Source organism: Loxodonta africana, chromosome 5 (assembly GCF_030014295.1).
Source record: "Loxodonta africana isolate mLoxAfr1 chromosome 5, mLoxAfr1.hap2, whole genome shotgun sequence".
Classification (NCBI taxonomy): domain Eukaryota; kingdom Metazoa; phylum Chordata; class Mammalia; order Proboscidea; family Elephantidae; genus Loxodonta; species Loxodonta africana.
Genome location: NC_087346.1, coordinates 135,505,618 through 135,763,684, shown reverse-complemented (window position 1 = coordinate 135,763,684; position 258,067 = coordinate 135,505,618). Strand labels below are relative to the sequence as shown.

General features: G+C 43.4%; 2 protein-coding genes and 1 non-coding gene across 3 annotated transcripts; 1 reads left to right on the top strand and 2 right to left on the bottom strand.

Annotated features, from left to right (window-relative positions):
- Nucleotides 1-32,556: 32,556 nt before the first annotated feature.
- SOD3 (superoxide dismutase 3) lies at nt 32,557-41,129 on the top strand. The gene is made up of 2 exons (XM_003411292.4): nt 32,557-32,957; nt 39,704-41,129. Exons 1-2 carry the CDS (start codon nt 32,886-32,888, stop codon nt 40,445-40,447), a joined length of 816 nt encoding a protein of 271 aa, XP_003411340.3. The 5' UTR covers nt 32,557-32,885; the 3' UTR covers nt 40,448-41,129.
- Nucleotides 41,130-47,260: 6,131 nt separating this feature from the next.
- Nucleotides 47,261-174,678, bottom strand: CCDC149 (coiled-coil domain containing 149). The gene is made up of 12 exons (XM_010591398.3): nt 174,587-174,678; nt 129,309-129,470; nt 128,678-128,716; nt 109,651-109,758; nt 88,031-88,147; nt 86,849-87,021; nt 85,619-85,691; nt 84,085-84,169; nt 80,039-80,183; nt 72,016-72,092; nt 63,573-63,689; nt 47,261-50,855 (listed from the first exon to the last, which is right to left on the bottom strand). The coding sequence occupies exons 1-12, from the start codon at nt 174,632-174,634 to the stop codon at nt 50,416-50,418; spliced, it is 1,584 nt and encodes a 527-aa protein (XP_010589700.2). The 5' UTR covers nt 174,635-174,678; the 3' UTR covers nt 47,261-50,415.
- TRNAG-UCC (transfer RNA glycine (anticodon UCC)) lies at nt 102,541-102,611 on the bottom strand. Its single transcript has one exon. It is a non-coding gene; the product is annotated as a tRNA-Gly (tRNA).
- Nucleotides 174,679-258,067: the final 83,389 nt, after the last annotated feature.

Genomic DNA, 258,067 nt, shown 5'->3' with positions numbered 1-258,067 from the left:
TTTTTGAGAAATTTGTAAACAATGTGTTGCTGTTAGGAGGAATTGAGTTGACTTTTAACTTATAGCGACTCCATGTGACAGAGTAGAACTGACCCATAGAGTTACCTAGGCTATAATCTTTACGGAAGTAGATCATCAGGTCTTTCTTCCTCGGAGCTGCTCAATCAGTTTGAATTGCTGACTTTTTCGTCAGCTGTCATGGATTGAATTATGTCCGCCAAAATATCTGTCAGCTTGGCTAGGTCATGATTCCTTTGTATGATTGTGTGATTGTCTACCATTCCGTCTTTTGATGTGATTTCTCTGTGTTGTAAATCCTATCACTATGATGTAACAAAATGGATTAATGGCAGTTATATCGATGAAGTCTACGGGATTAGATAGTGTTAAGCCAATCTCTTTTGAGATATAAAAGAGAGAAGCGAGGAGAGACATGGGAACCTCATACCACCAAGAATGCAATGCCAGGAGCAGAGCATGTCCTTTGGACCTGAGGTTCCTGCGCTGACATACTCCCAGACCAAGAGAAGACTGATGAATCACAAGGACCTTCCTCCAGAGTAAAACAAAGACAGAAAGCCTTCCCCTGGAGCTGACACCCTAAATTTGGACTTCTTACCTACCAGACAATGAGAGAATAAACTTCTCTTTGTTAAAGCCATCCACTTGTGGTATTTCTGTTATAACAGCACTAGATGACCAAGACAGCAGCCAAGCACTTAGCCATTGCACCACCCAGGGCTTTTTGTAAGCAATGTAGAGGGTAGGTAAAGCCCAGGCTACTGACATTCTCCTTGGCCAACTTTCCGGAAGAAGGCTGGGAATAGAATACATGAATGTTGTTGGAAAAAAAAAAGAAAATCACTAACTAGATAATAAAGGGCTTGAATTAGACTGAGCAGGCACTTGAGCAGGCTCTTTGGTTACAGCTAGTATGGGTTCTCTTCAAGGATTAGCATAATGAAAGTTTACAGTAGATACACAGGGTAGCTTTCAAATATGTGATACCTTAAATATATTTTAAAATTATAATACTTAAAGCAATGAAGTTGCAATAAAACTGCTATATCTGTAAGTTGCTGATGGCAGTGCAAATTGGTACTATCTTTTAGGAAAGTAACTTGGAAGTATGAAAAAGAAGTTATAAAAACATTCATACTCTTTCACCTGATAATCCTTCTTTTAGAAATTTATTTTAAGAAAATAATTTTTTTAAAAAGTAAAATGAGGAAGGTGGTTGTTTTTATTACCTATATTTGTAAAAACATATATGTATAAGAAGCTTTTATAATAATTTAAAAGATAATTAATGAAGACTACAACATGTTCTATTGGTGCATAACAAAATTACTCTAAAACACAGCAGCTTAAGCCAATCATTTTATTCTGAGCACCATTTTTTAAAAAATCATTTTATTTATTTTGTTTTTGTTGAGAATACACACAGCAAAACATACACCAATTCAACAGTTTCTACATGTACCATTTCGTGACATTGATTACATTCTTCAAGTTATGCAACCATTCTCATCTTCCATTTCTGAGTTGCTCCTCCACCATTAACATAAATTCACTGCCTCCTAAGGTTCCTATTGAATCTTTCTAGTTGCTGTTGTCAATGTGATCTTAAAAGAGCATAATGCTCAAGGCAAATGTTCTTTACTAGTTAAACTAAAATACTGTTCAATTTTAAGAAGACTTCAGGGGATACTTCTGGTTTTTTGGCATAAATGGTTTACAAGCTATGTTTTGTGCCTCTGAACTTCAATGGCAAGGTGTCATTCCAGTTCTTATCCATTTAGTGTCAAGGTGGGTCCCTTTTGAAATGCGCGAAGCTAGGGACCAGAGTTGGAGTCCCATAGTTGTGTAGGCTGAGCAATCTATTAGGTGATGCTTCCTGGATGTGTTAGCTTCGTAAACTTTTGCCTTTTTTTTCCGTGTATTTCTGTGATATAAGTCTTGCAAACATAATTATGGCTTTCCTGTGTGATAGTTAGGGAGTCTTGATGGGTTTGTTTTGGAAAGGCGCCCAAAATAAATTATACCGCTAGTCCCCACTGGCATCCTGTCATGCCACAGATTGGTGGTGCCACAGCGCCGCTAGTCTCATTGGTAGATTGTATTGCCAAATCATATTTCTCAAAATCCATACTACCAACCAAAAACGTAAACACATGTGGAGTTTGTAAGCATGTGTTCTAATACTGAAAACATGTCATTAAAAAAAATTTTTTTTTTAAATAAAAATTTGGTAATGAAAGGGTTAAAGATTATTTCAGGGCAATAGTTTCAGGGGCTTGTCCAGCCCCCATGGTTCCAGAAATCTGCAGTCCATGAGAAATTTGGAAATTCTGTTCTGCATTTTCATACTTCTTATCGGTATTCTTCTATGGAATCTTTGATCAAAATTTTCAATAATGGTAGCAGACACCATCCAGTTCTTCTGGTCTCATGGCAAAGCAGACAGTTGTTCATGGAGGCAATTAGCCACACATTCTATATCCTCCTTCTATTCCTGACTCTCCTTCTACCTCTGTAAAAAAAAAAAAAAAAGTAGTTCCAGGCAAATAGAGACAAATTTTTGTACCTTGGATGGTGACCGCCATTTTATGGATCAGAAGCTCAAGAAGGGCAGAAAGTTTTTGCTTGGAGTTGCTCATGGATTGCTTTCAGGTTTCAGCTGGGACCGCAGCCATCTGATTGCTTGACTGGGCTGGACATCCAAGATGAATCAGTCACATGGTGGGCAGTTGGTGCTGTCAGATGGGAGCTTAGCTGGGATGTCGACAACAGCACCTACACATAGCCACTCCAGCATGGCTCATCAGACTTCTTACATGGCTCTCGTTTCTCCCAAAGCAAACATCCTAAGGGCACCAGGTAGAAGTTGCCTGGCCTTTTTTGATCTACCCTGGAAAGCTATGCAGTGTCACGCCTGTTGCATTCTTTTGTGCTCCAGGTGAATCACTAAGGTTAGGGGACACAGACCCCATCTATATCAATGGAAAAATGCCAAAGAAATTGCAGATTTTTTTAACTGCCACAGTGTGCCCCTGGCCACAAATTATTTACATTTCTCCCATATGTAAAATACACTCACCCCTTTCAAAGCCTTCCAAAAGACTGATCAACTACAGCATCAGGCTCAGTCTTGAGGTTCAGAATCTCATCTAAACCAGCTCAGATGTGAATAAGACTTCTCAAGAATCTGAAGATCTGTGAACTGAAGAGATCAAGGGATAAAGTAATCACAATAGACATTCCTACTCAAAAAGGGAGGGTGTGGGAGACACATAGCAGTCATTAGTCCATAGCAATTTGAAATCCAGCCAGGCATATGTCACCAGCTCCTTAATTAGGGACCAGTATTATTCCTTGGAACCATCCTTCACAGCTCTCAGCTACCTAATCTGGGCTCTTGGTGCTTCCCTCTGAATCATCCTTTCTTTTCCATAATAAAAGGCCTGTGTCTGCATCTGAGTAGCATTCTCATTCTCTTTCCATAACATAAATCATTGGGAATCCAAGTTCTCTTTTCATTTTGTACTGCTTCTTTCTCTTATAGTCCAATAAGGCATTGCTTCTGCCAACATAATTCTCTTGAAAATTTGTGGGTTTTCTATGAATCTTATCAGGATTCCCTCCGTTAGACAAAAACCGCAATCAGAAATGTCTTTGAGACAGGCTTTTCTCTATCTTAGACACTGTAAGGCTGCTACAGAAAACACCCTTAAGAATCTAACAGTTCTATTATTTAAGAAGGATATTCTACAAAGCATGAACTTAAGCTCCTTAGAAGATTTTATCTAGCTGACAGTGCCTATGAGATGGTTTACATCTTTCTAAAGTCTAAAAAATGGGTATTAGAGTCACCCTTTTGGCTTCATCTTTACATTGTGATTGTATCTTCCTGAAAAAGTAGTGGATTTGATATTTTCTCTGAGACCGTTTCTTATTTTAAGAACCCTTTGCTGGTTGAAAATATTCTCTTAGGCCCTTTATATTTCCTCCAGATTCTACCTGAAAACTGAATAGCTGATTTTCTAGTTTATCTGTTTATGAGTTATTCCTCTCATTTTGTTATAGGCAGCTGGTGATTGACTGCTAACCTAAGGGTTGGCAGTTTGAACCTACACAGTGACTGCATAGAAGAAAAGGCCTGGCAATCTGCTTCCATAAAGATTGCAGCCAAGAAAGCCCTATGAAGCAGTTCTGCTCTGTAACACATGGGGGTGTCTAACAAAAATAATAACAGAAAAAGTCAGGTAGCACCTTAAACACTCTGCCTGGAAATTTCCTTAGCTAGATCATCAAGTTCATTGGTACATTTTCTATTTCCAACATTTTCATTGGTACATTTTCTATTTTCCACGTTACTGCAGTTGATAGTTTTGCTAAACTTTCCACCACTACATAACAATGGTCTCCTTTCCTTTAACTTCATAGAACATTTTCCTGACTTTCCCTTAAGACTTTCCTGACATACTCATCAAGAACCACTAGGCTTCAGCTAAGAGTTTTAAGACCCTTCCAGCCCTCACCTTCTGCTCAGTACCTCAAAACTTAATGGCTTAAAGCAACCATTTTATTTTGTTTGCAATTTTGTGCATCAGAAATTTGAAAAGGGTTCAGCTGAGCAGCTCTCACTTGAGTTTTCTCATGCAGTTGTAGTAAGATGTCAGCTGGGTTGGCAATCATTTCATCACCTGACTGTGCTGGATGTCCAAAATGGCTCACTTACATACTTAGAAGTTGACACTGGCTGTCAGCTGGGAGCTCAGCTGGGCTGTCAATCAGAGTGTCTACATGTGGGCTGTCCAGCATAGCGGTCTCAGGATACTTGACCTCCTTATATGGTACGAGTTTTCCCTAGAGCTAATACTCCCAAAGAACCAGGCAGAAGCTGTGTGGCCTTTTCTGATTCAGTTTTGAAAGTACTACAGCATCCCTCTGCTGTATTCCATTGGTTACAAGGAAGTCACTAAAGTCTTCCCAGATTCAAGGGGAGGGGACATAGACACCACCTCTCTGTAAGAGGAGTGGAAAAAAATGTGCAGAGATGTTTAAAAGTGCCATGCAACATATTAAATTCTCTAAAGTTCAGTGCCAAAAGCAGAATATAGAATTGCATGTATACTATTATTGAAGCTATACACTGAGTGTGGGCATATGGAAAACACTGGGATGAAATGCAAAGGTTGTTTTATTTATTTGTCATTATGGATGAATTTTCCTCATTTAATTTTTATTAAAAAGGAGGGAAGGAAGGAAGGAATGAGGAGGCAGGGAGGGAGGGAGGCAGGGAGGGAGGCAGGGAGGCAGGGAGGCAGGGAGGCAGGGAGGCAGGCAGGGAGGCAGGGAGGCAAGCAGGGAGGCAGGGAGGGAGGGAGGCAGGCAGGGAGGGAGGGAGGCAGGCAGGGAGGGAGGGAGGCAGGCAGGCAGGCAGATAATAAAACATATTTCCAAGTAGTTCTTGGTTTTTGCTCCCTAAACTCTGCTCCATTTTTCTGTTTACACTCAGGGAAGCCGTGAAAATCACATTAAGCTGGGTTTGGAGGTCAGATGGGGAATTTAGAAGATGACTTGACTGGTTGGTTAGACATTGAGGCAGCCCTGGCTATGGTGAAATCAGCCTGAACTGTGCTATACAGGCTTTTAGATGACACTACTAGGATTATCTAATTTAGGCCCAGGCCAGGAAGACACCAAAAGATGTTATCTTCTTAGTTGCAGGATCCCTGAGAACTAGGTTTACATATTCCTTTGCAATCCATTTCAATTTGCCCCATGAAATAATAAATAAGAGAAATGGGTCAAATCGTAAAACTGGAAAATGACACAAATTTGTCCAATCAGACTTTGCTCATATTCAGTCTCCCAAGCAATGCTGAGTCAAAAGCCACCTATATGTTTGTAGTTATATACCCCACATCACACCCATCTAGCCCCCCATACTCTGATGTCCAGAGAACTTTCTCAGTCTGCCTTTGCTCACACAGCTGGACTCAGATCGCAATACGGGTATTCTGGAGTTCATTCAGCCCAGTGCATATAAAAAAAAATGAAATTACTTTCCGTGAGTACCAAGAAAAAAAATTTGAAAACACACATTTGTAATTTTGCCCAAGACAGAGAACTGCTAAAAGACAACTTCATTGACATTTAAGAAAAGGATGAGCTATTTCAAGGATGAGAATGGTTTACTTCTCGCCATCTTTGCTGAGCAGAGATAAATGGAAATTAAAAAGTTTCCTTGGGATGGACTTGAAGGGGGTGGGTAAGGAGAAATGAAGGGCTCAGACCACTGGAATGGGCCAGGTAAAGCTGAAAACTATACTTGGAAGGAAGCAATAGAATATATGAGCCAATTTCCAACAATTCCCCTGAGTCTACAGTAAGGCACACTGCTAGGAGTTGAGGGGAGGACAAAGGTACTGAAGACATGAGCCCTGCCCTCAAGGAACTTACAGTCTAGGGATAGATCCTTGTGTGCTTAGGGAACAAAGAGATTACCTTGACTATGTAAGAACATTTATGGAAAGTAAATCAGTGGTTCCAGACTGTTACCATGGGAACGGAACCTGGACATGATCTATTCCAAACACATCATTTTATACGTTTACTAAATTTGCCTGAACACTTGCCATGTATCAGGTACTACATTATACACTTTGCAGGATACAAAGAGGAATCAGATAAAAATCCAAATCTCAAAATACTTCATGTATTCCTTTTTTCCCTTCCATTTCTCCTTCCTGGTGCAGAGGATTAAGTACAATGGTTGAAGACATGGGCAAATGAGGGAAATGGAAGCAGAGGTGGAGGGTACAGAGTGGCAGCAGCCAGCTGTCTCAACAGCTAAGGATGCAGAAGTGGGGATGGGCAGTGCAGATGTGGTAGGCGAAGGAGATAGTTAGGGGATTGATCATACTGAGCAACTAAGTAAATACCAAATAAATTTATTGAGGATAGTGGGACTTTCCCTAACAAAAAAGGTATTTATAAACCTGGAAAGGAAGAAGATTGGAAAGGGTTCAGAGTGTTGGAATGGAATTGGAGATATTGGCATAAATTCATGGTTTTATAAGATACATATATATATGGCTACATATGGAAATAGTTAAAGATGTGTGTGTGTGTGTGCGTGTATACATGTATAACTTTCCTACCTTTGTCCTTTGAGAGGAGTCAGAAGCAAAGATAACCCCGTAACAATGAGAGAACCAAGCACCCAGATTTTGTTTCAAAATTTCATCCTCCACTAAAAGGACCCGGGGCTGTGTTGAGAAATGTCTAATTCCATGGCTGGGGCAGGGAAAATATTAGATGAGCCTAGAACATCTTATAGTGCCAGAAAGTAAAGAAATGCTCAGTAAGCGATGGAGATAAGTCAAAAGGACACCAGAAACCCGTTTTAAGAGTAGCCAAATCTGGGACAATTTGAACATCAAATTAAATGATAGTAACAGATTACAATGGATTGAACAAAATAGGAAATTTTAATAAGAAGAAAGAGCTTTTTCTCTTTTAAAATTTTACTTAATTTAGGTGTGGATTTATCCTCATATATCCACAATCCTTATGTGGATTTGTCCATACTGTTGTGTATGTTCCCATGATGTCTCTTCATTCTCTTCGATTGCTGAGTACTATTCCATTCCGTGGACGTATCACAGTACATTTATCTATTCACCTGTTGATGAGTATTTGCATTCTTTCCAATTTGGGGGTGATTACGAAAAAAGATGCTATTATAAACATTTGCGTACAGGCTTTAGTGTGGACATATATTTTTATATGGGTAAATGGAAAGCTCTTTCTTATAGATGAATGTTACTAATAAATGTAGAACAAACGAAGGAAATAGAGTATCACCACTTGGCAATCATTATAGAAGTGATCGATTAGATCATGAGGAAACATCAGATGGACCAGGTTGAGGGCCATCCTTCAGAGTTTAAGGCCTGCACTCTTGAAAGCTGAAAAGAAAATTAAAGGGAAGGACTGAAAAACCATTCCAGGTTAAAGAAACATGATAACTAAATGTAATGCCTGTACCTGGTTGAGATCCTGGACCAGAAAAGTAAAAGAAGCATTATTGGGACCAAAGAACCAATGAATCAACCAAATGAACCCATTGCCTTTGAGAAAATTCTGATTCATAGTGACCTTACAGGACAGAGTAGAACTACCCCAGAGGGTTTCCAAGACTGCAATCTTTATAGAAGCATATTGCCATACCTTCCTCCCTTGATTCTGCTGAGAAGTTAAAACCGCCAGCCTTTCAGTTAGCAGCTGGTCCCTTAACCACTGTGCCACCAGGGCTCCTTATTTTGGGGATAGTTGGCAAAATTTAAATGGAATCCATATAACTGATCCCAAAGAACTGTTCACAAAATTAGAACTCAAAGGGAAAAGACCTTTCGGAAAAGTTTTTAAAGGAAATGGTAATCACACCCAACCACTAGTTTATTAAAATCATAGACCCGGAGGAAGCCAAAGAGGTAATTAAAGAAATTCAGGGAGAAATAACTTTTTTGAGTCAAGTGACAGCTTTTATGTAACAAAATACCATGAATTTTGATGGCCTATTTTTTTTTTTTATTTGATGAGTTCCAAATCCTGCCATGCTAATGGAAATTTTGAAAGCTCTGGATTATCTATATCCAGAAAAGAATTATCTTGTTTTTAAGACCTAACGCTCCCAACACCTAGTCAGAACAAGCTGTTAACCTGAAAAGAATTATCTTGTTTTCAGGACCTAAACGCTCCCAGCACCTAGTCAGAACAAGCTGTTAACCTTGTTGACTAGCCTGTGGATATATAAATTAAAAGAAATACCTCTGTAGGAACATGATTTTGGATGGTTCCTCAATGTACTTGTGGTCAGGGATGGATTACCCAATAAGCAAGGAACACAAAGGCTTACTTGTGCTTACTAATCTGTAGTGCACAATTTCACCCGGTTTTCACTGCATCAAAGATGTGGTGAAACCTGTGTGAAACTGTGCACTACAGATTAGAAAGTAAACACAAACCCATGAGTACCTTGCTTACTGTAAGTGCACGCGTACCTTGTTTACTGGCTAATCTGCCCCTGCTTCTTGTTGTTATTAGATGCCACCGAGTCAGTTCTGAATCATATCGACCCTATGAATCGCTGCCTGGTCTGGTACCATCTTCACAATCATTGCTGTGTTTGAGCCCATTGTTGCAGCCACTGTGTCAGTTCATCTCATTGAGGGTCTTCTGCTTTTTTGCTGACCCTCTGCTTTACCAAGAATGATGTCCTTCTCCAGGGATTGTCCCTCCTGATAACATGTCCAAAGTAGGCGAGATGAAGTCTTGCCATCCTCACTTCTAAGGAGCATTTGGCTGTACTTCTTCCAAGACAGATTTGTTCATTCTTCTGTCAGTCCGTGATACATTCAATATTCTTTACCGACACCACAATTCAAATGTGTCACGTCTTCTCCAGTTTTAGTGATCAGCTTATGACTCAAAAGCTAACGTTTGCTCCTCAGGAATTGCTGCCTGGTAACCTAACATGGACAGCCACCTAATTCTTGTAGAAAATCAATGAGGGTTCTGCTTCTTATTCCGAAAATAACCCCTCCAGTCTTGCTAGAAATGTTACTAAACCTTTAAGAGGTTTAACGATGCATGCCAGAACAAACAGTCATCATTTTTCCTACATCTGAAAGACAAATTCATTGCAAAAAACTCCAGGAAGAATTTAACTGACCCAACTTCTGCTAGAAGGCAGAAGATTCTAGTGACAATGGATCTGATTCCAAAAGACCAGCAGGGAGACATCATATGCATCCCAAACAGGCCTTTATCACGGCTGAAAGAAGCCTGAGCCAAAATAAACAACAGGTTGTCACAGATTGAGGTTTTGTGAAGACACCAAGCTGTTTGTGATAATCACAACTGGGTTGGCTGATCTTAAGCAACTGTACGGGAATAATGTTAGCAGGAACATGGGAACTGGAGAGCTCGAGAACACTATTGCTGTGGCTGAAGTTGCCTGGCCTGACCTCACAGATAAGATATTGAAGGATTTATCACCGTGTTCTATTGATGTGTCCTCTTCTCGCCCCTCATTGTTGGCTTGTTTCATATGAAACCCACCAAAGCTCTTAAGTACAACCTCAGCTTAACTCATGAGCAACATGGTGATAACTGAAGATTTTTAAGAACTCCCCAATCTCCATCAAAAATGTGCTTTGAGTAGTGGTTATAAGCCCAGGTTTTGGAGTGATTGTCTATACACGCCTTACAGGTTGTATGAGCTTAGTTGAGTTGTTAAACCTTTCTGAACCTCAGTTTCTCTTCTATAAAATGGGAATAATAATAGTAACACCCTCATGGAGGATTAAAGATTTCAGGCCAGACTCCTTCGATGGATGTTTAAACCCTTGAAGAGAGACTGATGGAATTTGGTGCTGCTTCATCTTAACCAAGGATAAGCATGAGCCCGTCGAGCTACAAGTTTTCATCTGTATTTTACCTCCTTGACATGGGAGCATTGGTGGTTCAGTGGTAGAATTCTCACCTTTCACCCAGGAGACCCAGGTTCAGTTCCTGGCAAGTATACCTCATGTGCACTTATCTATCAGTGGGCGCTTGCGTGTTGCTATGATGCCGACCTGGTTTCACTGGAGCTTCCAGAACTAAGACAGAGTAGAAAGAAAGGCCTGGTGATCGACTTCTGAAATCAGCCAACTATAAATCACAATGGTTCAATCCGCACCCAATCATAGGAATAGGGCGGGACTGGGCAGCATTTTCTTCCATTGTGTATAGGGTCACCATGAGTCAGGGGGTGACTTGACAGCAGCTAACAACACCATACCAATGACAACCTCTATGACGTTATTCCCGAACCTATGTTAAGTCTCGCCAGAAGTTACACCCTGGCCTCTGATCTACTCTGGGGAGCCAAGCAGAAGGTCCTGGCTCATGTTTGGGATGAAGTGGACAGGAGGAGGGCAGTGCTCCCTTCCTCAGGTCACAGTGGTGGTAGCAATGAGGTCACTGGCAGAGGGCAGTTGTGTCCAGTTGAGCATGAGTCTCATGAGAGTCATTGGTGGCAGAGGTGCCTGCATGATGAAGAGATCTGAGTGGCAGAATCCAAGGGCTTATGCCTGAGCATGTGAGCAAAGGCAGCCAGAGGACAGCACTAGCTAGAAAATGCTGTGATGTGGTGGAGGGTGGAGGGTATTTTCTCCTAACTAAGTGGAGAAAGACCAATTGATAGAAAAGGACATTGTATTTCGTAGAGGGCAGAGGAAAACGAAGGAAACCCTCCATGAGATGGATTGACTTAATAGCCACAACAATGGACTCTAGCATACCAACAATCATGAACATGGTCGAGGACTGGGCAATATTTCATTCTGTTATACACTATGTTGACATACGTTGGAGGTGATTTGACAGCAGCTAAGAACAAGAAGTAGGTGGGCTGTAGTCACAGTCACTTGGGTTACTTGCCCAACTTCTTCATTTGGTGAAACACATGTCTATCCACAAGGGCGGTGGTCACCATGTTTAACCACTGTATAGGCAAAGGTCAATCCAAAAGGATGTAGCTGGCCCTGGCGTTGAAGCTTCCAGTCATTTATGGAAGACAGTAAATCCTATTTCTGGTGACACAGAAAATCTCCAAAGTCCTTTCCAAAAGGAGAGAAGAGGTAATCAGGTTGTTCCTGGTTTTTCCTGTGGAGTCCTTCCTATTTAGACCAATAGAACTCTTGTTACTACTCTTTTTGAATTTTGGATGTTGATATTAGGATTCTTTGAAGAGAAGAGAGGGAATCAGACTTTGTGGTGCCCCACTTAACCATTTAGTTGCTGGGTGGTGGAGAAGTCCCATGAGGTCCCAGAAAAGAGGCTTGGTAACTGCCTCACTAAGTACAGGAAACAGAAGACTTAAGCCAATGTCTATTTACCAACTTACCAATTGCCATTGAGTCGACCCTGACTTATGGTGACCTCATACGTGCTGGAGCAGAACTGTGCTCTATAGGATTTTCAGTAGCTACTTTTTCAGAAGTAAATCGCCAGACTCTTTTTCTGAGGCATCTCTGGGTGGACTAGAACCTCCAAACTTAGAGTTAGCAGCCGAGTACATTAACCGTTTGTACCACCCAGAGACTCCATTTACCAACTAGTATGGAAATGTTCCAATGTTTTAACAGCAGGAGAAACTGGGTACTGGTCACCCCAGCCCTGATCACACACAGCATACCTACATATAGCAGTACTGCCCTCACCTGGATGCCATTTCCTGACAGATTTTAGATGGAAAATTGTGGGCCTGAGCCCCCCGAACTTTATCTAGGAATAGGCCAGAAGGGGTAACCCTGCTTCCATTCAGGCTACCTTTCACACTCAGCTCTTTCCACACACCCTCTTACAAGGGCTGAGAAGCCCCATGGGAGGAGCCATGCATTAGTGCCCCTTCCCCTTGAGTGTCCAAATCAAGGTAGGTCCATGTGTCCCAATTCCTGGGCTCTGCCTTGCCTAAAAGTAAAAAAAAAAAAGTAAAAGTTAGGCTTATTCTTAACTTTAGCTCTTCTGTTTCTGGGCCTGTATGAATGGTAGCTGATTCGTAGCTGGCAAAATGAAACCATATTTCCACGACCACAAACACCCTTTCAGGGTCTCCGCAAACTCAACCCACACCCTCCTCCTCCAAACCAATGAGGCTGACTTAGTTTCCTGCTGATTCACAGCAGTCCCAGCTTTATCAGTCAGCTGGGCCCACAGGTTTGAAGTGGCTCTGGGCGGAACTGAAGATCCCTGGGAACCAGAGAGTCACATATGGCCACCGTGAGGAGCTCAGAGTGAGTCCTCTGATCCCCTGCGTGATCCTCTGGGTCTGGGTCTTCTCACTGCACTGAATATTTCCAGCTTTCCCTCTAACAGGGGAGCTTGAAGGAGATCCAGAAGTATAAGGCCAGCTGGAAGTGCAGAGCTGTGATTGCCAGTCCCTGGCGGTGACCAGCTGCTCAGCCCAAGGCCTTCGAGCCCTCATCTGTTACCTGAGCTCAAACACCTCCGGAAATTTAAGCAGCCTGATGGTCAGCTGCTTAGAAAACCTGATTCTAAAAGAAACTTCCAATTATTTGTGGAAGGAAGTAAACCCTATTGCTGATAACATGGAAACTCTCCCAATAGGAAGCACTCAACGGGAAGGGGACAGGGCCACAGGGTTCCGCCTTCTCTGTAGACTCTAACTAGTTGCCGTTGAGCTGATTCTGACATTGAGCTGATTCTGACTCAGGGTGATTCTGTGTGCATCAGAGTAGAACTGCATTCCAAAGGGTTTTTAATGGCTTACTTTTCTGAAATAGATTGTCAGCACTTTGTTCTGAGGTGCCTCTGTGTTGACCTGAACCACCAACCTCTCGTTTAGCAGCTGAGTGTGTTAGCAATTTGTACCACCCGTCGACTCCCTGTGGACTCTTCCTGGGGACTTACCATGAAGATGTTTTGTTCATCTAGTCCCCTTGCTGGCATGACCGTTTCCTGTGTTTTGTGAACCCTCCATTTCTTTCGTTTTTATAAACGAAGACTATATCATTGAAGCAGAGATCGAATAAAAAGGTAAAAGAATTAGACTCATAAGGGTAAACAGAGCTGTGATCCACTGGGCCCTTACCTTGGGCCTCTTATTTTAAATGCATTATTTTTAACTCTTAACAACAGAGCTAGGCACAGTGTATTTCATTCCTCATTTTATGGGGACACAGAGAATCTAAGTAACCTGCTCAAAGCCACAGAGTGCTAGCAAGTGTCCAAGTAGGGATTTGAACACTGGGTGCCTGACTTTCCACTCTGTCATGGTGTATCACAGAACCTTTTAATTTGCAAATTGCTGAAGACTAGATTGCTGGTCCGTGTGTGTATATGACTTTCATAGAATCCTGGATGAAAGTTGGAAGAGACCCAAAAAATCAGTCTAAACCCCCACCTGACAAAGAACCTACGCTCCAACAGCCCTGATTCTTTAACGGGGAGCTCGCCACCTCACGTGATCAGCCATTCCATTTTTAGATAACTCTAATCACGAGGAAGACTCATAATGTGCTATTTGCCAGTCAGATTCACCTGCTATTTTCATTATAACTTCATACAGCCTGATGAGGCCATCATTAAGACACCCTCGACTGAAATCCTGAACTCCATTAGCTCCTGGACTTGCAATAAAGCTCTAACACCACCGCCAAAAAAAGTTTCTCCAGGATATCAGCAATGCAGACAAAGTCATGAAAGGGAGGTTGATTGCGGCTTCAAATGAGTCTGGGATAGGTGATTATCTCTTCCTGAGTGAAGGTTATTCTGGATGCGATGTATTGTTGCCCGGGACAGAGGTATGACATATACTGCAGAAATTTAAAATAATCAAGAGTCATGTGCATGCTACACAATTCCTTGGTTAATTAAAATGCTTGCAAAACGCAATGAAAGCTGATTTTTGTTCTCCCCGCTTCTTCCTGGTTTTCAGCTTCTCTGGCAGTTTTGTGAAGGACAGCCAGTCCTAACCCCTTGCCGTGGAGTCGATTCTGACTCATAGCGACCCTATAGGACAGAGTAGCACTGTCCCGTAGGGTTTCCAAGGAGCGGCTGGATTTGAACTGCTGGCCTTTTAGCTAACAGCCTCTTAACCACTGCACCAGCAGAGCTTCCAGCCACTCCTGAGTGATCAAAACTGAGCTAGTGTTGATAGCATGCACCATGAACTTACTGTAAGATCCAGTCACTAACAAAAGAGATAAAAAATGGATAAGAATTGCAAAGGGGGTATTTGAGGTCTCCTGAGCATGTGAGCAGTGCTCATCTGATTCTCCACGGGGGAAGCAAAATATGTTTACATAATTGTGCGAACGGTGGGAAACTAAAAGATGCCAGGGTCGGAAGAGCAACGTGGCTCTGCTGGGATTTCAGGTGGCAAATAGGATTGAGAATCTTAACTTAAATGAACACAACAAAAATCACATAATTAACGCACACTGTTAACACCTCATTAGTCTCCTGGGGCTTAAGTAATGCTAAAAATAATCAACACATTTTGTTTAAATAAGGCCCAGTTACAGGTGGCTATGATTTCTTCGGCCATAGCAGAATGAGGCCATTTCTTTCCATTTTTTTCTTTAAAGTAGGCCTTGTCTTCATTCCGAGGAAATGATTATTAAGAACATATGTGGAAATACGAATCGGACACGAGTACAATTATCGAGAGTCTCTCTTGCCTCCAAACCTGACTCCAAAATCTTACATGTCCCTATTTTACAACCTAGGTCCCCTGAGTTAGGAAGGTGTTGGAGCTAATGCTGCTGTCGGGGCATCGGTGTTGGTCACAAGACAAGCTGTAAAATATGCAAGTTTTGCTCATTACCTTCTCTTCTCCCCCTTGTGACATTCTAAGCACTGAAACTCCTCTGATACGTTTATATATCCCATTTCACCCCGGGGTTTTTGATGTACTATTCCTTACCTAACTTCCCGTGGTAGCTGAACGCCCAAATCCAACCAAACTAAATCCCTTGCTGTTGAGTTGATTCTGACTCATGGCAGCCCCATGCTACAGAGTAGAACTGTGCTCCATAGGGCTTTCTTGTCTGTAACCTTTATGAAAGTAGGTCGCCAGGCCTTTCTTCCACAGTGCCCTTGGGTAGGTTTGAACCTCCAGGGACCTTTTGAATGCCGAGGATGGCCCCACATGATTCTGCTCACCCCCATGCGTGCATGGTGTTCTTCCCATCAAGGGCTGGGGCTTATGTTTCCCCTCCCACGCCTATCTCCGATCCAGGCTTGACCTGTGACTACTTCAACCAAGAGTATTTGGGGGAAGTGAGATTTTGGAATTTCTGGGCCCAGGCATTAAGAAGGTCTGGAACCTTCTGCCATGCCGTAGCCACCATGTAAGAAGTCCAAGCTTTCACTGTAGAATGAGGTGACATGCAGAGGCCCTGGAGAATGAGTTAGCACATGGACAGAGGTCACATGAGGGGGCACCTGAGGCCCAGACACTGAGCAGAGCAGCAGCCCCAGCCACAAGCTGACTGCAACTGCAAGAAAGAACTCAAGTGAGATGAGTAGAGGGACACTCAGCCAATACCCAGCCAATCCATGGAATCGTGAGATGTGATAAAATGGATATTGTTTTCACGCTAAGTTTGGGGTCCACGGCTCACCTGCAATTTGTCATAATGTAGTGGCTTGCATATTGCTATGATGCTGGAAGCTATGCCACCGGTATTTCAAATACCAGCAGGGTCACCATGGTGGATAGGTTTCAGCAGAGCTTTCAGACTAAGACAGACTAGGAAGAAAGCCTTGGTGATTTACTTCTGAAAATTAGAGAATGAAAACCTTATGGATAACAACAGAATATGATCCACTACTGTGCTGGAGGATGAGCCTCCTAGGTTGGAAGGCACTCCGAATACACAGTGGCTACGACAATGGACTTGAGCATACTAAGTAGCATGGAGACAGCTCAGGACAGGTCAACATTCTGTTCCGTTCTACATGGGGTTGCTAAGAGTCAGAGCCCACCAGATGGCAACTAACAACAACAAGTTTGGGGTGCATGTGGCACAGTTATAACTTACCAAAACACCTCCTCTCTGCCCTGCCCTTGTTACGACGCCTCTGTTCACCCACTCTTAACCACCTCTGTGCGCGTTTCCACCTGCTCCCATGGGGTTAAAGAGCAAAACTTTGCTTAGAGGCTGGGGGAGGGGGGTGATGAGAGTTATTGCTTAATTATGCTGCAGTGAATAGCTTCCTAAGTTTCAGAGGATCAGTGATAGCTTTATGTGGGTAAGTCTTTTTCCAACAATAAACCAGTTGCCATCAAGTCGATTCCAATTCATGGTAACCCCATGGGCGTCAGAATAGAACTGTGCTGCGTAGGGTTTTCAGTGGCTAAGTTTTTGGAAGTAGGTCACCAGGTCTTTCTGACACCCTCTGGTTGGGCTTGAACCTCCAGCCTTTTGATTAGCAGTTGAGTGTGTTAACCCTTTAATGGTCTGCACCACCCAGGGACTTCTTTTCAAACAATACTCAATCTGAAAGTTTTGCAGACAAGAAAATTCTCCCGCTCCTGCAGAGAAGATCAGAGCTTGCTCAGAACAGAGAGAGGCAGAGAGCAGCCATGCAGCCTCCATGGGGAGAAAGCAAAACAGGCATTTTGAGAGCACATGGAAGGAACACTGACACAAACCTGTGCAGTAGCATTAGGACTAGCAAAGCTAGTTTTAGAAGGGTTGTTGAACAAGACTCTGTACTTTGAAGGAATTTAGAAAACGTTGACTGAATGAATAATTGGATGGATGGAAGGAAAGATGGATGGATGGAAGGATGGATGGACGGACGGACAGATGGATGGGTGGATGGATGGATGGATGGATGACTATTATGGGCAGACAGAGTACAATTTGTCTGCCAGCTCTGCCAGAGAAATATGCCAGGAATAAAGAAGACCCAGGCAGAAGCATTTCCCCCAGCTGCCCTTGTCTGAGGGTTATAGCACTCCCCCCAGATAAGAAATATACAAGACATCATTGTTGCTGTTATGGTTGTAGTTTGTAGTTTGTGAACTCTTTATTCACACTTAACTGTAAGCAGTTAATCCCACGGAACAAGCTTGGCCCTTCTCAGTGAATTTTTTTTGCTATCTTTATAAAACCCCAGATTAAAGAACTTTGTTAGTTCCATGAAGAACTAAAAATAAACATCCGAACCAGTGTGGCAGACATTGCTGCCTGCCTACCTCATAAACATTACCCCTTCCTTCTTACTAGGAAATATGCAACTTTGTTGGGTAGCAGTAAGTTCAACTAAGAACACTTGTCTGGCTGGATTCTTGTGCATTTAGGGATGACTCCATGACACATTTCTGGCTGTGAGACATAGATTGAAGCTGTCTGGGAAACAGAATGCTGCTGCTTCTCCCTTTCCTCTTCTTACAAAACCAGGATACCATACCTAGAGGTCAAGAAGCCAACTTGCAACCATGAGGCAACAAGCATGAGGACGGAACCTACTGGCTAAGGATGATGGGAAATCCCTGGGCCCGACAGCGTGACAGAACCACCCTAACAGTCCAGACTTTTTGTCCCGTGTGACAAATGCCTAAGTGTTGAAGCAATATTTTGTTAGTTTTTCTGTTATTTGCATCTGAAAGCATTCCTGGCAGAAACTCCTTGGTTGATCCAATTGAAAATAAAAGCCTAGATTCCAATGCCCAAAATAGGTAAAGGAGAAAGTATTTTTATTGAAGATTGGCAGAACAAAGGTCAATTCCTGATAGGATATAACACATTTTATTAATTCAGGATGTAGGTAAGAAAAAACCCCAGCTTCCACTAACTTATGCAATCAAACCACAGAGCTGGAAGTCCAGAGGTAAGACAGACTCAGGCCAGAACCATCAGCGTCTCAAGGATCCAGATTATTCCATCTCTTTGCTTGACTGTCCTCGGAAAACGCTGTGTGCTGATTGCCTTCAATTAACCGGGCACTGGCCTTGCTGACCCCCTGAATTCCGTGGGATAGAGATGGAAACCTGAATTAAACGGGTGCCTGTCAGAAAGGCAAATCAGGGATGGATCCTCACAGGAAACGAACAGTGTCCACTAGGCACGGATTATATAAGCACTTTGCAAAATGTGGAAAGCCCCAAAGTACGAAAGGGTGACGATTATTACACCAGTAGTGCCAATGTTGGTTTGAACACTTCCTGTCTGTCACTGGAAAAAGGATGGCTTGGTTTCTTGTCCATTTGGTTAGTATTTATGCTTTCAAACTGAGTGCTTTAATTTATTCAACCTATTTGACCGGTTTCATAACAAGAAACAAAGTGGCCAAATAGCCTGCTTGTAAAATGGAATATTGGGAAATAACAAACCACCCCCCCTTCTCTCCCTTCCAGCTAAGTACTCTGAGTGTACAAAGGAGTGGCGCTGAAGTAACCCGAGATCTGTTTAAATGGAAGGGAGGAGATCCCAAAATTGGCTTAATAACAAAACAAAGTCATAGGCTCTTATTAGAAACGGACTTTTTTCAGTGTGGAGCTAAAGTTCTTAGGAATTTTAAGGTTCGGGGCCTCACTGGGAATAGATGTGAACACTGAGTGACAGGATCATGCGATGCGTAGGCAACTTCACAGGAGTAAATTTCTCCCCAACACACTAATCTGCTTGTGCGTAATCCACCGTGGTTCTCAGTGCTGCATACGCCGGGGAGAACGATTTGTAGCATCAGAAACCACCTGACAGGTGCCCAGAACCTGGAGAAAGCAGTGCAGAGATCCGCTACAGTTTGTCCCCAGCAAGAACACCGTATTTTTCCTTTAAGGAACTCTGTCTTTCCCTCTCTTCCCATGTGGCATTGACCCCACTCCTGGCTAAATGAGTGGGCCTATGACAAAGTACTGGATTCCATCCTCACTGACACAGTTGGTTCAGATATGGGTACATAGCTCAAGTAGGTCCCATGAGAATCTGGGACTTTCAGTGGCATCGTGGAAGAAAGGCCTGGTGATCTGCTTCTGTAAAGATTACAGCCAAGAAAACCTTATGGGGCAGTTCTACTTTGTAACACATGGAGTCGCCATGAGTTAAAATCGACTCAATGGCAATGGGTTTATTAAGGGTTGTACAGCTGTTAGATTATAAGCCTGGGACTGTTGGGAGATGCCATGTGGACAAGGTCTGACTAAGAATGAGGACCAACCTGAGAAAAGCAAATTGAAAAATAAGAGGATAAGAAGGAAAAAGAGGAAGAAACAGAAGAAAAACAACAAGGAGAAGAGAAAGAGAGAGAGAGGCTGGTGACACCGTCTGAGGGAATCCAGTTATGCCTGAAACTAACTGTTGAATTTGTCTGTTACATGAGCCAATGAAATCCTCTTTTTGCTGAAGTTGGCATGAGCTGAATTTCTGTCACTTGCAACTTAAGGAGATCTAATTAACTAATAGAGAAACAAAAGGTACCAGTGTCTTGAGCTCTAAAGAAAAGAAACAGTCACAAGTGACAATAAAGATGTCACTGCTTTTCACCTTGATTGAAGTTTAATTTACATGCAATAAAAGTGAATGATCTTTGGCAAATGTAAACACCAATGTAAACACCCCCCACTGAAGATATTAAACACGTCCATCACCCCAGAAAGATTTCTCACGCTCTTTTGCAGTTGATTCCAACACCTCCCTACCACCACCCCTCTGTTGCCACCCCAGACGATTTTTTTTTTAATTTCTACCACAATAGACAAGTTTACCTATTCTAGAACATCACATGAATGGAATTATACAGTACACACTATTTTGAGTCTAGCTTCTTTCACTCAGGATAATATTTCTGAGATTCTTCCATGTAGAAGAATCCCTTCCATTCACCAGTAGTTTATTTTCTTATTTCTGAGTAGTGTTCCACTGTGGGAGTATAACACAATTTATTTAGCTACTCATTGCTGATGGATATTTGTGATGTTTCCAGTGAGGCTATTATGAATAAAGCTGTTATGCATATCTATGCATAAGTCTTTTTGTGGACATAGGTTTTCAATAAATACATGAGAGTAAAATTATTGCATGAGATAATAAGTGTATACTTAACCCTATAAGAAGCTTCCAGTTTTCCAAAGTGATCATACCATTTTACACTCCCACCAGTAACATATGAGAGTTTCAGTTGTTCCACACCCTCCTACACTTTCCTCTGGAAGTTTTATGGTTTCACTTGTACTATTAGATCTACGGTCTATTTTGAAAAAAGTTTTGTGTGGGATGAGGTGTGCATAGGGGTTGAGGCTCATTTTACTTACATTTGATTATTCAATTGTTCCAGAACTATTTGTTGAAAAGATTGCCCTTCTTTGACACTTTTATTGAAAAGCAACTGATCATATGTGTGTGGGTTTATATTTCCGAACTCCCTATTCTTTTCCACTGATCTATATGCTTATCTTTGTGCTAATACCACACTAATTTGATTATTATGATTTCATAAGTCTTGAAATCAGATAATGTAAGTCTGAAAATTGTGGGGAGTTTTTTCCCCTCAAAATTGTTTTAACAATTCTCAGTCCTTCACTTTTTCATGTATATTTTAGGAACAGCTTTTCAATTTCTGCCGAAAAGTCTGCTAGGATTATGATTGGAATTGCATTGGATCTATAGATAAAGTTTGACGGAACTGAAATCATAACAGTATTGAATCTTCAGTTCATGAACATAGCATATCTCTTTATTTATTTATTTGTTGTTGTTGTCGTTAGGTGCCGTCGAGTTGGTTCCAACTCATAGCCACCCTATGCACAACAGAACGAAACACTGCCCGCTCCTGCGCCATCCTCACAATCATTGTTATGCTTGAGCCCATCGTTGCAGCCACTGTGTCAATCCACCTCATTGAGGGTCTTCCTCTTTTCTGCTGACCCTGTACTCTGCCAAGCATGATGTCCTTCTCCAGGGACTCATCCCTCCTGACAACATGTCCAAAGTATGTAAGACGCAGTCTTGCCATCCTTGCTTCTAAGGAGCATTCTGGTTGTACTTCTTCTAAGACAGATTTGTTCGTTCTTTTGGCAGTCCATGGTATATTCAGTATCCTTCGCCAACACCACAATTCAAAGGCGTCAACTCTTCTTCGGTCTTCTTTATTCATTATCCAGCTTTCACATGCATATGACGCAATTGAAAATACCATGGCTTGGGTCAGGCGCACCTTAGTCTTCAGGGTGACATCTTTGCTCTTCAACACTTTGAAGAGGTCCTTTGCAGCAGATTTGCCCAATGCAATGCGTCTTTTGATTTCTTGACTGCTGCTTCCATGGCTGTTGATTGTGGATCCAAGTAAAATGAAATCCTTGACAACTTCAATCTTTTCTCCGTTTATCATGATGTTGCTTCTTGGTCCAGTCGTGAGGATTTTTGTTTTCTTTATGTTGAGGTGTAATCCATACTGAAGGCTGTGATCTTTGATCTTCATTAGTAATTGCTTCAAGTCCTCTTCACTTTCAGCAAGCAAGGTTGTGTCATCTGCATAACGCAGGTTGTTAATGAATCTTCCTCCAATCCTGATGCCCCGTTCTTCTTCATATAGTCTAGCTTCTTGTTTTATTTGCTCAGCATACAGATTGAATAGGTATGGTGAAAGAATACAACCCTGACGCACACCTTTCCTGGCTTTAAACCACTCAGTATCCCCTTGTTCTGTCCGAACAACTGCCTCTTGATCTATGTAAAGGTTTCTCATGAGCACATTTAAGTGTTCTAGAATTCCCATTCTTCCCAGTGTTATCCATAGTTTGTTATAATCTACACAGTCAAATGCCTTTGCATAATCAATAAAACACAGGTAAGCATCCTTCTGGTATTCTCTGCTTTCAGCCAGGATCCATCTGACATCAGTGATGATATCCCTGGTTCCACGTGCTCTTCTGAAACCAGCCTGAATTTCTGGCAGTTCCCTGTTGCAGCCGTTTTTGAATGATCTTCAGCAGAATTTTGCTTGCGTGTAATATTAATGATATCGTTCTATAATTTCCACATTCGGTTGGACCACCTTTCTTGGGAATAGGCATAAATATGGATCTCTTCCAATCAGTTGGCCAGGAAGCTGTCTTCCATATTTCTTGGCATAGATGAGTGAACACCTCCAGAGCTGCATCTGTTTGTTGAGACATCTCAATTGATATTCCATCAATTCCTGGAGCCTTGTTTTTCCCAATGCCTTCAGAGCAGCTTAGACTTCTTCTTTCAGTACCATCGGTCCCTGATTATATGCCACCTCTTGATATGGTTGAATATCTACTAATTCTTTTTGGTATAATGACTCTGTGTATTCCTTCCACCTTCTTTTGATGTTTCCTGCATCATTTAATATTTTCCCCATGGGATCCTTCACTATGGCAACTCGAGGCTTAAATTTTTTCTTCCGTTCTTTCAGCTTGAAAAACGCCGAGCGTGTTCTTCTCTTTTGGTTTTCCAGCTCCAGCTCTTTGCACACGTCATTATGATACTTTATTTTGTCTTCTCGAGAGGCCCTTTGAAATCTTCTGTTCAGTTCTTTTACTTCGTGAATTCTTCCTTTTGCTTTAGCTGCTCGACGCTCGAGAGCAAGTTTCAGAATCTCCTCTGACATCCACCTTGGTCTTTTCTTTCTTTCCTGTCTTTTCAGTGACCTCTTGCTTTCTTCATGGATGATGTCCTTGATGTCATTCCACAACTTGTCTGGTCTTCGGTCACTAGTGTTCAATGCGTCAAATCTATTCTTGAGATGGTCTCTAAATTCAGGTGGGATATATTCAAGGTCATATTTTGGCTCTCGTGGACTTGCTCTGATTTTCTTCAGTTTCAGCTTGAACTTGCATATGAGCAATTGATGGTCTGTTCCACAGTCGGCCCCCTGGCCTTGTTCTGACTGATGATATTGAGCTTTTCCATCATCTCTTTCCACAGATGTAGTCAATTTGATTCCTGTGCATTCCATCTGGCGAGGTCCATGTGTATAGTCACCGTTTATGTTGGTGAAAGAAGGTATTTGCAATGAAGAAGTCGTTGGTCTTGTAAAATTCTATCATTTCATCTTCGGCATTGTTTCTATCACCAAGGTCATATTTTCCAACTACTGATCCTTCTTCTTTGTTTCCAACTTTCACATTCCAATTGCCAGTAATTATCAATGCATCTTGATTGCATGTTCGATCAATTTCAGACTGCAGCAGCTGATAAAAATCTTCTATTTCTTCATCTTTGGCCCTGGTGGTTGGTGTGTAAATTTGAATAATAGTCTTATTAACTGGTCTTCCTTGTAGGCATATGGATATTATCCTATCACTGACAGCGTTGTACTTCAGGATAGATCTTGAAACGTTCCCTTTGACGATGAATACAACACCATTCCTCTTTGAGTTGTCATTCCCAGCATAGTAGACTATATGATTGTCCTATTCAAAATGGCCAATACCAGTCCATTTCAGCTTGCTAATGCCTAGGATATCGATGTTTATGTGTTCCATTTCATTTTTGATGATTTCCAATTTTTCTAGATTCATACTTCTTACATTCCAGGTTCCGATTATTCATGGATGTTTTCAGCTGTTTCTTCTCCTTTTGAGTCATGCCACATCAGCAAATGAAGGTCCTGAAAGCTTTACTGCATCCAAGTCATTAAGGTCGACTCTACTTTGAGGAGGCAGCTCTTCCCCAGTCATCTTTTGAGTGCCTTCTAACCTGGGGGGCTCATCTTCCAGCACTGTATCAGACAATGTTCCGCTGCTATTCATAAGGTTTTCACTGGCTAATGGTTTTCAGAAGTAGACTGCCGGGTCCTTCTTCCTAGTCTGTCTTAGTCTGGAAACTCACCTGAAACCTGTCTTCCATGGGTGACCCTGCTGGTATCTGAATACCGGTGGCATAGCCTTCAGCATCACAGCAACACACAAGCCCCCACAGTATGACAAACTGACAGACACATGGGGATCTGTCTTTAATATCTCCCAGCAACATCTTGTATTTTTCAATGTAGCTGTTGTCATTAGGTGCCGTTGAGTCAGTTCCAACTCATGGCAACCCTATGTAGAGGTCTTAAAAATCTTTTGTTAAATTTGTTACTAATATTTTATTCTTTTTCTTGCTATTATAAATGGTATTTGTTTCTTCCATTATTTGTTTCTAGCATACGTAATAAAATTGATTTTTATTTACTGATTTAGTATCCCTTGACTTGCTTAAATTCATTTATTATTCCTAGTAGTTTTTTTTTTTTTGTAGATCCCTGAAACTTTTCTATGTAGACAGTTGTGATATTTGCAAATAGATCCATTTTACTTATTTTTTGCAATAATAATAATTTTTCTTGTCTTATGGCACCGGCTAGGACTTCCAGGATAATATCGAATAGACATGGGGAGAGCAGATAGTCTTGCTTTGTTCCCAGTCTTAGGTAGAAAGTTTTCAATATTTCTCCACTAAGTGTGTCATCACCTGTACATTTTTAATAACTATCTTTTATTAAATTGAGGATGTTCCTTTCTATATCTAGTTTGCTAAGAATTTTTATCATAAATGACGTTTGAATTTTGTCAAATACTTTTTGTTTATTGAGATAATTGTATGATTTTTCCCCTTTATTCTGTTAATGTGGTGAATTGCATAGTCTGGTTTTCAAATGTCAAACCAATCTCGCATTCCTGAGATTAAACCTTGCTTGATCAGGATTATTATATTATACATATTATATTATATATTATTATATATTTGCTGGATTTGTTTTGCTAATATTTTGTTGAGGACAATAAAGGATATTGGTCTGTAATTTTCTTCTAATATCTCTGTCTAGCTTATGATTTCTGGGTATTGCTATACTCACAATATGAATTGGAAAGAATTCCCTCCTCTATTTTCTAAAAGAGGTTGTATAAAGTTGACATTATTTCTTCCTTAAATATTTAATATATGCATGATAGAATATACCAGTGAACCCATCTGGACTTGTCTTTGTAGGAAAGGTTTTTGCTTTTAATTACAAAATTGATTTTTAAAATAGATTGTGTGTCTTTCAAATTTACTTGTGTTAATATTGGTAGGTTATGTTTTTTCAAGAATTTGTCCATTTGATCAAAGTTATCAAATTAATCAGCATAATTTTTCCACAATATTTACTTTACCTTTTGTTATTCTATAAAATCTGAAGTGATATATTGTCTTCCATTTCTTATATTGATAATTTGGATTTAGCTCTTTTTCTTGGTTAGTCTTACTAGAGCTTTATCAATTTTATCAATCCCTTCAAAGAATTGACTTTTGGCTTTTAACATTTTCTCTATTGTTAATCTTTTTCCTATTTCACTGATTTATGCTTTTATTATTTCTTCTTATTATCAGTTTAACTTACTCTTATTTTTCTAGCTTCCTAAAATTTAAACCTTTCTACTTTCCTAATATAGGTATTTAAAGTTATGCATTTTCCTTTAGGGAGCCCTGGTAGCTTAGTGGTTAAGTCCTCGGCTGCTAATGAAAAGGCCGGTGGTAGGAACCCATCAGTCACACCATGGGAGAATGATGTGACAGTCTGCTTCAGTAAAGGCTACAGCCTTGTAAACCCTATGGGGCAGTTCTACTCCATTCTATAGGGCCACTATGAGTTGGATTCTATGAGTTGGAATCGACTCGATGGTAATGGGTATTTTCCTTTAAGAACTGCTTCGGTTGCACCAAACAAATTTTGGTATGCTTGAGTCAGGTCACTATCTCTACTAAAAGGAGGAAGACAAAATGTAGATAAGAAGGCTGTGTCTTTAAAGATAAATAAGAAAGGGCATATACCTGCTCATTTCATTCATTATGTGACTTGTCTGGCCTCCATAAGCATTTGAATTTTCAATTCCTGTTGTAGTAAGTAAATTTTTTTTGAGATTATCAAACTTTGAGGGTTAGAATTAAAAAAGGAGAGGATGGTTTCAGCCTCTACTCTTTTATAAATAGCTGTTCTCTCTTTGTAAATACATTTTTTTTTTTTTTTTAGGGAGTACAAGTTTATCCTAGTGTTTATATAGTGAATATATGCTCACAAATTAAAAAGATAATTTTGTTTTGGTCAATAATACACGACCAGAGATAAAGTACTTGAGCCAGTAGTTAAATCCTACCTCTTCTGCCTTGATTTTTGAAGGAACTAGGTCAACAAAAGATAAATTGCTGGTTCCTGATCTCTGAGGAGAAAGATCAGTGTGAAAAGCTTCTTCTGCTTAAGATGGATAGAAGGTGGGAGAGATATTCTAAATATTCTGTGCCTTGGTCCCAGGCTGGGGCTGCCAGAAGCTCACATTACATACTCATTATGAGGATGATGTCTTGAGATCCAGCCCTATTCCTTCTGTTCTCTCTAGGAAGAGCAAGATGGAGTCTCGTGCAGCTGAACCATAGCCTAGCAACACTATGAGGAAGTTGGTTGCTTAATAAGATCATTCCAAAATTCCGTGAAATGAAATTCAAAATATACTACTAGGGCCATAACAGAGACTCTTCAGTGTTCCAAATGCTGCCACCCCTGGTGGCTTCATCCCTCTGGGTGGCCTTGGTGGGCGATGATGGTTTGGAGGGTTAGGATGGGAGCTGTGACATAGTTCATGTGAGACCATGACAGTGGCCAGAACCATGCTGGACTCATTTTCAGAGTAAGACACATGGCTGCTTCTCTATTTCTTCTTTGAGCCTTGTTTGTGTATTTTGAACAAGCTCCCTGAGAGTTTCCTGGCCATCCTTTCTGTTAGTGTGGCCTTTGTGGTGGTGTGGAGGAAAGGGACTGGACCAACCTGGCTTTCTGACTGGGGAGAGTACTAATTTCTCATGGTAAGATTGCAGGACTTGTGTGTGTGTGAGAGAGAGAGAGAGAGAGAGAGGCTCAGCAGGGAACATACGAGGAGATGGTTGATGGAGCCTCAGAACTGGTGAGGTAGAAGATCACCAGCCTGAGGCTCAGAGTTCAAGTACTGCATCTGTACATTACAGATGCAAAATTGGACAAGTCAATCAACCACTCTGGGTCTTGGTTTCCTTACCTGTAAAATACGAAAGTGAAAAGGGGGGAAATTCTATGAATCCCTCAGACATAGGATCTGTCCTTAAATAGACTATGAGCCTCTTGAAGTAAAGCTATGATTTCTACATTTTCATAGTCATAGTAGAGGATATCTCGGTGGTGGTTCAGTGGTAGAACTCTCACCTTCCTTGTGGGAGACCCCAGTTCAGTTCCTGGCTATGCACTTCAAGCACAGCCACCACTCATTGGTCAGTGGAGGAAAGCATGTAGCTATGATGCTGAATAGATTTCAGAGGAGATTCCAGATTAAGACAGACAAGATATAAAAGGCCTGGTGATCTACTTCTGAAAAATGCCCAATGAAAACCCTAAGACCCTACGGATCACAATGATCTGTTCCTGTTGTACATGGGGTCACCATCAGTTGGGCACCAACTTGATGGCAACTAACAGCAACAACAGTCATAGTGCAGAGTCTGACACATAGTAATTGTATCGGTTAGTCATGAATTTGGCTGCAAGTAACAGATACCCAACTAACAGTGGAATGCATCAAGTTTTATTTTCTCCTGTTATAAGAAGACCAGAGATGTTCTAGTATTGGTTAAGGTGCTCAACCAGATCTTTGAGGACCCAGATTCTTCTCATCTTTCCCCTATAGTATCCTGTGTTGTTAGCTTTTTGTTCTTATTCTTGTCAACTCATGGTCCCAATAGCTGTCACACCCATGTTCAAGGCAAGAGGAAAGGGAAAGATGTGGCACCAGCCATTTCTGTACATTCTGTAAAGAAAGTGAAAGCTTTTCCCAAAGTCACATCAGATTAGGTCTCATTGGCTATAAATGGGTCACATGATCACCACCAGCTGAAAGGGAGGCTGGGAAAGCAAGCGTCTGGCTTTCTAGCTTCTGTAGTGGCAGGCAGCAAGGAAGAAGGGAGGTAGATATGGCTATTGGGCTCGATGAATGTTTGCTAAACAAATATGATCATAAAATAAGCTGAAAATGCCTCTCTTTTCCCAAGTGGAGTTAACCGTGCAATTATTTTGAGGAAATACAAAAGCACTAAATTGGATATCTTTGAAATTATTAATACCCCAACTTCTTTTTATTTGGCAAAGCAGGAATTACCTGAGTTTTCTCTCGCAGGGTTAGGGCAGGAAGTAGAACTGGAGGGAGGGTCAGAGCCCAGAAAGAGCTTAGTTGGAGCTATTTCACTTCAGTGTTTTCCTGAAGGACTATTTTACACACATTCACCTCTCAGTTGCCCACCTTCAGATCACAAAAGGCATTTCTTTCTGTCCTGCTGCCCATTGGTTATTCTCCTCACATGGCTAGTCACGTGTAACTAGCTGGAAAGTTCCTAGTTCTGACTGGTTCTCACTACTGTCTTAGTCATCTAGTGCTGCCATAACAGAAATAACAGAAGTAGATGGCTTTAACAAAAAGAAATTTAATTCCTTAAGGTAAAGTAGGCTAAAAGTCCAAATTCAAGGTGTCAGCTCCAAAAGAAGGCTTTGTCTCTCTCTCTGCTCTGGAAAAATGTCCTTGTCCTCAATCTTCCCATCGTCAAGGAGCTTGTCAGGTGCAGGGACCCTGGGTCCGAAGGACACGCTCTGCTCCTGGTGCTGCATTCTTGGTGGTATGAGGTACCCATCTCTCTGCTTGCTTCCCTTTCGTTTTATGTCTTGAGAGATAAAAGGTGGTGCAGGCCGCATCCCACGGAAACTCCTTTTACCTTGGATCAGCGAGATGACCTGAGTGAGAGTGGTGTTACAATCCCACCCTAATCCTTTTAACAAAAAATTACAATCACAGAATGGAGGACAACCACTCAATAATGGGGTGCATGGCCTAACCAAATTGATACACACATTTTGGGGGGACATAATTCAATCCATGACAACTACCTTCTTATTTGCATGTTTTATCTCCACGTTTGAAGGGAAGGGTAACGTGTTCACAGTGGGGTTAAAATTGCCAAGATATGGCAAGGTAGGAGAACACAATCTCCGCTGAGGAGCAGCACTAATAATTTTCATGTAATAGTTAACAATTAATTAATTAGCACTATTAATTTGCTGGGCACAGTGCCTAGCACACAAGACAAACCAGTTGCCATGAAGTCAATTCTAATTTGTGGTGACCCTGTGTGTGTCAGAGTAGAACTGTGCTCCACAGAGGCTCCAATGGTTTTGTACCCAACCCCTGAGTAGACACGAACCTCCAACATTTCAGGTAGCAGCTCAGGTTAGCAGCCGAGCACACTGACTGCACCACCCAAGGACTCCCTGATGCACAGAAGACACTTATTAAATGTGAGTTGTTATTATTTTGTTACTTAGAATGCTGCTTCTTTTCTTCCTGCTTACCTTGCCAATGTAAATCTACTTTTTCTCTATATTACCCAGAGGTGTTTGAACTAAACTATAGAATCCAAGCCTGAACTATGCAGTTCCTTCCACTCTACTAGGGATTGCTGGGAAAACCCTGGGCAGGTAAGACATATTGGAACTTTTCTCTGGTGTGCTTGAAGGTACTCCGGTAGGGATAAACTGTCATCTCACAGAACCTGGCCTTTTAGAGAGAGAAACTGAACCTTAATTGTTGCTTTCAAAAATTTTCTTCTCATTGTAACCGCTCTATTTTCCAGGTGAAATTTAATTCTATGGGCATCCAAACACAAAGAAAGGGAAGCTATTTACAACTTGTATTCCTGCATAAAAGAGGCACGAAGTTCTCTAGTAGCGATCTCTTCTATGTAGATAAGAAGACTACATTCGAACGTAACTCCTAACGCTGCTGCTTTACGACACTGCGTGATTTTCTGTTGTATTATACATTAACAGGTCTGTGAAAAATCGAGAACACTTGGTTTAGTAGCTTGGCTTGCAAGGCAGTCACCGATGTTTACAGAGATAGCCAGAGGTGCGGGCTCACCTGTTACTTCTTTCTGACTTTCCTCCCCCCATCAGGCTGGGTAATGATTAAGAGGCCAGGTTTAGGAGCCCCCCTCTTCTCTGCCCCTGGGCAAAGACTTTAACCCATTACTGTCAATGCGATTCCAACTCAAGACAACACCATGTGTGTCAGGGTAGCAATGCGCTCCGTAGGATTTTTCACTGGCTGATTTTTTGGAAGTGGATCACCAGGCTTTTATTCCAAAGCACCTCTGGGTGGTCTCGAACATCCAACTTTTTGGTTAGTAGCCTAGCACATTAACCCTTTGCAACACCTAGGGGCTCCAAAGATCTTTAGTTTGAGTTATTTCTGCTGAGCAGTGGTCCCCAAACCCGGTTGCCCACCAGAATCACCAGCTTTTAAAAAAAGATGGATCCTAGGAAGCTTCTAGGAGCCCTGGTGGCACAATGGTTCAGTGCTTGGCTGCTATGCTAAACAATAAGGTTGGTGGTTCAAATCCAACCAACAGCTCTGAGGGAGAAAGACCTGACATTCTATTTCCTTAAAGATTACAGTTTAGAAAACCTATGGGGCAGTTCTACTCTGTCACCATGGGGTTCCTATGAGTCGAAATTGACTGACAGTCACCTAACAACAATAGGAAGCTCCTGCTGGCAATGGATTCTTTTGGCCTAGGGTGGAGCCCAGAAGTCTAGATTGTAACAAGATTTCCCACAGCCAGGACTAGTGTTTGGGATCCTGTGGGGCTCCGTTCAACCCTCCATTTCTGTACATCTCTCTCTGCACTGGAGGTATCTGTTGACCCTACTGTCTCCCTACCCAGAGTATGAACCCCCAAAGGGCAAGGACTCATCCAGTTTTGGGTAAGGACCCAGCACAGTACCTGGCACGGAGTGAGCACCACCATGAGCAGAAGAAAGGCAGAATGGAAAGCAGGCAAACTGTCTTTTCCATGAGGGCTTTCTGAGAAAGAAAAGCTTCTATTTCTGGAGAGAGCTGCTGTGACTGAGAAAAGATCATGGCAGCCAAGGAAGAAAGGGCTTTGGGGAGGAACTCGGGGTTCCTGCAGACCACACAGGCTTTTAAGAGACTCCTCCATAACTTTGACAGTAGCAGGTAACAACACAATTATTATTTATTTATTAGTGTGACTGTGTGCCGGGCACTGGGTTAGCACACATATAAGTTTATCTTATTTGGTCTTCACAGCGATCTTGTGAGGTGGACAGCATTGTGTCCACATTGCACAGATGCGGACAGGGAGGTGGAGCAGATGGCCCAGGAACACAGTTAGGAAGTGACAAAGCTGGGACTCAGCAGGCTGAATGTGTAACCGCTACACCCCACCACCCCTCACATCTCCAAGACGTTGTTGTTGTTAGTTGCTGTCGAGTCAATTTCAACTCATGTTGACCCTGTGTGTGTAGAGTAGAACTTGCTCCATGGGGTTTTCAAGGCTGTGATCTGCCAGAAACAGATTGCCAAGTCTGTCTTCTGAGGCACCTCAGGGTGGGCTCAAACCACCAGACTTTGGGCTAATAGTGCTTAATCATTTGTGCCACGCAGGGAGTCCTCTCCAAGGTGTAGCAGCACAACTCCGGAGAAAACATCACACACATGTGTGAGGTGCCCGTTTCCATCTTAAGTTGTTGTTGCTGTCGTTAGGTGCCATCGAGTAGGTTCTGACTCATAGCGACCTTGTATACAACAGAACGAAACACTGCCAGGTCCTGCGCCATTCTTACAATTGCCGCCATGCTTGAGCCCACTGCTGTAGCCACTGTGTCTATTCATCTCGTTGAGGGTCTTCCCCTTTTTCACTGACCCTCTACTCTACCAAGCATGATGTCCTTCTCTGGGGACTTGTCCCTTCTGATATGTTCAAAGCATGTGAGATGAAGTCTTGCCACCCTTGCTTCTAATGAGCATTCTGGATGTACTTCTTTTGAGACAGATTTGTTGGTTCTTTTGGGCACAATTCTGGAAAAAAATCACGCATATGTGCGAGGTGCCCATCTCCATCTTAAATAGTTGCATCCAACAAAAATAAGTCAACGGCTGAGGAAATCGGGGGAAAAGCAAAAGGCCTTTCAATAAAAAGGCCATTGTACGCCTCTCCAAACAGGCTATTTTCTCTCTGATTTTTATTCCCCTGCTGCGTGCTGAAGGTCACTGGCTACGTCTGCACAAGCTGGTAAAGTCACGAAAAGAAATTCTTGGCAAGGGAACCCTGGGACAGAGGAAGAGGAGATGAGGCACTTTAACTGCAAGAAAGTCTGGCTTGCTTTTCCCTCCCTGAACCAGCCCATTGACCTCGTTCCCTCAGGCAGCTGACCACTCCCCTGGGCTGGATTTCCTGTACTCCCACAAACAGTCTGGCTTCTGGAGTCAGCCTATGTTCCTGCCGCTGTCTGGGTGCTGCTCCTCACTTTCCAGGAGGGCAAGTTATTTTGGAAGAGCTGGAAAGGTGGGTGCCATGTGGCAGTTCCTTTCATTCTTCTCAGAGTATGCTTACTAAGAGTTTGAAGCCAGGATGGGGAAATGGGCCCCTTCTTTGAAAAGTATTTGATTATCTTCTTCAGGGAGAAATGCAGAATGACAGTGCTGGGCTGCACTGATGGGGGTCAGTGGGGAGGTGGGTGGGGGGGCTCAGGAGGGCGATGGGGGCCAAAGAAATGGTTCTTCCTTTGGACCTGCCAAGGCCAGTCTAAGGGAACTTTATTTTTAGGGGGAAAAAAAAAAGGAAAAAAACTCAAGTGATGAACCCTGCCTTTCTAGATGTTGTGTGGCTTGGATGTCAGGGACTGCCAAGGAGGAGCAAAAACCAACTGCCATCGACCGCATGTGTTTCACAGTAGAACTGCGTTCCATAGGGTTTTCGATGCCTGATTTTTTGCAAATAGATTTCCAGGCCTGTCTTCTGAGGTGTCTCTGGGTGGACTTGAACCTCCAGTCTTTCGGTTAGCAGTGAGAGTGTTAACCGTTGGTGTCACCCAGGGACTCCCTAAGGAAAAGAAGGTGCTCTGCAAAGCCACCCATTTAGGGAAAGCACAAAGGGGAGGGCCTAGCCAGCTGCTCAGTGTTACCACACTGGCTCCTTCTGGGAGTGTGCCGACAGATTAAAAAAAAAAATTCCGAAGGCTGTAGGAGGATCACATTTTTCACATATACCGACCCAGAAAGGAGGCAAAGCTCCCTACCTTCCCTTGGTTTAGGACAAGGGCCCCATCCCCCTTCTCTGATAACCTTGTTTTCCCCCTCCTGACCCACCTCAGGCTCTCAGTAAACCCTTGGTCACCCAAGCTCAAATTCAGTGGAAGACTATGCAGGGTAGCCTCGAAGGACAGAGGAGTTACAGGCTTAAGAAACAAGGAGTTGGAGCTTACCGGGGTTTGAGAAAGAATCGTCTTCATGCTTTAAAGGAAATGCATCTCCTTAGAATGTTAACTGTAGACGTTCATCAAAGAGAAGCTTCATTGACACACCCCAAACAATCTGTTTCTGCTCTGTGCTATTCAGGGAAAGGGGGCAGTGGTGGTTCAGTGGCACAATTCTCACCCTCCATGCAGGAGAACCAGGTTCAAATTCTGGCCAATGCACCTCATGCGTAGCCACCACCCACCTTTCTGTCAGTAGAGGCTTCCGTGTTGCTATGACGCTGAACAGCTTCCAGACTGAGATGGACCAGAAAGAAAGGCCTGGCAATGTACTTTGAAAATCAGCCAATGAAAACCCTAGGGATCACAGTGGGCAGAATTTTCTTCAGTTGTGCATGGGGTCACTATGAGTCCAGCTGACTCAACGGCAGCTAACAGCATTCAGGAAGAATTTTCCAATCAGCAGAGCCCCTCTGCGTGGCCGAGCTGCCTTAGGAGGTGAGGGGGCTGCTGAGGATGGAAGGCATATCCCCCCATGCCCTCCCCCGCTACCTTCCAGTAGCAACACTGCACCAGGGCCACTTCAGAGGTGTTTCTTTGATGTCATTTTCTCTGAGTCTCCTCCCATCTCTCTAGCTGCTCCTTCCTGGAGTTTTTCCCTGGCCCCTGCTCCTCCAGAGACTTCACTGCTATCTCTCTGTTAATGGCCCAGCAATCCATCTCTAGCTGCAGTTTCTGTCCGATAACTAAGAGCTGCCATTTACTGAGAACCTTCTATGTGTGTGCCAGGCTCTGTGCTATGTGCCTTAGGAAAGAGAGCTGTGCACTGTGGTGCTGAAAGCATGGGCTGTGACAGAGGCGTCACTAATGCTTGGCAGGTAGGGGGCATGCCCTGGGCACCTCTTGAGGAGGGGCGCTAATGAGCAGGTTCTATTGGCCGTCACTATTACCATCGCCAGCTGTACAAGATCATTCAGCAATTCAAAACTAATTGCCATAGGCGCTATTTTCCACAGATAGGGCCCTGTCTCTGGAGCAGACTGCACACCTTCTCCTCTTGTCCCAGCTACTTACCGTATGTGTGACTTTGGGCAAGTCACTTCACTTCTCTGCACCTCGGTTTTCTTCACTTTAGAATGGAGATAACGATAGCACTGACCGCATAGGGTTCTTGTGAGGCTTAAATGAATTAACACACGTAAAGTGCTTAACGGTGCTGGCACGCGTGTTTAACAACAACAACAACAAAATTGCCTTCGAGTCAATTCCGACTCATAACAACCCTATAGGACAGAGTAGAGCTGCCCCCATAGGATTTCCAGACAGCGGCTGTAGGATTCCAACTGCTGACCTTTTGGTTAGCAGTCGAGCTCTTAACCACTGAGCCACCAGGGGTACACGTGTTTAATAGACGTTAGCAATTATACTTGTCTCCTTTCAGCCTTATAGCCAGCCACTAAGGTATTACAATCCCTGTTCGCAGATGAGAAAACTAAGGCTCAGAGAGGAAATGAAGCTGATCTGGAGGCTACAGTCCAGCATTTCCTTTGCTACTTTGCAATAAAAATAACAGAAATAGCTAACCCTTAGAAAGTAGCCTGGTGGTGCAAACAGTTTGCGCTCAACTACTAACCTAAGGATTGGCGGTTCTATCTGCTTCCATAAAGATTACAGTCAAGAAAACCCTAGGGAGCAGTTCTACTGTCTCTGTAACACATGGGGCTGCTGGGATGAGTTGACATCGACTCAAAGCAATGGGTTTGGTTTTTTTTTTAGAGAGTAAGTGGCACAGGCAGCCTTCAGATGCAGGCAATGAGTTCCAGAACCCATTCTTGTAATCACCAAACTAAATTGCCTTTCTGTAGTGGTTAGATTATAGAAAGCAGAGGGTCAGCTAAAAAGAGGAAGACCCTCTACAAGATGGATTAACACAGTGGCTGCCACAATGGACTCAAGCATAGAAACAATTGTGAGGATGGGGCAGAACCAGATAGTGTTTCATTCTATTGTGCACAGGGTCACTATGAGTTGGAACCGACTCAATGGCACCTAACAGCAATCGCTATGTAAAGAATAAATACTCAATCCTGGAGTTTATTTTTAAAATGGTACCAGCTTTGGGGGTGGAAGAAGCCCTTGGAAGTGAAATTGACACTCAAACCAGTTCTTTGGAGGCAGCATTGATCCCTGTGGACAGACTTTAAAATGTGAGAAGAGCCTGGCATGCAATATCTCATTTAATCCCCACCGTGATCCTCAGTGGTATTAACCAACCTTATTCTACAGGTCAGAAACTTGAAGCAAAGAGAGAGTCAGTCACTTCGCCATGGTCTCACAGTTAGTATATGTTGCAATTGGGCTTTGAATCTGGGGCCTGTAAGAATGGAGAGGCGGGGATGTCTGGCTTCTTCATCTAACTTCACAAGGGGGAAGGAGAATCAAGATCAACAGCCCAAGGCTGAGTCCTGTGAGGCGGAGGTCAGACATGCCTCCTCCCTCCAACCTTTTAACCAATTCTTATACTAGCCGTTTCTTCCACAGCACTCTCTACTTTTCTGCTGAGCTTGATAATTCGTTGCAATGGCCACGCAGAACTCACAGACAATAGTCACGGTTAAGGGGTTTATTGGGGAAGTTACAGGTTAAAATTCAGGTTCAGGAATGCTCAAGCTACAGTTCTCCGATCAGGACAGCCTCTTCTCAGCCATCCGTGCAGGTAGGTCTCTCTCCACCCCTGGGCCCCTCGGCCTGGCCTCCACCCTACTCTGGCAAGCCTTAAAAAGCTCTTTTAGCTCTGCTGAGAAGTGCCCAGAGGCACCCCATTCCACCAGTTAGCCTTGGCCTCAAGGCATTCAGCTCCAGCTCCAAGGATTAGCAAATCTAGCTCCACCAAGTGCCCAGAGGCACCCTACTCTGCCAGCAAGCCTCTCACCCCAAGGTCCTCAGCTTTCTTGCTCTGTGGGCTGCGAAGCTTGCCGCGCCATCTCCTGATCGTCTCCTGCCTCTGCTACTGCTGCCATTTCTCTGCTGCCACTTCTTGCCATCTTTGGTATTACAGCTCTCTCTCGGTCTCCTGGTTCTAGTTGCTTTCTCAGAACAGGGATCTTGGATTCAGAGGACATGCTCCGCTCCTGGATCTTCTTTCTCAGTGGCAGTTAGATCTTTCCTTCTTTTCTCTGGATGGCTCACTTTAAGCCTAGCACGATGGCAAAACCGACCAATCCCTTCGTTAGGGTACCCCATACACTCTATTTGCATGGTCCCACACCCACAAGGGTATCATGCACCTTATTTACATTATTAACAAGCTAGCCAATCCCCTTGGTGGGCTACCAGCACCTCACCTACACAGTCATTTCGTGGGAGTCACAAAGACTATGACTAGAAGGACCACATGAAGTAGTTCACTGCACCACAGGGTCTGACTTCAAAACCCCTGGCTGCACCCCAGAATCTTCAATGGAGCTTGAAAAAAAAAAGCCAAGCCCACTGACTCAGAATCTCTTGGAGGTGGGGTCTGGGTATATGATTTTAAAGGCCAGAATCTGATGTGTGGCCAACACTGAGAACCCCTGCCAGTTACACTGCCTCTTCCAGGTGCCAGACCCATGTTTCCACCTGTTTGCCAAACATCTCCACCTGGGCACCCACCAGCATCTCATCCTCTGCAGGCCCAAGTAGAACTCAACTTTTTCCTCCATTTCTTGGATTCTGGTACCACCACAGATTCCCTGGGTGGTGCAAATGATGAAGCACTAGACTACTAACTGAAAGATCGACAGTTCGAAACCCACCAGACGTGCTTCAGAAGAAAGCCCTGGTGTTCTGCTTCCGAAAGGTCACAGCCATTGAAACCCATGGAGCAGTTCTACTCTGCAACACTTGGGGTCGCCATTAGCCTAGTGTCCCCTGCCAGGAGTCTGAGTCCTCTTCAACTCCTCTATCTCCTTCCTTCCCGCCACTGCTGCCCAAGATGTCTCCCAAACCCACGCCCTCCTCTATCTTTGCGGCCTCTATCGCAGACAAGCCCTTACCATTCTGGCTTGGTGTGCCTGCTGACTGTTCCTGCTTCTCTGTGTCGCCATCTCTCCCTGGGCCACCTCCCATGCCCCCTCCTCTGTATTCCCCAGTCCACATCCTTTCTCCTGCCACACTGAATGAACTAAAAACTACCTCATCAGCCACTTCTCTGCTTAAAAACTCCCACCAGCACCCTCCGACTGGTTAATATCCACTCCTTAGCATTGCAAACCCAGACTTTCAGCCCTTGGCTCATATTCCTCTTGAGGCGAGCCTCAACACCTGCCTCATATTGCAGGTCATATATCTGCCACACTAAACTTCCCACCATCCCCAAAACAAACTGTGCCTGTTCACAGCTTGTGAACATAGTCATGTTGTGGCTCCTGCCTGAAATGGCCTTGCTACCCGACTCAGCTGAAAAACTCCTACTCAGCTTGTGGGGCCCACCTCAACTCTCGCCTCCTCTGAGAAGACTTCCGGGAGTCCCCCAGAGAGATGGGCACCACCTCCTCTGTCCTTACCCAGAACAAGGCTCTATCTTCATGAGAGCATCATAGGATTGTGTTGGGATTTGATGGCATGTCTGTCCCTACCCCTCAGATTTTTTAGCTCTTCATTCAACAATCACATATTAAAAGTCTCCTATTGCCATGGGAGCCCTGGTGGTGCAATACTTAACAGCTCAGCTGCTAACCAAAAGGTCAGCAGTTCAAATCCTCCAGCCACTCCTTGGAAAACCTATCAGGCAATTCTACTCTATCCTATAGGGTAACTATCAGTCAGAATTGACTCGACGATGGCAACAGGTTTGGTTTTTTGGTTTGGTATTGCCACATGTAGGGTTGGTGGTGGTTCAGTGGTAGATTCTCATCTTCCATGTGGGAGACCCAGGTTCAATTCCCAGTCCATGCACCTCACGTGCAGCCACCACACTTCTTGCGTGTTTTTCGTTGCTGAACAGCTTTAAGCAGAGCTTCCAGACTAAGAAACCCTAGGGAAAAAGGTCTGGCGATCTGCTTCCGAAAATCAGCCAGTGAAAACCCTATGTATCACAATGATCTGATTCACAACCAGTCATGAAGGTGTGTAGGACTGGGTAGTGTTTTGTCCCACTGTGCACGGGGTCACCATGAGTCAGGGGTTGCCATGAGTTGGAATGACTTGGTGGTAGCTAACAACAACAATATTGCCAGGTGTGGGCCTAGGTGCTGGGGATATGGATGAACAAAACTGAATTTCTGTCTTAAAAAAGCTCCAAGTTTACCGAGTATGGCAGAGAAGAGGGGAAACGGTGTTTGAGAGAGAGGGCGGTGTGCAAAGACCAAGAAGGGCGGACGGCGAGTCTTGTGCGTGGTTATAAGGTAGAATGTAGAATGAGAGAGGCAAGAGATGAGGCTGGGGAGAGGAGGGCAGGAGTAGGCCTTGAAGAGCCATGAGAACCTCCGCCCCATGCCTCCTGAGACCCTGCCAGACCGTGGAGATTGGACTGGATCCTGAAGGTAAAGGCAGTCGCTGAAGGGTTTTAATCACGGAGGGCCATGATCACATTTGTGGTTCAGAAGGATCCCTGTGAGTTTCTTGACAGCTAGGATCTTGTTTCATCCATCTTTGCGACAACAGCATCTAACACAGTGCCTGGCACACAGTAGGCCCTGAAGAAATGTGTGCCGAACTAATGAAGGCACGCAGGACCAGAACGGCCTTGGGGGGCGGGCGGGGGGGCGGGAGGACCGGGAGGATTGGGTCCGATGTTAATGGAGTCCCTGAGATTCCATGTTTAGAGTGACAAAGCCTCGTTCCGCCCTTGCCGCAGGTGTCCTCCACCATGCTGGCGCTGCTGTGTTCCTTCCTGCTCCTGGCGGCCCGCGCCTCTACCGATATGGATACCGACACGGCGGAGCCCGGTTCCAACACGGCAGAGCAAATCCGCGACATGCACGTCAAGGTGACGGAGATCTGGCAGGCGCTCACGCACCGGGGGGCGAGGGACGGCGGGCCGGGCGCCGACCTCTACGCCGCCTGCAGCGTGCAGCCATCCGCCTCGCTAGGCGCTGCGCAGCCGCGGGTCACTGGCCTCGTCCTCTTCCGGCAGCTGGCGCCCGGCGCCAAGCTCGAGGCCTTCCTGGACCTGGAAGGCTTCACCGCAGAGCACAACGGCTCCGCCCGCGCCATCCACGTGCACCAGTTCGGGGACGTGAGCCAGGGCTGCGAGGCCACTGGGCCCCACTACAACCCGCTGGGCGTGCCGCACCCGCAGCACCCGGGCGACTTCGGCAACTTCTGGGTCCGCGACGGTAGCCTCTGGAAGTACCGCACGGGCCTCAACGCCTCGCTCGTCGGCCCCCATTCGATCGTGGGCCGCGCAGTCGTGGTGCACGCGGGCCAGGATGACCTGGGCCGCGGCGGCGACCAGGCCAGCGTGGAGAACGGCAACGCGGGCCCCCGGCTGGCCTGCTGCGTGGTGGGCGTGTGCGGGCCTGAGCCGTGGGCGCGCCAGGCTCAGAAACATGCTGAGCGCAAGAAGCGGTGGCGCGAGAACGAGTGCAAGGCTGCCTGAGCGTTCTGGGCCCTGCAGGAGCCGGGAGATCATACCTTCCGTGCGCCCCGAGACCCTCTCCGCGCCTTGAGACTCGTTCTGTGCACTGCGACCTCTCACTGTCTTGAGTTCTTCCCCACTGCACCCTGATACCCCCGCTCTGTGCACCGAGACCTGACTAGGCCGAGTTCCCTCCATGCGCCCTGAGACCCCTCTCCACCCTGAAGTCTCCTCTCCACTGTGGCCGAGGTCTCCCCTTGAGCCCCGAAACTCCCTCCACCCTGAGGTATCCCCAAGTATGCTGCGACACCCCCCTCCATCCTGAACCACCACCTCCCACACCAGGTGCCCTGAGGGTCCCAGACTAGTGAAGTACCCCATCCTCCCTAAGGGCCTCCCAGGCCCCCGGTGTTCCCTTTCCATCCTGACCCCCATGAGTCCTGAGACCTCACTCTGCCCTGAGGACCCCCTTCCCCCACCATTTGCCTTTAGGTTCCTCCTAGGTGCTGTGAGACTCCTAAGGTGCCCTAAAGGGTCCCCCTCTCCCCGTCACCACTGCTGTTGGGCGGCTGGCCCATTCCTATAGCCGGAGGTTAGGCTCCCTGCCCCGCAACCTCAGCTGTTTTCTGCCACCAGCGGAGAGCTGCTCCTTTGGGGTTGCAGTCTTGGTGTTGCGTATTAAAAACTCAGCAGTTCAGTCCTGCGCCAGGCCCTGGGTTACTTGTTTTGTTTGTTTGAAACTTCTCTCTGGGGCTGAGCTATTTTTTGGAGATGCCAAAGATATTTCCCAAATTCCAGCAGAACCGGAGTTTGCTTACACCCCAGTCCTACTCATTTACTGGCAACAGTATTCAGCCTCTGTGTGACTCCCAAGATGAGGAGGACCAGAATCATTAAGGGAAATTAAAAAAAAAAAAGGAAGCAGCTTCCCAGGGTCCATCCAAGAGCCATAGAGTTCGAAGGGAGAAGAGGCAATCTATCTGCAATAAAATTCCTGGTGATTGTGATGCTGGCACCATTGGCTTGGGAGGGAATGAAGTGCACCAAAGCATCTTGGCCTGTGGCTTCTCACCTTTGCCTGCAAGTGCAGCCTAGGTCCACATCCCAGATGGTGGGGACAGGGTCATGAAGAGGAGACTGGTGAAGTACCAGGGAGATTGGCGTTGGTATCTGGAGTTGTCTGCATTCTCCACAATTACGACAACGCTCTTCGTGACGAAAAGGCAGGTCAAAGTAGTGGGGACCAAAGGTGGTTAATTTTGATTAAGATTTGTTTGAGTTCAGCCTCCTTTTTTAAAAATTCTAACCTATACACGGACTAGTCTTGAATATACCTCTTCATTTTACTGAATAACTGGATTTGTAGTAACTTTGTAACTCCCTGGATGGCACAATCAGTTGTGAGCACTCGACTACTAACCAAAAGCTTAGCAGTTAGAACCTACCCAGAGACACCTTTAAAGAAAGGCCTGGCAACCTGCTTCTCAAAGGTCACAGTGTTGAGAACTGTTGGAGTGCAGTTCTACTCTGCACACATGGGTCACCGTGAGTCAGAATCTACTGGTTGGCAACTGGTCTGGGTTTTTGTTTTTTTGGTGGGGTAGACTCACTTGCGAGGTGTGGTCTTTCCACCCTGGTTTGTCTGAGGTGGAGTCCCTGGGTGATACAAATGGTTAACACGCTTTGCTGCTAACCAAAAGGTTGGATGTTGAGTCTACCCAGAAGCACCTCTGAAAAGAGGCCTCATGATCTACTTTCAAAAAAATGAGCCAGTGAGAACCCTATGGAGCACAATTCTGCTCATACGCATGGGGTCACCATGAGTTGGAATTGACTCAAGGGCAACTGGTTGTTTGTTTTTTTCTTCTTTCTTGGAGGCAGTTTCTATTTCTCCTAGACTCATGAGGCAGTGACTCAAACTGAACCCCAGCCAGAAACCTGTCCTCAGTGTTATTTTTACCCCTAACTAGGACTTAACTTGTTATTTTAAAATCTTTCCTTGAACCCAAGCGACAACTGGAGAGAAAGGCTATTGCCTGGTGACTTTGCTCCACCAACTGTTTCTCAACATACTGGTTTGGAATATTAACTTGAACTATACAGGTCAGCACTGAAAGGGCGTTAACAAGCCAAGTTGTTAAATATTCTGATCTCAAATAAACGTGTTTGCTCATCCCCACAATTAAAAGTGGTGGCAGTGAAGCTGCAATTACATAGGGACACACGGGGGAGAGGAAGAAAATGCCAACCCCCCATCCCCCCGTCTTCTACTCTGCTGCCCAGATTATAAATTATTTCGGGACAATCAGGGAGGGTTCGGACTTACTTTGCAGAAGGAAGTTGGTGCTTCTTATTGCTTTTCTTTAGTTCTTGATTTCTCTCTTCACTGCTCTTGTCCCCCTTAGACAGAGCTGAAGAGATACCCCTGTAGTCCCCCATCAGCTCCCTTATGCCCTGAATCTCACCCCCCATTTCTGCTCTGTCAGTTAATAGGAATGGGATTGATAAACTGTTTTATGGAGCTCCAGAGAGCCAAAAAGAAGAAAGGAAACAATAGGATGGCAAATGATAGTTCACTGGTAGTGCAGTGGTTAAAACGCTTGACTGCTAACCAAAAGGTTAGTGGTTCAAACCCACCAGCCACTCCATGGGAGAAAGATGTAGCAGTCTGATTCAGTAAAGATTTCAACCCAGGAAACCCTATGGGGCACTTCTACCCTGTCCCACAGGGTTGCTATGAGTGAGAATTAACTCAATGGCAGTGGGTTAAGGGTAAGGTAAAAGGAGTCCCTATGTGGTGCCAATGGTAAAGCACTTAACTACTAGCCGAAGGTTGGTGATCAGCTCGCCCAGAGGCAGCACGGAAGAAAAACCTGGTGATCTGCTTCCAAAAAGTCGCAGGCATGAAAACCCTATGGAGTGTGGCGCTACTGTGACACAGGTTGGGTTGCCATAAGTTGGAATCAACTTGATGACAACTGGTACTGGTAAGGGTAAAGGAATGCATGAAACACGGTGGTCAAGAGCTCAAGCTCATATAGAAAGGCTGGTTTGAATCCCAGCTCTGCCACTTAGGAGCTCTATGACCTGGGCAAGCCACTTAACCTCTCTGAGCTTAAGTTTCACCTTCTGTAAAATAAAGCCATTTCATTGGATTGTTCTGAGGATTAAATCAAGTGTATTCATAGATTAATTCAAGTGCATTCATGAAAAGTGTGTAGCATAGCATGTGCCTCTAATAAGATTTAGATGTTAGCTCTAATTAATTACAATGGCTAAAATCAGAAAAATCACTGTCTACTAACGGATTGGGCTATCTTGTAAGGTAGAAGGTAGTGGGAGCCCTTGAGTGGTGCAAACGGTTAGTGTGCTTGGCTGTTAACCGTAAGGCTGGAAGTTTGAGTCCACTCAGGGGTGCCTTGGAAGAAAGACCTGGCAGTCTACTTCTATGGAGCACAGTTCTGCTCTGGCACACAGGGGGTTGCCATGAGTTGGAATTGACTTGATGGCAACTGGTAACTGGTAGGCTAGTGAGTGTCATGCACTAGAAGGAATAAAGTAAATGTTTTAGATTCGTGGGAGTGGTTTCTGCATCCACCGAGCAGCTGGATGACATGAACTCTGTAATCTCAGCTCTGAGATTGATTACTTGCAGGGAGGGACCTAAGGGGAAGGGAAGATTGTGGGCCGTAGGGGGCAGGCGTCTGGATCTTGGCAGAGGACCTTCTGAGTGCCACCAAGCCCGCCCATTGGACCCCACTTGGCCCTAGGGACTATTTTTACTTCTTTCCTCTTACACATCTATTTTCTTAATCTCCTTGTATTTGCTATTTTGACTTCCCAGCCAGCTTGCTAATCAGTTTGCCTATTTGACTCACAGGGTTTGCATTTGTCACTGGGACTTAAAACACACACTTGTTTTGATTTCTTTTTGTAAAATTAGAAGCGTTTGATGTAATGACTCTACCTAGACACAGCTGGTAAAGTGAGAAGAATGCTCGAGTTTGCACGGTTTAAACACAATGTAGACAATAATTAGAAATGCTATCTTTAGATGTTTAGGATAAGCTTTTTCTCAGAATTGCAGTGCATTTTTTTTTCCGAGTGGGGCTTTTCAGTGCGTAGATACAGAAATACTAAAAACATTAAGAAAATAGAACAAATCAGCCTGTGCTTTGGTCAACTTGAAAGACTGCAGGAAATAAACCAACTGATTTTGGATTCAGTGCTTTTGACTGAACGCATAAAATCTTTACATTCTCCATATTTTTCATGACTACCATATGGTCAGAGGCTTTTAGGTGACAGATTGCAACTGATAAGTCGCTATAATATGTTTGAAGCAATGCCTGGCCTATGCTCGACGAAGCAATGCCTGGCCTATGCTCGACCGGCAGGGAGGGTGAATAGCAGAGAAAGACGCAAATGATAAAGACAATTAATCATCTACATTAGAAAAATCACCTGATTTTTATTGCAGGTAACAAAAAAAGATAGAATTATGATACATGGTAGTCATAGAATCCAAATAAATAGAAGTTTGTTCTTTCTTTAAATAAAACTACAACATATAGGCTGGTTTAAAAAAATAAAAAAGCCAATTGTTTTAAATAGGCTATCGCTGGTCCAGGCTAAGATCCCAAAATATATTCCTAAACTCACATAGACTCCAGCAAGTTAAACTTTTCAGTATTGTGCAAATTTTCCCTCTCTGCACTAAAAAAAAAAAAAAAAAACCTCATTTAGTAAAGAAGTGATATGGTTGTAAGGCAGCACATTTATACCTATCATTTTAAATTGCCTTCATGCTCTCAACTTGTTTTGTTTTCGTGAGCAATCATAATATTGAGAGACGGGCCTTTCTTATTTTTTTCTGCTTCTCGTTTCTAATCAGATTCACCACTGAACTCCCAATTGCACTTCTCTGATCATTAAAATTTCCTCTGTGCAGAAAGACATCTGGGAAAAAAAAAAGAAGGAATATTTTAAAGTAGTGAGTTGAGGGGAATCCTTTGGCTTTCTGACATCCTAACTGGAGCCATCTAAAGGTATTCTCAAAATTATTAGAGAGGAGGAGTGTTCCGTATGGAAGCTTCCAGAACAAAAGCTGAGGGAGAAGGGGCTCAAATAGAGACCTTCTGCAAAGAGAGGCATAGTAGCAAGCCATCCACAGGGCTGCAGGAAAATGACGAAGCCAGGAGAAAAAACCAAAAACCAAATCCGTTGCCATTGAGTCAATTCAGACTCATGGCGACCCCAATGTGCTAGAGCAGAACTGCTCTATAGGGGTTTTTTGGCTGTAATCTTTATAGAAGCAGATTGCCAGGCCTTTCCTCTGCAGAGCTGCTAGGTGGGTTTGAACCACCGACCTTCAGGTTAGTAGGCGATCTCAAACCCTTTGTGCCACCTTGGGACCTGGAAGCCAGAACAGAGCCCTTTTTCTTGAAGCAGCAGCAAACCAAGAGGTGCAAACTCATGCTGTGATTTTAAAGAGACGGGGAAGACGACCTCAGTTACCAAGTCAGTTGGTCTTTGAAATTCCTGAAAGCAGAGCTCAAACATTTTAAGCCACATGGCAAGTTGGAGTACAAATACTTAAGTAGGGATGACATACTGAGCAATTCACCCGGACATGTAAATGCCTGATATCAGAGCTTTTTCTTTTTTAGCACTTCGGATCCGTGATGGTGGTGTGTGTTTGGCAGTAAGAGCTCAGAGATGGGGCTGATAGGAAACTAATTTAGCTTGCGTGAGATTGCCAACCTGGAAGAGGTTTCAGTGGGGACTGAGCTAAATGCCATCAGGAGCTTCCTAGAGAGGCCGCGGGGGATAGAAGTTCAAGGTGTAGAAGAGAGGCAGAAGAGGGGAGAGGAAGGTTGACAGAGAAGGTCTGGAAAAAGGAGTCAGGGATGAGAAATGCCTGGCTTACAAAAACCAGTCCATTTCCATGGGTGTTAATTAAAAGAACAACAAACAACTCATATGTAAAAATCCACACCTAAAGGCTCTCAGATACAGAGCGATCCAGAGAAATGCAGAGTTTGCAAAGAAGCTTTCATTAAGAGACCTGTCAGCTCTGTTTCATTTATCCAGACTGCTTTGCGTTCTGCTGGCAACCCAGCTGGAAAAATAATGGAAGGACTGACACACCTGAATAGGTAAGTAAATGTAGGAACATTCCCGCTACAAAATAGGACAGATCATAAAGGAGCCATGGAGGAGAAGAGATGGCATGTTTCTTAACAAACAGCCATTACCCCTGCCCCCAACTCTAAACTCATCAGTAACATAGTATTCTGACTATTTAAGGGAAAAAAAAAAAAGAAAAAATACATGCCGGTATCAGAACAACTCAGTTATTGGCATAGTTAGGACTCAAATCTATTCCTGACTCTTGAAAACTTCCCAAGCCCAGATTTTGTGTTGGCATTCATCTTTTAGAGGCTACATGTCCCCAATCCAGAGGGTGAAACTTGATGAACCTAAAGCTGTCACAGTAATTCCATCCTCCTTGCCAGGGATTTGTTTAGGCATAGGCATGTGACAACCATGACCACTGAAATGTGATAGGAACTGGGTTTTTTTGCTCTTAAAACACACACATGTAGAGCGAAACTTCCTTAGCCTTTGGACACAGCTATGAAAACAGGCAATGCCTGGAGCTGTTGAAGCCATCTTGGTATCATGAGGGCGTAGCTGACACCAAGGCAGGCAGAACAGAAAGATGGAAACCCAGAACCTTGATGACTTTCTTTAATGAACCAGCTCTGGAACTGTCCTACCGCTGAAGTTCTTGTTATGTAATATAATTCACTTCCCTATTGTTTAATTTTGTTAAAATTGTTTAATTTTGTTAAAATTGTTTAATTTTGTTAAGTGTGACTCCCAGCTGACAGTATCCTGACTAATGCAGGGTTTAGTGGAGTAGGGAAAGAATACTGCAGGCTTTCAGAATGACTCTAAAAACGACCAATGACAACTACAGGTAATTGCTGGAACTCTCTTTAATGTCTTTGGAACAGAAGAGTCATGTTGGGTTGGGATCCAGAGGTGGGACAGGGTCACATGTATACACAGGGTATTGTCATGGCTACACATGTGCCAGGATCAACTCGTTGGCCCCAATTCCATCTGATAACACAGGCGTTTATGTTATCGCCCCACTTCCCCCCACCCAAACTCTCCGGAACTCACTGCTGTTTTCCTGACTGTGATGGAATTTACTGGAGTTTTTTTTTTTTTTTTTTATAAGCTCTGTTTTCCAGAAGGCGATGAATGGGCCCTAAAGACATGCACCTGGCAGACTGTGTGTCAAAACCAGAGCCTTTGCTGGGGGAGATTTTCCTTTTTATTATTATTGTATTAAATTTGGCTGTGTTTTCTTGTGGTGGTTCTGGCATCCTGTGCAGCAGTTTTGGACATTTGCAGACAGTTAAGGCCTAGTCCAGCAGGAATATAATTTCTGTGGCTGCTGGCTGGAGTAAGCACTGCAGCTACAGAAGGGACCTCCCTAAAAGAGAAGTTGTGGGGGTAGGGCTGAGTGGGAGGCTGGAGCACAGAGGGGTGAATGGAGTGGTGTGAGTGACAGTGGGGGGGGGGGGTGATGGCATGTCCACCTCACCAGGAGCACCAGTGAACTGACTCTGACATGTACCCCCTTTTGCTAGATGGGGTGACCTCTGGTGAGTGGGAAGAAAGTAGCTGGACGTCCCCCCACCCCGCCCCCGTGTGTATCTGACAAAGGACTGGGACTTCTTGTCTGCAGGTTGCCCCATTCAGAGTGAGACCACATAAAATCTGATGGGGCTCCTACCTTCACTGCGAGTAGAGTGACACCAAGAAACAAAATTGGACAGGGGAGTGTCAGGGAAGCCTGGCCACCCATGTGTAGGTTTCACACCTAGGATCGCAAGCCTGGTATAAACGTCCTATTTTTAGTTGCTGTCCGGTCGGTTCCTACTCATGACGACCCCATCTGTGCAGAGTAGAACTGCTCCATAGTTTTTTCCAAAGCATGACCTTTTGGAATCAGATTGCCGGACCTTTCTTCCAAGGCACCTCTTGGTGGGTTTGAACTGTCAACCTTTCAGCTCTTAGTCGAATGCTTAACCGTCTGCACTACCCAGGGACTAAATATCCTGTTTTTAGGATGAATTCTCAACCCCGACCACCTTGGGAGTCCCTCTTTTTCCTGCCAGAGGGTCTCTTAAAGGAGTGATTCTGTTCTCAGGGATGGTTGGAGCTTTAGGATCTCGCATCAGGCCTTCCTGGAGAGACGGCCTGAGTCCAGGTCAAAGACAGGGCTATCGTTTGATGATCCTTCAATTTTCTGCGGTGCCAGATGCTGCCTAGAAAAGCTAATTTTTATTCCAAAGGAAAGAACCAAGTGGGAGTGGCCACTCCCTCCTTTCTCATCCCCGGACCTTGTACTCGGCTCCACTGTCCTTAAAAGCAGTTGCCGTTGAATCGAGTTTGACTTGTGGGGCCTCCATGTGTGTCAGAGTAGAGCTGTGCTCCACAGGGTTTTCAATGGCTGGTATTTTGGAAGTAGATCACCAGGCCTTTCTTCTGAGGCATCTCTGGGTAGACCCAAACCATCAGCCTTTCAGTTAGCAGCTGAGCATGTTAACCATTTGCACCACCCAGGGACTCCACTGGTCTCTTTAACTGTGCTATAATGAAATTATTTTGTTTTTCCATCTCTCTGCCCTCTAGGGCCATAAGCTTTGTGTCTTATCTTTAAAATCCCAGCACCTGGCACAGGAGAGGCAGCCATAAGATTGTATGGAATGTGTGAAGGTTCAAGGTTTCAGGTGGTTTGGGAAAACTGGACTGGCCCTAAGCAGCTAAATCCTTCCAAACCACAAAACCCACTGCTGTTGCACCAATTCTGACTCACAGCGACTCTACAGGAGAGAATGTAACTGCCCCATAGGGTTTCCAAGGAGAGACTGGTGGATTCGAACTGCCGACCTTTTGGTTAGCAGCTGAGCGCTTACCCACTGCGCCACCAGGGCTCTCCAAACCCCAAATGGCCAGAAAATCCTATATGCATCACAGGTTGAAAGGTGAGAACCAGCATTTCCAGATTCTCCCTCTCATCTTCAGCCAATGAATACCCTACAGATCACAACGGTCCAATCTGCAACCAATCAGGGGCATGGCACAGGACCAGGCAGTGTTCCACTCTGTTGTGTGTGGAGTCGCCATGAGTCAGGGTCAGGCTCCACAGCAGGGCAGCTAACAACAGCTGCCTCTCCTCTCATCTTGGAAATAACAACTCAAAACACCACTAGGAGTTCCCTTCTCCCCACCCCAATCACTCTAGATCAATTAATCTCTGGAATTTTAGGCTGGAAAACCAGCTCTTGCAGTCAGCAGGCAGGCCTCAACAGGGGCTGCGGATTTCACGCCAGAAGCCCAGCCTCCAAAGCCTGCGTGACAGACAGCGCTGTAGGCAGGCTGCCAAACACCCAGGCCGGGAGGTCCTTGGGGGCCCTGACATGATGAAGTGTAACAGGGCCCTGTGGACCCATTGTGCTCAATTACACCTTTCTCTCCAGACGCCGCACAGTTACAAAGACGGGACCTGATTAAAAACCCCATCGTTTCAAGCTCTTCCCATAATTTTGATCGACAACATTAAGCGCTAATAGAAAAACATCTTATCGCTAATAAAACAAATGCTGACAAGAAAAGACGAATGTGGAGAACCAGCCATATGACGAGCACGATTCCTGGGCCTCGCCATGTTCACAGCAGTGTATCTTCAGCAGAAAGAGATGACACGGAGAAGCTTGAGGACCCGCATTTAATAAATCAGACTGTACTGGCATCAGAATATTCACAGTTTGCAACAGGACCGGGGTGTTTTCTCACTGGCAGACTCGGAGGTGTGTTAGGAGGAAGAGACTTCGGCGGGTTCTGATGCTTTATTCTCTTCTGTTCCCAGTGCCTTCAATATGTCATCATATTCAGTCTGTTTCCCTTCATGTTTTCACGGTGCTCCTCGGCCCTCCACCCTCTGAGGTCCCACTGCCATCTTCAGGTGTGGGATTTCTGGGCGCTGGCTGGCTGGCCTCAGAGGAGTCCGGGCAAGATTTGGAGAGCTCTCCCTGGGAGGCCAGGCCCAGCAGGGATGGCCCCACCTCGTTCCTCTGGCCCTCCACGGGACTCTCAGGGCTCTCCCTCCTGTCCCCTTCTGGCTCTGCAGCTGCCTGTTCCTTTGTCAGTTTAATTATTTCCCTTCCAAGCCTGTTTATTTCTTCCTCAGAAGGTAACTGGGGTAATGAAGGATGAAAGTGCTTGCGCTGGTTCCCGGGGTTCTGATTTGCTGGGGAGTTGACAGTGAGCCTCCCAGCATCCTCTGGTGCTGTCAACACCTCGGCTGCGGCACACCTTTCATCTTGCTCTTGCTTTTGAACCTCCCCTGAAAACAGAACAAGGACAGCATCAACCTCTGGCAGGAAGTCAGCCTGCAATTCCCCTCTCCTCCCAGCTTTCCTCCAACCCACTGTCATAGGGCCTCAGAGGAAGGAAAACATGTCGCCCTCCCACACCGTCTCCCCCAGGTGCGGGGCCCAGGACCCCAGTTAAAGAAGAAGCCCAGCACACCGGTGATTATTGCATTATTAGTGGAGGAAAAGGAACTATTTGGGCAGGTTCATCGTTTGTCCTTTTCAGGCGCCTGGTTATCTCTGCTCCACTCCCCAAGGTAGGAAAGACATGGGACTCCTTAGTAATGCAAAGAGGTTCTGGCCGCCTCCAGGGTGAGAGGCAGGGGGCGCAGTTTGGGAGAGGTTTGGGGCCCTTCCCCGAGACTCTCCATCAGCACCTATCTGTTGATGCAGATGCTTGATGTTTCCTCAATTTCAAGTAAAATGACATATTGCTACCCCTAAACCCCCTCGGAGCCCTGGTGGTACAGTGGTTAAGCAGTCAGCTGCAAACCCAAAAGCAGACACTTCGAACCCACCAGCAGCTCCTTGGAAACCCTATGGGGCAGTTCTACTCTGTCCTATAGTGTCGTTTTGAGTCAGAATCGGAATCGACTCCACAGAAACGGATTTGGCTTTTTTTTTTTTTAACCCCTTCACCACCACCACCTGCATGTCAGTTTGTCCTACTGTGGTGGCTTGCGTGTTGCTATGACGCTGGAAGCTATGCCACTAGTATTTCAAATACCAGCAGGGTCATCCATGGTGGATGGGTTTCAGCAGAGCGTGCAGACTAAGATAGACTAGGAAGAAAGGCCTGGCAACCTACTTCCAAAAATCAGCCAAGGAAAACCTTATGGATCACAACAGAATATTGTCTGATGTGGTGCCAGAAGATGAGCCTCCTAAGTTGGAAGGCACTCAAAACACAGTGGCCACGGCAGCGAACTCCCGCATACAATCAAGAAGATGGTGCAGGGTGGGGGAAATTTTTGTTCTGTTGTACATAGGGTTGCCGTGAGTTGGAGCCAACTCAATGGCAACTAACAACAACCAGCCATTCTATGCTATCATTAGGTTCTTACATGCACTGTTCAGTTTCTCCCCTTTGTAAACATAATCGTAATAGCTAACACTTGCTGAATGCTTCTCTGTGCTAGGCACTGCACTACGCCATTTTACAGGTTTTATTCTAGAATGTAAGTTCATGAGAGCAGGGGCTTTAATTGACTTGTTCACAGTGTTTAATTTAGTGTCTGGCACATTCAAGAATATTTTTTAAAAGTTCATTTCTTTTTTTTCTTATGAAAGTATAATCTGTTTCCATAAAGATTATAGCCTAGGAAACCCTATGGGGGAGTTCTACTGTCACGGGGGTTGCTATGAGTTGCAGTCAACTCAACGGCACCTACCATCAGCAACAGGATAACATATATACAAAGAAGTTCACAAATTATATGGCTCTGTGAATCTTCACAAAGTGATGGTGCCCACGTATCTAGCAACCAGGACACGAAATAATAAAGCATTCCCAGCTCTCCACAAACAAACCTTCTCCCCTTGCAAGTCACTTCTCCTCTGCCACAGCCAAGCACTGCCCTGACTTTGAACACTGAAGAAGATCTGTGCGTGGTCTTGAACTCGATGTAGACAGAATCATACTGCACGTATTCTTCCGTGTCTGGCAGCTTTGGCTCAGCATTATGTTTGTGAGATTTAGCCACGTTATTGGGTGTAGAATTTATTTGTTCATTTGAATGCTCCAAGATTTTCAACAGATATTTTTTAAGTGTTGAATGAAAACAGACAATTCAAAGGAAAAGAAATACACGTGGACAGCAAACATACCAAAAGAGTCATAATATCACTCATAATTAAAGAAATCTAAATCACAAGATGCGGGTCTTCATCTCCTAGATTGGCAGAAATTAAAGCGTTTGATAAAACTCGGTGTTGGTGAGGATGCGGGGAAACTGGCATGGCATACATTCATAAAGAGAACAAAAACCAGAAAAGCCCTTTTATGGAGCATTTGGGCAACATCTATTGCAACTGTAAATGCATTTACCCTTGACCCAGTAATTCCATTATTAGTAATCTATCTATGAATATGAATATTAGCCCAAACAAATTAAGACATATATACCTAGATGCTCACCACAACATTATTTTTAATAGCAAAAACCTGATAAGAATCTGAGTACCCATCACTAGGGGATTGTGTATATAGATACCCTCACCTAGTTGTAAAATTTTTTCTGGTGATATTAACTAAAAATTGTATGTTGCGCCTGGGGAGTAGATCTAGGGTCAGTGGCGGAAGGGTGGAAGAAGGCTTAACTTTATACCTTTCTGTGCAGTGTGAACTTTTAAATATATGCTTGTATGACTGACTGGTTAAAAAAATCAGATATACAACTTTATATGGAAAGGAAAGAGGCCCTGGATAACCAAAGCATTATTGAAGAAAAAGAACAAATAGGAAGCCTCACACTACCTGATCTCAAAACCTACTATACAGTCACGGGAGTCAAGATAGCCTGGTACTGGTATAAGGACAGACACGTAGACCAATGGAACAGAATTGAAACCCAAATGGAAATCCATCCACCTGTGGTCCGCTGATCTTTGATAAAGGACCAAAGTCCATTAAATAGGGAAAAAACAGTCTTTTAACAAATGGTGCTGGCAAAATTGGATGTTCATCTGTAAAAAAAATGAAACAGGACCTATACCTCATACCATATACAAAAGCTAACTCAAAATGGATCAAAGACCTAAATATAAAACCTAAAATGATAAAGATCATGGAAGAAAAAGAAAAAAAAGACAATACTAGGAGCCCTAATACATGGCATAAAGAATAACTAACAATGCACAAACACCAGAAGACAAACTAAATAACTGGGAGCTCCTAAAAACTGAACACTTATGATCATCAAAAGATTTCACCAGAAAAAGCAAAAGAGACCTACAGACTGGGAAAAAAATTTTGGCTACAGCATATCCTACAAGGGTCTAATCTCTAAAATCTGTAGAATACTTCGACACCTCAATAACAAAAAGACAAATAGTCCAACTAAAAAATGGGCAAAGGAGATGAACAGACACTTCACCAAAGAAGACATTCAGGCAGCTAACAGACACATTAGGAAATGCTCGCGATCATCAGCCATTAAACCAAAAACCAATTCCACTGCCATCGAGTTGATTCCGACTCATAGCGACCCTACAGGACAGAGTAGAACTGCCCCATAGAGTTTCCAAGGAGCACCTGGCGGATTCAAACTGCCAACCTCTTGGTTAGCAGCTGTAGCACCTAACTACTATGCCACCAGGGTTTCCATTAGAGAAATGCAAATCAAAACCACAATGAGATACCATCTCACCCTAAAATTACTGGCAGAAAAAATGGAAAGTAACAAATTTTGGAGAGGCTGCGGGGAGGTTGGATCTCTTATGCACTGTTGGTGGGAATGTAAAATGGTACAACCACTACAGAAAACGATATGGAGCCTTCTTAAAAAGCTAGAAATAGAAATACCATACCATCCAGCAACTCCACTCCTAGGAATATATCCTAAAGAAATAAGAGCTGTCACACAAACAGACATATGCACACCCATGTTCATTGCAGCATTAGTCAAAATATCAAAAAGATGGAAACAACCTAAGTGTCCATCAACAAATGAATGGTTAAACAAATTATGGTATATACACACAATGAAATACTATGCAACGATAAAAGAACAATGACGAATCTTTGGTGCATCTCACAATATGGATGAATCTGGAGGGCGTTATGCTGAGTGAAATAAGTCAATCACAAAAAGACAAATATTGTATGAGACCGCTATTACAAAAACCCAAGAAAAGGGTAACACACAGAAAAAAATAATCTTTGATGGTTACGAGGGAGGGGAGGGCAGGGAAGAGGAAATCATCAACTAGATAGCAGACAAGTGTTTTGGTGAAGAGAAAGACAACACACAATATAGGGGAAGTCAGCACAACTTGATCAAGACAAAGTCATAGAAGCTTCCTAGACACATCAAACACCTTGAGGAACCGAGTTACTGGGGCTGAGGGCTGGGGATCATGATTTCAGTGGACTTCTAGATCAATTGGTGTAACTAATTCATAAAGAAAATATTCTACAACCCACTTTGGTGAGTAGCATCTGGGGTCCTAAAATCATGCGAGCTGCCATCTAAGATACATCTATTGGTCCCAGCATGTTTGGAGCAAAGGGGAATGAAGAAAACCAAAGGTGCGAGAATATTAGTCCAAAAAACTAATGGACCACATGAACTACAGCCTCCACCAGCCTGAGCCCAGAAGAACTAGATGGTGCCCAGCTACCACCACTGACCGTTCTGACAAGGATCACAGTAGAGGGTCCCAGACAGAGTGGGAGAAAAATATACAACAAAATTCAAATTCACAAAAAAAGACCAGACTTACTGGTCTGACAGAGACTGGAGGAACCCCCAAGACTATGGTCCAGGGATACCCTGCTAACTCAGAACTGAAGCCACTCCTGAAGTATACCTTTCAGCCAAAGACTAGATAGGTCTATGAAACAAACAATAACGCACGAGGGCAATGTTCTTCTTAGTTCTATCAAGTATACAAGACCAAATGGGCAACACCTGCCCAAAAGCAAAGACAAGAAGGCAAGAAGGGACAAAAAAACTGGACGAATGGACGTGGAGAACCCAGTGTGGAAAGGGAAAGGGGGACACTGCTCACACAATGTGGGGAAGGCAACTAATGTCACAAAACAATTTGTGTATAAATTTTTGAATGAAAAACTAATTTGCACTGTAAACCTTCACCTAAAACAATAAAATTTAAAAAGAAAAAAGATATGCAACCTTGAAGACATTAGCACTCCATATCAGCTTGTCTGTCCTTTCCTTCACTAACTTGTGGACCTAGGAGCCTACATCCACTGCCTCCATTTCCTGACCTTGACTCACACCTTTGTTTGTTATTGTTAACTGCCATCTAGTTGGCCCCCAACACCATGCACAAAGGAACAAAATACTGCCTGGTTCTGTTCCATCCCCATGATCAGTTGCTAACTGGACTGTTGTGATCCACTGGGCATTCACTGGCTGATTTTCAGAAGTAGATAGCCAGGCCTTTCTTCCTAGTCTGTCTTAGTCTAGAAGCTCTACTGACACCTCTTCAGTATCATAGCAACAGGAAAGCCACCACTGACAGATGGGTGGCCGCTGGCTGGAACCACACCCAGTTCTCCTGAATGAAAGGTGAGAATTCTACCACTGAACCACCAAAGCCTTATGCCATTCAGTGACCTCTGGGTCACTAGAAGAACTGTTCCCTTTTCAATTCCCCTCCTCTGTCCCCTCTGCAGCATGCGGCTCTATTGGTCACAGCCCTCTCTCAAGCTGTCTTTCCCTCTGGCTGCTGGATCAACACTGCTTTTCTTTCTCCTCCATTCTAGATCTGTGAGCACACTGTACTAGTTCCTATGGCTGCTGTAACAAATTACCACAAGTTTAGTGGTTTAAAACAACCCCCATTTATTCCTTTGTATTCCTGAAGGTCAGAAGTCCAAGGTGGGTTTCACTGGGCTGATATCAAGGTATTGTCACGTTCACATTCCTTTGGAGCTTCTGGATAGAATCCTTCCAGCCTTTGGTGGCTCCTGGAATCCCTTAGCTAGTGGCAGCATCATTGCAATCTCTGCCTCTGTAGAGTCATATTGCCTTCTCTTCTCCTTTTTGTGGCAAGTTTCCCTCTGTCTTCCTCTTTAAAGGATATACACGATTTGCATTTAAATTCCACTTGGATAATCCAGGATAATCTCCCCCATCTCAAGATCCACAACTTAATCACACCTGCAAAATCCTTTTGCCATATAAGGTAACATTTACAGATTCCGGGGAATAGGGCCTGATATTTTGGGGGCTGTTATTCAGTTTGGAAACCCTGGTGGTGCAGTGGTTTTAATTACTACGGCTGCTAACCAAAAGGTCAGCAGTTTGAATCTACCAGGCGCTCCTTAGAAACGTTATGGGGCAGTTCTACTCTGTCCTATAGGGTAGCTATGAGTCAGAATCAACTTGCTGGCAGTGGGTTTGGTTTTTATTATTATTATTCAGCTTACTACTCACACCTTCCTAATTTCCTTTGCTGACCTTGGAGCTAGCTGTATTTGTATAGTTCCTTTTCCTACCCACCAATTGCCAAACACTGCCTATGTCACTCAGAAATATTTCTTTTTTCTAATTTCTTTTTTGTTGTTGTTGTTAAGAATATACACAGTAGAACATACACCAGTTCAAAAATTTCTGCATGTATAATTCAGTGACACTGATTTACATTCTTCAAGCTGTGCAGCAATTCTCACCCTCCTTTTCCAAGTTGTTCCTTCCCCATTAACATAAACTCACTGCCCCCTAAGCTTCCTATGTTTCTCGTTATGGTTATCAGTTTGATCCCATACAGATAGTTCTTAAAAGAGCACAATGCTCAAGGCAGACATTCTTTACGAGTTAAGCTAAACTATGGTTTGGTTTAAAGAAGACCTCAGGGGATATTTTTGTTTAGGTTTAAAGATTATCTCAGGGCAGTAGTTTCAGGGGTTCATCCAGCCTCCATGGCTCCATAAAGTCTGGATTCCATGAGAATTTGAAATTCCGTCCTCAGAAATGTTTCTTGCCTCTGCTCGGTCTTCTGCTTTCCCAATACAGACGTATCAGTCATGGCTTGGATTGCTATGGGCTCTAGGTAAATTGCTCAGGCCTATTTGCCCCAAGGTTCAGCTGGATGTGACTTTCACAGCATCGTCTCATCCGAAGAACAGGGAAGTGTCCAGAAAGCAAGTGAAAACCACTCCTTAAATGTCATAAACCCAGACTGTGACAAGTGACAGGTATGTGGTGACTGTTTATAAGAATTATTTGAATTTCTGAGGATTTATTGATGCAATCAAAATGATTATACACTGAAAAGCACATAAATCTAGGGAGATTTAAATTCATTGAAAAAGTACGAATTGCAAAAAACGCAGCTTAGGATTTCTGCAACATGTAACAATGGTATATGTGTTACTCATTTTAATTATTTTAAATGCTATTCATTTTATTTTTTTTACCCCTAAATTGGTGTGTGTGCACATATAGCTTATAAGGAGCCCTGGTAGCACAATAGTTAAGCACTTGGCTGCTAACCAAAGGTCAGCAGTTTGAACCCATCAGCTGCTCTAAATTGATCTGCTTCCATAAAGACTATAGCCTGGGAAACATTATGGGGCAGTTCTACTCTGTCATATACAGTTGCTTTGCATCGGAATCGACTCCGAAGCACACAGCGGAATCATACAGTTTATAACTACCTTAAACATAAAATCTTGCTGATTAATTTTTAACCTTGCTAATGTTCTATAGTGAGTTTCAACAGACCATTTATTAAATATTTATTAAATATATGAATATACAAACAAATAAAAATACACAGATAAATTAATATATTAATGCATATATTTGAATACCATGCTTTAATATATGAAAGAAATCCTTGAACTTATGGTGTTCATTTCAAGTTGCTACCTAAAAGTTCTTAAAATGGCCCAACCAGAAAAAACAAAAAAGATTTCTAACCGGCACAAACACTTAGCTACATCTAAGGTTACTGAGGGAAGCTATCGTGTAATTTTCATATTAGCAAATGAACATTTTTACAGTGGTTTTACATGGGGGTCCAATGAGCAAGTTTCCAGCATAATGTAGGAAATTTTATTCAAAAGGAGTAAATTATGGTACCTTCTACAGCTACATTTTTCACCAATGTGAGATGAATAAATTCCTTCTTGAAATTACTCTTACGAAATTACTACTTCCAAGACACTTCATAGTATATTCTGGTGCCCTGAAAAAATTAATTAACCTTACGTGTAACAGCCTGACCCCTAAACATCGGCGGTGTGTTTTAACCATGGGTCAGATTCACCTTCTGTGCCTTAATTTACATCTAAGTATGAGTGGCCTAAATTACACAGGGCCTACTGCCTTGTGCCATTTCTTTAGATGACATTCCACTCAAGTCCAAATGTATGAATCTCCTTTTTCAAAATGGCAAACTTCTGATATTACCAAGGAGAACTTTATTTATTTATTTATTTTTGGTTTTAGACATTACTGTTGTCACCATTACAGGTCCAAGCAGCCACGATACGGGGATGGACATAGACTGTGATGCTACTGTGTACCCCTTTATGGAAAATCACTTTTCCATATGGAAAATCATTTCTGAACTAGCCAAATAGTAAGAAAATATTACTATGAATAATAGTAATTATTCTGTATTTGAGCAAACTGAATTATTATCATTAATAATCATTATTGTAATAATATACATATTAACATCAAGGATTTAACTTTTTCTAAGAAAGGCTATGCAGTGCAATCGGTTTCTCTTTATATATGGCCTTTCTGGCCCTGGATTTTCAGTTCTGCTAAGATGATTTGCTAGGCCATAATCTTGCAAAGGGATTGGATAGTTTACTATGCAAATAAGATATGTAAAACACTTGCAGGGATTGGACAGTTTTTAATGCAAAAAAGGTACCTGTGGCCTACTGATGGGATTGGCTCGTTTGTGGTCTTGGTGGGAGGAGTATGCTTAAAAAAGGGCTAATCCCACAGAGGTTGAGAAGGTCCTCATTACCACCAAGAAAAGCCTGGAGTGGAGTTCATCCCTGTGCTGAGAACTTCCTAGACACAGGAGATAGAGCTGTAACACTGCAGATGACATGAGATGGTGCAAGGTGTCACCAGAGGTGAGAACCAAGAGATTGGGGTGAGACGGCTGTGGTGGGCTTCCCAGCCCATACAGCCAGGCAACTGCAGCAGGCTTGCCAACCAACAGAGCAAGAGAACTCAGCGCCTTTGGGCAGGAGGCTATCTGGCAGGATGGGATGCCTCCAAGCACTTAACAGGGGAGCCAACAGAGCTGTAGCACTTGCCCCAAGTGGGGGCCGGTGATAGAGGCCAGGCCTGAGCAGGGGCTGGGGGCAGAGGCCAGGCCAAGCGGGGCTCAGTAGTAAAGGCTGGAGCTTAGCCTGCCAGCTGGCATGGCCAAGAAGGAGCTTGGAACTGTCCTGCTTGGAAGCTGTCCTGATTGACGAACTGTATCCTGATCTCTCTCCTGTTACTTCCAAGTTGGTCCTGATCCTGAGTTATAGTCTGTTACTTTCCTAATAAACCACATAAGTGTGAGTATGGTCTACGAGTTCCTTGCGGCCATTGCAATGAATTATTCAACCCAGCAACAAAGTCGAGAGTGCTGTGGGGGGATGGTGGTGGCTGGTATTAAAATTGGTAAAAAAGTCGGAGAGTGGAGGTATGTCTGACCTCCACCTCATAGGAATCAGCTTTGGGGTGATGGTGATTCTCATTCCCCCTCCTAAAGCTAGAGGACCTCTGATGCTTCTAGCTTACAGGCTAGATTTTCAAAGCCTCAGGGCCATAAAGATAGGGGAGTCAGGTTATGGGATCAGATTATAAGTGAACAGCTAGACTTACCAGCCCACTCCTCCCTTTTGTTTATCCAAGATATATGCAAAAAGTATACTGAAGTTATTAACAAAAGCCAAAGAAAAGTTGCTGGAAATGCCACAATTGCTGAGCAATCGCTAAGACCTCTGGTTACTTGCTGTGGGAACAAAATTTTCCTTTAACCCTGTGATTCTAGAACGTTGGGTAAACTTTTAAGCTGTAGGAGTTTTATTTTTCCTTTGAGAACAGACATATGTGATTGTCATTTCCATAAAGCTTTCTGAGCTAGCCAATAGTAGGAAAATATTATTATGAAAAACAGTAATTATTCTGTGTTGTTTGGGCAAACAGGATTATTATCATTAATACTTATTATTATAATAATATACATACTAATATCAATAATGGTGAGGCAATTGATTGATACAAATGCATTATGACACAAATAGTGTGCAAGGAAAAAAAATATTTTCCCTAAAAGATGAAGAAACAATAGCTCTTTGTGGAAAAGATTACTAGCTCCCTAAAAATGTGTCTCCTCCCTCCCCACCCCATTGGCCCAAAGACTTTCGTCTTCCTTTGTTAACCGGTCTCTGATGGGCTTTGTCCTACAGAGTGTGAGCTGCTTTCAGTTGGAATTAATCAGAAATGCAATGGTGATGAGGCCATCCCAGATGCTGACAGCCACTACATAAATGCTTCCTTGTTACCACCCAGCGCTAGCAAAGAGCAGGGTTGGAACAATGAGAGCTAATGATGGAACTCTGGAAGCTATCATTTTGAATCAGGCCATTACTTATGCCACCCTTGTGTAAATCAAGCCAGGATCATGCTCCATTTCAGTTTAGCAGGACCAGGCTTGACCCTAGGCTCAGTGAAAATTGGTAGGCAGAGACTTCAGATGTCCATATGGACTCTGGATGTTGGCATGGGATGACCACCAGTCAAGACACGTTCCAAATTGCACAGTGGACCATGGTGTGTTACAGGCCAGCCTTGCAAACAGTCAGATGCTTGCTGGCTGGCAAGACCCAACCTTGCTTTCTGGTCAGTGTAGATCCACCAGAGTCAGGGGATCTGTCCAGAAATTCCTTCGACATGTGCTTGGGGATCTTTTTGTTATAATCCCAGATATATCATAGCTTCTATTCTTATCACTCCATGTACTATAATAAGTAACTCGAACAGGCTTTAAGACGTAGTTCTTTGCAAAGATGCCCAAGAGTCGGGCTATATTTGTCTGCTTCCAAAGGACTGATCCTTTTAGTCTACCTGGGAGAAATCCACCTTCATATGGCAATAGGCTTATTGCAGTGGAGATCTTGGGCTCTGCTGCCCAATGACCCAGCTTTGACTCTGGGTCTATCACTTTCTAGCTGTACAGATGCATCAGTAAGCCTTGTTGAGGCCAGCTCAGATTAGCAGAACCACCCATCTGACCAAAGATTTGTAATAAATAACATAGGTGTTGTTTTAAGTTACCAGTTTTGGGGTGGTTTGTTAAGGAAAATAGCTAACTGATCCAGCTGGTTAGTCCAGTTTGATAAAAGCAAATAATCATAAGGCTAGCCCAACCTGCAGAGCTGCGACTTTGAGTGGAAGACAGTTGGAAGCCACTGGGGGTTTGTGAGCAGGACAGAAACACAATTTTGAGCAGGATAGAAAACAATGCTCTAGAAGCTTCATCCTACAGTATGAAGATAAAGATGGAATGAAGTAAGGAGAGCCTGGGAAGCAGGAAAACCAGAGGGGAGCCCTGCCAACAAGGTAAAGAGGGCTTGAGACAAGCCAGTGGTGGTGGTAACAGAGGTGAGAGAAAGCTCTGAAGAAAGAGCTTAGCTACAGACCAGATGTGGAAGGGGAAGGAAAATTTAGAGAGGTCGAGGACAGCAAGGTTTCAAGCCTGGGTACCTGAAAGGGTGACAAAAAAGGAGAAAGCAGGAAGGGCTAGTGATGTGATAACTGAGATGTCCACAGAATATTCACATCCAGTAGGCTTCAGGAACCTGGTGGGAAAAACGATTTTGAGAGTATTTGGATAGAGATGGTTGAAGGCATGACGCTGAGCAAAAGAAAATGGAGAAGAAATGTGCACGTTCAAGGAAGCAAATTTGACACTCAGACACCCAGTGTATTACTTATGTATTGCTGCATAACAAATGACCTCAAAACTTAGCAACTGACTCAGTAATCTACAAGTCGTTTAGTAGGGTGGTCTCTTATGAGGTGGCCATCAAAATGTCAACCAGGCCTGTAGTCATCTGAAGGCTTCAGTGAGGCTGGAGAATATGTTTCCAAGGTAATACACTTACATGGCTGATGGCGGGAGGCCTCAGGTCCACACCACATAAACAGCACGTAGGGGTGCTTGAGTATCCTCATGATATGGCAGCTGACTTCCTCCAGAGCGAACAGTCCAAGGAAGAGAAAGAGCAAGGTCTTTTATGATCTAGCCTTGAAAGGCACATACTATCATTTATGTTATATTTATTAGTCACACAGACTAACCCTGATACAACATGGAAAAGGACTACACACAGACACAATTACCAAGAAATGAGGATCTCTGGGGGCCATCTTGGAAGTTGGCTACCACACTGAGGGTGGAGGAAGAAGAGAAGCAAAGCTTAGAAAGATGGGAAGAGTGGTTTTGTTAGGGACACAAGACTGCCACATGAGAAGGAATCTGGCTGCCACGCCTGTTGGCTCATCTGGCACCTTAAATGGTTTTTGATCCCCTTCAAAACATCCTGTCTCCAGAAGCTGTGTGCCTGGTAGTGAAGAAGCTCTGAGCCACAGAACACTTACCATGTGCCTGACAATGTGCCAAACTTTCACTGAAATTGGCACCCTCATTTCACATTTTACAGGTGAGGACACTGAGGCTTCAGCCCAAATTTTCACAGTCAATAAGACATGGGACTGGAATCTGAACCCAAGTTGTTCTATTCATGAGCCTTCACTATTAGCCTCTCTGCCCCATGCCAAGAATACAAGGAACTGCATTCTTTTGCTGGAACCTCAGAACAAGCCACAGCCATGTAAGCAAGAAGAGGAAATGTGAGGTGACCCAAAAACGCCACAGAAACTGCAGGGAGGGAAAGGGTCTGGTGCCCACCAAGCCCCTCCTATGTGCCAAGCACATGTTAAACAAAGAAGGAGAAATGGAGGCGTGCTTACCACTCTTGGAATTCGCTGTGCTCTCGGTGGGCTGCTCAGTGAATTTCAGCAGTGGGGATCTCGACCTCTGGGTGGTGGGAAGAGTGGGGTCACTGAACAGTATGGTGTCCTTGCCTCCTGTCATGGAAAAGGGGGAAAATGGACATAACATGTCATCCTTGGAGCTGTGGCTACATTTACTCTTACACAATGAACTCTGGCTGTTTGGATCAACAATGTGCTTCTTCATTTGTAAGTCAAGCTGTGGAAGGGAACTGGCCAGCAGACCCGCTGTGTAGCGTGAGAACAGAGCAATGAGAGTCCAAGGCTGGCTGTCTATGACTAAAGACCTTGACCCATTTCTGAGAGTCTGGTTGGGACATGGCTGCCCACAAATGCCACCATTAAAGGGGAGCCTGTTGTGTTGGCAGAAACAGAGTGACTTGTATCTGGGTGAGCCAATAACAATAATAACAACAGCAGGCTGTTTAGGGATGTGGACTTTGGAACTACATTATGGTGTTTGTGTTCTAGACTCTACCACTTGCTAGCTGAGTGACCTTGGGCAAGTCACTTAACCTCTCTGAGACTCAGGTTCCTTCCTCTGTAAAACAAGGAAGAATAACAACACCCATCTTAAGAGGTGGTTATAAGGACGAAATGGATCAACTCATGTGAGGCGCTTAGACATTCAGTTGGCGCTTGATAAACGTCACCAGTTAAAACCATTACTTTATAGTATAAATAGCACCACCATAGACACTACCGAATTCAATTCCATCATTTAGACTGGATACCAACTCTGTCATAAGGCAGGCAGTATCAGGTGTCCCAAACTACCACGGCGAAACTTTCACTGAGAACATAGTCCCATACTGTTAGTACAAACTCCCTATGTGGACAACAGAAAGCTTGGGAGACAAATAGGAGAAGGAAAGGAAAACCACTGACACTCTGTTTTAGAGGCCATGCCAAGTTATGGAGGTGAGGAGGAAGGAAGTGTGGCTTTGAAGCATGCATATAATAAGCACAGACACACAGACACAAAACATGTGGACATAAAGTTAAGCTGCCTCAATTAGTCAAAAGAGCCCAAGAGGCAAGATTTGATCCCAAACTTTGGTCCCCAGGCTTCAAGGGATTGTCTTGATGGGAACCACCATGTCAACAATGAAAACCTCAGGGACCATAGACCCAGCTATGCCCCAGTTTTACTATCTGACTTCGAGCAAGACCCTCTGTAAAGCTGCATGAAGCCAAATTACTAAATGTCTCTGGGGCCCTGATTATTGTTGTTGTTAGCTACCATCGAGTCGGCCCTGGCTCATGGTGACCCCATCCATGTACAGAGGACAAAACGCTGACCAGGCCTGCACCATCCTCATGATTGGTTGTAAACTGGACTGTTGTGATCCACAGAGTTTTCACGGGCTGATTTTTGGATGTAAATCACCAGGCCTTTCTTCCTAGTCTGTCCTAGTCTCGAAGTTCCACTGAAACTTGTTCAGCACCATAGCAACCCACAAACCTCCACTAGTAGATGGGCAGTGGCTGTGCATGAGGTGCAATGGCTAGGAATCTAACCTGGGTCTCCCGCATGTTGTTGTTGTTACATGCCATTGAGTCAGTTCTGACTCATAGCGACCCTGTAGGACAGAGTACGACTGTCCCATAGGGTTTCCAAGGAGCTGCTGGTGGATTTGAACTGCCAACCTTTTGGTTAGTAGTAGAACTCTTAACCACTATGCCACTAAGGCTCCAGGGTCTCCTGCATAAAAGGCAGAAATTCTACCACTGAACCAACGCTGCCCTCTGGGGCTCTGATTAAAAAAAAGATTAGAGGCTCTAAAATTCTATGTTTCAGGTTTGGCAGAGTACTGGATATTTTTGGAGAGATAGTTACTCCTTCCTTGAAGAACCAGGTGAACTATAGACATCGCTCAATTGCTCTACCTATGAGTTCCTTCTATTTGTTTCTAATACTGTCTTCCCATTAGGCCATGTCTTATTAACTTTGATTTCCAAGACTGTCTTAGAGAGCTTGGCACGTGGTAGATGCTCAATAAATATCTGATGGATGCCTTAATAAATGGTTTATGCATCCTCGGAAATTTGACATCTTGGTGGGCCAGAGTGCTTGCTGCTGACTCAGGCTGATGGAAGTGTGTTACTAACAGGCATTGTTGTTGTTATAGGTATTTTCAACTCAGAGTGACTGCCCCATTGGGTTTTCTAGGCTGTAATCTTTCAAAAACAGATCACCAGGTCTTTCTCCCATGGAGCCGCTGGGTGGGTTCAAACCACCAACCTTTAAGCTGAGTGCTTAATCACTGCACCACCAGGGCTCCTTATTAACAGACATCATAGCATCCTGATTTCTCTGCTTTCTGAGGGTCATCCCAGAAGAATGGAAACCTGATAGAGAGCTGACCCTGAAGTTCAACACAACTATTGCTATGACTTATGTTGAAAATGCCAGAGATCTTCAAGGTCATAGTCTGGGAAGGTTTCCCAAAGGGAATTGTGGGCCTACAGCTTCAGCTGTTGTTCAGAGGCTTTGAGAATGAAGTCGATACATTCATGTCTCCCTTTGTGCTACAAAGGCACAATCCAGAAACACCTTGATGAGTTCATAGTAATCTAGGCTTTGGTTACCACAATTTGATGGCAGATGCCTCTCCAACATGGCAACAGTTTCTGTCCTCAATACAGGGACAGAACTGCATTTCTTGGCCCCTCTTCCTCTAGCAGGTGTACGGGCAGCTCTCTAGCCTTGAGGGAACTCAGTAAGAGACACGCTCTGTCCCTCTACATTCCAACCAGTCTTCCGAATCCCCTTTGTCTTGGTGGCCAAAGAATCAGAATTAGGGCCAGAGTTGAGAGCTGGCTTCAGTCAAGTGACACGAGGCAGCTTGAGGAAGATCCTCAGCCTTTCAGCCCTTCCTGTCATGAGGAAGTCTTTAAGGCAGGAAGTTTCTTTGGCCTTATCCAGCCACTCGGCCATCAATCGTTCCACAATGGCTCCTCAAAAACATTGGTACCAGCAACTTTAAAATTATCCAGAAAATCTGAGTAACAAGCATGTAGAGGGAAATAGAAACCATCACTCTCCCCATCTCCATATAAGATGGAGAAAAGAAAAATACTTCCTTAAACTCCCACTTTAAGAGATTATTTCCTGATCTTAAGGTAAAATGCCATCCTTGCAAAATGTTTGAAGGATTCAAAGACTTTCCTTAAAAGAGTCTTGGTTCTGTTTATCATATTGAAGTCCATATTCTATCTATCTATGCTGACTAAACCAACCTCTAATCTGATGATCTGCTGTCTCATGGTTCCATCTTGGTTCTTGGGTGGACTGGAGGATCGGGAGCAGGGATAAGAGTGACCCATAAACTAGAGTTGAACTACAACAAATGGAGAAGGCCAAACAAAGCCCTTATATTCAACCAGCATTCGCATTTCTGGACGCTCTCCTGATTCCTTACTGCACAAAGCCCCTCCCCCTTCTCTAAAACGTACCAAGTACTTTGTTGTTGTTAGGTGCCGTCGAGTTGATTCCGACTCACAGTGACCTTATGTACAACCTTATGTACAACCCTGTCCTGTGCCATCCTCAAAATCATTGTTATGCTTGAGCCCTTTGTTGCAGCCACTGTGTCAGTCCATCTCAATGAGAGTCTTCCTCTTTTTTGCTGACTCTCTACTTTACCAAGCATGTCCTTCTCCAAGGACTGGTCCCTCCTGATAACAAGTCCAAAGTATGTGAAACCAATTCTCACCATCTTTGCTTCTAAGCAGTATTCCGGCTGTACTTCTTCCAAGACATATTTGTTTGTTCTTCCAGCAGTCCATGGTATAGTCAATATTCTTTGCCAACACCATAATTCAAAAGCTTCAATTCTTCTTGATCTTCCTTATTCATTGCCCAGCTTTCACATGCATATGAGGTGATTGAAAATATCACGGCACACTTTAGTCTTCAAGGTGACATCTTTGCTTTTTAACACTTTAAAGAGGTCTTTTACAGCAGATATGTCCAGTGCAATGTGTTGTTTGATTTCTTGACTGCTGCTTCCATGAGTGTTGATTGTGAATACAAATACTTTAAAGTACCAAATACTTTAAAAACACATTTTTCTCCTCAGTCTGATGTCTGGGTGTGGAAACAAAAGAAATAAAATGAAAAGATTAAAGAACCAGGCTCTGCTCTTGCCAGATTATTTGCAGCCTTTGGTGATTCTTTTTAGAGCTTGAACACATCTAGGAAACCTCCCCTCAGAGCCACCCAATGCCGTTCTCCCTACATAGGCCAACAAAGGGCTGAGGAGTGTAGGCTGACAGGCAGGGGACTGGGAGGGTGGGAGACCGTTCTTTCTTGAGGGGCTGGTTTCTTGTCTATAGCCCCATACCTGTTCTGCCTGTTATGTTTCGCCATCTAGATGATTTCTGCATGCAGGCTGTGCCATTTGTTAAACTTGTTTAACTTCTGTCTATCTCCCAGCAAGATGGCATATGTGATGGTTAAGGTTGTGTTGGCTGGGCCATGATTCTCAGTGGTTTGGCAGTTATGTAATGACGTATTCATCCCCACGATGTGCTCTTATGTGATGAGTCAATCAGTTGTAAGGTGAGTTTCCTCAGGGGTGTGGTCTACATCCTATATATATATATATATATGTATATATATATATACACATATACATATATATGGACGTTCTGGGAATGCTTGCTCGCTTGCTCTGGATCCTGCAACTGGCTCATCATCATCTGACCTCTGGTTCTTGAGATTTGAGCCAGTGGCCTGCCATATTGCCTGCCAATCTTGGGATTCATTGGACTCTGCAGCCTGTGAGCCAGCAGTCTGCCATCTACCTGCCAATCTTGGATTCATCAGTGTCCATAGCCTGTGATCCAGTGGCCTGCCGTCTGACCTGCCAACCTTGGGTTTGTCAGCCCCTGCAGCTATGTGAGTCAGGAGACTCCTCCAGCCTGATGCTGGACCCATGGATTTGGGACTTGCCCGCCTCTGCAACCACATGAGCCATTTCATTGAGATAAATCTCTCTCACGCGCTCTCTTTATATATATATATGCTTCACGGGTTTTACTTCTCTTGAAAACCCAGCCTAAGAGAGCATATTTGCCCCAACTCTAGAAAACAACATCAAGACCCATATACTGTTGACTGAGAGAGTGAGGCGAGTAGAAAGGCAGAGTCAAAGAAAAATCATAGCATGTTCAGAATTCAACAGTCATTCTGTTTTATAGTAAAGATGTAAGCCCTTCACCATTGTCATTTAGAATTTCAGAAGAGATTGTTCTGGATTCTGAATTGTCCTTTTCCAATCCCACTGGCTCCTTGAACTAGTCCCAGCTGCACTAACCCTTCCCAGTCCTCTCTTCTCTGAATTGCACTTACCCAGTACAGGTGGAAAACACTGAAATGAAAATCTGAAGGCCTGAGTTCTAATATCAGCCTCTGTGGCCTTAGATATCATCTAACTTTTTGGACCTCTGTTTCCTTACCTAAAATAAGGGGATTAGACCAATCAAGAAAGGAGGAAACTGCTTCCTCTCACATGTCAAATCCGACCAGGAGATGGCTTCCTAGGAAACCAATGTGGAGGACTGCTCTGAAGCCATATCTGACATCAGCAAGGACGAACATTGTGGTTGACTAGCAATGTCTGCCGCTGGCGTGGGCATGGGTGTTATCAAACATACACCAAGTATTTATCATCTCTGAGTGTCTTGCTCTCAACTGTCCTTCCAGGTCTAGCATTTGGTGACTCCTTACCTCATTTTCTCACATGCTAAGGTCTTTGTCACTCATTTATTACTCGATTACATGTCATTTTACATTTTCCTCCCACTGCATCATGCGTACTCATCTTGCTTCCCTAACTGGACCATAGATTCTTGGAGGGGGTGAGGGGCATGTCTGGAATGGCACTTTCACAAAGTCATTGTTCACAAAGTTACCAACACATGAGTTTATCAGGAGGCACTGTGATGGTTAATCTTGTGTCAACCTGGCTAGGCTATGGTGTTTAGCTGTTGGGTCACATACTAGTCTAGATGTTGCTATGAAAGTATCTATACGTGATTAGCATTTAACTTAGTGGACTTAATTAAGCTAAGCAGATAAAAATCTTCCATAAATTGCGTGGACCTCAACTCATCAGACACACACACATACATATACATATACATATGGGTTGTCATGAGTCAGAATCAACTCGATGGCAACAGGTTTGTGTTTTTTTGATATATACCAAAAACAAAACCAGTTGCTCTTGAGTCGATTCTGACTCATGGTGAACCAGTGTGTTACACAGTAGAACTGTGCTCCACAGGGTTTACAATGACTGTAATCTTCACAGGAGCAGGTCACCAGGCCTTTCTTCTGCAGCACTGCTGGGTAGGTTCGCTCTGCCAACCTTTAGATTAGTAAATGAATGCAAACCATTTGAGCCACTCAGGGACCTGATTTGACTCCTACATGGGGGGACAGGGCGGGGGCTGGGGGGAGAGGAGGAGAAAAAGAAAAAACAGAAGAAGAGGAGGAAGAAAAGACCATCTTGCTTCTTGGTCCCCTGTTCAGTAGGTTAAATGGAGACAAGTGAAACAACGAGCAGACAGAAGGGACTAATGTGATTTATACCAGAAGAGGCCCTATCCTCCCTTGCTTTCATCTTGGTTTGAAAATGATCATACGACATGTTGCTTCATCCTAACATCCTTCCTCATTGCACGAGGCGATGCTATTGCCGTTATATAAACTGGGTGAGATCCGGGAATTACCACTCTTTGGCCTGTCCTCCCACGTTGTATCTTTGCGGAGGCCAGAAATCAGAACAAATGTGGCTGCAGCATAAAGCTCATTCAACTGCTTCCCTCAAAGCTGATTTTACCATTTAATATTTGCGTTGTACTAACTGAATTCTCTATTTCACTCGACTATTCTCATCAGAAACGTTCAAGGATACAGAGATAATGCGCTTCTATTTATTTACATGCAGGAATAATGTCAGTGCACTGCTGAAATTAGTCACAAAAACAGAGATTTCAAATAGAACGTACTCCCAAATCCCACGGACACATTGTAGCTCAGGCCTTCATGCAGCAAAAAGAAGGAAAGAGACAATTGTTATTACATAATAGCCATTTGCCAGCTCACCTAGACCCAACAACAGCAGAGTCAGAAAATGCTCAGCATTCATACATTTATTCAACGTCTATGTTTTTATATAGGTTGTAGAAATAAAGCATTGAGAAATTTCACTAAGTCATTCTGACGGGGGTGGGGGGGAACTCCAGTAAAAAACACAGAAATGGCAATCTGACTGCACCAAGGAACGAGAAGTTGGCCTACGTTGAAACTCAGTGCGATAAAAGAAAATCCTTCAAGTGAAGATAAGGTTCTAAATGCATGACAAGGTTCTTGTGTAAAATGGGTCATTCAAATCCCCAGGATGGCACTCGCCACTAATTAGTTCTGTTGGGTCTTTTGACACCAGGTTCAAGGAATCTCTGCTAAAAATTCCAATCTGTGAAACATACTTCAGGCAGCCTAAGGTGGCTATTTAGATTTACATGAAGAAAGCTTGTTGTGGTTGTCCACCTCCCTCTGGCAATTTCCATGTATCATACATTACAGGGAAGCAACCACTCTGATTCAAGGGTAGAGGAGACTGGTTTGTGCAGAAAGGTTAAGTAACTAAAAATACATGTACCACGTTGCTTCCAGGGAAAGAGGAGGTGGTAGAAAATGATAAATATAAGTTTCTGAAAAGTGTATAGACAAAGGGGAAGAGCTGACAGTGGCCTCATGAAAGGGGTATTTTACAAAGACAAACGGGATAAATATAGCTAATTAAAGCGAAACATCAGACTTTTCCCGCACCGTGTCCAACTGAATATCTCCACAGGAAATTCCGATTTTTGAAAATGGGATGGGGGCAGGAAGGAGAAGCCAGTTAGCAGACTTTGTAAGGTACACTGGGGGGTAGGGAGTTGAGTTTGAAAAATTGTTGGTTCTCACATTCATTTTTAGTACCGATGGTTAAAATGAACAAATCTTTTAAGTTTTCATATTCATTTTTAGAACTGATGATTAAATTGAGCAAATCTATAGTATAGAATGGGAAGGAAAAAAAGAAACAATTCACTCTGCTCACAAAAGTTAAGAAAAAAAAGAAGATAAGGACACATACAATGGAAATTTCGGAATTTAGGTTAACAGAACCTCAGAGCTCCACAGACAAAAACTTGAATATTGATTATATTTTCCGATTTTCCCTCCCGAATGATGGTTTCTAAGTAGGAAGCACTTGTAGATTTCTCAGCAACGATTATCTTCAAATAAAAGGACATTGAAAAGGAGGAGTTTTCTGTTGAAATTATGTGAGAGCTGCCTTTATTTAGAAGAGGAAAACAATTTTTATGAAGTTTTGCTTACCCGGAAGACTCCACAAACCAGAAACTTCCAGAGTTCTTAATTTTTTCTCTAGTTCAGCCACTCGATTCCCTAGGATTCTGGGGAGGAGGAGAAAACAATAAGACAGAGGCTGATGAGTGTCCTGTCAGCTCTCAGGGCTGTGAGAAGTCTCCCCGGGAAACTTACTAGTCCCCTCTTGTTGTTGGGTACTGTTGAATTGATTCTGACTCAGCGACCCCATGGGACACAGTAGAAGTGCCCCATAAGGGTTTTTTGGCTGAGATCTTTATGAAAGGAGCCCTGGTGGCAAAATGGTTAAGTGCTCAGCTGCTAACCTTAAGGCTGGTGGTTCGAACCCACCAGCCACTCCACAGGGTAAAAGACCTAGCAAACTGCTTTCGTAAAGATTTCGGCCTAGGACGTCCTACGGGGCAGTTCTATTCTGTCCTATGGGGTCATTATGAGTCCGAATTGACTCAACAGCATACAACAACAATCTCTACCTAAGCAGACTGCTATGTCTTTCACCCACAGAGTCCCTGAGTGGGCTCGAACCACCAACTGTTAGGTTAACAGCTGAGCACTGTTGTGCCACCAGGACTCCTTCATTAGTACCCTAACAGAGAGAAAATGTTTTGAGATTTAAGATACATGCTAAAAAATGGAGCATTTGTATATGTGTGTGCAAATGACACATATACGCTACGGAAAGTACATATAAAAATACAAAGAGAATGATTAAAAAGTATTAAAATGTTGTCATTCAAGTTAGCTCCCCACCCCCCAATAAGTAGTTCCCCTGGGAAGCTAAACAATTATTCCATACCCAAAACGTCTTATGGAAATTCTATTTGGGAATCGCTCACTCTTTTAGATGGCAGTTAATTATGAATACCCTTAGTAGTATCACACCTCTATTCTTGGAGGGTGGGTCTGATTTTTGGAAACAACATCAGGTTGGAACAAAGTAAAGTGGGTGAACAAGCTTGGTAATGTTGCTGTCAGTCAATAAAATACTAAGATCTGGCTTTTTAGACCCAACCTACGTCTTACTACTGTCCGTATCCTTGATATCTAGCACAATGCCTGGTACCTCGTAGATGTTTAATAAACATCTGTGGTTAAATAAATGCTTCTTTTTTGTGTGAACTATAATTATCTATGGAGAGAATTTAAACAGAAAAAAGAGTTTTCAGTAATTGCAGAATCATTAGAATAATTATATTGCTTTGCAAAGTGACCAGTTTGAAAGGTAATACCTACTGTGATATATAAGTTCTGGAATGTGTATTTGAAGAGATGGTACTGTTTACTTGGAAGCCAAGCTTCAGTGTATGTGCATAAACAGACATCAGTGTAGACACACACTGCCCTTTCTTCACTCTACACAAAATTAAATATAGTTGGGAAATGATTTGATATTCATCTAAAACTTCCATCGCTTTCCATTGGCCTGGAAATTGAAAAACCAATCTTTATTTTATTTTGGGAATTTTCTTGGCTGCTGTGCTAAAATGATGCGGAAATAACCTTAATAGCAAAGTTTCAATTCCTTTCTGCGGGAGGAATCAGAACACCAGAATTGTTCTCCTACCTCTCTTTATGTTCCAGAGATAGCTGGGGACATGAATATGTATAAATCTGCACATACACATGGCTTTGGATTCATCCTTATTTTACCTGAATTGACTTGCAGCATCTTAATTGATATTCCCTTTGGGTTCACAGAAAACTCTCTGACGTTACTCTGTGGTTTTCTTCATCAAGATACTTAGAGCTTTTCTTATTGCCTTTTCCTTAAGTCTTAAATTCTGCATAGTCTTGATCAATTCCTTTCAATTTTCACTCCATTTGTTGGGTCTATTCTGCTTTCATGTCCCTGACCCTTCAATAAACATCATTCTTCGTAATCTCACTTTCAGTGTTTTGCTCAGACCTTCTGATCTAAGCTCCCTTTTCCCTTTTCAGCAGTTGATAGATTTTTGATGCAATCACAACAGTGTTCAAGTTGATGCCTGTTTCTTAATGAGATCAGATCATCTGTATGTGGCTAGCCCTGAGAAACAAAGGTAAGGCTTAACCCTTTTGGGTACACTGAGCGATATTGCCAGGGCAACACTGGAAGGCATGGTGAAGAGACATGTGGCTGTATTTTTCTTGATGTTCCTGGATGCCACACTCTTTTCTCCCAGAAATAGACTGAGGTGAATTGGCTGGTCTCCCCAACACATCCGCCATTTTCATCTTTGGCCTGGCTCTTCCAGGCATCTGATGCAGACCTCTAGATGTCCCAGCCTGTCCCGGGTTCCCAGGTGGACTTCTCTTGAATTTCTGCTCTGATACATCACACCTTTTTGCTGTTACCCATGATCTTGAACTTCTAATCTCAATTCACCCTTGGCCAGGGAAGGCAAAAAGCATGGGATAGTTTGGGGCATAGCAGGAGGGGTGACAACAGGCTACCGTGTCGTCGTACGTTAGCTGCCTCCTTCCCAGACCTGGACCAGCAAGGTTATGGGCTTGTTGGGAAGAACTGGCCTCTCTTATTAATGCTTCCTACTAGTTACTTTCACTAGAGTAGAAGACAAACAAACCTCATCTCTTTTTTAGCCATAGCCAGGCCACTGTAACTCTTTGGCAAGAAGTACCTCAAGCAAAATATGAACTAAGATGCCCTCAAAATGTAAAGTCCTTCAAGATGGCTCCTACTGGACCTTCGGGGGAGGGAGACAGCAGAAAACCAGCAGGGGGCACACATGCTTACAGAAAAGTATACCTTTATTCCTAAGTATATAAGGCTCTAACCCCCAAAAAGCTATATTACTATTCCAATTACAAAAGGCTAAAGCATGGTGAATAACAGCAAGCAGATTGAATTACATCCTACTCTTATTCATCACTTCCATTTGTTGTATAATTAGTTATTTTGCATGGCCCCAAATTAAAAAAAAAAAAAAAAAAAACTTGTAGAAAGTATGAGCTTAAGACCTTCTGTGTACTAAAAAGAGCACATTAGGTATTTATGTGCTGACACAAAACAATCACCCAGGTCTATTGTTATGGGGGGAGGCAGAAACTAAGTACAGAACAGTGGGGGGGGCACTTTTTTTTTGGTAAACATTACCATTTGTAAACAAAAGGGGGCGAAGAGATAGACTCTATAAATATATATTAGTATCTATGTATGTATTTCTTTTATGTATGTATAGATAAATGTACTATACATTTGCTTATATACACATCCTTTGGAAGGATACATAAGAAATAAAGAATGGCAGTTTCTTTGGTTTGAATCCACCCAGAGGCATCTTGAAAGAAAGGCCTGGTGATCTACTTCTGAAAGATCATTAAAAAAAAAAGCCATTGAAAACCCTGTGGATGTCAGTTCTCCTCTGAAATACACGGGGTTGCCATGATTCAGGATGGACTCAGCAGCAACTGGTAGTTTTGTCTGGAAGGGGACTGGGTAGCTGAGATATTAGGCTGGCTTAGAGATTTTTTCGCTATTTAACCTCTTAAATTTGAACCATAAGATGGTTCAAAATTATTAAATCATAATTAAAAAGGAAAAGGTCCCATTAAAACAAATAAAACTGGCCAAATGAAAATGTCCGTCTTTCTCAAAAGCGGGAGCAAGCACTTTGACCTCGGGGGTTGGCGTGGTTGCAGTGGGGTATGGTTAGATGCACCTTAGGAAGCCAACCCACCAGAAGAGGCTGGACTGCTCTAGAGGCAGGGTTTCAGGCTGGCAGCCTGTGGGCACTAGCTATGGCAGGCTTCAGGGACTCCCAGCACCTTTCCAGTGGAGGCAGGGGACAAGATCTGAATTGTAATCAAAGAAAATGGATCTGGCAGGTGGGTGTGAGAGCACCCTGGGACTTGGTGGGGAGGTGGGGCTGGGGTCTGAGACGGAAGGCTGGTGGGTGGCCCTTCACGAGGAAGAGGCAATGACCTGGTGAGAAGAAAGCAGATGGGGCAGGTAGGAAAGGCACATTGAAGGGCCAGCACTCAGGAAACAGATGTTGAACTAAGAAACAAATGCATGAAAACCACGGAACTTTACAACCATTTGGATGTGTTAAGGGAATGGGAACAAAATGTTAGAAGATGACTGTGGGCCCAGCGCTCTCCTAAGCACCGGGAGAGAACCGTGACCAAAGGGGACAAACATTTTTGCCGGGACCAGGATAAGCATGTGTGATATGAAGGTTTGCTGACTCTGGGTGATAGGATGACTGACAGAGCCCATTAAACATTCTTCAAAATCATGCTTTTAATGGTTGCATGATATCGCATCCTACAGATTTACTATAATTCCAAGAATTCTTCAATTAATAGACATTTGGGTTATTTCCATTTTTTTCACTTTTATAAATGGATCCACAGTGAACAACCTTCTATATAATCTCATACGTAAGTCATTCTATTTTTCTTTAGGGCAAGTTCCTAGAAGCAGATCATCTGGGTCAAAGGGAACAAATATCTTAAAGTGTCTGAAATGTATTAAGGAACTGATGGTTCAGGCTCTGGACTCTGGTTGAATTTGAGATACTGAAAGGCTATCAGAGGAAACTGCCAACCTAAAGGTGGGGAATGTGTGTCTTCCTCTTGAAGGGGTGCAAGGAAGAGGTCTGAGAAGAGTCTGCAGAGAATGAAAGGCAAGAACAGGGAATAAGGTTCCCAAGGTGAGAAGACAGCTGAGGAGGAAGCTGGGGGTGGCAGGCTGAGGAAAGCAAAGGAAAAAGAGGATGAGATAGTGGAGAAATTGGAGGAATCCAAAAAAGATGAGTTTTAAGATGGAAATGTAGCCAAACAGAGTCAAATACTGTTGAGAGAAGAAAGCAACTTGGAAAAGCAGGGTTTGGGTGTCACTAGCGACCTTCAAGGAGGCCTGCTGGTGCAGTGGTTAAGAGCTAGGCTGCTAACCAAAACGTCAGCAGTTGGAATCCACCAATCGCTCCTTGGAAACCCTATAGGGCTGTTCTACTCTGTTCTGTAGGGTCACTTAGGAGTTGGAATCGACTCAATGACAACAGGTTTGTTTTTTTTTAGTGACCTTCAAAGGAAGATGGAAGTGGAAAACACAAGAACAGGTCTTGGCAAATGTTAAGGCCAAGATTATCATCCCTTCCTGAGCGTGAATCCCCCTGGGTTTGTTAAAATGCAGAATCCTGACCTTCCTTTGTGCAAATCCCCTCAAAATGGCGTTCCTAAACAAGCACCCCCTAGTAATTCAGATACACGTGGCTCCTGGAACACCCTTTGAGGGGGCGGCTGAGGAAGAAGTCGAGGCAGACTCCTTGTTCACAAAGAGTCTAGGTGAATGGGATTCATGGGAAAGAAGCACGGTAGAGGAAAGGCTTTTAAAAGAGGTTCCGAGAGATCTAAGGGGTTTGTGGATGAAGAGGCAGAGCCAGAGAAGAGGCAGTGATGGAAGCAGTGAGTGAAAGAGGAGGTACCAGAGGAGGAAAGACAATGTGGACGGAGAGATCAGTGGCCAGCGTGTTTCCGGAAGACAGGAGGGAACCAGAGGGTGGTCCAGACACTGGTTTCAGAAGAGCAGTGAGTCGAGGGGCTCAGGATGAGTAACCTGTTTTCTCTGTAAAGGCGGAGCTAAGGTCACCTACTGGGAATGGCTTAGGGCTTGAGAAGACCTGAGAAGGTTTGAAACAGCCCCGATGAGGGCTCTGGAGGGCATCAGTGAGGGGAAAGAAGGCTCACAGAGAACACTGAGAGCTGCTGGGGATTCGGCGTGACTAAAACAACCAAGTCCCAGAGTGGTGCAAACAGTTAAGTGCTTGGCTACTAGCCAAAAGCTTGGCGGTTTGAACCCACCCAGGGGTGCCTCAGAAGACAGCCCTTGGTGATCTGCTTCTGAAAGCTCACAGCCTTGAAAACCCTATGGAGCAGTTCTACTCTGCACACAAAGGGTGGCCATGAGTCAGAATCGACTTGACAACAACAGCAACAACAACAAAATCACCCAAGGCAGCGTCTCCACAGTGCATGCCTGTTCTGAGGAGGCTCCAATGTCTTTTTCTTCCCCTGAGAAATAGCTGTGTTTCAGCATCTAGTTGTTTCATTCCTTGGTTAAGATTTCATTTTTGAAGAACTTTTAAAATTTCCTCTGTCAATAAATTACCCTTGTCATCCCTTTGAGATTGCCCGGTCTTCCTTCACCGCTCTCCGCTTTCTTTTATATATATCTTAATTTCTTGTGCGATCTTCCCTTCACTCCTGACTTCTCTTTTTTTCTATTTTGTTTTTATGATACTTTCCATCATTTTCCAGTTGTCTCTCTCTCCATACCTCTGCCTTCTCCAGGCCCCTGGTTCCCTGGTCCCTCCCCTCCTCACTTTAAGCCTAGCTTTTCAGCCCCTGCCCAGCCCATCCACACTTTTATTTTAGTTCAAGGTGTATATATTATAAGCAGGACTGGCTACTTAATTTGCAGGCCCCACTGAAAAATGAAAATGTGGGGCTCCTTGATTAAAAATTATTAAGAATTTCAAGATGATAATAACAGTGCATTATACCACGCGTGGGCCTGTGGGGTAAAGGATCTAGTTTTGCCCTAAGTAAGATGGTATTTGTCCTTGGGTCCGGGATATAACCTTCAGAGTAATCAAGGTGCCTTGGTTTGGAACTTAGAGGCCACACCTGAGAAGTTATGCCGTTGAGTTGGGGCCGGCCAGACCAGAAAAGACTCAACTGGGAGACAGAGGTCAACTAGCCTCAGGAGGCATGATTTAGCCTCTCATGAAGGACTGGCCAATAAAAGGGACCCAAAGAGACAATAGGAGCTAGCAAGTCAGAAGAGCGAGGGTGCTGTGTGGACTCCTGAGCTTGTGACTGGCATCCTGAAGGGATGGGAAACCAGCACTGAATTTGTGACCAGCAGGTCAGTAGGTTGGGGTGTTGTGTGGACTCCCCAAACTTGTGACTGGCATCTACCTATTTGGCTGTCTAAAAGATGGTGTCCTTTCAACTCATGAGCTCTGGCCTAGCTCCAGGTGGCTAGGGTCAGAGAGTGAGTGCCACAGGGTGCCTGGTAACGTGGACAGAGAAAGAGGAATGGGATTAATCTTCACATTTTGGGGGATTGGATTCACTTTGATCCTTACCATGCAGGCCTTTCAGAGCTCGGGCCCCTGTGTGACTGCACAGGTCACACACTCATTAAGCTGGATCTGTTGGGAAGGTGCGTTGCCTTGGGTTATTGTTTACTCATTGTTCTCTGAACACTTCCAGCATTCCTCCTGTCATCTCTAACTGCTGCTTTAACTTGCTTGATTCTACACAACACAGTCAACATGCTGATAAAAAACCCAGTGAGATCTTTGGTTTCAATGATTGTTCATTTTCACCACCTTTTTGGTGATCAGGAAGAGTTCATGAGACTTCCTTTACAGGCCCAGCTGCCTGGAGAAGTTTGTGCTTGGGTGTTTCCTGCAATTCAGAGTCTCTCAAAGTCATGCCGTGAGGTTAAAATGGCACTGAGGAAGCTCCTGCCCTCAGGGGATGTGGAGGAGAAGTGGATTAGGTCACCCAGGCAGTCATACCATCAAAATCTTCCACGGAACACGCATTACTCAGTGCATGGTCAGAGTAAACATTTAATAAATGATAACCAGTATTATTTCTGTGCCTGGCTCCAGCTGATGCCCAAGATGCTGCCATAATGCAGAGACACAGCTCTAATTTAATAATTTCCTTCCAGATTCGAGGGGTCTCAACTCCTTCCTGGACTCTCTGAGTAGTGCAAATGGTTAACGCACTCAGCTACTAACAGGGAGGATGGAAGTTCGAGTCTACCCAGCAGTGCCTTGGAAGAAAGGCCTGGTGATCTACTTCCAAAAAAATCAGCCATTGAAAATCCTACGTAGCACAGTTCTGCTCTGACACACACAGGGTCTCCATGAGTCAGAGTTGACTCGATGGCAACTGGTTTTATAACCCCTTCCCTTAACGTCTGTATTTCCACCTGGTTGTGATTCATTTCTGGTATCCTCGTCACCCCCCAACCCAAGGGTCCACCACCTACTTGTTGGTTTGCCTCTGGTGCTGGATGACCATGTTTTTCTCGTGGATTGTCTCCAGCAGGGCTGTAGCCAGAGATTTCAGGTCAGAAATGGACTGCGGAGTAGCTGGGAGACTGCACCCGTGGTCCTCAGATAACAAATCCTGAACTGGGTAGGACATACAATTTACAGCTCAGTCTTAAATTCTTCTGGAGTGCAAACCAATGCCAATTCCTCCTGAATAATGATAGGTTCCCAGTTTCTCAACGCTACTATATCGTATCCACAATCAACTTCAAGCATCAAAATTAGAATAAAATTAAATTCAGTGTGCGGCTTAAACAAAAAGGAATACGTTTTCATGGGTTTGTATCAACACTGTTTTTAAAGGATAACAGTCTTTTCCATGTGTGATGTATTTTACACTTTCAAACTAACTCATTTGAGATTAAAAAAAAAAAAAACCTGGGAAGTATTATTTATTCCTATTTCATGTACAGGAAACTGAAGCACAGATGGGTTAAAAACATCCCCTGAAGGTCACCCAAACCCAGTGCCATCGAGTCAATTCTTACTCATAGCGACCCTATAGGACAGAGTAGAACTGCCCCATAGAATTTCCAAGGAGTGCCTGGCGGATTCGAACTGCCGACCCTTTGGTTAGCAGCCGTAGCACTTAACCACTGTGCCACCAGGGTTTCCACTGAAGGTCACACAACCATGCAAATGACAATGACTCTGATGTGAGCTCTTTGCTTTATATCAGAATTTCCCATGGCGTGGTACCCCTGGTGACTAAAGGAGATTATACAAAACACAAACTGTGTTTTATATTTTAATAGATAGCTTATTTATTGAAAGTATTTTAGAAACAATTTTAAAAGCCACAGCACACCAGTGATTTCACAGATAATACTGTTTAGGATGAAGCCAAGTAGCATGTATCACTTTAAAATCAATTTTAAGAAAAATATTAAGTAAATAATATTATAAGTGGTACAAGGATATGGCAAAACATTATGTCGTAGACTGCAAATGTCTAAATATTGGGAAATGGTATTTTACACAAAGATTAGCTGTTCCTGGATGCTTGTGATTCCACAAACTGCCAAATCACATCCACGGCCAAGTTCAAAACTGAAGCCAAGCAACATACACAGCTCAGTGTAATGGAAGGATTCAGGCCCCTGCAAAGGGGCCCGTTACCTCTGCCCTGGACGAGGCTGTTTACAAATCTCCTAGTCATCTATGGATGGCTCTGATAGACAGAAAATTCTTTTATCTTTTTTCCAGTTTTGAAAGTGTTTACTTAAAAAAAAAAACTTCTGATTGGTCTCCATCCCACTTATATACATTTGAAGGAACAGTCCGTTAAATAAGGAATTCCCATTTTTGAAGAAAAAATGTTTTATCATGTATCTAAAATCAAAAACCAAACCCATTGCTATCAAGTCGATACCAACTCATGGCAACACCACGTGTTACAGAGTAGACCTGCTCCATAGACTTTTCTGGGCTGTAATCTTTACAGAAGCAGACCATCAGCTTCTTCTTCCATGAAGCCACTGGGTGGGTTCGAACCTCCAACCTTTAGGTCAGCAGATGATCACAAACCACTGGTGCCAGCCAGGGGTCTTATTTGTATATCTACTTATACACATATAGGAAATAATGTTCGAAGTTATATACTGAGAGGTTTACATTGTTGGTCTACCTGGTAGGAGTACAAGTGATAATCACATTTGATATTATGTCTTAGTTTGTTGTTGTTAGGTTCTGTTGAGTCAATTTTGACTCACCGTGACCCCATGCAACAGAGTAGAACCGCCCCACAGAATTTCCTCAGTTGTTATCCTTACAGGAACAGATCACCAAATCTTTCTCCCGTGGACCCACTGGGTGGGTTCAAACCACCAACCTTTCAGTTTGCAGCTGAGTGCTTAACCATGGTGCCACCAGGGCTCCTTATCTCTTAGTTTATCTATCATTTATTCCTTTCCGTCAGTCAGGTGTGGTATGATGAGCTTAGAATACAGCAGGATTATCACCTCCTTCATCCAGATATCCTACTTCTATTCATGTAATGTAAAATTTTATTCAATTCTTTGGCAACAAAACATGACTCTACAATTTTTTCATATGTGATGCTGCTAAAACCCTGCTGCCCCATTTATGTCTTGCTGGCTTCAAAACTCCTTCAGTTGCCCTCAGAAGCCACCAGCCCCTTCCACAGCATGCGCCCAGTCTGTGTGTGGGTCACGCAGACACTCCTACATGTGCTTCCTTTCTGATTCTGAATATCTGTTCTTCAACTCTGGTTTGAGCTTTTTATTTTTTTATGTATTCTCTACCCTACTCCCATTACAAAAGTAAAGCATATATTTAGAAAGAGTAAATAAAATAAGAGATAATATAAAAAGATAAAAATCACTGGTACTCCTACCAGACAGGCAAAAAGAAACAGCGTAAACCCCTCTCATCTTTAAGGATTCCCTGGGTGGTGCACACAGTTAAGCACTTGCCTACTAGCCAAAAGGTTGGCGGTTCAAACCCACTTAGAGGCAGCTCAGGAGACAGGCCTGGCAATCTGCTCCCAAAAGGACACAGCCTTGAAAACCCTATGGAGCAGTTCTACTCTGCAATACATGGGGTTGCCATGAGTCAGAGTCAACCCAAAGGTCTGGCTTCTTTTTTTTAAATATATATCTTTGAATATTACTCCTTATATGTAGACATACAAATACAGTATTTTTTCTTCAAAAAAAAAATGGGAAAAAGCCCTGCTTTTTTCTCTTACCAATATTCATCACCAAATATCCCCTAAAATATAAAATTTAATGGCTGCTTTCACAGTTCACGTGTATTTATGCATAATCTAATTACCATAGGACATTTATGTTGTTCCCAACTATTTCTGTTAGAACTAAAACATAAAGAACTTTCTTACAGTAAAATGTTTGCATATGTTTGAATTATATCTTGGTGGTTCAAAAGGGATCCACTTAAAGCTTTTCATGAAATGTTGCCAATTATTTACTGAAGGGTTGGGTCAGATTTACAGTTCTTCCACCAGCTGGCATTCCCCATGTGAACAACGATAACACTGGATATCAACACTCAAAAATGGTTTGTTAAGTTTGTACCCGGAACTGAACTTAAATGGGCTGCTTCACATTTTTTTTTTTTATAGAGTACTGTAGTTTTCTTTTAGAAAACAATTCTAGGGTGTTCTTTTCTAGTTGAATAGAAAAAAGAAGGTGTTTGGAAAAGTGCCTTGGTTGCTAGGTAGGCTGGAGACTCAGTGCTCTTTTTTCAGCCACTCTAGCTCTGATTAAGACTGGCACATGACGGTCGCTGGTCCGCACTGCCAACAACCAAAAAGTGGGCCAGGTGAGCATGTTCAACTTGAGGGTTATGTTTAGAACTGAACTCCAAACACTAAGTGTCAAAACCAAGCTTTCTCTTGTTTATTCCCCTGGACTCCTCCTGGAAGATCATTACTTCTCATTGGAATCGGCAAGAAGGAGGAACACAATTGCAATCAATAAAAGCTTCTTTGAGAAAAGGCACATGTTCCGTGACAAAATGATTTCAGCAGCTCTGGGATTTTTCTATTCTGATCTCAGAGGCCAGCAGAAGGACAAAGTCAATGAGGTGAAACCCGTCCTTGGAGATGCTAAACTGGTGATTAGAGAAGGGAAGCCATTCTTGAAAGGACAGCACAGTGTAGGGACAAAATATCCAAATGGTGTCCAGTCATTAAAAGCTCTCTAATGGAGCAGTTCTCAAAGTGGGGTCCTAGAACCAGCATCACCTGGGAATGTTTTTTTTAGAAATACATGTTCCCAGGTCCCACCTCAGGCCTACTGAGTCAGAAAATCTGGGGTGGGGCCCAGTCATCTGTGTTTTAACAAGCCTTTCAGGCAATTCTGATGCGGGCTGGAGTTTGGGAACCATTGCTCTCAGAACCACTTTGATTCCCAATCGCAAAACAAGATGGCGTCCGTGGGGATGCACAGCTCTAGCATTCTCTGCCCTAAGCAGTCCCTCCCGAAGAAAAAAATCCTACCTTGCTTTGCAGACAAGACGCCAGTCAGTGCACTGCTGTTGGATTTACCCTGGCCCTTTGAGTTTTTCCGTCTCTCGAGAGCATTCTGGGAGAAAATAAAACCTTTGTCAGGATATCCAATAATGGAAAAATATCTAGTTACAATAGGTGCATCTTCCCGCCTACCACACAAAAACCCCTTGCAAACTCCAAATGCTGGCCCCAAAATTTAGAATTCTGAATCCCTAAGTTATGATTATACCAATGATCATGAAGATAGCACAGGACTGGGCAACGTTTGTACATAAGGTCACCATGAGTTAGAGCTGACTCAATGGCAACTAACAATAACAAGTTATCATTGACTTTATGGTCCCAGTAAAGAGTTAAAAAAAAAAAAAAGTTGGTGGTCAGCAGAATGACAGCAATCCCAGCCTGTATACAAAAGGCACTCAATGAATATTTGTATGAAACCACTAATTATGGAAACCTCTTCCATATAGACCTGAGACGGAAAAAAGGTTTACTCTCATGTGCCAGTGCCAACTGATGGCTAGTGGTATTTGGAAAGGTTCTGTGGCTGGATAGCAAAGACAGCCATGATTGATTAGTGATGTCTGCCTGGGACACAAGATTAAGAAAGTGCATATGAGCCACCTACTTGTCAACCCTAGACCAGACTCTTACGTTAAACTGATAGGTAGTAAATGGCCACATAATAAAACTGAATAAATGTTAAATGAATGTATACACACATCTTTAAAAATTATGTATTAATTATACAACTTTAAAAGCTGTAACCTTCTTTGGCTACATGAGCGTGTAAAGGATTGGTAAAAACAAAAATGTGGCCCCCCCCACAAAACAGAAAGGAAGAATAGCATGGAGACTTCTGAGAAAAAAAAAGCTACGGAAATGAGAATACTCTTCCAAGCATCTAGACTGCTGCAAAACTTCACCCTCAAGAAGAGAAATCAATCTATTTTCAAAGCAGAGAAACCCAGGAGATTTTTCTAATTATAACACTTATAACCAACATCTGCAGAAATAGATATTATCAAACTAATGGTGCTGGAATTAGACTAAATAACAGTGTGGAGAATTTAAACATTCTGTCCTTTCAGTGTGACGTGAACATTATCATTTAGATTGTGATTTCCCAATCTCTATCTTCATCTCTCTGAAACCGTTTCCTTATGGATGGTCATGGGAAAAATAGCATCTGATGGCTGGCCGTTTTATAGAAAAAGTAGGTAAGAAACCAAATTTCATATGAACCGAAGCTGTGAAGTGGACAAGCACAAATTCTGGTGCCCTCGGTGGGTGTTATTTGGATCACAGCCACAGAAGGAGCGCTTGGAAAAGGCCGTTTGGGTTTTATGAGTTGTTTCGAGTTTAATTTTCACTGGTTACGGCAGTTATGGCTCTTATTGGGCTCTACCTGGGAGGACAAGCAAGCTGGGAAATATCTTTGGCACATAAAGGAGAATGAAGATAGAATGACATTTAGATGCACGACAGTGACTCATCATCATTGTCCTCAGGATTTTGCTACCTTGTATTTGGCAATGTTAGATTTCAGGAGGTTGACCTCTTCGTGCAGCTGCTTTAATCTCTCTTGAAGGTACCTAGAAAAGAATATAGACAACCAGGAAGTGTTTGAAGGAGCCCTAGTGGAGCAACAGTTAAGCATTCGACTGCTAATCCAAAGGTTGGCAGTTTGAACCCACTCAGAGGCTCCACGGGAAAAAGGTCTGGCGATCTGCTTTCGTAAAGATTACAGTCTAGAAAACCCTACAGGGCAGTTCTATGCTGTCACGTGGGGTTGCTGTGAGTTGAAATCCACTCAATGGCAGTCAACAACGATAGGAAGTATTTGAAGGCAAAATAAAACCATGCACTCAAATATAAAAGGGAGGAAAAGAAAACCACATGCCAGAAGCGCCATCTTTTAGATATAATGCTTCGTCTCTCACTACTGAAATGACGAAGGGAAAAAAATGCATCTTTGTGACCTCTGCTCACATGGATGTGATCAAGGTCAAACATGCCCAAATCACAGAAACTCCACTTTAAAACCACCCTCTGCAGAGATCCCCGAAGGGACGGCAGCACAGTTTTCACATAATTCTCATTAAGATGATTCCACTGGGAAGTAAAGCAGCAAGAGGCGACACCAGTCACAACATTAAGTCAGACGCACACACACACTAAAATTTGCCTTGGGGAAATGAAATAGCTAAGGGAATTTCTCAATTTCTTTTCTTATTCCTTTCCCTTTCCTTGACAGCAATACAAGCAGCTTCCACAGGTTCCTTACCCTTGTCACCCCATCAGGGAGGGCAGGGGGGAGCGGGATGGGGTATGTGTGTGTAGGCAGGTAGATGCATGAGGCTTCTTCACAACTAATAACCAGTTACCAGCTGCCATCGAGTCGACTCTAACTTATGGCAACCCCACGTGTGTCCCAGTAGAACTGTGCTCCATAGGGTTCTCAATGCCTGATGCTTTCAGAAGTAGATCACTAGGCCTTGCTTCTGAGATACCTCTGGGTGGACTTGAACCTCCAACCTTTTAGTTAGCAGCTGAGCACTTAACCATTTGTACCACTCAGGTACTCACAACTAGTATGTGACGTTAGTATCATCGTTTGGGAGGTTGGCACTTTCCTTTCACTCTAAGGCAATTTTCTCAAATGTAAATAGGGTTGCAAAGAACTCCCAGCCCTCAGGCCTGTGGAGTGCCGGCAGCTCATCCAAGCGCAGGCCTGGAACTGGCCACTTGCCTGTTCTCCATGCACAGGGCATCCACGTCAATGATGCGGTTCTCATGCCCACCCAGGATATGGTTTAGCTCCTGGTTTAGCCTCTCCACTTTGTCCTGGTAGGAAGCCCGTTCTTCTTTAACATCCTGAAGCTCATCCACACAGGCCTGCAGGTCGTGCTCCAAAGACTCGATCTGAAACCCAAGGAGGTACCCTCACTCAAGAGTCTTCAGACACCAGCTTCACGGCCAGAGATGGAGCCTTCCGCTTGGCTGACCGACGTTGAGAGAGCTTATTAATATCACCTGCGTGCTATAAAACCATAAATGCCACACCGGAATGAGATAAAAAGCTAAAACCAAGGGGACAACTGCCTGCCAGACACTTACGATATCAAAGATACCTTGGAGATGTGTGAAAAGATGTGTAGCAGCGTAGAAATCAAAACTGAACCCTTACTACCAGTTAAACCAGTTGCTATCGAGTTTATTCCCATTCATGGCAACCCCATGTGTGTCAGAGTAGAACTGTGCTCCTCCACAGGGTTACCAGTGGCTGATTTTTTTCAGGTAGGCCACCAGGTCTTTCTTTCAAGGTGCCTTTGAGTCGACTCAAGTCTCCAACCTCCTGGTTAGCACCAAGCGTGTTAACCACTTCCATCACCCAGAGGCTCCTTACAGCTTGCCCTAAAGCCAAAGACAGGCAGAGGGCAATTCCAGACACTGGGGATGGCGGCTTACAAATACATATTTCCAGCAAATCTACTCTAGACCCGGGAATCTTGTTCTGCTCTTCAAAACCAATTAGTAAGAAGAGAAAATGAAGTCTAGGCTCTCCTAGCCATTCCCTAACTAGGGCTTGGTAACCGCTGAGATTTTGCTTAAGAAGCATCGCTCAGCATTTTAGTGGAAACTTGCAAATTAAGGCCCGTTTGTTACCTTTTGTTCCTTCCCTTTCTACCCTGATATGGGGGGCAATTTCTAGTTGTGTTCGGAAGAGTGGCACCCTAAGTCTAAGGGAGAAGACCTGCTGGATGCATGAAATACTCTGCTTGGGAACCTAGCAGAGTGCCAAAGAAGTAGAAGCATTCAGTCTATATCCTTTTTCCTCCTCTGACCAAACATGAGGCACCTAATGCTTCCCAAGATACAAGGGGCCGGCTGTGCAAATGCTCTCCCGCTTTTAATAGCTGTGAGTGGTGACCTGCTCCTTAGCTCTTTCCAGCTGCTGAACCAGGTCTTCGCGCTCGTGGGCTGCAAAGTGGCGCACGCCGATTTCTTCATCTCCTAACCTCTGTTTGGCAATGGTCATCCTCAAGAGCTGCAGTTGCCATTAGCAGAAAAAGAATAAAATAAAAAAGAGAGGGAGAAAGTTAAATGAAAGACTCAAATAAAACCCCCAAGGACTCTAGATACCTTTAGGAAGACTCTCTCAAGAAATACTGGGAAAGACACAAAGCAAATATCATGGATTTCAAAATACATATATTTTGAAATATAGTGTATTTTATACACACACGCACATACACACATACATACCAGGTGTAAGGCTAACAGGAATACAGGCCTAGGAATTGGAAGGTGAATGTTCTGTGCAGGTAGCAACGCCATTGTGAGGGACAGAAACAAACTCTGGGTCTTGTTTAAACTTAGCCAAGATTAAAAAATGATACTGAGAAGGATCTGTTGAGATGGGCACTCTTCCACAACTTGGCTGGGGTGGAAAGAAGCATATCCCCCTTAACAATTAAGCTATGTTACCCAGAAGAAAGGCCTGGCAATCTACTTCTGAAAAATGAGCCACAAAAACCTATGGAGCACACTTCTGCTCTGACGCACATAGTGTCACCATGAATGGGAGTCGACTTGATGGCAACTGGCGTGGTTATCAAGAGCCTTAAAAATGTCCTTACCCAATGAGCCAGTAACTCTACGTCTGACAATCTGGACTAAGAACAATCTTAAACATGGACTAGCTTTAGGAGGAAAAAAATTAGACTGCACCATTATTGATAGTAAGAGTAAAAAAAAACTGGAGACAATGTCCAACAATAGTGGAATGGTTAGCAAACTATAGTGCAGTCAGTTGATGGGCTAGTTCGCAGACATTTGAAATGAAGGTTGTGAGAACTACGTAACACAATGGAATGTGGGAAGTGTTAAAAAAAAATACTAGTTTTTATATTGGGTTGTGATTAAAACTATACCTAATAACATGCATAGAAGAAAAAAATTACCAAATACACCAAAAATGTTAAAAGGTATATGTTTAGGTGGTGGTGAGATGATGTACGCTATTTGTTCTTTTCTTTGTTTTTAACTTTTAAAATTGGTGGGCATGACTTTTATAATACATTTTTTTGCTTATGTTTTAAGATCCCTAGAAATAAAATTGCAGTCTTCAAAAATGTAATTTTCCAAAGGATCCTTGCAGAACCCATACCAAAAAAAAAAAAAGAACCAGTTGCCACCAAGTTGATTCTGAGTCAAGGGAGCCCAGTGTGTACAGAGTAGAGCTGCTCCATAGGGTTTTCAATGGCTGGATCTTTTGGATCCACAATCAACAGCCATGGAAGCAGCAGTCAAGAAATCAAAACACACATTGCATTGGGCAAATCTGCTGCAAAGGACCTCTTCAAAGTGTTGAAGAACAAAGATGTTACCTTGAAGACTAAGGTGCGCCTGACCCAAGCTATGGTATTTTCAATCACATCATATGCATGTGAAAACTGGACAATGAATGAGGAAGACAGAAGAAGAGCTGACGCCTTCGAATTGTGGTGTTGGCAAAGAATATTGAATATACCATGGACTGCCAAAAGAATGAACAAATCTGTCTTAGAAGATGTACAACCAGAATGCTCCTTAGAGGCAACGATGGCGAGCCTGCGTCTTACACACTTTGGACATGTTGTCAGGAGGGATCAGTCCCTGCAGAAGGACATCATGCTTGGCAGAGTACAGGGTCAGTGGAAAAGAGGAAGACCCTCAACGAGGTGGATTGACACAGTGGCTGCAATGATGAGCTCAAGCATAACAACAATTGTAAGGATGGTGCAGGACCAGGCAGTGTTTCATTCTGTTGTGCATGGGGTCGCTATGAGTCGGAACCGACTCGATGGCACCTAACAACAACATGATCTTTTGGAAGTAGATTGCTAGCTCTTTCTTCTGAAGTATCTCTGGGTGGATTCAAACTGCCAACTTTTTGGTTAATAGACAAGCACTTAACTATATGGGCTCCACAGGGACTCCTTGCAGAACCCACAGCTTCCCCAAACTCCTGGGCTAAGCCCCAATGGGGGCCCCAAGCCTTTTAGGCAGGGCTGGGGTGGGAAGTGAGAGGCCCCAGGAAGATCCAATGGCCCCAGAGCATTTCTCCTACCTGTCTAACATAGTTCCAAGTAGCTCACCACTGAAGACTGACTTTCTAAAGTTCCCAGAGAAGAAAGGCCTGGCAATCTGCTTCTGTAGAGATTATAGCCAAGAAAACCCTATGGAGCAGTTCTACTCTGTAACACATGGGGTCGCCATTAGTTAGAATTAACTCTACAGCAATGAGCTTTTTGGGGGGGGAGGTGTTTGGTTTTAAGGTTACACAGCTGCTTCCTGATGTTCTTCTCAGGGGTGTTAAGTCTAATTTCCACACACCCCTGCAGGATGTGTATGGATGGCCTTCCTATGTGGAGGAGGTCCTGGAGACGGTTCTCCACTGACACACTGACACAGATCCCACCCTGCCAGGATTGCCTACCTGGGGGATATTCTTCCTTGTTCCTGCATAAGTCTTAAGGGATTAGCTGCCAGTAGGGAAAGTGGATTTATTTTAAAAGACTCTGAAGGACGTAGGGACAAGTGAGAGAAAGTTAACTGAAGCCAAGGGGGCAGTTGTGGTTCAGCGGTAGAATTCTCGCCTTCCGCGTGGGAGACCTGGGTTAGATTCCCAACCAGTGTGCCTCATGCGCTGCCACCACCCGTCTGTCAGCGGAGGCTTGCATGTTGCTATGATGCTGTGCAGGTTTCAGCAGAGCTTCCAGGCTAAGACGGACTAGGAAGAAAAGCCTGGTGAACTACCTGGTGACACCCTATGGATCACAACGGTCCAATGCGCAACTGATCCTGGGAATGACGCAGAACTGGGAAGCATTTTATTCGTTGTGCATGGGTTGCCATGAGTCAGGGGGCCAACTCAAGGGCAGTTAACAGCAACACAATATTAACTAAATTGAAATAAAACCCGTTGTGATCGAGTCGATTCAGACTCATAAAAACCCTATAGGACAGAGTAGAACTGCCCCACAGAGTTTCCAAAGAGCAGCTGATGTGTTCGAACTGCCAACCTTTTAGTTAGCAGCCGCTGCACTTAACCACTGTGCTACCAGGCTCCAAAATAGTAAACAATTACAATACACATTGAAAGAAAAGATGACTGAAGGAAAGTAAAGAGCATTTCAAATGACATTTCTTTTGAGTCCTCATCTGAAAAATACACAATGGAATTCAACAAATATTTACTATATATCTACTATGGAACTAGGAGTCCCTGGGCAGCACAAATAGCTAAGCTTCAACTACAAACCGAAAGGTTAGCTGTTTGAACCCATCCAGGGGCACCTTGGAAGAAAGGCCTGGTGATCTCCTTTTGTAAGGTCACAGCCATGAAAACCCCATGGAGCATAGTTCTATTCGGCACACACAGGGTTGCCATGAGTCAAAACTGACTCGATGGCAACTGAGTTGGGTATTTTTTTTAAGGCCTGGCCTTTCTTTTTCTTTATGGGACGAGGTAGAGAGTGTTCCAGGCAGGCAGCACGGCTTGTACAATGGCTTGACACCCACCCAACGGCGACAAGTTGATTCTGAGTCACAGTGACACTATAGAACTGCCGCATAGGGTTTCCAAGGCTGTAATCTTTACGGAAGTTGACTGCCAGGTATTTCCTCTGTGGTGCGGCTGGTGGGTTCGATCCGCCAACCTTTTGGTTAGCAGCCAAGTGCTTAACCACCACACCTCTGGGGCTCCTTAAAGGTCTGGCAGAGAAGGGGTGACACTTGGGTGTACAGATGGCTGCGTTTAATGAATCTGATCATTTGGGGGAAATTGGGCTTGTGGCAGAACTGGTTAATTCAATTGAAAGCTGAAGTGTGAATAAAACCTTCCAGTCACACAATTCCTTGTTCAGAGCTTCAGACCGCCAAACAGATATACAGAAAGACAAACAGCAAGCCCAATAAGAAATGTAGCTCAGGGTCTAGGAACAAGACGGCTTGAGGTTTCGTGGCATGAGGGTTGCAGGAGCCTGGGACCTGTCTTTGAAACAGAGACTTGACATGTGAAAAGTCAGACTGACAAGCCTGAACTTTAAGTAATAAAATACCACTGCTGTTTTCTGTTTGCAGTATGCTCCACTGAACACTTAATTTAGAATCACACAATTATATTTGCTTAATACGAATTAATTATTAGACATGTTTATTGAGGTCTGACAGCCATATAAGAGAGTCATCTTTTATACACTGGATGCCTGTTAAGCTTCAAGAAATACGTTAACAATCATTTGGTGTTTAATGTGCATACAATATCAACTATAAAATCTCAGGGCTGAACTAAATGAAACATTTATTTTTAAAAGTGAGGCCCAAGTTGGTAATAGCCGGATCATTAGTTGGGTTTCAACCTCAAGCACCATCAGCTGAAGGGGCCCAAGAAGGTCATCACAGCAAGCAGGCATCACCCCAGGGAGAGTTTGTCTGCCTTCCCAGCTGGTAGCTCACGGGCCCTGGAGTCACCTGTCCAGAGGTTTACATCCTAGCTCCATAGCTGTGTGACCTCAGGCATGTGCCTGAATGTCTCTAAGTCTCAGTACCAGCTCTGTAACAATAAGACAGTGATAGCATAGCTTCCTCAGGCGGCTACTGTAAGTGTGCGTCTTAGTCATCTAGTGCTGCTATAACAGAAATACCATAAGTGGATGGCTTTAACAAAGAGAAGTTTATTCTCTCACAGTCCAGTAGGCTAGAAGTCAGAATTCAGGGCCCCAGCTCCAGGGGAAAGCTTTCTTTGTCTCTTGGCTCTGAGGGAAGGTCCCCATCATCAGTCTTCCCTTGGTCTAGGAGCATCTCAGCACAGGAACCTCAGGTCCACAGGACCTGCTCTGCTCCGGGTTCTACTTTCTCGGTGTTGTGAAGAGCCCCCTCTCTGCTAGCTTCCCTTTTCTTTTGTCTCTTGAGAGATAAAAGGTGGTGCAGACCACACCCCAGAGAAACTCCCTTTACATTAGATCAGGGATGTGACCTGGTAAGGGTGTTACAATCCCACCCTAATCCTCTTTAACATAAAATTACAATCACAAAATGGAGGACAACCACAGGATACTGGGAATCATGGCCTAACTAAGTTAAGACATACATTGTTGGGGGGACAATTCAATCCATGACAGTGTGATATCAGAGAGTGGAGCTGTATTAATTGAGCATTTGTTGTTGTTCATTGCCGTTGAGTCAGCTCTGATTCAGGGTGACCCCACATGTTGCCCTGTCAGGCGCCATCTTCTCAGTCACTGGTATGGTTAAGTCCGTTGCTGTTGTGGCTATTGTGGCAATCCATCTCACTGAGGGTTTCCCTCGTTTTTTGTTTACCTCCACTTTACCAAAAATGCTGTCCTTCTCCAGAGATTGGTCCTTCCTGATGATACATTCAGAGTACGTGAAGTCTCAGACAGTATTCTCTGACCAACAGGACTTTCAGTGGCTAATTTTCAGAAGTATATCCATAGGCCTTTCTTCCTAGTCTTAGTCTGGCAGCTCCACTGAAACTTGCCCACCGTAAGTGACCCTACTGGTATTTGAAATATTGATGCCATAGCTTCTAGCATCATGGCAACATGCAAGCCACCACTGTATGACAAACTGATAGACATGTGGTAGAAATAAACATTTGACCTATTGCTGTTGTTAGGTGCCATCAAACTGATTCCGACTCATAGCAACCCCATGTGACAGAGTAGAACTATGCCCTAGGGTTTTCTAGGCTGTAATCTTTATGGAGCGAGATCACCAGGTCTCTCTCCCACAGAGCTCCTGGGTGGGTTCAAACTGCCATTTTTTTTTAAATTTTTATTGTGCTTTAAGTTAAAGTTACAAATCAAGTCAGTCTCTCATACAAAAACTTAGATACACCTTGCTATATACTCCTAGTTGCTCTCCCTCTTATGAGACAGCATACTCCTTCCCTGTACTCTCTATTTTCGTGTCCATTTGGCCAGCTTCTGACCCCCCCTGCCCTCTCATCTCCTCTCTAGACAGGAGCTGCCTACATACTCTCATGTCTCTACTTGAGCCAAGTACCTCACTCTTTACCAGTATCACTTTCTATCCCACAGTCTAGTCCAATCCCTGTCTGAAGAGCTGGCTTTGGGAATGGTTCCTGTCTTGGGCTAACATAAGGTCTGAGGCCCATGACCTCTGGGGCCTTTCTAGTCTCAGTCAGACCATTAAGTCTGGTCTTCTTCCGAGAATTGAGGTCTGCATCCCACTGCTCTCCTGCTCTCTCAGGGGTTCTCTGTTGTTTTCCCTGTCAGGGCAGCTATCGGTTGTAGCCAGGTACCATCTAGTTCTTCTGGTCTCAGGCTGTTGTAGTCTCCGGTTTATGTGGCCCTTTCTGCCTCTTGGGCTTGTAATTACCTTGTGTCTTTGATGTTCCCCATTCTGCTTTGCTCCAGGTGGGTTGAGACCAATTGATGCATCTTAGATGACTGCTTGCTAGCGTTTAAGACCCCAGATGCCACTCTCTGAAGTGGGGTGCAGAATGTTTTCTTAATAGATTTTTACTATGCCAGTTGACTTAGATAGCCTCTGAAACCATGGTCCCCAAACCCCTGGCCCTGCTACGCTAGCCTTTGAAGCATTCAGTTTATTCAGGAAACTTCTTTGCTTTTGATTTAGTGCAGTTGTGCTGACCTCTCCTGTATTGTGTGTTGTCTTTCCCTTCACTTAAAATAGTTCTTGTCTACTAATTAGTGAAAACCCCTCTCTCTCCCTCCCTCCCCACTCTCGTAACCATCAAAGAATGTTTTCTTCCATATTTAAACCTTTTATTGAGTTCTTATTCTAGTGGCTTCATACAATATTTGTCCCTTTGCAACTGACTAATTTCCCTCAGCATAATGCCTTCCAGATTCCTCCATGTTATGAAATGTTTCATGGATTCATCATTGTTCTTTATTGATGTATAGTATTTCATTGTGTGAATATGCCATAATTTATTTATCCATTCATTGCTTCCACTTTTTTGCTATTGTGAACAATGCTGCAATGAACATGGGTGTGCATATATCTGTTCTTGTAAAGGCTCTAATTTCTCTAGGATATATTCCAAGGAGTGGGATTACTGGATCGTATGGTAGTTCTATTTCTAGCTTTTAAAGGAAGCACCAAATCGATTTCCAAAGTGGTCAAACCACCAATCTTTTGGTTAGCAGCTGAGTGCTTCACTGTTGTGCTACCAGGGCTCCTGCATTTAACTTTAACCAAAACCAAACCCATTGCCAGCGAGTCAATTGTGACTCACAGCAACTCTATGGAACAGGGTAGAACTGCCCCATAGAGTTTCCAAGGAGCAGATGGTGGATTCAAACTACTGACCTTTTCCTCAGCAGCTGAGCTCTTAAACACTGTGCCACCAGGGCTCTGCATTTAACTTAGAATTCAAATGTACGAATATGTGTTTGGCAAAAAGATGAGAGAGAGAAAAAAAGAGGAGTAAGGAAAACAGAAGATGAGAGACAGATAATTTTAAAAATTTGGGTGATTCTACCCATCCCTGCATTCAATGTCCCAGATTGAGGGTGAGGTGGGAGACTGGCTGCTGATACATTTATGCAAAATTATACTGTCCATTTTTATACAGAATAATACTGTCCTGGAGTATGCATAGAACATCACTCCATCAAGGGGAATTTGGGTCGCATATAAGTACATGCTAACCCCAGAAGCAAATCCCACCTAAGAGAAGACGGGACAGCTCTGCAATACTTAGCACAGCACCTGGAACATAACAAGTGCTTGACAAATGTTAGCTGCTATTAGGGGCTGAATTGTGTCCCCCAAATAATGTGCCAAAATCCTAACCCCTATACCTGTGATTGGAAACTCTGGCGATATAGTAGCTGAGAGCTATGGCTGCTATCCAAAAGGCTGGCGGTTCAAATCCACCAGGAGTACCTTGGAAATCCCATGGGGCAGTTCTACTCTGTCCTATAGGGTCGCTATGAGTTAGAATTGACTCAATGGCAATGGGTTTTTTGGGGGGCAGGGGTGTTTTATACCTACGGTATAGGGTCACTATGAGTTGGAATCAACTCAATGGCAGTGGGGTTGGTTTGGTTTTGGTTTTATACCTGTGGATGTAATTCCGTTTGGGAATAGAGTTTTCTTTGTTACTTTCATGAACCATATCAGTGTAAAGTGTGTCTTAAATTTAGACACTTCTGAGTTATAAAAAAAGATCAGATTAGACGCAGAAGTAAGCACAAATGTCCGAAAGACAGATGCCACCTGGAGATCACCAAGCAACTGAGGAACTCTGGGGTCACAGAAGCTGAAAGAGACAAGGATCTTCTCCAGAGCCAATAGAGAGAGAGAGAGCCTCCCCCTAGAGCAAGTGCCCTGAATTCAAACTTCTAGCCTCCTAAACTGTGAGAAGATTAATTTCTGTTCTTTAAAGCCACCTACTTGTGGTATTTCTGTTACAGCAGTACCACGAGGAAACCCTTGGAACACGTAGTGGTTAAGTGTTTGGCTGCTAACCGAAAGGTTGGCAGTTCTACCCCGTCCTATACGGTCACTATGAATCGGAATTGACTTGGCAGGTTTGGGTTTGGTTTTTTCTGGTTACTTTTTTTTTTGTGGTATTTCTGTTACAGCAGCACTAAGAAACCAAGACAGCTGCTATTTTGATTATTGTTGTTATTATTATTATCATTACCATCCTCTGTGTAAGTCTCCCTACACACAGGCTCACTAGGGAAGTCTGACCTTTTTTCTAAACTGGAGGGAGCAGCACTTCCAAGCCAACGTTATCTGTACACTGCAGGCGAAGGATGTTGATTTTCCATCTTGGAAAACGCCTATGAAGGCACTGCTTGGGGCACATAATTCCCTCAAACAGGGCCGTCAAAACTCCTTGGCCACCTCTCTGTGCCAGCCTCAAAGTGGACCAGTGCGTGGCCAGCGCCTGCACGGCTGCCATCAGTAGATGCGCTCGTTTGGGGATTTAGATAGAAATCAACGTTTATGAATGAATTATGGTATGAGTTGGCAGCTTGGGTATGAGGCACAGCTGAGGCTGGGACGTGGGGAAAAAGGACAGGGCTGCGAAACGATGCAGAAAAATGGATTTGGGTGTCCTCCCATCTCTGCTGGCTACGCCCAGCTCCTCTGCAGAGGCCCTGCTCAGACTCCTGCCCAGGCCTCCCCCGTGGAAGGGCTCACTCCTTCCTGCTCTCTTCTCAGGCTTTATCTCTCACAGCCCTCGACGTTCCCTACCTCGTCTTGTTTTCCTTTCCCCAATAGACAATGAGAGGCAGCCAGGTGCATGAGCTTCAGTTATGCTTCGGGCATTATCTGTGTTCAAATCCTGTTGCTGCTAATCCTACCTATGTGCCCTCGACAAGCCATCTAACCTCTTTGGGCTGCACGCAACTTAATGGTGTTTTTTTTTTTTTTTTTTTAATGGGCATTAAAGCTATCTTGTGAGGAGCCCTGATGGTGCAATGGTTAAGCTCAGCTGCTAACTGAAAGACTGGCAGTTTGAACGCACCAGTTAGTTGCTCTGCAGGAGAATAGACCCGATTATCTGCCCCCATAAAGATTATAGCCTATAGTTCACTTCTGTCATGTAGGGTCACTAGGTGTTGGAATCAACTTGACAGCACACAACAACAGCAACATCAAAGCGATCTTGTAGACAGAACAGCCACGTATGGCTGCCCAGGCTGCGCACTGCATAACTCCAGGAGCCTCTATCCTCACAATGCTAAGGAAACTGCTCAGCCTTGTACAAGGAGGTGAAGCTGACTGCCAGCTGTTGTAAAGATACAATGTAATGATCACTGTTCCCTTAACTCTCCGTAGAGCCTTAAAAGTGTAAGCTCCAGTTACAGCTGGTATGGTTACAATCCTTATACCAAAAACTGAAAAACCCATTGATGTTAGGCAATTCTGATTCATAGCTACCCCATGTGTTATGGAGTAGAGCTGCTCCATAGAGTTTTCTTGGCTATAATATTTATAGAAGCAAATCCCCAGATCTTTCTTCTGTGGTGTTGGTAGGTGGGTTCCAACTGTCAACATTTTGGTTAGTAGTTGAGCGCAAACTGTTTGTGCCACCCAGGGACCTAATTCATACACCCCAAACCAAACCAAACCTGTTGCTGTGGAGTTGATTCTGACTCATAGTGACCCTATTGGACAAAGTAGAACTGCCTCATAGAGTTTCGAACTGCCGAACTTTTTTGGTTAGCAGCCGTAGCACTTAACCTCTATGCCACCAGGGTTTCCAATTCATACACAGTGGCTGTCCATTTGCCAGGGTTGTTGGGAGGATCAGATGAGAGAATGGTTGATAGGAAGCAAATGCTCGCCCCTCCTTGCCCCTGGTCCTTGTGTACGGCTGCAAACAGCATGTGTGCTGAGGGGCCCGCAGCACAGGGCACGTATTAAACACGCATCTGCTATGGAGCTGTGCTGGGCAACTTCATAAACAAGGCTCCCACACTGCCCTGCCTCCTCACTGTCTTCATAGTGCTTACCGGAAACTATCTCCTCCATCTGCTCATCCCTCTTCCGCTGGAAGCTCCACCAAAGCAGGAACCTTGCTTGTCATATGCAACTGCAATACTTTGGCATTCACAGCAGTGTCTGGCTAACAGTAAGTGATCCTCAAATGTTTCTTAAATATAGGAAGCCTCTCAGAAATAACAGCCATCACATGAATAGACATGTGCACACTCATGTTCACTGCAGTATTATTCACAATAGCAAAAAGATGGAAACAACCTAAGTGCCCATCAACAGAGGAATGGATAAACAAACTGTGGTATATACATACAACGGAATGCTACGCAATGATAAAGAACAATAATCGATCTTCAAAATGTCTGACAACATGGATGAATCTGGAGGGCATTCTGCTGAGTGAAATAAGTCAATCACAAAAGGGCAAATATTGTATGAGACCACTATTATAAAAACTCAGGAAAAGGCTGACACACAAAAAGAAACAACCTTTGGTCATTACGAGGGAGAGGAGGGAAAAGCACTAAACAGACAATAGATAAGTGGTAACTTTGGTGAAGGGTAAGACAGTACACAGTACTGGGGACGCCAGCACAACTTGATGAAGACAAGGTCATGGAAGCTCTATAGACACATCCAAACTCCCTGAGGGACCAAATTACTGGGCTGAGGGCTGGGGACCATGGTCTCGGAGGACATTTAGCTCAGTCGGTATAACACAGTTATAAAGAAAATGTTCTACATCTACTTTGGTAAGTAGCGTCTGGGGTCTTTAAAGCTTGTGAGCAGCCATCTAAGGTACTTCACTGGTGCCACCCTGTCTAGAGCAAGGAAGAATGAAGAAAACCAAAGACATGAGGAAAAGATTAGTCCAAAGCCTAATGGACCACAACTACCACAGCCTCCACCAGACTGAGTCCAGCACAACTAGATGGAACCCAGCTACCACCACCAACTGCTCTGATAGGGCCACAGTAGAGGGTCCTGGACGGAGCTGGAGATAAATGTAGAGCAAAATTCTAACTCACAAAAAAAGGCCAGACTTTCTGGCCTGACAAGAGACTGGAGAAACCCCAAGAGTACAGCTCCTGGACACCCTTTTAACTCAGTACTGAAGTCACTCCTGAGGTTCACCCTTCAGCCAAAGATTAGACAGGCCCATAAAACTAAATAAGACTAAATGGGCACACCAGCCCAGGGGCAAGGACAAGAAGATAGGAAGGGAACCCAAGTTTGAGAAGGGGAGAGTGTTGACGTGCCATGGGGTTGGCAAGCAGTATCACAAAACAATATTTGTATTAATTGTTTAATGAAAAACAATTTTGTTTTGTAAACCTTCATCTAAAACACAATAAAGAAAAAATACAGGAAACCTCTCATATGGTTAAGCAGTCAACTACTAGCCTGAAGGTTGGTGGTTCCAATCCAACCAGAGGCACCTTGGAAAACAAGCTGATGATCTACCTTTGAAAGACCACAGCCTTAAAAACCCTAAGGAGAAGTTCTAGTCTGCACACATGTGGTTGCCATGAGTCAGAATTGAACCGACTGGGTGGCAGCTAGCAACAATTCATTCGATGCTTCCCAAAACTCCAGGAGGCAGACATTGCCACCTCCTCTTTACAGGTGAGAACTCCCAGAGAGGTTGACACAGGGCTATGAAGCCAGTTCACTAGGCTACCCTGCCCCCTGCACCCAACGACACAGTCACTTAACACTTAGAGCAAACACTTGTGTTTAAAAAGCTTTTTCTGCTTTCTACATGCCAACCACTGACCTAGGTGCTTATACACATTAACCTATTTAAGTCCGACATGTACCATATGAAGTTCTATTATTACGCCCATTTTCAGATGAGAAAACTGAGACACAGAGAGACAAAACAGCCTGTCCAAGTCTCAGGCTTTTTAATGGCAGAGCCAGGATTTGAACCCTGGCAGTCTAGGGCTCTGGGGTCTACGCTATGCTATCTTTCTCCACAGTAACTATTACGGCTTTGTTGCCTTTTATAGAGTGTGTTCTATGTTAAAACCAGTTGCCATCCGGTTGACTCCAACTCGTGGTGGCCCTGTGAGTGTCAGCATAGAACTGCACTCCAGACAATTTTCAATTGGTCACTTTTCAGAATAGATCACCAAGCCTTTCTTCTGAGGTACCTCTGGGTGAACCCAAACTGCCAACCTTTAGGTTAGTAGTTGAGTGCTTAACCAATAGCATCACCTGGGGACTCAATGTTCTGTGTTAAACAATTTATATAACTTTGCATACTTAATCCTCACAAAGCCATGCCTGTCCTCCCCAGCCATGCCTCTAACACCCCAAGCTGACTCTTGCCCTCAGGGTCTTTGCACTTCATCCCCCAGATACCTAAACACCTCCCTCTAACAGTTTCTGCAGTTCTCTGTACACAGGGCACAAGAGCAGCAAGGCTTCCCTCACCACCTAACACAGTGCCCCCTCCCTACCCTGGCTGCCCTCTCTAGCCCCTTTGTTGTTGTTGTTGTTAGCTGCCGTCAAGTGGGCCCTCGGCTTATGGCAACCCCACGTGACAGGACAGAACTGCTCCATAGGGTTTTCTTAGCTGTGATCTTTATGGAAGCAGATCGCCAGACCTTTTCTTCTGCAGAGGCACTGGGTGGGTTTGAACTGCCAACCTTTCAGTTAGCAGCTGATCACAAACTACTTGCACCACCCAGACTTCTGGTTCTCTACTAAAAAGTGTAATTACAATGTATGGTGTATGGGATGAGTGTCCAAAACCACACTGTTCGGCGCACATGGCCCATACGGGCTACAAACTATGAGCCAGGACAGGCTCAAATATGATCTCTCAAAACCTAATGTGTCTAATTCATTTGACAGTAAAACATTAGGGAATGGGGACTAGCCAGCTGCTTGCTGAACTGGCTGAGTGTGGCCTATAGCTCACAATCAAGATCCCAGTTACACCAAGCTGTGATGGGGCTGGGGTGGGTGAAGGGCCCCTTATCGCTCATTTTAATTCTTTGTAATTAATTTCTATGGTGCCCAAGGTGAGAGCTTTTCATTAGCATGCCCTCTTCATTTGAGTTTCCTACAGGCTAGGACGCTTCTTGGCTCCCTTTGAAGCATAAAGTCAAACAGTTTACAAAGAGCTCTCGGATCCCTCATCCTGGACCATGACAAATATCCACAGGCGAACACTTATTTTTTATCAAAGTATACTTTAATTAGTCACCTGCCTGCTCATTGGCCTGTCTTTATTGGCTTGTGGCTTTTACTTAATTGATTTTCTCGCCAAGGCCATCCAGAAAGTCCCACGTCAGTAGAGGTATGTTCGCAGAAGGACTTTAACGTTTTATGGTGCCAACCCCAGATAAAACAGAGGTACTTAAAGACTGTCAGCTGGTGTAACATAAAGCCCATTACAAAGGGCAAAACCCTGTGTTTATGCAACATCATGACAGCTAAATTTATATTCGTCAACAGGGGCCCAGGAAATGCGGATGCCTGACATTGGTAAGAGCTTTTGGATACATCATATTGCATTATTGGTCTACAGCAGTAAAGGGCCATAATCTTTAAAATAAAGAAAAAAAAAAAAGCAAAGGACAAGAAAGCCAACTGTTGTCTGTCTCAATGGGAACCTGAGTTGCTGCTCCTGCTGGGTCCTGTTGTTACCTGTTATCAGTCATCCCCCGACTCATGGCGACCTCGCGCCCAACGGAACAAAACGCTGCCCGGTGCAACGCCATCCCCACGATCGGTTGTGGATCAGACCATTGCAATCCACAGGGTTTTCACTGGCTGATTTTTGGAAGTAGATCCCCAGGTCTTTCTTCCCAGTCCACCTTAAACTGGAAGCTCCACTGAAACCTGTTCGGCATCACAGCAACGTGCAGGCCTCCTTTGACCAGTAAGTGGTAATTGCACATGAGATGCATTGGCCGGGAATCGAACCCAGGGCCCCTGCATGGAAGGCAAGAATTCTACCACTGAACCACCACTGCCACTCTTGGTGTATCCTAGTAGGTGCTTATTCCACAAGGGGCACACAAAATGCAGGGAAACTTCCAGGAGCTTCGCACCAAAGCAATACTGCTTGGTGCTGGCAGAGTCTGCTGCGGTGATAAGAAGGGCAGAGTTCTTGGGATCTATCTGCCAGGGGCCAGGCTTTCATTCCAATCTTCATGTATCTATTTAGGGGCACATACCTGGTTATTGGGAAGAGACAATCAACAGGAAGGAAGACTTTGAAATTCCTGTGGAATTCTTGTCAAGTGGATTCTAAGGCAATATGGGCCCACGTTGTGTGGAAGACACGAGCAATACTTACTCTTCACTGAGTGCTTCCTGGGCATCATGCACTCCGCTCTGCCCTTCACAAACATCTAATACTACACACAGGAGTCCCTGGATGGTGCAAATGGTTAAACATGCTTGGCTGCTAACAGAAAAGTTGGAGGTTCGAGTCCACCCAGAGGCACCTTGGAAGAAAGGCCTGGCAATCTACTTCAGAAAAGTCAGCCAGTGAAACCCCTATGGAGCACAGTTGTACTCTGACACACAGAGTAGAGTCAACTCAACAGTACCTGTTGTAATATTGCACACAGACGCCCCAATCATAAAATCTCATTGCCCTGTTTTATTTTCTTCCCAGCACCACTGCCTGGTGATCTTATGTATTTTATTTTCTTATTATCTTCCCAACTAGAATATAAGATCTGTTAGAGCAAGCACCTCATCTTTCTAATTCCTGATGTATCCTCAGCTCTGAGAACATTAATCAGCACATAGAAAGTCTCCAATCATCTGTTGACAAATAAAGGATGAGACCTGGCAATAATTCTATGAGACGTACTGTTGTTGATTCTGACTCATAGCGACCCTATGTACAAAAAGACAACATTGCCCGGCCCTGCGCCATCCTTACAATCCTTACTATACTCGAGCCCATTGTTGCAGCCACTGTGTCAATCCTTCTCATTGAGGGTCTTCCTCTTCACTGACCCTCTAGCAAGCATGATGTCCTTCTCCAGGGACTGATCTCTCCTGATAACATGTCCAAAATATGTGAGACAAAGTCTCACCATCCTCACTTCTAATTATTACTAACATTTTGCAGATGAGAAAACTAAGGTATAAGAAGAAAATTGGCTTGCCCAAGGTCACACCAATAATAACTGGCAGAGCTGGAATTTAAACCTAGCTCTAACAATGTCCAAAGGTTGACAATTTGGACTGTATCACTCTATACCACTTTGCAATGGTGGGGTGGAGTTGGCTTTTACTGGCTTGCACATCTCTTCCCAACTCCATGTTCATTGACTTCATTTTCATAGCCTGAAATCTGTGACAGCAGCAGCATTTACACCACAGAAATTGGCAAAATGTTAAAGCCAGGCTTCCTCTTTTGGAAAGCTGGCTCAGCAGCTCACTAGGTCACCACTGGATCTTCCTGATCAAATGCCCTTTGTAGTTTTGGTGATTGATTCTTATTATTGTTGTTCGTTGCCATGGAGGTGGTGCCAACTCTGGGGACCCCATGTATAACAGAAGGAAATGTTGCCCGGTTCTGCGTCATCTACACAATAGTTGGTTACGCTCGAGTCCATTGTTATGGCCACTGTGTATTTTGAGTGCCTTCCAACCTGGGAGGCTCATCTTCCGGCACTGTTGTGATCCATAGGGTTTTCATTGGCTAATATTCAGACAGGAGCCCTGGTGGAGAAGTGGTTAAGCACTCGGCTGCTAACTGAAAAGTCAGCAGTTTGAACCCACCAGCTGCTCTGCAGGACAAAGATGTGGCAGTCTGCTTCTGTAAAGATCACAGCCTTGGAAACCCTGTGGGGCAGTGCTCTGTCCTATAGGGTAGCTATGAGTCAGAATCGACTTGACAGTGATTGATTTTAATTTTCAAGAGATCACCAGGCCTTTCTTCCAAGTCTGTCTTAGTCTGGAAACTCCACTGAAACCTGTCCACCATAGATGACCCTGCTGGTATGTGAAATACTGTTGGCATAGCAAGCCACCACAGGACCACAAACTGACAGACAAATGCGGTGGCCAGATCGATTCTTACTAATCTTTAAATTCTCAGCAACCCTTTTTTTTCTGCTCCCCTTTGCCTGAATCTGTTATTATCAGCTTGTTAGGTGCTATCAAGTCAGTTCCAACTCATAGCAACCCTGTGTGCAACAGAACAAAATGCTGTGCATGGTCCTGTGCCATCCTCACAATCATTGTTATGCTTGAGCCCATCGTTACCTGAATCTGCCTGTTTCTACATGCCGTAGAAGAGTTGGCAGGCCCACTTCTGGGCAGGTAGGGGAGCTGTAAATCTCTTTGTGGGTTCCTTTTCAGATCAGAGGCCCAGCGTTATCTGGGTCTTTCCACATAATTGGTCCTTATTCCTCACAGACTGACACACTGATGGCCCTGGGCAATCTGTGAAGTTTTTCCCCAAGTAATTTGTGGAGGTGTGAGTGCTCCCTTCTGTAGGGACCTCTTGCTTCCTCATTAGCCTTTAGGACCTATCATTTCCAAGGAAGGGAAGGAGTCCAGGAGGTTTCCTATTTCATACTTCTCGTCTGGTTTGGACTGGGGGGGTTGTGTCACTTCTAGGAGCCCTGAGGAATTCTTGGGCACTGTACAGAGAAGATGGCAAGTGCTGACTGATCACAGTAGGCTCTCAGTCACTGGACCCCACCCTGTCAAAGGACCCCCCTACCCCCACTCCACATAAGTACTAAGCTGCTTGAAAGCCACAGTGCCAATAAATCTTTCAAGAGGCTGTTTGGACATGCTTTATGACATGTAGGGTTACAAGGCTCTAGCCGAACAAATGGAAAAATTAGTCTACCCTAAAATACCCATGGCAAGTCATTTCCTATCACCTTATTTCTTAAATGTACTTAATGTCTAGAATTTAGGCTTTCCAAAATACGGACAAGGGTCATCAGTTAAAATGGCAACTCGATGATAAAAATCTTTCCCTTTAACAATCGCTCGTAAAATGATGCCACCAGCCCTTCTGCTTGGAATAGGAGTCAGGAGTCCATCCAACAACAATTTTTAAGTATCCTTGAATTTAACAGGCTTGAACCAGCCAATGAGCAGGACATTCATTCTCTGTCCACCCAGGCTCAGTTTTGGACCCTCTGCTCTCTTCACAGGGGCTTCCCAAGGTCCTTAAATTCTCAGCGACCCTTTGGTTTTTTTTTGGGGGGGGGAGTTGCTTTTTTTTTTTGTCTGATGGAACAGTCTGCTTTTCTGTCTTCTTTCTCCAATGTCCTAAACTCCTTCTCTCCCCATGAGAAGGATAACCGATGACAAAGGATGGCAGGCAGTCTGCTCGTTTTCTTGTATTGTTTCACTTTTTTTTCTCCCTTGCTCTTTCCCGAACACTTTTGCTCTTCTTTTCATTCCCTTCATTCATTCATTCACTCATTCATTGATTCCACCCTATCCCTTCCATAAAAATCTGTTAAATAATGCCTATGTGTCAGGATCTAAGAATGCTGATTCCTACGGATGGAGTAGTACACAAGACAGGAAGGAATTCTGCGGGCGCTGCGTATACACCGAGGGGGAGGTGCCACATGAATGCTAGCAGAAGGCAGAGAGCCCGGCACTGCGGCTGCGCACAGGACTGGCACCTTTCTCTAGGAACTGGAGAAGGCTTTCTGGATAAAGTAACTGTTATGTTCACTGGTGTTGGAATACATGTGTTGGAATCCTCACCCTTAGACCTGTGGATGGAATCCCATTTGGAAACAGGATTTTCTTTGTTATGTTAATGAGTCCATATCAGTAGAGGGTGTGTCTTAAACCTAACCACTTCTGAGTTATTAAAAAAAAAAAGCCAATGAGACAAGAGGTGGGCACATCCTGGGGAAGACAGGTGTCATATGAGAATCATCGAGAACCTAGGAAGACCCAGGGCTATTGACAAGGACGGAAGCCACATGACCGAGGCCCTGATTTAGACTTTTAGCTTCCAGAACTGTGAGAAAATAATTTCTGTTCTTTAAAGCCACCCACTCGTGGTGTTTCTGTTACAGCAGCACTAGGTCACTAAGACGGTAACAACTGACCCATGACCTGAAAGATGAGCAGCAGTTGGCAGGTAAGATAAAGAGAAGGTTCCAGACAGAGGAGACAGCGTGTGCAAAGGGCTGAGACACAGGTGGTACAGGACAACAAAGGGGCAGAAATGAGTGCTGTAGGGATGGTGTATGAGGTGACTTGTGGCTGGAGAAATTAAGAGCCCAGCACATCATGGTAAGGAGGCAGAGCTGGATTCAGACGGTGATGAAGGGTCTCGGCAGTGACATGATGAATCAAAGAAGTAAAGGGTTAATCCATTTCCCACTGCACAAAGAGGTCTCTCCGTTTCTAAAAACATCTGGTGTCATTACCAAATGAGTGATCTGGCCTTAATGTTGAGGGCTGAGGGTGCGGAGGATGACCATGACTCACAGTGGGCTGAAAATAAACCAGCCCTATACCTTTAGATGCAAATTAGAATAAATGGAATCTCTGATTTGAGGGGAAGAGCCTGGATCCTGAACTACCGGGTCTGGTGAGCATCATCGCACCCACCCCGCACCTTTTGGCAGGCAGACGGCTCCACAGGCCACCAATGAGTCACTAAAATCTAAACTGTGGGTGAGAAGACAAAGTTTGATAAATGTGTCCAGCTATTGGAATAAAGACCCAGAACACAAGCAAATCAGGAAATTTGGCTACAACAACACAAAAGGAGCCCCAACCTGTGCTTAATGTTTTACACACACACACACACACACACACATTCATACACGTGCACACGTGCCTGCCCTTTCTTTCACTGAAATATCAGCTGCAATGTCTATTCCTAAAATACCCATGACTATTTCAGATTGAAGGAGCCCTGGTGGTGCAGTGGTTAAGTGCAGGGCTGCTAACTGAAAGGTCAGCAGTTTGAACCCACCAGCCATTCCACAGGAGAACGATGTGGCAGCCTGCTTCCATAAAGATTACAGCCTTGGAAACCCTATGGGTTGATTCTACTGCATCTTGTAGGGTCACTGGGAGTTGGAATTGACTGGAATTGACCTGATGGCACACGACAACATTCTGGATTGACACAATAACTGCAAGAAGAGGCTCAAATATAACAAAAATCATGGAATTGGCGCAGGACCAGGCAGGACCTGTTATACACAGGTCTCCATGAGCCAATGTGACAGCAACCAACAACAACGACAAATTCCACAGCAACCAAAAAGGTAAAAAAATTAAAAGTGGTCAAGAGGTGAGGCACAAGTGTACTTAGGAAAGTTGATGGGGAAGGAGAGGAATGTAACTCGGGAAAAAGAGGAAATAAAGTGGAAGAAAAAAAAATCAGTCAGTCAAGAAGGATCATAGAACCATGACTCCAAAGATCACACCTTCAAAATATCTTCAGTATGAGTTGGAATCAACTTGACAGCAATGGGTTTTATGTCTCCAAAATTCCTCCACTACTTTATGGGTTTAAAGACAACTTCCGCACACATTTCATTTTATTCTCTAGAAAACCCTGCTGTTATCACTCGAGGAAGTGACTAAGAAGGTCTGGCCTTTAATTATTGACCAAACACCTAGGTTGCCCGAACTTAAATCCTCTTAATGACACATGAAGCTACACTAGGGGCCTGATTAGCTTGTCCAGTGTTAATTGGACCCTTTTCTGGGCATTTTCTCCCATCCTCTGTTTCATGATAGAGAAGAGTGGAGCTTAGTTTTTCAAATTTATGTTGAACCCAAGAGGTTTAAAAAAATGAAAAAGGGCAGAGAAAGAAAAGAGAAGAGCCTTCTTAAGGAAGTCTTTCTAGTTAAGTATATGCCTTCAGGAGCCTCTGGGTGATGCAATCAGTTAAGCACCTGGCTGCTAACAGAAAGGTGGGAGGTTCGAGGCCACCCAGAAGTGCCTCAAAATCAGCCATTGAAAACCCTGTGGAGCACAGTTCTACTCTGACACACATGGAGTCACCATGAGTTGGGGTTGACTTGATGACAAGCGGTGTATGCCCTCAGATCTGGCCTGCCAAGTCAGTACCATGCAGAGCGTCCCTCTCTGCTCCTTTGTTATCTACGTGTTCTCTGGAAAACCCAGGCACTAGTGTGCATTTTTTTTTTTTTTTTTTTTTGGAGTGAGCATCTGTCAAAATGGTGCCTTCCAATACCCAACAACCTCCCAGCAACACTGAATTTCACCATCATTTGTCAAGGAATTTGGTAACATCTAAAAGACACTTCCCCAGAAACTCCCCCTTCCGCTCCCCACTGTCTTCTTGAGTCAAACTCCAACACCGTCTTCTCTTGAAGAATCCGCCTCTGGCAAGGAGTTGAAAATGAATCTATCTTGGCCAAGTAGGAAATTATTTTGGGGGGACAGAATTAAACTTCAGGAGTTTTTCTTCCCTTTCTCAATTGTACTTTTGTTCACAGCTTCAGCTGGAGTGAGAGTGCAATCATTTAGTTGGGAGTTTATGAGTTCATATTTTATAATTAACGTTGCCAACAGGGGAGTTTGATTAATACCAAGCAGTGGATTTTGAGCAGTGTTCCATACAAATTGCCAAATTTAGCAATAAAATAAATTGGTTATGTGAACATAATTAGTATGATGACTACTTAAAATTCAAAACCGAATGTGAATAATTCCAAATGATCTGAGCCAAAAATCCATTATTTGTATAGAAGGGGAAAAGTATCCCATTTGGGTTTTATTTCACCCTCAACCACAATGTTATTCACCACCAACCTGAACATAATAAAACTTCCACAATGGGCTGTGACAATATTTTAGAGCAACCCAGAAACACACACACACGGGCACACACACAAAGGGAGTGTAATAAAGATAAGAAATGCTAAACTGTGAATTTTCATTGCAAATGTAAAAATCTATAACAAAATTTTCGACAAACGCTGCAGTACATTTTTTTCTGATGTGCTAAACATAAACCTCTGGCGCACAATTACACAGCGAGCGTTTCTTTCTTTAAATATTCACGGTACCTTATTGTCACCCTGGACTTCTCCAAGCCTTTGCTGAAGTTCTTTAATTTCTTCTCCCAGATGTTTGTTTCGGTCCTGAGAATCTCTCAATAGTTGTGCAAGATTAGCCTGGAAATATCAACACATTTTGAAATACAATCAGAAACACAGGGGGCCATAAATGTGGGGCTTTATTGGGTTTATTGAGGCTGGAGGCCAAGCCCAGCTGAGCCACACAAAAACCATTAGAGTAAATATGCATATAAGAATCGTCACTGCAGCGAGTGTGCAAGCAATGCCGCCACAGTTGCATGGAGGAAAATGAAGTTGGCCGTGAACTTCCATTTAAGGATGCTCTTTGTTCCCGAGATGATTCATAGAGGGCACTTGGACAAGCAATGGGGGAGTCCATTGTATTTGGCTTTCTTTTTTTTTTTAAGAGCTCATCACTAAAAAATCTTGAAAGTTCACAGAGTTCAATTCTAAAATTTGAGCCAACAATACAAAGAAAACATCATCTTCTTGTTTTAGTTTCCCTTCTCCCAAATGCACCTTGTTTTATGAGCTTTTCTTTGCTACCACAGTGCCCCAAATTTTGATCACAATTCTAGAAGGCAGCCAAAGAGGAGATCAATGGTGTGCACCAACTTCAGAAATCAGGCTCCAGAGGTAACTCCACAATCTCCTGGATTGGCTTTCTCATCTCTTTATTTCCTCACATGTAGCCCAGGTTTGACTCCCTGGCCAAGGAACCTCAAGTGCAGCTACCACCCCAGTCTGTCAGTGGAGGGCTGCACATTGCTAGGATGTCGAACTGTTTCAGCAGAACTTCCAGACTAAGACAGACTAGGAAGAAAGACCTGGTGATCTAGTTCTGAAAATCAGCCAGTAAAAACCCTATCGATTACAATGGTTCCTGTGCCTCGGATGGCACAGGACCAGACAGTGTTTCAGTCCATTGTGCGTGGGGTTGCCAAGAGTGGGGGGCTGACGGGACAACAGCTGATGACAACAACCATATGGCCGGCTCTGGAGGTACAGCAGTGAACAATACAGACAAGACCTCTTGTCTGGTAAAGCTTACATTACAGTGGGGGGTGGGAACAGTCAATAAAATAAATAATAACTGAGTATGCTAGATGATAAGCGCTATGCAAAAAATTAAAGCAGGCACAGGGGATAGAACACGCTCAGGCAAAGGGTCAGAGAAAGTCCCACTGAGAAGGTCACATTTGAAAAAGTCAAGAGAGTGAATATAAGTCTTGTGGATATCCAGTGGAAAAATATTCCAGGCTAGGAAAATATCCAGTGGAAAAACATTCCCAGCTGGGAAAAAGACAACCCCTTCCCTCTCTCCCCTCTCCCCCATGGCATCTCAAAACTTCCACAGGAGTCTGCAAGGCCCAAGGGCAGTCTGAATCGAGGGCCACAGTGAAGACGGGAGATGATTCAGTTCTTGATTCTCTTTTTCCTGGTTCCTCGCCTCCACCCCACAGCTCTCCTTCCTTAGCACAAGGTTGATGGCCTCTGCGCCTTTCCTTCACGGAACTCTAGAACATTTCCCAGACATTAGCTCACTGATCCTCTCCCTCGGCAGCAAGCGTAATCCCTCCCTAACAGACGGAGGGACAGGCCACCAGGCAGGAACGACGAGCCCAGAGGAGGGATGGCAGGGAGGCCAGCACCGAAGCCACCTGTACATGTTCAGGTGAATCTCAGCGTCCTCATCTGGAGGAGACACAGCAAAATTCACCTTTGCGGGAGCCTTCTCCTCAACGTCGGAACAGATGTTCACAAAAACATTTTTGTAAGAGCAATTACAGTGAAAACTTAACAAAGGCAAAATCAAATCAAATCCCTCACCTCTCTAACCTTCTCCTTTTGAACCAATAATGGCTTGAGCTCCTCAGGTCAATGGGAACACCTTCACATTTGCTGACCAGTGTAACTGCAGTGGCTAAGCCAGTACAACTCAAACGAAACCAAAAAACAATCTACTTCCCATTGAATAGAGTCCCACTAATGGCCACCCCATGTGCGCAGAGTAGAACTGCACTCCATGCACAGCAGCAGGTCATGAGGCCTTTCTTCAAAGACACCTCTGTATGTCGTTTGAACTGCTAACCTTTCAGTTACTAGCCAAGCGCTTAACCTTTTGGGCCACCAAAGCACTCCTACAACTCAATCTACCAGTGGTGAAAGACCAGTTCTCTTCCTCCAATCCATCAAAGATGGAGACTTTTGTAAAATACAATAAAAATGACATTTACAAAAAAAAAAAAAACCTACAAGTATTTATTATTAGATGCAAGAGATATAAAATTGTGCCGTCAAATTGCTAGAAAAGCTTCCAAACACTTAATCTGGATTTCTGTACCTATCTCGTTGCAGACTGGAAACAAGCAGCCCCGACCCTGGCCTTGGTCCTTGGGCCGCACTCTGAATAGCACTGAGCTCAAAGTCACTGGCAGGTGTTTGGACACAGGCCCAGAGAAGGCACTTAGTATACACATCAGTCAATGAATCAGGGCTGGTTTATGAAACAACAATTTAGAGACCAGCAATCTGATTATCAAACATTATTTACCCTGCAGCCTGGACGAAAAGAAATCTAGCGAAAATAAAACCTACCAAATTACACTCCCGCAAAAACAATGGTCAATTAAAATCACATTGCCTCCAAGACAGCTCATGGTAAATCTACCCCGGCTTTAAAACTGACCCCAGGAGGTAGCGTGGGGTGGGGTGGGGTAGGGTGGGGTGGGGAGGTGCCCCCACATCGAAGCAGGTGACGGCAATTTTCTTTTACATTGAACAGGCTGGGTTAGGTGTCAACACACAATTCTTTTCTATTCAGTCCTTCCACCTCCTCAACTCCAAAACAATAACTTTGAAAACTAGAAAATGACTATTCTGATGGGGTGCCTAATTCCTTGACATACACCTTCAAGGAGAGGGAAAAAAGTAGCACATTTCAAAGCCCTCAAAATAGAGGAGAAAAGTTCACATAATTCTTTTGACCAAAAATAACACCCATGACTCACACACATTCACCATTACAATCCATCAAGCGACCATGCGGCGCCTGCTTGTAATTTATCAGCGATGCAGAGCGCTTTGTCTCGGTGTTCTTGAGAAGGACTCCGTGGCCATCAGTTTAGAACAGTAACAGCGCTATGCAAAGGAAATGTCAGGGAAAAAGTGGCAGAGCAGCAAACGCCAAGAAAGAAGACAAAACCGAGAGATTATTTCTTCTAAACCTCTGGGGCAGGGGGTAGCCTAAATAGCAAAATATAAAAAGGTTTCAAAAGAAGCCTCTTTTAAATATTCAGATCTAGCCAGGGCAGACATTAAAGGTTGACATTTTAGCTCTAATAATAGCAGAATGCTGAATATAGCAGAATGTATTGTAGAATACATATATTTAAGTCGCTCTTTCCAGCTAGGGGTTTATCTATTAAAGTTGTGATGGGGAAAGAAGGGAAGAGAAAGTTGATGAAAATAGAGCCGGGAGACTCAGGCCGAAAGACTATTACTGCTCTCCGTTCTGAAATGCCTTTCTTTGTCACGGAACAACTGGACCCCCAATTACAACTGATGTCTGCAGAAGCGCTTCACCCAGGCCAGCTCCTGGTGTGGGAACTGGGATGCTCCCAGCAATTCTCTATGCAGGGATGCTGACTGCAAACCCTGACCGGTATTGTGAAGGCAGGCACCAGGGGGCTGAGACAGCAGTGTGGATCTCACTCCAACCTCTTCTCCACCTTTTTGTGGAAATTCCTGTCAAGGAGGGTAATGCATATGGGTGAGAGAAGCTGTCCTTCCACTTTTGACTCAGAGTTTTTCAAGTCCTGAGCTATGTGTGTCAGAGTAGAGCTGTGCCCCATAGGGCATCAATGGCTGATTTTCAGAAGCAGATCACCAGGCCTTTCTTCTGAGGTGCCTCGAGGTGGACTCGAACATCCAACCTTTTGGTTAGCAGTCGAGTCTGTTAACTATTTACACTACCTAGAGATTTCCAATCCCCACTACTTCTTAAACTCTAGCTCTTTGCCTCTACCGATTTATAATTCCACTATAAATGCCAGACAATGTCAAAACAATTTGCACTATAAAAACAAATAAACAAAAAACAAACCCATTGCCGTGGAGTTGATTCCAACTCATAGCGGCCCTATAGGACAGAGTAGAACTGCCCCACAGGGTTTCTAAGGACTGACTGGTGGATTCGAACTGCCAACCTTTTGGTTAGCAGCCCAGCTCTTAACCACTGTGCCACCAGGGCTTTTTATAATCTAGCCATGAAAAAGTTATTTTACATCATAATATAAAAATGATGTATACTGAAGTCCTGTAATACACCTCTCAATCTACAGACATAAAAATCATAATCTGACTAAACCAGAGCCAGTATGGAGTCACATGAGCAGGGCCTCAAGTCAGCAAACTGAAACCTCAACTTCTATTTCATGTAATTACCGAACTTTCCCAGAAGCCAAAACCCAAGTCGACCTATTGACTTTTCGGCAACAGAAATCTAAGCTACCCAATCAGGACTCAATTGATCAGTTTAACTTGGCTCAAAGTTTCCCTTGATCCCAGACAAGGAGAGAAAACACCCGCCAGCCAGTCTGAAAATTGCTGAATACATTTTCCTTGTTTCCTGTCTGTCCGCCATTACAACAGCCTGTCCACCTGTACCACGCTTCGCAACTCTCATCCGACCTTCAGACCAGACACTCCAGTTCATGAACTGAAAAATAAAGCCAATGAGTTCATACACAAATTTAATATGGCAAACATTTTGTTTTTCACAATTATGACAGGAATGGAAAAGTGAGAGAGAGAGTGAAACCCTTGGCTAGGCACTTCCCCAAGAAGAAGAAAAAGACAGTGTGGGAGACAGAGACCAGAGTTAGAAAAGGCTGCTCAACTACATGTTATTAACCAAAAAAATCCAAACCAAACCCGTTGCTGTGGAGTCAATTCTGACTCACAGCGACCCTATAGGGCAGAGTAGAACCGCCCCAGGGTTTCCAAGGAGTGGCTGGTGGATTTGAACTGCCAACCTTTTGGTTAGCTGCCCAGCTCTCAACCACTGTACCAACAGGGCTCCACATGGTATTAAGAAGTTGAAATACTTTGGGCCCTTTAAATCCATACCTTCAATAAGAAAAAGTACTAGATTAAGCAAAAATATGTTAAAAGAAAAAAAAGCTTGATGAAACATCAAGTGTAGTTGAGAGGTGTGATTGATAGCAAATTTAATTGCAATTTCTACTCCGCTGCTTTGGTCTGATGGGGACTCCTGTGTTAATACCAATCAACAGAAACTTGCTTTGCTTAGCAAGGGCCCTCTATTCACAGCAGCTGCCAAAGTGATGACCTCGGCTACAGCGACAGCTTTCTTATTTACAAAAAACAACCACCCCAGAGCTTTCTACATATATTTGGCTGTTCCAGGAGTCATCAGCAGCCTACCCCCAATTCTTAATCTCAAAACACACACTTGCGAATGAATGCCTTGCCAGGCCTCACGGGCAAACGCTTTTGAATAGGTTTGGGAGGTTTCTATTTAAATAAATGTTTGCTTAATCTTAGCCGTTATGATTCTGCATCTGCCACTTAGTGGCTCTGTTAATAGCTCCCAAGTTCTTTAGCCTCACTGAACCTAAATTTCCTCACCTATGAATTGGGAGAGGTTCATGCCTTCCTCCCAAAATTGCAAAGATTCAGAGGGCTTAGCAAGGGGCCTGAGCGCTCAGAATGAAGTTGCTGCTATCATTTGTGAGGGTGCCAATGGGCTGGACCCTGGATTTCTTCCCAGTTTCCCTGGTGTAACAGTAAAGTAATACCATTCAAAGGGTTATGAAAAGAAACATCTCAAAGCCTTCGAGATCTTTGAAGGAAGTTTGAGGTTCTGAGCATCAAACCAGGATGCATATGCAAAGTTGCTCTGATTTGCTGTCACAGAGGGTTAAATAAAATGGACCAGGAGACATTTCTACCGCAGTAAAGGCTCCCCCCACCACCCTACAAAGCTCTGATTTCTCTAGGGTTGTCATCGCAGCGCATGTCACCCTCTAAAGGGGTCATCACTTTTTAGAGACAAGAAAGCAAAAGGTCCCTCCTGGACCAGGAGGAATATACCTCCTGTGGCGTGTCTGTTTTAAATCAAAACAGGAAAAGAAAAAGATAAAGATGTGTTTGGTTTTTTATTCAAGGAGAAGTCTGCATGGAGAAAATGTGCTGCCATGACCCCAAAGAATCCCATCTCATAAGAAGATTAACCCAAGATAATTTCAATTCCCCTTTGTCTCCTTTGCAGGAACTGCTGGTTTAGCAAAAGAAAAAGTATTTAAAGGGTCGTCTGAAATCTCTTCGTCATCTCGCGCTGCCATGCAGCGGGACGCTCTGTGTACAGTTCTGCCTGGAGGATCAAGAAGAAATTTTCATTTCAATATCCCACGAGAATCTATTAGCGCAATCACTGTTGTCACGATTTCTTCACAGCTTCTTTAACGGATGATTTGCCATTGAAAATTGAGTTGTTTTAAAAGGATTCTAACTTCCAAAAGAAAGCCTGGACAGCTATATTTCCAGAACTACATACCACATAGAAGTTGCAGTCTGTCCTTGGAGGAGGGAAAGACTGCACGGCAACATTATGACCGAGCATTGGTGGTGACAGGAAACAACTCTGGGTTGTCCATTGCCATTGAGTCAATTTTGACTCATAGTGACCCTATAGGACAGAGAAGAACTGCTCCATAGGGTTTCCAAGGCTGTGTCTTTAGGGAAGCAGACTGCCACATCATTCTCCCATGGAGTTCAAACCACCAACCTTTTGGTTAGCAGCTCAGCACTTAACCTCTGAGCCACCAGGGCTCCTTAACACTGGGTTGTTGTTGTTAGGAGCCGTTGAGTCGGTTCCAACTCATACCTACCCTATGCACAGCAGAACAAAACACTGCCCGGTGCTGCACCATCCTCACAATTGTTGCTATGCTGTGTTTGACCCCACTGTTGTAGCCACTGTGTCAATCCATCTCACTGAGGGTCTTCCTCTTTTTTACTGACCTTCTACTTTACCAAGTATTATGTCCTTCTCCAGGGACTGATCCCTCCTGATAATATGTCCAAAGTATGTGAGACAAAGTCTCACCATTCTTGCTTCCAACGAGCATTCTGGCTGTACTTCTTCCAAGACAGACTTGTTCGTTCTCCTGGCAGTCCATGGTATATATTCTTCACCAACACCATAACTGAAAGGCATCAAGTCTTCTTCAGTCTTTTTACTCATTGTCTAGCTTTCACATGCATATGAGACAATTGAAAACACCACGGCTTGGGTCAGGTGCATCTTAGTCCTCAAAGTGATATCTTTGCTTTTAAACGCTATTTAAAGAAGTCTTTTGCAGCAGATTTGCCCAATGCGATGCGTCTTTTGATTTCTTGACTGCTGCTTCTGTGGGCGTTGACTGTGGATCCAAGTAAAATGAAATCCTTGACAATTTCAATCTTTTCTCCATTTATCACAATGTTGCTTATTGGTCCAGTTGTGAGGATTTTTGTTTTCTTTAGGTTGAGATATAATCCATTCTGAAGGTTATGGTCTATGACCTTCATCAGTAAGTGCTTCAAGTCCTCTTCACTTTCAGCAAGGAAGGTTGTGTCATCTGCATAATGCAGGCTGTTAATGAGTCTTTCTCCAGTCCTGATGCCCTATTCTTCTTCATATAGTCCAGCTTCTTGGATTATTTGCTCAGCAAACATTGAATAAATTTGCATAGGGAAAACATGAAACAATGAGTTAGCAGGTAGATATTCCAAGCTCACTTTTACTCCTTCCTCACCACTCCCAGAGGGCTTCAAACCAGTCAGTAACCTTTGGGCTTCTAGAAAGGGCTGGACTGAATGTTGGCTATGGGGTTCCTTTCCACTCAGTCTAAGAATCAAATTAAAAAAAAAAGAACTATAACACTGACCTACAAGTTAGTAGAATTGGAGTCTAGTCCTACCAACACTCACTGCACACTCACTAGGTACCAGACAACAAGCATTATAAGCACTTTCATATCAGTTCCTCATAAGAACTTTATGAATATTATATCCATTTTGAAGATGAAGAAATTGACTCTCAAGAAGATGACAGAGTTTGCCCAAGATCGCCCAGCCAGCACATAGAAAGGTTAAGATTTGAATTTGTGCAATTGGATACCAGAGCCCAGGCTCTTACGTTCTACTCTTCCATGGCACTGCCTTGCAACTTGAAAAATCTGCCAGTGTGACCTCAGAAGATAGTAGGGAGATACATACATACACATATATAAACCAAACCAAACCTGTTGCCATCAAGCTGAGTTTGGCTCACAGCAGCCCTACAGGACAAAGTAGAACTGCCCCGCAGGGTTTTCAAGAAGGACCCAGTAGATTTGAAGTGCTCCCAACCTTTTGTTTAGCAGCCGTAGCTCTTAACCACTGTGACACCAGGGTTTCCTACATACATATGGGGTCCCTGAAAAGCACAGGTACTACAAAGACTAAGGATGTGGCATTGTTTTCTATCTATATTTGAGAAGAACCTTTAATACATTTTGAGCAGTAGCTCTTAAATGCAGTTGGTGGAACTTCAAGGATTCATGATGGCCTGCAGGGGGTCTGTGAATCCATGCAATTCTGTGTACTTTGGACATGTTATCAGGAGAGACCAGTATCTAGAGAAGGATATTGCGCTTGGTAAAGTAGAGGGTCAGCTTTAGAGAGGAAGACCCTCAACCAGATGGACTAACACAGTGGCTGCAACAATAGTCTCAAGCATAGCAACAATCGTGAGGACAGCGCAGGACCAGAGTGTTTCAGCACCTACCACCACCAACACATGTGCCTTTCCTGTGGCAAAGGCCATGGTTTTTGTCAGATTCTCAAAGGTGTCTGTGATTCACAAGATTGATGGCTAATGCGCTCAGCTGCTAACTTAAAGACTGGAGGTTCGAGTCTACCCAGAGGTACCTCAGGGGAGAGGCTGTGTCTGACAAACCAGCCATTGAAAATCCTACGGAACACTGTCCTACTCTGACACACGGAGGGTTGGCACGAGTTGGAACGAATGGCAACTGGTTTTTAGGAACCCAGAAAACTGAACTGAATCACAGGGAAGTCCAACAAAGGCTGATAATAGAAATCTTTCCCTCTGAGTCAAGAGATGAACAGGGGAAAAGACCAGAAGAGAGCTCATAGGAATTCTGCTCTCTAAGGGAAGAAGTGGAAGCCACAGCTTCAAAGCCAACGGGCAAGAAGACGCTCAATGCAACATCTTTTTTTCCAACACGCTTATCTTGCGATCTTCACGTCTTGTCTGTTAGCTCGGCAGGTGATTCTTGTTTCAGTGTCTTCTACTTATGAGATGTGTATTTGCTTTGCAGCTGGAGGGGTAAATACTTCACTGCTATTTTGCCTTCGGGATAAACATATAAATAATACAGGAGACACTGGGTCGGGGTGCATGCTTCTACCCTCTTCCTGCTGACGGAGAAGTTTAGAAAATAATTGTGCCTCTTCCTCCCCGTATTCGCACACGTATGCCAAAGCTGTCTCCTTCCGGTGAAATGCAAAGTTTCACTGTAACCACTGCCTAAAAATTTAATGCTGCGTTTTCTTCCCCACACATTGAGCTAATGAAGATGACATCCTGATACTCCCTGCCCAAAAATCAATCACATGCTTAAAACCATAAATAAATAAATAAGCTAAAGTGAAAATTATTTTAAAAGGGTAAGATTCTTCTTTTCTCCAATTACTGGAGCTATTTTTCCCTACTACTTAATCAAGGCAAGTGGCTTCCATTATGAAAACAGAATTCCCTTCTTCACTTGGTGCTACAGATTAGGAAAAAAGGCCTGGTGATCTACTTCCAAAAATTAGCCAATGAAAACCTTATGGATCTCAACAGAACATTGTCTGACTCACTTGCTTTGGATATTATCTTAGTCATCTAGTGCTGCTACAACAGAAATACCACAAGTGGATGGCTTTAGCAAACAGAAATTTATTCTCTCACAGTCAGGAGGGTAGAAGTCCGAATTCAGGGTACCAGCTCCTGGGCAATGTTTTCTCTCTCTGTCAGTACTAGAGGAAGGTCCTTGTCATGAATCTTCCCCCGGTCTAGGAGCTTCTCAGCAAAAGGACCCTCGGTCCAAAGGATGTGCTCCTCTCCTGGCCCTTCTTTGTTGGTGGCATGAAGCCTCTCTCCTCTCTGCTGGAATCTCTTTTTTATATCTCAAAGGCTGACTCAAGATACAACCTAATCCTGTAGATTGACTCCTGCCTCATTAACGTAACTACCTCTAATATCCCTCATTAACATCATAGGGGTTAGGATTTACAACACATAGGATAATCACATCAGATCATAAAATGGTGGACAGCCACACAATATTGGGAATCATGCTGTAGCCAAGTTGACACATTTCTGGAGGATACAATTCAATCCAGGCACTGGGCCGAGCACTGTGCCTGAATTAGTTCATTTGTTCCTCGTAGACAGTGAGGTAGATACCGTATTTATCCTGTTTTACAGATGAGAAAACTGAGACTCAGGCACCCAAAGGAACCCCTCAAAGCCACACAAATAGTTTGATAGATGTTATTGTTGACTCCCCAACAGGACTTCCATACCCAGGTGATTCAGCCAATTAGTGTGTGGCACTTCCCTGGTGGAAGTCGTTAGAGTAGGCATGGAGACATGTCCTACACTGACCCAATCAGACTAGAAGGAAGGGTGTCTGCTCCATGGCTGGATTTTCAGCCTCTCCTGCTAGACATGAACAAAGCAGCATATAGCTTTGATTGCCCTGGAAGCCATCCTGCGTACATAAGGGAACCAGCCTTAGAAGGAAACAAAGGCTAAAATCAAGAAGAAGCTGATGTTAAGTTGGGATAATGGTAGGGTTGCCAGATAAAATAGAGAATGCCCCATTAAATGCAAATTTCAGATAAGCAACAAATAACTTTTAGTATAAGTATGTCCCAAATATTTCATGGGGTATACTTATATTAAAAAAGTATTCACTGCTTATCTGAAATTCAAATTTACTTGGGTATAAAGGTCCCTGAGTGGCACAATAGGTGGTCCCTGGTGATCCGCTTTCATAAAAATTACAGCCAAGAAAACCCTATGGAGAAGTTCTAGTCTGTAACACGCGGGGTCGCCATGAGTCGGAATCAACTTGATGGCAACAGGTTTGGTTTGGTTTTACATCGGGCAACCCTACACAGGGAAGAGAACAAGTACATGACAACTTCATGAAGCCGCTGATTGTACTAAGGCCCACACTACCTCTGAATTTCTGGTTATATAAGATCATCAATTACTTTATTGTTTAAACCATTCAGAATTTGTTACTTGCACCCCAATGTATCCTAACTCACGCAGTAAATCTGTGGATCCAACCCAGGGAGGAAGACTACAGAACCCAAGCTTATACCCACCATACTAAATCCTAAAAGGACAAAAGCTAAATGCCATATTAAAAGCCATAAAGCCAATGCTTCGGACATTGAACTTGTATTTTTCAAGCTATAAGAATGCATCCAGAATGACTTACTAGAATTCATCAGATTCTCCTCAGTCAGTGTAAATTTTTTATTATAAAGTCATGGAACGTGAATTCACTTAAAACCGTAAAACTCTCTCACAAATACTAACAAACTCTAAAATCGCAGCAAAGATGACTGCCTACAGCCACCAAAGACACAAAAACACCTAGCAACTCAAGATTAACTTTTAAATTTGTGAACATTCATGTAATTTTGTTTTAAAAAAAAAACAAAACAAAACACCAATGAACTCCATGGAAAAAATAAACTTGAGATCAAACCAGGAGTGATATGTAATAATCAAAGTAGTAGGGAGTATGAAGATGGCAGCACTGGATGGGTGGCCATAGGACTGAGTTGCTATTTAAGGGTGAAGAGTGCTTTTTTTCTTTGTCTTCTTTTTAGGATGTCTTGGGTACACTATTCACTTAGCACCAGAATCTCTAAGACAGTGAACCCAAGGAGTTTATATGTGGTGCCAGGTATACCATCAATGAACAGAAGCAGGATGCTGCTTGAGCCATTGAAGCTGTAGAGTCCAGGCAATTCCTGGTCCTCATCTGCATCCACCAGCCTGAAGCCTTACTTAGTGTAGAGGTTTTCCCATCATACAGCACACACAGCATCAATGTCACCATTGCTCCAGCTCCCCAAAAGGCCACGTTGGGTGCTGTTGAATCGATTCCAAATTTTAGCGACGTGAAGTGTAGAACTGTGAAGTGTAGAACTGCCGCACAGGGTATCCCAGGCTATAATCTCTATAGAAGCAGATTACCAGGCCTTTTCTCCCTTGGAGCTGCGGGGTGGGTTCAAACTGCCAACCTAATGGTTAACAGCCAAGCATTTAACCGTTGCAGCACCAGGGCTCCTTTTTCAAGCCCAAAACTTTATAATTCAGGGGCATGTCAGGATAGAACATTGGGAAGTTAAGGAAAGTTCTAACGAAGATGTTACTGGAAAAAGCTATATATGTGTGTGTGTGTATATATATGTATATGTGTGTCTGTGTGTATATATATGTATTTTCAACTAGATTAAAAGAAATTTAACTTAGAATATTCCTGAATATAATGTTATTAAATGTTAACTGTCCCCGAATTAATCTAAAAATTTAACAAAACCCCAATCAAAATACCCATAGGGTGTGAGAGAGAGAGAGAGAAAGAGATTGGGGGAAATAACATGTTTCTAAGTTTTAGCTGGAAAAATGAACACATAAGAAAAACAAACAAACAAACAAAAATCTGAAAAAGAAGGGTAAAGGGAAGAAGACTAGCCCAATCAGTATTAAAAGAACTCCAAAGCAAAATTGATTAGAATAATGTGATACCACTATAGGACTACACAGGAAGTTCAATGCTACAGAAGAGAAACACCAGAATCAGATCCACAGCCTTATAAGAATTTGTGGGCATCCGAAATCAGCGGGGGAAAAATGGATTATTAATAGATGCTGTTGGTTACCATATAGGAGAAAAACAATGAAGTCAAAGGATAACTTCTGATTGTTTTTTGTTGTTGTCGTTTTGGTTTCTTTTTTGCTTGTTTTTGATGAAGATATACATTAATTCGGAAGAGGATGTAGAGTGAGCGATATCATTGCTTATGTCAGAAGGATTTGGCTGAAAGCAGAGAATACCAGAGAGATGTTTACCTATGTTTTACTGACTATGCAAAAGTCTTCAACTGTGTGGATCATAACAAATTATGGATAATATTGCAGAGAATGGGAATTCTAGAACACTTAATTGTGCTCATGAAGAACCTGTACATAGGCCAAGAGGCAGTTGTTCTAAGAGAACAAGGGGATGTTTTTGTTGCTAGGCGCTGTTGAGTCAGTTCCGACTCATAGAGACCCTAAACACAACAGAATGAAACACTGCCCGGTTCTGGGCCATCTTCACAATTGTTGCTATGCTTGAGCCCGTTGTTGGAGCCACTGTATCAATCCATCTGGTTGAGGGTCTTCCTCTTTTTCACTGAGCCTCTACTTTACCAAGCATGATGTTCTTCTCCAGCGACTGATCCGTCTTGATAACATGTTCAAAGTATGTGAGACATAGTCCCACTGTCCTTGCTTCTGAGGAGCATTCTGGTTGAACATCTTCAAAGACATTTAAACAAGGGGATGGTTTAAAGTCAGGAAAGGTGTGCATCAGGGTTGTATCCTTTCACTATACTTATTTAATCTGTATACTGAGCAAATAATCTGAGAAGCTGGACTATATGAAGAAGAATGGGGCATCAGGATTGGAGGAAGACTCATAAACAACCTGCCATATGCAGATGACACAACCTTGCTTGATGAAAGCTAGGAAGACTTGAAGCACTTACTGATGAAGATCAAAGACCACAGCCTTCAGTAGGAATTATACCTAAACCTAAAGAAAACAAAAATTCTCACAACGGGACCAACAAGCAACATCATGATGAATGGGGAAAAGTTTAAAGTTGTCAGGGATTTCATTTTACTTGCATTCACAATCAACGCCCTTGAAAGCAGCAGTCAAGAAATCAAAAGACACATTGCGTTGGGCAAATCTGTTGTAAAAGACCTCTTTAAAGTGTTAAAAACCAAAGATGTTACTTGAAGACTAAGGTACACCTGGTACAAGATATGGTAGTTTCGATTGTCTCATACGCATGTAAAAGCTGGACAATGAATAAGGAAGACCAAAGAAAAATAAAAGCCTTTGAGTTATGGTGTTGGTGCAGAATATTGAATACATCATGGACTGCCAGAAGAATGAACAAATCTGTCTTGGAAGAAGTACAGCCAGATTGCTTGTTGGAAGGAAGGATGGTGAAACTTTGTCTCATGTACTTTGGACATGTTATCAGGAGGGACCAGTCCCTGGAGAAGGACATCATGCTTGGTGAAGTAGAGGGTCAGCGAAAAAGAGGAAGACTCTCAATGAGATAGACTGACACAGTGGCTGCAACAATGGGCTCAAACATAGCAATGATTGTGAGGATGGTGCAAGACCAGGCAGCTCTGTTGTACGTAGGGTTGCTATGAGTCAGAACCGACTCAACAGCACCTAACAACAACAACGCACAGCAAACATATATCAACTCAGCAATTTCTACACGAACAATTCATTGACATTGGTTGTTGTTATTAGGTGCCGTTTAGTCGGTTCCGACTCTTAGCGACTCTATGCACAACAGAACGAAACTCTGCCCGGTCCTGCGCCATCCTCACAATCATTGTTATGCTTGAGCCCATCGTTGCAGCCACTGTGTCAATCCACCTCATTCAGGGTCTTCCTCTTTTCCACTGACCCTGTACTTTGCCAAGCATGATATCCTTCTCCAGAGACTGATCCCTCCTGATAACACGTCCAAAGTATGTAAGACACAGTCTCGTCACCCTTGCTTCTAAGGAGCATTCTGGTTGTACTTCTTCTAAGACAGATTTATTCGTTTTTCTGGCAGTCCATGGTATATTCAATATTCTTCGCCAACACCACAATTCGAAGGCATCAATTCTTCTTCGGTCTTCCTTATTCATTGTCCAGCTTTCACATGCATATGATGCGATTGAACATACCATGGCTTGGGTCAGGCACACCTTAGTCTTCAAGGTGACAACTTTGTTCTTCAACACTTTAAAGAGGTCCTTTGTGGCAGATTTACCCAATGCAATGCATCATTTGATTTCTTGACTGCTGCTTCCATGGCTGTTGACTGTGGATCCAAGTAAAACGAAATCCTTGACAACTTCAATCTGTTTTCCTTTTATCATGATGTTGCTCATTGGTCCATTTGTGAGGATTTTTGTTTTCTTTATGTTGAGGTGCAATCCATACTGAAGGCTGTGGTCTTTGATCTTCATTAGTAAGTGCTTCAAGTCCTGTTCACTTTCAGCAAGCAACGCAGGTTGTTAATGAATCTTCCTCTAATCCTGACGCCCTGTTCTTCTTCATGTAGTCCAGCTTCTCGGATTATTTGCTCAGAATTCAGATTAAATAGGTATGGTGAAAGAATACAACCCTGGCGCACAGCCGTTCTGACTTTAAACCAATCAGTATCCCCTTGTCCTGTCCGAACAACTGCCTCTTGATCTATGCAAAGGTTCCTCATGAGCACAATTAAGTGTTCTGGAATTCCCATTCTTTGTAACATTATCCATAATTTGTTATGATCCACATAGTTGAATGCCTTTGCATGGTCAATAAAACACAGGTAAACATCCTTCTGGTATTCTCTGCTTTCACCCAGGATCCATCTGACATCAGCAATGATATCCCTAGTTCCACGTCCTCTTCTGAAACTGGCCTGAATTTCTGGCAGTTCCCTGTCGATATACTGCTGAAGCCGTTTTTGAATGGTCTTCAGAAAGTTTTGTTTGTGTGTGATATTAATGATATTGTTCTTTAATCTCCACATTCAGTTGGATCACCTTTCTTGGGAATAGGCATAAATATGGATCTCTTCCAGCCAGCTGGCCAGAAAGCTGTCTTCCATATTTCTTGGCAGAAACAAGTGAGCACCTCCAGTGCTGCAACTGTTTATTGAAACATCTCAATTGATATTCCATCAATTCCTGAAGGCTTGTTTTTTGCCAATGCCTTCAGAGCAGCTTGGACTTCTTCCTTTAGTACTATTGGTTCCTGATCATATGCTACCTCTTGAAATGGTTGAACATTGACTAATTCTTTTTGGTGTAATGACTCTGTGTATTCCTTCCATCTTCTTTTGATGCTTCCTGCGTCATTTAATATTTTCCCCATAGAATCCTTCACTATGGCAACCTGAGGCTTGAATTTTTTTTTCAGTTCTTTCAGCTTGAGAAACATCAAGCGTGTTCTTCCCTTTTGATTTTCCATTTCCAGCTCTTTGCACATGTCGTTATAATACTTTACTTTGCCTTCTTGAGGTGCCCTTTGAAATCTTCCGTTCAGTTCTTTTACTTTATCAATTCTTCCTTTTCCTTTAGCTGCTTGACGTTCGAAAGCAAGTTTCAGAGTCTCCTCCAACATCCATCTTGGTCTTTTCTTTCTTTTCAATGACCTCTTACTTTCTTCATGTATGATGTCCTTGATGGCATTCCACAACTCATCCGGTCTTAGGTCACCAGTGTTGAATGCATCAAATCTATTCTTGAGATGGTCTCTAAATTCAGGTGGGATGTACTCAAGGTCATATTTTGGCTCCTGTGGACTTGCTCTGATTTTCTTCAGCTTCAGCTTGAACTTGCATACGAGCAACTGATGGTCTGTTCCACAGTCAGCCCCTGGCCTTGTTCTGACTGATGATATTGAACTTCTCCATTGTCTCTTTCCACAGATGTAGTCAATTTGATTTCTGTGTGCTCCATCTGGTGAGGCCCATGTGTATAGTCGCCGTTTATGTTGGTGAAAGAAGGTATTTGCAATGAAGAAGTCGTTGGTCTTGCAAAATCGATCATTTGATCTCCAGCATTGTTTCCATCACCAAGGCCATATTTTCCAATTACTGATCCTTCTTCTTTGTTTCCAACTTTCACATTAAAATCATCAGTAATTATCAGTGCATCTTGATTGCATGTTTGATCAATTTCAGACTGCTTCTTCATCTTTGGCTCTAGGGGTTGGTGCGCATATTTGAATAATAGTCGCATTAACTGGTCTTCCTTGTAGGCGTATGGATATTATCCTATCACTGACAGCATTGTACTTCAGGATAGATCTTGAAATGTTCTTTTTGACAATGAATGCAACACCATTCCCCTTCAAGTTGTCATTCCCAGCATAGTAGACTATATGATTGTCTGATTCAAAATGGCCAATACCAGTCCATTTCAGTTCACTAATGCCTAGAATATCAATGTTTATGCATTCCATTTCATTTTTGACGATTTCTAATTTTCCTAGATTCATACTTCATACATTCCAGGTTCCGATCTTTAATGGATGTTTTCAGCTCTTTCTTCTCATTTTGAGTTGTGCCATGTCAGCAAATGAAGGTCCCGAAAGCTTTACTCCATCCACAACATTAAGGTCGACTCTACTTTGAGGAGACAGCTCTTCCCCAGTCATCTGTTGAGTGACTTCCAACCTGGGGGGCTCATCTTCCAGTACTATATCAGACAATGTTCCACTGCTATTCATAAGGTTTTCACTGGCTAATACTTTTCAGAAGTAGACTGCTGGGTCCTTCTTACTAGTCTATCTTAGCCTGGAAGTTCAGCTGAAACCTGTCCTCCATGGATGACCCTGCTGATATCTGAATACTGGTGGCATAGCTTCCAGCATCACAGCAACACACAAGCCCCCACAGTACTACAAACTGACAGACACGTGGGGTGATGTTGGTTACATTCTTCAAACTGTGCCACCTTTTTCAATATCTTTTTCTGAATTGTTCTGCTGCCATCAACACAAACTTACTGTCCCTAATCTTCTCATTTAACCTTTCAAGTTGCTGTTGTTAATTTGCTCTCATATAGATAATTCCTTAAAGAACACAATGCTCAAGGCAGACATTTCTTTTCCAATCAAGCTAAACTGTTGTTTGATTTGGAAACCCTGGTGGTGTACTGGTTTAGTGCCACAGCTGCTAACCAAGAGGTCGGCAGTTCAAATCTGCCAGGCGCTCCTTGGGAACCCTATGGGGACAGTACTATTCTGTCCTATAGGGTTGCTATGAGTCGAAATTGACTTGATGGCCCTGGGTTTTTTGGGTATCGTTTGGTTTAAAGGTGACTTCAGGAGATAGCTTTGGTTTAAGGTTTAAGGACTTTCTCAGGGCAATAGTTTCAGGGGTTAGCAGCATCAGTGGCTCCATAACGTCTGGACTCCATGAAGATTTGAAGTTTTGTTTCACACTTTTTCCCCTTTTAATCAGGATTCTGCTACAGAACCTTTGAGCAAATCGATAACTTTTGAGTTTTGGTAGTAAATGGCTTTTACAAGTCTGACGCAGCAGGACCTAAACAGCAGAACAGTATCCACCCACCAAACAGTGAGCTAAAATGCAGTAGCCATGAGCCCTCAGCTCTCAGTTTTTCCAGGTTTTCCAACAAGAAGAGAACGCAGTCAACTCTTGCACCCTCTTCCATCCTGTTAGACTTTATTATGTTTCACCCCATTCCGAACCCCTCTTCACAGTCAGTATCTGTCTACAACCTTGATGGAAAGGATTCTCAGATGCAAAGGATTCTGGGAAATTAAAAGAAGCTCTTCTGTATACATTTTGGCATTCCTGAGCCTCCCAAAAGAGTGCCTGCGTGGCACAAAGGGTTTGTACTTTTTTCACCAAGGAGAAAAGGCCTGGCAATCTGCTTCAATAAATATTACAACCAAGAAAACCCTATGGAGCAGTTGTACTCTGTAACACATGCAGTTGTGGTGAGATGGAATCAATTCGATGGCCACAGGTTTGGTTTGATTTTGGATCCTCCCAGCTGTTGTCAGCATCAGTACTGACCACCTGAGCCTTATCAAAGAAAAGGGATAAGTCTTACCTGTTTCCTCTTTTCCGGGGGCAGTGATGGATCTCCATCCTACAAGGAAAGCAATGTTACATTTTACTTTTTCAAAACACAGATTTGCTTAGACTCAAGGAAATGAACCAAACCATGAACCTAAATCCAGACACCCACCTTCAACGGCCCTGAAACCAGTAATCTGCTGAACCAAGCGCAAATATACTTTTCAAGAAATTAACTATAAGCTAAACCAGAGTTATTTTGGGAAAACCCAAAGGGAATCAGTTCCAATTAGGACCATATATTTTTTCTAAAATTATGTGAACTGGAACAAAACTGGATTTAATCGAAATTATTTTTGAGCACAGCCTAAACTGAAATAGTATTTCATTTGGTTTGGGTCCCTCTATAAATAGTTAGATCCAAAGGAATAGTGGTGGGCAGACAGACACACACACAACCATAGACACACACACACACACACACACTTGAGCCTTCTCTGTGGGCAGGAGAATGGCAAGGGGAAGAGGCAAACAGGTGATTTTCCCTTCTTACTTTTTCTACTTCTGTATTGTTTGAATTTAACCATATTTTGAACAAATGGCATTTTAAAATCCCCCTCTTTATATCTTAACGAGGGAAGAGGAAAACCACCGTGAATACGTACAATCAGCTCCCGGTATTTCTTCTTCAGCGACTGGTGGCGTTCTCGGAGCTGATTGGCCATGAGTTTGTACTGGTCTCTTTCCTGCTGGCATGTGTCCAGCTCCTTGGAAAGGATCAGCAGGGCTTCCTTTTTACTCTCCAGCTTCCTTTTACACACTAGGTACTGCAGAGCAAACACATTAGAGCAACTGGTCAAAAACAGCCACAGGTCTCCACTTAACACACCCTGTGGATTCTTTTGCCTTGTTTTTAGAGATCCTACACCCAGAGACATTTGTGAATAAGTGACACAGTGTACATAAAGGCTGCTACAGTGCCTGATGCATACTCCACTCACAAAAGCACCAAAATTTTGGATATTCATGAACTTCGATTAACTGTCAAAAACAAAACAAAACCCATTGCCATCAAGTTGATTCTGACTCATAGCAACCCTATAGAACACAGTAGAACTGTTCTGTAGGGTTTCCAAGGAGCAGCTGATGGATCTGAACTGCTGACCTTTTGGTTAGCAGCCACAGCACGCCATAGCTCTTAACCACTATGCCGCCAGGGACCCTTGATAAACTAGGGCAGGGGAAATGATCTAATTGACAAGTACAAAAGCAGACTGTTAAAATGTGTGCGTGTGTGGTATGTGTATGCACATATATTCCCGGGGGGCAGTGGAGGTTCAGTGGTAGAATTCAGGAGACCTGGGTTCAAGTCCCCATCAATACACCTCATATGCAGCCACCATCTGTCTGTCAGTGAAGGCGTGCATGTTGCTAGGATGTTGAACAGATTTCAACAGAGCTTCCAGATTAAGACAGACCGGGAAAGGCCTGGGAATCTACTTCCAAAAATCAGCCGATGACAGCTCTCTGGAGCACAACGGTCAAATCTCGTTATTCATGGGTCGCCATGAGTCAAAAGGCCCCTTGGTGGCAGCTACGACAATAACAACATATATAACCAGACCCCAATTTTGTTTTAAAAAGATTTATCTATCCAGGCAAAATTGTGTAAAATTTTCTTAAAATTTGCAAAATGACATACACAGAATATTTAAAGAAGGATTTTCAAAAAAAAAAAAATACTACTAAAAGTTGCAATGGTAGTAAAATTAGTTGCTTTTTTAAAAAAATTTCTTCTTTCTGCTTTTCTATGCTTTCTAAATTTTCTATAATAAACTTATATGGCTTCTATAAACAGAAAGAATACCAAAAAAGTCCTTAAAAATAATTGAATTGAACCATAAATCACTGAAATAGATTGCACCTGCCCACACAGCCCAGCAGGCATTTTCTCACTTGAGAATTTGTTCACTACCTCGGCCTGGCAATGTACAACTTCAATGATTCAAAGACAGGCACCCACCACCCAGAGACTCATTTTATGAGCTGAAGTATTTTAGCCACACTTTAAAGTCTCCAAAAATAATAGGGTGCACCTAGCTGGAACTCTTGCCTGGGAGTTATGGGATTTCTTCAATCCTCCTTCTCCACACTCCCCCCTGCCCTGAGCCACCCCCACCTGACTGACGGTCACCCACCACACTGGCCAGGGCGAGCCTGACTAGGACTCCTTAGTTTTATTGGATATATCGCACCGTCTGATGTTATTCACACATGTGAAATGTGGCACGAAATACCTTTTGAATTTGCCCCGTAAAAGACCAAATTCGGAGCATTCATGAAAACAATTTATAGTTTCATTATACACTCTGACATGAGCACTTTGTCATTATGGAGGCTCACACAAAGCAGAGAGAGAATCAGCACTCCCATACCATTTGAGTCAATGCTCTTTTATGGACAAAAAGCATTACTCATATATAGTGCTTGCTCGGAACTGACTTTGTTAAGTTCAATTTCAAATAAATGAAAGCGGAGAAAAAGTTTTGTGCATTAGCACAATTTTTTTTTCTTTAAAAAAAAAAAAAAGTAATTGCCTGGCTTCAAAAACAAAGGAGAAAGAAAAGCCATTCTGAGACAGATTTGAGTTCTAAGAGAAGACACCTCCACCTTGGATGAATTTTATTCCTAGCAGTAATGAGGTTGGAATTTTGCCTTAAAACATCCTGGATTTTGAGACTTTGACATCATCTTCATGGAGGCAAAATGGTTCTGTTGTCACAGTGATTTCTCAAGAGTAAAACCCCCAATGAGTAAATATCACAGGAGAGAGGCTCAAAAAAGCAAAACTGCAACATCCTAAGGGAGGTATTGAGATTTCACAGGAAAAAATACCATTTACACACAATTTAACAGATCCGCTCTTGTTCCTGCAGTTCTATTCCCATAATCAGCAGCTTCGGTTGTCAGTGCTATTAGTATCAGTAGCACAGAGATGGCAACTTTCATCCTTTCAAGCTATCAGATCCAAACCTGAGGCCCCAAAGACACTCAGTGACTTTCAACTTTGGGGATGAAAAACCCAATCACATGGAGGCGCTGCAAGTTGCAGTAGGCAAGATTAGGTGTAGCATCTGGTCTACTGAAAGTGGATTAGGCAAGGGCTGCCACTTACCAATCACTGGTAGACTGGGAATCAAGCTTCCCTGACCCTGAGAGACGACAATCTGTTAGGGTCTGTTATGGGTTGGATTGTGTTCCTCCAAAAGGTAAGTTGAAGTCCTAAGCCCTGGTACTTGTGAATGTAAACTTATTTGGAAATAGGGTCTTTGAAGATGTCATCAGTTAACATGAAGTTATACTGGAGTCAGGTGGGTCCTAATTCATTAAAAATCCTTATGAACTTAGAAGAGACCCAGAGAGACGTAGGAGGAAGAAACCAAAATCAAACCAAGCCCATTGCTGCCCAGTTGATTATGAGTCATGGTGACCCTATGTGTTACCATTCAGAACTGCTTAATAGGGATTTCATGGGTGTAATATTTATGGAAGCAGATCGCCAGGACTTTCTTCCATGGAGTGACTGGGTGAGTCTGAACCGTCAATCTTTTGCTTAGTAGTTGAGTGTGAACCGTTTGCTACACCCAGGGGCCCTATGGGGGAAAGATGGCCATGTTAAGATGGAGGTAGAGATTGTAGTGATGCATCTACAAGTCAAGGAACGCCAAGGGTTGCCAGGAACCACCAAAAGCTAAAAGAGGAAAGGGAAGATCTAGAGCCTTCTGGACTTCTAGCCTCCAGAACCATAAGACAGTAAATTGCTGTTGTTTTAAGTCACGCAATGTGTGGTACTTCAGTACAGCAGCCTTAGGAAACTAAGACAGAGCCCAAAGAAGGAGCTGTTTCCTCCCCCAAGGAAGGGTCTGACTTGGGTTGTTGAAGCTGTGAAGGGCAGCACCAGGGTCTAAGGTACCTGAGAGCAAACACAGGCTCAGAGGTCTCCACTGAGACCCAGGGACCTGCGTTCTGAGGTGTTGAACCTCAGCAGTTTAATTCCTCTGAGGATGTGGAAAACAGAACATTGATAAGCCATCAAAGGGTAAGAAAGCAAACACATTCTGTAGAGAAAAATGAAGCCACACCAAGAAAAGGGTGGAATCTGGGGGCCACTGCTGGGCTGCTCTAGTCCACAGCAGTGATTTCAAAAAATTTTATTCCAGGTTATTTATTTTTATCAGTAGAATTCTCTTTTGAACCTACCTTAGGCCTAAGCTTCATTTAGAAAATGACTCAATGTGGAGCTGCTCTGGCTGAAGGTGGAGAGAGTTCCACATTAGACTTTCCTTGTAGTACCACCCAGCCTGGCATGGAAGAACCCTAGATAATTGTAGTTTTAAATCACCGTGAGGTGAGGTAAAAATGCGGATCCCTGGGCTTCAGCCCAGACTCCCTGGATTGGAATCTCTGGTGGCTAGGCTCAGGAATCTGCATTCTTAGCACACGGTACAGGTGATGCTTACTCAATATGCAGTTTGGAAACTTGGGCTCTGGAGGCCTGAAGCTTCACAGTGTCTCAAAAGTTAGAAACAACTAAAATGATCTGGAGAGACTGAGGGACCAGCTGGCAGCCCCCAAGTTCAAAGGCAAGGCCTGCTCTCAGAGTCATTCTGATGGGTGTCTGCGTGACCTTCTGTAGCACAGAGAGGTTTTAAACAAATACAAGCATGGGCAATATTTTACCACACCTGGCCAAAAATCCTATATATGCAAAGTCTCATTAACATAACGATATGCAAACCTAGGAGGTGTCAGGGAAAGAGATGTGATTTTTCCTTCTCATTCTAAATGGTAACCTATGATGGCAGCTGTTAGAATGCCTTGCTGCCTATCCTGCCGAATTGGAAACAAATAACAGAAAGGCTGGAAGGAAAGGAAAAGGTCATGACGATCTTCCTCAGCTGGCAGCTCTGAAGAACAAGCAAGTGTTACTCATCTGAAATAAAGCGGGCCTCGGGCATAGGAGGGAGTCAGAGGGACCAAAAAGAGCAGGGAGAACCAGACAATACACATTACTTTGCTTGGGACATGTAGACTCCTAAAGGAGGATAGATAAGTGTAGACAATGGAGAAAGTGGGCACCAGAAAACCACCAGCCTTTGCCCAGAGATAGGTCTAAACCAAACCCGTTGCCGTCAAGTCGATTCCAACTCATAGCGACCCTATAGGACAGAGTAGAGCTGCCCCATAGGGTTTCCAATGAGCTGCTGATGGATTTGAACTGCTGACCTTTTGGTTGGCAGCCGAGCTCTTCACAACTGAGCCAACAGAGCTCCAAGGTAGGTCTAGCAGTGGGCTAATCATGAACTATTATGATGTTGGCAAACCCATAAAACACACAGAACAAAACAAACACTGCCCGAGCCTCAGTTTTCTCACTGAGGAATGACGGCAATTTCCAGGGTGCCCTCAGACTCGAGTAATTCACAATTTTAATACCATCACCAGATACCTTCTCAGGGAAAGGGTGCAGGGAAAAACACTGAGGGTGGAGAGACATCAGTCCAGAATGTATCACTCTCTTCAAGAACTGTCACTTTGATGACTAAGGTATGCCTGACCTAAGCTATGGTCTTTTCAATCATCTCATACACGTGCAAAAGCTGGACAATGAAAAACAGACAGAAGAAGAACCGATGTCTTCAAACTGTGGTGTTGGAGAAGAATACTGAATATACCATGGGTGTTCAAAAGAACAAATAAATCAGTCTTAGAAGAAATACAAATAAAATGTTCTTCAGAAGTGAGGATAGCAAGATTTCGGCGCTCTTATTTTGGCCATGTCACTAGGAAAAACCAGTCACTAGAAAAAGACATCACAGCTGGTGTTATGAACTGAATTGTGTCCCCCAAAAATGTGTGTCAACTTGGCAAGGCCATGATTTCCAGTATTGCGATTGTCCACCATTTTGTCATCTGATGTGATTTTCTTATATGTTGTAAATCCTGCCTCTATGATGTTAATGAGGCAGGACTCAATCTACAAGATTAGGTTGCGTCGTAAGTCAATTTCTTTCAAGATATAAAAGAGAGAAGCAGGCAGAAAGACGGAGGGACCTCATACCACCAAGAAAGCAGCACCAGGAGCAGAACACATCCTTCGAACCTGAGGTTCCTGTGCTGAGAAGCTCCTAGACAAGGGGAAGATTGATGACAAGGACCTTCCTCCAGAGCTGACACAGAGAGAAAGACTTCCTCTAGAGTATGCACCCTGAACTCAAACTTCTGGCCTCCTAGACTGTGAGAGAATAAATTTTCTTTGTTGAAGCCATCCTCTTGTGGTATTTCTGTTATGGCAGCCCTAGATAACTAAGACAGTTGGTAAGGTAGAGGGTCAGTGAAAAGGAGGGAAACTCAATGAGATGGACTGACACAACAGCCTCAACAACAGACTCAAATACACCAGTGATCATCAAGATAGCACACAGGACCAGGCAACGTCTCATTCTGTTATACATAAGGTTGTCATGAGTTGGAGCCAACTTGACAGCAACTAGCAACAACAATAACTTTGTTTAGGACAGAGCCAGCTCAATGGCTTCCAAAGATCATGGGACAGCAGGAGTTCCAGAATCTCTATATAGGAGGCGCTTTAGGGCAGCCACCTAATTGGGAAGAGTGCTGTGGCTGAAGTGGTGTTTTAATAGCAATTTACAACAGATTTACCACTCAAACCAAAAAAACCAAACCTGTTGCCTTTGAGTCGATTCCGGCTCATAACAACCCTGCCTCTCTCCAATACTTCCAGCTCTCTTTTCCTTCAAGGGACATGGCAAGCCTGTACTTCCTCACTACTTTGGAGTAAGGCAGAGCCACGTGACTTGCTGATAAAATAGGATTAGAAGGGATATGAGTCATTTCCAGGGTAGACGCACTGAAGAGTAAAGGTATGAATTTCCAAGCTTTCTCTTCCCTTGCTGCAGCAATTGTGGAAGCATGTGTTGCTACGGAGGCAGCATAAGACCAAAACATCCTGGAGTACAGCGGCAACATAGGACAGCTGCCCTGGAGAGAGTCACTTGGATCCACAGAGAACTTTGTGTGATCCAGAAATAAACTTCCATGGTATTAAGCTACTGAGATTTGGGGGTTGGCTGTTATCAAAGCATAACTTAGCCCACCCTGACTAATACAATACATATTGAAGAACATGAAGGTGATGGTAGGTAGAGATTATATTTGCCACTGGTCTGTGCTTCGGCTGAGTGTCCACAATGATAAGGAGGAGGATATCACTGTTATTATGACTATTAGCAACAACAAAAATGTTTTCTGACACATGCTTTACACATAAGAACTCCATGTAATTCTCATAACTACTCATTGGAGTTACTATGTTATGTTATATTTTATAAATGAGGAAGTGAGGCTTAAATTAAAGAGTTTAAGTAATGTGCCAAGGGATTGCAAAGGCACAATTTGAACTCAGTTTTATAGAGCCAAGCCTGTGGGACCCCAATTCCTAACAATATAAGCATTCTGCCAAAAAAAAATCAGAATAGTCATAGAACTGGCTATTATAGCTAGTTGGTACGTCTAGCGCAAGGAAGCTAAGAAAGGGGAATTATGAATTTGGCTACATTTTTGGAGCTAGAACAAAAAGGGTAAAACCTTTATCTCTTCATTCAACTCTCTCTAAACCTCATGGACTTGCCTCTTCTTTCCTCAGATGAAAGGCCTGAAACCAAAAAAAAAACCATTGCCACCAAGTCGATTCCAACTCACAGTGACCCTATATGACAGAGTAGAACTGCCCCATAAGGTTTCCAAGGAGCGGCTAATGGATTCAAATTGTGGACTTTTTGGTTAGCAGCTGTGCTCTTAACCACTGAGCCACCAGGCCTCCAAGGCTTGAAGGAAGAAGGAAAATATAGAAGAATCCACACACACTCCCCTCTGCTCCTCGTGTGGGGGCCAAGCAGAAACAATTCGATTTCCAACCACTCGGAAGAAATGGGATAAAACTAAAGGACCCCAGAAAAAAAACTGGAGGACTATTTTCTCAAAAACAGTTTGATTGTTTTAACAGGGATTTTCTATAAGCCGTAGTTGGTCTCAATCATTCACTCAACAAACATTTTCTAGGCACCTTCTAGGTACCAGGCATTGAGCTCCTATAGGGATAAATGCTCATGTTGGTTTTTAAAAGGAGAAACATGACACCTGGATAAGAAAATTTCATTTCCATAATCCGTTTCGGGTTTTTTCAGGAATCCTAATTTAAAAAAAAAAAAAAACACCTGTGCTGTCCAGTTGACTAGGTGTCCAGTTGACTTGGTGGCCATGGTGACTTCGTGTGTTATAAGGTAGAATTACTTCATAGGGTTTTCTTGGCTGTAATCTTTATGGAAGCAGATCTCCAGGCCTTTTTTCCATGGTGCTGCTAGGTGGGTACTAACCACCAACTTTTAGATTGTTGTTGTTGTTGTTAGGTGCCACTGAGTCGATTCCAACTCCTAGTGATCCTATGTACAGCAGAACGAAACACTGCCCGGTCCTGCACCATCCTCACAATCACTGCTATGCTTGAGCTCACTGATGAACATTAAATCAGTAGGTGAGTATAAACCATTTGTACCACCCAGGGAACCCCTCTGAAACCCCAAAAGTTCTAAAACCTGAAAATGTTTTCATATCTTATCATTGATCTAAGCTTACGTGAGGGTGTTTAGGGTGTCTGTACCACTTAGTGTGAATATCCATACATTTACTGAAGAAAAGTCGGTGTTTGATTACTGGGTGCTGCCCTCGACTCAGCTAGGGATGACACACAATATACGTACAGTTATTGCACTTCCTTTCAGGTTCCAAAAACTCCCTCATCTGAAACACATCTCAGCCACAAGGATTGTGGATACTGGATCTGAGTTTTATTTGAAAGTCATCTTTGCAAATTTCTGCATGGTCTTGATGACTTATGCATGACAAAAATCAAACCTTTCTCAAACAGGAATTGTCCAGAAAACTTAGCATTCATCAGATTTCTATTTCCTCAGGTAGCCTAGGAAAACCTAGAATTATGTTAAATGCAGAAAATTTTCAAACTACCATAATCCTGTGTGCCTATTCCCAAAGCTTCCTTATTTCTTTAACCTTTAGAATAAGTATAGATTGCTGGAGCTGAGAGAAGCCTCATAGATAACACAAGTGACTCACCCAGTTGCAAAGAACAAGGTTCTAGACTCCCAGCATATTCCATTAGCCTAGGTCAAGAAATCAATTCAGTTGTAACTCTCATTTTCTTAAAAAAAAAAAAAAAGGCAAACTGTAACAATAACAACAAAAAGCATAATAAAACAAAAAATATCAGAGTGTGTTCCATGCAGTAAAGGTAAGCATTGTTTTGTGAAACTTTTTGAATATGTGTGTATGGATAGACACACACATATGTCTATTTTCACACATTGATTGTGGATTGCTATTTTAAAAGTCTGAAAAATATTATTCTATAATAAGGCACTCTGTGCATTTATTCATTCATTCAACAAATATTTACTAAAAGGCCATGAGAGAGGCAAAGATGAGGCTGGGGGCGGGTGTTGGACAGGGAGGAAAGCTTCGCAGAGGATATGATGTTTGAAATGAGTTTCAAGAGATGAGTAGGTGTAAGAGGCACCAGAATAAAGACCATTATGTAATGGAAATAATTATCTCATTCTTTGGGACTGAGAAACAGCTCTGATTAATTAATACCTACTCTGCCCACCTCAGTGAGGTTACTGTGAGCTTGAAATGAAATGTGCTATGCTAATAGGCTTCCTAAACTTTTTTAAAATAAAAGTTATTATTTTTATAGCACTTTAAAGCTAACAAGTAGATTGATTTCATTCTACTTGGATCAACAAACAACATCCATGGAAGCAGCAATCAAGAATTCAAGCCATGCACTGCCCTGAATATACCACGGACTGCCTAAAGAAAGAACAAGTCTGTCTTGGAAGAAATACAGCCAGAGTGTTCCTTGGAAGCGAGGATGGCGAGACTTTGTCTCACATACTTTGGACATGTTTTTAGGAAGGACCAGACCCTGGAGAAGGACATCATGCTTGTAGAGTCAGCGAAAAAGAGGAAGACCCTCAAGGAGATGGACTGACACAGTGGCTGCAACAATGGGCTCAAACACATCAACGATTGTGAGGATGGCACACGACCAGGCAGTGTTTCATTTTGTTGTACACGGGGTCACTATGAGTTGGAACCAACTCAATGGCACCTAACAACAACGACATTGCATTGGGCAAATCCACTGCAAAAGACCTCCTTAAAATTTAAAAGGCAAAGGTATCACTTTGATGACTAAGGTGTGCTTGACCCAAGCCATGGTCTTTTCAATCGCCTCACATGCATAAAAAAGCTGGACAATAGAAACAAAAGACAAGATGCACTTGAACTGTAATGTTGGCAAGCATATTGAATATATTGTGGACTGCCAGAAGAATGAATAAGTCTTGGAAGAAATACAACCAGAATGCTCCTGAGAAATGAGGATGGCGAGAGTTTAGCTCCTTTACTTTGGACACGTCATCGTGAAAGAACAATCACCAGAAAAGGACATGATGGTTGGTAGAGGGTCAATGAAAATGAGGAAACCCTCAATGAGATAAATTGACACAATGGCCACAACAATGGATTGAAACATACCAATGATCATGATGATGGCACAGGACCAGGCAACATTTCATTCTATTATACATGAGGTCACCACGAGTTGGAGCAGACTCAAAGGCGACTAACAACCACAAAGCTAACAGAACATGTTCACAGACACTCTCTCATCTGATATTCAATACCACATGACAAGTGGGCCAAGAACTATTTTTTCCATCTTATGGACAAAATAACTGAGATTCAAAGAGATAAAATATCTTCCCCAGGGTCATGTAATACACAACTGTCAGCTCACACCAGGACTTTTAATTGCAAATTCCAGCCTCTTTATTGTTCTATACTGGCACCACATAAATTATTAACCGTTCAATGTGCTACCCCTTTAGGGTAAAACCATATTTTTAATAAGGACATCCTAGAGCTAATTTTGTAACTCAGAGGAATGCATTTTAACTCATGGTATTTCTTGGTCCTCTCTGGAAGGCAGGCAGCCCTCCTGGGACCTTTTAAATCATGCTCCATGGGCCATAACTGACTCTCCTGGTGCAACAGGTCACCGATAGATCTCCACAGTGACCAGCTGACTCCACCAAGAGTTCTGGCTAGCTGAGTGGTGCACTGCACACTAGTGCTTCACCCACTGCACCACAGGCACGGGAGGCTTTATTTTCAAAGAGCACTCGCGCAGGTGGGACTCAGGCCTGGCGCTCTTCACTAGCTACATCCCTGCTCCATGAGCTCTGGTTTAAATCTAGTGGCCTTCAATGCTTCTCTGTACTGACTACACCCACACTGATTTCACCAGCTCAGCCCTCTCACCTGAATATCTTAGTCTAATATCCACCCCTGTAGTCAGTGTCTCCAACCAGACCTCTCAGAAGCATCTTAAACTGGCTCCTCCCCCCCGACCCTCCCCACCAATCTACCCCTCCTCCAATCTTCCCCTTTTCCATAGTCAGTGTCTCCAACCAGACCTCTCAGAAGCATCTTAAACTGGCTCCTCCCCCCCCACCCTCCCCACCAATCTACCCCTCCTCCAATCTTCCCCTTTTCCATAGTCGGTGTCTCCAACCAGACCTCTCAGAAGCATCTTAAACTGGCTCCTCCCCCCCCACCCTCCCCACCAATCTACCCCTCCTCCAATCTTCCCCTTTTCCATAACTAACACAAACCATATACCAGCCAAAGCCTTGGTATCATCCTTGCCTCTTCTCTCTCTCTCGCAGCCCCCATTCAATCCATCAGCAAATCCCACGGACTCTACCTCCACATCCTATACTGAATTCAAATACTACTCACCCGCCTCTACCGCCATCACCTTCCCTCAGGCCCCCGTCATCTCTTGCTGGGGCTCTGGCACTAGCCTCCTGTTTCCACTCTTGCTGCCCACCATCCATTTTCCACATAGTAATGAGAAGGACGCTTTTTAGATAAGAGGATTGTAACATGCCCTAGCTCAAAACCTCCTATGTCTTCCCGTCCCATTTAAAACAAAATCCAACGTTTCCCACTCGCCCTTGCTCACTGTTCTCCTCAGGGCTTTTGTACTCCCTCTGCTTGGATTCAGTGGCTCCATCAGAATCTCGGCTCAAATGTCTCCTTTTCAGGAAGCTTCTGCCACCACCCTCACTCTCAATCCCTTTATCCTATTTTAATTTCCTTCATGGCACTTACTGTTACTTGGCTTTCAATCATATATTTATTCTTTAATTTTCGGTTTTTCAGTATCTTCCTCTCCATGGCAGCAGGGATATTGCTTTGTTCAATCTGTATCTCCAGCACAGGGAATAATGCATGGTACCTGTTGTCGTTAGGTGCTGTCGAGTTGGTTCTGACTCACAGAGATCCTACAGACAACAGAAGGACACACTGCCCAGTCCTGTGCCATCTTCACAACTGTTGCTGTGCTTGAGCCCATTGTTGCAGCTGCTGTGTCAACCCATTTCCTTGAGAGTCTTCCTCTTTTTCACTGACCCTCTACTTTACCAAGCATGATGTCCTTCTTCAGGGACTGATCCCTCTGGTAACATGTCCAAAGTACATGAGACAAAGTCTCACTATTCCTGATTCTAAGGAGCACTGTGGCTGTACTTCTCCCAAGACAGTTTTTTTGTTCTTCTGGCAGTCCATGGTATATTCAGTATTCTTCACCAACACCACGATTCAAAGGCATCAATTCTTTTTCAGTCTTCCTTATTCGTTGTCCACCTTTTGCATGCTTATGAGGCAAGTGGAAACACCACAGCTTGGGTCAGGTGCACCTTAGACCTCAAGGTGACATTTTTGATTTTAAAGAAATCTCTTGCAGCCAATTTGCCCAATGCAATGGGTCTTTTGATTTCTTAACTGCTGCTTCCATGGGTGTTGATTGTGGATCCAAGTAAAATGAAATCCTTGACAATCTCAATCTTTTCTGTTTATCATGATGTTGCTTATTGGGCCAGTTGTGAGGATTTTTGTTTTCTTTATGCCGAGGCATAATCCATACTGAAGGCTGTGGTTTTTGATCGTCATTAGTAAGTACTTCAAATCCTCTTCGCTTTCAGCAAGCAAGGTTGTATCATCTGCATAACGCAGGTTGTTAATGAATCTTCCTCCAATTCTGATGCCCCATTCTTCTTCATAAAGTCCAGATTCTCGGACTATTTGCTCAGCATACAGATTGAATAGGTATGGTGAAAGGATACAACCCTGACATACACCTTTCCTGACTTTAAACCATGCAGTATCCCCCTTGTTCTGTTAGAACCACTGCCTCTTGATCCACGTACAGATTCCTCATAAGCACAATTAAGTATTCAAGAATTCCCATTCTCCGCAATGTTATCCATAATTTGGCATGATCCACACAGTCAAATGCCTTACCATAGTCAATAAAACACAGGTAAACATCCTTCTGGTATTCTCTGCTTTCAGCCAGGATCCATCTGACATCAGCAATCATATCCCTGGTTCCACGTCCTCTTCTAAATCCGGTTTGAATTTCTGGCAGTTCCCTGTCGATATACTACTGCAGCCACTTTTGAATGATCTTCGGCAAAATTTTGCTTTCATGTTATATTAATGATATTGTTCGATAATTTCTGCATTCGGTAGGATCACCTTTCTTGGGAATAGGCATATATAAAGATCTCTTCCAGTCAGTTGGCCAGGTAGCTGTCTTCCAAATTTCTTGGCATAGACGAGTGGGCACTTCTAGTGCTGCATCTTTTTGTTGAAACATTTCAATTGGTATTCCACCAATTCCTGGAGCCTTGTTTTTTGCCAACGCCTTCAGTGCAGCTTAGACTTCTTCCTTCAGTATCATAGGTTCCTGATCATATGTTACTTCCTGAAATGGTTGAACCTCGGCCAATTTCTTTTGGTATAGTGACTCTGCGTATTCCTTCTATTTTCTTTTGATGCTTCCTGCATCATTTAATATTTTCCCAATAGAATCCTTCACTATTGCCACTCGAGGCTTGAATTTTTCCTTCAGTTCTTTCAGCTTAAGAAATGCTGAGTGTGTTCTTCTCTTTTGTTTTTCTATCTCCAGGTCTTTGCATATGGTCTTTGCTACATATACAGTGAATGAAAAAACTTTATATCTTATCTCATTGCTACTTCATCATACCTTGTGACATGTAGTATTGTCCTGTAGTATTGTCCCCATTTTACAGATTTCTTAACTCACAGAATGTTAGAGCTTTCTGGCTCTCTAGACCTCAGGAATGATCTAAGCCAGACTCTTTATTCTATAGGTAAAGCTCAGAATAGTGAAGGGACTTCTCCAAAGCTGTCTAGTAAGACCCAGAGCCAGAACCAGAGCCAAGCATTTTTCTCACTCCAAGTGCAACATTGTCTCTACTCTACCAAATTAATATACAAATTTATGGCTAAAGAAAAAAAAGTCCACATTTAGAATCCATATTTATAATAATGCCTGGCACTTTAATAAAAATGATGATGATATGATGATAAATGATAATAACAACTCTGATTATTATTTCACTAATAGTTGCTAAAAATGTTTCCGTCGAGTCAAGTCCTACTCATGGCGACACCAGTGTGTCAGAGTAGGACTATACTCCACAGGGTTTTCAATGGCTGATTTTTCAGAAGTAGATCACCACACTTTTCTTCCAAGGTGCGTCTCGAACCTCCAAGCTTTCAGTTAGCAGTCAAGCACATTAACTGTTTGCACCCCCAGGAACACTTACTTACTATAGTACCTAAAAACTGCAAGAGAGAGAGAGATAAGCAAAGCTTTCAGAACACGGAGAAAGGTGGTTTCCAGTAAGGGTTAAGAGCACTGCAGATGAAGTCAGAATGACTGAGTTCAAATCTTGGCTTTGACACTCATTGGCTATGTCATCAATTACCTAGCCTCTCCCTGCCTCGGTTTCCCCACACGTTAAAATGGGATAATTATAGTACTTAATAGGGCTGGTGTGCCAATTAAAAGAGTTAATATATACAACACAGTTAAACAGTAAGTGCTATATGTGTGCAAATATTACTGCTATTTTTATCACAAGGAGAGAAAGAGTAAGGACAGCTTGGCAAAGACGGTGCTCAAAGTGTTGGTGGAAGAAGTGACATTTGAAATGGATATTGAAGACCTGCCCCATAGGTTTCCGAGGCTATAAATCTTTACAGAAGCAGACTGCCACATCTTTCTCCCACAGAGTGGCTAGTGGGCTCAAACCACCGATGTCTCAGTTAGCAGCCAAGTGTTTAACCACTGAGCCACGAGGCCTCCGAAGAACAGGTAGAGGGATTGATTTTTATGGTTTAGGGATAGGTGAAGTTGTGACAGGTAGAGGTAACTGGGAAAATGACATTCCTGGCAGGGGAAACAGCCATATACAAAGGTGAGACCCTGGAGGTCACATTGTTGGAGCAAGTGACACCAGGGTTGGCTGCAGAATAGGGGTGGGAATAAAGACTGTGAGTGATAAAACTGGACAGAGAGATGGTGCCCTCTGAAGACCAGAAAGGGCCTGGAAATGGAGCTGGGGAGTCAGATTTTAATTTTCCAGCAATCAGGAGCCCTTAGGGGAATGAGATACAGAATCCTCTCCGGAAGAAAACTTCACTCTGATAGCATGTGCTGTGAATTATACTGGACTGCACAGCTTGGGAAGAATGCATTACCAAGTTCACAGGTGAAGGGGAGGCCATTGTGGATCAGGGTTGTCTTCTCGGATGCGCCCTCTGATCCTGCAATCTGATCTCATCTGTCAGGCCTACAAAGAACACACCGGCTTTGCTGTTTCTTAATGTGGCCTGTTATCACCTTGTCACAGGCAATATTGCTAGACAGGGTGCTACCTAGGCAACCAGACACATCGTGAGGGTTTAGCGGTGGCCACTGCAGCTGGTATCAGAATGTCATCCCCAGGCATACGGGTCACGTGGCTGCCCAAACACACTCTGAGGATGAGCTGAGCAGGGCAGACCACTTTCTGGTCACTCAGGCAGGGACAAGGGATACAGACTTTACTCTCTTTGTTTTCATTCTTTAGTCAAGGCATAATTCTGGTCATCCCATATCATGTGTAAGTAAGGACCAAGGACATTTGTCCTCCTTCCCGCCTCAAAAAAGGAGGGTTTTAGTTTTTTTTTTTTTCAGTAGAGGGGAAGAAGAAATGAAGTGAGCATTTACTGAATGCCTTCTATGTGCCAGGTACTGTTAGGAATAGGGATAGGAATAGGAGTAATAAGAACTATAACATTAACAGAAGCAGCCACTATCTAGGAACGTTACTATTTTCCGGACACTATGCTAAATGTTCTACTTAAAATATCGTATTTAATCCATATGACCACTCTATGAGATAGGTTATAAGATTAGCCCAATTTTAGAGATGAGGCCACCGAAGGCCAAAGAGGTCAATCTGCCCTTCATCACAAAGGTAATAAGCAGCAGATCCAGACTGTTATCTACATACGTCAATTAGAATTCTCTGGTTGTAAGCAACAGGCACTGACATATTAACATACGAATTTACCGGAAGGATACTGGCACTCATAGAACTGGCAGGAGGATAGAGATCTAGACTTAGAAGCAGGTAGGTAGCAAAGCACATCTGGAGGTTAGAGGGTGGAGGTGGGACCTGGAAACCACCAGGTCTCAATAAAGGAAACGCCTGGTGAGAGGCTGCTGAATGGGATAGACCTAATGTCTCAGTCCCCTTCTCTCCAATTGGTCTAAAGCTGATCATGTCCCTTCCTTTGCCTGGGAGAGAACAGGACACCTGCCCACAGTCCCCCCAGGATGTATCCAAAGGTAACCAGTTGCCACTGACTGGATTCCTATTCATGGCGACTCCCTGTGCGGCAGAGTAGGACTGTGCTCCCGGGGGTTTAATGGCTGATTTTTCAGAAGCAGATCACTAGGACTTTCTTCCAAGGCACCTCTGGGTGAACTCAAACCTCCAACCTTCAGTTAGCGGCTGAGCACATTAACCATTTGCACTACGTAGGGACTCGTATCCAATGGTAATGCCCCCCCAAATTGGGATCTTTTCTTGGGTGGAAACCCAAGAAAGAGAAGTAAATGCTGGGAAGTCAAAAAACAATAAATGTTCACCACGCTAGCCCAGAAGGGATTCATTCTGCTGAGTTTATTTTACTACCATGCCAAGGTTTCCTAGCTAGTGAATAAAGCACGAAAAAGAAATGGTCGTTTAACAGCAACCCTTTTTATTTTAATTAACCTCTGAGTCTCTAGTAATCATACACAGAAACAGATATACAGTTTAAGATGCGCTATTTTTTATAAGAACACTTACAGGGAGGTAGCTGGATACACAGCTGCTAATTGGCAGCAGGGAAGAACCACACACCAAGTACACTAAGTAATCAGTCACATGCGAATGGAATAAGCTCGGTAAAATATGCCCAGTTTTTGGCACGTAGAGTAGATATCGTGAAATGTTTTTATTAGCCTCTCAAAAATTGATTTCTTTTGAATTGCATTTCAATTATATTTTTAAAGCAGAGCCCATAACTCATTTGTCAATGTTAATTCATGCCTATGTGCTAACACCACTAAGGTAGCCTGGTCCTTATCACCTTAAGAACCCAAACCCACTGTTTTTGCTATTGAGTGGCTTTTATCTACCGTTTACTGTTATCTGCAATAAAGCAAATCATAATTGCTACAAGGAAGAGCATAATAATTAAATGACTATCTGACATATTACATTACTATTTGGATGGCTTTACAACTAGATAGCTGTAGCTGGGAGATGCAGGCAGCCAGGAAGTCGGGGCGGCAGGGGGGAACCTGTCCGCCAAGTGACCCTCTCCATCAAACAATGACTCACGGTCCTTGGCGATTTTTACTGATAGGATCAGGCTGGCTCTCATTAGCCACTGCAAGGATATAGACTGCTAAACCAGAAAGGCTTCTCATTGTTATGATAAACACACACGGCCGAAGGGTTCATGTTCAGGAATAATTTAGAACCTTCTCAACTGCAGACACAATCTTTTCTGAAGAGATACTTGCTCCCCGAGCCATCTTGTACTTTCTATTCTGTTACCACCTTCCCCTCCACCCTACCCTGGATCCCCCATCCAGTAATCCCTCCCTGTCCCATTTAATAAGCAGCTCCAGGCAAACAGAATTCAACAATCAGCATAGCTTCTCCAACCTTAGATAAGCCACCCCTCTGTGCCCAGAGAAATCTCTGAGTGGTGCAAAGGGGCTAAGGTGCTTAGCTGCTAACCAAAAAGTTGGAGATTTGAGTCCACCCAGAGGTGCCTCAGAAGAAAAGCCTGGGTGACTTATTTCTGAAAAATCAGCCATTGAAAACCTGTGGAGCACAGTTCTACTCTGACGCCCATGGGGTCTACTCTGACACACTTGTGTGGGAGTCAATTCAACGTTGACTGGTACTGATCTCTTCCCAGAAGCTCTACTTTGCTCTACCCTTGTGATCTCTTAAGGAGCTCTGGTGGTACAGTGGTTAAGTGCTGGGCTGTTGACCAAAAGGATCTGCAGTTCAAGCCCACAAGCCGCTCCACAGGAGAAGGATGTGGCAGTCCGCTTCCATAAAAAGATTACAGCCTTGAAAACCCTATGGGGCAGTTCTACTCTGTCCTATAGAGTTGATGTGAGTCAGAATCAATTCAACGGGAGCCGGTTTGGTTTGTGATCTCTTGCCGGGACCATTACAACGGCCTCCTCTTATCTCCCTGCCAGTCTAGATCAAGTATCAGCTCCTCTGATATAAATCTGGTCCTGCCACCTCTTTCAGAAAATCTCTGATGCCTCAAGAAGTCTGGCAAACAAGAATTCTTCAATATTTGGCCGCAACCCACCTCTCTGGCTTCATCTCCAGCTGCTCCTTTTCCTGCCCTCTGTGTTCCTGTTAAACCCACCTACTGCTGGCCCCCACTCACTCTTACTCCTCTCTTTTCTTATCCTGTCTGGGACCCACCTCACAACTTCCTGTCTGGGAAGCTTTCTGCCACCCCCTTCTCCCCCAGGTTGAGTAAGAGCTGACTCCTGGGCAACAGCCCAAGGCCGATTCCTATGAGGCAGAGGTCAGACATGCCTCCTCTCTCCACCATCTTTACCAATTCTGACACCAACTGTACCTCCCACAGCACTCTCTACTTCTATGCTGGGTTCAATAATTCGTTGCAATGGCCACAAAGAACTCACAGACAATACTCACGATTATGGGGTTTATTAGGGAAGTATATGTTACAGCTCAGATTCAGGAACACTCAGGATACAGTTCTTCCACGAGCACAGCCCTTTTCAGCTGTGCTTACAGGCACACCTCTCTCTGCTCTAGGCCTCTGCCCTGCTCAGGCAAGTGTTACAAAGCTCTTTTGTTGTTGTTGTTCTTAGGTGCCATTGAGTTGGTTCCAACTCATAGAGACCCTATGAACACTGCCTGGTCCTGCACTATCCTTACAATCATTGTTATGCTTGAGCTCATTGTTGCAGCCTCTGTGTTAATCCACCTCGCTGGGGGTCTTCCTCTTTTCTGCTGACCCTGTACTCTGCCAAGTATGATGTCCTTCTCCAGGGACTAATCCTTCCTGACAACATGTCCAAAGTATGTAAGACGCAGTCTCACCACCCTTGCTTCTAAGGAGCATTCTGGTTGCACTTCTTCCAAGACAAATTTGTTCATTCTTTTGACAGTCCATGGTATACTCAATATTCTTCACCAGCACCACAATTCTTCTTCGGTCTTCCTTATTCATTGTCCAGCGTTCACATGCCTATGATGCAATCGAAAATACCATAACTTGGGTCAGGTTCACCTTAGTCTTCAAGATGACATCTGTGCTTTTCAACACTTTAAAGAGGTCCTTTGAAGCAGATTTGCCCAACGCAATGCATCATTTGATTTCTTGACTGCTGCTTCCACAGCTGTTGATTGTGGATCCAAGTAAAATGAAATCCTTGATAACTTCAATCTTTTCTCCATTTATCATGATGTTGATCATTGGTCCAGTTGTGAGGATTTTTGTTTTCTTTACGTTGAGGAGTAATCCATACTGAAGGCTGTGGTCTTTGATCCTCATTACTAAGTGCTTCCAGTCTCTTTCACTTTCAGGAATCAAGGTTGTGTCATCTGCAAAATGAAGGTTGTTAATAAGTCTTCCTCCAATCCTGATGCCCCATTCTTCATATGGTCCAGCTTCTTGCGTTATTTGCTCAGCACACATATTGAACAGGTACGGTGAAAGGATACAACCCTGACGTACACCTTTCCTGACTTTAAACCACTCAGTACCCCCTTGTTCAGTCAGGACAACTGCCTCTTGATCTATGTCAGAGGTTCCTCATGAGCACAATTAAGTGTTCTGGAATTCCCATTCTTTGCAATGTTATGCATAATTTGTCATGATCCACACAGTCGAATGCCTTACCATAGTCAATAAAACACAGGTAAACATCCTTCTGGTATTCTTTGCTTTCATCCAGGATCCATCTGGCATCAGCAATGATATCCCTGGTTCCACATCCTCTTCTGAAACCGGCCTGAATTTCTGGCGGTTCCCTGTTGATATGCTGCTGCAGCCGTTTTTGAATGATCTTCAGCAAAATTTTGCTCGCATGTGATATTAATGATATTGTTCTATAATTTCCACATTTGGTTGGATCACCTTTCTTGGGAATAGGCATAAATGTGGATCTCTTCCAATCAGTTGGCCAGGAAACTGTCTTCCATATTTCTTGGCATAGACGATTGAGCACCTCCAGTGCTGCATCTGTTTGTTGAAACATCTCAATTGATATTCCATCAATTCCTGGAGCCTTGTTTTTCGCCAATGCCTTCAGGGCAGCTTGGGGCTCTTCCTTCCCTACCATCAGTTCCTGATCATATGCTACCTCTTGAAATGGTTGAACCTCAGCCAATTCTTTTTGGTATAATGACTCTGTGTATTCCTTCCATCTTCTTTTGATGCTTCCTGAGTCATTTAATATTTTCCCCATAGAATCCTTCACTATGGCAACTCGAGGCTTGAATTTTTTCTACAGTTCTTTCAACTTGAGAAACACCAAGCGTGTTCTTCCCTTTTGGTTTTCTATCTCCAGCTCTTTGCACATGTCATTATAATACTTTGTCTTCTTGGGCCACCCTTCGAAATCTTCTGTTCAGTTCTTTTACTTCATCATTTCTTCCTTTTGCTTTAGCTGCTCAATGTTTTTGAGCAAGTTGCAGAGTCTCCTCTGGCATTCATCTCTGTCTTTTCTTTCTTTCCTGTCTTTTCAATGACCTCTTGCTTTCTTCACGTATGATGTCCTTGATGTCATTCCACAACTTGTCTGGTCTTTGGTCACTACTGTTCAATGCATCAAATCTATTCTTGAGATGGTTTCTAAATTCAGGTGGGATATACTCAAGGTTGTATTTTGGCTCTCATGGACTTGCTCTGATTTTCTTCAGTTTCAACTTGAACTTGCATATGTGGAACTGATGGTCTGTTCCACAGTTGGCCCCTGGCCTTGTTCTGACTGATGATATTGAGCTTTTGCATCGTCTCTTTCCACAGATGTAGTCAAGGAAGACCAGTTAATATGACTATTATTCAAATTTACACACCAACCACTAAGGCCAAAGATGAAGAAATTGAAGATCTTTATCAGCTGCTGCAGTCTGAAATTGATCAAACGTGCAATCAGGATGCATTGATAATTACTGGAGATTGGGATGAGAAAGTTGGAAACAAAGAAGAAGGATCAGTAGTTGGAAAATATGGTCTTGGTGACAGAAACAATGCTGGAGATCAAATGATAGAATTTTACAAGACGATCGACTTCTTCATCGCAAATACCTTCTTTTACCACATAAACGGCAACTATACACATGGACCTTGCCAGATGGAACACACAGGAAAGCTTTTATAGCTCCTGCCAATAGGTATACAGAGGCACCCCACTCCACCAGTAAGCCTTGGCCCAAAAGCACTCAGCTGACTCTCTCCATGGACTGGGAAGCCCACTGCACAGTCTACTGCTTGTCTCTCCTGCTCCTATTTCTCTGCCACCATTTCTGGCCATCTTCAGGGTTATAGCTTGCTGTCTCCTGGGTCCAGGAACTTCTCAGCTCAAGGATCCCAGGTCCGAAGAACATGCTTTCTGCTCCTTGCTGTTCTTCCTTGGTGGTGGTGGGATACTTTCCTTCCCACCTCTGGGTGGCTCATTTCAAGCCCAACGGGATGGCAAAACTCATCGATCCCTTTGATGGGCCACAATTACCCTATTTGCAGAGTCCCACCCAACACTTGGGTGGAAGTTACAAGACCATGTTGAGAAAGGCCACACAAAAGCGATCTGTCGTACCACATTGGGAATGGCTTCAGTTCCAAGTTAGAACAGTGTCTAAGAGCTATAGTCTTGGGGATTCCTCCAGTCTCTCTCAGACCAGTATATCTGGTCTTTTTATGAATTTTAATTTTGTTCTACATTTTTTTCCCCACTCTAACCAGGACTTTCTATTATGATCCTGGTCAGAGCGGTCGGTAGTGGTAGCCAGGCACCATCTAGTTTTTCTGGTCTCAAGCTGGTGGAGGCTATGGTTCCTGTGGTCCGTTAGTCCTCTGGACTAATTTTTTTCTTTGAGCCTCTGGTTTTCTTCACTCTCCTTTGCTCCAGATGGAAAAAGACCAACAGTTGTATCTTACATGGTGCTCGTAAACTTTTAAGACCCCAGATGCTACTCACCAAAGTAGTATGCAGAACTTTTTTTCATGAATTATGTTATGTCAATTGACCTAGATATCTCCTGGGGATGTATAGGTTTTCAATGGCTGATTTTTTGGAAGTAGATTATCAGGACTTTCTTCCACCAGGCCTTCTGTCAGGCCTTTCTTCCAAGTACCTCTGGGTAAACTCGAACCTCCAATCTTTCAGTTAACAGCCAAAGGCACAGGAGTGTCAACTGGAGATACACACATATTAACCTCTCCAGGCCCTCTTTTGGGCATCTATAGAATAAAATGCTCTGCGGAGCCAACCACACACTGATGTCCATTTTACCCAAGTCCTCTAGCCTGCAGCGACCCCAACCATGCCACATGAACTCCCTGCATACCTTCAGTGCCAGCTTTTCCTGTCCACATCTACACCCCATCCTCCAATTGTACAATTCATCGAGCATTTTCTACAGCCCTTTCTAAATCTGTGTTCGCCCCTGTAATTTTTAGATACCATTTCGGCAATTTCAAGTTGGTATCTTTTTTTTATCTTAATGATGCTAATACCATTTTCTAAGACGACTTTTTTTTTTAGTAATCCATCTTTCTCAGACTCACCATCACTTCTCCCCCTCTCCAGTATTACTTTAGACAGACAAACTCTGATTATTTGGGTGTCCCAGGGGATGTGCTGAAATTCAAGTTAAGTGAGATTTCAGGTAATTGGAAGAGTTTAAAATGTGCACTAGAGTAGCTGGGGGGTATGTGAAATCCTCCGCCAGTCTTGGTTAACCGAAGGTTTGGCTGAATATCTATTTCAATCCTTTCACTCCTGTGATTTCTCCTGTCCTCTCTCCCCCCTCCCCGCCCCAGGTTCTCAGTGTCTCCACTCTTCAACGAGTGTGCCTTTCGGTTCTTTTCAGACTGATAAAGATGAGACCAAAAAGAAAGGAAAAAAGATTGGCTTTCCTTCTAGTTGAAAAGAAATGGGCTAAGATACCCTCTCTCGCTTGCTGAAGAAAGCACATATTTTTTAAACACCATTGCTTGCCTGGAGTGAATTTGCTCTCTCCCCGGTGCTGGGCTGATCAGACCTTGCTCCGGGCCAAGAGGCTGATGGGGGGTGGGAGGGGTGGCCAGGGGATTCTGTCTTGTTTCAGAGATCATGTGTGCAGGATGGACCACTAAAATCACCCAGGCATCTGAAGCTCTCCTTTTCCACCCAGGTTGCTGAGATACAGCCCACATCTCCCACCTTCACATAATACCATTATATATTACAACACAGAACAGTCACATATGAAATGTAACAGCAGATTAGCCGCTGATTTCATTGTGTGATAATTCCATCCCATTGTAGAGGGCTTTCCTTATGGGCTGGGCAGCAGTCAAAAGCCAGCAGAACTTGTACAATTTGATCAGACTGACTTGAAAAGCTATAAAACTGCTGTGGCTCTTCTACCGCTTGACTTAAAGAGAAATTACAAAAAGATCCTAGTACCCCTACTGGTGATGAGTCCCAGTACCCCCCTATATAACTATCCACTGTTAACTTCTCAGGTTTGCCCCAAATCCCATGGGACAGAAGGGTTTTACTAGTGTACCTGTTATATAAGTGAGGTACTGAGAGAGTTGGTTCAAGTCTATGCAGAGACACCTTGGAAGAAAGACCTGGCGATCTACTTCCAAAAAACTAGCCAGTAAAAATCCTATGGAGTACAGTTCTACTCCGACACCCTTGAGGCCGCCATGAGTTAGAGTTGGCTCAACAGCACTGGTTACTGAGAGAGTTTAAATGGTTGCATTTTCGGAGCTTCGGCTGATTCCTGGACTGTCCTCTAACTGAAGGGAATTCAGGAGATAAAGAGACAAAAGCATCGTTAATAGAAGCAACATGGTACCTTGGATTTAGATGAATGTCGGTTTCACGACTCACCAGTGAGACGGTGAAAAGCTTTGGTCTCACCTGCTCTTTGCTTTGGTTTCTTCTTCTCTAAATGATAATATGAATAACCATCATCATTTCAGAGCCTATTCAGCACCCAAAGGTGACTCAGCATTTCATATACGTAAGTCATTTCATCCTCATCGCAACTCCAAAAGGTAGACGTAAGTAACCCCTTTTTACAGAGGAGGAAACAGGCTCCAAGAGGCTAAATAGCTCACCCACAATCACGCAGCTTATAAGTGACAAAGGTGGGATTTGAACCTGATCCTGTACCATGCCCTTTCTCTCTAACAAGAGTCATAAGGGTTCTATAGGACAATGCATGTAAAAAAAAAAAAAAATTCCACAAATCCTAAAGGTATGAATTATTAATTATCAAGGTAATCAAAGGAACTATGTCTGTCCCATTCGAAGAAAGAAAACAATCTCCGCTGCTCCTAAGTTTGTTAGCAGACCCTGACCTTGCCTTTCTGAATAATACTATCTCTATGCTGGGACGAACAGTCCATAAGAGGGCCAGAGTGCTCAAGATGGAGACTCAACTCAAGATGGAGTATTTGTGGCAATATTCCCTGTTCCCATCTCTCTGATACTTGCATCAGGTGCAGGTACTCTAACACAAGGAGGTGTTCCATCCCAGTCTGCCCCAAAAGGCAGTCATCTGCAGAGTAGAGATCTTGAAATCAGTCATGCAAATCCATCACCAATTTAATTATCCATGCAAATAGAGCTCTTACTGCCATCTGCCAAGATTTCAGCCCATCATGATCATTACGGCTCCCCTAGTGGTTCTCTATGGATGAGAACCTTGAGGTCATCACTAAAAGGCCACTTGGGCCTGGAATTTCGACCTACCAGATGAAGGCCTCCCCAGCCGCAGGCTCTGGCTGGGGGCTGTTTTCTCCTCTATCTCTGCCTTGCTCCTACTTTCCTGAGCACCGTTAATTTGCTTCTGCACTTCATCTTCGCTGTTCCTATTTTCTTTCCACCAACTCCAGGCATTACTAATGAGTGAAACCTTCCTTAACAAAAACTGCCAGTCAGAATTCAGCCCCACGGCAAAGTTATGAGAAGACGCACTGTGGACAAGGGTGGTATGTAATCCTGGTGATTCAGTCACCATGGTTTTCAGAGGACGCACTTAATTGTGAATATTTTTTAGGCAGGGACTCTGTCCAGGTTTGTTTCTCTGACAGATAACTGTGCCGATAGAGTGACTGTGTTAGCAAATCGTTCCCTGGGGTGACCTGAGTTGAGCTGGCTTTCAGGGAGGGTGGCAAAATTCTTATTGGCTACAAATCACCAATGGGCCACATGCCAATATTTGGCATGTTTGTACTTGCTTTTGTTGATGGTCAGTTTGTCCATCACCACCACCTTTGTCATCGCTGTGGATTGGGAGAGTATTTAAGTGACAATAGAATGGGTTGTTCCAGTTCACTCTTCTGCATACACAGCCATAAGACTGAACATTTTAAAAAAAAAAAAAAAAATTCCTTTGGAGAAGTACACACAGACTAAGGCAAGTTTGGACATTTTTTGACCACTAAAGAAAATTCAGTGATAACCAGAATTACTATAGATAGAAGCATAAATATGGGTTGCTAAATATATGACCAGGCTGACCGTTCTAAAAAGAGATGAATTTTAGGAGGCAGGTATCTCAGAAGATATGGAGAGCAATGGATGCCACAAGTAAGACCCTAGACTTGGAGGTCAGACTGGCCTGGATTCCAATCCCTGCCCTGCTACTTTTAGCTGAATGGTCTTGAGCATGTTAATCCGCCTCTTGCTGAGCCTAAAACCCTTTATCTGTAAAATGGGGCCATAAAAGTAGCTACTTCATAGAGTTGGTGGAAGGATTAAATGACATAATGAAAACAAGGTATTTAGCCCAGTACTTGCCATGTAGCTGGCATGTACTGAGAGGTTATCTTCAAGATCATTGTCATCATCATTATACCCATAATCATCATCTTCATCAACATCATCAGGACTGGTAGCTGTCCACAGCGAGTAGGAGGGTATAAAGACCAAAGGAGATAAAACAACCAAAACCAAACCCATTGCTGTCTGGTCAATTCTGACTCATAGCGACCCTATATGACAGAGTAGTACTGTCCCATAGGGTTTCCAAGGAGCCCCTGGTTAGCAGCCTTAGCACTTAACCACTACATCACCCGGGTTTCCAAGACTAATGGGCTCAAATCCCATATATGATCAATAATGGCAGACACTCCTCTGCCACTTCCTGTGGAACAGGCACTATCCTGAGCACCTCACATACATTAGCTCGTTTAATCCTCAAAATGAGACCCTAGGAGGCAGCTCCAAAAAAAAAAACCCCTGGGCTGTTGAGTCTATTCCAACTCACAGCAACTTTGTAGGACAGGGTAGAATTGCCCCATAGGGTTTCCAATGCTTTAATCTTTACGGATGCAGACTGTCACATCTTTCTCCCATGGAGTGGCTCACGTACAACCTAGTACTTAACCACTGCACTACCACGGCTCCAAGAACTCAGTACTACTGAAAAGCCAGCAGCTGTCATCAGTTCCAACTCATGTCAGAGTAGAACTGTGCTCCATGGGGTTTTCAATGGTTGACATTTTGGAATTAGATCATCAGGCTTCTTTCAAGGCACCGCTGGGTGGCCTTGAAGTACCACCTTCTCAAACCTCCAACCTTCCAGTTAGCAGCTAAGTGTGTTAACTGTACCAACCAGAGACTCCAGGTACTATTATGATCACCTATATACATATAAAGTGCTGGCCAATAAGATGTAAGCAGAAGCGTCATGTGGGACTCCTGGGAAGAGTTTGTGAAAGGCATACTCTTCTTGTCTTTCTCCTTCCTGCAACATATTGGTCCACAAAGTGAAAATCTCACCTTTGGAATGGTAGACCAGAGAAATGGAAGGTTCCTGGGTTTCTAACAAACTGTGAGTCACCATACCAGCCCTAAACTGCCGACATTCAAATGTGCTGTACTTGAGAAGAGAATCCAGCTCTATCTTATTTAAACCATTGTTATTTCTAGTATTACATTAAAACTAATCCTAAATAATCAACATGGTCAAACAATTGATATTGACAAAATTTTGTACCCTATATTACAGGATTTGTAACTGATGTCAAAACAGAACCCTATGTCACCACTGACACTTGACATTGGACATGCAAGATGCAAAAGTGTGTAAGCACTGTAGCAGACAATTAAATAATTAGGGTTTTAAATGGAAGAAAATTTTCCTTCTGACTCCATAATTCAAAATAAATACTTCCTAAAAAGGAGTACTTCAGTGTACCAGAATGGTTGGCTCACTTGTTCATTCATTCAAGCATTCGCTCATTCATTCACTCATTTCATGAGGCTGAGCAGCAGAGCAGAAAAAACACAGAATCAGGAGAACCTGGGGTTCCAATCCCACCCACCTCTTGCATAACTAGCATATTCCCTGATGTTTACCGGTCATCACTTAGCCATATCAACCACAGCTGTAAAATGGTGCTAACTCCATCTGCCTCCCAAGGCTGTTGTGAAGAATAAATGAAATTGCAAACATAAAGCATTCAGCACACGGCTCGGGACATAAAACGTACTCCACAAAATGGTCCCTCTTTCCTTCAAGTATGTGCCTGAAATGAATCCTACATGAAAAATGCCTCACACTGTACCTGGCACACAGCAAGTGCTCAATAAATGGGAACTTAATATTTAACTTTACTGCCATTAATAACAATAATCTCATAGCAACTCATAGCGACCCTATAGGACAGAGTAGAACTGCCTCTTCGGGTTTCCTAGGCTGTAATCTTTAGGGGAGCAGATCGCCAGGTCTTTTCTCCCATGGAGCTGGTGGTAAGTCTCTATGAGTCAGAATCGAATCGATTCAAGGGTACACAACAACGATAACAATAATGACAATAAGAGTATAAGTGTGTGCCCGGATTACAAATGAGTTCTGTTCCTAAATCTGTCTTTAAGTTGAATTTGTACCTAAAGGAGCAGTTAGGTACAGCTAATATCTAATATTAGTTAGTCAAATGTTTGTCTTAGCATACAGTATATAGTTTACCTTTCTATGCATAAATAACATTAAAGAAACACTTCCAGATACACTAAAACATCTTTAACATAATAATGTTTTGATGGGAGTCTCAAAGTAGCATCTGTTTGCTATTATGAACCGTTGTATGTACCTTGAGTTTTTAATACAACAGCTTTACGGGGCTGGTTCCTAACTACGGTTGTATGTGAAGTCAGGAGTTCATAACCTGGGGGCTGCCTATAGTAGAAGCAATCACACTAGTTGTTGTTGTAATTGTTGTTGTTAGTTGCCATCGAGTTGGCTCCAACTCTTAGGGAGTTCATGTATAACTGAACAAAATATTGCCCTGTCCTGTCCCATCTTCATGACCGTTGGTGTGTTTGAATTCATTGTCGCAATTATTGTGTTAGTCCATCTCAGGGAGGGTATCCCTCGTTTTCACTGACTTTCTACTTTACCAACCATGATGTCCTTTTCTAACAATTGGTCTTTGCTGATGACGTATCCAAAGTAAGCAAGCTGAAATCTCGCCATCCTTGCTTCTAAGGAGTCGTAGTCATAGTGGTAGTGAAATTATCAAAAGCTAAACGGAGAGGGAGTAAAGGAGAGGAAGGTTCCCAAACGTGCATGAGTAACACCTGTATAACCAAGTCTTTACCGGGCAGCACTGAGTAGGAGAGTGTTTCTGGGAGGCCGTGGAGTTTTTCTCCCTGCAGTGTCTTCATGAGTGATATCAGCAATCAAAACAGCTATTTCTTTGTTCACCAACGTCATCTTAAAAGAGCATCTCTCTAAACCCAGACGTCTTAATTGCCCAATGAATTTCTCTCCATTTTTTAAAATACATTTTTAAAGAGAAGCTGAAGAGGAATGGGATGATCTAGTAGCCTAGAACCTGCTCTTGTGTAAACATCTTTCCACTGCATGTTGGGACGGGAGACGCCCTTTCAAACACACACAAAGGTGGGTCCTAGGACATTCAATATAACACATGTGTATTCAGATAAACTCAGCAAACCTGGGAAGGTACAAGCAGGCCTTTCAAGAAACCACAGAAAACCCTCAAAGTCACTACAGCCTGTTCTAGAGCTAAAAAAAACCCTGATGTCAGACATCTGGGCTTTCTCATAGTGGGAAACGATATAGTCAGTATTTCCAAGATACAGGCTTCAAGTCCAACAGATGCTGAATTCCGATACCATGGAGTCCTATGCAGTCATTATGATGGATGTTGATGATAATGATGATGTTAGTGGCATGAAAACTATTCACTACTTATTGCTGAGTAGGAAAAAGAACAAGTTATAAAAACAGCACGCATTAACAGAAGTTGGAATAGCGGTTACTTCTTGAGGGATAGGGTAGCATGTTGAGTGAGAAAGGGCATACAGAGCCTTCTGGGGAGCTGAGAACATTCTATGTTTTGATCTGGGTGGTGGCTACACGGGTGTGCATCGATGTAAAAAAGTACTGAAGTGTCCATGTGAAATGCATGCGTTCACTACATCATATTAGCCTGAATACAAATGAAAATATAAACTAGCATACCTACACTATAAAACTCATTGTTGTAAATAAGGGCATGGGAAAATGTCTGGAAGACTGTACACTAAAATGTTAAGATCAGCTCTGGGTACTGGAATTATAGCGGTTTTTTTTTTTTTTCTTTTAAAATTATATGCATTTTCTAAATTGGAGGGGCAGCAAATATATATTACTCAGATATTTAAAGTTATAATCCACCATCAGCCAAGTTATTACCATAATTAGGTAATACCTTCAGCCACACGTTTTCTTCCCAAAACTTTCCCCATTCAGAGATTCAGGCTATCAAGGGCAGGATCCCACAGCTGCCTAAGAAAACCCTCTGTGGTGGGGGTGCAGCGGGTATGGGGTGGGGACATAAATCTTGGTCCTTCTTAGATTCTCTCACTTCCTTGCAGCCTCTACTGGGACAGGGCTGGGTCACCTGGCATATCTGCCTTCAAGTGCACTGACTGTCCCTTCATGATATGGTCACATCTTCAGGATGTCTGATATCACTTTTGCTCAATTTCTAGACTATACTCTTCTGGGCAGGAGTCTCCTTGTCAGTGCAAGTTTTGGGGTTTAGATCTAGGTCAGCTGGGAGTTGACGTGAAGAAGGGCATCTCCCTGTGCAGGAGGGCTGCCATCTCTTGTCCAGATGTGAGTGTACAGAGGGTCTGAACCCAACACTCCCAGCACATCTAACTTGACATTCAGAGACCTAGTTCTACAAGCTTGCCTCTTCCGGGGTGACCAGAAACAAAGACTCAACCACTCTGAATTTCTGTTCTTCACCTATGAAGTGAGAAGACTATCACCTGCCCAGGGACAGTGGTGATTCAGTGGTAGAACTCTCACCTTCCATGCAGGAGACTCAGGTTCAGTTCTCAGCCAGTAACCCTCATGAGCAGTCATCGCCCACCTGTCAGTGAAGGCCTGTGTGTTGCTATGATCCTGAACAGGTTTCAGCAGAGCTTCCAGACTAAGAGAGACTAGGAAGAAAGGCCTGACAATCTACTTCCCAAAATCAACCAATGAAAACTCTATGAATCACAATGGTCCAATCTGCAACTGATCATAGGGATGGCATAGGACCAGCAGTATTTCATTTCTTTGTATATGAGGTTGCCATGAGTCAGGGGCTGACTTGACAGAAGCTAACAACAACATCACCTGCCCAACAGAACCAACAGAGTGGTTGTCAGGATTAAATAAGGGAATTTAGAGGAAGGTGCTCTATAAACTCCAAAGATGTAATGCCCTGTTGGATTTTGCACCCCAGCACCCCAACTTTTAGCAGAGTGCCAAGGACTCTTAATACTCTTAAATATCAGTTGATTAAAGACAAAAGTAAAAAATCATTATTATTATTATTTCTATGATGGAAAGATTCCCACCAGAACCAAAGAAATAGCACAGTTTCTTTGCATGAAAGTCAACCATCTGCGGCAAAATAACTTTGTAAAAAAAAAAAAAATTTGTAGCAAGCTTAAATTCTAGTCTAGAGCAGAGTTAAAGCCCAGCGAATATTCAGACACATTACAATATGGGTCAGATCCCATTACAGAAAGCAGCTCTTTATAGACAAATGATTTCCCCAGCCACAGCCTCTGCCTGCCTTTTTCAAGCAATATATCTGATACAATAAAATTCCAGTTTGGAAGAAAGGGAAGAAAAGAAGGGAGGAAGAAAGGGAGGAAATGGCTTATAGTTCATAAATCCCTTAGATCTTATTGAAAGGTGAAGTGACTTACTACCTTTAAGAGATCACAATCTATCTTTTGAAAGTCAAAAGGTGTGTGGGATAAAAACGGACACGAGGTGACTTTGGGGAAAGAAATGGGTGAGAGAGTGTCGTTCGGACAAAAAAAGAAATGATCTCCTCGTTTTAATTCAGCAGTTTTTCAAGTATTAACTGGGACTCCACTAGGTTTGTCATCTCTTTTAGGTTTGTTCACTACACTTACTACATGCAGACTTCATGCTGGGCACAGTGAGAGATTCAGAGATGAATCGCCTGCTTCAGCTCTGGAGTAACTAACTCCAGGCTGGAGGCAAAGCTCGAATGTAAGTAATTCCTATATGAGGTGGCAAGGGGGGAGCTTGAGTCTCTGGGAGGTGTGCCTGGATGTGAACACAGAGAGGATGAGAGCTTTCAGCTGTGGGGAAAAGCAACTGTAACCAGAGAGGCAGGAGTTCCAGCAAAGGGCACAAACCGAGCAGAGGCCCCATGAGTGGAAGCACCGGCTTTGGACAGAGACCTCAGGCTGGTTCAGTTCACTTGGAGCACAGGACCCCGGAAAGGGAGAAATACAAAATAAAGCTGCAAAGGTGGGTCTAGGTAAAAGTACGAAAGGCCTTACATGGTAAAGCGTTTGGGCCAAAGCCAAAGTGAGAGCCAATGGGGACTTATGGAGGTCTTAGGGCCAAGAAGGGTCATGGTCCATTTTGCTTCCAGGCACTTCATCAAGCAGTGCTGGACGGGATGGAGAGGCGGAAAAGAAGGCTGGTAACAAGCACCTGCAATAATGCAGGAGGCAGGGTGCTGTTAGTTCCTTGTGAGCAAGAGCTGGGTCTATTCCTAAGCACTGACATCAGCTTAAGAAGAGTACCTTATAGTTTGTTGTTGTTGGGTGCTATTGAGTCAATTCCTACCCACAGCAATGTCATAGGACACATATAACTGCCTCATGGGGTTTTCTTGGCTGTAATCTTTACAGAAGCAGATTGCCAGGTCTTTCTCCCATGGGGCTGTTGAGTGGGTTTGAACCGCCAACCTTTTGGTTAGTAGCTGAGCACTTAACCATTGCACCACCAGGGCTCCTTAGCTTATAGTTTAGGGGGTAGCGAGTCTAAGTCAATGTTGGGGAAACAACTTGGGTAGAGATAGCGAGAACACTGATACAACGTGAAGCACGTAACCAATGGTAATGAATTGTACCTGTAGAAATTGATCAATGGGTTTATGTTCTGTTGTGCATATTTTTCACCAAAATCAAATTAAAAAAAAAAAAGAGTAGCTTATACTACTCAGCCACAAAGAGGAATGAAGTCCCGATGCGTGCCACAACCTGGATGAATCCTGAAAACTTTATGCTGAGTGAAGCTAGTCAGACACAAAAGGATAAACGCTGTATGATCTCACTTCTATGAAATAGGCAAATTTAAAGAAAAAAAAAAAAAACACCAAACCCATTGCCATCAAGTTGATTCCAACTCATAGAGACCCTATAAGACAGAACTGCCCCATAGGGTTTCCAAGGAGTAGCCGGTAGATTCGAACTGCCGGCCTGTCGGTTAGCAGCCGAGCTCTTAACCACTTGCCACCAGGGCTCCAGACAAATATATAAAAGCCAAAAATTACTGGTGTTTACCAGGGGTAGGAGGGAAGGTGAAAGGGGAAGCTCCTGCTTAGGGGGAACTGAGTTTATGTTAATGGTGGGGGAATAATGTGGAAAAGCATAGCAAGCATGGTGAATGGTTACACGACATGAAAGAATGTCATCAGTGTTACTGAATCATGCATGCAGAAATCGCTAAGATGGCATACGTTTCTCTTACGTATATTTTCACCAGAAGAAAATTTTGAAAAAGTAGCTAATTCAAAACAAACAAATGAGGAAAGTAGGGTGCTCAGAAGATGGGTCTGGAGACCAGAGAGAAGCACATACAGGGAGAGGTAGAAGGATTCAGGCAAGAGATCAGAGGAGGTGACAGTAAGAAGGGTACAAAGTCAGAAGGTTAATCATTAGGGATGATCAGAAGAGGTCACAGAAATGGAAGCTGCCCCACCAGTGACTGAGTACCCTGCAAACACGCTGGAAGGTCTGCCAAAGCCAGAGACTGTGGGGAAAAAAAGTTACAGATTGACGCCAGCCGCACTTTCCAGGCTGGAGCAAATGAAAAGGCAAATTGGAACTGTCTAGAAAAAGGGGAGCCCCCATCCCCGCCGCCTCCAATATTGCTTTGGTCATGGGGTCTGCAGATGGCAGAGCAAGCAGGTCCATCAATCTGCACTCATGGGTATGAATTTTCAATGGCATCATGTTCACAGCCGGCAGCTGACACATCACTTGCCTCTGCAGAAGCATCCCTGAAGCCCTGGGGAAGGGTTTTCCCAAAGCCCAGCAAGGATAAGAACATCACCTCAGTGTCACAGTTATCTGTGGAGGGTTGGGGACTTTAAAACACACTTTCACACATCATCTCGTTTTATCCTCTTTGTAACTGACAGACACAAGGCAGGTATTGTTATGCTGAACAGGTTTCCGTGGAGCTTCCAGAGAAAACAAAGTCTTGCAGAAGGCAGGAAATTTGCCCCAGAGAACACAATTACTTAGAGGTGGAGCTTGATGACTTACATAACCTCACTGCTGCCTGAGCCAGGAAGCTGGCCAGGACACCAGGCATGGGCCAGATGGATACTTACTCCCAGCTCCTTCAGGGCCACCATCAGTCTGTGGAGAGGTTGGCAGTGGGGTGCCTCAGCAGATGATCAGGGCTAGCTTCAAAGAGAGGATGGGAACAGCAAGATGGACTCCCTTTCCTTCCTTCTCTTTTTCTCCCTTCCCTCCTTCCCTTTCTCCCTTCCTCCTCGCTTCTCTATAGAGCTAACTTCTAACAGGGCATTCAAAGTATTTCCCTTCCTTCCTTCCTTCCTTCCTCCCTCCCTCCCTCCCTCCCTTCCTTCCTTCCTTCTCTCCTTCCTTCCTTTTCTTCTCTCCCTCCCTCCCTCCACCTGTTCCTCCCTTCCTCCCTTTCACAAGTATCTACTAAGTATCTTTCATATATGGAGCCCTGGTGGCACAGAGGTTAAGCGCTCAGCTGCTAACCAAAAGGTTGGCGGTTCAAACCCACCAGCTGCTCTGAGGGAGAAAGATGTGGCAATCTGCTTCCATAAAGAATGCAGCCTTGGAAACCCTATGGGGCAGTTCTACTCTGTCATATAGGGTAGCTATGAGTAAGAATCAACTTAACAATTTTTTTTTTTTTTTTTGGTATCATGTGCCTGACATTGTAGTAAACATCAGTGATCACTCACCTCGCTGAGGGCGCCCCATCCTCAGGAACCCATCACTCTGTCTTCTTACCCTGCCAACAATCCCCCACACCATCTGCTCAACTTCAATACACCATCCTCTTCCTTAACCTCTTGAGGCCCACGGGAGGTTGGAAACCTAAAGTGAGGCTTTAAGTACCAGTCAGAGGTTACCTTCAGATATAAGCAAAGGCTTATAGGTACCTCAGGGCATGGAGTGATCTAATAACAGAAGTTCTATGGAGAACTGGGGAAGTAATGGGCATAAGGAGTTCAGGGGCTGTTCCAGGAGATGAACATGGGGCAGAGATTATGGAGGCCAACTGATGGAGCTGGACTTCACCCTGCAGACCCTAGAAAGCCATCAGAGAGCTTTAAGTGAAGGAGTGGCAAAAGTTATCTCAGTGCTTGGAATGACAACTCTCGTAGCAACATGGAAGAAAGAAGAACGTAGAGGTTGCTGCAAATACTCTGGACGAGTGGGTAAGAACCAAGAACCAAGAATTGTGACACTGAGTCCTTATTTAAGGATTTGTCTAAAGCAGAATCTATGAGCCAAATGAACAATTAAATTGGGGTGAGAATGTTAAGTTGGGAAGAAGAATCAAAGCAGGCTCCACGGCGATGCCATTAACTGAGATGGAAGAAGCGGGGGCAGAGGACTAGGAGTTCAGCTGACGGCCACAGTTGAGTGTGAGATGACTGAGGGACACGCCCAGCAGTCACACGGAGGGATGCCACAGCCCAGCATTTTGGAGGGAAGAGTAGCGTGTCAAAGGCTGCACAGCCAGATGTCAAGTAGGCTGAGGCTTAAAGAAAGGCCATGGGATGTGGCAACTAGGAGGCTGGTCTCAGGTGGCTTTGGCAAGAGCATTTGCACAATGAGAAACTGCTGAACTGGTGTATGTTTTGCTGTGTATATTCTCAACAGCAACAGCAAAATAAATAATTTTTTTTTAAATAGCATTTTCAACAGCCAAAAAGAGTTGGAAGGAAGACTCAAATGAGCTGAAAGTGGATGAGAGCAAAGGGACAGAGGCATAGGTATAGATGGGCTCTGGTGCCTTGCCCAACCTTCATGCCGGTCCAACCCCTCATATATTCTCCTGGCAGATAAGTTACCTTCCTGAAGCATCCAGGTAAGTTCCTCTCCCTTGCTCAAAGGGTACAATCATTCCACTTACTATCTCCAGAATGAAGGCCATACTCATGGCCCTAGCACTCTATATACAGCTAACAAGGTATTCAAGGTCTGTACTTACAAACTGCAGCCATTGCCCCACTATGAGTCACCAACTGGAGACCAGAAGATCTGCCATTTCCTAAACAAGCCCTGCACCTTGCCACCTCTGCACCTGTGCTATCTTCCTTCCCTCTGTCTAGAACACCCTTCCTTGACATCTCCACTTGCTGAAATCCTGCCCAACCTTCCTAGCTCAAGTGCCACTTCCATCAGGAACCTTTCTCAATCCCCCAATTCCAAATGAATTTCTTCTTGACCTACAGAGCTCTTGTCACGCTGTATGCTATATTGAAGTTGTCTTACCCCCATTCTGTATTGTCACTAGACTTTAACTCCTCGAGGGCGACTGTCCCATGCACAAAGCCTTGCACAGAGTAGGTGCTCAATATGTATCTGGTACATTCTCCCATGCTATGCACCCTGTCCCACTGAAACATCAGTAGACTGTCTCCTACCCCTTCTTCACGCCAACTGAAGGAGCCCTGGTGGTACGGTGGTTAAGCATTTGGCTGCTACCTGAAAGGTCAGCAGTTAGAACACTTCCATGAGTAAGGTACAGAAAGATGTGGTAGTCTGCTTCAGTAAAGACTACAGCCTCGGAAACCCCATGGGGCAGTTCTACTCTGTCCTATGGGGTTGCTATGAGTCAGAATCGACTGTATGGCAATGAGTTTTGTTTTTGGTTTGGTCACACCAACCAGCCAAACATATATTAACAAGTCCATCCTGATGGACCACAAGTGCTACTGCCTCCTCCAGACCGAATCTAGCACAACTAGATGGTGCCCAGCTACCACCACTGACTGCTCTGACAGGGATCACAATAGAGCACCCCAGACGGAGCTGGAGAAAAATGTAGAATGAAATTCTAACTCACAAAAAACAAACAACAAAACAACAACAAAAAACAGACTTACTGGTCTGACAGAGACTGGAGAAACCCTGAAAGTATGGCCCCTGGACACCCTTTTAGCTCAGTAATGAAGTCACTCCTGAGGGTCACCCTTCAGCCAAAGAGTAGACAGGCCCGTAAAACAAAATCAGACTAAAGGGGCACACCAGCCCAGGGGCAAGGACTAGAAGGCAGGAGGGGACAGGAAACCTGATAATGGGGAAACCAGGGTTGAGAACGGGGAGTGCTGACATGTCATGGGGTTGGTAACCAATGTCACAAAATGATACGTGTACTAATTGTTTAATGAGAAGCTAGTTTGTTCTGTAAACCTTCATCTAAAGCACAATAATAAAATAAAAAAATAAATCCATCCTGATATCACTGACCTCCACCTTTGGGTTGGCCATTAATAATGATATAGCTAGAGACACATCCATGAGTCTTTTCCCACAAATGATGTAAAATCAGTGCAGAGGCCCAGAAGTGGGTGAAACTAGCTCAATTCTGGAACACTGTATCAGTGCCCTCTCTCAGGTCCTGATCCTTTCGGGCCATAGTATGAAGCTTCCTTATTCCAGAATTCCTGTCTTCTGCCCCAATCCAAGTGGGAGCTCACTAACTCGTGTAGGAGTTAAGATCCACACACAAAGAAGGCCCCTTCCTTTCTCAGGCAGCATGTAAGTGCTAAACAAAAGGTGTATAAGGCTATGGGTAATTTTATGAGGGATGTGGGTTTCCACTCACCTTAAAGGGCTGGTAAAGACTGTGGTCAGGGAAAAAGGGAAAGCCCACCCAGATGAAGACAAGGTGTGAGCAGAAGATGGAAGCCAGGATGCATGACAGATCAGTTTGGAGGAAGTAACCAATTTGTAAGGGGAACAGCAAGAGATAAGTCTGGCAAGATAGGTCAAGGCCAGGTTGAGGTCAAGGCCTTGAATGCCAGGTAATGGGGAGTCACTGAAAGTTTCTAAGTAAGGGAACCTTGTGAAAAGTGATTTTTTTAGGTGCTTAATTGGCTAGTTGTATGGAGGGTAGATTGGCTTAAAGAAGGTCTGATATCCTGAACAAAATTAGGATATTTATTGCAATTAAATAGCATAAGATAATGAGAACTTAAGTGTAGACTAAAAAAGGTGAAATGAAAATGGGAAGACTTTAACAATCCACCAAAGTTTTGTGCTCCTTGGGGAACAAGTGTCCCCTACCACTGGCGCCATCTTGCCTAATGGGTCAGAGAGACATGCATTCTCTCAACTAAGCTAAGTTCTTCATCATGAGGCACCCAAAGCCCCCCATTTGATTTGGGTGGTGATAAACCAGGCAGTGTGTGAGAAATGACATTCACTCTGGTCATTATCATTCAGGGACTAAAGTCCCCTTCTAGTCTTCGGTCAATGTATTCTATTCAATGTGAAAGTCACTAAATTAACTTTTTAACATAATAAGAGTAGAAACTGTCAATTTTAGAAGCACATATGCGAATTTCCCTGCACAGGAGAGAACATGAATCCCATTTGTTAAAAATAGCAGTTGTGCTCGCTTTCCCCCACATGCTAATTTTAATAAACTTACTCTGAAATTAGCCTGCCACTATGAGGATAGCTGCTCATCAAAAATGTTCCCGGTAAGCACTAAGCTTGCCTTGCAAGAGTTCAAGTACTGTGGGAAACTCTGAACAAGGCAGAGTTCTAAACGAAAGTCATCTTCTCACTAGACTGGCTTATTCCCCAACCTCCCATCATATCTAGCATCACCACTCTGCAGCCACCCATCGAGGGCCATGTTGGACTCATTCTATTCCATCTCCTCAATCCAGTTAGCTAAGAAGTACTGTAGGGGTCTTTCTTTAAAATATTTCTCACATTCATCCCTTTTTTTCTATTTCTACTGATGTTGCATCTCCTTATTCAGAATCGACTTGACAGCAATGGGTTTGTTTGTTTGTTTTTTGGTTTTTCCCAAGTTCAAGTTGGGTGCGTGGCTACCCAGCCAAAGACTACATTTCCCAGCTTCCGTTGCAGGTAGGCATAGCCATGTGACTATGCTCAGACCAAAGGGATGCGAGCAGAAGTGATTTGTACAGCTTCTTAGTCCTCCCTAACTTAGAGAAAAGTCATTTGCCCTGGGCTCTGCCCGCTCTCCCCGCCACTCTCTTTTCTCCTTCCCATGGTCCAGAACACACACATGGCCACAACTCAGCTGAGGATCATACCCTAAGACATGGTGGAGCAACAAGATGGAAGAAATCTGTGTTCTTAAATGACTCAAGGAGCAGAGCTGCCCCCCAACCAGCTGGGTTGGGCTATACTATCACATGAAAGAGACATAAATGTCTATCCTTTTTAAACCACTTTTTGGGGGGTATCTTTGTTACAGTAGCTTGAATTTTATGCTAACAAATATACCCTTCTTTCCTAGGAAGTAAAAAAAAAAATATCAGAAGTTCCCTGGACCCAGACTGGTGTTGTATGGCCTTCTAAGCAGGTAAATGCACAACAGCTTCCCAAAGTTTTCCACAGCCCCAGAGTGACTCAGGGGCAGCACCCACTTTGGGCAGGAAAGCAAAGTCTCCCATGCCAGAGCAGTAAAGGAGCAGTAGAATGTTCTTCACTCACCCAAAAGTAGCGTGGACATGGCACAGATGGCCAAAGAACCAGAAGAGGCCTGGAAGGACACAACAATGACCTGCAGTGAACAATGACCAGATTCTAGACTGAAACAAAGAGAGTGTGGCTAAATAATAGCACCAACCAGAAGTGCACCCCCCGCCCCGACACCCCTGCCAATGGCTTAGTACCACATAAGCCCCTAGGACTTCAATACGAGGTCAGGGAAGGAGAAAGCCATGACTCCAAAATTGATTACATTTCCACCATTCTTACAATGGGGACTTCTAATCAAAATCAGATGTTAGAGTAAAATAAAGAAGCTGTCATTTCTTGTACACTGAGTTTATGTCCTGAGGTTCTTTCCCACTGCACTAATGTTCACTGAACACTTACTATTAGCCAGGCAGAGGGCTAAGCACTTATGAGCATTATGTCATTTGATCCTCACAATTATAGCGCCTATGAGTTGGTGTTGTTGTTAGGTGCCATTGAGTTGATTTTTGACTCATAGTGACCCAATGTGACAGAGCAGAACTGCCCCTTAGGGTTTCCTAGGCTGTAATCTTTATGGGAGTAGATCACCAGGTCTCTTCTCCTGTGGAGTTGCTGGGTGGGTTCAAACAGCAAACCTTTCAGTTAGCAACCGAGTGCTTAACCATTGGACCCCCAGGACTCCTTGCCCTTGAGGTAGGTACTTTTATCACCCTACTTAAAGGTTAGAAGATTGAGGCCCAGAGAAGTTGCATGGAGTTGCATGAAAAGTTCCATTCTCCACCTTTTGGCAAGTGTTGTTGTTAGGTGCAGTCAAGTCGGTTCTGACTCATAGTGACCCTACATACAACAGAATGAAATGCTGTCCCATCCTGAACCATTTTCACAATCTCGCTATGTTTGAGCCCACTGTTGCAGCCACTGTGTCAATCCATCTAGTTGAGGGTTTTCCTCTTTTTTGCTGCTCCTGTACTTTACCAAGCATAATGTCCTTCTCCAGGGACTGATCCCTCCTGAGAACATGTCCAAAGTCTTACCATCCTCGCTCCTAAGGATAACTCTGGCTGTACTTCTTCCAAAAACAGATTTGTTCATTCTTCTGGCAGTCTATGGTATATTCAATATTGTTTACCAACACCATACATAATTCAAAGGCATCAATTCTTCTTCAGTCTTCCTTATTCATTGTCCAGCTTTCGCATGCATGTGATACATAGCTTGGGTCAGGTGTACCTTAGTCCTCAAAATGACATCTTTGCTTTTTAACACTTTAAAGAGATCTTTTGCAGCAGATTCACCCAATGCAATGTGTTGTTTTATTTCTTGATTGCTGCTTCCGTGGGCATTGATTGTGGATCCAAGCAAAATGAAACCCTTGACAACTTGAATCTTTTCTCCATTTATCATAATGTTGCTTATTGGTCCAGTTGTGAGGATTTTTGTTTTCTTTATGTTGAAGTGTAATCCATACTGATGGTTGTAGACCTTGATCTTCAACAGTAAGTGATTCGAGGAAGAAGGACTTGGTGGTCTACTTCTGAAAAAACTGGCCAGTGAAAACCATAGCAGCAGAACATTTTGGCAAGTAGCCCCCAAATTTTACTTGGGGGTCCACCCCTCCCTAACTCTCAGTCCCTATGGCCTGGGCAGGGCTCTGTGCCTACTCCAGGCCTAAGACAATCATATCACTGTACTCCTGAGCAATTTCTTCCAGGCAGGAGAGTGATCTAAGTGGGTTCAATGGAGTGACCCTTGGAGCTTTTCCGGGATCTGCTGGCTAAGTGTTTCTGGTGTCCCCTCTGGGCTTGAACCTGAGAGGATGGGAGATTCTGACTGAAGCTAGGCAGGAAGCAGACCCACAGATGGAGAGGAACCATCCATTTGAGTGTGGAATCCAGCTGTACCTGAAGCCAGACCTATCTGGGAATCACTCAATAAATTCCCTCTAAACTTCAACAGTTTGGGCTGGGTATTGATCATGTGCATCAAGAAAGAAAGAGAGCCAGGACTCATACCCAGGTCTCTCAATATCTTCAAAGTCTGAGTCTTAACAACTGAGGCCCAAATATGTGCTCTTAACAGCAGGCCAGACTATAGGCCTACCCAACCTCTATCTTCCAAAACGCAGCGCATCTACTTTGGGCTGAGGCCCCAGGATGTCTTTGAGCTGCCTCACAGCCCTGCACACAACACGCTCCATGAATATGAGATTGATTGCTATCTAATTAATTAATCAAAATTCAAAGAGCGAAATTAAATTAGGCATGGCTTATCACAGAGGCGGTAGGCTAAGGGATGGCCAGGGTTTTTATCATGGAGATACAAAGTTATTGATTGTCTGCATGGCTCCATTGCAGAGTTCCCCTTGATTCTGAAAGCTCACCTGAGGGGTGATAAAAGTACCATCTCCCCTCCCCAGACGTTTCATTTCCCAAACCGAGCACTGGCCATGCCTCTTCCACATGCACAGCCATGCTTACTCCAGGGCCTGCAAGAAGGTTGGATTTCGGCATGTTATACAGTACTAAAAATATGCAAATAAAACTGATCTCTGCAGGATCGTTTTAAATGAAAAGTGCTTCCTAGAGGCAAGAAGAGGAAGCACGCTGATTCAGAGAATACAGGCGGGAAGGGCAATGGAGTGATTCTAGGTGGGAGCTTCTGCAGAAAGATACAAGCCTCTCAAAAAGACCATTCAGCCAAGGTCAGATGCCCCGTGATATCCTCCCCAGTTCCTTCCACTGGGGTCCAAAACCATTCTATAATGCCACTAGCCACTGATCACACTCTTCCTTAAAACCCACTTGGCTGGATACCAGTTGATTTCCCCATGGAACCGCTGCCAAACTTGAGCTGGCAGGAGAACCTCTGAAATCAGCTTAGCTTGCAGGAAAGGCAGATTTGAGGGCTACACCCCCAGTCATTTTCCATTCAGTAGGTTTGGGAAGGGTCCCAGGAACGTGCATTTTTCACAGGCACTCTAAGTGATGATTCAGATGCCGGTGATGTGTAGACCATACTCTAGGAAACACTGGGATTCAAAGATGGAAACCTACTGTCTAGTGGAAGATACAGACAAATGAACTGGTGATTAAAATCAAGTCTAGTGACTCTGGGCAAGGCTGTAGAGTCAGACCAGGGTTCAAATCCTGCCTCCCCAACTTGCCAGCTGTGAGGCTCTGAGCAAGGTCCTCTGCCTCTATGAGCCACAATTTCTTTATCTATAAAGTAAGGGGTGCAAACGGTTAGCATACTCGACTGCTAACTAAAAGTCTGAAGGTTCACGTCTGCTCATACACACATGGGGTCACCATGAGTCAGAATCCACTCAATGGAAACTGATGCACTGGTTATACCATTGTGGGAATAAATGAGGCCCTGTAAAATTCTTAACATCGAGAAAACACTCAAGAAATAGCCATTAGTTATTATTAAGGTGAAGTCCCTGGGTGATGCAAATGGTTAACACACTCAGCTGCTAACTGAAAGGTTGGAGGTTCAAGTCCACCCAGAGGTGCCTCAGATGAAAGGCCTAGCAATCTACTTCTGAAAAACCAGCCATTGAAAATCCTGTGGAGCACAGTTCTTCTCTGGCACACATGTGGTGGCCATGAGTCAGAGTTGACTCAACAGCAAATGTTTTTTATTATTATTAAGGCGGGAAGCAAGTTGTATTCATTTTCCCATTCCCCAGTCCCTAGCTGTGTACCTTCCACATTCTAGGTGCCTTTAGTGGATGTTTCTGAAAGGCAAGAAGGCATTACTTTGGAGAAACTCAGCTGGGATGGGCGGGATAACTCCTGCAAGATCCATTTCAGGATCCATTCACTTATCCAACGAGCATTTATTGAGCACCTGCTGTTTACAAGGCTCAATGTGTAGGCACTGGTGAGAAAGAGCCAAATAAAATACACAGTTTAGTGGGAAGACCCATTGTTAAAATGCAGTACGGTCTGTCCAAGGTAGAGGTAACCCCGGAGGCACACTCTAGCACTTGATTACATTCTGTCCTTTAGCTTCCTCATGTTTATTGTGTGACTCTCCTCCCAAACTGTACCATAGCTTTGAAAGCAGGAGTTGTTTGCCTTGTTCACCATCAAAACCCAAACACCTAGCAAGGTACCTGGCATCTAATAGCCATTCAGTAAGTATTTGCCTAAGTAGCGACTATTCTGCTGCTATTTCAGAGCCCAACACTGGAGTGCCAAGGAGAACCACCTCCAGCCTCCTTGACTATTGAGCAGGATTATGAACGGGCCCAGAGATAAGATCCCCAGAAGATTTGTCTGTGCCTTGATGGAAAGCCTGACAGTGAGAAGAGATGGGGACAGGCTGCAAGACACTTTATCATAATACTGGATAGTTGGAGGAGCTTTCAACTACTAGGCCAATACTAAACAAACAGAACTGGACATTAAGTACTGTTGGACTGAATGATTAAGGCAGAAAGACAGTATAGGGTTTCCCTTCTGACACTCCACAAGGAAAGAAAAGAGTACACCAAGACACCCTTTGTTTTGCTTTGTTTTTTCTGTGTGTGCGTAGCAAACCAAGCAACCAAGCCCTTTGGCATGGAGTCTGACTCATGGAGGCTCTCTATGTAACAGAGGAGAATGGCACCGTAGAGTTTTCTTGGCTGTAATCTTTATGAAAGCAGGTTGCCAGGCCTTTCTTCCACAGTGCCACTGGGTGGGTTCAAACCACCCACCTTTGGGTTAGTAGTCCCATGCAAATGGTTTGTGCCACCCAGCGACTTTCATTGTGTGCATACCAAAACAAACCAAACCCATTGCCGTAGAGTAGATTCTGACTCAGAGAGAACTATAGGACAGAGTAGAACTACCCCACAGGGTTTCCAAGGAGGAGTAAGGAAAAAAGAAGCTCCAAGTTGGCCTAGCTCAAGGGATAGGGGATGTTCTCAGTGTGGAAGGGAGACAGGGAAAATAACATTTCCTAGAGCACCATCAGTATGGCAAACACAGCCAGGAAGAACAGTGGTTAAGTCAGGGCAGGCAACTTACCCACACCTGGAGAAGCCAGGTAGCTGATGCCACACCAACAGACTCCAAACTTTTGGGGTGAAACACAGAGGAAGAGGCACTGGAGTCTGAGAGCACACCCAAGGGCTATATTTATGACAGGAGGAAAACAATGGGTGGTGTCCAGTCATGGCCAGGTTAGTTTGGGGACACGGTGTTCTCTGCTTTTACAAATTGAATCACTTCTGCACCTGTGTTTCACAGCTTTGATAAACAGGCTGTCACCTTACACACAGTAGGCCTGCAGTAAACGCGTGCTGACTGAACTGAAAAAGTGAATGAGGGCACAGCCACGGAGGACTCCAAATTTCCCCCCTTTAAACCACTACTGCAGGTAATTCCACCTGGCACTGGTGTTACCACAGGGCCCGGATTTTCCTCCAAGTCACCACCCTTCTGTTTCAACACCAAGCGTCCAATCGCTTGGCTCCACAACAGCGGTGACCAGGAAGGCAGGTGGGGCTTGGCTCTTCTCCTCCAGGATCCCGTTGCTTCTCTCCAATCCAGGGCCCAACCCTACCCAAAGGGAAGGCCCCTCCCCAAGAAGGGCACCAGATGGCGTGCAAGAGAGTGGCGCCTGGGGAAACCGGAAAGTGCGGGAGGTACTGCGCACCTTGCGAGCCGCGTGGCGACAGCGCTATGAGAGCGCGCTGCCGCCACCGGGTGCGCGGACCCCCGTGCGTCCCTTTCCGCGCGTGGCCGCGCAGGGGCCTGGGGTTGCGGACCGGGGCTGGCGGCCGTTCGGGTGGCCCAGCCTGCGTGCCCGGCGCCTCGGCCTCACCTCGCTCACCAGCCCCTGCCAGTCGCTCTCGGTCCGGTCGCCGTTCATGGTCTCCTCCTCTATGCACGCGCCGGCTTCAATGACTCCCTCTTCCTCCTCTTCCTCCTCCTCCTCCTCCTCCTGCCGCGCCGCCGCCGCCGCTGCCACCCCGGCCCCGCGCGGCCCCGTGAGGGCCCGGCGCCTCCGAGCCGCTGCGCCACCGCCTCCTGCAGCCGCCCGCGCTGTTGACTCAACGTCAGCCTCCGCGGGAGGAAGGGGAGGAGGAGCCGTGGCCGCCAGGCCCGCTGCCACCGCCAGGGCCGCAGCCGGGCCCGAACGCCGACCGGGCGGCCCCGCCTGCGCGCCCCTGCGGCCCCCGCGCCGTGCCTCGTCGGGTCCGGGCATCGGGGGCCCCAGCCTCATCCCAGAATCACCCCTCTGCCTGGGCGGTTGATCTGCGTACCCTGCGAGAAGCAGCTGTCCAAAGCCAGCTGCTCCCTGACCATCACGACTCCCACCGCTAGAATGTAGGCTCACGGAGGGCAGGGGGTTTGTACAGTGCCTGACACATGGTAAAAAATAACCAAGCCCGTTGACATCAAGTCAGTTCCCACTAATGGCAACCCCATGTGTTATATATAGAGTGGAATTGAGCTGCATAGGGTTTTCTTGGCTGTAATCTTCACAGTGGTGCAAAAGGTTAAGCGCTGGGGAAGGTTGGAGTTTGAACGCACCCAGAGGCACCTTGGAAGAAAGGCTTGGTGATTTGCTTCCGAAATCACAGCCTTAAAAACCCTATGGAGTGCAGTTCTACTCAGCACACATGGGATCACCATGAATTAGAATCTACTGGGAAAAAATTTTTTTTTTTTTTTTTTGGAAACCCTGGTGACTTAGTGTTTAAGTGCTATGGCTGCTATCCAAGAACTCGGCAGTTGGAGTCCGCCAGGCGCTCCTTGGAAACTCTACGGTGTGGTACTACTCTGTCCTGTAGGGTCGCTATGAGTCAGAATCGACTTGAGAGCAGTGGGTTTGGTTTGGTTTGGGTTTGGAAGGCAACTGGTTTTAATACTTACAGAAGCAGATGGCCAAGCCCTTCTTCCTTGGTGCTGCTGAGTGAGCTCAAACCACCAAACTTTCAATTCGATAGCTGAGCGCGAACTGTGCCAACCGGGGACCTATTGTCATATGGCAAGTGGTCAATAAATATTTGTTGAACACATGAATCAATGAACTATATGTTATTATAAACTTAGCATTGTTTTTAAAGTGACTTTTTTTTAAGTATCAGTTGTCATAAAAATAGAAAGCAAATGTAAAAATTAAAAATAAGATGCTATTACATTCTAATAGAGCCAAAAGCGCTGAGTATGATGCTTTGCAAGGGTTGAGAAAGATGTTAAAGAATAACTTGCATCAAACTGAAACTTTCTCCTAAGAGGACGGATTGAAAGAGGATTACAGAGGGAAGGCAGATCTCATCCCACAAGTCAGCGTTAATCGAGGTGGTGTTCCTGTGCCACCTAAAATCCTCTCATGGGTCACCAGTTGTAATCTGTCCATACTTGCAGAAACACTGCTAGTGGAGATGAGTAGATAGGTTGGGAAGAAGTTGCGAACCCATTTTACAGTTGGGAAAGCATCACAACCAACTGTTACCATTTTTAGCCCCTGTTTATCCTGGCAAGAACGCTGTGAAATGAATGTTATCCCCATTTATCAGATGAAGAAACTGAAAGCCGAAAATTAGAAAAACAGAGACCCAAGCTAGGACATCTGGTTCCAAGAAGCCCTCTCCAGCATCTTGGAAACCTGAAAATGAAATGTCACACTTGGGAGTCAGAAATATTGAATTCTATTGTCAGCTTTATTTTATTGATGTGATCTTGGTGTGTTTGCAAAATAGCAGTGGTAACTACCTCCTCCTCCCTCGCCCTCACCCCTGTATACCTGCCCTTACCTGTAACTTTGACTTTGGGCTTATCCATGTGACTTACTGTGGACAATACAATGTTTGCAAATGTGCTGCATGAACAGGCTTGTAAAGCACTTGTAACACTGGGGTTTATTCTTGCTTACTGATCTTGAAATCACCACCATAGGAACAAGCCCAGGATAGTTTACTGGATGATAAAGGACCCACAGTCAACAGCCAACCAACTAATGGACATGTGAGTGAGACTATCATCCACCAGGTGACCATAGATGAAGGAGTGAGCCCAGCAGAGACCAGCAGAAGAACTACCCAGCTGAGCCCTGTCCAAATTGCTAACACATAGAATCATATGCTAAATAAATGATTATTGTTTTAAGGCACTAAGTTTTGGAGTGATTTGCTATGCCAAGATATAACTATGTAGATAGTGACACTATTGATGAAAGGCCTGAGTTACCTGGACCCTCCCTGGCAGCCTTTAAAAAAGCAGCAGCCCTTAACATTGAAACCTGTTGGGTTCTCATATACAGAAGATTCTACAACAGAATTCAAGGCCAGGTGATGTGAGAGAGAACCAGTGTGCTAGCCAGTACATTAATTCTGTTCCTGTTCTGTACAAATACGGTACTCATCCTGGGAAAGTTCAAGAACATTGAAGTCCATGGTCCGGGCCCCAGAGGAATTTACCATCAAGGATTTGCAAATTAATGCTCTAGGGAACAAGAAGTGAGAAAGAAGAAAGTAGAATGCAGCTAAGGCTTCTGGCCTTCTGACCATTCTGGGCCACCTAATTCATTCTCTTTTTAATCCACGGAGGTGGAAAGCAGGTCATTCCTGAGCTGGACATCCAGGGTTAACTCAGCACCAAGCATTTGTTTCTAACAGTCCTATGTCTCATGCCTAAAAAGCAAGGTTCCGTCTGCCAATATATTGCCCTCTGGCGAACCATCTGGTTTCACTCTGACCTGTCGATGAAATAGATTACAGGAAGGGTAGGCATAACTTGGTCCATCTGCCTTCTGCTGCCTCCTGGTCTGTGCCTTGCTCTCTTGCTGGCATCCAGGTAGGTAAGCTGCCCACTCCTTCTAGGTACCGTGGTAAGCTGAGGCTTACAGTACTACTGCCACTTTGGAACATCCACTTTGGGATTTCAAGCAGCAGGATAGACAATCAGCCAGCTGTTGGGAGCCAAGGACTCTTCACACTAGAGACTGCATACCTTTAAGACAACTCTGTGACTCCATTTCCCTTATGCTTTCCTTCCCTGGACTCAGTCAGGCAGTTATTCTGGTATTTAAAAATAAAACTGGGGGAAAATCAAAGAGTGGCAAGACTTTACCCTCCCTGGCATGTGGAGAAACTTTCAACTTGGTTGAAACGGCCTCTCCAGTTGCCTGGGTTTCCCTTAGGGGCTGCATGCCCCAAGTCCCAGCGGAAACCTGCTTAGCTCGTGAGATGTGATGAAATCACAAACCAAGGCAATGTAGCTGCAAGTCTTTCTCTCTCTCTTTTTTTTTTTTTTTTTATCTCTTTTCATTTATGTGGGCTGACATTGAATAATAATAATTAAATGCAGTTTAAGCTTTCAGGCACCTATACTAGATGGGCTCTAGAAACCTCATCAACAGCAACCCAGGCTGACAAAAACAAAGCTAATTATGTTGTGGTTAACTTTCCTCAAAGAAAAAATCAAAACGCTCACCCAGGATTCTCACCTCCGAGAAAAGCAGTACTTTAAACTCCTCCCTTCAACAGGCCCTTTGCGCCAGCCCAATTTAAACACAGGTGCCCTTGTCTTAAATCTGCCACCCTGGCACTAAGTATGGAAACTTTGGCTTTAGTCTTTATTTTCACTTTCCCCTAGCGTTTGGAAAAATCTTCCCCAGGGACCCAGTTTTTCCAGATGTACTCATAGCCTCAGGGCTGGTAGTATTTATTTACTTATATGCACCTAGAGTGTTAGAAGAAAGTGCTTAGAGGCTTTTGAGTGATGCTTTTAAAAGTTTTAAAAGTTGGAGAGCGTTTTCAGCATACCAACTCCAAAATAGCTTAATCTAAGAAATTGAACCAGTAGGTACTCAAGGAAAAAAATAAAGTCTCTAGAGAGATTAGGAAAGAAAGGATAGTTTGAATTTATTGTTAGAGACCTAAGCTTCTTGTTACGGGTTCTCCACTGACTTGCAAGATGACTTTGGCCAAGTCCCAGTAGTCTCAGACACACGGGAAAGCCCAAAAGCTTTTGATATGACTTCTGCAGACAATATTTTCAGTTCAGTCCTGGCTGCCCAAGCAAAAATGCCAGCATTCTCATTAAAGGAAATGAATCAACTCTCCAGGAGAGATTTTGGCAAGGTTTTTCTCTGAACTCCTTTGGTCAGGGAAATATTCATGGCCACATTTTTCCCTGGTCACTTTTCTCCTGCCAGAATTGAGAGATGCAGTCTCCCAGTCTGAACATAATTCATCAGGACCAGGAGTGGTAGATATATAAACATACTATATACATATATATTCCTGTTCCCATTGCCATCAAATTGGTTCCAACTCATAGTGACCCTATAGGAAAGAGTAGAACTGCCCCTTAGGGTTTCCAAGGCTGTAACCTTTACAATCTGTGAAGCAGACTGTCACATCTTTCTCCCGAGAAGTGGCTGCTCGGTTCAGTTACCTGCCAAGCACTTAACCACTGCGCTACCAGGGCTCTCTCTATATATATAAATACATACCTGTATTTATTTTTCCAAATCAGCTTTTGTCAGTGGGAGGCCATTTGACAAGTCCAGCTTGGCTCCCCGTGGCCCAGTTGCTAAGTGACTTCCTTTGCTCCCGATTTTAACAAGGGTCAGCAGATAACAAAGGAGCCTGGGTGGCACAAGTGGCTTGCCATTGACTGCTAACTGAAAGGTTGCCAGTTAGAACTCACCCAGCAGCTCCAGCACACCCAGTGGCTCTGAAGAAGACAGGCCTAGTGATCCGCTTCCGTAAAAATTGTTGTTATTGTTAGCAGCATCCAATCATGGGAGCCTTTGTGTTACAGGGTAGGACTGCTCCATAGGCTTTTCTTGGCTGTAGCCTTGGTGGCACAATGGCTAAGTGCTTGGCTACTAACCACAAGGTTAGCGGTTCAAACCCACTCGGTGGCTCTTTGGGAGAAAGACTTGGCAATCTGCTTCCACATAGATTACAGCCTAGAAAACCCTACAGGGCAGTTGTACTCTGTCCCATGCGGTTGCTATGCTTCAGAATTGACTCAATGGTACCCATCAACAATAATCTTTACGGAAGCAATTTGCCAGGCCTTTCTTCCCCAGAGCCACTGGGTTCAAGCTGCCAACCTTTAGGTTAGCAGCCAATCTCAAGCTGCTTGTACCACCCAGGTTCTCCATAAAGATTACAGCCAAGAAAACCCTATGGAGCAGTTTTACTCTGTAACATATGGGGTCACCATGAGTCCGGAGCTAACAACAACAGCAAGCTGGCTATAGGTCCCAGCCTCCTGCAGAACCCTGAGTCTTGAAGTCCCTGGGGTTGCTGGCCTCAAGGCTGTGAAAGAAAAAGCTCCCCCTCTTTACACTACCCAAGATGCTCTGCACGGGACTTCATCCATCGTTTCCTACAGTTTTCAGGCAGCCGGACACCAGACTGGCGGTCGGGGAGTCTGGCCGGGCTCCCAACTCAGAGCCTCCTCTGCCTCTCCTAACTGCCCTGAGCTCCCGGGGCCCTCTGCCTGCCACTGCCAAGGCCTCCCTGCCCAGCGGCAGACAATCAGCTCCGTGTTCCTCCACTCCAGCCCCGCTGGCTGCCAATCAGCCGGGCAGCGGGGGGTGGAAGGAAGTTCCACTCCCCGCTGAACCGCCGTGGTGCTCAAAATGACTGAGTGGGGCTGATGACGGCCTGGCAGGCCGGGACCCCCAACTGCCACCCTGAGGGGCGCAGACCGCTCAGATGCGGCCGGGGAGTGATTGGCTGGGGCAGTGCGGGAGGTCGCAGGATGGGGAAGAGACGGAGGAAAAGGGGCAGCTCGTCCTGATGGGGGGTTCCGAGGAGGCGAGGAGATGCTAGAAGGAGAAGGGGAGAGCTGAGAAAGGGGCTGGAGACAGAGAGGAAGGAAAAGAGAAACGGGGGTGGGAGGAGGAGGCAGGGCCCGGGGCATCCCATGAGCACCACAGGAGAAGAGCAGAAAACCTTGGGCACCGGCTGGTTGGGACGAAGTCCAACGGTGGTCGGTGTAGGAGGATAGAGTGAGATGGGGCCCACCGGTGGAAGGAGTTAAATGGAAAAGAAACGGGGAAAAGGCACAGGACGCTCAGATTATTCAAATTTGTTGTACTTATTGATAATGTATTTCATTGCTTCTGCCTGGGGGGGATATGATTCAGCATAAATTTGATGTAAATTTATGGAAATAGAGCTGCCGGTTGCTGCAGGCCCCATGCTGCTGGGGGGTTGGCTGTCTGGCCCTCAGCAAGGCAGAGGGGAAGCTCTGTGGACTTGGGGAGCTGAAAATAGAAAGGTCTGGCTTTGGGGCCACTGGCCTCTCCTGCAGGCCAGGAGAGGGGCTGACCCTGTCGCTCTGGAAGACTTATTTTGGAAGAAAAAAGAAAAAAAAGTCTGATGAATGTCTAAAATAGAGTCACCTACACTGTCCTCCTATCTAATTTTCATCTTAGGGTGGGGGGACACTTTTTACCCAGTGGAGATGGGCAGGTTTAGTTCAATGGAAAGGGAGAAAAAAGAAGGGAATTTACATGATCTAGGGCCTACTGTGTGTGCAGGGCCTGCTAGCGAGTGACAGAAATGTTGTTTTTCCTCCTGCACTATAAGAAGATTGGGAATTGGCATGTGGGGGCAGGAGGGGAGACCAACAAAGAAATCAATTTGATGGAGAGGGTGAAAAGGTGGCATTCCGTAGAAAAGGCCTGAGCTGGTAAAATATTTATTGTCTGCCCATTAGGCTGTCTTTCCGAGACCTGGATGTTGATTTTTATCTGCTCCCTCATACCAGGCCATGGCATTTATCTAATGATGTGCCTTTCCCAGTCGGTAGCAGAGCCTCTCCAGTGTGGCCGTGACCGTGACCGTGACTGTGACCGTGACAGCACAGAGGGGACTTTTACAGTTTGGGAACGGCCTCTCTTGGCCAGGCCTTACAGGCTCCTTGTAATTGCAGTGAGACAGGAGATTCAAGACACCAAGACACCAACCCCACTCAGCTAAAGGGTTTTTGAGTTCCTTCATTCAGGTTCCCTGCTATTTTTACCATCAGTCGCTGTTATGGATTGAATTGCTTCCCCCCAAAACATAATTTAGAATCCTAACCCCTATCCTATGAGTCAGAATCAACTCAACAGCAATGGGTTTGTTTGGTTTTGTTTTTTGGTATATCTGTGGAAGCAGCCCTGGTTGCGCAATGGTTAAGCACTAGGCTACCAACCGAAGGTAGGTGGTTTGAACCTACAAGCAGCCCCACAGGAAAAAAGACCTAGTGATCTGCTCCCAGCTCATAGTGGCCCTATAGGACAAGGTAGAACTGCCCCATAGGGTTTCCAAGGCTGTAATCTTTACAGAAGCAGACTGCCACATCTTTCACCCAGTGGGTGGCTGGTGGGTTGAAACAGCCAACCTTTCGATTAGCAGCAGAGCTCTTAACCACTGAACCACCAGGGCTCCCTCATAAGAGTACAGCTAAGAATACCCTATGGGGCAGTTCTGCTCTGTCACATGACGTCACTGTGAGTCAGAATCGACTCGACAGCACACAACAACAACACACTTGTGGATGTAATCCCATTTGAGAATAGGGATTTCTTTTCTATATCAATGAGGCCATATGAGTACAGGGTATGTCTTAAACCTAATCACTTTTGAGAGACAAAAAGAACAGATTAGGCACAGAGAAACCAAATCAAAACCCACTGCCGTCGATTCTATAGAACAGAGTAGAACTGCCCCATAGGGTTTCCAAGGAGGAGCTGGTAGATTGGAATTGCCGATCTTTTAGTTAGCAGCTGAGCTCTTAACCACTGTGCCACAAGGGATGAGCAAGCACAAGCCAGGGAAGATAGAAGCACATGTGAGGATCACCAAGGAACTGAGGAACACCAGGGTTACAGAAGCTGGAACAAGGATCTTCCCCCTGGGCCGACAGAGAGGAAGCCTTCTGCTAGAGCTGTTGTTGTGTGCCATGGAATCGATTCCTACTCAGAGCGACACTATAGAACAGAGTAGAACTGCCCCATAGGATTTTCAAGGGTGAATCTTTACGAAAGCAGACAGCTACATCTTTCTCTTATGGAGCCAGTGATGGGTTCTGACTTTTCAGTTAGCAGCCGAGCATTTAACCACTGTACCACCAGGGTTCTTTCTCTATCCTCCTAAACCATGAGAAAATACATTTCTATTCTTTAAAGCCATGCACTATGGTATTTCTGTTAGAGCAGAACTAGGATACAAAAACAATGACTGACGCATGAGACCAGCTCCTGTCCCTTCAGCAGTTCAGTGGACTCTGGGGCTTAAGAGACCTTGGAACTACCATTCACATGTGATGAATCCCTTCTTAGTTTGAAGTAGATACCACAAAGGCCTTTCCCAGAGTGTGCTATAGGAAGGCATTGCCTCTGGAATTTTCTATCATGGGGCTACAGCTCCATTCTGAGCATGTGGGGTGGTAGTCTGGTTTCTTGCACGTTCCTTTGAAACAGACAGTAACCTTGGTCTCAGATGCAGTGTCCTCGGACTTGGAAACTCATTGGACCAAAACTGTCTACAACTTATTTTTCCCCTTAGATTTTCTTTTTTTTTTTTTATTGATTTTCCATTTTTAGCACAAGATTGATCACCAGCAAAATACCAATTTACATACAGATTCTGCTAAACTCAGCATCCCACAGACTTTGGACTTTTTCATCCATAAACCAATTTTTTAAAGAGAGAGATTCTATTATCAGAAGCATCCCCGATGACACTCAAGATGGTCTACAGGGAACAGACTCAGGAGGACCACAGCCTGGTGGGGTGAACTCAGCTGATTTGTGAGCATAACAACTAGAAAGCCAAGGTCAGAGGTAGATGCCCATGTGGGCAGTTGATATTTTGCTTACTTCTATGGCCGCAAGCCTAAACTGCAAACCTCAGTCAGCAATCTTACAAGTTCTTTCAATAGCATTCAACAAGTACTTTCTGAGTATCTAGTATGGGGCAGATACTCTTTAGGCACTGGGGATACAGCAGGAAAGAAAAAGGACTTGAATGATGTTTACAGTACCATAGGGAAGTAAAAAAAAAAAAAAAAAAACCCGCTGCTGTTGAGTCGATTCCGAGTCACAGGGACCCTATAAGCAGGGAAGTAGATAGGGAATAATTATGCAAATAATTTTTTAATTACCAAGATGATAAGTGCTGTGAAGAAAAAATACAGGGTTAGTATCAGAATATATAACAGGGAATTAAAAGAAGTGTCATTCCTTGAGTAGTGCCTGGGGTCTTGAAAGTTTGCAAGTGGTCATCCAAGGTACAACTCTTGATCTCTCTTCACCTGGAAGAAGAAGGAGAGTCAGGAAGAGGAGGAGGAAATGGAATGTGCTGCTAATTACCTCCGTGAACAACTGCCTACTTTGCCATGATACCAGAAATACTGGACAGTGCCCAGTTACCATTACAAAACATTTTGATCAAAGATTCTCTAGAAGAATCCTGATCAAAAGGGGTAACATATGGAACAGGATTTCAGATCCTCATGGAATCCAGACTTTCTGGAGCCATGGAGGCTGGATGAACCCCTGAAACTGTTGTCCTGAGACAATCTTTAAACCTTAAACCAGAGGTAGCACCTGAAGTCTTTTTTAAACAAAACAGTAGTTTAGTTGAACTAGTAAAGAATGTCTACCTTGAGCACTGTGCTCTTTTAAAAATCATCTATATAGGATCACAAAGACAAAAGCAACTTGAAAGGTTAGATAGGAAGCTTAGGGGGCAGTGAGTTTGTTAATGAAGGAGGAAAAATTCAGAAAAAGAGGGTGAGGATGGTTGCACAACCTGAAGACTGTAAACAATATCACTGAATTGTACATGTAGAAATAGGTAAATTGGTATATGTTTTGCTGTGTATATTTTCAATACAACAAAAAATAAATAAAATAAAACATTTTTAAAAAGTGTCATTTAAAACAAGACCTGAAGGATGAGTATGAGTTAACTAGACAGGAGCATGGGCTGAGGAGTGCCACCCAGGCAGAGGGAGCAGTGTGAAAAGGGAAAAGGTCTTAATGAGAAGGGAAGAATTTAATGAAGACTTGTGTAAGCAGGGTGGGCATGGTGTTTGAGTGGTAAAATTCTCACCTTCTGTGCAGCCACCACCCATGTGTCAGCAGAGGCTTGATGTTGCTGTGATGCTGAACAGGATTCAGCAGAGCTTCCAGACTAAGATGAACTAGGAAGAAAGACCTGGCAATCTACATCCAAAAATCAGCCAGTGAAAACCCTGTGGATCACAATGGTTTGACCCACAATCAGCTTTCTTGATCTGTGGGCTCCCGGCCACCTGTGCCATCTCCTGCCAGTCTCCTGCAAATCTCCTACCTCTGCTGCCACTGTTTCTCTGCCACCGCTTCTCACCATCTTCTGTGTTACAGCTCTCTCTCTCTCTGACTCCTGGTTCCAGGAGCTTCTCTGTGCAGGGATCCTGCATCAAAAGGAGGTACTTCACTTACGGCTCTTCTTCCTTGGTAGTGGTGAGATTCTCTCTTCCCACCTGTGAGATGGCCCATTTTAGGCCCAGCAATATGGCAAAACTGACCAATCTCTTCATTAGGGTTCCATATACCTTAATTGCATAGTCTTACTCAGTCACTGTGTGTGAGAGGCACAAAGACTATGGCTAGAAGGGCCATATTAAGTAATTAATTAGCTGAAAACGATCTTGGAAGTCACTTCTAACAAACTATTCATCTTAAAAATGTGAAAACAAAATTAGGTCCAGGGTTCCAATTACTAGTGATGCATTGCAAGCTGTCATAAATTTAGTGGCATAAAGCATGTTACTGTGCTCACAGATTCTATGTTCAGGAATTTGGAAAGGGCACAATTGAGGCAGCTTTCCCTATCCCATGATGCAAGGAGCCTAAGCTGAAAATATATATATCACAGGGTGTCTCAACAGCCAGGAGCTGGAATTATCCAAAGGATCTTTCTATCATTCCTCGTCTCAGATAACTCAAGAACTAGGTGTTGACCAGAATGCCAACATGTGGTCTCTCTATGTGGCTTTGCTTAATCACAACATGGCAGCCTCAGGATAGTGAATTTCTTACATATTGCCTTGGGGTTGCAAAGTATGATACAGAAGTCATTCAGCATCATTTCCATCACATTTTTCTGATTACAAGTGAGCCAAGAATTTGTCCAGACATCACCTCTTGATGGAAGAAGAATCCATGTTACACTCTAGAGGAGTTTGTGGAATGGGAGAAACTGTTTCAATCATCTTTGGAAAATATAGTCTGTTCAGTCCACCCTCTGACCACGCTACTCATTGAACACGCAAAATGCAATTTCTTCTCTCCTAAAACACCTAAAGTCTCATCCTAATACTTTCTCAGTTGGAAGTCCAGAATCTAGTCATCTAAGTCATGTTCAGAACCTACAGACGGGGAAAAATTTTTGGCCATGACAAATCTGACAAAGGTCTAATCTCTAAAATCTACAGGAAAATCCAATACCTCTACAACAAAAAGACAAAGAATCCAATTAAAAAATGTGCAAAGGAAATGAACAGACACTTCACCAAAGAAGACATTCAAGTTTGCTTGCAATCACTAGCCATTAAAAAACCATTAGAGAAATGCAAATCAAAACCTCAATGAGATACCATCTGACCCCAGCATTACTGGCATGAATCAAAAAAACAGAAAATAACAAATGTTGGAGAGGCTGTGGGGAGATGGGAATCCTTTTGCACTGCTGGTGGGAAAGCAAAATGGTACAACCATTTTGGAAAATGATATGGTGCATCCTTAGAAAGCTAGAAATAGAAATACATTATGATCCAGCAGTCCTACTCCTAAGAATATATCCTAGAGAAATAAGAGCCGTAACACGAATAGACATATATACACTCATGTTCATTGCAGCATTGTTCACAATAGCCAAAAGATGAAAACCACCTGGACACCCGTCAACAAATGAATGGATAAACAAACTATGCTGCATACACACCATGGAGTACTACATGATGATAAAGAACAATGATGAATCTGCAAAACATCTCACAACATGGAGGAATCTGGAGGGCATTCTGCTGAGTGAAATACGTCAATCACAAAAGGACAAATATTATATGAGACCACTACTACAAAAACTCATGAAAAGGCTTACAAACAAAAGGAAAAATCTTTGATGGTTATGAGAGAGGGAAGGGGTGGGGATGAAAAATCAATAAATAGACAATAGATAAGTGGTAACTTTGGTGAAAGGTAAGACAGGAAACAATACTGGGGAAGCCAGAACGACTTGTCCAAGTCAAGGTCATGGAAGCTCCATAGACACAGCCAAACTCCCTGAGGGACCAAATTACTGGGCTGAGGGCTGTGGGGACCATGGTCTACGGGAACATCCAGCTCAATTAACATAACATAGTTTATAAAGAAAATGTTCTACATTCCATTTTGGTAAGTAGCATCTGGGGTTTTAAAAGCTTGTAAGCGGCCATTTAAGATACTCTACTAGTCTCACCCCATCTGGAGCAAGGGAGGGTGAACAAAACCAAAGACACAAGGGAAAGATTAGTTCAAAGGACTAATGGACCACCACTACCACAGCCTCCACCAGACTGAGTGCAGCACAACTAGATGGTGCCTGGCTACCACCACTAACTGCTCTGACAGGATCCCAATAGAGGATCCCAGGCAAAGCTGGAGAAAAATGTAGAACAAAATTCTATCTCACAAAAAAAGATCAGACTTACTGGCCTGACAGACTGGAGAAACCTCAAGAGTATGGCCCCTGGACACCCTTTTAGCTCAGTAATGAAGTCACTCCTGGGGGTCACCCTTTAGCTGAAGATTAGAAAAAAAAAAAAAAAAATTTTTTTTTTTCAGGCCCATAAAACAAAATGAGACTAAAAGAGCACACCATCCCAGGGACAAGGATGAGTAGGCAGGAGGGGACAGGAAAGCTGGTAATGGGGAACTGTCTTAGTCATCTAGTGCTTCTATAACAGAAATACCACAAGTGGATGGCTTTAACAAAGAGAAATTAATTTCTTCACGGTAAAGCAGGCTCAAAGTCCAAATTCAGGGCATCGGCTCCAGGGGAAGGCTTTCTTTCTCTGTTGGCTCTGGAGGAAGGTCCTTCTTGTCAATTTTCCCCTTGACTAGAAGATTCTCTGCATAGGAACCCCAGGTCCAAAGGACATGCTTTGCTCCTGGTGCTTATTTCTTAGTGGTATAAAGTGTCCCCCCTCTGCTAGCTTCCCTTTCCTTTTATTTCTTGAGAGATAAAAGGTGGTGCAGGCCACACCCCAGGGAAACTCTCTGTACATTGGATCAGGGATGTGACTTGGTAAGGGTGTTACAATCCCACCCTAATCCTCTTTAACATAAAATTACAATCACAAAATGGAGGACAACCACAGAATACTGGGAATCATGGCCTAACCAAGTTGATACACACATTTTTGGGGAACACAATTCAGTTCATGACAGGAACCGAAGGTTTAGAAGGAGAGAGTGTTGACAAGTCATGGAGTTGGCAACCAATGTCACGAAACAATATGTGTACTGTTTAATGAGAAGCTAGTTTGTTCTGTAAACCTTCATCTAAAGTATCTGTCTGTCGGTTTATTGTACTGTAGGGGGCTTGCATGTTGCTGTGATGCTGGAATCTATGCTACCAGTATTCAGATACGAGCAGGGTCACGCCCGGAGAACAGGATTCAGTTGAGCTTCCAGACCAAGATGGACTAGGAAGAAGAACCCGACAGTCTACTTCTGAAAAGAATTAGCCAGTGAAAACCTTATGAATAGCAGGAGAACACTGTCTGATATAGTTCTGAAAGATGACCCCCCCAGGTCGAAAGGCACTCAGAAGACAACTGGGGAACAGCTGCCACCTCAAAGTGGAGTCGACCTTAATGACTTGGGTGGAATAAAGCTTTCGGGAAGTTCATTTGCTGTGATGTGGCGTGACTCAAAATGAGAAGAAACAGGTGCAAACATCCATTAACAATTGGAACCCAGAATGTGCAAAGTATAAATCTAGGAAAATTGGAAATCATCAAAAATGAAAAAGAACACATAAACATTGATATCCTGGCCTTAGTGAACTGAAATAGACTCATATTGGCCATTTTGAATCAGACAATCCCATAGTCTACTATGCAGGGAACGACAACTTGAAGAGGAATGGTGTTGCATTCATTCTGAAAAAGAACATTGCAAGATTTATCCTGAAGTACAGCCTGCCAGTGATAGGATAATATCCATATGTCACCAGTTAATACGACTATTATTCAAATTTACGCACCAACCACTAAGGCCAAAGATGAAGAAACTGAAGATCTTTATCAGCTGCTGCAGTCTGAAATTGGTCAAACATGCAATCAGGATGCATTGATAATACATGGTGATTGGAATGCGAAAGCTGGAAACAAAGAAGAAGGATCTGTAGTTGGAAAATATGACCTTGGTGATAGAAACAATGCTGGAGATCGAATGATAGAACTTTGCAAGACCAACGACTTCATTGCAAATAACTTTTTTTACCAACATAAATGGCAACTATACACATGGACCCCGCCAGATGGAACACACAGGAATCAAATCGACTACATGTGTGAAAGAGATGATGGAAAAGCTCAATATCATCAGTCAGAACAAGGCCAGGGGCTGACTGTGGAACAGACCATCAATTGCTCATATGCAAGTTCGAGTTCAATCTGAAGAAAATCAGAGCAAGTCCACGGGAGCCAAAATATGACCTTGAGTGTATCCCACCTGAATTTAGAGACTATCTCAGAATAGATTTGGCGTGTTGAACACTAATGACAGAAGACCAGATGAGTTGTGGAATGATATCAGGGGCATCATACATGAAGAAAGCAAGAGGTCATTGGAAAGAAAGAAAAGACAAAGATGGATGTCAGAGGAGACTTCGCAACTTGCTCTTGAACGTTGAGCAGCTAAAGCAAAAGGAAGAAACAATGAAGTAAAAGAACTGAACAGAAGATTTCAAAGGGTGGCCCAAGAAGACAAAGTATTATAATGACATATTCAAAGACCTGGAGATGGAAAACCAAAAGGGAAGAACACACTTGGCGTTTCCCAAGCTGAAAGAACTGAAGAAAATTCAAGCCTCGAGTTGCCATAGTGAAGGATTCTATGGGGAAAATATTAAATGACGCAGGAAGCATCAAAAGAAGATGGAAGGAATACACAGAGTCATCATACCAAAAAGAATTAGTCCATATTCAACCATTTCAAGAGTTGGCATATGATCAGGAACCGATGGTACTGAAGAAAGAAGTCCAAGTTGCTCTGAAGGCACTGGTGAAAAACAAGGCTCCAGGAATTGACGGAATATAAACTGAGGTGTTTCAACAAACAGATGTAGCGCTGGAAGTGCTCATTCGTCTATGCCAAGAAATATGGAAGACAGCTTCCTGGCCAACTGACTGGAAGAGATCCATATTTTTGCCTATTCCCAAGAAAGGTGATCCAACCGAATGTAGAAATTATAGAACAATATCATTAATATCACACACAAGCAAAATTTTGCTGAAGATCATTAAAAAATGGCTGCAGCAATATATCGACAGAGAACTGCCAGAAATTCAGGCCGGATTCAGAAGAGGACATGCAACCAGGGATATCATTGCTGATGTTAGATGGATCCTGGCTGAAAGCAGAGAATACCAGAAGGATGTTTACCTGTGTTTTATTGACTAAGCAAAGGCATTCGACTGTGTGGATCATAACAAATTACAGATAACATTGCGAAGAATGGGAATTCCTGAAGACTTAGTTTTATTCATGAGGAACCTATATATAGATCAAGAGGTAGTTGTTCAGACTGAACAAGGGGATACTGATTGGTTTAAAGTCAGGAAAGTTGTGAGTCAGGGTTGTATCCTTTCACCATACCTATTCAATCTCTATGCTGAGCAAATAATCCAAGAACCTGGACTTTATGAAGAAGAACAGGCCATCAGGATTGGAGGAAGACTCATTAACAACCTGTATTATGCAGATGACACAATCTTGCTTGCTGAAAGTGAAGAGGACTTGAAGCACTTACTAATGAAGATCAAAGACCACAGCCTCCAGTATGGATTGTGCCTCAACAAAAAGAAAACAAAAATCCTCACAACTGAACCAATAAGCAACATCATGATAAATGGAGAAAAGACTAAAGTTGTCAAGGATTTTATTTTACTTGGATCCACAATCAACGCTCATGGAAGCATCAATCAAAAAATCTAAAAAACGCATGGCATTGGGCAAATCTGCTGCAAAGGACTTCTTTAAAGTGTTGAAAAGCAAAGATGTCACCTTGAAGACTAAGGTACACCTGACCCAAGCCATGGTATTTTCAATCGCATCATCTGCATGTGAAAGCTGCACAATGAGTAAGGAAGACAGTAGAAGAATTGACGCTTTTGAATTGTGGTGCTGGCGAAGAATGTTGAATATACCATGGACTGCCAGAAGAATGAACAGATCTGCCTTAGAAAGTACAACCAGAATGCTCCTTGGAAGCAAAGATGGCGAGATTGCATCTTACATACTTTGGACATGTCAGGAGGGGTCAGTTCCTGGAGAAAGACATCATGCTTGGTAAAGTACAGAGTCAGCAGAAAAGAGGAAGACCCTCAACAAGGTGGATTGACACAGTGACACCAACAATGGGCTCCAGCATAATAACGATTGTAAGGATGGCCCATGACAGGGCAGTGTTTCATTCTGTTGTATATACGGTTGCTATGAGTTGGAACCAACTCGATGGCACCTAACAACAAAGTATAATAAAATAAATCATGTTCAAGTCTGGATGAAGCTACTTGGGTGCAGGTTTTGGATTCAGTTCCTTAGGCATCATTCCTCTTGCTGTGTAACCTGTGAACTAAAGGTATGAGTTATATGTCCCCCATTTTTTTTATATAGGTAGGACGGGCACAGATACCTGATGGACGGGCACAGATACCTGATATAGACACTCCTGTTCAAAAATAGGGAAAATGAGAGGCCTTAGTGGTAACTGGTCCACAGCAGTTCTGAGACCTAGGCACATGTTGGCAGTTTCTTGATTGGAACGCAGTCCTACTCTCTGGGAGTTTTTCTTTCTTTCTTTTATTTTATTTGTTGTTGAGAATACACACAGCAAAAACATACACCAAGTCAAGTTTCTACATGTACAATTCAATGACATTGATTACATTCTTCAAGTTGTACAAACATTTTCACCCTTCTTTTCTGAGTTGTTCCTCCCTCATTAGCATAAATTCACTGCCCCCTAAGGTTCCTGTTTAATCTTTTCAGTTGCTATTGCCAATTTGACGCCACATAGATAGGTCTTAAAATAGCATAATGCTCAAGGCAGACATTCTTTACTAGTTAAGTTAAACTATTGTTTGGTTTTAAGAAGACTCCAGGGGATATTTTTGGTTTAAGGTTTAAAGATTATTTTAAGGCAGTAGTTTCTGGGGTTCATTCAGTCTCCATGACTCCAGAAAGTATGGGTTCCATTAGATTTTTAAATTCTGTTCTGTAATTTCCCCCTTCTGATCAGGATTCTTCTGCAGAATCTTTGATCAAAATGTTCAGTAATGGTAGCTGGGCACCATCCAGTTCATCTGGTCTCATGGCAAAGGAGACAGTTGTTCATGGAGGCAATTAGCCCATCAGTGGATGAGTGGATAAACAAAATGTCATACGTATATACAATGGAATAATAGTCAATAAGAGAAATGAAGTCTTGATACACGCTACAATATGGATGGAGCTTGAAGACATTATGCTAAGTGAAATAAGTCAATCACAAAAGGACAAATATTATATGGCCTCACTTATATAAAAAGTCAAGAATAGGCAAATGTATAGAGACCAGACTTTCTCAGTGGCTACCAAGGGCAGGAGAGAGGGGGAAATAGGGAGTTATTGCTTATGGAATATTTAGTTTGGTTTATGGTGATAGAAAAACTACATCGATCAAGGGTAGGGCTGTTGTCAATAAGTAGTATACCTGTAAAAAGTTCAACTGGCAAAAGTTGTGTGATAGACATATGTACAACAATGACAAAAAAAAAAAAAGAAAGAGTAGCTGCTGGAGCTGCTTATGTACAACCAAACACCTCATGGGATTTGGTTCATTTGGTTTGGAATTTTAGGGTCATGGTTTCATGGGACATCCCAGTTAATTGGTCTAATAACGTGTTTAGTGCTTCCGTTCTATCTCCTAGCTCATTGCATAGTGCCCGTGGTCTTAAATGCTTGCAAGCGGCCATCCAAGGCACAACTATTGGTCTCTATTCACCTGCAGCAACAGAAGAAGTAGGAGAGTCAGGAATAGGAGGAGGAATTGGAACATTTGGGAGTTTTTCTCTATGGCCCTTTGTTCTGTCCTCTGAGTTGTCCATCATTTTCCATAAAAAATTACTAGCATTTGTATTGAATAGCCTTTTCATCCTGGTTCCTGCCCTTAAAAGTTTGGGGGCCCAAAGGTTTCTTCTCATTTTATACCATCCTTGGAAACTTTATGGTACAGTTCTACTCTGTCCTGTAGGGTCGCCATGAGTTGGAATCGATTCGATGGCAGTGGGTTTTTGTGTTTTTTTTCACTCCTTTCAGTCAAAGCTGATGTCCAAAAGACCAAAGTCATTGCCATGGAGTCAATTCTGACTCATAGCTACCCTATAAGACAGGGTAGAAGTCCCATAGAGTTTCCAAGGCTGTAACCTTTACTGAAGTAGATCGCCATATCTTTCTCCCATGGAGCGGCTGGTGAGTTCAAACAGCCAACCTTTCAGTATGCAGCCGAGCCCTTAACCACTGCACCATCAGAGCTCCTCAAAGCTGATAAAAAACCAAAACCAAACTGTTGCCATGGAGTCAATTCCAACTCATAGCAACCAAAGCTGATATTAAAAAAAAAAAGATACAACTCCTTTAAAATAAAAAAAAAAAAACTTAGTGTTTTTATTCTGTCAATTTATAATCCACTCTATTAGACAAAAATCATACCGATATGATCCATCCCTATCTTGGATGCTATTATGGATTGAATCGTGTCCTCCAAAAATGTGTGTCAACTTGGCTTAGCCATGATTCTCAGTATTGTGTGTTTGTCTACCGTTTTGTGATCTGATGTGATTTTCCTAAGTGTTGTAAATCCTAACCTCTATGATGTTAATGAGGCAGGATTAGAGGCAGTTACTCAATGTACAGGATTAGGTTATGGTTTGAGTCATTCTCTTTGAGACATAGAAGAGAGAAACGAGCAGAGAGGAGACATGCCTCATACCACCAAGCAAGAAGAGCCAAGAGCATGTGCATTCTTTGGACTCGGGGTCCCTGTGCTGAGAAGCTCCCAGATCAGGGGGAGATAGGTGACAAGGACCTTCCCCCAGAGCTGACAGAGAAAGAAAGTCTTCCCCTGGAGCCGGCACCCTGAATTCGGGCTTCTAGCCTCCTAGACTGTGAGAGAATAAACTTGTTAAAGCCACCCACTTCTGCTATTTCTGTTATAGCAGCACTAGATAGATGACTAAGACAGATCCCCTGTGCAGCTATGGTGCAAGATTCTTAGAAGGCTTTTTGTTTAATGGAGAAGATCTATAATACACACGTAACAGATCCTTAGAAGGCCTTTAGCTGAAAGTATCCATGCGGCAACACTTAAGAGCTTTCTGAGGTTTAAACCAAGGAGTAAGGGCTACAGATGCTAACCAAAAGGTCGGCAGTTTGAATTCACTAGGCACTCCTTGGAAATGGTACGAGACAGTTCTACTCTGTCCGATAGGGTCACTATGAGTTGGAATTGACTCAATGGCAGCAGGTTTGGTTTTTGGGTTTTTTATTCTTAATTCATTCTTTGCCCAGAAGCCACTTTTTAATTTGGGAACACTTTCCTGGCTAAGAAAACTGTTTTGGGACCTTTATATAGCTACCAAATTACTTGTGAAAGTTGAAGAATCCATCCTTTGGTTTACCTCACCCCTCTCTCACTTTGTTACAGGCAACTAGAACAAGAGAGGCAGTGTCCTCCATATTCTGCCTGGAATCTCCTTAGTTAGATCAAGTTTATTTCCTACATTATCACAGGAAACAGTTTTGCTAAACTTTCTTCTACCACATATCAAGGATCTCCTTCCTTCAGTTTTCTAACACTTTCTTCCCTTTCCTTTAAGCCCTCATTAACACACTCCTTGCAGTCCTTCCAGCTTTCTCTAAAGGCGCTTCAAGAATCCCCCTGCCACTGAGTCCTAAAGCTAATGCCACATGTTTTAGTTTTTTGCTGTGGTAGCTCCCCACTCTCAGGTTCCAGGTTTCTGTTCCAGTTACTATTGCTGCCAAACTTAGTGGCATTAAGTAATAACCAGTTTTATTATGGGTCAAGAATTTGGAAAAGGCATAGGTGGGATGGCTTGTCTCTGCTGCTCAACGTCTGTGGCCTCAGCTGGAGATACTCAAAGGTTGGGAGTGACTCCAGGACCAGGAGTTTGAATCATCTAAAGGCTGATTCTGGGCTGGGAGAACTCATAGATTAGGATGGTTGACTGTAGTGCCTACACATGGCCACTCCATGCAGCTTGGCTGCCTCACAACATGGCGGTCTCAGGGTAGTCAAATGTTTGACCTGGCGGTTCAGGCCTCCAAGTTCAAGTGTTCTAGTGAAAAGGCAGAAGTTTCATTGCCTTTTATGAGCCAGCTTCAGAAGTCACTTATGGTCATTTCTGCTGCATTCCACAGATTACAAGCAAGTTACCATCCACATGGATACATGAAGAGGGTACATAAAGGCCTCTTCTCAGTGGGGGGTGTCAAAGTCACACTATAAAGGGGTATATGGGACAGGAGATATTTTTGAGGCTGCCTTTGGAAAATACAATCTGCCACATCAAGGAAGGTCACTCCTGACAAAGCAGAGCTGACAGTCAGGTGTTTTCACGCCCAGACCCTTGTTCTTTTGCTGTACCACATTGATGAGTCAATAGCATCATTTGCATAAATGAAGAACCTTATGTTATTACAAAGAAGAATTGAAACATAAGGCAAGAAGCCAAATTCAGCCTCAATTGAACATTCTCTATGTTACAAATACAGCATAACTATGTTTTTCATAGCTCTCGCAGAGCAGACAGCTGCATTTATTTGCGTCCAAAAAATATGGAAAAATTCCAAACTATAAGCAAAGGGCAGGAACTTGAGAAAACTACTCAAACTTCTGTAAGTATAAATCTTCATAAAAATTGTTGTAAGGTTGATTAAACAGGTGCAGAAATCTTATCCCAGTCTGAAGTGTTCCACTTAAAACAACCCTCTTTGCATATAATGATGTCATTCTCTAGGAACTATTTCTATATTTTGGTAAACAGTCAAATGCCTAGTAAACTTTCTTAACTAACTTGATCCACCCCCTATCTCCAGCAAATATGCACTCAGACACTTTCAGTCCCTCTCTCTCTCTCTCTTTCACACACACACACACTTTTTTCGGGAGTCTTTTAGCATTCTTTACATCCTTTGCTTTTCTTAGTTCCCACCAAGCTCCAACTCATAGCAACCTGATGTATAATAGAATAAAACGTTACTTGGCCCTGCTCCATTTTCAGGACCATTGATATGTTTGAGTCTATTGTTGCGACTATTGTGTAGTGCCTTCCAACCTAGAAGTCTTGTCTGCCAGCACTATATTGGTCAATATTCTGTTGTGATCCATAAGGTTTTCATTGGTTAAGTTTTGGAAGTAGATTGCCAGGCCTTCTTTCCTAGTCTTAGTCTGGAAGCTCTGCTGAAACCTCTCCAACATGTGTGACCCTACTAGTATTTGAAATACTGGTGGCATAGCTTCTAGCATCATAGCAATGTGCAAGCCACCACAGTACCAGTATGACAAATTAACAGATGGGCAGTGGTACTTCGTTTAAAGGATAAGTATATTTTCTATCTTTAAGACTTGACTTAGGAAAAAGTCAGGGCACCCAGGCTGTGCACATCTATGAAATCTCTTCTACTGTAAGTGAATCCCTTCCCTTTGCCCCATGAACAAAGCTATACTCTGGAAGAAGGATGGGACCAAAGAATCTTTATAAAGCTTCTCAGCCCCTTTGTCCCTTCTGTCATATGCTAGCTCTGGTCTCAGACTCTGAAAATGTCAGGCAATGCATTGTTCCCTACAGGTGTTTTTTTGGGTAAACTAAAAAAAAAACAAAACAAACAAACCCGTTGCCATCAAGTCGATCCTCACTCATAGTGACCCTATAGGACAGAGTAGAACTGCTTCATAGAGTTTCCAAGGAGTGCCTGGTGAATTCGAACTGGCAATCTTTTGGTTAGCAGCTGTAGTTCTTAACCACTTGCCCACCAGGTTTTCTGTACGTAAACTAGGACTTCTATAAAAACTCAGTTAAAGTTTGATATGTAGTCAAAAGTCCTAAAGTTGTGGTAATAATTTTAAGAAATAAAGAAGAAAAACAGCATTCAGTGCTGACTATATGCAAAGCAACATTCTAAGTGCTTTTCTAGAGATACATACACGGGATATACCAAACAAAACACCCAGCCCGTTGCTGTCAGGTTGACTGCCTCATGGCAACCCCATGTGTGTCAGAGTAGAGCTGTGCTCTGTGGGGTCTTCAGTGGCTGATTTGTTTTGGAAGTAGATCACCAGGCCTGTCTTCTGTCAGTCCTCTGGGTGGCTTCTAACCTCAGCCTTTTGGTTAGCAGGGAGCGCGTTAGCCATTTGCACCACTCCTCCGTACACTGGATATTGTTGTTAGGTGCCATCTAACACATAGCAACTCTATGTATAACAGAAGGAAATGTTGCTGGGTCCTGTGCCAGCCTCACAATTGTGTTTGTTGCAGCCACTGTGGCAATCCATCTCATTGAGGGTCTCCCTCCGTCTTTTTTGATGACCCTCCACTTTACCAAGCATGATATCTTTCTCCAGTGACTGGTTCCTCCTGATGATTTGATAAAAGAGGTCAAGATTAGTACCTTGTGGAGATGGGGCAGGAGCCCAGGAAGAAGGAGGTGTTGGACGGGAAGATGAAGGGAGGGCAGAAACAGGGGAAGTGTGTATAGGTTGGTGCTGAAGGATGCCTAGGAATTCCAACAGAGTGGGTGGTATGTGTAAAGGAAGGAGGCTGGGCATAGAAGGCCTGTATTTCTCTTACCTTCTCAATGAACTCCCTCACTCCTTACCACTGCCAATACGTGAGCCTGGCCATTACTGGGCGATCAAGGACTCTCACCTCATTTCCTACTACTCTTACTCTTGCTTTCTCTGCTCCAACCACATTGTCTCCAGGGCCTTTGCAATCATTGTTCCCTCTGCTTTGAACATCTTCCTCCAGATATCCGCATCAGCTACTCCTTCATCTCCTTCAAGTCTTTGCTCAAAATTTACTATCTCAGTGAAGTCTTCCATGGCCACGTATTTGAATATCCTCAGTACTCCATATCTTCTTCCCCACTTTATTTTTCTCCATTGCATTTATTACTTTTAGCACACTACACCACCATCCATCTGTCAGTTTGTCAGACTGTGGTGGCTTGCATGTTGCTGTGATGCTGGAAGTCACGCCACTGGTATTTCAAATACCAGCAAGGCCACAATGGTGAACAGGTTTCAGTGGAGCCTCCAGACTACGACAGACTAGGAAGAGAGGCCTGATGACCTACTGCCACAAATTAGCCCGTAAAAACCCTATGGATCATAACAGAAGATTGCTTGATACAGTGTTGGAAGATGAGGCCCCTTGTTTGGAAGACATTCAAAATACACAGTGTTCACAACAGCAGACCTCAGCATACCACAACCATACAACATACAAAACAACATACAATGATTGTGAAGATGGAGCAGAACCAGGCAATATTTTGTTCTCTGTACATGGGGTGGAACTAAAAGCACACTGCATCATTTTTGTATTTATTCTGTATATTGTCTTCCTCCCTAGAATGTAATCTCCAGGAAGGCAGTATGTTTGTTTTGTTCACTCCTGTATTGCCAATGCCTAGAACAATGCTGGCTCATGGTATCTTATTTGTTAACTGAATGAATGAAAACTAGTTTCCTGGGTGGCTAGAATTGTTTGACTTTTGGATTAGTTTCCTACTGCTTTTGGTTTAAAACACACTCATGTATTCTCTTACACTTGTGGAGACCAGAAGTCCAAAATCAGTTTCAACGGGCTAAAGTCAAGGTGTCAGCAGGGCCATGCTTTCTCTGGAGGTTCTAGGGGAGAATCTGTTTCTTTGCTTTTCATAGCTTCTAGAATTGCATTCCTTGTATTTCTTGGCTCATAGTCCCTTCTTTCTCTTCAAATCCAACAGTGCAGCGTCTTCAAATCTCTGTCTGCTTCCATCATTAAATCACCTCCCTCTTCTGTATATACCCACCCATTGCCGCTGAGTCAATTCCACCTCACAGTGGCTCTAGAGGACAGAGTAGAACTGCCCTATAAGGTTTCCAAGACTGTAAATCTCTATAGAAGCAGACTGCCACATCTTTTTCCCATGGTGCAACTGGGGGTTCGAACCACTAACCTTTAAGTTAGAAGCTAAGCACTTTAACCAATGCACCACCAGGCCTCCTCTTCTGTGTATAATCTCCCTCTTATAAAGATACTAGTGATTGCATTTAGGGCCTGCTTGGATAATCCAGGATAATCTCCCCATCTCAAAATCCTGAAATTGATCACATCTGCAAAGGCTTTGTCACGTAAGGTAATATTCACAAGTTCCCAGAATTAGGAGCTAGACATCTCGGAGGGCCATTACTCAGCCTACCACAGCCTGGGTCTGAGATTTCCTTGTCTACCATCACGCCCTCCTAAAAAAAACCCAAGCCAAACCAGTTGGTGTCAAGGCAATTCTGACTCATGGCAACCCCACGTGTGTCAGAGTAGAACCATACTCCACAGGGTTTTCAATGAGTGATTTTTTGGAAGTAGATCACCAGGCCTTCCTTCCGAGGTGCTGTGGTTAGCAACCAAGTGCCTAACTGTATGCACCCCCCAGGGACTCTATTTGGGTTGTGATACACTAGAAGATTTGAGTGGATTTTCTCTGGAGATCTGGGAATTATGTGACAAGCATTGAGTAATACTTTATAACAATGACCAGGCTGATCACTGACTTCTTAAATACGGAATTCCACAGTCAGAGAGATAGGAGTCTGACATATCCACGCCGATTGGTTGACGGAAGGTCGAAGTTTCTCCATCATTTTCTGTATCCAACTCTAGGTATTTCAAACCTATGGAATGGAGGCTGCCTTGAGATACTCAGATGTCACTGCACTTTCTCACATTTCTAGCACCCTCTGTTCCCAGCTTGACTCAGCAGAAGTGAAGGAATTGTGACTTTCAAGCTACTTATGCTCTAGATGGGCTTGAGCACGTTGTTAAGTCCTTGGTCTCATTCTTCTTATCTATAAAATGGGCCAGATTTTACTTACTTCACACGGTTGGGTGAGGATCAAAAGTAATACATGCCAGATCAATAAGCTATGCATTCAACAAACGACGGCTATTGTCAGTCATTTTGCTTCAAGGCTCAAAGGACGGTCTTGTGGTCTTCACAGAGTAGAGGTGTCTTCCTGTCCCTCCCAATTTGTATTTGTCAAGGAGCTGAAAGGAGTCCAGAAGGTAAGGAAGTCAAAGAGCGACAGGAGGAGGTTGAACCCCATGTAACAGGCTGGGCAGCAAACAACCCTCTTCTGGCTGACCCTTATTGTCAGTTGAAATTATCCTGTATTACTGCTAAACTTCATCTGCCAGTTTGCTGTTGTTCCTGTTAGCTGCCATAGAGTCAGGCCCCGACTCACGGCAATCCCATGCGCAACGGAAACACTGCCCAGTCCTCACCGTTGTGATCCACAGGGTTTTCATTGGCTGATTTTCTGGAGTATATTCCCAGCTCTTTCTTCCAAGGTGCCTCTGGGTAGACTCAAACTTTCAACCTTTTAGTTAGCAGCAGAGTGCATTAACTGTTCGCACCACCCCAGCGCTCCAGCCAGTTTGCTATAACCTATTTCTGTCAGATCAATTCTGACTCATGGTGACTCCGTGTGTTATGGAGTAGAACTGCTCCATAGGGCTTTCTTGGCTGTAATCTTTTACTGAAGCAGATTGCCAGGCCTTTCTTCTGCAGAGCTGCTGAATGAGTTTCAACTGCCAACCTTTAGGTTAGTAGTCAAGCACAAACCATTTGCACCACCTAGAAACCTCTTGGAAACCCTGATGGTGCAGTGGTTAAGAGATACAGCTGCTAACCAAAAGGCTGCCAGTTCATACTCACCAGGTGCTCCTTGGAAACCCCATGGGGCAGTTCTATTCTGTCCAACAGGGTCGCTATGGGTTGGAATCAACTCAACGGCAATGGGTTTTTTTTTTTTTTTTAAGAGACCTCTTAGTTTGCGATAGTGCTATGCATTGAACAGGTCTGTTTAAGCGAAGTCAGTGCCCTCTTGTGCATTGGTGCTTATCTGAAAGGCTGAGGGTGGGGAAAAGCCAGTCCAGTCTCAGCACCAGTGTTGTTCAGTCCCGTGGTCCAGTGAAGATTTTTGGTCCCATTCTGGACGGCCTAAATGTGCCGCTTTGTGATTTCTGTGTTCTCCGAACTGATTGTCAAGCCGCCCAACTCTGCAGATTCTAAAAAGCAGCCCATAATCCGCTAAGCTTTTCTCATACGGATTCTCGAGGGTGGTCATTGGTCCATAGCAGCTCGTGAACGATGGTCCCAAGGATTTTCCTCAGAGTGAGACAGAAAGATTTCTGTGTAGATCAGGACATTTTCCAAATCCCTCCTAATCATTGGCACCACTGTCACTATCATTTCCGTAATCATCTTTATAATTATTTGAAGTGGAAAGACGCAGGGCACCGGCTTAATGAAAACAGGTGATTGGATAGCCTCTCTCAGAAATGCACATAATATGTGATCACTGAGAGCCTGAGGGCACTGGACCCCAACGCACTTTTCCCGCATAAACTCTCTCTCTCCTCTGCTATACCCTTCACCCTTGTCAAATTAAACCTCTGATCTTCTGCCATAAGGGCTTCTTGAGTTCCTTCTTTCATGCTTCTCCGCATGTGTTTCTGGAACACTCCACTCCCATCATAGACTCCTCCACTCGTCCCCTCCTCTGAACTCTGAAAGAATCTTCTCTAAACCTCTCTTGGGGTCTTTGTCTTTTCCTGCCATATATTACCCATTGGTACCTATTGCCTTTGAATCCATTCTGACTCATAGCAAACCTACTAGACAGAGTAGAAGTGCCCCATAGGATTTCCAAGGAGCAGCTGGTAGATTCAAACTGCCGACCTTTTGGTTAGCAGCTGTATCACTTAACCACTGTGCCACCAGGCCTCATATTACATAGTGGTTTTTTCCTAGTAGATTTAGAACTCCTTGAGACTAGACTCTGTCTCATTCTTCTCTGCATGTCCCACCCCCAGCCACCAGGCATGCACTTTCAACAAAGTTGTTGTGTGCTGTCAAGTTGATTCCAACTCACAGCAACCCCATGTGAACAGAGTAAAAGTCCCCAAAGGGTTTTCTTGGCTGTAATCTTCATAGAAGCAGATCACCAGATCTGTCTCTTGTGGAGCCACATGGTGGGTTCAAACAGCCAACCTCCCAGTTAGTAGCTCAGTGCTTAACCGTTCATGCCGCCAGGGCTCCTTTTTGACAGAGTAGGTGCTCAGTAAATGTCTACTGAAAGAATGAGTTAGTAAACCTCTGGTTTCTGGTTCAATAGGTATAGAGAGTCTGGTATTATTCTCCTAATACTTTTCCTCTCCTTTCTGGACACATGGATAAATAGCATTTACCTACTTCGTAGTCAGAGGAGGGCAGATAGCTATGTTTGGCCAATGGAATGTGAGCAGAAGTGATGTGTACCACTTCCAGACCTGGCCCAGTAAACCTCCATACATGATGCTCCATTCTCTTTCTCCCCTTCTACCAACTTGGTCCAGATAAGAATGGTGACCTTAGAAATCACGTATGGAAGATGACAGGGTCACAAGATGCAAAAAGCCTGGATCACTGAATCATCACTTGGAGGAAAGCCACCTACCAATCAGGAATACCATGGAATTTTGTGTAAGAAACATATGTCTATCATGTTTGAGCCATTACACAGTTTTGGGCTTATTTGTCATAGCAGCTAGGATTATTGTTGTCATTGTTAGGTGCCTTCGAATTGACCCTGACTCATAGTGACCCTATGTATAACATAACGAAACACTGCCTGTCCTGCACCATCCTCATAATTGTTGCTATATTTGAGCCCATTGTTGCAGCTACCATGTCAATTTATCTTGTTGAGGGTCTTCTTTTTCCCTAACCCTCTACTTTATTAGGCATGTGTCTTTCTCCAGGAACTGGTCCCTCTTGATAACATGGACAAAGAAAGTGAGACAAAGTCTCTTCGAAGGAGCATTCTGGCTATACTTCTTCAAGACAGATTTGCTTGCTCTTTTGGCAGCCCATGGTATATTCAATATTCTTTACCAGCATCATAATTTGAATGCATCAATTCTTTGGTCTTCTTTTTCATTGTCCAGCTTTCACGTGCATATGAGGCTATTTAAAATACCATGACTTGGGTTAGTCACACCTTTGTCATCAAAGTGACATCTTTGCTAGGATTATCTTAACCAATGTAATGGGTTTTAGGATTTCTGGGAAAGTGCAAAAGCTGTATTGGGGAAGAGGAAGACCTTCTAGCTTAAGCAGATCCCACCCAGAACAACTGGACTTTTTGAAAGTCTTTTGACTCTTTAAAGAACTCTCATTGACGCTCCCTGCTTGGTATGTTTGTTCCATTAAGTATGAAACACATACCTAGTGGCTCCCTATTGCCTTCTGAAATTAACTCTTTAGTTTGAGATTTAATGCCCTCCCTCATCTAATCCCAATTTTTCTTTCCAGCACAGGCTAGGTTACACAAGAGTGAAAAATTAAGCCTATCCTATCTTGGCTTTGTACAAAAAAGATTTATTTTTTACCCATGCCACTGTGTGTGTGTGGGGGGGGGGGGTTATACGTGTGTGTTTGGCAGGAGGAGATTTCTCTCCATAAGGACACTTAGGGATCTGGCTGATGGCCTTTCCACCATCTGTGGCCTTTTATTCACTGCAGCTGAAGAAGTGAAAACAAAGGACTACATGTAGGCTTTGCACTGTATTAGCCTGGCACTTTGACACACATGCTACTGGCCAGAACTAGTCACATGACCCATCTAATTGCCAAGGTACTGGGAAGTAGACAGGAAGAACCGTGATATTTAGTAAGAATTATTGTCTCTGCCACTCATGCATCTTCCAGGAAGCTTCCCTGTGTCCCTCTAGTTGCAAACAATGTCTCCTGTGTCTGAATTCTGATGGCACTGTATATGCCCCTTCCTTGTAGCAGGTATTTTTAACATTTTTTTATGGAGATAGCTATTTTTTTTTTATATAGATATAGGTAGCTATCTAGTTTCAATTCCAACTCATGGTGATCCCACGTGTGACAGAGTGTCAGAGTAGTACTGTGATTGTAGAGTTTTCAAGGCTGTGATTTTTCAGAAGCAGACCACCAGGCCTTTCTTCTGAGGCATATCTGGGTAGGTCTGAACCACTAGGCTTTCAGTTAGTAGCCAAATGCTTAACTATTTTCACCACCCAGGGAGACACACACACACACAAAACAAAACAAAACCAGTTGCCATCAAGTTGGTTCCAACTTATGGTGTCCCACACGCTTCGGAGCAGAACTGCTCTCTCTCTCTCTAGGCACACACACATACTACATGCATATTATATTTATATTATGTTTATATATATATATATATATATATATATATATAACTACATGCCAGGCATTTTTCCGTTTGCATTTATTAACTCATTTACATCCCCATAATAACTCTATGAGAATTCTGCTCATATCATCTCCTTACAGATGAGGAAATGAGGCACAGCAAGACTAAATATTCTACCCAGAGTCAGGATTCTAGCACACCCAGCTCAGTTCATACTGCATGCTCTGAATTACTATATTAGATTATATCATGGTCTGCTTTTTTAACTTCCTTATTAGCCAGAGAGGAAGATCTAAAATAGATTCATTTCTTTATTTCCCCTCGTGCCAAGTACAGCTTTAGGCACGTAACAGGTTTCCTGTCAGGTACTGAACACAAATAATACCTTTTCTAATCAAGATTTTCAACAGATCTGATCTTTTAGTGATTTTGCTTTCTGCACTGCCAGCTTGCTCCTGTGGTATCAGGAAGCATTTTACGAAAAGCAATTGTTTCCCCTTAAAAAGCTGCAGATCCTCACAAGAGATAGAATGGGGTCTTCGGGGACATCTAAGGGACAGAGAGACAGAAGGTGGCAGAAGTTAAGGTAAGATACACAGGACAGACTTGAACCACTTTATTTATATTGTGTTTGATTTTGTGCTTAAGAGACTGTTAAATTGAAGTAGGGAAGTGTGGCTGCAGAGTCTATTTGGTCTTCTTTTGAGGCCCCAAACTCCATAAATTAATTCAGTTCCCCAGAGAAATTGTTCCTTTGCTTAAATGTGAATTCCTGGTAAGCTGTAATCCCCTACCATTGCTCCCAAGCCTTCTACAGACTCAATTTAGAAAAACTAAATTACACCCCAGCAATGTAGCTTCCAAAGTGAAATGTGTACAGCAGAATACCTGACAACACCAGGCAAAATGTTAGCCAGAGCGAAGTGCCAAGGACCTGGTGATCAATCTCACACATCTATAATCAGAAGGCAAAGGTCCCCTTCATTTAGAAAGAAATGCAATACTGAGAACCAATTTAGAACCATCAGAGCAATGATCTGGGAGAGGAGCCCTGTTCTAATTATGACTCTGTGTTCCAACCAGGCATGAAAGAAATCACAGTAAACCTATCTCACAGACAGGCATTCCCCAGTGTGGCAAGGTCCGATGTCTTATGCACGGTGAGGGCCGGTGAGTCAGTGAGGAGAAATACTAAAAAACAATCGTCTTCTATGACTAACAAAGAAGGGGCTGTTCCCATGTTGCCCTGATGGAAAAATTGGTGGCATCTTAGGAATTAATAAGAAACTATCAGCCTCTGCCTGGATGCTCGATCCTAAAAGTGAGGGCTTATATGTATTTAAATGGGAGGTGCTGGGCGGCACTAGAAGTCTATCCTGAGAAAATAGGGCACTAAGTGGTACTTTGTCATTAACCTACCCACAGGATTGCTCTGAATTATCCAGTGAATGGTAATAATGCCCAAGTCATCTTAAAATGCACTACAGATCTTGATCCAAAGTATTTTCTGGATTAAAAAAAAATGTTTGATAAATATTCCAAATAACTAGATAGAGATTTCTTCCTGGTTTTCAAGGCAAATGCAATTGAATGTTGGAATTTAAGGGAAGACATTGTCGTGAAGATGGAAACGAATTTTTTAGAAAAGTAAGGCTCGAGTATCGGTTGGGGTTTTTAGTTCATTAATTTATTCAACAAATATTTATTGGGTCTTGAAATGGGCCACTGAAAATGCTGTACTGAGCAAGACAACGTCCTTTTCCTCGTAGAGTTTATATTCTAGAGGGAGAGACAGATAATAAACAGTAAACAAAAAGAACTGTATAATTTCTTATTGAGATAATTTCTACAAGGAAAAATAAACAGAGTGAGTAGTTCAAAAAGATTTCAGTTATCAATTCCTAGGTAAAAAACTATCCCAAAATGGAGTGGCTTAAAACAATGACTTACTATTTTTCATGATTCTGTGGGTCAGAAACTTGGGGAGGGCTCAGCTGGTTGGTTTTTCTGCTCCATGTAGCATCAGCTAGGGTCAGTTACTCAGCCACATTCAGTTGGCGCTGAACTAGATGAAAGTTCAAGAATTCATTCGTACGTTGGATGCCTTGGCACTCCTCCATGTGCCTTCTCTCTCCCTCTACACCGTGTCTCATCATTCAGTAGTCTAGCTTGATGTTCTTTTCATTACGATCACTGACCTCCCCAGAGAAAGCCAAAATGGAAACTGGCAGGCCTTTTAACAACAAGGCCCGGAGCAGGCACAGTGCCATTTCCACTGCATTCTATTGGTCATAGCCGGTCACAAGACCAGTCCAGATTCAAGGGTAGGGAAAGAGACTCCACCTTCTAACGGGAAGAATTGATGGCACCCATCGTAGGAAACTGTCTACCACAGACAGGCAATGGAGTGAGGGTAGTGGGCTATGTCAGATACGATGTTGTTGTTAGTTGCCATCATGTTGACTCTGACTCACGGCAACCTATGTATGTTGTGTGTGTCTTCGAGTCAATTACAACTCATAGCGGCCCTATAGGACAGAGCAGAGCTGCCCCATAGGGTTTCCCAGACTGTCGTCTTCATGCGAGCAGATTGTCACGTCTTTCTCCCATGGAGCTGCTGGGGGGTTCGAACTGCCAACCTTTTGGTCAGCAGCCAAGTGCTTAATAACTGAGACGCCAGGGCTCCTTGGCCTTATGTACAACAGAACAAAACATTGCCTGGTCCTGTGCCATCTTCATGATCATTCCTATGTTTGAGTCCACTTTCAGGTATGACAGTCTTAGGAAAAGACATTTGAACAGAGACCTGAATGAAGTGAGGGACTCAGCCACAGCAAAGATGGGTGGAGGAGCCTTATACACAGAGAGAACCAAGAGTACAAAGGCCCTGAGTTGGAACATAGTATGCTTGAAGATGAATGCAACAGTACATGTGGCTAAAGCAAAATGAGCAATATGGTAAGAAGGCAGTTGATGATGATAGAGAGAAAGGCTGGGATCAGATCACCAGAGGCCTTGAAGGTCATGGTTAGGACTTTACATTTTATTCCAAAGGTGAAGAGAAGGTCTCGTAGACTAGTAACATGAAACGGCTGACGTTTCAGAAGGGTCATGCTGGCTGCCATGTAGACAATAAATTAAGGTTGAGAAAGACAGTAGGTGGAAGGAGGGAGACGAGCTAGGAGGTTCCTTCAGTTATCCAGGTGAGAGATGATGGCAGCCTGGACTAGGGTAGTAGCAGTGGAGATGCAAGAATTTATCAGGTTCTGTTTTTTTTGGGGAGGGGGATGTATATATTGAAGTTAGAGCCAGTAGGCTTATTGATAGACTGGATGTAGAAGTGAAAGAAAGAGCAGAATTAAGGCTGATTTCATGGTCTGTGGCCTGGGCAACTCTGTGAATCATGATACCATTTGCTGAGATGGAAAAGATACAAGAGGAGCAGGTTTGGGGAAAAAGGTAGTGAGTGGAAATAAGAAGTTATATTTTAAATATTTTAATATCAAGGTCCACCACTTGTCTGTCAGTATGTCATTCTGTGGTGGCTTGCATATTGCTGCGATGCTGGGAGCCATGCCACTGGTATTTCAAATACCAGTTTGGTCACCCTTGGTGAACAGCTTTCAGCGAAGCTTCCAGACTAAGACATAGTAGGAAGAAGGACCTGGCAATCATCTTCTAAAAAAACTGGTCAGTGAAAACCTTATGAATAGCAGCAGAGCATTGTCTGAAATTGCGCTGGAAGATGAGCCCCTCAGGTAGGAAAGTACTCAAAGTAAGACTGTGGAAGAGTTGCCTCCTCAAAGTAGAGTGAACCTTAGTGATGTGGATGGAGTCAAGCTTTTGGGGCCATCATTTGCTGATGTGTAACGAGTCAAAATGAGAAGAAACAGCTGGAAACATCCATTAATAATCTGAGCATGGAATGTACGAAGTATGAATTTAGGAAAATTGGAAACTGTCAAAGATGAAACTGAACACATAAAGATTGATACCCTAGGCATTAGTGAGCTGAAAGGGACTGGTGTCGGCCATTTTGAATCTGACAATCATGTGGTCTACTCTGCCAGAAATGGCAAATTGAGGAGGAATGGCTTTGCATTCATCATCGAAAAGAACATTTCAAGATCTATCCTAAAGTACATTGTTATTAGTGATAGGAAAATATCCACATGCCTACAAAGAAGAGCAGTTAATATGAATACTGTTCAAATTTACCCAACTACTAATGCCAAAGACGAGGAAATTGAAGATTTTTATCAACCTCTGCAGTCTCAAATTGATCATAGATGCAATCAGGATGCATTGATAATTACTGGTGATTGGCAATTGAAAGTAGCGAACAAAGAATAAGGATCAGTAGTGGGAAAATATTACCTTAGTAATAGAAACAAATAGAAACGATGCCAGAAATCATATGATAGAATTTTGCAAAACCAATGACTTAGTCATTGCAAATACTTTTTTTCAACAACATAAATGGTGATTATACACATGTACCTCACCAGATGGAATACATAGGAATCAGATTGACTGTATCTGTGGAAAGAAGAAATGGAGAGGCTCAATATCATCAGTCAGAACAAGGCCTGTGGTCGACTGCAGAACAAACCATCAACTGCTCATATGCAAGGTCAAGTTGAAGCTGAAGAAAATTAAAACAAGTCCATGAGAGCCAAAGTATGATCTTGAGTATATGACACCTGAATTTGGAGACCATCTCGAGAATAGATTGATACACTGAACACTAATGACAGAAGACCAGACAAGTTGTGGGATGACATAAAGGACACCATATGGGAAAAAAGCAAAAGGTCATTAAAAAGTCAGGAAAGAAAGAAAAGATCAAAATGGATGTCAGAAGAGACTCTGAAATTTGCTTTTGAACGCAGAGTAGCTAAAGTCGGTGGAAGAAATGATAAAGTAAAAGGGCTGAACAGAAGATTTCAAAGGGTGATTTGAAAAGAAAAAGCAAAGTATTATAATGAAATACGCACAGACCTGGAGTTAGAAAACCAAAAGGGAAAAATACACTTGGCATTTCTCAAGCTGAAAAAACTGAAAAAAAAATTCAAACCTCAAGTTGCAATACTGAAGGATTCTATGGGCATAATATTTAACAACACTAGAAGCATCAAAAGAAAATGGAAGGAATACATAGAGTCACTGTACCAAAAAGAATTTGTTGACATTCAACCATTTCAGGAAGTAGCATATCATTAAGAAATGATGGTACTAAAGGAAGAAGTCCAAGCTACTCTGAAGGCACTGGCAAAAACAAATGGATACAGCACTAGAGCGCTCACTTATCGACACCAAGAAGTTTGGAAGACAGCTACCCGGTCAACCGACCAGAAGAGATCCATATTTGGGCCCATTCCAAAGAAAGGTGATCCAACAGAATGTGGAAATTATTGAACAATATCAATAATAGCACACACAAGTAAAATTTTGCTCACGATAATTCAAAAGCAGTTGCAGCACTACGTCAACAAGGAACTGCTACAAATTCAAGCCAGTTTCAGAAGAGGACATGGAACGAGGGATATCATTACTGATGTCATATGGGTCTTGGACCAAAGCAAAGTATACCAGAAAGATGTTTACCTGTGTTTTATTGACTAAGCAAAGGCATTTGACTGTGTGGATCATAACAAATTATGGATAACATTTTGAAGGACGGGAATTGCAGAACACTTAATTGTGCTCATGAGCAACCTGTACATAGACCAAGACACAGTCACTTGAACAGAACAAGTGAATGCTGTGTAATTTAAAATCAGGAAAGTTGTGTGTCAGGGGTTTATTCTTTCATCATACTTATTAAATTTGTATGCTGAGCAAATAATCCGAAAAAGCTGGACTATATGAAGAAGAATGAAGCATCAGGATTGGAGGAAGACTCATAAACAACCTGCAATGTGCAGACGACACAACCTTGCCTGCTGAAAATGAAGAGGACTTGAAGCACTTACTGATGAAGACTGAAGACTACACCCTTCGGTATGGATTACACTGTGACATAAAGAAAACAAAAATCCTCATAACTGGACCAATAAGCAGCATCACGATAAACTGAGAAAGGATTGAAGTTCTCAAGGATTTCATTCTACTTGGATCCATAACCAACGCCCATGGAAGCAACAGTCAAGACACCAAATGACTTAATCCATGGGGCAAATCTCCTGCAAAAGACCTGTTTAAAGTGTTAAAAAGCAAAGATGTCACTTTGAGGACTAAGATGCGCCTGACCCAAGCCATGGTATTTTCAGTCACCACATAGGCATGTGAAAGCTAGACAATGAATAAGGAAGACAGAAGATTTGATGCCTTTGAATTACGGTGTTGGCGAAGATACTGAATATAACATTGACTGTCAAAACAACGAACGAATCTGTCTTGGAAGAGGTACAGCCAGAATGCTCCTTAGAAGCGAGGATGGAGAGACTTCATCACCCTAGAGGAGGACATCATGCTGGGTAGAGGGACAGTGAAAAAGAGCAAGGCCTTCAACAGGATGGATTGGCACAGTGGACGAAACAAGGGGCTCAAGCATAACAATAATTGTGAAGATGGCACAGGACTGGACAGTGTTTCCTTCCATTGTATACAGGGTCGCTATGAGTCAGAACCAACACAACAGTACGTAACAACAACAACAAAAATTTCAAGGTGATCATTAGAAATCCAGGAGTCTGTGGGTGGCACAAACACTTAATGCAGTCACTGCTATCTGAAGGTTGGCAGTTCACCTCCACTCAGAGGCGACTCGGAAGAAAGGCCTCAAGATCTACTTCCAAAAAAAATCAGCCATTGAAAGCCCTATGGTTATTCTGACACACATGTGGTCACCACGAGTCAGAATCAACTTGAGGGCAACTGAAAACAAAAACAACAACTAGGAATCCAAATAAAGATTTTAGTTGGCAGCAGACATACAAGTGCGAAAACCAGTTGCCACATGTGTTAGAGGAGAACTGTGCTCCTCAGGGTTTTCAATGGCTAATTTTTTAGAAGCAGATCAATAGGCCTTTCTTCTGAGGTGTGTCTAGGTAGCTGAGAACCTTCAACTTTTCAGTTAGTACATTAACTGTTTAAACTACCTAGAGGTCAGGAAAAGAAGGAGGGACCTGCAAAAGGGACAGAAAAATAAGTGGCCAATGAATGAGAAGAAATAAGACAGAAATGTCCCGGAGGCCGAAGAAAGAATTTCAAGAAAAACACTAGCAATTCAGGTGAATTTCAATTCAGTTCACCTGAATTGTTGTTGTTGATCAAATAAGACAAGGACTAAAATTTGATCATTTGCTTTGGCCAGTGCAGAAGTCTTGGGTAATCTTGAGAAGATCAAGTTCTCAAGATGAAATAGTGGAGAAAGAACTGATGAGAAATTTGTTGTTGTTAGGTGCCATCAAGTAGGTTCTGACTCACAGTGACCCTATGTACAGTAGAACAAAACACTCCCCAGTCCTCCACCATCCTCATGATGGTTGTTATGTTTGAGCCCATTGTTGCAGCCACTGTGTCAATCCAGTTTCTTGAGGGTCCTCCTTTTTTGCTGGTCCTCTACTTAAACAAGGAGCCCTGGTGGCATAATGGTTAAGTGCTATGCTTGCTAACCAAAAGGCCGACAGATCAAATCCACCAGCAGCTCCTTGGAAATCCCATGGGGCAGTTCTAGTCCGCCCCATAGGGTCACTATAAGTCGGAATCAACTCGACGTCAACGGGCCGGTTTTGGTTGGTTCTACTTTACCAAGCATGACATCCTTCTCCAGGGACTGGTCCATCTATTTGGATTCCTAGTTGTTGTTGTCATTGTTGCCATCAGGTTGATTCTGACTCATGAACCCATGTGTGTCAGAATAACCATAGGGTTTTCAATAGCTGATTTTTTTTTTGGAAGTAGATCACCTTGAGGCCTTTCCTCTGAGTTGCCTCTGAGTGGTCATGAACTGGTAACATTTCAGACACCAACAAGAGCATTAAGCATTTGTGTCATCAAGGGACTCCTGGATTTCTAATAGACACCTTGAAATTGTTGTTGATTGTTGTTGTTGTTGTTAGATACTGTCAAGTCGGTTCCAAATCATAGTAACCCTATGTACAACAGAAGGAAACACTGCCTGGTCCTGCGCCATCCTCACAATCGTTGCTATGTTTGAGCTTATTGGTGCAGCCACTGTATGAATTCATCTCACTGAGGGCGTTCCTCTTTTTCACTGCCCCTCTACTTTACCAAGCACGATGTCCTTCTCCAGGGACTAGTCCCTCCTGATAGCATGTTCAAAGTAGGTGAGATAAAGAAGTCTCACTATTCTTGCTTCTAAAGAGCATTCTGGCTATACTTCTTCCAAGACAGATTTGTTCTTCTGGCACTCCCAGGTATATTCAATATTCTTTGCCGACATCATAAATTCAAAGGCATCAATTCTTCTTCTGTCTTCCTTATTCATCATCTGGCTTTCACATGCATATGAGGCAATTGAAAATACTGTGGCTTGGGTCAGGTGCACCTTAGTCCTCAAAGTGACATCTTTGCTTTTTAACACTTTAAAGAGGTCTTTTGCCTCAGATTTGCCCCATGCAATACATCGTTTGATGTCTCGACTGCTGCTTCCATGGGCGTTGGTTGTGAATCCAAGTAAAATTAAATCCTTACTCACACCTTTCTTGACATTAAACCACGCAGTATCTCCTTGTTCTGTCTGAACAACTGCCTCTTGATCTATGTATGTCCTCATAAGCACAATTAAGTGTTCTGGAATTCCCATTCTTTGCAATGTTATCCATAATTTGTTATGATCCACACAGTCCAATGCCTTTGCATAGTCAGTAGAACACAGGTAAACATCCTTCTGGCATTCTCTGCTTTCATCCAGGATCCATCTGACATCAGCAATTATATCCCTGGTTCCATGTCCTCTTCTGAACCTGGCTTCAATTTCTGGAAGTTCCCTGTCCATATACTGCTGCTGCAGCCACTTTAGAATGATATTAAGCAAAATTTTACTTGCTGGTGATATTAATGATATTGTTCAATAATTTCCACATTTAGTGGGATTATCTTTCTTGGGAATAGGGGTAAATATGGCTCTCTTCCAGTCACTTGGCCAGGTAGCAGTCTTCCAAATTTCTTGGCATAGCTGAATGGGTTCTTCCAGCACTGCATCATTCTGCTGAAACATCTCAGTTGGTATTCCATCAATTCCTGGAGCCTTGTTTTTAGCCAGTGCTTTCAGTGCAGCTTGGACTTGTTCCTTCAGTACCTCTGGTTCCTGCTCATTTGATACCTCCTGAAATGGTTGAACGTTGACCACTTCTTTCTGGTATAGTAACTGTGTATTCCTTCCGTCTTCTTTTAATGTTTCCTGAGTCATTTAATATTTTTCCCACAGAATCCTTCAATATTGCAACTCAAGGCTTGAATATTTTCTTCAGTTCTTTCAGCTTGAGAAATTCCGAACGTTTTCTTCCCTTTCGGTTTTCCATCTCCAGGTCTTTGTACCTGTCATTATAATACTTTACTTTGTCTTCTCGAGTCACCCTTTGAAATCTTCTGTTCAACTATATGTACTTAAACGTATATAGATGTACTTAACTAAGATGAGGTCATACTGGATTAGAAAACCAAAACTAAACCCGTTGCTGTTGAATCGATTCCAATGCACAGCAACCCCGTGTTACAGAGTAGAACTGCTCCATAGGATTTTCTTGGCTGTAATCTACATGGCAGCAGATTGCCAGACCTTTCTTCCATGACATCACTGGGTGGGTTTGAACCTCCAACATTTAAATTAGCAGTTGAGTGCAAACCATTTGCATCACCCAGGGACCCTTACTTGATTAGGGCAGGTCCTGAATCTGATATGAGTGGCGTGTTCTTTTGAGAAAAGGAGAGAACACACAGACATGGAGACCCACAGGGAGAATGTCATGTGACAACAGAAGCAGAGATTGGAGTGATGTATCTACAAGCCAAGGAATGCCAAAGATTGCTGCAACCACCAGAAGTTCGGAAGATGCAAGGAAGGATTTGCCCCTAAGCCTTCAGAGGGATCATGGCCCTGCTGACACCTTGACTTCAGATTTGTAGCCTCCAGAACTGTTGCTTTAAGCCACTCAGTTTGTGGCAATTTGTTAAGCAACCCCAGGAAACTAACACACTGGGTGATGTTGATGTTAGTCCAGGGAAGACAGCCTGAGAACCATTGTTGTAGGAAAAAAAGAAAGAAGCCCGAATATGTTTCCACAGGAAAAAATGGAAGAATTCAGGTGATAAATATTTTTGAGCACAGGGAAGTTTTAACCTAGTTCTTTTTTTTCTGCTTGGGTTCTGTAGTGGATATTTGATGTTTTGGGTTTCCTTGAAAGTCCTTCAGATCACCTCTGGAGAATTGTCATTGAAATGGTAATTCCAGGAAACCCTGGTGGCATAGTGGTTAAGAGCTATGGCTGCTAACCAAAAGGTCAGCAGTTTGAATCCACAAGGAGCTCCTTGGAAACTCTACAGGGCAATTCTACTCTGTCCTATAGCGTCGCTATGAGTCAGAATCAACTCGAGGGCTGTGGGCTTGGTGGGTTTGGTTTGCTCTGGAATTCACTAGGTCTTTTCTTTCCCTGACCTAGTACAGTCAGAGGTGGGTACACACTCATGCTTGGGCAGCCACACTGCCTTCTCAGACTCTGGATTATAACCAAGAGACAGACGTAAACACATTGCATTGACTTTTCTCTGCTTTGTGACCTGACACCAGTATGAGGTGGGTGGCATGGTTCTGATTGCCTAGCCCTTCAAATGAGACTTGGATCCTGCCAATTTAAAACTGGGTTCTCAGCTTCTTGGAGATTCTATGAGCCTCTAATATACTTGTAATAAACCTTTTCTTTCTTTTTTTTTTTTGATTAAACCCAGCCAGTCAGTTTCTGTTGCTTGCAACCAAAAGAACCTAAACTAATACAGAGTATTTACTATCTTCATATGTGTCTTTGAAGTGGCCATTAATTAGCTGTGTTGAAGAGGAATGAAAACCTTTTTTTCTTCCACTTCGTATTTTCTATCATTCAAACATAACACTTTTTAATTTAAAATATCTTAATTTTTCCTAGTTACAAAAGTAATTCAAATGTTACAACAAAATGAGGGAAATTTCTGAATTTTATCTTTTTGTTTGACTAGTCCATTGGTTAAAAAGTGTTTATCCCATTGTATAGCTAGTGAGAGTATAAAACCCTGATTAAACGAAGGCCTTTCCCTTGAGGGGGAAACGTATATATTAAATGGCTGTTTAAGGAGACCTCAGAGTCCCAGGGTATTACAAACGTTTAACGCGCTTGGCTGCTAACCAAAAGGTTAGCTGTTCAAATCCACCCTGAGGCAACTGGAAAGAAAGCTATGGCTATCTGCTTCCAAAAATCAGCCATTGAAAACGCTATGGAGCACAGTTCTATTCTGACACACATGGGGTCACCATGAGTTGCAATCAACTTGATCGCATCTGGTACTGGCACTGGTAAGGAGACCACAGTACTAGTGACTGTGAGGCCACTTGAGCCCAGCAAAGGAGGGGAACTTCCTCTCCAAAGTCATACTGGACAAATTAATATTTATACCAGGTTTGTTATTAGCCTTTAAATTTGCCTCAAAAATCTCATTTCTGTTAACTCCAGATGCAGTGTAGAGTTTAAAACTTAGGTTTTTAATGCCAAATTATTTGTGATGTCTACGTATCTATATATGCTCACAGTTTTTTCTCTCTGAACTGTGAATTATTTCATCTTTGTGACTCCAGGAATCCCTGGGTATCACAGACAGTTAAGCGCTTGGCTACTAACTGAAAGGTTGGTGGTTCAAATCCACCCAGAGGCAACTCAGAAGAAAGGCTTGGTGATCTGCATCTGAAAAATCACAGCCTTGAAAGCCCTAAGGAGCACAGTTCTACTTGATGGCAACTGGTTTGGGGTTGGTTTTCTGTGACACCATCTGCTTCCTCTGCCTAAGCACCTGGGCGGCGTAAACAGCTAACGTACTCCTTGCTGTTTGAAAGTTGTCTTCAATGGTTTCTTCTCCGACCTGGAAGTGTGGTTCCTGTGCAGGGTAACAATATATGTGTATATATTGCAACTATTGGATAAATTAAGCCACCTGTTTCTCCTGTATCAATTCACTAATGCAGTGAAATAATTCCATCCGGGTTTTCATACCCTCCCTCCTGACCTGGATGAAATTACATGTGTCCAAGTAAAGTGAGCTCCGGGGTGCCCTTCCCATCCCCATCCCCTACCCCCCATACCGATCTCTCCAGCAAACTTTCTACCAACAGGGAATCCTGAAAATTCACTACTACCCGTCTTGTGGGTTTCATATAAAAACACAAAATGCTACCTTTCAAAAATTAAAAAGCCAGTCAAGTGCCTTCCAAGGTTCAATCTGAGTTTAGAAAATTCATTACAATGAAAAGAGAAGGAGGGTTTTTTTTTTTTTTTTTTTTCCTTATTGCTGATAGTTAGTGACATTGATGGATCATGGCAGAGCTATCCGCAATATGGCCAAATAATTTCACTGGAGAGGATTTTATATAGCTACAGCTAAAATTCGATGAACTGATTCAGAAGACTGAGTATAAAATATAACAGTGACTTCGAGTGCCAAATCAATTTGGGGGCTTGAAGGGATAGGGAGTGCCATTCCTTTCCTCCCCTTCGTGGACTTGACTTAAACTAGAATTGTAAATTCAAAGGCATGGGAATGGGGGCTGGGGGAGGAGTGGGTTACAGCAGGTGATTTAAGAGACCTCTCAGGGAAAATCAGCAAGTGGTTGCAAACACCACTGCTTAGAAGAGCATGTGACTCTGAAGTGTCAGTGAGAAAAAGTTAGAAGGATATTCTTGAGGGCAAATTAGCATTTTGCAGTCAGATGACTAGAGTTTGCAATTTGGAGAATTCAAGTCCCTATTTTCTACCTTAAGGAGTCCTGGTGGCCTAGTAGTTAACCGCTTGGCTAGTAAAGGAAAGCAGTTGGAACCTATCCAGGGGCTCCACGGTGGAAAGATCTGGCAATCTGCTTCAGAAAAGATTACGGCCTTGGAAATGCTATTGGACAGCTCTAGACTGTCCTACAGAGTTGTTATGAGTCGAAATTGACTCAACAGTGCACAACAAATTTTCTAACTTCGTTTTCATACTTAAGAAATGAAGGCGTGGCACCAGTGTAATGGTTTCCAAAGTTTTTTACCTTTTCTTTTTTTTTTTTTTTTAATAATTTCTGCTGTTAGTTGCCACAGATTCGACCCCAGCATGGTGACTCCATGCACAACAAAACAAAACTCTGCCCTGTCCCATGATCGGTGGCAGATCTGACCATTGTGATCCATAGGGTTTTCATTTGTTGATTTCTGGAAGTAGATCACCAGGCCTTTCTTCCTAGTCTGCCTTAACCTGGAAGCTCTGCTGAAACCTGTTCAGCAGCATAGCAACACGAAAGCCTCCACTGACAGATGAGTGGTGCATGAGGTGCATCGGCCAGGAATCGAACCTGAGTCTCCTGCATGGAGGTGAGAATTCTACTACCGAACCACCACTGACCACCCCCCCCACCACACACACACACACACACACACACACACATACACTTTTACTGGCTTTAAATAGTACCTGTTGCCATGGAGCCAATTCTGACTCATAGTAACCCTATCAGGACAGAGTAGACTGTCCCATAGGGCTTCCAAGGCTGTAATCTTTACAGAAGCAAATTGCCTCATCTTTCTCCCTTGGAGCAGCTGGTCGGTTGGAACCACCAGCCTTGCAGTTAGCAGCCAAACACTTAACCACTGTGCCTGCCACCAGAGCTCCATTTTTACATAAAGGAACATTTTAATCAATAAATTCACCTTGTTGATATTAGGTGCCATTAAGTCACTTTTTGACTCACGGTGACCCCATGCGTTACAGAGCAGAACTGCCCCATACGGTTTTCTTGGCTTTAATCTTTATGAGAGCAGATCGCCAGAGCCACTGGATGAGTTCGAACCACCAACCTTTCTGCTGACAGCGAAGCGCTTAACCCTTGGCATCACCAGGGCTCCTTGAATTCATCTTACCGATGCTGGATATTCCCTGTGCCCCTGCAGGTCAACACTCCAGCCTTCTTCAGCTGCTTTCTTCTCTGGAATGCTAAGGACTAAGGATGACATCATCGGACTTGTCTGCTGGCTCTCACTCAGCTTGGCCAATGGGAGGTGCAGCAGAAGCTTGAAGGATGGCAGAAGAGGGCATTTATCCTGCGGGCTCTCTCCCTGTCAGCCTACTGGTTGGCAAGGGCTGGGCTCTTGCCTGATGTCCTTCTCCTTCCTCTCTCTCTCTTTTCCATAATCTTCCCCCAAACCTGACCCTACCAATATGAGTAGTGTTATGGATTGAATTGTGTCCCTCCAAAATATATGTAGAAACCCTGGTGGTGCAACAGTTAAAGCTCAGATGCTAACCAAAAGGTAGGCTACTCGAACCTACCCAGCAGCTCTGTCGTGTCTGTCAGTTTGTTGTACTGTGCAGGCTTGCATGTTGCTGTGATGCTAGAAACTATGCCATCGGCATTCAGATACCAACAGGGTCACCCACGGTGGACAGGTTTCAGCTGAGCTTCTAGACTAAGACAGATTAGGAAGAAAGAATGGGCAGTCTACTTCCGAAAAGAATTAGCCAGTGAAAGCCTTATGAATAGCAGTGGAACATTGTCTGATAGTGCCAGAAGATGAGGCCCTCAGGTTGGAAGTCACTTAAAAGAAGGCTGGGGAAGAGCCGTCTCCTAGAAGTAGAGTTGACCTTAATGACATGGATGGAGTCAAGCTTTCGGTACCTTAATTTGCTGATATGGCATGACTCAAAATGAGAAAAAACAGCTGCAAACATCCATTAATAATCAGAATATGGAATGTACAAAGTACGAATCTAGGAAAATTGAGATCATCAAAAATGAAATGGAATGCAAAAACATTGATATCCTAGGCATTAGTGAGCTGAAATGGACTGGTACTGGACTTTTTGAATTGGACAATCATATGGTCTATTATGCAGGGAATGACAACGTGAAGAGGAATGGCATTGCATTCATCATCAAAAAGAACATTTCAAGGTGTATCCTGAAGTACAAGTAATACGATAATATCCATATACCTACAAGGAAGACCAGTTAATACGACTACTATTCAAATATACACATCAACCACTAACACCTTAGATGAAGAGATTGAAGATTTTTATCAGCTGCTGCAGTCTGAAATTGATCAAACATGCAATCAGGATGCATTGATAATTATTGCTGATTGGAATGCGAAAGTTGGAAACAAAGAAGAAGGATCCGTAGTTGGAAAATATGCCCTTGGTGATAGAAATGATGCTGGAAATCACATGACAGAATTCTGCAAGACCACCAAATTCTTCATTGCAAATACCTTTTTTCACCAACATAAATGGCGACGATACACATGGACCTTGCCAGATGGAACACACAGAAATCAAATCGACTACATCTGTGGAAAGAGACAATGGAAAAGCTCAATATCATCAGTCAGAACAAGGCCAAGGGCTGACTTTGGAACAGATCATCAATTGCTCAGATGTAAGTTCAAGTTGAAACTGAAGAAAATTAGAACAAGTCCACGACAGCCAATATAGCCCACCTGAATTTTGAGACTCTCTCAACAATAGATTTGATGCACTGAATACTGATGACTGAAGATCAGACAAGTTGTGGGACGACCTAAAGGACACAGAACGTGAAAAAAGCAAGAGGTCATTAAAAAGACAAGAAAGAAAGAAAAGACCAAAATGGATGTTACAAGAGACTCTGAAACTTGCTCTTGAATGTCAAGTAGCTAAAGCAAAAGGAAGAAATGATGAAGTAAAAGAATGGAACAGAAAATTTCATATAGTGGCTTGAGAAGACAAAGTAAGGTGTTATAATGACATGTGCAAAGAGCTGGAGATAGAAAACCAAAAGGGAAGCCTATGCTCGGCATTTCTCAAGCTGAAGGAACTGAAGAAAAAATTCAAGCCTCGAGTTGCAATAGTGAAGGATTCCATGGTGAAAATATTAAACGATGCAGGAAGCATCAAAAGGAGATGAAAGGAATACACAGGGTTATTTTACCAAAAAGAATTGGTCGACGTTCAACCATTTCAAGAGGTAGCATATGACCAGGAACCAATGGCACTAAAGGAAGAAGTCCAAGCTGCACTGAAGGCATTGGCGAAAAACAATGCTCCAGGAATTGACAGACTACCAACTGAGATGTTTCGACAAATGGATATGGCACGGGAAGTGCACACTCGTCTGTGCCAAAAAATTTGGAAGACAGCTACCTGGCCAACTGATTGGAAGAGATCCATATTTATGCCTATTTCCAAGAAAGGTGACCACACTGAATGAAGAAATTATCAAACAATATCATTAATATTACACGCAAGCAAAATTTTGCTAACGATCATTCAAAAGTGGCTGCAGCAGTATATCGACAGGGAACTGCCAGAAGTTCAGGCCAGATTCAGAGGAGGACATGGAACCTGGGATATCATTGCTGATGTTAGATGGATCCTGGCTGAAAGCAGAGAATACCAGAAAGATGTCACCCTGTGTTTTATTGACTATGCAAAGGCATTAGGCTGTGTGGATCATAACAAATTATGGATAACATTGTGAAGAATGGGAATTTCAAAACACTTAGTTGTGCTCATGAGAAACCTATACATAGATCAAGAGGCAGTTGTTCAAAAAGAACAAGGGGATACTGTATGGCTTAAAGTCAAGAAAGGTGTGAGTCAGGCTTGTATCCTTTCACCATACCTATTCAGTCTGTATGCTAAGCAAATAATCCAAGAAGCTGGACTGTATGAAGAAGAACAGGGCATCAGGATTGGAGGAAGACTCATTAACACTCTGCGTTATGCAGATAACACAACCTTGCTTGCTGAAAGTGAAGAGGACTTGAAACACTTACTGACAAATATCAAAGACCACAGCCTTTAGTATGGATTACACCTCAACATAAAGAAAATAAAAATTCTCACAACTGGCTCAGTAAGCAAACATCATGATAAACGGAGAAAAGATTGAGGTTGTCAAGGATTTCATTTTACTTGGACCCATAATCAACACCCACGGAAGCAGCAGTCAAGAAATCAAAAGACGCATTGCCTTGGGCAAATCTGCTGCAAAAGACCTCTTTTAAGTGTTGAAAAGCAAAGATGTCACCTTGAAGACTAAGATGCACCTGACCCAAGTCATGGTATTTCAATAGCATCATATGCATGTGAAAGCTGGGCCAGTCCCTGGAGAAGGACATCATGCTTGGTAAAATATAGGGTCAACAGAAAGAGGAAGAGCCTCAATGAGATGGAATGACACGATGACTGCAACAGTGGGCTTAAGCATAACAACGATTGTGAGCATGGTGCAGGACCAGGCAGTGTTTCATTCTGTAGCACACAGAGTCGCTATGAGTTGGAACTGACTCGATGGAACCTAACAACAACAACAGCAGCAGCTCCATGGGAGAAAGACATGGAGATCTGTTTCTGGCAAGATTACAGCCAAGAAAACCCTACGGGCAGTTCAGCTCTGTAACACACGGGGTCGCCATGAGTCAGATTTGACTCGATGTCACCTAACAGCAACAACAACAAACTATGTGTTGGAATCCTAACTGCTATCCTGTGAAAAGGAGCCCTGATGGAGAAATGGTTACGCGCTTGGCTGCTAACCAAAATGTCCATGGTTAGAACCTGCCCAGTAGCTCCAAGGGAGAAAAGAACTGGTGATATGCTCCTATAAAAACTTGTTGTTTTTAGGTGCCGTTGAGTTGGTTCCAACTCATAGTGACCCTATGTACAACAGAAGGAAACATGCCTGGTCTTGTCCCATCCTGACAATCATTGTTATGCTTGAGCCCATTGTGGCAGCCACTGTGTCAATCCATCTTGTTGAGGGTCTTCCTCTTTTTCACTGGCCCTCTACTTTACCAAGTGTGATGTCGTTTTCCAGGGACTGATCCCTCCTGAGAACACATCCAAAATATGTGAGATGCCGTGTCACCTTCCTTGTTTCTATGGAGTATCCTGGTTGTACTTCTTCCAAGAGAGATTTGTTCTTTCTTTTGGCAGTCCACGGTATACTCAATATTCTTCTCCAACACCACAGTTCAAAAGCGTCAATTCTTCTTTGGTCTTCCTTATTCATCATTCAGCTTTCCTATGCATATGAGGCTATTGAAAACACTATGGCTGGGGTCAGGCATGCCTTAGTATTCAAGACAACATCTTTGTTTTTCAACACTTTAAAGACGTCTTTTGCAGCAGATTTGCCTAGTGCAATACGTCCTTTGATTTCTTGACTGCTGCTTTCATGGGTGTTGATTATGGATCCAAGTAAAATGAAATCTTTGACAGATTCAAACTTTTCTCCATTTATCATCATGTTGCTTATTGGTCCAGTTATGAGGGTCTTTGTTTTCTTTATGTTGAGGTTTAATCCATACTGAAGGCTATGACCTTTGATCTTCATCACTAAGTGCTTCAAGTCCTCTTCACTTTTAGCAAGCAAGATTGTGTCACCTGCATATCGCGGGTTATTAATCAGTCTTCCTTCAATCCAGTTGCCGGGTCTACACCCCCAACTACAGCCTAGGAAACCCCATGGGGTAGTTCTACTTTGTCATATAGGGTCTATATAAGTCAAAACTGGCTAGGTGGCACCCAACAACATGCCTGTGGATCAGAGGTATCACTAGGGGAGTGTGGGGTGTGTGGGCCATATCAGGTAACACTGTTATGGGGGGTGACACCAAAATGACTGTCTATAAAAATATCCCCATAGTTAGTTATAACAACAAAAATATTTTTCATAAGCTGAGTTTACATGTATCAATATACCTACAAGGCTAAAACTCTACACTAATTTATTTTTTGAACCTTCTAATGTGTCCCAGTCACGCTGCCATTATTATCCAATAACAGCGACGTTTTGAATCATGTGGTTTCATCTGCATACACTACAAGCCAGTGTTTTTATAGTTACCGATTTTGTCAAATTTTCTGATTTTTTTAGATACAATATTGCGGTACTTAGTATTTGTGAACCTACATCAATAACTATTTTGAGAATGCAGTAGTAATTAAAGGAAAAGGAGTTATATATGGGAATTATGACCTACTAGTTTTTTTTTTTTAGTAACAGTACAAAAAACATTACTAAGGATTCTGTATGGTCTGGTACGGGAGGAGTTCCATGATGCAGGAGGCGATACCAACCCTCGTGACACCACTGCTGTGGATGTAATCCCGTTTGGGAATAGAGTTTTCTCTGTTATGTTAATGAGGCCACATCAGTGTAGGAATTTGTCCTAAACTATTCACTTCTGAGTTATAAGGAGAAAGACATAGAGACAAGAAAGCACAAATGGGGGAAGATAGATGCCATGTGAAGATCAACTGAGGAACAGGGGGCTACATAAGCTAAAAGAGACAAGGATCTTCCCATAGAGCCAAAAGAAAGAGAGAGAGCCTTTACCTATAGCCAGTGCCCTGAATTCGGACTTCCACTCTCCTGAACCGTGAGAAAATAAATTTCCAATCTTTAAAGCCATTCATTTGTAATATTTCTGTTACAGCAGCACTAGGAAATTAAGAAAGGTAACAACTGCTGTTTCATAGAGAGTTTCATGACCTTATGGGTTTCCTTTCACTCTTCCTAGACTTTTGCAAATGACCTCTTCGTTAACCTCTCCTCAATTACCCCATCAAGCAGAAGCATCTGCTTTCTGCTGGGACCCTGATTAAGGAACTCAGAAACTTTAGGTAAAACAGACAAACAGGAAGCTGCTCTGACTGAAGCTGGGCACACAATGTGCTCCACCCAATGTGCCCAAGCAGATATATATCAAGTTTCTTGGGCAGAAAGAAACTTCCGAGTTGTTTCTTCCCAAATCATCACCCACAGAGTGGTGGTAGTTGGGGGGGAGGGTCTCCCTCACGCGCTGTAATCACAATATATTGAGCTCCTACAATTGTATTCATTCATTCAACCAATATCAATATAACATTTATAATGAGCCAGATTCTGTGCTAGGTCCTGGGTTAAGACATAAACAAGATATGATTTCTGGTCTCAAAGGGCCAACATATATTCCAGTAAGACACAAGCCAAATACTAAAGGTTTGGAGCCCTGGAAGAGAGGGCTCTGTGGACTGTTCTCATTGCTTGGCTGTACTGAGGCTAGGAAATGGAGGTCTCACTCTGTCAACTTCTGTGGCAGATAGAGGGCACCACCTCCCTGCAAGAATGGTAAATTGTGGAATGAAGACCCAAACTAAGGGAAGAGGACAGTACACAGAAGAATAACCAGTTCATCAGTTGCCACTGAATCAACCTCAACACCTGGCAACTCCACGTGTGTCAGAACAGAACTAGGCTCCACAGGGTTTTTTTCAATGGCTGATTTTTCAGAAGTAGATCACCAGGCCTTTCTTTCAAGGCAACTCTGAGTGGACTTAAACCACCAAGCTTTTGGTCAGCGGCCAAGTGCATTTAACTGTATGAACCACCCAGGCACCAAGATGCTGTCAGAGATTAGGGCACAGATTCCCAGGGCTCTTGGCCTTAGGTGGGCAGTTGCTTGAGGAACCTGAAAGTTTATAGAAGGGGGATAGGGTCAGTTGTGAACAGAAGGACAGGAGACAGGGCAAATGGGTCTTGCCAAGGTTCAGAGAGTTAGGCTCATGCCAGGGTACATGACTGATGGCACTGTCTGCATATCAGGGCCATACCCCTGCACTGGTTATTCCCCAAGTAGAAAGTGAGAGGGGAGGCTATACATCCCGATGGCCAGAGAACGGGATATCCCTGGCATTCCTTAGCCCATGAGGGGCAGAGGGAATAAGCTGCTTTTGTTTTGTCAGCTGCCATAGAGTTGGCCTCAACTCATGGCAATCACAAGCACAGCAGAAGGAATTACTACCTGATCCTGCACCACCCCCATGATTGGTTGTGGATTGGAACATTGTGATCTATAAGGTTTTCATTGGCTGATTTTTGGGAGTAGTTTGCCAGGCCTTTCTTCCTAGTCTGTCTTAATCTGGAAGGTCTGTTGAAACCTGTTCAGTATCATAGCAACACACAAGCCTCCACTAACAGATGAGTGGTGCCTGAACATGACGTGCATTGATCAGGAATTGAACCCAGGTCTCCACGGGGAAGGTGAGAATTCTACCACTGAACCACCACTGACCCTAAGGGAATATGTAAAAGAGGTTTTATCACAGCTGAGAGCACAGAGATTGTGAGCATGAACTTCAGGGGCAGACAGCATAGGTCTGAATCCAGTTTTTGCAACTTACTGACAAATGATTTGTCCTCCGTCTCTTCATTCACAACACAAAGATTCTACCCCTACCTCATAGGAGGGTTGGAAAGGTTTAATTATTAATATATGTACTGCCTGGAACAGAATAAGTGGTATATTAATGTTAGTAATTATTAATCGGTGTCTTTATTATTATCATTTATTGGTGGCCAAATTGAGAAAATACTTCAAAATGGCCCCTGAATCAAGTAGACCTGGAAGCGGGAATTTGACCAGTGGGTATGAGGACAATGCTGGAAGGTGAAGTGGAGAACCCTAGGTTTGGAGTAAGACACTTGAATTTTAGCTCTGCCACTTGATAGCTCTGGGATCTTGGCAAAGACTTACTCTCTCTCCAATGCTTCATTGTCTTATCTATAAAATGGTTGATAATTATAGTACTTACTTCTTAGGAGACAGGTCTGAAGTTGTAAACAATTTCATTCTACTTGGATTAACAATCAATATCTATGGAAATAGTAGTCAAGAAATCAAATGACTCTCCAAGAGATTAGGAAAGAGATCATGGAAAACACAGACAAAACTAAGGAAAAAATAGATTAAATCCCCAAAACACAGACAAAACCAATGAAAACATAGCTAAAAATCAATGAAAACACAGACAAAGCAATAAAAGAATTCAGGAAAATAATACAAGAACAAAACATCAAAATAAATAATTAGAAATCATACAAAGACAGCAGCTATAAATCCAAAAGATAAGCAAAAAAATTTTAAGAAATGGACAACGCAATAGAAAAAGCAGAAGTAGCAATACTAATCTCAGATAAAATAGACTTTAATGCAAAATCAACCATTAAAGACAAGGAAGGATACTATATACTGATCAAAGGGCCAATCCACCAACAAGACATAGCCTTAATAAATATTTACACACCCAACAACTAAAACAGGGCTCCAAAATACAGAAAACAAATTCTAAAAGCACTGAAAAGAGAAATCGACGGTTTCACAGTAATAGTAGGAGACTTCAATGCATCACTGTCAGTAAAGGACAGAATATCTAGAAAGAAACTCAACAAAAGATACAGAAGATCCAAAGGCCACAAGCAACCAATCTGACCTCAAAGACATATATAGAATACTCCACCCAACAGCAATAAAGTACACACTTTTTTTCAGCACACATGGAACATTCTCCAGAATAGACCACGTTTTAGGTCACAAAGCAACCCTAGATAAAATCTAAAATATCGAAACAATACAAAGCATTCTCTCTAATCACAATGCCGTGAAAGTAGAAATCAGTAACAGGAAGAGCAAGAAAAAAAAAAAAAATACATGGAAACTGAACTAACACTTTGCTTAAAAACAACTGGGTAATAGAAGAAATCAAAGGCAGAGTTAAAAAAAAAACTTCCTAGAATGAAATGAAATGAAAACACATTATACCAAACATTTGTAGTCCTCAGAAGTCAATTTATGGTAATAAATGCACACATCAAAAAAGAACATGCCAAAATCAAAACATTAGCCCTGCAAAGCAAACAAATAGAAAGAGAACAACAAAAGAAGCCCACAGACACCAGAAGAAAGGAAATAATAAAGATTAGAGAAGAAATAAATGAAATAGAGAATATAAAAATAATAGAAAAAATCAACAAGATCAAAAGTTAGTTCTTTGGGAAGATCAACAAAATCAACAAACAATTGGTCAAACCGACAAAAGAAAAACAGGAGAGGATGCAGACAGCTCAAATAAGAAATGAGATCAGGGACATTACAACAGACCCAACTGAAATAAAAAGGATCATAACAGAATTCTAAGAAAAAATGTATCCTATAATTTCAGAAACTAGAGGAAAGTACAAATTTCTGGAAACACACCACCTACCTAAACTAACACAAAATGAGATAGAAAAACTGAATAGACCCATAATAAGAGAAGAGATAATTAAAAAAAAAAAAAAAAAAAACTGCCCACAACAACAACAAAAAAAAAACCCTGGCCCAGACAGAATTCTAGCAAACATTCAGAGAAGAGCTCACACCAGTACTACTCAAACTATTTCAGAGCATAGAAAAGGAAGGAATACTCCCAAACTCATTCTATGAAGCCAGCATAATCCCGATACCATAGCCAGGTAAAGAAACCACAAAAAGAGAAAATTACAGACCAATATTATCACTCATAGATGCAAATATTATCAATAAAATTCCAGCCAAAAGAATTCAGAATCACTTAAAAAAAAATGCACCATGACTAAGTGGGATTCATACCAGGTATGCAAAGATGGTTCAATATCAGAAAATCAGTCAACATAATCCAGTACATAAATAGAACAAAAGAAAAGCATTCACATGATCATCTCAACTGATGCAGAAAGGCATTTGATAAAGTCCAACACCCATTCCTGACAAAAACTCTCAATAAAATAGGAATAGAAGAGAAATTCCTCAATATAATAAAGGGCATCTATATAAAGCCAACACCCAACATCATTCTCAACAGAGAGAGGCCAAAAGCATTCTGCCTGAAAACTAGAACAAGGCAAGGATGTTCTTTATTACCGCTCCTATTTAACACTGTGTTGAAAGTTCTAGCTAGAGCAATAAGGCAAGAAAAAGAAATAAAGGGCATCCAAACTGGAAACAAAGAAGTAAAACTAACCCTATTTGCAGATGATATGATCCTACACACAGAGAACTCCAAAGATTCCACAAGAAAACTCCTGGAACTGGTAGATTCAGCAGAGTAGCAGGATACAAGGTAAACACACAAAAATCATTTGGATTCTTATGTACCAAAAAAGAGAATTTCAAAACGGAAATCAGGAAAACAATAGCATTTATAATAGCCCTTAAAAAAAGATAAAATACTTACTAATAAATCTAACCAGCATTGTAAAAGACCTATACAAAGAAAGCTACAAAACACCGTTGCAAGAAACCAAAAGAAGCCTACATAAATGGAAACACATACCAACCTCGTGTATAGAAAGACTCAACATTGTGAAAATGTCGATTCTGACCAAAGCGATCTACAGATATAATGCAATTCTGATCCAAAAACCAACAGCAATTTTTAACGAGATGGAAAAAATAATCAACAACTTTATATGGAAAGGAAAGAGGCCCTGGAGAAGCAAAGCATTATTGAAGAAAAGAACAAAGCAGGAGGCTTCAATCTACCTGATCTCAGAACCTACTAGAGCAGCTACGGTAGTCAAAACAGCCTGGTGCTGGTACAATGACAGACAGATGGTGATGTGTCAACTTGGCTGGGCCATGATTCTCAGTATTTTAGCAGTCCTGTGATGCTGTGGTCACTTCTCTTATGAGATTTGGTATGTGATCACTCCCATGATGGGATCTGCTGTGAGTAGCCAATCAGTTGAAGGGGAGTTTCCTTGGACTTGCGGTCTGCATCAAGTGTGGGTGGACATTCTGGCAGGGCTCAGGGGCTTTTGTTCATTCTGGATCCTGCAGCTGGCTCCTGCTCATCTGACCTATGGCTCTTGGAACTTGAGCTAGCAGCTTACCTGTGGTCATGTCTGCCGATCTTGGGCTTTGTTGATCTCCAAAAGACAAGAAAGAAAGAAAAGACAAAGATGGGTGTCAGAGGAGACTCTGAAACTTGCTCACAAACGTCAACCAGCCAAAGCAAAAGGAAGAAATGATGAAGTAAAGGAACTGAACAGAAGATTTCAAAGGGCGGCTCGAGAAGACAAAGTAAAGTATTATAATGACATGTGCAAAGAGCTGGAGATAGAAAACCAAAGGGAAAGAACACGTTCGGCATTTCTCAAGCTAAAAGAACTGAAGAAAAAATTCAAGCCTCAAGTTGCAGGACTGAAGGATTCTATGGGGAAGATATTAAATGACGCAGGGAGCATCAAAAGAGGATGGAAGGAATACACAGAGTCATTATACTAAAAAGAATTAGTCGATGTTCAACTATTTCAAGAGGTAGCATATGATCAGGAACCGATGGTACTAAAGGAAGAAGTCCAAGCTGTTCTGAAGGCATTGGCAAAAACCAAGGCTCCAGGAATTGACAGAGTATCAACTGAGATGTTTCAACAAATGGATGCAGTGCTGGAGGTGTTCACTTGTCTATGCCAAGAAATATGGAAGGCAGCTTCCTGGCCAATTGACTGGAAAAGATCCATATTTATGCCTATTCCCAAGACAGGTGATCCAACCCAATGCATAAATTATCAAACAATATCATTAATATCACACACAAGCAAAATTTTGCTGAAGATCACTAAAAAACGGGTACAGCAGTGTATCAACAGGGAACCTCCAGAAATTCAGGCTGGTTTCAGAAGAGGATGTGGAACCAGGGATATCATTCGATGTCAGATGGATCCTGGCTGAAAACAGAATACCAGAAGGATGTTTACCAGTGTTTTATTGACTATGCAAAGGCATTCAACTGTGTGGATCATAACAAATTATGGATAACATTGAGAAGAATGAGAATTCCAGAACACCTAATTGTGCTCATGAGGAACCTTTGACGTAGATCAAGAGGCAGTTGTTTGGACAGAACAAGGGGATACTGAGTGGTTTAAAGTCAGGAAAGGTGTGTGTCAGGGTTGTATCCTTTCACCATACATATTCAATCTGTATGGTGAGCAAATATGCTGAGAATGGGGCATCAGAATTTGGAGGAAGACTCATTAACAACCTGAATTATGCAGATGACACAACTTTGCTTGCTGAAAGTGAAAAGGACTTGAAGCACTTACTAATGTAGATCAAAGACCACACCCTTCAGTATGGCTTGCACCTCAACATAAAGAAAAAAAAATCCTTACAACTGCAGTAATAACCAATGTCATGGTAAACAGAGAAAAGATTGAAGTTGTCAAAGATTTCATTTTACTTGGATCCACAATCAACAGCCATGGAAGAAGCAGTCAAGAAATCAAATGGTGCATTGCATTGGACAAATCTGCTGCAAAGGACCTCTTTAAAGTATTGAAAAGCAGGGATGTCACCTTGAAGGCTAAAGTGCACCTGACCCAAGCCATGGTATTTTCAATAGCATCATATGAATGTGAAAGCTGGACAATTAATAAGGAAGACCAAAGAAGAATTGATGCTTTTGAATTGCGGTGTTGGCAAAGAACATTGAATATACCATGGACTGCCAAAAGAACAAACAAATTTGTCTTGGACGAAGTGCAAACAGAATGCTCCTTAGAAGCAAGGGTACCAAGACTGCATCTTACAGACTTTGGAGGTGTTGTCAGGAAGGATCAGTCCCTGGAGAAGGACATCATGCTTGGCAAAGTACAAAGTCAGCAGAAAAGAGGAAGACCCTCAACGAGGTGGATTGACACAGTGGCTGCAACAATGAGCTCAAGCATAGCAATGATTGTAAGGATGGTGCAAGACCACGCAGTGTTTAGTTCTGTTGTGCATAGGGTCGCTATGAGTTGGAATCAACTCAACGGCACCTAAGAACAACAACAACACGGCCTGTGAGCAACAGCCCTGCTCTCTGACCTGCCTATCTTGGGTTCCCCAGCCCCTGTGGCTATGTGAATCAGGAGAAGCCTTTATCCTGACCCATGGACTTGGGATTTTACAGCCTCTACAACTGCGTGAGCCATTTCCCTGATATAAATCTCTCTCTCTATATATATATATGTATATATGTGTATATATATGTGTGTATATATATATACTTCACTGGTTTTGCTTCTCTAGGGAACCTAGCCTAAGACACAGACATATAGACCAATAGAACAGAATTGGGAACCCAAATGTAAATCCATCCACCTATGGTCAGCTGATCTTTGACAAAGGACCGAAGTCCATTAGACAATGAAAAGACCATCTTTTTAAACAAATGATGCTGACAAAACTGGATGTCCATCTATAAAAAAATGAAACAGGACCCAAACCACACACCATACACAAAAACTGACTCAAAAAAGATCAAACACCTAAATATAAAACCTAAAATTATAAAATTCACGAAAGGAAAAATAGGCACAAAGCTAGGGGCCATAATAAACAGCATAAATACAAACCATAACTAACAATGCATAAACATCAGAGGATAAACTAGATAACTGGGAGCTCTTAAAAGTGAAACACTTGTGCTCATCAAAAGACTTCACCAGAAGAATGAAAAGAGAACCTACAGACTGGAAAAATTTTTTGGCTACAACATATCTGACAAAGGTCTAATCTCTAAAATCTACAGAACACTTCAACATCTCAGTAACAAAAAGACAAATAATCCAGTTAAAAAATGGGCAAAGGACATGAACAGACACTTCACCAAAGGAAACATTCAGGCAGCTAACAGGCACGTGAGAAAATGCTTGCCATCATTAGCTATAAGAGAAATGCAAATCAAAACTACAGTGAGACACCATATCACTCCAACATTATTGACACCAAAAAAAAAAGAAAATAACGAATGTTAGAGAGGTTGCAGGGAGATCAGAACTCTCATGCATTGCTGGTGGGAATGTAAAATGCTACAACTACTATGGAAAGCAATATGGCGCTCCTTAAAAAGCTAGAAATAGAAAGACCATAGGATCCAGCAATTCCACTCTAGGAATATAAACTATAGAAATAAGAGCCATTACGCACACACCTATGGTCATCACAGCACTATTTGCAGTAGCAAAAAGATGGAAAGAATCTAAGTGCCCATCAACAGATGAATGGATAAACAAACTATGGTACATACAAACAATGGAATACTATACAATGACAAAGAACAGTGATGAATTCAAGAAACATCTCACAACATGGATGAATCTGGAGGGCATTGTACTGAGTGAAATAAGTCAATCAATCACAAAAGGGCAAATATTGTATGAGACCACTATTATAAAAACTCATGAAAAGTTTTATACACAGAAAAAAAAAAAAACAATCTTTGATGGCTATGAGAAAGGGGAAAGGTGGGGAGGGGAAATCACTAACTAGATAATAGATAAGTGTTAACTTTGGTGATGGGAAAGACAACACATAATATAGGGGAAGTCAGCACAACTTGACCAAGGCAAAGTCATAGAAGCTTCCTAGATACATCCAAACATCTTGAGAGACTGAGTTACTGAGGCTAAGGGCTTAGGACCATGGTCTGGGGGGACATCTAGGTCAACTGGTATAATATAGTTAATAAAGAAAATGTTCTACATTCTAGTTTGGTGAGTAACATCTGAGGTCTTAAAAGCTCGTGAGCGGACATCTAAGATACATCTATTGGTCCCATCATGGTAGGAGCAAGGAAGAATGAAGGAAACCAAAGACATGAGGAAGATATTAGTCCAAAGGACTCCTGCACCAAATGAACTACAGCCTCTACCAGCCTGAGCCCAGAAGAGCTAGAGGGTGCCCAGCTACCACCACCAACTGCTCTGACAGGGGTCACATAGAGGGTCCCAGACAGAGCAGGAGGAAAATGTAGAACAAAATTCAAATTCACAAAAAATGACCAGACTTACTGATCTCATAGAGACTGGAGAAACCCCCAAGATTATAGCCCCTGGGCACCCTGCTGACTCAGAACTGAAGCCACTCCTGAAGTCCACTTTTCAGCCAAAGATTAAGAAACCAAATCAAACCCATTACCGTCAAGCCGGTTTTGACTCATAGCAACCCTATGGGACAGAGTAGAACTGCCCCATAGGGTTCCCAAGGAGCGCCTGGTGGATATGAACCATCGACCTCTTGGTTGGCAGCCGAACTCTTAACCACAATGCCACTAGGATTTCCAGCCAAATATTAGACAGGCCTATAAAACAAATTACAGCACATGTGAGGAACAGGCTTCTTAGTTCAAACAAGTATACGAAACCAAATGGGTAACACCTGCCCAAAAGTAAAGATGAGAAGGCAGGAAGGGCTGGAAAACTGGATGAATGGATATAGGGAACCCAGGGTGAAAAGGGAAAGTGGGAGAGTGCTGACACATTGTGGGGCTTGCAACCAATGTCACAAAACAATTCGTATATGCATATTTGAATGAGAAACTAATTTGTGCTGTAAACTTTCACCTAAAGCACAATAAAATTAAAAAAAAGAAAATGGAAATTTAAAAAAAAAGTGATGGATTTCATTGGGAAAACTGCAAAAGACCTCTTTAAAGTTGTAAAAAGCACAGATATCAGTTTGAGGAGTAACATGCCTCTGTCCCAAGCATGGTCTTTTCAGCTGCCTGATATGAATGCGAACGTTGGTTAATAAAAAAGGAAGACAGAAGAGTTGATGCATTCGAACTATGATATTGGTGAAGGATGTTGAATATGACATGGTCTGCCAAAAAACAAACAAATCAGTCTTAGAAGAAATACAACCAGAAAGGTCTTCAGTTATGTTTTCTAAGGTAACAAACTTGTCTCCCAATTTCAAGGTCTTAGGCACACATACCTCCTTCAGAGCCTGTGATGAGCAGGACCAGGCCAAAGCTGCCACAGGCTGTTGATGTAATTCTCACTTCAGGGCCAGGTCTAGCATTCAAGGACTCAGATTCCCCAGACGTCTCAGCTCTGTATCTGTGTACTCTTGGAATTCCCAACTGCATTGCAAGGGACTCCTTCTGGGGAAAAGGCAGCCGTTCCCATCCAAGGAGGAGGGCGGGGTCCTGGCCAGGGGTGTTTGGGAAATTGCTGCCCTCAGTGGGTGATCACTATGTGTGTGGGTGCCACTTCTACCTGGACCGTTACCAGGACTGTAGGCCGTGAGTGACAGATCCAAAGCAGGCCTCCTCACTGAAATGCACCCCCGTGGCCCAGATCTGCCTGTTCCCAAGGCGGTTCCAGGGCCAGCTGGCTGCACGGTTCCCTTCAGAATGATGCTTCCCCTTGGTGTATACATGCTTACTGTGCTGCGTATGTATTCACATACATAATAGAGTACATAGGGGCACAGTTAGGGAAACTACCTAAACATATCCAAATGCCTAGAGGGACTGAGTAGCTGAGTCTGAAGTCTCAGGACCATAGTCTCAGGGGACATTTAGGTCAATTGGCATAACATAGCCCATAATGATAACGTTCTACATCCTAGGTTGGTAAGTGACATCTGGAGTCTTAAAAGCTTACGAGAGGCCATCTGGGATTCAGCTATGGGTCTCTTCTAGTCTGGAGCAAAGGAGAGTGAAGGAAACCAAAGACTCAAGGAAAAAAAATTAGTCTACAAGACCATTGGCCCATAAGAACCGCAGCTTCTGCTGGCCTGAGGCCAGAAGAACTAACTGGTGCCTGACGACTACTACCTATGGTTCTGACAAGGGATACAACAGAAGGTCCCAGATTATCGCCCTAAGACAGCCTTTGATCTTGAAACTGAAGCCACTCCTGGTGGTCACCTTTTACCCAAATTGGCTTACAAAATAAACAATATCACCCATAAATACTGCGCTCCCTTAAATTAATCAACCATATGAGACTGAACAGCCAACAATTACCCTAAAACAAAGATGAGATGCTAAGGAGGAGCAGGGAAGCTAGATTAATGGAAACAGAACAAAAAGAATGGAAATAATGAGAATGTTGACACATTGTTGAAAATGTAAGTAGTGTCATGGAACAAGTTGTAAATAAATTGTTAAATGGGAACCGAATTTGCTATGTAAACCTTCACCTAAAATACAATTAAAAAAAAAAAAAAAGAACGATGCCTCCCCAGTCATTTTTGGAAGCTTTTAAACTTCAGTGTGGACAGCCTGGCCCTTGGGAATGTGCTTTCATGCATTAGAAGATGATTGTAAACAGCAAATATGCTGTAATCGGTCATAGTGGGAAATAATAACACAACTTCAAAAGAGCCGAGCCCAAGAGAAAGGGTATTATTAATGGAAAAAAACTTTAAAGTCATATTAAACAGCCTCAAGTCTAGTGGAAAAAGCCAGAAAATGGGAACAAAATTAGCATTATTATAGCTTTTCATGGTAACTTACTCTGGGTTTTTATGGTGGTTGAAAAAAATAGCAAAGAAGGGAAAGCCTAGCTGCTAACAATTTATCCAACCAAATACATTTCCCATCCAAAATGCACCTGCAATAATGACTGTATTTAAAATGTTTTCTTTTTATATCTGCTTGTGGCTGTTTATACCACACAGTGTTATTGGAGAAAGCAGCATTTTGTGAGCAACAGTCAATAGGAGAGCTCTTTGAGATCTTTCACGAAGAAGTGCAATTTAAGGGCCAGGAATTATGATCATTAATTTGCATCTTAATAATCCAAGCCTTCACAAAAACTTGCACTGCAGAGGTATTGTAGGAAACTCTGCAAAGGGTAAATGCTGTATAGGAATTTGGCATTTGAGGTTTTAGAGGACAAGGAGGTTTCCTGAAGGGCGAGGCCTCTCCTTTCTCGACAGTCTTCTTGGTGAGTTCCCATTTCCCTTTGCTTCAGTTACCTCAACTCAACTCTTGTTTTTAGTTGCCAACTCATGGCAACCCCCATGACAACGGAACGAAATGCTGCCCAGCCCTGCACCATCTTCACCATCGTAAAGTCCATTGTTGTAGCCACTATGTATTTCGAGTAACTTGCAACCCAGAGGGGCTCATCTTCCAGCACTATGCCAGACAATATTATGTTGTCATCCATAGGGTTTTCACTGGCTATTTTTAGAAATAGATCACCAGTCCTTTCTTCTTAGTGCATCTTGATCTGGAAGCTCCACTGAAATCTATCCACCATGGGTAGCCCTGCTGGTATTTGAAATACAGATGGCATAGCTTCCAGTATCATAGATCAACTAGACCACTTCTTTCTTGAATGCTCCCCTTTTCTTGTCACTTCAGATGCTACAGCACTGACCCCCAACGTTTGAAATGATTGTTCTCAGTTTGGTTTTTGGATGCTGTATTAGTTTCCTAGAGCTGCCATAACAGAGTACCACAAGTTGGGTGACTTAAAACAACAGAAATATTTTCTCTCTCATTTATGGAAGTTACTAGTCCAAATGCAGGGTGTTGGCAGGGCCACACTCTCTCTGAAGACTTTAGGGAAAGATCCTTCCTTGTCTCTTCCAGCTTCTGGTAGCCCCAAGCATCTCTTGATTTGTGGCAGCATAACTCCAATCTCTGCCTTCATCTTCGCATGGCCATCTTCCCTCTGTCTGTCTGCGTCTTCTCCTCTTTACATAAGGACACCAGTCATATTGGATTAGGGTCCACCCACTTCTGTATGAACCTCATGTTAACAAATATCATCTTCAAAGATCCTATTTCAAACAAGGTCACATTCTCAGTACGGGGAGTAGGACTTCAAGGTATATTCTTTGAAGACACAATTCAATCCATAAGAGGTGCTCACAACTACAGTCTGGTGAAAGTGTTACATGGGATATTATAGGTAGTATATGCAAATGTACACTACTCAAATATTTGGCTTTATTTCTACATACATATATTTTATTACTATTTGAAGCCAACTCAATTTGGAAGTGTGGGAAGCGTAAATGATTTTTTATAAGGTTGGATTTCAGAATTTGTTTGGAGACAGTCATGATGTCACTGGAAATGTGTTAGCAGTTGCCATCAAGTTGATTCCGACTTGTGGTGGCCTCGTGTGTGTCAGAATAGGACTGCTCCATGGGGTTTCCAATGTTGATTTTTTATTTGGAAGTAGATCACCAGGCTTTTCTTCTAATCTGTTAGGGGTTCCAAAAGAAGAATAAGCTTAGTGCAGAAAGGCTGCCTTTTGCTAGTGTGTAGAAGAATGGGCTAAGGGCTTACTCTGGAATCTGGCAGAAAAAATTGAATAAGACAGCATCTCCCAAAGTGCAATCCTTGGGATTCTGGATTCAGAAACGTGTCTCCACTCCATCCCTGGAAAGCGTTAAGCCTGAAGTTCGAAAGTGATAACACCCCAGAGTGACCCTCAACCAGTGAGGAATGGGAATTGGTAGACGAACAGCCCAGCATCTTTGCTTTCAGAAGGTCAGTTCTGAAGAATGTTCTACACAATCTCCTCGAGCTTCCCCAGCAAGACTGAGCTCCAGTTGCCCACAGTGTTAACATATCATAAATACGTTGCTTACTGCCTCTTCTCCCTTTCCTACTTCCCCACTTTTGCTGAGGGTTTTCTAGGAGCATTTTGTGAACAACCACCTTGCAGATGTCACCTGAGGACTAAGGCGCACCTGGCCCAAGCCATGATATTTTCAATTACCTTGTATGCGTGTGAAAGCTGGACAATGAAAAAGGAAGGCCAAAGAATAATTGATGCATTCGAATTATGGTGTTGGAGAAGAATATTGAATATATCATGGACTGCCAGAAGAACGAACAAATCTATCTTGGAGGAAGTACAGCCAGAATGTCCCTCAGAAGCAAAGATGGCAAGATTTCATCTTGCTTACTTTGGACATTTTATAAGAAGGGACTAATCTCTGGAGAGGAAACCCTGGTGGCATAGTGGTTAAGTGCTATGGCTGCCAACCAAAAGGTTGGCAGTTTGAATCCACCAGGCGCTCCTTGGAAACTCTCTGGGGGCAGTTCTACTCTGTCCCATAGGGTTGCTATAAGTCAGAATCAACTCAACGGCAACAGGTTTGGTTTTTTTGGTTTGAATCCCTGGAGAACTACATCATACTTGTTTAAGCAGAGGGTCAGCGAAAAAGAGAAAGACTCTCAACCAGATTGGATTGACTCAGTGGCTTCAACTAGGGGCTCAAACAGCAATGATTTTGAGGACGGCACAGGACCAGGCAAAATTTTGTTCTGTTATAAACTGGGTCTCTATAAGTTGGAGCTGACTGCATGACACCTAACAACAACCCAGATGCTTCCTCTGTGTCTGCCTTCAGGGACCTGAAACTAAGACAACACGTTTGGGAGACAGTGAACAACCATGGCTTCCTCTTGAAAATTCACATTACACATGAAATACATTAAAGTTTCTGAGAACCCCTGCAGTGTAGAATCCTCTTTATTTTTGCCTATCCCACTATGTCCCCAATCTACTTAATTATGGAACTGGTGAAAAATCTGCTGAAAAACACTGAGTTAAGAGTATGGAATAAGTTGATGCATCCCTTCAGGACACAGCCTTAATAACTGACATATGGAAAATGAAGTGCTATCTCCTGGCTTCTCTATTTGCTTCTTCCCCAACTTACTGGGGATTGTTACCTATAATTTCCTATAACAGTGACTTTAGCTGAATGAGTTTCACAAATGCTGCATGTACACATTATATTAGCTACTAGAAGGCCTCATTTTTCAGAAATAGGAAATTGCTTAGGCACTGTGCAAATCCATTTATACAAGAAATATTTATTGACACCTACGATAGGTCAGATACTCTGATTTTGCTTTCTACAACATTTCTTGGATACCACTCCTAGAATTATTTAGAGCTATAAAGGAGCCCTGGTGGCGCAGTGGTTAAGAGGTTGGCTGCTAAAAGTTTGGCAGTTCTAATCCACCAGGCACTCCTTGAAAACCCTATGGGGCAGTTCTACTGTGTCCTATAGGGTTGTAATGAGTGGGAATCTACTCAAAGGCAACGGTTAGGTTGTTGGTTTTTAGAGTTGTAGAAGAACTTAGTGACCATATCACCTAGCCTCTCAAACAGAGCTGAGACCCAGAGAGGTAAAGTTATCCAGGTGAGCAGTGGTGTTCACGCACATATTGCTTGCTTCAGAGCTTGCTGGATGTCTATGCTGTGGCGTTTCTGGAGTAGACTCCACTCATTCCACCTATTCGAGTTGTAGGTAACTGTGACAGTTGACTCTTCAGTTACATATGTTGTTGTTAGTTGCTGTAGACTTGGCTCCAACTCATGGTGACCCTACGTATAACAGAACAAAATGTTGCTCGGTCCTGAGCCATCCTCACCAATGTTGGTACGCTCAAATTCATTGTTGTAGCCACTGTGTGTCTTGAGTTCCTTCCAACCTCGGGGCTTATCTTCCAGCACTATATCAGACAATAGTCCATTGTGATCCATAGGGCCTTCTTTGGTTAATTTTCAGAAGTAAATTGCTAGGCCTTTCTTCCCAGTATGTCTTAGTCTGAAAGCTCCCCTGAAACCTGTCTACCACGGGTGATCCTCCTAGTTGAAATACCAGTGACATAGCTTCCAGCATTATAGCAACATGCAAGCTATCACAGTACAGCAAACTGACAGATGGGTGGTGGTCAGTTATATACAAATATTATGAAATAAGGCATCTAGGTGCCATGAATGGGCCTTCATGAGAAACATTTCCTCCTATAAACGTAGAAGTCTAAACTGAAAGGGACCTAGGAGATGTATGGTAGAATCATCAACGTGTTTTTGGATGGAATCTGTCAGAGAAGAATTTGGGGGATCAGAAAGAACCTAGTGGTTGTTGAGGCCACCCATTATGGGTGACTAAGCACAGTTTCGTATTCCTGGTTCAGGAAACAGTCATATGATCCCTAGCACCACAGTGCTGGGAACAAAGTCATGTGCAGTGAAGGAATATGCTTGTCTTAACTGGGATTAGACAGCATTGAACCTTGGTTTTAGAGGGGTGTGTGCTATGGAGGTTATTGGAGAGCTGATGAGCTTGCTCTTGCGAAAGGGAGTATTGGGGCATCCTACTTTCCCCAATTCTCAGGACCAGAGCTTGCTCCCTGGATACAGAAGAATGGCCATGAGAATCAGGATGTTGCATGCAAAGAGGGGTGTTTCCTTTTGGAAAGGGTATGGAACACTGAACTAGAGACTTGGAAAAGGGGCTTTTGAAGAAAGAAAGCAACTGTAAAGTCAGAGGAGAGATAAAGTCAGAAAGAAATCCATGCAGATGGGATACCCTTGTTCTGAAGACGTACATCTATGAAGGTCTATTTCCCTGGCAATGAGTCCATCAGATAATGCTCCGAGTGATGGATCTCCTGTGATGTGGCAGAGAGAGCACTATTTGTTCATCAGCTCATTCGTTCTCCCCCGGGCACATAGGAAGACCACAGCTCCCAGCACGCGGGCATCTAGGAGCGGCCCATGAAAGCTAGGCAGCAACAGTGTGTGCTTTTCCAGAGCTGGCTCTTCAAACCTTTCCTGTCATCCTCCATGCTTTCTCTCTTCACTCCTCTGCTAGCTGGAAGCTGAAGATCCGGTGGAAATCTCCTAGGCTCAGAGGCCTGGGGGACAGAAATCATCACCTGGAGGAGAGCTACCTGACTCAGCACATCTGTATTGGTCTTTGTGTAAGCCCGGAATAAACTCTTACTGTGTTAACCCACTGCCATCGATCGAGTCGATTCCAGCTCATGGTGACCCCATGAATTACAGAGTAGAACTGCTCCGGAGGGTTTTCTTGGCTGTAATCTTTCCAGCAAATGAGCCCTGGTGGTGCAGTGGCTAAGTGCTTGGCTGCTAACCAAAAGGTTGCTGGTTCAAACCTAGCAGCCACTCCACCGGAGAAAGATGCAGATTATCTATCAGGCCTTTCTTCCACGGTGCTGCTAAGTTTGCAAAGGGCAAACCGTATACCACCCAAGGATCTTCTTTATTGTGTGACAGCCCTGAGAACTGGTTGTTACAACAACTAGCAGCAATTCTCCTGACTGATACTCTTCAATATTCTGTAAGATCCCCCTGAACCTTCAATAAATGGTGGCAGAACCTTGCACTACTTTCAATTGTTGCTCATTGTTTTTGTTTGTTTGTTTTCTGGTCTGGGGAGGACTGGCAAGTGAATGGGCAGGGATAAACACCACTCCTCTACCATCTGGCTTGAGTTTCTGGGTAGTGCAAATGGTTAAGCACTCAGCTACTAACTAAAAAGTTGGAGGTTCAAGGCTACCCAGAGATGCCTTGGAAGAAAGACCTGGCGACCTACTTCTAAAAACTCAGCCACTGAAAACCCTATGGAGCACAGCTCTACCCTGACACATATAGGGCTGCCACCAGCTGGCTCCAGCCTCCTCTCCCACCACCCAGATCACTAACAGGTAGTGCGTCAGGTTATTGTCAGCCATGGAAGATCCCGTGGTTCAGCAGTGGCCAAGATGAGTCCTTCAGGGCACAACAGGCAGTGACCCCAAACTCCCCAGAAAAGAAAAGGAGGAGCAGTGTCATACTCAGGTTACATTGAAAGAAGGCTTTCTAGGGAAACAAACAAACAAACAAACAAACAAACCCATTGCCATCAAGTCTATTCCGAACCATAGCGACCCTATAGGACAGGGTAGAACTCACAGGGTTTCGAAGGAGCAGTTGGTGGATTCAAACTACCGACCTTTTGATTAGCAGCCGAGCTCTTAACCGCTGCGCCACCAGGGCTCCTTTCTGAAGAAAAAAAAGTAAAATTCTTCTAGGGACTTTAGTTAAACAACAAACAAAAAATAAATACAATTGAGGCAAGCAATCTTTGCTTTAATCTTCACCCAAGATTATGGCTGGGAGCTTAACATATGTGTTAGAAGCTAGAGGTGGTTCTGAAACATTAGGACACAATTATTAGATTCTTGAGAGGCAAATATATAAACCTTAACGTTTTCATGTCTCTTTCCCCAAATTAATGGGGTCTCTTCTGAATCATTTCTCCTTTTGCTGAGGTAGAAAGCCAATTCTTCGGTGGTTTTTGTGAGCAGACAGAAAACCTAGTTATCCCCACCTGACTCCATAACAAGAATTTTTCTGAATTCGCCCCAGGACTGATGGTCCCAACCCACCCTCTTGGTGACCCTCTATTAACATATCAAAAGCCTTTCAAAGTGATTTCTAAAGCTGTCCTGTTTTGTCTCAGGGCTGCTGATAGCCTTCGGACTTCATTCACCAGCCTGAACTTCTTATTCCAAAAAATTTTTTTATCGTGCTTTAGGTGAAAGTTTACAGAGCAAATTAGTTTCTCGTTCTATAAGTTTGTACATAAAGTGTTCCAGGACATTGACTGCACTCACCACAATGTGTTAGTGTTCTCCCCATTTCCGCCCTGGGTTCCCTGTTTTCTTTCCGTGGGATTTTCCACCTCCTCCTGCCTTCTCATCTTTGCTTTGGGGCAAGTGTTGTCCTTTCGATCTCCTATAACTGACTGTTCTAAGGAACACATACCTGACAGGTGTTATTGTTTATTTTATGGACCTGTCTATTGTTTGGTTGACAGCTGGTCTCCAGGAATGGCTTCAGTTCCAGGTCAGAAGGGTGTCTGAGGGCCAGAGTCTCAGAGTTTCCTTCAGTACCTGTTAGACTAGTAGGTCTGGTCTTTTTTGTGAATTTGATTTTTTTGTTCTACGTTTTTCTCCTACTCTGTCCTAGGCCCTCTGTTGTGATCTCAGTCAGAGCGGTTGGCAGTACACCAGCCTGAACTCCTGAATTTACACTGCCATCCTGTGAGGACCGACCCGGACCTAGGACATTTCCGGCTATTAATGTTAATTACCTTAGTCATTTGTTACCTCAGTTCTCCTCAGCACATACCTCGCACTCACACCTTCCTCCTGGTACCCCATGCTTTCGGCACCACCCACACCAGCTGATATCGAGTTAATTCTGCCTCGTGGTGACCCCTTGTGTCTCAGAATAGAACTGTTATCCGTAGGGTTTTCAAAGGTTGAATTTTTGAAAGCAGATCATCAGGACTTCCTTCCAAGGCTCCTCTGGGTGGACTCAAGCCCCCAGGCTTTTGGTTAGCAGCTGAGCGTGTTAACCATTTCCACCATCCAGGGACCACGTTGTCCTTGTTAGCTTCCGTGGAGTCCGCCCTTGAATCACGGTTGCCGCGTGTGACGGAGTAGACCTGCTCCGTAGGTTTTTCTTGGCTGTAATCCTTACAGAAGCAGGTCCCCAGGTCTTTTCTTCTGTAGAGCCACTGCGAGGGTTCGAACCACCAACCTTTCAGTTAGTAGCTGATCCCAAACTGATTGCACCACCCAGGCTCCTTCCAAGGAGTATACACCATTGAAAACACAGCTCCTGGCAGGTAACTGGGCTTTGGTGGAAACTTAGTGTCTGACCACAGACATCAAGTGACTATGTGACCAGAATTGCCTGTCATAAACTGGGAGTCTAACCCACCACATAATAAGATGAGCCAGGCCCAGTGGCAATCCATTTTAAGATAGGTATGGTACCGCTGGGATCAGACACAGACAGGGCCAGAATACAGGACCATGAAATATTTCTGAAAAATTCTCAAATATTCAAAACGAATTAATACACTTCTAAATAACCTGGTGGCATAGTGGTTAAGAGCTATGGCTGCTAACTAGGGCTGGCAGTTCAAATCCACCAGCCGCTCCTTGGAAACCCTATGGGGCAGTTCTACTTTGTCCTTTAGGGTTGCTATAAGAGTCGGAATCAACTCAATGGCAATGGGTTCGGTTTGTTTTTTTTTTTTGGAATCAGTATCTACACATTTAAGCTGAATGAAAATGAAATTACTATTATCAGAATTTGTGAGATAGCCCTTAAGTAGTGCTTTGGGAGAAATATACAGCTTCTGTATTACACACAGCATGCTTGGTAAAGTAGAGGGTCAGTGAAGAAGAGGAAGACCCTCAATGTGATGGACTGAAAGAGTGGCTGCATCAGTGGGCTCAAGCATAACAACAATTGTGAGAATGACGCAGGATCAGGCAGTGCTTCTTTCTGTGGTACATAGGGTTGCTGTGAGTCGGGATCCACTCGACAGCACCTAACAACAACATACGTATGTCAAAACGATCCAATCGTACACTATAAACATGTGCAATTTATTGTATATCAAGTACACCTCAATAAAAAGTAAAAATTATCAGGCAAAAGAAGTTCTCTTCTGGTCGAACTTGGAGCTGTGAGTATGTAAGCCCAAGGCAGCCATCTTGACACTGTGAGGAGAAAACCCGCTTGAAGCCAATGCAGAGGAAGAGAACTGAAAGAAGACGAAATTGAGATCAGACTCTGGGAACCCACTGTGCACCTGGATTCAGCTGTGCCTGAAGTACTCCTGGAATTGTTCCTTATGGAGATAATATATCTCTTTGTGTATGTGTGTGTGTACATGCATGATTAACCCAGTTAGAGTTTTCTGTGTTGCAAACAAAGAGTTCCTTGTAGTAGGCTCCACAGTCAGCCAGACCAGAGTCTCGTCTTAATCAGCAAATATCTTAGGGAGGGATTCGTTTTTAGGTTACAGGAGTGACCAGAGCTGTCTGTCTTAAGGGAAGAAGGCCTGGAACTACTCCACACGTGATCCTTGAGCCCCGGAGGCCTGAGGGGGAGCCCTGCTGTGCTTGTGCACTGGGCTGTTTCAGGGAAAGTCACGGTCAGTTGTGCATCTGCTTCAGAGAAGTATTTTTAGCGGCAAATAGAGTGGTTTGCAAATAAACAAATGCCTGGAACAAATCCTGAAAAGGAGAGCGCCGGTGTGCAGCCCACTGTCAAACTAGGTCAGCCTCAGGCACAACTGCTTTGACAGTTTGCTCCTGAAGGTGACCCACAGGTGCCGTTTCCTGTTCCCACAAGTCAGCCGTCTATAGTTTGAGAATCCCAGGCCTGGGAGAGACCAGGCTCATGCCCCCGCTTTCATGGGTCCACACCTACACCGGCTCAGAACCCCGGAGGGAAGGTGGAAATCCCTTGAATCCAGAGAGGGCACTCTCAGGCTCGTCTCTGTCAGTCCTGCCAGGAGATTGGTCTTTCCAGGTGGCAAATCTGTGTGTCTACAGGAGAGAAGTTGGGGCAGTGGTGGTGCAGTGGAAGAATTCTTGCCTTCCATGTGGGAGACCTGGGTTCGATTCCTGGCCAATGCACCTCCTGTGCAGCCACCACCTGTCTGTCAGTGGAGGCTTGCTTGTTGCTATGATGCTGAACAGGTTTCCGTAGAGCTTCCAGACTAAGACAGGCTAGGAAGGAAGGCCTGGTGATTTACTTCTAAAAATCAGCCAATGTACCCCTAGAAACCTTTTTAACTCAGTGCTGATGTCACTCCTGAGGTTCAGCCTTCAGCCAAAGATCAGACGGGCCTATAAAACAAACAAGAACACACATAGTTCAACCATGTATACGAGACTAAATGGGCACACCAGCCCAGGGGCAAGGACAAGAAGGCAGGAAGGGACAGGAAAGCTGGATGAATAGAAATGGGGAACCCAAGGCTGAGAAGGGGAAAGTGTACACATTGCAGGGTTGGCAACCAAAGTCACACAACAATATGTGTATTAATCGTGTAATGAGAAACTAATTTCCTCTGTAAACTTTCACCAAAAGCACAAAAAAAGAAAGAAAAAAAAAAATCAGCCATTGTAAAACTTTGGCCCACCACAGTCGATCCCATTGTACACGAAATTGCCGCAAGTCGGGGCCGACTTAGTGGTAACAACAAAAGTTGTGTTTGGATTTTTTAGTTATAAAAAGCAATAAATTACCTTTTTCATTAAGTCAGTATAATTCCTTCTTAGAGTACTTTGTGCTCAAGGGGATCCTGACTAGTATATCTGGGTCCCTTAAAGTCACCCCAGGACCCATTTGCCAAGGAAGGCAAAGTGGAAGCAATGCAGAGTTCCCCAGGTGGGGCAGGTTATGGTTATGCTTCTTGCTTGGGTCGGGTTTGGCCCTGGAACTGGGCCCGTGTCGGGGGTGAAGGGCAGTGATTGCTGTGAATCTAATAAGGACAGGGGAAGTGGAAATGAATGGGGAGTACCACCAGGGCCCAGTTACCAAAACACTGCCATCATCTGGCCCATGTGGCACTGTGTCTCACCCGATGGATGTCACCAGAAATGTTATCAGGTGTGTTGTGAAATTCACACCAGTTCCAGAGCCAAAGAGAGGTTTGGAAGCTATGTTTGATTGTGAGAGACATCTGGCCACAAGAGAGGTACACATAGGTCACCCCAGAGCACAACCCCTGCACTTCCCAGCTATTCCTCTCTCAGCTTTTGGTAAACGAGACACATGACCACAAAAATTCATTCAAGGTTGTGTGCAGATGACACAACCGTGCTTGCTGAAAGTAAAGAGGACTTGAAGCACTTACTGATGAAGATCAAAGACCACAGCCTTCAGTATGGATTATACCTTAACATAAGGAAAACAAAAATCCTCACAGCTGGACCAAGAAGCCACATCGTAATAAACAGGGAAAAGATTGAAGTTGTCAAAGATTTCATTTTACATGGGTCCACAATCAACAGCAATGGAAGCAGCAGTCAAGAAACCAAAAAACGCATTGCACTGGGCAAATCTGCTGCAAAAGACCTCTTTAAAATGTTGAAAACCAAAGATGTCATCTTGAAGACTAAGGTGCTCCTGACCCAAGCCATGGTTTTTCAATCGACTCCTACGCATGTGAAAGCTGGACTATGAATAAAGAAGACCAAAGAAGAATCAACGCCTTTGAACTGTGGCATTGGCGAAGAATATTGAATATACCATGGACTGCCAAAAGAGCAAATGAATCTGTCTTGGAAAAAGTACAACCAGAATGCTCCTTAGAAGCAAAGATAGTGAGGCTACATTTCACATACTTTGGGCATGCTGTCAGGAGGGACCAGTCCCTGGAGAAGGACATCACGCTTGGTAAAGTAGAGGGTCAGTGAAGAAGAGGAAGACTCTCAATGAAACGGATTGACACAGTGGCTACAACAATGGGCTTAAGCATAACAACTGTGAGAATGGCGGAGGACTGGGCAGTGTTTCGTTCTGTTGTATATTGGGTCACTATGAGTTGAAACTGACCCGATGGCACCTAACAACAACAACAATTATGCAACTCCAAAGACAGACATGACATGATGGGTGAGGGTGGCAGCTGCAGTTTCTGCTTGCTCAGAACCCATTATTTCCCTTTTTCCTTTGGGTACCACCCCTCCCCCACCTTGCTCTCATGGATCCAAGGGTAGACATATGACCCAGTCCTACTGTGAGGTGATTGATTCAGGGAGGGGCATGTACCCAAGCCAGACCAATGAGACCTCTCCCCAAGACATTTCCTGGGACTATTTCGAAAGTGGTATTCTTTTTTCACCGAGGATTCCAACCTGGCAGCATGATGGCTTTCTTTGCCATCTCTTGGGGAGATCCTGACTGGGATAGACAGTAAGCACAGACAGAAGCAAAGCTGTGCCAGAAAGCATCAATTTTACCCCTTGATTCAGCTATTCCTGAAACCACTTGCATTTATTTCATAAATCATTAGTTCTTCTTTTGTTTAAACCAGTTTGAATTGAGTGTCTGTCATTTATGACTAAATGAATCCTGACTAATATAATCTATTAATCAGCAGGCCTGTCTAGCAACTATTACGTATTGAAGAGAATATAAAAAGATAATATGAGCCCAGATGAAAAACATGTGCAGAGGTGGAAGGCACACAGAGTCCAGCTCAAGTCTTAGCCTTGCTATCCCCAAGAGGTGTAACTTAGCTTAACTTCCCCTAACAGTACCTCACAACCTTGCTTGCTGAAAATGGAGAGGACTTGAAGCACTTACTGATGAAGATCAAGACCACAGCCTTCAGTATGGATTACACCTCAACAGAAAGAAAACAAAAATCCTCACAACTGGACCAGTAAGCAACTCATGATAAACTAAGAAACTATTGAAGCTGTCAAGAATTTCATTTTACTTGAATCCATAATCAACCCCCATGAAAACAGAAGTCAAGAAATCAAGCAACTTTTTTTCATTGGGCAAATCTCCTCCAAAAGATCTCTTCAAAGTGTTGAAAAGCAAAGATGTCACTTTGAGGAATAAGGTGCACCTGATTCAAGCAATGATGTTTTCCAACTCCTCATATACATGTGAAAGCTGCACAATGAATAAGGAAGACCAAAGAAGAATTGACACCTTTGAATTGTGGTGTTGGAGAAGAATATTGACTATACCATGGACTCCCAGAATATTGAACGAATCTGTCTTTGAAGAAGTAGAGCCAGAATGCTCCTTAGAAGGGAGGATGGTGAGACTTCATCTTACGTACTTTGGACATGTTATCAAGAGGGATCGGTCCCTGGAGAAGGACATCATGCTTGGTAAAGTAGAGGGTTAGTGAAAAGAGGAAGACACTCAGTGAGATGGATTGACGCAGTGGCTGCAACAATGGGCTCAGACATAACAATGACTGTAAGAATTACACAGGACCAGGCAGTGTTTCTTTTTTTTTTTTTTTTGTACATAGGATTGCTAAATGTCAGAACCAACTCAACAGGTCCTAACAACAAGGTATTATGGAGTTATTGGGTGGTACAAATGATTGATGTGCTTAGCTGCTAACCAAAATGTTGGAGGTTTGAGTCTACCCAGAGGTGCCTTGGAAGAATGGCCTGGCAATCTACTTCTGAAGAATCAGCTACTAAAAACTCTGTGGAGTACAGTTCTACTCTGACACACACGGGGTCACCTTGAATTGGAATCCACTTAACAGCAACTGGTTTTAAGGTATTATCAATATAGGGATGATAATACCACATGGGTCTGCCTCTCAGGGCAGACCAAATGATAAGAGGCATATGGAAGCATTTTGAATCTCTAGAGCCCAATGCAAACTTAGTAACAAATTATGTTCTAAACCTGTGCTGTCCAACACAGTAGCCACTAGCCATATGAAGCTATCAAGCAGGTAAAATGTATAAAATGTACACTGGGTTTCAAAGACTTAGCATGAAAAAAAAGTAAATGTCACATTAATAATTTTTATACTGATTACATGGTGAAAGGCTGATATGTGGAATATCTTGGGTTAAATAAAAGATATTAAAATTAATTTCACCTATTTCTTTTTCCTTTCAGACACTAGGACATTGAAAATTGTGTATGTGGCTTGACCAAAATGGATCTCAGAAGAGACTCTGACACTTGCTTTTGAACTTCAAGTAGCTAAAGCAAAAGGAAGAAATGATGAAGTAAAAGAGCTGAACAGAATAATTCAAAGGGCAGCTCTAGAAGACAAAGTAAAGTAATATAATGACATGTGCAGAGAGCTGGAGGTAGAAAACCAAAAGGGAAGAACACCCAGCATTTCTCAAGCTGAAAGAACTGAAGAAAAAACTCAAGCCTTGAGTTGTGATATTGAAGGATTCTACGGGGAAAATATTAAATGACGCAGGAAGCATCAAAAGAAGATGGAAGGAATACACAGAGTCATTATACCAAAAAGAACTGGTCCACATTCAACCATTTCAAGAGTTAGCATGTGATCAGGAACCAATGGTACTGAGGGAAGAAGCCAAGCGGCACTGAAGGCACTGGCAACAAACAAGGCTCAAGGAATTGACGGAACACGAACTGAGATGTTTCAACAAATGGATGCAGTGCTGGAACTGCCCACTAGTCTATGCCAAGAAAAATGCCAAGAAATTTGGAATATAGCTTCCTGGCCAAATGACTGGAAGAGATCCATATTTAGGCCTATTCCCAAGAAAGGTGACCCAACTGAATGTGGAAATTATCGAACAATATCATTAATATCACACGCAAGTAAAATTCTCCAGAAGATCATTCAAAAGCAGCTGCAGCAGCATACTGACAGGGAACTGCTGGGAATTCAAGAAGAGGACGCGGAACCAGGGATATCATTGCTGGTGTCAGGTGGGTCCTGGCTGAAAGCAGAGAATACCAGAAGGATGTTTACCTGTGTTTTACTGACTATGCAAAGGCATTCAGCTGTGTGGATCATAACAAACTATGGAGAACATTACAAAGAATGGGAATTCCAGAACACCTAATTGTGCTCATGAGGAACCTCTGACATAGATCAAGAGGCAGTTGTTCGGACAGAACAAGGGGATACTGATTGGTTTAAAGTCAGGAAAGGTGTGCATCAGGGTTGTATCCTTTTACCGTACCTATTCGATCTGTATGCTAAGCAAATAATCCTAGAAGCTGGACTATATGAAGAAGAACAGGGCATCAGGATTGGAGGAAGACTCATTAACAACCTGTGTTATGCAGATAAAACAATCTTACTTGCTGAAAGTGAAGAGGACTTGAAGCACTTACTGATGAAGATCGAAGACTATAGCCTTCGGTACGGATTACATCTCAACATAAAGAAAACAAAAATCCTAACAACTGGACCAATAAGCAACATCATGATAAATGGAGAAAAGATTGAAGTTGTCAAGGATTTCATTTTACTTGGATCCACAATCAACGGCCATGGAAGCAGCAGTCAGGAAATCAAAAGACGCATTGCATTGGGCAAATCTGCTGCAAAGGACCTCTTCAAAGTGTTGAAGAGCAAAGACGTCACCTGGAAGACTAAGGTGTGCCTGACCCAAGGTATGGCGTTTTCAATTGCCTTATATGCATGTGAAAGCTGGACAATGAATAAGGCAGACCAAAGAAGTATTGACACCTTTGAATTGTGGTGCTGGCAAAGAATATTGAATATACCATGGACTGCCAAAAGAAGGAACAAATCTGTCTTGGAAGAAGTACAACCAGAATGCTCCTTGGAAGCAAGGATGGCAAGACATGTCACATATTTAGGACATGTTACCAGGAGGGATCAGTCCCTGGGGAAGGACATCATGCTTGGTAAAGTAGAGAAGAAAAGGTCAGCGAAAAAATGGAAGACCCTCAATGAGATGGATTGACAAAGTGGCTGCAAGAATGGACTGAAACATAACAAACCAGCGGGAGGATGGCGCAGGACCGGGCAGTGTTTCGTTTTTGTCACTATGAGTTGGAATGGACTCCACGGCACCTAACAACAACATGTGCTTTGCATTTGTAGTTCACATTGTATTTCTATTTGACAACACTGGTCTAAATTATGAGGGATGGTCTGTTGCTGGTGTGAGGGATGAGTGAGGGCTGGAACAGTCTAGAAAATCAGAAAAATCTCAAATCAAGTGGTGAAAGATAGGACTGTATTTGCGACCAGTCTCCTTTGATTATTGTCTCCAATTTTCCCTGTGTTTCAAATGGACTGTCTTCCTTTTCCCTTTGTGACTCCCACTGTTCACCTTCCACCACCACCACAGAATCAAATGGGTTTCTAGAATTGTCACTGACTCCAATCTACGTTTATTCACTGGTTTCCTTCTCGGAAATGCCCCGTGTCCAGAAGGGACATCCTCTGGCCTCTCCGATGCAGACGTGTCTTCATCATTTCTCAATAGAATTGTATCTGTGGCCGGTTGTCCGGTATCCACGCGCCCCTTTCTGGAAGCAGTGTACTTTGTTCTTAGCCTGGGTTCCCCCTCAAGAGACCCTGAATCAAGGATGTGGGTGCAAGTAGTTTTTATTTATTTATTTATTAGTGTTTTTCCACTAGTTATTCCAAGTAGTTATTTTTTAAGGAGGGAATCCCAGGAAGCACCATGAAAGAGTAGGGAAGTAAGACAGGGAAAGGATGCAAGCAATAAAAGGTGCATTAATAAGACAAAGGTGCGACTGAGGCTCAGTTCCTTGTGGGTCACTTTGAGAAATGATGTGAAGCACACCTCATAATTGTCCCACTGAGGAATAAGTAAGCTGGGCTATTTAGTCACTAAATTTTATTGCTCAATAGTTGAGGGTCAATGTTGGGACATTGACCTCTGGTATTTCCAGCTTATTGAATACGCTACTGGGGAAAGAGAATGCCCTCAGGCAGAAAGATACATGGAATCTTTAGGATACACAGGAAATGTCTGAAAATGGTCTCTAAGAAAGGCTGACAGGAAATGACCAGGGCATGGACAGTGTTTGCTACATATTGGAAGGCAGAGAGGAGGGATGGGGAGAAGTGTGGTCCTTGGCGATATTTTTTGAACTTCTGGATCAAGCCTTACCTGAAGCTTATCTTTAGACTTCTCATTTACTTCAGCCTATAAATTCCATATACTGTTAAGCCAGTTTAAGTTGGGTTTTCTTTTATTTACAACATAACGATTCTTAACCCACCTTGTTCCCACAACTGGGAACACTCCCTATTGTCTTAAAATCAGGAGACAAGGCTGAGGGGTAAGTCGTAATATCTTTTCCTCCCTGAAACCAGAATGCAGTGGTAAGAAGACGAGGAGCCCCATGGAATGGCGGCCAAGTTCTCCTCATGATCCAAAAGCCATCTCTGTGAAACAGACTTCACTAGGAAACTCATTCAACTCTCTCTAAACACGCTCGGCTCCATGTCTGAACCTAATGCCACGTCCAATCCATTGTTGTTTATTCCAGAAAACTGAATTCATATCGAGAATCTTGCTGTGGAGGCAAAAAGGGCTTAACAGCTTCTCTAATGTCCAAGAGCTCTTACAAAGCAATACATGGAAAATAACTAAAGGAGATGCTAAATAGGGGGAGAAAAGCAAAAAATTTCCCCTGACATTCATGTCATTTCACCAAACTGCATGGATTTGGGAGGATATGGAAGTTTCAGGAAGATTTTGTGTGCCATCTGAGACTTGCCTAAGGCCTGCCTCTTTTGTATCCAATCCTGGACCCACCAGTTTATGTCAATCTGTCTTCCCAGTTTTGCTTTTTGGGGTAAAGGAAAAAGAGTCGCCATTAAGTCAATTGTGACTCACGGTGACCCCGTATGTGTCAAGTAGAACTGCGCTCCTTGGGGTTTTCAATGGCTGGTTTTTTGGAAGTAGATTGCCAGGCCTTTCTTCAGAGGCACCTCCGGGTAGACTCAAACCTCCAACCTTTCAGTTAGTAGCCAAGCAGATTAACCTTTTGCATTACTTAAGGAGCCCAGCTTTTAACCTAAGGTTATGTATGAACACGCCCCCTCTTGGACTTGGGGCAGGATTTCCCCCACAGTCAGAGGCTATGTTAGTTAATAAATATGGACACGTTTCTTTACATCTTTGAGCCCCATTTTCTTTATGTAAGAATAGATATAAACACATTCCAGTCCATATCCATCAGGGTTTCATCAGAGAGGCCGAATCGCTGTAAGGATTATATATACCAGTACCACTTGCCACGTGTGTCATAGCAGACCTGTGCTGCCTAGAGTTTTCAGCGTCTGATTTTTCAGTAGTAGATTGCCAGGACTTTCTTCCGAGGTGCCTCTGAGTAAACTCAAACCTCCAATCTTTTAGTTAGCAGTGAGCTCATTCGCTGTTTGTACCACCTACTACGGGACCAAACCAAACCTGTTCTGTCAAGGAGGTTCCAACTAAGAGCGCCCCTGTATGACAGAGTAGAACTGCCCATTGAGTTCCCAAGGCTGTAATCTTTACAAATTCGAACAGTCAGCCTTTCCGTTGGCAGCCAAGCACTTTAAACTACTTTGCCACCAGGGCTCCCTCCAGGTACCAGGTACCAAGAACCAAAACCAAACCTGTTGCCATCGGGTCAATTCTGACTCATAGCGACCCTATAGGACAGGGTAGAACTGTCCCATAGGGTTTCCAAGAAGCAGCTGTTAGATTCGAACGGTCGATTTCTGGTAAGCAGCCTAGTTCCTAACCACTGCACCGCCAGGGCTCCCAGGTAAGGAGGGTGGTTGGAAAAGAGAAATAGTTCCATTCCCTATGTGGCCACAAGAGGGAGCTCCCAATGGTCGGTTGTACCTGAAAGGGAACTACAGTCTGTCCGCGGAAACTGACAAAGAAAACTTGATTTAAAAGGTGTCTTCTAATTTTTTTTTTTTTCTAATAAACCTCAGCTTCTTCTTGCTAACATGCCAAGAGCAATCACTGAACACTTTCAGTCAGTTCAGTGTGTCCTCTCGGGATCTGAGAGGCATTGTCCTATTAAATCTAGGTCATTTGATTTTGGGCATCAGTTTATCTTGGGAGCTGCTCCTATATTTTACAAGGTGAATTTCAGAGCAACAAGATTAAAGATTCAGTAAGTGGGTAAAGTTAACACGGAGCCCTTGGGCCTGGTAAACTGACAATCGAGTCAGAATAACTATTTACCATTCTAAAGCTGGGATCCTCGTTGCACAATTGTTCCTGAAGAATGAATGCCACTCTCACTTCCCTTCCTGCATATGTCTGAGTCTTTTCAATTCATATTTCAAATGGATTCTCTTTGTCTCTCTTTTTTTATTATTATTATTATTATTATCATTTTGCCAGGGACTTTGGATCATTGCAAGATAGTGGGTAATGACAGACTATAATTAAGCTTAAAACAGATTTTTCTTTTAGGAGCAAGAAGAATCCGCTCTCACTGAGCCCCCAGATTGTCTGAGCTGTAATTTGCCGGGCTGTCACAAAGGGGTCCTTTTTCCGCATGATGCGCTGCGATGATGAGCAAGGCGCTGAAGTTGAGGGCTGTGTGCCTCTCCCCGCACACTTTCTGGAGCGAGCAGAATGGACGCTTAAATAGCTAAGTATAGCTTGAAACTGATTACAGGCCAGATCCTGCTATTGTGCTTCATCAGTTGTCATTGTGGAGGGTGCAATTGCGCCAGCATGTTTCTCTTTGAAGCCGGCTCCAAGCTCCTTTCTGGGACGGGAGGGAAACTGTTGCTGAGCCTCAGGCCCAGGGGTGAGGAGAATTCCTCTTCTGGAGTGTCCACCAAGGAAGGCCTTGGCAGGTCTTTGAAAATGAAAAATGGACTGGCTTCAGCCACGATCCCTGCAGCCTTGGTATTGCTATGGCTCCCGGATTTATGGGTAATCTCTCATGAAGAGGGCAGAAGGTGTGGCTCTGCCCTCACTAGCTGTGTGAACTTCAGCAAGCAGCTTAACTTCCCTGGCCTTAGTTTTTCCATCTGTACAATGGGACCAATAATATTTATTCCCACGGTGGATTTGAGGACCAATGAAATGAGATACATAAAGAGCCTGAAACATTTTGCGCACACATGCACGCCCACATATGCTTTATATATATATGTATATACTGTAAATACAATTGCCGTAAAGTTGATTCTGACTCATGGCGACCCCATGTATGTCAGAGTAGAACTGCGCTCCATAGGGTTTTGGATGGCTGTGATCTTTTGGAAGTAGATCACCAAGCCTTTCACATTCTTCTGAGGCACCTCCAGGTGGATTCAAACCACCAACCTTTCAGTTAGTAGCTGAGTGCTTAACTGCCCATGTTACCCAGGAACAACATTTAAAAAAAAAAAAGAAAAACCCCATTGCCCTCTAATTGATATATATATAGTGACCAGATAGAACAGAATAGAGCTGCCCCATCGGGTTTCCATGGAGCGGTTGGAGGACTCAAGCTGCCAACCTTTTGGTTAGCAGCCAAACGCTTAACCACTGCTCCATCAGGGCCCCATGTGTGTGTATGTATATGTACGGGTGTGTGTGTGTGTGTGTGTGTGTGTGTATATATATACACATATATTATATAGTTTCTTTACTGTGTGCATCTGTGTTTGTGTGTGTGTCTGATTTCTTGATGACAGTAATAGGTTGGGGTCATATTGCGGAGGTTTATATGCCAGGAGATGACATTCTGGCTTGGCTACCTAATAACAACAACAACAATAATCAACTTGCGTTGGATGCCTACTATGAGCCAAACACTGTTCTAAGCACTTTGCTTGTATTAAAGCACTGGTTCTCACTGGGAGCACTTCCAGCATTTGGGCAGGGCCCTTCTTTATCACTGGGACTGTCCTGAGCAACTGTCCTGTGTGACTGTCAAGGGTCTTGCCAGACTGTGAGCATGCCTGCCTCTGCCCACTATGCACCGCTGATGCACCCTCAGTCATGTGACAGCCCGGCTACTCTGCACTTGTTCAAATACCCAGCTGAGAGCCAGTTTCATGGAGCAGAGATCTGCACTGTCCAATGTGGAAGCTGCTGGCCACATGTGGCTACTGAGCCCCTGAATTGAAGCTAGTCTGTACTGAGATGTGTTCCAAGTATAAAATAATACATACTGGATTCTGGCAACTTAGTATGAATAAACTAAAGTACCCCATTAATATTTTTAATACTGACTACATGCTGAGATGATAGTATCTTAGATATGTTGGAGTAAGTAAAACTTTAAAATTAATCTTACCCATTTCTTTGACTTTTTCTAATGTGACTGCTAGAAAAGTTTAAGTACACATGCAGTTTGTATTTGCGGTCTGCATTATATTTCTACTGGACAGTGCTGGTCAGGGCAGTGGGACCTTGTGGAGGGTTTTTGAGCTATGATGGTGTTAGAACTGCCTTGGCGACACTGCCAGTCCAGCCAGCCAATATCCATATTCTGTTTCTTCTGTACTAACAAAATTCTCATTTTGTTTGGGGGGCCTTGTGTTAAAATATAGGTCTGTGGGTGGCACAAAGAGTTTGTGCTTGACTATTGACCTAAAGGTGAGGAGTTGGAGCCCACCCTCTGGTACTGTGGAAGAAAGCCCTGGTAATCGGCTTCCATGAAGATTACAGCCAAGAAAACTCTATGGAGCAGCTCTACTTTGTAACGTATGGGGTTGTCACGAGTCAGAATCAACTCAGTGGCAATGGGTTTGGGTTTGTGCACGCGTGTGTGTGTTAAAATACAATCCTTAGATTGCCAGTTCTTGCCAAAAAGATATAAATAGAAGTCTACTGAATGGGGCTTCTAGGAAAGCTACTGTTAGCATGATAAAAAAGGAAATGAGCTAACATGTCCTTTTATCCTTTGTTCTTCCCCTTTTTTTTCTTCCTGCCTGGAATGCAGACACAATGTTTGGAGGTGAAGCAGCCTTCTTGGAACCAAAAGGCTGACAGTCAAATGCTAAGAATGGAACTGGAAGGAGAAAGGAGACTTATTTCCTTGAGTAGCTTCACCAGCCCTGGACTGCCCACCCTTGGACTCTTTATTACATGAGAGAATAAAAGGCTCTTTTAGTAAGGCTATTGTAGTTGGCTTTCTGTTACATGAATTGAACATGATTCTAACTGACTGTCATCAGTTTTGGAGTCATTGTAGTGGACATTTATCCTGTTTTCTTTCTGGCCCAAATATTTAAGCATCTTTGCTATGTTTGGGGAGTTTCTGACATTAAGAATTGGGACTCCCCAAGGCAGAGCCCAGAAAACACAAATGCTCAGACTGCTTTGTAGCATGAGCCTGAGCCAATCACATTGATTTAAGGGAGAGTTCAGTTCAGAAGCAACTGGAGAAAGTTAACTTTAATGTTCAGTCCCAATAGCCTTTTAACAAACTCTTTTTCTCCGTTACTGAACATTTCAATCAAAGGTTCTATAGAGGAATCCTGATCAAAAGGGGGAAATTTTAGAACAGAACTTAAAAATCTCACAGAATTCAGACTTTCTGGAGCCACTGAGGCTGGATAAACCCCCAAAACTACCCTTAAGTAATCTTTAAAACTTAAACCAAAAATATCCCCTGAAGTCTTCTTAAAAACAAATAAAATTTAGCTTAACTAGTAAAG

What these genes read in the sequence shown, in the direction of transcription:
- SOD3 (XM_003411292.4), top strand. Translation starts at nt 32,886, where the DNA reads ATGTTCCTGCCGCTGTCTGGGTGCTGCTCCTCACTTTCCAGGAGGGCA. An exon ending in ATTTTGGAAGAGCTGGAAAG is followed by an intron (nt 32,958 to 39,703) that starts GTGGGTGCCATG and finishes CCCTTGCCGCAG; the next exon opens with GTGTCCTCCACCATGCTGGC.
- CCDC149 (XM_010591398.3), bottom strand. Translation starts at nt 174,634, where the DNA reads ATGAACGGCGACCGGACCGAGAGCGACTGGCAGGGGCTGGTGAGCGAG. An exon ending in CCCCGGAAAAGAGGAAACAG is followed by an intron (nt 109,759 to 128,677) that starts GTAAGACTTATC and finishes TGATATTTCCAG; the next exon opens with GCTAATCTTGCACAACTATT. An exon ending in CTAACATTGCCAAATACAAG is followed by an intron (nt 84,170 to 85,618) that starts GTAGCAAAATCC and finishes ATTTTCTCCCAG; the next exon opens with AATGCTCTCGAGAGACGGAA.